The sequence below is a fragment of the Chenopodium quinoa genome, unplaced genomic scaffold (assembly GCF_001683475.1).
Source record: "Chenopodium quinoa cultivar QQ74 unplaced genomic scaffold, ASM168347v1, whole genome shotgun sequence".
Lineage (NCBI taxonomy): Eukaryota > Viridiplantae > Streptophyta > Magnoliopsida > Caryophyllales > Amaranthaceae > Chenopodium > Chenopodium quinoa.
The window spans coordinates 2,879,771-3,127,499 of NW_018742720.1; the positions used below are offsets into that span (position 1 = coordinate 2,879,771).

The window sequence follows — 247,729 nt, forward strand, 5'->3', positions numbered from 1 at the left end:
ATTCAAGGGAAGGAACAGCCGAATAGATCTGAATTTTTTATTAAATTGTACATGTAAATTGTAATTTTATCATGATTCAAACTCATCTTTAATAATCATTTTCGTAATTAACACTACTCATAATTAAAACCTTAAGAAATTAACTTTCATTTTCCAGATTTGAACCAAGTAAATGCTTAATCGCAAATATGAAAAATTACCTTTGGACGGCAGGACGGTGGAGGAATGGACGGTGGATGCTGGACGCTTGGACGGTGAACGGTGGTGGAATGGACGGTGGAATGGATGAGAGTTTGAGACTTAGGGTAAGAGGCTGAGAGCGTGGAGGATTCAGACTTTCAGAGGAAAACGCAAATAGATTAGGTTTTTTTTTGGGTTTATATACTTAGGGTAAATTGGGCCTAATATTTCGGTTTTTTCGGTTTTATTCGGTTTTTAATTTTCTCAGACCGAAACCGAACCGAAAACCGAATTTTTTTTTTAACAAACCAAACCGAACCACTTTAGGAAAAAAACCGAACCATATTTCTTATTCGGTTTGGTTTTCGGTTCGGTTTGGTTTTAAACCGAATTTGTTTCACCCCTAGAAATAATAATAATAAATAAATAAAAAGTTATGTATGTGGGGTTGGTAGGAATGAGAAATATAATAAAATATTTGTGAAAGTGAGGTTAGTGGGAGAGAGTAATTATAAAATATTAGTGGACTCTTTTCCAAATATAGTAGTGTTGCAACTAATATAAAACAATCGAAAATGAAAAGTGTTGCAACTAATGCGAACGGAGGGGGTATAATTGAAAGAACAAATTAACCCCTTGAAGGAAAAAAAATTGAAATTAGTAAGGGTAAATTAATAATTTTGTTAGTTATCTTAGAGCAACTCCAACGGTTGTAGCTAGGGACTTGATTGTAATATTAAATAATCCATAGCTACTAGCTTGACTATTGGAGCAAGAAAATGCAATTAGCTTGGTCAAGCTAATTTGCTTGGAAAAAACTTGTCAAAATAAAACAAATTAGAATAAGTATTTTGAAATACTTCATATAAAAATGCTAATTAAGAAAGTCGGGTTCATATGAATAGTAAACTAATAACTAGCCATTGGTGCTCAAATTAACTAAAATAACAATTAGCTTAAAAACTTATGTGACATGGCGAACTAATTATTAAATTAGGTTGCCATTACGAGTACTCTATTTTCTCCTTATCCTACCCAATAATTCTCTATCTTATTTTGTTGTTAATATGTTATGCATGAGCCATGATTCACTATTAAGGCTTATTCTATCTCTCATACCAAACGCTTGGGTAGAACACCAATTATATCACCTCCATCTTCATCTCGTTCCTTTCTCCAAATCTTCCCCAGAATAATTCAAAATGCATGAATATCACAGAAGATATTCCATACTCTTTCTCTCTCCTCCCAAATCCCACCACTTAGCTCTCACAATCACATTGCATGATCGACAATTTGTGAGGTTTTCGGCAATTGATGTGAAATCATGGATAAAATCGGCATTGAATCTCCGAGATAAATTTGTTGAAATTGGAGGTAAATTAGGGAAGATCCTGACATATATTAATCTGTTCATGTACACGTCTCTTATAAACTTTATCTCTTTCAAAAATTTATTTCCTGTTAAAAGGGATTTATTTCCTAATATAAGTTAAAAGAATTTATATCCTAATTTACAATATTTTTTTTTAATAAATAGTCAGAGTTGGGAAGTTTGAGACATTGGAAACTCAGAAGTGAAAACAACACCGATAACTTTGAGAGTTTGGTTTCTTACTTTGTCTTCCTTATTAATTAATTAATCAAACAAACAAAAACCAAATTAAATTTGTTCAGAGTCATGCCATCTAATCTGATCAGTAATCGTATTCATGAGGAGGCAATCTTCAATCCCAGGTTTGTTTTTTTTGATAAATTTTGATTGAGATTTCAATTACAGTAATAATCTTTGTAAATTTTGTTTATTTTATATCGGATGATTAATTTTTTGATGTTGGGGTCGGTAGTTTTTATGGTGGATATAAATTGTTTGAATCTTTGGATAGGTTGATTATTCAATGATTATTTTTTGACACAATTATTTGCTGAATTTATTTATCAGTTTGAGTATTTATATTGTTATGTATATGGTTAGTTCTTGGGACTTTTTGTTTATGATATGTGGTTGGCTTGTTTAAGATGGATGTTTGCAGTTATTGATGTGATTTGTTTGTTTAAGGAAAAAAGTGAAGATGGAAGTTAACTGGGCAGACCTGCCGACTGATTTGTTGGTTCGTATAGTTGATAAACACATAGTATCATTCGTAGACGGTCTAGCCTTTTCCGGTGTGTGTCGTTCGTGGCGCAAAGCTTGTGATACAGTCAATTTGAAGCGGAAGTGGGATTGTCAAATGCCGTGGCTTATGTTAACTGATGGCAACCAGGATATCAACGAGGATGAATGGATACAGTATCTGGAACCTGATCGTTTAGAGAATGTGATTGAAGCAGAGAGTGTTGAAGACAAGTTTGATGATATTAATACTACTCGAGGCTTGTTGGATTTAACGCATGAGAAAGTTAGGTGTTACAATGTCAAGTGTGATCTATGAATTGTTGGGGATCATCTCATGGTTGGATACTAACTCATGGGATTGATGATAACATGTACTTATTTAACCCTCTTACCAAGGATCGCCTCGATCTCCCTTGTCGCCGTACAATCCCCTTCCTTCGGGATAATTCTGGTGAATTCCTTGGTGCATATTTCATAAACAGGGCTGTTGTACTTAAGGTATCAGGTGATACTTTAGTGGTGGTACTTATATATGATGCCTATCTTAGAGCTGCAATTGCCAAGCCCGGGGACACACAGTGGACACCAATTATATCTGAGAAAAGGGCTATTTACCGGAGGGTTATGGATGTATTATACCGTAGGGATAATCTTGGTACCGATGGACTTGTATTTGTGAATGAGTGTGGCAATATTGCACTGGTAAACCTTGATGATGTTCAGAATAAGAAACCTCTGGCATTAAGTTGGTACAGATGTTACGTACCGTATATACGATTTGTATTTCAAAATACAGATTCAGAACTTAATTTTTCCGATCACACTACCTACATAGTTAATTACAAGACAGTTGGTTTTAAGGTTTACAAGTTTCACTTTGATGACAAGAGTTGGGAAGAGTTGAAAGATTTGCAAGATGTTGCTCTCTTTGTGGGTAACAATGCAACTATGTCTGTTCGCGCAACTGAGATGGGATGCCAACGCAATTGCGTATACTTTGCAGATAATTACTCATCCGGTTCTAAAGCCACCAAAGATAAACTAACGGGACATGACATTGGTGTTTTTCAAATGGGTGAAAATATCATCCGGCCATTAAAGCTGGAGAATAACACCCACTTACGCTCTTCCTATTGTTGTCCCATGTGGTTTCGTCCTGCAATTTAAATCTAAACTTGTTTTTTTTCATGTACAATCATTAATTTAGATTTGCTTACATTTTCTGTGTTTTATTGTTCTAATTATTTGCTGGATTTTGTTTGGACGGTATCAATGTTCTTGAGTGTAAATATTAATTCTGACCTTAGTATTGTTGAATGCTTGAATTTGCCCTCTTAATAGGAGTTTAGATCTTCCCTTTCCACTATAACATTTGCTTTTCAATAGACCAAAACTTGCTAATGCAAAATCTCAATTGCACACGATCGTAAATTTGTTGGGTTATGGCTATGGGCCTATTAGCTGCATCATATCAGCAAATCTAAAAGATTTTTTTTTTTTAAAAAAAAGTTACATATTTTGGCCTAGGTAAGGTAGAGCTGCCTACACCCCCACTCCTTCCGAATGACGGCATCTTGGTTGTTTTTTCAGTTTTGAATCACCTAAAATGTTTACTCCCTCCGAGTTTTTTTTAACTTTTTAAGTGTTACAGTTTGACCGCCATATAGTTTTAGGCAACTTAATTGACTTAAATAAAATAAGAGGTAAGTGGAGTAGGAGTATAAAAAAATTGTAAAAGAAAAATACTGCGGTTAATAATTTATTGAAGAGTAGTGAATGTTAGAAGAAAAATATAATAAAATAAGTAGCAATGGGTTTGGGTGGTGATCATGAGAAGAGAGAGATATACTAATATTTTAGTGTAGCTTTTTGCCAAAAAAAGAAGTGTAACACTTATTAAAACTAGGGGAGCCAACGCGCGCGATGCGCGCGGATCGGTTTGCCTTTTCTTGTTTAGAATGTGTTTTGTTTATGAGGTTTTGGTAATTGTTTTTTGGGTTAATTATTTTTTATTTGAGTTGTTTGTGGGTTGTTGTTTTGTAAAGGGAATTGTGGTTTACGTGGCTATCATATTGGAGTGGTGCTATTAGCTTGAAATGTACAGTAATTGAAATTTGTAATTGCAATGAGTTGGTGTTGTGACTATCAATTGGAGTGGTGCAATGATCTTTAAACTTGCCATTTATTATTTGATTTCAATAAAAGAGTTCTTACATGGCACATAATTTAAGATTAATCCTAATAGTACGGAGTACTTAGATAGATATAATGATATGCAGTAAGTATTCTTATATGGTAGTACTAAATTATTGTAAATATGTAGCTAAGTATAAGGTGTCGTTTAAGGACAAACGACTACTTCTTGTTTTTTGTTGTAGGACTTTCATGTGTCGTCAAATCTCAACGTCTTTGATAGCCCATTTGAGCACCCCGATTCTAGTTAGAGAAGTTGTTGGTGCTATTTGGAATTTGATGGTCCTCACCTTTAGGTTGCTAGCTATATCTTCAAATTCTGGCCAATCACCCTGCCCAATAATGCACAAAATAAAATCAGAAAGCTTTAGGACTGTTTTTGTTGAGTTTTTATTCGAATTATATGGCCTTTCCCCTTTTTTTTCCGTTCTTACCGCCATTTTCTTCTCATATATCTCTGAAGTAGGGAGACCAATGAGCTTTTCACAGTCTTCAGCAAAAGCAGTGAGTCTTAGTGTCCCAGTGGCGTCACTCACATCGATTGTGAAATTTACCCTGTGTGTAAAGGGACATTAGTATTTTGGTTATTGTAGTTGTTGCATTTGTTGATTTGAGTTGATTCTTACCTGACTGCGGCAGTACTATTTTTTTTTTAGCAGTGTAGGCATTTGAAAGTTGCGTCCTTTGCTTCTTGGCAGCGCTTTCCACAGTTGTTACATCCTAAGTAAGCTAGCAGATTTTCCAACTGAGCATCAGGGATAGTGGCTTGTATCCAATGGCGTTCTTCTTGCATTGTGTTTGCAGCCTGCTAATAGGTAGGTATTTGTTATGTAGCGGGGTGGGGGTTGTTGTCCTTACATTTTTTTGCTCAATTTCATAGATAGTTTTCGCTGCTGGTGTTCTGATGTGCAGTATTTTTGTTGCCTGGTCAAGAAGCATTCTTGTTTTTCTTTCATCCTAGGATGTTTTGAACGAATTTAGTACAATTGATTAGCATTAGATATTGTAAGTATATTGTGTTTTTCATTGCTTACCATGTTCGAAGAGCATATGCTTCCTCCCCCATAGGATCTGAGATGATAGTAGTTGACATTGAGCTTGCAAGGGAGAACCCTACATGTTTTAAGGTTTTGAATTAGGCAGTGTTTTAAGGTATTTTAACAATTTGAGAAGAAATGATAGGTTACCTTTATATGTGGTTGGTTGTAAGTGAGTGAAGGCTGCAACTATTGGGCTTAGCACCCAACCTGCAAGCTTCTCAGTGTCAATAACAGAAAGGCCTCCCCACATTGAGATGGTGAGCGGCTGTTCAGTGTTGTTTATCATGGCATATAGAGTCATGGATACTTTTGTAGTTTTGTATAAATGGTGGATTACATTGTTATAATAGGTTATTGTCATTGTTTACGTACCTTTGGTCAGTGATTATGATTGCACGTACATCCATCATGTTTCCTCCTGATGTTGGTACTTTCCTGACCTCTTCTATGTAAAGGACAACAGCAAGCAAATCTGTGTGACATGTTACATACGGTTAGTGACTGCTACATAAAGTGCTGTTACCAATATAGTTGATGTTGGCTAGCACTGTACTTACCAAAGCGTTCATTTTTGAAGCTTGTTTTTGGAATTGAGTTGATGGAGACATAATTTGGCAGAACTGGACCTGCAGTTGGGTCCAGTGGTTCGATGATCGTTTGTCCGCCGAATGTCATCTGGCACTCGTCTTCTCTTTTTTGGTACTTTGGATCTATTGGTTTCAGTGGAGCATTTGCGATCTCATATTCTTTCCCTAGTTGCAGGACGTCCTTGAAAGTGTCTATTTCATCACCAAAAAGAGTACCTCCAAGATGGTTACCCTGCATAGCATAGTTCAAGTGAATATATGTGCCATAAAAATCCAATCGACCTGATCATAACTAAAGTGACCCTGCTTCTTTAAGTCTTTTTATTGCATGGGAATGTAAATTATAGTGTTTAACTCTTAGATTTGTTTGCTCGGCAGTCATGACAATTCCATAAACTAATTTAATAAATGTCATGTTGAATATTTAAGTGATTTTTAGCTGTTGAAGTTTTGAGTTTTTCCTTATGTTGATTAAATCTGTGAATGAGATCTGTATTTTCCTTATGTTTTTTGGTTTTATTGCCGATAGCAGAATACAAGCAGTTGTAAATTTTATATTACTGGTTTTAGTGCCTAGTAAGAAAGTGAACAAACCTCAGTATCCTCAAATACAAGGCGTTGGTAGCGCTTCTTGATTGGTGATTGTTGGCATTCTTATATTCTGGTTGTCTGACATTGCTAAAAAAAACGTTTAAGTAGCTTGCCCTGTTTAGAATTTTGGTAATGCAAAACATGGTGAACCACAAATTCCCAAGGCTGCCAACAATTATGAGTAACATGTTAATGTATTCTGTTGAATGCCTTATGGTATTATTTGGGATTGTAACTTGCAAATTATAGGACAGGTATATTAATAGAAAAGTTACTTAAACATTAGCAAGCTGAACAAAATTCAAAAGAAATTTAGATACTAATCCCACTAAGAGTAGGAAGCCCCGTGGAAAAAAAATTTAAAATAAAAAATGAAATAAAAATGAATAAAACTATTTATCATAAACATCCAGTAAAAGATTACTGTGAAGTACTTAAAGATAGTACATAATTTTTTGTAAACGCTCATATGCTGGAATTTTGAGAGAGAGAGAGAGAGAGCAGCAGACATTTGCAGCACTGAAGAATTGTAATACTAAGAGTAGAAATGTCAAAATGAATGAACCAAATTATTAAACACCCACTATATTTTCTCTCATAATCTGCCATTACTAAGTTAAAAAGAATGTATCATCAACTCAGGAAATCAAAGTTGCAGAAAATAATAGAGTTAATCAAAGCAAAACAGCAAGATTGTAATAACAAGAGTAGGAAATGTGAAATTCTTACAGCAGAGTTGGTGGGTTTATAAATCACAGTAAATTATTATTATAAAAGAAAAGTCGCTTAGGACAAAAATTGGAGTTAAGAGTGGTAAGATTGGCAGTTTCCCCATTGTAAATTAGTGATTGGCAATTAGCAGTAAAAATTATTAGTAAGAATTATTAAATGAACTGCTTTTGATTTATACTCATAAGCAGTAAGAATTGAATCAATAACAATTAGTAGAGAACTAAAGACAATAAGCTTACAATGAAGATGGAACTCCATGGTATCGTTTGGAATGCCTAAGCTATGAACATGATATACACTCTGTGTTGACATTTCACATATATTAACAAGTTCACATGATGAATGGATGCAATCAACCAAAACTATTTTAGTAGAGTGCAGGAAAAATAGATTTAGAGATAGAAAGACCTGTTTAGTGAGATGACACTAAGGCCACCCGACCCAACTGCCAGTATTCTTTTATTTTCTTTTTTTGGGTTGTGGGCCGTGAGTTTGGGTACCGTACTTTTAAACATAGATAAATATGGAGCATATACATTAGGAGACTGATGGCGAAGTTGCAAATAAGAGTGGCATACCTTTAGTTTATGATTATCACCAATAATTAGAGGTCTTTGATTGACTCCCAAGTAAAACATAACTCACGACAGTTGGCAATACAAAGTCGTTTTGCTGCAGAGATGACATGAACTCGGTCACAGTGTTCTACTGTTAGAGCCTGTTGACATGATCATTGTCATAACAACTGTGCTGTCAGTTTCACATCTAACTCAGAATTCACATTTAGCATGCTCCAAGAACTATAGTTGCATCAGAGCAGCCATATATGGTGGGTACCATCTGCACCAAAATCTTATACTCTTGTTATGTTTAAATGATTTTGAAAGAAATAAAGGGGTAATTTTGAAGCAAGACAACATTCATATAATGTAGATATCATTCAAAGTAGAAATCTTAACAAAAGACACAGTAATTAGGAAGTAGTTGCTTGTCATTTTCAGAAGAAGAAGTAATAGATTGTTTCAAGAAACAATAACATTTTGTTAAATTTTAAGATGAACTAAGTTTATTGAAATATTCTCCTTCATTTGGTATTTTAAATTGGCTGAAATTTTGATAGGGGACATCGTGAAGATAACCAGACAGAAGTTCCTGTTTCAGTTGTTCCTGTCATAAAAGAATGGGTTTGACTTTAGCAGCTACACATTAGGTGAACGGCATACATTATAAAAAATAAATCAGGAGGTTGTAATTATACTGACCTTGAAGGAGATTGCTGTGTAACACCTGATCGTAGTAAGATCTCAAACGAAATAACAATTTTTTTGCACTGTATACATGCTGATCTTCAGTTGTAGGCTTGGTCAGTACCCTTACATGTTTAGAATTCCAGGCCCGAGCAAGGGCAACATATAATTGTCCATGAGAGAAGCAAGGTCATCTAAGGTATATCCCTACTTGAGTGAGTGTTTGTCCCTGGGCTTTGTTGATTGTCATAGCAAAACAAAGCTTGATTGGGAATTGTTTTCGCTGGAACTGGAACGGGTAATTAGTTGAGGCAGAGGGCCGCAAGTCAATGCGTGGCAGAAATACATATTCACCAGTATGATGGCCAGTTGCAATTACACACTCAATCATGTTGGGGTAGAATCTTTTGCATATGAGTCGTGTCCCATTGCATAAGCCAGAGGCTGGAGCAAGGTTCCTCAGCAGAATAACGGGGCAATTTTCCTTTAGAACCAATTCATGTGGACTCATTCCTCCGGGGCATAAAGTGTTTAGGAATTCAGTTGTGTAAATTTTGCAATTTTCATCAATTAACACATCAAAACTCTTGTAGGTTACAGCCTGACCTGGGTGTTTTTCAATTAGCAGAGTATTTATCTCATCAACATCATCGTTGAGGGGAGTCAAGATTGCACGTTCAGCGAAGATGCTTGAACTGAAACCACCTGCGGTCAGTTCCGGGAATATTTGGCTGAGAAGTTGGTCCAGAGAGTAGTTTTCATCCTCAAATGGCACAACCAGTTGTCTTGGTAGATGAATGTCAGCTATCTCTTCTGTTTGCATACGGCCGTCCCCTAAAGCAAGCAAGAAATCAGAGAATGCAGGATCTGTACGTGCTCGCATGTTTTGACTAAGGCGTATTCGTTTGAAACCATGCCATAGATAAGAAGAGACTAAGCTCGCTTATACGGCTTCTTTTTGTGATTTTTTGGGTACCACAGGCAATACTTGCCGAAGGTCCCCACCAAAGACGACAACCTTGCCTTCAAAAGCTGTACGCCTATCACATAAATCCCTAAGCAGCAAGTCTAATGACTCTACGTTTTCCTTGATTGCCATTGATGCTTCATCCCAAATAATCAAGGAGCTTTCTCGTAGAAGACCAGATAAGTTGCTTTGTTTAGATACATTGCAAGACATGGAAGCTGTATGATCAAGGGGGATTTTAAAACGTGAATGGGTTGTCCTCCTAGTCACTATGTTTGAGGCAGCAATTCCGGACGTAGCTGTTGGAAGAACTATTTTGCCCATTTTTCTAACAGCAGCATACAATGCACAGTAAAGGTATGTCTTGCCAGTGCCTCCCGGACAGTCAACGAAAAATGAACCAGGTTTGTTAAGCTGCACATGTTTAATGATGCAATCAAAGGCATCGCGTTGGGCAAGGTTGAGCTTGTCAATGGCTTCAATGTATTCAACCGGTATTGTGGCATTGAGTGCATCAGCAATATCCTTTGTTTGTCGTAGTCCGGAGTCTGCATTGCTTATCAACACCCCTAGGCCAAATTCTTCCAAAGTTTTCCCCATTTCTTCTAAGAAACGCTCAACCCCTTGCACAGTAAGGGCCTTCACTTTGTCTTTCATTCCTGGATTTTGGTGTTTGATATCTTCGGACAAATGAATGTAGTACTTCTGCCAAAGGGCTAGGGGATCTCTTGGCATTCCGAAAATCACTACTGTAGCAAATAATTTACGCAAAGCTGTTGGCATATGTGCAGTAACAGCCTCTGCCATACATTTATCAACGGCGTCATCTTCTGCCAGGAGGCCAAGTTTCAAGGCCGCTTCCTTAAATGTTACACAAAGGTGGGCGTTGACTGTTCGTAAATCTTCAAATGATTTTGGTCCCCTTACATTGATTAGTAGCAGCCTGAGAAAATATCTTTCCCCTTCGGATGGAGCCACAAAAGTCAGACGCCCTATTGCAGTTCGCACATTAGCCCGCTTAGACCATGTTTTTGTAGCATGATTCCACACATAATGCTCACAAAATTCTGCATATGTGTATTTTGGTATGTTTGGGACAGTGTTGTTCATTCTAAAGAACTTGGTTCATGAAGTACGGGCTCGGCGCCTATCTGAAACAACAGAGGCTAGTTGTTCATTGGGAGAGAACCTCACACTGTGCTGATTAGGCAGATGAATTTGCAATGTTACTACTGGTGGGCTCATTTCAAACAGGTCAAACCCAAAGATTCTCCATGCGGCTTCACAAGGGGATACCCAATGGCCTGCTTGGAACTGCTCAATCTCATTTACAGAGCCTGATGAAGCTTGTACGTTATATGATACCCGATCATATCCTTTATAAACGTATTTGTAAAGGTACTTAACTGCTTGAATTGTTAAACATACCTCCACATTCAAGTGACAGTCGAATAAGGCAGATAGATAAGGGTTATATGGAACGACCCAACGGTTGTCCAACCTTTTCCTTCGAATCACAATAGACTCCCCTGTGTCCCGGCGTCTGTATTCAGGATACCCACTTTCATGGCTTGTTGTAATATCAGAAAAGACTTAGGGTAGTCGTATTTGCACTTCCCGTCCATTCCTCTATGATTCATGCATGGGCATTCAGGGTTATCCTTCCCACATGGGCCATGTATCATATGGTTTAAGACCACTTTTCGTAAGTGTGGGTTTTCATGGGAAGGAATTTCAGCGGACACGTACTTGTCAAATGAGTCTGGATGCTTTATCCTAAATTCCGGCTTTAAAATAATGAGCATATGAACATGTGGCAAGCCACGTTTTTGGAACTCAACTACATAAATGAACGCAGCCACCTCTCCAAACACTTGTTCTTTTTTTTTTCCAGTGCTATAAGCTTTGCTCTGAAAACACGAGCTACAAGATCGGGTCGGTTTTATGCTTTTTCCCCGTGTGCCAGCTCTGCTTTGATTTCTGGCCAATTTGGGTTGCAGGTCATTGTTATGAATAAGTCCGGTTTCCCAAAACGTTGTACAAGAGCGATAGCATTGAGATAACGTCGTTGCATATCACAAGGCCCCCCTTAAAAGGAAGGAGGGAGGATAACACACTGACCTACATTCGATGCATTTGCTTCACCGCCTTCAAGTGTATCTACTAAACCCTGATATAGCTCAACTCTAATTTGTGCCTGATTTTGTCTAAAGAAATCTAGCCGAGTATTCTCTATCTTCACATACATGTCTACAATATATTGCAAGAACAGCCGCCCAGCCAGTAGGATGAAATTTCCAGCACGCATTTGAAACTTGTATGCATAATACTCCCTGCAAGAAATAAGCTTGCCCTTCTTCCCCCGAGCAGCAGCTGCAATTCCATTTGTTTTTATAAAAGTAGTTACATTTACATGATTAATACGGGAATGACATAAATGAAATAACATGTTTTTGGTGTAAGTAGCCACAATTAGTTGTCTTACCATAACCTTCTTCAGTTACCAAATCAGCTGCCTCTTGAACATTGTCTGAAATGACAATATTTGAAAGGTCTTCCACCTGGGACCGTCCTCCGTGAGACATTTTTAGTAAACCGTGATGCCACCCACAGTCACCTCGAGGAAATAGAAGCGGGTATTGTAGAGGATCGTAACAGCCATAATAATGATATATCCTATGGCTCTTGTTTGATTTCCCATGAACAATGATATGTGGGCTGTTGCTTTGGCTAGATGAAGTACCTTCACTCCATATCACAGCTACTTCTTCGGATGTCGGAGCATTGTAAACACGTTGATCAAGAACGGGGTGTTTATTGAGCCTGATTTCAGTCTCTTCAGTGACTTCAGTCTCCCGAAGAGACTTGAAAAACCTGGCATATGAATTCAAAAGCATAATAGCCATAATCAAGGAAATTATACTCGGACGTAAGTTTGGAAAAAGACGATGTCTATTTTCTGCCTCAAACATAGCATCGTAGAAGTAAAGCTGTAAATATTGTGGTGGTTCATTATCAGGCAAGAGGTCAGGAATATTATGATAAATTTGGCCATGAACCTTCAAAGCATATATTCCTTTATGAATATCCCCATCCATTGATCCACCAATTGAGCTAAAAGCAAAGAGGTTATTGTAAAGGCGAGAATATGTCTGAAAATGATCCGAATCATCGTCATTAGAAGTATAAAGTTTATCTAATTCAGGGGGTAAAGCATTAGAAGCAATTTCAACTTCACCATCACAGCAACAAAAATGCAATGACTCAAAGGCTAGTTTTTTTGCACGACACTTATCGCAAAAATGAGGGGCAGGCAACTCCATGGGCTTAGTAGGCAGCGATTGGCTGAATTTATTGCAGCACCAACTATAAGCAGTTTTAAATAAACATTCAGTCGAGACAATTCTTTAAAAACTCAGAGAAATGCATAGCTTATTATTTGGAGACATTCACCTGTCTTTGATTGCTTTTGGCGTTTAGGTTTTGGAATCCCTAAAATCGCCCGTTGTCGAGCACTCATTCTTGTCTTTGATGTTGTAGGATATTCTGGGAAATCTGCTACAATATGAAACACCCTTATTTAAATAATGTGAAGTTTCTCGGTTTTTAAAAAATGGGAATTCATGGGGTAAAAGAAACATTGTGCTAACCCATCACATATAAAAGTGAAAATTTCAGTTGTTGGACAAGTAAAATGAGAATCAATTCGAGAACCTGCTGCTTGTAAATAGCTCTGATTTGTACTCCTGCTTTCTTGCTTTCTTTTAACCTTTGATTATTCCCTTGAATCCCTACTTGCTTTCTTCCACCTTTCATCGTAGTTATTTTGTACCATAATCCTGCATCAACAACCTTTTGGTTCTTCAGTAGGCAGTAACTAATGTTGTCATGGACTTATTCTATTTCTCATTTAATTACTTATTAATTGAGTAGACCTTTCAAATTCATCCATTTAACTGAGTCACCAATTAGAGATAGAAGTTAAAATTAATAGTAACTGAGAAATTGTAGATATAAATTATCTTCTTTGATAGAAAAGAATAGTACATATTGTAACGCTCTTGTCCAGAAGTCTAAGATACTAAACAAAACTCAAATTCTGCAGTGACGAAACACGTTTATATTGAGTGGAAATTCAAGCATAAGAAAAGGCATAAGAGCCACACCGCCAACATTGCATAAGCAAGAATCAATGAAAAGAGCCAAACCTGGTAAACGACAAGGCTAGAGTTGATTCCAGCACCATTGACGTCTCTAACCTGGACATACAACCTCCTTACAGAAGGCACCATTCCCTTTGGGCATACAGCAATCACAATGGGCATACAGCAATCACACTTGATCTAATTAATCTCACATACAACACTTTTTAATTTTAAGTGGCTTTTATATAGCATTTGTTATTAAGAATTACTGCTACAATGAAATTTAAATATCACTAAAACTGACCTTCCATGATTACCGTTCAGCAAACTAATGGCGAACAATTGAACACTAATACCCTTATTTGCCACTCTATGTACCAGCATATTGATGCAATAAGAGTTAAGTTAATTCATTTGTCAGCTTAAAAGTGATTCTTTATAAGAAAAAACAAAACAAAACAAAAAAACTACAATAATTCATCAAACCTCATTAGCTTAAAAAAGGGATCCGGTAACATATCAATTCTATATAAAGAATAAATGAAGTACTTTTGGTAATTAAGCTCAATATTTAAGGCCATGTTGGGAAATTCATTTTAATTCATCAAGGGAAAATAGAACAATTAAGAGTAGATGTATTGAAAGTTTGAAATCATATACCAAATGGTGTACTTTTACACATAAAAATTGAACAAAAGACTCACACTAATTCACAAACATGCCATTGATTTACACGAATATGAACTACATATCAATTTTACTTTATGAATTTCCCAGCTAGAAAAATCAATAATTTAATCAATGTATTTATACTATTACAAATATAGCCATCAAATAAACAACAATCATAACCCTTTTTGCCTATCCAAATTTTATTCACAACCTTCAAATTTATAGTCACAAATTTCAACAGTTGAAAATGAACAATAGCCCAGACCTGATTGGTGGCAAATTTATTAGGAGCAAAAATCAATACTCTGTACTAAACTATGCGACTAAAAAACCAGACTCAATTATTTATCAACTAAGTACTCTAAATCAATACTGAACTATCAAAAGAAGAACACACTCTATCTCTGATTGGTGGGAAAATTGTGAGTATAAATCAATACTAAACCAATTGTTGGCCACATTTCAGAGCTAATATTTTGTACAAACCTTGTATTTTTGCACTGTATAGAGAGGAGAGAGAAAGAGGCACCAGTGACCCACCTCCCATAAAGTCCGGTCGTCATCTTCCGCCGCCGCCCCCTCGACAGGCAGCTGTGCTGTCGTACCACCTTCCTCACCGTGGTCGTCACCAACCGATGGACCACGACATGCTCCTTCGATGTCATCTCTTGTATCATTTTTTCTCAATTGGAAATGTACATTCAGAATTTAAAAATTCAGCACTTCAATGGAGAATTGTAAATTTAGAGTTTTCTTGTAAATTTAGAACTTTCTCCATTGAAGTGATGAATTTTGCAAATCTGAATTCACTTCTCTTCGGCAATTTTGAGAGATGAAGACACATGGAGAGGAGAGAGAAAGCTGAAGGCAGAAGGTGTTAATTATTGTGGGGGTAATAAGGTAAATAAACAATTTTGAGGGTATAAAGGTCCGACCACTGTTCATAAGAACAACTTCCCACTTTTTATAAGGTAGGGATACGGAGGGAGTATTTTCATCCCTATAAATGTTCACTTATGTATTACGGAGTATTAAATGTTAATTTCTTTAGAATGATTATTTAATGTTTAATTATGCTAATACGACATAAAATGTTCAAATAATTATTATTTGTATTTGTGTTTCCAAATGACTTTTTATAGTAGTACTCGAGGAAAAAAGAAAAGGTTCATTTCCTTCTTAATAAAATCAAATGAAATTGTATACCACCAAAAATTAAACAAATAGATATTAAATTAATGCACAATACAATTCCACATATATTAATCACACAATAAACTTCTCAATCCAAATCCAAAAATTCAGCTTGTGATATTGGTTCATGTTGCTTGGAGACTCCATGTCTTCTTGGTTTCCTTCTTTATGTCATATTTCTTTTTTCCTTGCTATTGTGCGGTCTAACTCACTATATGCACGGTTCTTTATTAACTCTAATTAAAAAAAAATGTATTAGATTTGAGCAAGAATAGATAGATGTTGAAAATGAACCAATAATTTTCATATGAATATAAACATGGATGAGTGAAAAAATGATATGATGGATATGAAAATTAACATCTATTTAGGGGCGGACCTTTGTTGAGACGGGTCGGGGTCTGGCCCCCCTTAATTTTTCTAAGCTATTGGTTTTAAGTAATATAATGTCTAATAATTACACTTAAAAAGCTAGTGGTTAAATATTGTTATTTTGGAGCAAAAGGTTGGAGGATCAAAGGGAGTTTTATGTTTTTGGATCGATAATTAAAAAAAAAAAAAAAAAAAAAAGTCAAGTTAGTAAAAACACACAAAAGATCAAAGGGAGTTTTATGTTTTTGGATATTACTCCCCCCGTTTTTAAATACTTACTACACTTTTCTCTTCCGACCGTTTTTAAATACTTGCTCCATTTTTTATTTAGAAATCTTATACAATATTTAATGCAATTCTTTCACCTAGTGGACCCAACATAAATCATATTTTTTTAATTTCATATTCTCTCTCCTCCAATTCTCCCAATTACTTTTGCTTTTTACAATTTTCTATTCTTCCCCTTACCCCACTACCTCCGTATATTTCACTCCGTATTATTTTATCCAATCTCCAATTTCTCCTAAAACCCCATGCATGGAGAAATGGAGCAAGTAATTAAAAATGGAGGGAGTAAATTTTGTACAAATTCATGTAGTTGATAAAAATACTAATTTTAAAATCTTAAGGCTTAGCTTGTTTGACATATTTGTTTTGTTTTTAGTTGTTTTTTTTTCTTTTAAAACAAAAAACAGAATACTTTTATTAAAAACAGCAAGTAATTAAAAACTGAATACAAGAAAAAAAAAATGGTGCTTTTCATTTTTCTGTAGTCATTTTTTTAAAAATCATAATTTTAATTAGTTTAGCTAATTATTTATTTTTCATATGACATATATGATATGTTTTTGAAAAACAAAATACAAAAAAAAAAGAAAAAAAAAAGAAACCATAGTAATTCCAAACAAACCCTTAAATAAGTAATATTCTTATCTTTTTTTTTTACATAATTTTAGGAAATTTTGACTTTTACCACCTCCAGAAACCACTTATTGGCTTTTACCACCTACATAAAAAAAGTTTTGTATTATCACCACATAAGAAATAAAAGTCGGCTTTTACCACAAATCATCTCCAACTAATGGATAACGTCCATAAATTCATTAGTAGGTCCTACCATGTACACGTGTCACCATATTATAGGGTAATTTTTTTTAAAAATAATTAAATTAAATTTTAAAATGAATAAAAACCCAACCAGCTCCCAGCCACTGCCGGACTAGCTGCCAGCCCCACCACCAACTCGCCACACAATAACCACCGCATAGCCACAACCATCGCACCGCACAACGCACTAGCCACAGGCCCACAACTACGGATTTCAACCCCCTCCCCCACCCCAAACGGATTTTGACCCCCTTTTCACCAATTTCTGACCTCAAAACCCTAGCCATAGGATTTCGACCCCCTTTTTACCAATTTTCAACCTCAAAACCCTAGCCACCGAATTTCAACCACCCATAAAGCCCCATCGAACCGAATTCTTACCACTCCTAAAACCGTAGCCCGACCAAATTTCGCACTTCTGAAACCCTTGTCACCACCTAATTTTGATCCCCTCCTTACCCAACACCAAATTTCGACCCCACCCTAACCCCACACGAAATTCGTTGCTAGCTAGTTGACATGGAAGTGAAGGAATTGTGTCTTCGATAAGTGCAATTACTAGATATATCAAGGATCACTATTATGGAGATAATAAGTTCGTTCTTTTGGGTCGTCATTATCTGTTGCTAGACTATGATCAATGATCTTTGGACTAGTCAAATAGTCCAAAGACTACTAGAATGGATCCTATGAGGTCACACAACAAGGGTATTGGGTTAAGCAAGTAAGAGGCCTATTAATGGGCCTCATGAGCAACTAACTAATCATGAAATGGATTGGGCTAGCATAGTTAGATTAGGTTTTGGGCTTTTGACACGGGCTCTTATTTAGAGATGAGATCTATAAATAAGATCCATGCCTAGGGTTGCTTGCAAGTAGTCATAATTCACACACAGTGTATTTTGACATCAAGGCAACCAATCCCAAAGACCCTAATTCCTTTATTTAACTCACGACTTTCTCTCTCCTCCCCTCGTCCGTACGGTCGGCCACCTTGGTGGTGCGTGTGGTGGTTCGTGGTGGTTCATGGTGGTTCGTTGCTCGCACTTCTCCATAGAAGGTCAATTGAAGGGTTCAATTGCAACTAACTAGCATAAGTGGAGGTCTTAATCTGTGCCCGTGGACCAAGTAGAGGAATCACGCTTGAGGTTCTTTATCTCCCAATGTTCTTGCTCGATCGCACGTGGAATCACGCTTTAAAGGTACGATTATATGTTCTTTATGTGTTATGCATTAGATCTTGGGATTAGGTATTGTATGAATATGATTCATGTTTATTTCCGCTGCGTAGTACCTATAATTCCCTACAGGAAGATCGGGGGAGATGAAGAGAAAACGTCATAAAGGTGGGGCCCTACTAACGGATTCATGGACATAATACGTTAGTTGGTCGTAAAATCCAATTTTTTAAAATTTTGTTGGTGGTAAAATAAAACTTTTTTTTATTATTTTTTTATTTATTTTTTATTTATTTTTTTTTTTTATGTATGTGGTAAAAGCAAATAAGTGTTTTTTGGAGGTGGTATAAGTCAAAATTTCTAATATTTATTTAAATATTGAGAATGAATTAGATGGTAAATATTACTCCCATTTTCTTGTCTTATTTAAGTGTCTCAGTTTGACTGACATATATATATATGCCAACGCATAATTTTGATTAATGATATGTGTAATTATACATAATTAAGTATAGATTATATATATATATAAAATTGGTATTTGGAAAACTATGTTTTGAGACGATTCTAACAGGTATTCATTGATCCTATTATATTACATATAGAGCACAAACATTAGTGAAAGCGGTGCATATGAGTATTATCTAAGTCAAAATAAGACACTTAAATAGAACAAAGGCAGTAGGTTACAATCACACGTCGTGGAGTAGCTAAGTAATAAAATCAAGTGACAAATCCAGGGATACATATAGTATAGTTGTACCCCCATTCCATTAAAAAAAATACTACATAATAACTAATGATAAAGAGACCTCCTAATCTCCTATGGACTCCAATCAGTCTCTTAGGTACTGTTAGGTTAACAAAATCAATTCAGTAGCCTAGTTTTCCTATTATTTCTGGTTAATATCAAAGAGTTGGCTATTGAAAAAACTACTCTTAGGACCTGTTTTATTCAGCTTAATTTCATTTTCGTGCACTTCAATTCAATTCCTAATTTCCTCTCTCATAAACAATTCAGTTCAGTTGTTTTCGGTAAATCATATCAGAACAAGCCCTTAGATGTCATTCACATAGTTCATATGTTTTCTGACGTTAAATCAGCTATTTTCGACAAAAGATACCGTTGTTATAAAAGCAGGTCTCTTAATTATTATTTTTTCACACAAATATATTCCGTTTCTCATTTATAGACCTAGTCACCGAATTAAAGGATAGGTTTTATCGTACATGCAATTCAAAGATTAATACAATTGTGAGATGAATTAATAACTCTATCAAATTTTAATTGGCAAAAAAAAAAAAAATACTCCATATATTATTCTTTGTTTTTTTTTTTAATTATGTTTAATTACTAAATTTCTAAATCCGCCAATGTTAATATCCCCTTTCATGTGATATACTATCACATCCATCCCTTTCATAAGGATCTATGATATCTATGGAATGACAAAAACATGCACATCAGCCGACAAATAGTGTAAAATTCAACTAAAGAGATGGATGGGGCATGTCTTCCATATTATATCAATTTGTCGGTCACTAATTTGCCCCATTAAGAAGACTAATGGCCATTAAGCACTAAGCGAAACCATAACTTCAATAAAATAAATAACATAATTAAAACAAATTAAAAAAAGAGATAGGAGTAAAAGTGGACCGTCAATTTGCTTTAAACTAAATTTCATAATAAGTCATGATTAAATATTTTATACATGTACAATATGGTTAATAATATCTTAGTGCTATGAATATGTAAAGGACTAAGGTAACAAAAAAAGGAAACAACTAGGTCCAAAAACCTAAGAATTAAATTACAACCGTACCACTCAATTTCCATTATATTTTATATTAATTACTACGTATATTATTATATCTCTAAATTCCCACCAGCAATAAAAGAGAGAATATAATAACCCAAAAAAAAAAGTACTAAATTTAATCAAGGGCATGTATGCATCAACATGACCAAAGTGACTCTTCCATGTTAGGTTGATCCACAACCATGTCCATAAAAAGGGACTTGGCTTGTGAAGATACTATCTTAGATGAAGGGGAGTTTTCAGGTGAGGAAGTGCCTTGATGATGATCAACTCTAGGTTTATCGGAGTATTGGCGCATGCGCATATGTACCACCTCCGCTTGTGCTAGGGCTAATTGGGCTTGGAGGACGTCAATTTGTTGTTGGAGTGATGAAATTGCTCCTACACACCCGTAAACTGGATCACGTACCCTTGCATTAGCCTCATACACCATTGAACTCACTGCATCTCCACGTTGGTGCATTGGCAACTCCTACAACATATCCATTTAAACATATCATCTTGATTTATGTATCATCAAAGTGTCAGTAATCCGCACAAAATGTTGTAAATTTCAAAAACTATGTAATAAAAAGTGTCTAAACAATATAATGAAAAACAATATAAGATGCCCATTTAGGAAGAGCAATGATAGACATTATTAAGCACTAAGCAAATATACAAAAATAATTATAAGAGGAAATAGAAGTGAAAAGTGGACCGTCAAGTTTACTTTAATTATACTACATTACATAATAAGTAGTCATGATTATATATGTTTGTACATGTACAATAAGGTTAATAATCCTTCTCACCATCATCATCATCACCTCTATGATCTAGATCAAGTAGAGAGTGAGATAGAGATGTGCTAACTTGCTTTAAAAATGTAAAGGACTAAGGAAACATAAAAAGAACAACTAGGTCCCTTCTCAATCCACAATTAATTTTGCTAAGGACAACAATATTACATCATATATTAGCTAGCTTAGGTTGATCTAATAATACCATGTCCATGCTAAAAAGGGAAGTGGCGCATTCTTAGATGCACCACCTCTGCTTGAGCTACGGCTAATTGGGTTTGGAGTACGTCGATTTGTTGTTGGAGTGATGATATCGCTCCTACACACCCATAAACCGGGTCACGTATCCTTGCATTTGCCTCATATACCATTGAACTTACTGCATCACCGCGTTGGTGAAATGGCAACTCCTACACCAACTCAAATATTTCATTAGGTTTCTTTCTTTTCATTAATAAAATTATTGTTTTGTTTCTCTAATATGGTCCTTAGTTTTGTTTTGTGAAGCTTAAGTTAGTAAAGATAAACAGAATAGAACAAAAAAATTGATGCATTCAACTTTGTTTTTTTACTTTTAATTATTGCTCAAAACAGAAAAATCAAGCAACAAACATGACATAAATGTGAACAACTGCACTTTATGAGCTCAAAGATTGTTATGTTTGTGTTTCATTATGTCTAGTGTGAAAATTTTAATTCATGTTTGTTGAGGTTGTTGAAACTAAAGGCTTAATTATGAATTAATTTCAAGGAATCCAAGGAAACATAAATGAACATTGGTGGTTCAACCAAAATGATGTTGCTTAAATTTCTTTTTGACATTTACATATTCATGTTCTAAGACTATAGAAATTAGAACATAACTATGGATTGAATAAAGTCATTGACTAGTTGTCTAGGCTAAAGCTAGCTGATTCTTCACCATTTGTCTTGTAATCCTGTTGTACAAGGGCACTACATGGTCAAGTGTTGTAGATCATAGCCAGAAAGTCTACCAAAACCAAACTCTCCGCCTTTTTGTTTGTTGGTTTTATTTTTTTTTAAGTAAATCATTTGTTTTGCAAACATTTTTAATAGAGTATAAAACATATTTATGGGCCTCAACCATCTATGATAGAGTATAAAACATATTTCTAGACCTCAACCATTAACTTAAGCTTTTGGGAGTTGGTCCATTAACATAGTATTAGAGCCAACTCTGACATAAAGGTCACGGGTTCGAATTTCATCCCATGTATAGGCGGGCCCTCCCAAAGAGCCTTTTATGAGAGGGAGAGTGATAGAGTATAAAACGTATACTTGAGCCTCAACCAGCATCAGCTTAAACTTTTGGTGTATTAACAATTTTTTATTTTTTATTTTTAAATGCATCACATCTTTGTAGACATCTTCATCTTCTCTTAATTTTTATTATATTTTTCTCTTCTCGTCCGTTACTTTTTTAAGCGAGTCACTTTGTTTTGCAGACATTTTTTTAAAAAAACTGTATCACATCGGTTATTATTTTATTTTTTTTTTCTAAAGTAGACCAATCAATGGGCCTTTAAACTTAAGTAAACACAAGTGCATCACCTAATATGATGATTTTTCAAAGCATTTTGACATCATCTTGACGTAAATCATTAGTAAATTTTACCAAAAGAAAAAAATGAAGAACTACATGATATGATATGCCATTATACATATTATTATCTTATCAAATCAGTAATATTTATGTTGTGCATGCTTTACAAATCTCTTAATTAAGAAGCGTAGGATATACTCATTATAATTTTAAAATAAAAAAGGCTATGGAATGTGCACGAAAAGGCTTCTTAGTGGTCAAAAAGTTGCTGCGTGCTTTGCATAACTTTATTTAATTTTAATTATTCCAATTATTAGTATTTCAATTTTTTTAAAAAAAAGTTAATCATATTTCTTTTGAATTTAACATTCCACTACTTCAAGCAACTAACTCTTTTTATAAGGTTTTCGTAACTTCTTGTTGAATAAAACTATAGTTCATAGAGTGAAACTGATATAAATCAATGTATTGACAAATCTAAGAAGCCATTGTTTATTCAACTTATTTTTATTTCGGAAAAATAATTTTAGTTCAGATCAGATTAAATCAGAAAAAATAAGTTCAGATTATATCATCGTTTTATTAGCAGTTTTATATCGTTAAGGTCATGTTCTGTTCACCTTATTTCCACTTATTTCAGGGTTGATAAGTTTGGATAATTTCAGATAAGGGTTAATAACTTCAAATAAGATAAGTTTAGGAAAATAAGTTAGATAAGTTGTGATAAGGGTTAACCAGGGCTACCCAAGTTTAATTTATATCTTTAATTTCATGATGAATAATATTATGAAAATTACATATTAATAAAATACACATTATTTTGAATGTAACAAGACCCCACTTGATACATTTTTTCCTAATGGATTACCGTACACTTAATTTCAAAGTCTGGTCAAATCAAATAATCAGATCAGATAAGTTCAGGTTAGATCATATCAGACCAGATCCGATAAATTCAAATAAGTAAAAGTACAGCTCGTCTTGTGTGCGGCCGGCCACACCGTGTGACCACTTAAAGTAACCCCTATAACATTGATTAAGTAGCCCCTGTAATATCAATCAAGTAACCCCTATAACAGTGACCGAGTAACTCTATAACAATGATGAAGTAACCCTTTTAACACTGATCAAGTAACCCCCATTACACTAGCAAAGTAACCCCAGTAGTGGTTGGCCACACGGTGTGGCCAGCCACATATAAGACTTTGTGATGAACTAAAGAAGCCTAACCTAAGAACATTAAAATCTTACAAAAGTACTCTGATTGGCATGAATTTTCCGGTCAATATGGATGTATTTTATAAATGTGATTTTAATGGCCGATATATATATATATATATATATATATATATATATATATAATTACATTATACTAAAGGCGAATCTGATATGACACTTGTCAAGTTTTGATTAAAAAAATTCCCGCCACTTTTACTTTCCTTTTTTTAACAAATATTTATGAACATTATTTTATAATATCCTGTAATATTTAACTTTCAATTTGACAACTATATATAAAGTATATTCTATATGCATTCAATAAAAATATTTTGACATATAATATTTTATAATAGGTATTTTATGGAAAAGAAAATCAAGTATTTGTTTCAATTAAAAATATTGATTTTTATTTTAATTAATTATTAATTATTGTTAAATTAACATTATAATTTATAAATATGCTAAGTATAAATATATATGAATATATATGAACTAGAAATGATGTAAAATTTGATTGTGTTGCATATAAAAAGCAAATTAATTAAAGGAGTTAATAGCGTAGTCACATTGTATAAAAATTACAATATACCCCTCTTTCAATGTTTAATCTTTACATTAAATTTTGAAAGAAATCTTTACATTTTAATAATCCGTATTTATTTCAAAAAAAAAAAAAAAAAATCCGTATCTTTTTGTAAGAAAAAAAAAAAAAAAAAAGTTAAGGCTCTTGTTAATGATTAAAAAAGTACTGATGGAAAAAGTAATAAATTAAAAGGGGTAGAGGCCATAGTGAAAAGTGACAATAATGCCTTGTGAGCAAAATGGACTAAGGAAACATATGATATCAAATCAAATCAAATTAGTAGTGGTAAGGTCAAATAAATTATTGTTAATTGGTACTATTGTATATCAAATCAAATAAATTTATACTAAAGGGTTGGTAAAAAAAAAATTTATTTTTTCCAATTCTTTAGTTGACATTTTTTATTTTTACACTATTTACAAATAATACTTTGACTAAATTTTTTTATTTATACAAATATTAAACATATAAAATCTTATTTGAATCTTCTAAATATAAATTTTATTTATGTTACGGTAATTGTTTTTTATAATTTTATAATACCGATAAGATATTAATGTTAAAATTAAACATAGATGTCAATTTAAAATATACAGTAGTTTAGGTAATACTCGCATATTAATTGGTAAAAGGGTAAGGTAAAGTGGTCTTTAAAAAAAAGTAAAGTGGGTCCCCAGACCGTTATTAACCGCTACAACTGATTAAGGTCAAAAGCTATGGGGGGACAACCAACTTTTGCACCGCATGAGGAGTTTCTTTACATGAGAATTTGAGATAACTAACCTTAATACATGTACAAATTGAAATGCATATGCAATTTGGCTTATATGTCATAAGTCAAAACAAAAAATAAATGGGATAATATGTTAAAATAGTAACATGATTAAATGTATTATATCGCCTAATGTGATTTATATGATTGTAATAAAGTTTTGTCTTTCGAATAAACTAGAGTACATATAGGAATCATACTATGATGTAAATTATTTTTCATAGGAATCATACTATGATGTAAATTACTTTTTTTTTTTTTTTTGAAATAATGTAAATTATTCTCATCTAGTCAGTCTGATGTAATTGAAATTCTAAAGTTCTAATATGATCTTATCTAAATACTCGTGTGTTGAAAAAGGGTACGAAACAAAATTTAAATGCACAACAATCATAGTTCAATAATCCTTCGATCCTAATACCAAATACTCTATCAAAAAAAATGTATCATATACATTCTCGCCAAAAAGTAGTTAGTTGGCACATCATTTCAACATTTAATAATACTCCATAGTCCATAATACTAGTTTATGTTTTGGACAATATTTCGGGTCATTTTTTTCATTTTTTTTTTCATTTGTATATGAGACAATATTTGAACTTATGATGTGATTATAATAAATTTTCTTAATATATTTTATTTACAATATTATACATATCTACTTTATTACAAACTTTTTTAATACCAGCTTACCCCTCTCGCCACACATCAATATGAGTACATTATTTTACTTCTTGTTTTTTAATTAATCAACTTTTTTTCTCTAACCTTAATCCCTACCTTTTTTTTGGTATTATTTCTCTAAATTTAACCATTTTTTTTTACACCCACCTACTTTGTAAGCACTCGCACATAATTCTAAAGCATATAGTAACCTTAAGTTAGGAACATTATACAAGGGATGTAATTAGTAATATCACCATTATGTAATAATTTGTTGAACTTTTTTTTTATTTTTTTTATTTATTTTTTTTATTTCAACGATCAATTTTACTTGAACGACCATGCCTATAGGAGTATAGGGTGGTAAAATATTCCTTTCACAAGTTGACAACCACCAAACTTTAGCTCTAACATTAATGCTTACCAACAACAAAAAAATTTAGAATACCATAAATAATTACTTATTATAACTCTAAGCACAATGATGAGAAAAAACAATTTGTAATGGAAATTAAATCATGTTGATCCATGATCATTCATTTAGTTAGAGCTTTCCTCCTAGTTTCAGGAGATCATAGGATCGATTCTCATCACATACCCTCACTAAACACTAAATAAAAAGAAAAGAAAACTAAATTGGCGTACCTGTAGCATCTTGTTGACGTTACTAGCACCAAAAACTCTATGCACATTAGCAAATTTCTGAGGCTCGTCAGCAGGGAAGTAGGGCGCAAACACACAATCTGGCGCACACCTTCTTCGTAGCAACTTGCACGCTGCACAAGGGGACACCGCCCCTTGTTTCCTTCCATTTTCCTTCATTTTTTTTTCGACGTGTACAACCTCTTCGATTTTGTAATATGTTGTTGGATTAATCCGTAGCAACTCAATTATCTCTAGTCTAAACAAAACGTTGTGTCAAATAAATATATGTAGTGAACCAACAACTCTCTTGATTTTTATGTACCATATAACATATGCTACTTTAGATTTTGTAATAATAAAAATAAGTATGGACAAGAGTAAAGTGCAAGTTATTATATATGAAAGTTAGAAAAGTATGTAAGACAAGTGTATAAATTTGTTTGTTAGGAAGAGGAAAGGGGGGCTAAGAAGTGAAAAATGGTGGATGTTATATAGAAAAATTTTGTAGTGACAAGAGTATCTTAATGGGCCCAACCTATGAAGAAATCTAGATTTTGGTGGGCCTTAACATCGTTTTCGGATTGGATTTTTAGACCCACCCTTTTATTATTACATGTTGGGTCATGCTTTCATTTGTTCCTTCTTTGCCTGTCATACTCAACATTTTTTCATTCTTTTTAATTTTGTTATTAAGGAAATATACATACATAATGATATGAGTACATAAATAATGTTTTATTTATTAATTACTAATGTAAAAAAAAAGGTTTTTTTTTTAATCAAAATATATTAATTTTTAGTGAATATAATATTTATAAAAAGGTTGAGATTCTCACAAGTTTTTGAGTCGAGTTATGAACTACTCGACTCGGCTGATTAGCTTTCGAGTCAAGCTCACTCAAGTCGAGTTTTGACCGACAGCTCACGAGTTGTCTCGTCTCATAAACACCAGTATTCTTCATGATTTACTTTTCTATGTCTACCTAAGTGTACCCAAGGTACACGGTGCATTCAAGGTATTCTGAGCTTATATTTGATTGGTCCTAGCATTGAACAAGCAGCTAATAAATAATACATGATTCAACTGTCAAGAATAGTGGTAATTGACTAATTGGTGCCTCCTTTTTCCTCAAAATTACTCTTTCTACTGATTTCTCAGCTCTCTAGCATACTTCTTTGTAATATGAGGCTTTTATGTTACATTTTTATCAACTCTTGAATTTTGCATAATCGTATTCAACTATTGTAGAAAGCATAGATAGACTTAATATGACACTTTGAAAGGAGGGGCTGATGAGATTCAAACCCATGACCTTTGTGTTGCGTTGAATTCAGTACTACCATACTAAAGGACCAACTCAACGAAAAGCTTAAGTTCATGTTTGGTGTGAGTCGATTTTAAGTTTGGACGTGGAAATTAGACTTTTTTTTTGCATTTGAATGCATGTTATTCGTTGCTTTTAAAGTCCATGTTCATAAGTTTTAACTGTGACATACTTTTAAAGTTCATTTTCTTTTTTTTTTTTTTTTTTTTTTTGAAACAAAGTTCATTTTCATTTGTTATAGCCTTATATCATTTGAATTTGGCCGGAGGAAGCAAATAATCATTTGAATTACATGATAATACTATGTCTAATAATTTATTAAAAAAAAAACATTTACAGTTTAAATTGAAAAATGAACTATTTTGAAATTACATACAGAGAATATTTGGCATGGAAGAAGGCCAATTGAGCAAAGGCTAGCTAAAAAAGATTTTCGAAAGCAGAAAAAAAAATTATATGCTTTCTTCTATATCTTAATCAGCTAACAAAAACGAAGCAGGGGAATTAGATTAAAATGCTTTCATATTTTCATTGGCAATAATAGATGGACCTTCTACTTTCACATGATAAGAGTCTAAACCATTGATATTATCAAGACCTTGCCATTTGTTACTATGATCATTTATAGGCATTTGTCCAAGCATATGTGTTCGATTTGTTGTGTATACCTCTTGCTCGGGGCTTTGGCTGTTTGATTCAAACGCGTATGGTGAAATATTTCCAAGGGGTGAGTCCATTGCCTGAAGAGGGTAACTCATATTTGCTTCGTTTGTACAAAATTGTGGCATTATTCTTGGTTTAGATGACTCGAATGGAAGAAAACTGCCTCTATCAATTGGAAAATGTTGTTGTAATTTTGGTTGCTGAGCCATGTTATTGTACATGTTTGGTTCGATTTGTTCTGTTTGGTGTGAGTCTAGTGCTGGAGAAGGGCGGGATATGTTCATCTCAAAGGGTTGTAAACAGGACGATATTTTTGAGTTATGTGAGTCGATTTGATGAGGGCTCATGAGCATGTTTGAGTCGAATGGACAGGATGATTGCTGCTGCTGTTGGCGGTGTGGGTGTTGCTGCTGCTGCGTATGATGATGTGTGTTCTGTTGTGGCATAACGAAGGTGTCTGCAGTGTTTGAAGTGTCTCCAGTAGCAGCCTTAAGCCTGTCTAGTTCTTGCTTGAGCGCGTCATTCAAAGCTGTTTCACAAGGTACATGAGTCAGACTATACATATAACATCATGAAATGAAGCTGCTATATCCTTAAGATGCCTAATTCATTATTAGCATAGAATGATGACAGTAAACGGGGGTTACACGTACCATCACGTAATTGAGCCTGTTGTTCCATGGACTCTAATTGACGTCTGAGATCCATGTTCTCGTTTGTTAAACCAGTTGTATCTCTCTGAAGATGAGAAAACAAAATGCATAAAAATCTGGTTTTAGAACCAGTTAAAAAAGCAATTTTGATGAATTTTAACACAACATTCTACCACATTTTATTCTGACAAGAGAAAGAAATACGAGTTATTAAGCATGATTGTTGTTTTTACCTAAGCTTGTAAATGACAACTAACTAACTATCATCTTTGATGCACAAAATAAAACTCGTACAAAGTGTTATGTTTTCGTAAAGCTCAAGGAGATTCAGGGGAAACAATTTCTATACCAACCTTAAAAAGTGAGAGCTGTACAGAGAGTGCAGTTGCTTCAGTTTGTAAAGATTTGACTCTTTTCTCTAGCTCCTGCATATATCGAGCCTTTCGTTCTTTCGATCGAGCAGCAGACTGCCTATTAGCCAGAATCCTACATGAACATTTTCATTTTAAGTCTTACTTGTTACAAGTATTTGTCTATTATCCATACTAAGAAAATTACAATCATGTTCTAGCTAAGGTACACCAGGGAAATTTGTCAGAAATGAATTAAGAAGTAAGATTGCAAATAAAATTTCTTCCAAAAATCACCATCATGATCCCCTCCCACACCCACATTTCGAAATTCTCCTTGTTATAAACATCATCGGTCTAGAGAATTTTGAAGGCGGTTGATTCTAAAATAACTAAAATTTCATAAGGAACAAGTTTATAAACTCAATTAATTGAGGACAATTGACCTCAATTCTTCTAACAATAACATAGATCCTCCCCTGCACACATTACCTTTTTTTTTCCCCTAGAAAATCAAAATTGCTGGTATGTGACAGAGAATATACGATCAATATTATTATTATAAAAACTAAAAATAAAGGAAACATGCACTTTTGTTTTATACTACCTCCGCTAAATGTTATATGCAACTTTGAAATATTTTATGTCTCACAAATAATACCCTCAAAGTTGCACATAACATTTAACGGAGGTAGTAGATAAGATTATAAGAAAAGGGGTAACCTCTTAGCTCGTTTAGGATCAGCAATCCACAATTCAGCCAATTTATGAGGAGACATAGCCTTCTTAGCTTCACAAGAAGCAATCCCAGAATTATTATTAATATTGCTAATCTTGGTATAATCATTGTTATTATCATTGTCATTGTCATTATTACTCGTAATCCCTAAAAATTCTTCGACTAACATGCAATGTCTAAGCTTTTGATTATTATTATTGTTATTATGATGATCCTGAGGAGCATTATTGTTATGACAATTGATGGGATCATTTTGTTTATCGTCGAAATACTCGATTTTCTCCATATCCATATAAGTAGCCAAGAGATCATCAGCGTCATCACCTCCTTCCATGGAACCCCCCAAGCTAATTTCGTCAGGAATTCGTAAAAGGATCTCTGAGTGAACTCTCCGGTGGCCCATTACCAGAGAGACTACGCTAGCATTACCATTGACATTGACCTGGACATGTTGTAACTATATATGTGCCGCGATTATTTTATGTTTTTATTTTTTTGACCTCTTTTCCTCTCGAAAAAATTATTGGTGGTGGTGGTAATGATTGATGACGGGAGGATGGCGAATTCTCCCGTCGAAAAAATGGAGAGAGGGAGGAGAGATAGGAAAAGAGAAGGGAGAGGAGAGGAGAGGGACGTTAACATGAAATGTGTGGGCGGAGGAGCGATATTTTTGGAGGGAATTTTTGTGATGAGAGGTTCTTATATGAATGAATAGGGATTTTTGCGAAACATAAGCTTCTTCCCTCCAAAATTATGATTTTTTTTTTTACTTATTTAATTATTATTAGTAGTAATTACTTTCACTATATATATATATATTTTTTATTTGGATAAAGCGAGTAAGGAATTGAAAGTAAATGATATTAAAACACCATGCTCATCAAGGGTACACCTAATGCGAGTAGAGGTGAGTATGATCGAATATTCAAACCATAATTATTATTATGGGATTAGGTTTTCTTCAAAAAACTTAAAATGTTATTTATGAACCAAATTTATACACGAAGTGTAAATTTGGGAGTGAATCAAATATTAGATACTCGATATGATATCTAGATATAAAAAGTTATGCTTTAATTATTATATCATTTAGCTAACGTAATCTCAACTATTTAATTTGTTCAAATTATAAAGCTATCATAAAACAGTGTAGGAGTTCAGGTGTTGGATGTATAAAATTTAAATGGATAAAAATGGTAAAATTGTTTATTAATTAGATCTTTATGGGGTACCCATCAACTTTCAAAAGTGAATTATTATGGAATTGGATACTTGAACCATTAGAATTGTCTACCTTTCGAAACGAATTTTGGGATTTTCAGTTTTTCATACACTTTTGCTCAACCCTATTACAACTCATGCATACACTACTATATATAATAAGTTTTACGACATACATCCAAAATACAACTTTCATGGGCAAGATAGATTTTTGGACATCCAAAATTGGAATGGAACCAGTTCTGAAAGTAAATCAGATCTTGTGTACTGTTTCCAATTCCAAGTAATAAAGTTAAGAGCCAGTTACAAGACTTACAACCTAGTCAATTATGGTTCCCTTTATAATAGAATAGGGATCGGTTAGGGCCTATTCTGATTCATTAAAAAGAACTGAACTGAACTGAACTAATTATAGCTGAACTGAATATAGCTTAAATGAATTGTTTATGAAAAAAGAAAATTAGGATTAAACTGAACTAAACTGAACTGATTGTAACTGAACTGGATTGAACTGAAATTAAGCTGAAGAGAACAGGCCCTTAGGTGTTTAGTTACCCAAAAATTACCACTAATATAATTTTTAAAAATAAAAATGAAGGGAAAAAAAAAGTATTATGTTGAATATATATATATATATATATATATATATATATATATATATATATATATATATATATATATATATATAGTGAGATTGTGAGACCAAATGTTGTTACTCCGTATTAAGAACTAAAAATAAATGAATAAATTATAAAAGTCTGAAAAACGAATCAAAGTGGAATTAATTCATGTCTAATTGTGTCGAGTCATAACTACTCACACACCTAAGTTGCAATAAATTAGAAACATGTTCTTCATGCCACATATTGCATCATGCTTTTCATTCCAATTTCAACCCCCCAACCTAGCAAGCATAATGTCATGATGTGCCAAGCCCAGCCCCATGATTTAGATCGGCCTGTCTTTGTTAACTCTAACTGTACTCTCATTAAGACGAGCAAACTCCAAAATGTTACAGGAATTTCCAGTTGTCTATAATTCATTGGTGCTAATTTATATACATTGACGATAATACTAAGATTCTTAAACCATGAATGTGGTTTTTTCGCTCTTGCTACTTAGATGAATCATAAAGCAAAGACCAAGATGCCTAAAAACTAAGCATGAATGGTATTACTACTCCGTACTAAAAACTAAAAGTAAATGAATAAATTATAAAAGTCTGAACACGAATAGAAGTGGAATTAATTCATGTACGATATTGTGTCGGGTCAAAAGACTAATAACTACTCCTATACGGCTATACCTAAGTTGCAATAAATTAGGACATGTTCTTCATGCCACATATTGCATCATGCTTTTTATTCCAATTTCAACCCCCAACCTAGCAAGCATAATGTCATCATGTGTCAAGCCCAAGTTCCCAATTCCGATCCATGACTAAGATGGGCATGTCTTTGTTAACTCTAACTATACTGCCCTGTTTGGTAGTAAGCTTATTGGGGATATATTAGCTTATTTGACTAACTCTAGCTGATTGACTACTCAAACAAGCAAATACAAGTGTTTGGTAGTAAGCTTATTGAAAGAGCTTATTCCACTAAATAAGCTCTTTTTGAAAAAGCTCATTTTAGGAGCTTTTTCAATTAGCTTATTCATTAATTATTATGAAATGACACTTATAACCTCATTTAATTTAAAATCCTATCTGAACTACCTACCCCACAATTAGCTTATTGATCATTTCACATACTCAATCACCTTTAAGCTATCAGCTATTTACCAAACACTTTTATATAATCAGTTAATACAATAAGTTAGTCAAATCAGTTAATAGAATCAGCTATTCAAAACCAGCTAACTCAATCAGGTTCAACTTTCAGCTTTCTCCCAAACAGGGCCACTCTCTTTTTTTTTTTTTTTTTTTTTTTTTTTTGAAAAACTATACTCTCATTTAGACAAGCAAATAAACTCAAAAATTTAAATATGCAAGCATATAACCTAATCTTTTCCCTAATTCTAGGAATTTTTAGTTGTCTATAATTCATTGGTGCTAATTTATATATATTGACGATAATACAAAGATTCTTAAAGCATGAATGTGGTTTTTTTTAGTTCTTGCTACTTAGATGAATCATAAAGCAAAGACCAAGATGCCTAATGTTGGGAGTCAATAATCAAGTATGATAAAAATAATATGGCTTTATCCCAATATTTAGGGTCCAGCACATCCATTGGCTAATAGAGAATTAGCAAATATAGATACAATGATTATATAATTAAAAACAACACGCTTTATTTCATTTCATATTTTAATTGACATAATTACTAATTATTTTTTCTTTGAATAGATAATATAGATGACATAGCAGGATTATTTAACGCTACATATAAATATACTTATTTCAGTCTCGGTGGGTCATGTCTCTTGAAAGTGTTCAAGAGAGGAGGATAATGAGAAACTCTATCCTAAAGAACCAAAACCGGTCTTGAATTAGCCTACTAATTAACAAAGAATCGCTTTGCCAAAATTTGATTAAGTGATATTCTTAGTGTTAATCGTAGTTATCAAGTTAGAATCTCATGACAAGACATTGGGTACCTTTTCATTACTTGATACAACCCTCCTCCTTGTGATGCCACTACCACTTTTAGTGGATTAACAAGAAACATATCACATAACACCTTCCTAGAAATTGCCCCCCAAAAAATCACAAAAAAAATATTTGAAAAAAAAAAAAAAAATCCATAATTTCTTCCCAAGTTTGAAGCAATCTAAAAGTGTGAATGAATGAATTGTCTTCTCATGATTTTCCTCATATATCATCCGATTAACCACAAACACTATTCTCTTCTTTATTTCATTTCAACCAAATTAGATTTGACAATCATATCATTAGTCTCCTACTATACACAACACATATACACACTTCAATTTAATTGTCCTATATAATCCATCATCATCAAATAGTGTAGAAGTAGCTTAGCTAGCACAAGCTAAGAGCTAGCTAGCTAGCAATGGTGTGGCCTCGGCCGCCTCACCGCCACCTCCTCCATGAAGCAACACCACCCACCGCAACCTCACCACATAGCAACGAAGCCCATGTCACAAGAGCCAATGCCGGTATAGATGCTAACATGGTAGTCATCCTAGGAGTGTTACTTTTTGCCTTGTTATGTACCCTAGGGCTAAACTCACTTGTCCGGTGTGCCACCCATTGTTGCACCGGCCACCACCACCACCACCGGCAAGAGCTAGGTAACACGTACGTGGGGGCGATAAGTCAAGGGCTAAAGAGGAGCACCATAAGGCAAATCCCAACAACAATATATGATATAGCAACAAGTGTTATGATGTCAACAGATTGCATGATATGTCTAGGGGAGTTTATACAAGGGGAGAACGTAAAAGTGTTACCAAAATGCAAACATGGGTATCATAGTAAGTGTATTGATACATGGTTGCTTTCGCGTTCGACTTGTCCTACATGCCGGCAATCACTATCCGAATGGACGGGCAACGATGCCATTGTGGTGCCTATGGAAATTATTGGGAATCGTACCTCGAATCGTGAGGTACGTGGTGTTGATTGTTGAAGATGCTACACAAAGGCATTAGAGAATAAATTGTGTGGTTGTTAGGGAGATGATTGATGAGTGAGATGAGCTAAAGTTGTGAGAAACATCCATGTCAATGTACCTTTGAAGCACCACCTTTATTTTAAAAAAAAAAAAAAACCAAAAGAGAGGTATTTTGTAGATATGTAGTTATGTTGTAATGTATCACCATGTGTATATGTATGTGTTTAATACATGTGTATCCGTACCCTTTTTTCACGAGATACTACAAAGCTAGTTGCATATACAGGATCTCTTGGGACCGGGAGGAAAACTCTAACCATTTGAGGTATCTCTTACTCCCCTTTAATTTCGTACTTGGTATTATTATATGAGTCTTATGACTAGATGTGGCAAAATACATCGTTTTGATTGACTTTGTTGGGATTTGGTTTGGGTTGTACATTGGGTGTTTACTCTTTCAATAATTCTATTTGGTTTTCAATGATATTACTTCTAAGAGCATCTCCAATGGTTTAATTGTAAGGACTTGCTTGCAATATAAATAAAATTTCTAGCTACATACTTACCATTGGAGAACAAAAAATTGAGCACCATGCTAGCAATTGTAGCCCAAACAAGCTACATGCTTGATTGAAAAAGAGACAAATAAACTACACTTATATTATAATATGTGATAATTATTTATTTATTTATTAAAAATTTATTTTTTACAAACTAAAAAGTGTTGTAGCTTACAATTGGAACACTTTGTTGCTAAAAAGTGTTGTACCTTAAAAATTAATATAGAAAAGCAAGCTACAAAACATTGTAGTTTGCCATTGGAGATGCTCTAAAATTCCAATGTTATTCATACTAATTATTTGGGCTTTCTTTAACAAAAATTACTTTTTTGGGCTGGATCAGTAGATGAGGCCTTTTCAATTTGGGCCATTATTGGGCCAAGTTAATATAATTTTGCATGCAGTTTGATTTTGAAACAGACAATTTTGTTACATTATAAACAAGTACTCCCTCCATCCTTTTATTAGAGTCTCATTTCTCTTTATTATGTGAGTAATAAATGTTAGAAATGGGACTCTAATAAAAGGACAGAGGAAGTTTATTTCGTGTATATGTCATCAGATTTGTCTCAGACTACTTGTGAGTTCTGAGTAATGTCAATTTATTTCGTGTCTTTAACTGATGCAAATCCGACATACATGAGATGAGACGAGTTTTGCAAGAGCTGTTATTACCAAAGAGGACATTAATTATTATTAGTACATGAAACATAATGAATCAAAAGGAATCCCACCAAAACATACATTTGTTTCCACCAGTGTGCTAAACAGCACAAAGTTAATAAGGCACAAGTGCACAACATGATCACAAGAGACTACACCCATTTGCGCTACATTCATTTGGATAACTCGGCTGAGAGGTTGTTAGCCAAGCACTCGATGGTTGAAGGACTCACTGACCTGCTTCCGCCTAAGTACCATTTCTTGATCATCTCCGCCACATTCTTGTTCTCCACTGCTGTCTTCGTTTCTTCTTTCTCATCCGTTGTTATAGTGATCTGACATAAATAAACTCCGTATCAATACAACTCATAGACCTATCAAAAATTGGCTAAGCCCATACCTTGCCTAAGAAAGTCCAATCAACATGACAACATAGACTTGAAATTTTGAAAAACCATGAAAAATTAGTTTAAAAATCCACTTCAAATCGAAAATTGAGTTTCACACATAGTGGCATAAAAGAAAACCATTCCACCCTAAACGTAAATTTGATCCAAACCCGTAAATCCAACACAATGAAACTGGAACAAATTGTATTAAAATCTCGAAAGGCCATTAACATAGGTACAAAAAAAAACACTTCTAACTCGAATAGTTAGATTGATCCTGCAGATTAGTACAATAGATCAAATTGAGTTTTTTAGTGATACATCATAATGTAGGTCCTTTTCTTTCCTAGTAAAAGATATATTTGCACCAGTATTTAGCATATAATAATTGCTACTACCATTACTAATACGAGCAGCAAGTAATTAATTAAGAAGTATACCTCAGCAGTGCCTGAAGCAAAGAAGCTGAAAGTGAAGAAAGAGTTTTTCTTAAGGTATCTGGTAGGAAAAAACTCTGCAACCTTCTCAAGCGCGATTTCTTCCTCTTCTTCATACTTGTCGATAGCTGCCAATCGATCCCTTACTGCACCCTCCAGCTGTGTGCCTAATTGTGAAGCCTTAATCTCCTTGATCACGACCGCCTTAATAACTGTTTCGACAGGTGCTGTAAACAAAACACATATCATCCAAAGAATTAGCATAAAATTCTTCTGAACTTCAAACTGTCAAGTTACAAATCATGTATTTAAAACAGTTTGTTCTGTTACTATTTGTTCATGTCTTTTTACCTGCGGTAAGAGCATCAAAGAAATCATCATCCTCGGCGAGTTCTTTTCCTGATTTACCCTTCCATTTCTGCAAGTGTTGTACCACTTCTTTCTCCATGTACACTCCAATTGCTGTGAACTTTATTTGCAGAAAGTGGATTTCTAGCTCTGTGCACCCTGTTGTGTCCAAAACAGAATGTTCATATTTGCTTAAACTGATGCAAAACAGAATTAGATCATCTTAACAGATTGATAATATAATGCAGCTAATTACTGAAGTGTAATTAGGCTACACCACTAGGTGCACCTTCAGTCCCTTGGGTCTCGGCCCGGGTTCGATGAATTTCTTGTGGCTAATGTACACTTTGGACTTACCATAACAATGCAATAAATTAAATACTAGGAAATAATTTGATCTTCTTCAAAATATGTCTTCAATGATGATGCAATCAAGTTTGATTACAAAAAAGAAATAAAAAGCTTGATTAAATAGAATCACTTACCATAACCTAATAAAGGTAGTGATTTAGTCAATGTAAGTTCAGGAGCAAAAGCAATATCATCAACCATTACATCGTTTCCCACTGCATCATTAGTAAAAAAGCCAAATTAGTGATCACACAAAAAGAGGGTTTGATGTCTATATAAGCAATTGCAAGTTCTAGCCTTTTAGGTGCTTGGTTGGTGCCATATTGTTAAGGACACTTTGCTTACAATAGTCATTTTTTCCCCTTTTCATACACATAACTACATACCTTTTGCTCAAAAAAAAAAAAAAAAAAAAAAAACCTACATACTTGTTTTCTGAATTTAGTGTTAAAGGTACCAACTAATTCGTTTTTTAGAAAGTCACAAAAGAAAATGATCTAGAAAAGACTTGATCCAAATTTAGTATATATCACCCATGTACAAGAATATTAATTATACTATACTCGTATCATTTAAGCAATTAAACTAGCTGACACTATTCGTGTACTAAAAACTACTTATATTCGTTTTTTGTCGACCAAATGTCAATTTGGGGTATACAAACCCAACCTAATATAAATTAATTAGGACTAAATATGTGACAAATTTGAGCATTGAATGGTATAATTAATGATTGATTTAACTTAGAATTCTCTTTTCAACGTCTTATATGCAAATCTAAGATCACATGCAACTATATGTGAAAAAAATCATTGAAACAAAGTCATGCAACATGGACATCTTATACAATGACCAACTAACAATTTTACATGTCATATAACTTAAGAATAAGAAGAAGAAAAATATCACAGATGATGAACACGTTATACATATGGGCATGCATACATAGTATTAATCACATCATAAAAACATCAATGGAAACAACATAATCAATTAATCATACACAAATCTAATAAATTCGAGGGGAAAAAAAAAGGGATAAAACTACTTACTGATAATAGTAGAATAATTAAGAACAACTTCCAAAGCAGAGCTGATAAATGAGAGAGAAAACAGAGGATACAAGTGTAGTGCAAAGTGTATGAATGTTAGAAAATTAGTTGAGTTATAAATAAAAGTATACAAGGGTAGCTAACGATCAAAGGAAAAGTGGGTAGGTAAAGCTTAAGAGAGGTTGCTCTATTCTCTACGTTCTCAATTTCTAGTCAATAAATTTGTGTAGTTTTTTTTTTTATAAGTGTCCTTCTTTCTTGGTCTAGGTGGGAGCCACCGCCCGCCTGGCTCTATATTTTAAGCTTCATAAATCGCCCTTCTTTAATGACATTTTTATGCTGGTGGACCCTGATAATGCAGGGTCCATTTGTAACAGAAAGATCATGAGTTCGGTGTTTACCAATCGGGATATATACTTTCTCTGTTTTTTTAATGCATCAGTTTAAATATTTAATCGATATATTTATTAAGTCGTAACTTTAATCATTAATATATCGTATTACTTATTTTAATCTTGTTTAAATAATTATTGATAAGTAATAAAAACAGGGTATTATACAAAGTATAAGGGGATAAAATAGATGTCATCTATTTGAATGTCGTAAGAAGTACTTCCTATCTCTTATCTATAATATAATCTATTAAAAGGCGTACTAAAAACGTCTTTGTGCTTCATACATCACGCCACGTCACCTACTCCATTTCTTACATGCAAGAAGGATGGTTATTTAACCATCTAAACCAATTATCAACTATATTATAAACATGAAGATATATACAATTGATAATCACAAAATCTATAAAAAAAAAAAAAAAAAAAAAAAAAAAAAAAAAAAAAACACACTTTATGAATACCAAATACGTATAATCACATGGAGTAATTAAAGTAGTATCTCGATACAACGCCTGGGCTACACACTAGTTGCTTATTTAAATCTTGTTTCAATAATAATTGATAACTAATAAACAAGCGGCAAGAACATTATACAACGTATTTCACATGGACTTTGTCCATAATAATTATTATTTTCTAACCTTATACAAAATATTAAAAAAATAAAATAATGTTTGTCTCAAGAATTAACATTTGCGTGATGACAAAAGGCGTCCTTCATTATTTAATAATTAAATTAATCACAACATTTTCTTTTCTTGTAACTTATAATGTGATTGCTACATACGAGTATTAAAAAATTAAAGGGTGCATATTTTTACAAGTTAATTGGCATTATTAAATATTTAAATCTGAGAAATTAAAAGAAAATTAGAGATCAAAATTACATCTTTTTGAAGAATTGAACGATTTAACCCTAGATGTGTCATTATCAATTATGTTTGATTTGCTAAAAGCCTAAAACTATAAATATTGCGTTTATCTTACGTGTTCCTGGCCTCCTCCTTGTGTGTTTACATATGACGTGTAAAATGCAATACAAGAGAACGTAAAATTAATTATATTTTAAAATAACTAACCCTCACAAGTCACAACTCACAACGAAACACACATATTGACTTCTACTTTAAAATTATACTTCAATTTGGACTAGAAAATTAGAGCTGTCCGATTTGAATGATTCAGAAAATGTAGTTCCATAAAATAGAATTGAATTTTACTCCGTATTAATTTGTTGAATGTTATTACTCGTAGCATCCATGCTTGAAGCTTGTATACATAATTGAATCATTATTTTTTTGGCAAATATACATAATTAAGTCAAGCAGTTGAATAAATATTGAGTGACAAACCAAATATTAAAAGCATATATTTATTCAACTACCTTTCAAGAAAATTTGAAGATTGAAGACCATGCATGTAGTTAGCCCAAACAATTAATATCCACCATTCATTTTTTTATTTTTTTATTGGGGAAGAGATGTCCACCGTTGATTTTACCTAACTTCATTTTTTTAGGTAGTTTTACCTAACTTTTTTGCCATTTGTTTAACAAAATGTCAAACTTCAATTTAGAAAGATGAAAATAGAAGAGTTTTGAAACTACACTTTTTCCCCTTCTTTTTTTTTTTTGAAGGCCTTTCTCCTTTTTGGAAATCACAAGGGTCAAGTAATTTGTCATGCCACTTATAATTATTCTTATACATTCACTTTTTGGATGAATTTTCCTGTGAGTTTTCTATACAGCTTAAATTAGGGTTAAAAATCGACGTGATACTACACGTTATTTATGATGATAAAACTTTATATTTAATTTATATAACAAACTTTTTTTATTGTTAGGAAATTAGGGTGTAATTGTGTTTGAATAATGCGGAACAAGTCAATGAAATTAAGAACGAGAAAAGCAATAAAAAAGATAAACAAAGAACACAAGGATTTACGTGGTTCGGTCAAAATAGACCTACATCTACGGGTGGGGGATTCGAGAGCTTCTTCACTATAATGGAGAAAGAAACAAGAGAATAATATAAGGAGTCTTAAATCTAATGACTCAATAAGGTATGATCTAATTGATCAACTAAAGGGTCCTTTTATAACACAAGGAAACCTAATAAAACCCTAAGATTGTTCCCCAAGTATACTCAAATAGCCGTCATAGAAAAGATATAATTTTAGGAAATATTCCATAAATTATCCTAAAATAACCTAACTACTGAGCTATAGCTCGGCAGCTAGCTCATGCCTGCCGCAAGACCTCATAGGGCCGAGCTATAGCTCACTCGCATAGAGGTATAGCTCGCAGCCTCGTTGCAAATTTCCAGTTTCGTCAGGTTTTTGTAAAACGGTCATAACTTTCTCGTTTCTTATCGGAATTGGCATATGACCTATCGTTGGAAAGATCTTGAACCAAGCTATCACCTCCAACTTGAATCACCTAAATCAGTTGTAGTTTGAGAGATATAAGCGTTCAAAGTCAGCCCTACTAGATTTCGAGTCACAATTTAACATTTATGATGACTAATCATTGTTGATTAACTTGATTATGTTTTGTTAATATTACCAAAATAAGTTAAATTGCTACCCTTAACTACCCTCAGCGAATAAGAATATTCAATTTATTTTCCATAATCGCAAATATTATTTACAAATTATAATATAGTTACATCAAGAGTAGGGAATAGGATAAGTGAGGAATGTTGAAAAGAACTGGAAAAGGATGGCTGGATGGGTAGAGCTAGATATAAGTGTTGGGTAGGTACAAGTTCATGGAGTGTGAAATTATGAAGCCACGGTGGGTAAAAAATTAAATAAAAGTCTTATTTGTAATTTACACATGTTTATATGTTATAAAATATTTATTCGTAATAAAAAAATAATAAATAAATATTCAAGCTTAGTTGATTTTATCAACGTCTAATTATTAAAATAAGGTCTATTAAAAAAAAAATTAGAGCAAGGGCAAGTTTGTTTCGATTTATTGAAAACAACTAAACAAAACTGATTGGGGATAAAATGAACTGAATAGAGCTAAAATAAATTGTTTATGAAAGAAGAAAATTAGGAACTGAACTGATTGGAGCTGAACATAACTGATTGGAGTTGAACTGAACTGAAATTAAGCTGAACTGAGCTGAATTGAACTTATTATAGCTGAGCTGAACTAAACCAAACTGAACTGAATATTTTATAAGAGAAGGAATTTAGGAGCTGAATTGAACTGAAAATAATCATATGAGAACATACTTTAAGTCTTTTATGTGGCTAGCCACACGGTGTGGTCACATTGGTTTACAAGAATAATCTTTATTTATATATATGAGTAACCCCACTTTTTCATAAGAGTAACTCCATTTTGTCTAATTAATAAACTCAAAGCACTATATGAGTAATATTAACTAGTTTAGAAACAAGTAACCCTCATTTGTTCATTCAAGTCACTCCTATTCTTTTCTTTTAAAAAATCAAAGAATGAATCTATATATTTAAGAGAGTAACGTCTTTTTCTCATTTAAGTAACCCACATACATTAAGGTTACATCATTTGCTCGTCATCGTGAAGTCCATAACCACCTAATTTTTTAATTAATTGTCTTATATGTGAAGTGACAGCTAGCCACATATAAGAATTTGTGAAAAATCTAATAAAATAAGGGTAATCAAGAACTCAAGATAAATATAAGAATTTGTGAAAAATCTAATAAAATTTGTTATGAGACATTATTATTGTAACCTTAGAAACAAAAAACTTAAAAGAAAATAAAGATTGGAGCTTTCAACAAGGGATGTCAGTGGGACGGGTCAAGTAGGAGACCCACCCCATCCCCGCCCCGGTGGGGCGGGGATAGGGATAAAATCATACCCGCCATGGGTGATGGGGCGGGGGTGGATTTTACATTGTACCCGCCCCATCCCCGCCCCGCTCCACCCGCTCCACTTCGTACCCGCCTTATCCCCACCTCATACCCACATCTATATATTTTATAAAATAAAATTATATACTTTATACTATTTTATATACTACCTCCATTCCAAATTACTCGCAACTTTGGAATATTTTATATCTCACAAATAATACCCTTAAGTTGCGAGTAATTTGGACCAGATGTAGTATTAAAAAAAATATGTAAAATAAAATAGTAGATATAATAATTTGTAATACACTAATTTTATAACTAAAAAAAGTGTCTAATATTAATAATAATTTTATTTGTTGTAATTTATACATAGTATTAAATATGTTGGATTGTGTATGGGGAGGTGGGTCTTAGGTGGGGATTAGGCGGGTTTTAGGTGGGGATGGATATCCAAGTGGGGGTGGGGCGGGGATGATTTTGGAATTGTACCCGCCGGGGCGGGGATGGGGATGAATTTTGGACCGCCGCGGGGATGGGGACGGGGATGGGGATGAAAATTTTAGGTGGGGGTGGGAAGGCCAACATCCGCCCCGACCCGCCCCATTAACATCCCTACTTTCAACTGGTGAAATCCGATGGAATGGAGGCTAGAGTTTAGGAGAGAAAAGAGAGAGAGAAGAGGCTAGGGTTTTTTTTATTGATAGCTTAATTACTTTTTGATACTCCCTCCACTTGATTATTGGGTCATATAAAAGCATTTTAGTCCCAATTTAGTATTCTGGACATAGCTTCCTCATTATTCATCGGAATTGGGCTTATAATATATAACAATGGAAAGCTTTTTTTGATCCCAATCCAACTATAACCCTTATCATGGACCAAACTAAATTGGACTGGACATTTTTCATAAATAGAGTAAGAAAAAATATTTTCGAAAACAAAAGATGTTCTTTGACTTCTTTCATATTACTAATTTCTACCGTTTAAATCTTAATTATATTAAACTGAAATTATTTTTGTTAAATATCGGATTACTCTTTATCATGTACTCCATATATTGAGCAAAAGTGAGTTAAATACCAATAACATGAATTCCACTCTATCTCCATTATAATTGGGCTAAAGTTGGGCCAAATGATTGGGCTGTCAAACAATTCAACAAAGTCGGCGCAAATAACTTTTTAAGGATATTAATTTACCACGAGAAGAAGAAACTTCGACGCAAGCAAAAGGCCGCGTATAAGTTACAACCAACGTATGGCTCAACCTCAATCAATCTCACCATAAGTTTACGCGCGCTTAACATACATCCACCACGTGCCCTCCTCAACCCACCAATCACTCTTCCTACGTGGCACTAATTATCTCACCCCTTTTTTCTCTCTCCTGCCACGCTGTCATTCATTATTCCGTTATTATCCTACGTGGCTATTTTAATTTCCTGACGTGGCAATTTTGGCACACAAAAAACTCGCGCCTTGCAACAATCCCACCTTCCTTCAAACTCTTCCTTCCAAAATAAATTCCTAAAATCAGATCTATTTATTTATATATTTTATCTTATTATTATCTTCGAAAATATAAACCCAGGAATTTTCTCTCTCATCAAATTCTAACCCAATTCAAAAATCTAACATTCACCCACTTTATATTTCTTGATTTTAACCCTACCCATCTCATCAATTTCCGACTTTGATTTAATTCTTGCTGATTTTTTTTCTGGGTATTTTCTTGATATTTTCTGGGATTTTTGAATTTATCGGAGTTTTTTTTTCGAAGATGGCTTGTTTGGGTCTCCATTCAGCGGGAGAAATAACGATTCGAGGGCACAGAGTTGGGGACTGGGTCAACAAGTTACCGAATCATACTCTGAACAATCAAGTTCGGGTTACGAGCACGACACGATACGATACGACACAAAAGAATAAGACAATGACAGTGAAGTGTTCTACGGCGGCGTTGACGGCGGTTGAGGTGGCAAGAGGGCAAGAAAGTGGGTCCCACATGAGAGGGGGAGAGCCGGAGAAATTCGACCGTTGGATTAGAGAATCAGTGGGTGAGATTGTAAAGAATTTACGAGAAGCGCCCTTGTTCGTACACGTGTACGGTGGAGGAGGACCCGACAGTAGGCTAAAAACAGAGAGAGCGGTTGCAGAGGATTGGAGTGACTTGAAGGGTAAATGGGTAAAAGGGGAGGAGCCCTCTCCTGAGGGGATCATACTCGTGGAAGAGTTAAAAGAGGACAATTTGGGTATTTTCGAACAAGTCGAGGGGCGAAACGGGGATTGCGAAAAGGCATGGGGGGTGTTGATTCAGGGCAAAGGGGAAGATGGGGGTGTTGCTTGTTACTTGTTGAAGACTAGTAGGGTTGGGTGTGGTAATTTGGGGGTGTTTTGCACACATTATTGTTTGGTTAAGGTTCAAAGTTTTAGGGAAACGGCTCGGTCACAACTTACGAGTTGTTGGTTGGTATAATGTCGATTATTATTAGTATAGTATGGGCGAGGTTGGATTTCTTGAAATTGAATTGTGAAAATTATGATAATGTTCAAGAGATTTGGTTGTTTTAAGATGTACAAATCAATTTATAATATAGTTTATGATTTTAGAACAATTTGAAGCATTGTTGCTTGATTCACTCTATTGTACAAAGATTTGATTTAGTTTGATGATTGAAGCAATGTGATTCTACAATTTGCACATGATTATTATCAACTTGTTTGTGAATTGTTTATTTCTATGGAATTTCTTGGTTGATGAAACTCAAATTCTTTGCTAACTTGTGTGTGGTGTATCTAAAATTGGGTATCATTCACACACCACATGTGAAAATATGTTGTTTAGATATTTTTGTTATTTAATAGTGCGTAATAACTATTACGACCACATTTTTTTTGTTGCGAAATATTGCATTTGACATTAAATATAATGATCATATTTTATTGTTGAGAAATAGTCTTATTGCATTAGAAAATTCTTCTCATAAAGTCACATGGAGGAAAAGAAACTCATGCGCGATTGGTCTTGAAGAAACTAGACTAATAATATACATGATAAAAACTTGAATAAGAATAATTTTGATAAATAAACTCTATAAAATAATTTATGTGAAATCCAATTATAAAAAGATTTGTTTCAATGTATAATTTAAAAATATCAACTTTATATTGGCACATGTAGCAATTTTTATAATTATGGACTACTCCATAGGTAATATACTAATATTGATGTTCGAATATGTTAAATTAGGATATAATCTCTATTGAGTCAACTATGCGATATTATTAACCTAATCATATCTTCAATGGCAGTGTCAAATGTCAATTGTAAAATTCTTGTATACAGTTATACAATGGTTAATGGTACTCAAATTGTAATTGCAAGCAGGCTTGGATGACATATCCATGATAAATTTTCAAAATAACTCCAACCGCTAATGTTGCCTTCACCCAATATAATGTTTGTTTTGCTTAGGCAAAACAAGGGAGCCTCTTCCAAGAAATTACTTGTATAAAAGAAGTTGTTCACTTAAAGAAAAGATAATAAATATATGAATAAATAAATAATTTAGTGATATATTATTAGTTATTACGAAATCATTGTTGATTTGGAGAAGATACCGGGATGTTAATATGTAATACTAAATATTATACGTGCTTAGTTGCAACCTAATTGAATTCATCCAAAATCTAGTATACGAGTAATAACGTTGTTATTTTTATTGGTGACGGTGTTCAATAGCAAATTTACCAATTTTTCTCCGTTTATAATACTGATTTATATATATGCTTTTATAGCTTTGTCATTTTTAATAAAATATATACTACAAATTAAATTATGTTTATTAAGGAGATAAACTTGTTTATTCTCCACAAGATTATACTAGCCTTGTGCATGTTATTTCACTTCATCTTGTAATAAGTACTTCGTATAATGCTTCCTCCAATCTTACAAGATGAAGTGGAATAAAATGCATGGGGCTAGTGTAATCTTGTCCTCGGATTATATCTTTGGCGGTAGCATAACTAATGTGTAAGTAAGCCAAAAAAAAAAAAAAGAACAACAATAAATAGAGGGAAAAATACACTTTAATAATCCCAACTTTGCTCAATTTACTTTAAATAATCCCAACTTTCGATTATTCTGCAATGATCACAACTTTCATATATATTTTCTTTTTTCAATCCGGATTACCGGTTACCTGAAGAAAGGGTTGATATTTAAAAAAAAAAAAAAAAAAAACTATATGTCACATGTCGCTTTCTAATTGGTTCAGTAAATAAATTTAAATTAATAAAATTAAAAATAAAAATAAAAAAAAAAACCCAAAGACCACCAGCCATCCAACGTCGGTGGCCGCACTTCGCCAACCGGCAAGATCCACAGCCAAGCCATCGCCAACGAAACCTTGCCACCACAAACCCCAGCCACCACAAACTCCCACCACCCACGAATCCCGACCACCCACGAAATGCCGATCTCTTTCACGAAACCCACCAACCCCGAAATCCAGACTAACCCACGAAACCCAAACCACCCACAAACTCCGATCTCCCACGAACCCCGACCACCCACAAAACCCAAACCACTTTTTCGACCTACCGGAAACCATCCCCTCACCGAAAACCCTCTCGTCACTCCGCTTGATTGCGATTTCTGACGATTATAGGAGAGAGAAAGGGTTGCATTTTTGTGTTTCGGGGATGGGGGAAGTGATTTCAAGGGTCAAGGTTGGTTTTACAGGTGGTTTCGGGGGTTGGGGGAGGGGATAGGGACGGTTTCAGGGATATGGGCTTTGGTTATGGTGGTTTTGGGTTTTATGGGCGGAGGTTTCGACGCTAGAGTTTTGGCTATGGCTGGTTTAGGGGGTGGGGAGAGGAAGAGCCGAAGAGGGGGCCGGTTTTGCGGGGTTAAGGCAGTTTCTGGGGAGTTTTTGGTGGCTAGGTCAAGGGAGGCGCTGGTTCGAGCTGAGGTTGGTTGTGGATGGAAGTGGCCACCGCCAGTGGTTGTGGGCTGGTGGTGGCTGGTTTTAATTTGTTTTTTTTCTTTTTTTTTTATTGATTTTTCTTTAATTTTTTTTTTGGACCACTTACGGCTTAACACGTGTCAAGTGGCCTAGAATATTAGGTCATTCACTTTTTTGACCGGTTTGGGACTGAAGAAAGAAAACACATATGAAAGTTAGGATCATTGCGAATAATCGAAAGTTGAGATTATTTAAAGTAAATTGAGAAAAATTGGGATTTATTAAAGTGTATTTTTCCTAAATAGAGGGAGTATATTATGCAATAGTTATATGATTATTGTTCTTATTAATTGGAGGACTTTAGTAACTAGACACAACAAAATATTTGATGAATAATTTTTTTTTATATATATAATAAATGGTTACAATGAGTATAAGTTAAATTATTGACATACATTTTTTTTAATTATTGAAATATTAGGTATATGTTGTAGAAAAACATTAAAAAAAGGAGCGTATAAAATAAATTACGGAAAATAATACGAGTAATAAAAAAAGGAACAAAAATGAGTATAAGAGATGGAATGAATTATTTTCCACAAATGTTTGTTTTCTTCACCTTATTTTCATTTATCTAATTTTAGGAAAAATAAGCTTAGGTAAGTTCAAAATAAATAAGTTTTCACATGTTCATATATTTCATTTAAGGCTAAGCTACCTATGTTTATTAGTTTGCAACTAAAATACATTCTTATAAGGTCTAATAGTTTTGATAATTTTGAATAAGTTCAAATACTATAATAGTGAAATGATTATTTGGAAACGAAGGAAGTAGATGATATTGCAAGTTTTGCAACAAGAGTTAAGGTGGATTGGGCTATATATTTCTTCAATGATTTTTTTTCTTAAACATATTTATTCAATAATTTAATTATACATCATCTGATCTATTTTTTATTAGTCGCAAGGTATGTGACTTTATTTTGTAAATTAAATGTTATTTGACCATGAGTGACCCTTAAATTTTTTACGTTAATTATGTTTGAGACTCTTGAAAAATTGTTGGTAATGAAAATGCGCAATGCATTTGGCTACAAATAAGAAAATCCCAAAATTCTATTATTCTTGCAACATTCATTGAGATGATGAATCATCAATTTTTGAGTATTTAAATTAAACAATGAGCAAAAATTATAATTATTTCAAGGTAAAGTATTGTGTAGAACGAACTAACGATAATGTTCGCCCACATAAATTATAATCACCTTTGACAACACCATCACTTGGCGCTAACTCGACCTATCCTACCTTTCTCCTCCTCGATCATTCATATACCTCCGAAGGGTCGTTTATGGCGCATCGTTATCTGAAAAAAGGTAACACTGCCACTGAAAATCCCATCATTTTAACCTGACTCGTCGGAGAATTAACCGTCATTTTAACCTAATATCTTACGGTTTGACTCACTTACTATTCCCTTTCTGATAAAATTTACAATTATCAACTTTTTAAAAAAATTTACTTATACATAGCCAAAGTTATTAATGGTCAAAGATGTTCATTGGAGACCATACAAATACAAAGTGAGTGATACTTGTAGGAACGGAGGGAGTATGTTAATATTAGATACTCCATATTGAAATGTTACAAATTCTTAAATAGACCTGGTTCACACTAATTTATTGCGGATCACTAACATTAGAGAAACTATGATTGTTTTATTAATAAAAAAAAGGGGTCACTATAATTAAAAAAAAGGTCACTCTTTTGAAATAAAAGTTATTTTGGTAATGTATAGGCCTAAGTGGTTAGTTTTTTTAATGAAATATTTTACATACTGATCAATATGAATAATAAAGACCATTATGATAAAATTAGGGTAATAGCATCGTATTTCAAGTACACAATATTAATAAACGTTGTAGTAGTTTTAATAAAGGTTACCCCGTTAAAAATCAGGTTACTATGTTAAAAATAAGGTTACTGTGTTAAAAATAAGGGTCACTATGTTCAATATAATGTCAGCTGCGTGTTAAAAATAAGCCTTTTTGTTGAAATGTTGATATCACACTATCAGATACAATGAAGCACGGAAACTCTTAATTTTAGCCACGTATCGTTTCCGAAACCTCTTACGTTTCGAAACCCGTTTCGAAACGGCTCATGGAGTTTCCTTGTTTTGTGAAGCGTCTCTCATAATTTAACAATTCGAAAACCTGTGGGAAACTTAATTAAGGATATAAATAAGCGTTTCCCCTTTAATAGAAAGCAATTAAACCCTTATATTCACAAATTACGAGCAGTTAAGCAGCATAGTTATTTGAGTTGTTTCTATAATTGTCGTTTCCATGCTTTGAAGATCCATGTTTGCTGCCATCACCGCTAGCTAGAACAAAGTCGATCTAACTACCACTGAACGATTTCACTAATTTGCTGTTTTTCTTGTATTTAATTTGGAAAAAAAGGAGTTCTTGCAATTTACAGAACGAAGTATTTGTTTGTTTTTATTTTTTTGCAAGTTTATTTGGTATTTTATTCTGATTAAATGTATTTATTTATGTATTTTTAATGTGTCCCCGTTTCCCATAATTTTAAAATTTTCGTTTCCCCGATTCCCCGTTTCACCGTCTCCGTTTCCGTTTTCCGTTTCCGTGCAACCTAGATCAGATATTATTTGTCAAATTTGATATTAGGATCTCAGAATCTGATATAAAATAAAATAATCTAGTATAAAAAATAAATTAAAATTTGATTTGAAAAAGTCAATCTAATATAAGACTATTAAAATTTTAATTTTAGAAAGTCAAAATTTATTACTGATATTAGAATGCTAAAATTTGATACAGTTTTTATATATTTTTTTTATCTTTTAAAAAACCCTAAGTATGATACTATAAATCTATAAAAGGATAATCTGATAAAAGTATAATCTGATACTCCGTATTAGACCCATAACAAATCCAATATCACACAATCGTAGAGTGCCTTCTCAAATTTAATAAAAGACAACTCCAATTCAACTAAAACTAATGTCAAAAAAATACTTTCAAATGAAATAAATAAGCCCCAACCAATCCCAAACTCTTTCAAGGAGCTTAATTAAGTCATTAGATTGACTAATTAATTAATTGATTATAATGTTGCCCCTTGAGGGAGAAATAATGAGTAATGACCAATTACCCTCCAATTGATTTGAATTTGAAATAAATTTTGCACATTATTTTGTCCAACCCTCTTTCATTTCTGCGGGAATTAGCCCTTTTAGGAGAGAGAAAATACACATGACTTCCTCACAATTGGAGGCGGCAGTAGTGACTACTCTAATCTCACCGCGCTTCACTTGAATTCAAAATCTATTTCTAATTTCAATTCAATTTTCTACTCTTTTTAAACTTAAATCCCCAATTTTTGATTTTCTTCAATTAAAAATATAAAATCCCTAAAGATTCTCTTGTTTATACTTCAAAACCCTCAAGAACAAACAAACCCTAATACCCGCGCTTCCCCAATCTCAATTTTCATCTCAACCCCACTTCATTTCTGGGTTTTTCTCGAAATTACCAACTACCCATCAAAGTTTGATGAGTTTTCTACCAACCCTTTTCAGCAATTTTAGATTTGTGTGATTTTTGATCTGGGATTGTTTCTTGATTTTTGGTTGATTTTCTTCGAATTGGGGATTTGGGTTTTGTTCAAAGAGGTCAATTTTGTAGTGTAAGTTAGTAATGGGAGATGAAATGTGTTCCCATGGTGCTTCTGAGGCATCTGGGAAGACCCCACAATCTGATTCCAAGGTTAGGATTTTGACTTTATTTTTGATAAAGGAGTTGTTTTTTTTGTTGGTTCGATTTATGTTTTTGAAGATTTTGACTTGTTATTGTGGATTTTGTGTGTGAAGATGGTGGTGGGCGTGAAGCGGCGAGGCGAAGAGTTGGAGGATGATTCTCATGTTAGTCGGAAACAGATTAAAACGAGGGATCTTCAATCGGAAGGTATAATGATCGGTTCGCCTTTGAAAGTCTCAAAATTTTGGTGTTATTTTGCTATGTATAGATGTTGTTGGCTAGCTTTACTTGATCTGAATTGCTTTTAGGTTGGCAGTCTTGCTTTGATCGTTATTACTTAGTGGAATTCTTATCTACATTATCATATCAAGGATTTTAAACCTCTTTTAATTGTTTGCAAAGTAGGTGTTGTATAAATGAGGATTAGTAAGTTTGTTAAAATTTCGCGCTCTAAATTTGTCAAAAATGTTGCGGTTTAACATATTGGTATATGCAATTCATGGTGTAGGTAAATTTTAAATTAACTAAGAATTTCCTGTTATATGACAATTATAATGTACTATGTACATTGTGTAAGATCAAGTATGATACTCCGAGCAATTATTGTGCTTTCCTTTAGATGTATTAACAATGAAAATCCTCATTTCGCCCTTTTCAGAACTGCATTTCTAAAAATAGTGCATCTACTTTTTTAACCACTTGAGTCAAATTAATGAGATCTTTTACAACAGGAATTGATACTCATGAACCCGAAACCTCCAAAATTGATGAAATTGAAGAACACATGGACATTGTAGAGACCCAGAGTTCGCAAGTTCTTGACAAGAATGCCATTGAAAATGCAGATGCAATACAATTAGGAGGATCGACAAAATCGACGCATTTAGTTGACCATAATGATTCTATGCCACTGGATCTCAATACGGAAATGTGCACTGATGAAAATTCCGGTTATAATGATGTTGTTGTGTCTTTAGAAGGTCCCAAAAAGCATTCCTCATGTGCAAAAGGTAAAGCAATCCTTGAGCATAATCGTATGCCTTTGGGTGGTGGCAATCGCTTGGATCTTAACGCTGAAGACGTTGCTAGCTCAGTTAATCATGAACCTTTCAACACCCATAAATCTCAAAATAATCAGCAAACAAGGGACACTTCTGATAGTGGGAAAGCTACAGGTCACTTGGAGGATAAAGATGCCCTAAGAAAGTGGAAAGAGATGAAGAAAAATGGTTTTATGTCATCTTCTTATGGCTATGGAGGCATACCAGCAGCGCCTAAGCAGCGTGGAAGAAAGAGCAAAAATGAGGTGCTCAAGCAGAAGATGGAACAAGCAAAGAAAGAACAAGTTGATAGGTTTACGAAGATTGCTGCTCCTAGTGGATTGCTAAATGGATTGAACCCTGGGATTATTAACCATGTGAGGAATAGTAAACAGGTGCATTCCATAATTCAGTCACTTGTCAAATCTGAGAAACGAGCAAATCGTAGACAAGCAAATGAGGTGAGAGCTGAGAGTAGAGAGCTATCTGAAATAAACACAGAACAAGATAATGTAAAGTTTTCTGGGGTACATGGATCTGGTCTCTCTTATGGAGTTTCATCTCTCAGTTCTATGCCAGAAAGCAGTTCACTTCAGGAGAACCATTTTTCGCAACATAGTTCTGCCTTATATAGTTCAGAAGATAGGAGTGGATACAGGGATCCAGCCACAGAGGAGAGGTTGACTTATCCAAACATGTCTTTATTTTCAAACCCCAAGAATTATAGTGAGGATGATATACTTGCTCTAAAGTTGGCATCTTCAACCAAAGCCTCAGAAAGTACTAGCTGTCTTTCAAATGAGGAATCAGCAAATGGTAGCAGTGTTGACACTCTTTCTGTTAAAGGTGAGCTAGTAACCCTTGTTTGCCTTTATTTTTGCTTGAAGTGCTCATTATTGCAGCAATTATTGAATGCATTTAAGATGAAGCGCATAACTAAACAATGTATCATCTTAGTTTTTATTCCTGTTTTGATACTTTTGAAGTCAAAGGTTTTTGGCTATGTTATAATGGTATCATCTGGTTGACCATTTAACACTTTTTTAATTTTCTTTGTCTCAGCTGCTACAGTAGCTTCCCAATGGCTGCAGCTTCTACATCAGGACATAAAAGGGCGTCTTGCGGGTGAGTTTGCATTCATTGACCGCTTTACATGTGAGCTTTCATTGTAAAAGTTATGTGGGTCACTTAAGTGGGATGGTGTAATTATGGTTCTGTTGCAGCTTTGCGACGTAGTAAGAAGAGAGTACGTGCTGTTATTACAACTGAGTTGCCTTTCCTCTTGTCAAAAGAATTCCCTCCCAACCAGGGAAATGATCCTTGTGTTATGAAGGATTCTGCTTCTGGTAACCCAAGTAAGGCCACAGCTGAATTACATCAGTCGCACTGGAGTAAGTTGTTCAACCAGATGGATAGTTCTCTTTCCGAAGAAGAGAAACAGCTGGTAAGTTAAGAGGAAGATGGTGATTTAGTATTACAATTTGAGCACTTTTTATATACTTCTTAAAAGTCATTAGCTTATATATTATTTAGATGAAAGCACTAAAATTACTCATCTTTCACCTGTGGTAGGAATGCTGGCTGAATCAAGTAAATGAAATGATGCTTCACTGTGATCAAGGCCTGCAACATGTACATTGGAATGCTATATTTGAGATGCAGCATATGGGAATTGTAGATAACAATTTAAGGTAGAGCTTTAGTCCTTGTCACTATTGCTTTAATGAGAGTATACGTTCATTTCATTCAGCTATTCGTCTGATTACTGCTTACATTAGGATTAAACTGATTTAACATGTGAAGATGTGATTGCTTATTTTTACTTGATCACTTCCTATGCTACTGATGCGTGCTTTGGTTCTTATATGTATTCGATCTGCAAAAATTGTTTGCTCTGTTCTGCTAGAAAATTCTACTTTGGTTGCTATTGATGGCTCTATTGACTCTGGCTACATAATTTATCAGTGTTGCATTCTAAACTTTGATTATATAATGCTTAAATGGGAAGCGTTGAATTGTAGGCATGAAAATAAGGGCTTGTCATATTTAAGAAAGTGTTTTATTGACCTTAGGAGAATTGTAGGCATAAATATAAAAGAAAGAGGATTTGTCATTAAAATAAGTCTTATTTGGGGTGTAAATGATGTGCTAATGCTTGCATCGCATGGCTCAAGGAAGTAAACTCTATTGCCTCTTGTTTCCTTCTTTTTTCTTTCTTTCTTTTTTTTTTTTTTTTTTTTTTTTTTTTTTGTTTTTTTTTTTGAAGCTGCCTCTTGTTTTCTTAGTTCTATTTTTGTTAAAACCTTTTGTTTCACAACAATATTTGTCTAAGTTAATTTTTGACAGAGGTTAAAGAAGTAGAGATGAGCTAATAGAAGTGTTTTGATGAAACAGTGAGTGAACTTATATCAGGACAACCAATTTAAACCTTACCACATTAACAAAATGAGGGCTAATATTGTGAGCTAGTTTTTTTTTTTTTTAAATGGTTTGTTTTTTTGTATTTTTTTTGGTTTTGGCAAAAGCTTGTTAGCAGCTGGCGTGTCTTTAGCTTTCCAAAATTGTTTACTTATGCTCATCAACCATTATTTGAATGGTCAGCTTTAAAATTTATTAAGGTATGCCTTTTCTTCTTTTGACTACAGATCAAAGATTAATGATCCAGAGAAAGATCTGTCTGTGAGAGCTGCTGCAGCTTCTATATACTCGACGTGCAATTTTCTATCTTCAAGGGAAAACGTCAGTTGCTGCTGATCATTCCTCACAACTTCTCTAAATCCCTTGTTTTCAATTATAGTACTCTTTTATCCCCCCCCCTTCTCTCATAGTTCGAGGAGATCCTCTGATCTCTATGTGCATTTTTACCAATCCACCTTGTTCCCTGGCGGAATAATGATCTGTCTGAGCTTGTTTCATGTAGAATTAGCTGTTGACTTTACCCATGTATCCATTCAATTTTCTTAGATGTTAGGTGTAGAAACTGATAGTTTGGATATTCATGTCATAGTGGTTAGGAGAATTTTTTCTTTACCCTTTTACTGCTACTCGATGCTACTCGTAGAAAGTAGTCAAGCCATTGAGCTTTATTGTATTTAGATGAATGAATAATTCTGTTTCAGATCTGATTTGTCTGCTTGCCTGTTGCTGAATCAATTGGTCTGAACAAGGCAACTAGAATAAAGACTGCATGACTAGAGAGAAATGACCAAAAAAAGAGCCCTAATTTATACCTGGAAGCCTGGATCTCTGATGTTTAAATTTTTGAGCTTGCTATGTTGATAAAATATTACACCCTACAGTACCTCATCAGAATACTGGTGGGATCTATTCTAAATTAAGTAGCAGCGGGGTGTACTAGCATTCAGGTCGGTATGAACCTGCTGGGGGCCTGGTCTATGGTAAATTCGTAAGGCCTTTGATAGGCTGAGAGTTGTGACTTGGCCGCTTATTGTGAAGGCCCGTCAGGACACTACCAGCCTTATAAATCAAAGCAAACTATGTAAGTCAGACCTTGTAGAGGATCTGAGTTTGACCTGCCTCCTGTTCAAATTCAATTTTTTCTGACTTGGTTTCAGACTTTTTATTATCAGATCTGGACAAAATTGTCTACTAAAAAGGCTTGTTTCACTTGGAAGAGTTATCGGAAAATTCTACATCGAAATTTAGGGTAACTAATGTAAGAAGAATGGAAGATCACTCAAACTAGCTTAGGATTTGGCTGATCAAGCATGGTAGGATTTGGCTGATCAAGCATGGTAAGAAAATGACCAAATCTGACATGACACATGAGGCACCCTTATGAGCCGTGATTTGTGTATGAACATTAGTTTTAAATTTTTGCACCACCTTATTATATCTAACCAATTTACCAAGATTATATGAGTAAAAATATTGTCCTTAACTTGGCACGTGAGCCTGATCAACCATGAGCTTCATTACAACATAGCTTTTCTTTTCTTTTCTTTAAAATTGTTCCCTCGAGTATGAGACACATTAATTAGGGCCTGTTCTTACTGACAGAACTCAGCTGAACTGAACTTATTAGAGCTGAACTAAACTGAACCGAATATTTTATAAGAGAAGAAAATTAGGAGCTGAACTTAACTTAACTTATAGAGCTAACTGAATTGAACTGAACTGAAAATAATCGTTTGTGAATAGACCCTTAATATGTCAAATGAGCCTACGCTACCCAATTCAAATTCGTTGAAGTCTAAGGCCCTGTTCTTTTGAACTTCTAGGCGAAGCAAGCAGGAGAAAATAGCATAAAAGCAAAGCAGAGCAGGCCCAAGGCTATCTCCGATTTCCTTACAGATGGTCCAAACGGAGGAGCATGGCAGTCTCTATAGTCTCTTGCATTTAAAAATCCATGAAAAAAAAGCATGATGTAAAATTCATGATTATGAATTTATGCATACTTTTTTCTTCTTTTGCCCCAAACCTCTCTCGATCTTTATCATCAACACAATCTCTCTATTTCCCCACTTTTAAGTCACACTCAAAGATCAAAATTAGAAATTAGCATTAAAAATTCAATCTTTCTGTATCCTACACCAAGTTCATTTTTCTCTTTCTTCAAAAAAATTACCAAATAAGGTTGAATTTTTGTGGGGTTGTGTTCTAATTTCTGCTATAAAATCGAATTTGTTGCTAAAACCCAAAATCTATACATACCCACAATTCATTTCTCCTCAATTTTCTCCCTTTTTGCAAAACAATCAAACATTGAGGTTGGTCACAGACCAAAAATGGCGGCGTCAGAAAACACGGGTCTGGTTCCAACTCAAAGAATGGAAGACAACTTGAATTCTCAGCTCCTTTATCAGAGCAATAGCAATCCTTTAAGGTTCGGGCGGGGGCCCGTTAACCCGGGTTCGAAACTCGGGTATATGGATAACAAGCTCTTTAATATGGATCACCGTGAGAGGGGGTACTTCTCGCCGGAGCTCCGGCGAGGTGGTGATGGTGTAGGTGTTTATGAGGAAGGAGCCGCTTCTCCGAGGCGAGGCGGGTCTCGGGATTGGAATGGTGGTGGACCCGCCTCGACACCAAGTAGCGGCGAGGATGATGAGGAGGAGGATGAGGATGATGATGAGGAGGAGGAGGAGGAGGAGGATGAGGAAGGTGATGGTGAAGTGTTGGGATTGGTGGGAATTAGTGGTGGTAGAAAGAATAGTCATAGTAGTGGTTGTGGGGGGAGTAGTAGTGGAATTGGGGATAAAATTGGGGTTGGAAATTCTAAGGATCATGTTTCATTTGGTAAGTTATGTGTTAATTAATTTATTTTTTCTAAGTTTATTTACTTAAGTTGTAGATTAAGGAGTTTGATTAAGTAGACTATGGTATGTGATCTTAAGTCTGAATTTATTGCACAATTAGAAATTCATGAGTAGGGGTGATCTATGTTAGCCAATTCGAGTTATGAGAATGCAATTAGCATTGTGGATTTGTTAAATTAGTCCAAAACCGAATCACTCGTCCGTTACAACTTACAGTTCGTGGGGGTGATTAGCCATATAGGTTACTTGTGGTGGTGATTGTTGTAGTGTTATTGTGCTATTGGGGAATGGGGATAGAAATGAGGTTGAAATTTAGTGTCTGTCTTCAATTTGTAAGGTTATTATTTGCTACATTGGATTCGTTTTTACAGAAGGTTGGCTAAATGATTGAAATTGATAATGGTTGGAAGTTGCAAGTTTAATTGATTTAGAGATGTTATGTGATAATTCTTTTCACCTCATAGAGAATTTGATGCAATTTCAAGCCTGGACTTATTGTTTAGAATCTTATGCACAATGTCGAGGAATTTGGATGTCCTGAATAGGGAGGGAGTAATGATAAGAAAATGTTATGGACCAGTGCTATGGTTTGTTTGGGTGTGAAAGCTTTTGGTTAATTTGTTAATTTGTGATGGTAGGTTCATCAACTAGGCAAATAATGATCAAGGATGGGGGTATCTTGCAACCAGGGGGTAATGCGAATAGAGTCAGTACGAGTGAGAATGACCAGCAAGGAAGAGTAGGGAACTATCAAAAAATGGTTACAGTTGCAGAACATGATGGTGGTGATGTGTATTATATGCAGTTGTTGCAAGGAACAGAAGGCTGCAGCCAAGGTCAGAAGGATATAGCTGGGGACAATGGTTGTGGGTTCAATGGAAGGAAGGACATCGCTACTACTAGTGATCCAGGAGAGTCACTGAGAGCAATTTTCTCTGATCCAATAACGTGAGTGCTTGTGGAAATTATACTTCTCTTGTTTGAGCAGAGGCCAGAAAGTTTATTATTTTTATGTTTTCCCTACTTTTCCTTAAAGGTATGCAGACGGAGTCAATCATAGAAATAGCCAATAATGTTCAATTAAATGGGATCTGAGTTTACCTAGTAATGTGCAATTTTCATAGGCTGATTTCTGATGCTTGTTGATTGCATGTCATTGCATTGTTAGTTACAACTAATCATAAGTTCAAATAAGGGGAAATAAGTCTAGGTCAAGGCTATTAAGTTAATTATATAAATACACATAAACTATGGATATCTTGCATTGGAAAAAACACGTAGCATTTTGTTTAATAATAATATGTAATTACTACAAAAGTAATGCTATCTATCCACACCAAATTGCAAGCCATGAGCTTCGTAGTTTGAAGATCTTGTTAGGCTTTTGCTTCCTATTCTGTCTCTTTTACTCTTCTTCCCTCTCCTAAATTTTTACATTATTCTTCATCTTCTTTCCTTTGAAGCCTAAGACTATGGGTTTCGCTATTCTTTTATGTTTTGTATTATTATATTTTATCTTAGGGTTTCCAAGTTAGTGTTTTCTGAAGTTCTACTCGCTAGTTCTCCATGACCCGATTGTTTATCTGAGTGTTCATGGTGCAAAGTTTTGGCTACACAGGGGAGCTCTAATGGATGATGCAATGATATTACCTTGTGGACACTCCTTTGGAGGCGGTGGAATTCAGCAGGTTATCAAAATGGTGAGTAATCTGAAATTCCTATGTAAAATGTTATATAGCTGATGATCACCTCCAACCCCCCACCCCCCTCTCTCTCCCCCAGCGCACCCCTTGAATCTGGATGCATTCTTTATGGCGTTATTGTAAGACCAATTTGATATGTCTGCAATGTTGATTTATCTTCTTTATTGGCAACTTGGCATATATAATATTGATTGATATAGTAATTTGATCACTGATCTGGCAGCATAACCCAAGTTTCTGGCTTGGATTATTTGGTTCCATGTGCTATATGGGCTATGCGCCTATACCTATTACTTACCTTCTTATATGTTATTGATGAGCCATGATCAATTGACTTCTGTCATATGTGTAAATGCAATGCTTAAGTTGTTTCCTGGTGAATGGCTGTGAATATTTTAAAACTCAGTGTATGAATCTCATGTAGGTTGAGTAGGCACAGGCTTTTGTCAGAGCCTGTTAATCTATTACTAAGCTAGCAAGCCAGCAAACCCACCCTTTAAAGCCCTTTGCTGATTAGGTGAGTGGTGACTTCAGCTATATGAATTCTTTGGTTGGAATATACGTAGTAGGAATTAATGATCCTTAGAAAGCTTCCACAAATTTTTTAAAGTCCATTTAATCTTGAATTCATGAGTGAATTAAAGTTATTGATTGAGTATCCATTTCAGGATGGATATAGGTGATTCAAGACATTTTTTGAGGAGTTATGTAAGGCTTGTGAGCAAATTGTCAATTGATCAAGAAATCAACCCAGTGATACCGACCTTGACTATAAACCCTTTACCTTATATCTTCAATTATAAGAAACTAGATCGCACCCATGCTAAAGCACGGAATATATTAATTGTATATGTCAATGTTATCATGGAAGTTATTGAATTTTTTTAGTGGAAGTTATAGAATAGGAAGTTATAATGGAAATTGTTTTTTTTTTTTTTTCTTTAAGTTAACAGAAAATGAGGATTTAGAGGTTGGAGTGCTGTGGTTAATAGTTGGAAAAGTGTCTCTTAAATTATATAATAGATTTCGTAACAAGTTCTGGATCCATACCCCCCTTCCCGTGCTATGCTCTTATATCCTCAAAGGTTCTAAAGGATGACATATTATAGTAACTTAATCTTCCCACCCAATGAAAAGTGCGTTCTTTATTCCCCTATCCATATATTTCATGACCGGACTGTCCACAAGCTCCCAAAAAGCCTTAGAGCTTGGACTACCAATTTGTGGAACCTTAATGCAATTAAATGGTCACTGTTGAATCTCAAATCCAACCGAGGTGACACTAGTTTCCAACTGATCTGGTTAGTAGTAACCCCAGTAAGACTGCAAATACACATAATTATTTTCATTCTAGATGAATGTTGAAAACTGCAGAATATCCAATACACCTTTCATCACATTTTAATCTTGTTTGTCTCATGCCCTTGATGTTAGCTACATAAACCTGATCTTCAGATGTTATTGTTATCGACCATTTTGTACTTAGGAAGCTTTATTTTATATTTATCTCTCTAGACCATTACGTACTAGGCTATTTCTTACTCTTGTTGCAGTTCTCCTTAGTCAATTCTTACTTGCCTAATTATAGGTCTTGTGACTTTTATATACTTCCCACACTTCGTGGTCAGAAAGAATCAAGGCTTGTTAAAGACAGTTGGTTTGCAAGCTCATGATCCGGGTAACTAGTACAAAATGGCTCTTTGAATTCAAATAGAGTAACTGAGAGAATGTTTGTTTTTTCAATCAATGACTTTGATTTTAAGTTCAAAGTATTTTTGTTCATTTGTTTAAAAGAAAATAAAGTGATTTCACAAAAGTCTATTCAAGGAGAAATATATTTTGAACATACTTATCCAACCACTATATAACTTGGATCAAATGGTCCGTCATCGTCATCCCACTAGACTTTCATACTCTATCCATTACCCACATACTGTTTATCCTTGTTAAACCTCCCAAATCTCATTTGGCAAAAGATTGTTTACAATTCTCTAACCTCCCCCCCCCCCCCTTGGGGTCCCCCCTTTCACTCATCCTCCCTCCCTAAAAAACATTCTACTATATATCTATATTCACTATTAATGAACAAAACTCCATCATAATTTCTCTTATTTGAACCTCTGCCCAGGAGAACTGAGAAGTTTCCTGGATGGAGGTAGTATAATTATCCTGAACAATATACAGTATATCAATACTATTAATTAGCAAGGTTTTTATTTTATTCATTAATTAGAAAATTTATCGTTGCAAAATCAGCTGACTCTATCTTTTGATATATTCTGTAAACCTTCGATAATATTTCCCAGACATTTCACTCCAGGTAGCTCACAAAAGCTAGAAGAGTCCTTCTGTAAGTAATCCATTATTGGCGAATCTTGATCAGTGACAGCAATTCTTTGCTATTATAATATACTTCGTCTCTCTGAGACTCTGAGTGTGTCTCCTGTGTATGGTGGTGTGTGAGAGTGTTTTTTTTTTTTTTTTGTGTGTGTGTGTGTGTGTGTGTGTGTGTCTGATTAGCACGTGCACACACACGTGTTAATAATATGGATTTCAGTTTTGAATGTATGTACCCAGTAATGCCTTTTGTCATTCATCAGTCATTTTACATCTCTCCTTGACTCCTTGCTAATGTAGTGTGTGACTATCATTTGTTCTTTGGTTAACGTTAATGTAAAGTAGAATAGAACACTGAATTACTGAATCACAGGAGCCTGCTAACAAATCCTTGATACTTAGTTACTAATGTATTGGAGAGTTCAGTATTTCCTCAAGCTTTGATTTTATGTCTTTTGAAAAACTATGATAAAATTATGATAAAATTTATTTGCAGAAAGCTTGCTATACGTGCTCGAATCCTGTAACTGAAGAGTTAGTGGCAAAAAATCTCTGTAAGTGATTAAATACAGAGGTACTTTAGCTTCGATTTATAATATGCTCATGAAATTGAGGTCAATGTAACTCCCTTCATGTTGTGAATCTGCTGTAGCCACCTTGGAGAAATGAATATCTGTGCGAATTTCAATCTTTAGTTTAGTTGTGAGTTATATTTTATTCTTATAATTCATATAATTTTCTGGTTGTTTTCAGCTCTTCGAACTGCTGTTCAAGCTTTTCGACGTGAAGAAGATTTACAAATGTACAAAGCTTCCAAAAGGAGAAGAGAGAGGCTTGAACAGGTCTCTTATGTTTCCTAGTGAATTCAAATTAACTGTTATTTTTCCTTCTAATAAAAAAATTAAGTACTTTCAAGACATGGCTTTTTTTAGTGTGAGTTGTTGGGTGGAAGGGTGTGGGGCAAATGGACAATTCATCTGTGTTGGGAATAGTAGACAATCAGACTTGTTCAAACTAGAATTTATGTGGTAACTGAAATGAACTACAGTTGATTGCTTGTCTGTTATGCAGGACAAGGGTACTTATGGTGATTCATCTTTCTTAGATTCACCTAGAGGAAGAGGTGTACAGTTTCCGTTCGTTGTGACCGATAGAGTCATCATCAAGGTCAGTGAAATTTTCACGTTTTTGTTTGTTTTGGCCATTTTCTTTGAGGTTAAAAACTGATGATAGGAACTGTAACTTCTATCAGGGAAACAAGAGGACACCACAACGTTTTGTGGGCCGTGAGGCAATTGTTACGACACAATGCTTGAATGGATGGTCAGTTGACTTACTATGTTCTCTCCCCCCCCCCCTCCTCTCATTGGAAAACACACACGTTACTCATTTAATGGAAGGGTGTGCAAGTTACAAGTCAATATAAAATCACCAAAAAATATACGCAGAAAACACTTCATTAATCAAATAGGTGAAAAATCCACAATCTTGTATTATTAATCAATCCTATTAGTGATGGATCACAACTGAGACGATCTCCATAGATCGTGTTAGTATGTAAATTCATCCCAAGAACGCCCAACCATTAGCTTCTCAAAATCTCTCAAGACTGCATCATTAATCTCAAGAATTTACTCTACCTTTCTTTAGAAAATATTATCCTTCTAGGAACACTTTCTAACTTCTTAAGATTACATCACTAATGTATGCTTGCAAGGCTTTTAACATTGAAATTCTCACAAGGTGTAACTGCCTTATGAACACCCTCTACTCCTCTAGTAACTTAAGATTCATACTTACACCTAAACTTCGCTGTTTTTACATATATTGCACCACCCCTTGGCTTGTCATTTTGTGTGCACCACAACCTCACAAGTATGTCCACAAGTCACAAACGATAAGTACTACCTTTGTTTCCGAAAGTTATTAACATTTGCTGTCTGCACATCAACTAAGGCAATTGGAGAGCGTGTTGATGTGATGAGTGGGTGTTGGCCGCCTCTAGGGAATTAAGTGGATAAAGTAATAGAGAGTGTAATAGGAAGTGTTAAGAACTCTCAGAAACAACATAGTGAGTAAATAACCCATTACCTTCTCATATAGGACATGGAACTCTACTGCCACTAAATTATATTATAGGCCTCTTTATATCCTAAAATTACACATCTTTAAGAAAACTAAATATAACTTGTATGGTATACAGTACAGGCTTGCAGGCTCCTTGCACCACCGTGCCAATTGCCCAAGCTTCTCTGAACTTCTTTCTGACTAAGTGGAATACGTTTGCCACCCTCGAACTAATTCTTCTTTATTTTTCGTCATAGCCTTTCTGAAACCTCTGGTACCCACTCCATTTTGTCTAGAATCTATAATTACCCCATTGACACTGATGTATTATCCCTTCTTCCTACCATATCATTGGGCGGTAATTGTAGTAATGAAAATCAGTGAAGAGAATCAGCTACTTGGTGGTGGAGGTGCATTTTTATAGATTAAAAAAAAAAAAAAAAAAACTTATTAATGAAAAATCACTTCTTAATTACTTGCGAACTCATCACATTTCCTTAAAATATAAAACCTTAAACAAACAAGCTCTTGGGGTATCAAATGCCTTGACATGGTTGCTTACATGAACACAGACACTTCAATCTGATTCAAAAACATGTAAGAATGAGCAAAATGCTTATGTTTGACTCATTGACACACTTGTTTTCAGAAAGGTTACTGAGTCTGAGCAACATTGTATTCTGGAACTCTGCTAGAAAAAATTGGTTATAAAGGATAATTTATACGTAGTAGCTCTTTTAATAGTGACTTGAGTAAAGGTGTCGAGGTGGGCTGGGTCGAGCTGGTGGGTGGAGCACTATGACCATCCCACAAAGCTGGTTTATAAAGCTTGGAGTTCAATCCACCTCCCAATCACTGTGATCTCTGGTCTCAACTCTCTAGACTGCTTATTACAGAGCACATTGTTGCTTTTGTTGAATCAGTTTGCATCTAGTTTACTTTAATGGAATAATGTGCGTCCTTTGTCACGAACATTCCTGAGGATTCCTTATTCTCTTGTTAGGTATGTGGTGAAGACTCTGGACAATGCAGAGAGTGTAAAATTGCAATATCGATCATTGGAAAAGGTTCCAGACAACCCTTCCTCAAAGCCAATTGCAGAGAAGGCGACATCAAACTGGCTGTAGCCCCAAGATACTTCGGCGTTGCCTAATCTAACAATTTCAGGTCAGGATCTTTAGAGGGTGAAGACAACACTTACAAGCCTTGTATATAGAGAGGGAGTCATTTTCAATTTTCACCGGAGGAATATGTGCCTTTGTATAACTTCCTCTACTCCATTGTATGTAATTTGTTTATTAAATCTATTTTTCATTTTATTCCATTAGCTATAATCTTAAAGACAGAGAATTGAGCCACTGCCCAGATTCGCATTGACGAAAAAGCCCAATCCAATGGGAGAAGTAAAGGTTCACAAACATACACAAATTCTCAAGAGTGTATAAAACTCACCCTAAAAATATGGTATCTATGTCCCCAAATTACAACAAAAATTTTATGTTGGCATATTTATCATGGTTATAAACTTGAATTTTCTCGTTCTAAGATGTGTACGAGACATCGAAAACAAACTTAAATACTAGTATGTATACTTACGAGTATTTCTTTTACATAATGAAATGGTGTACTCATTTCTAAACAAAACTCGGGTAAATAATGTAAACTACAGGTTGTAAACCACCGTCTCCAAATTCCATATTCATTAATTTCCAAAAATTATCCTGGTAAATAATGATAATACTGAGAAATTAATCCCTATAACACTAATATGTTGCTGGCCACACTTATATGGGCTATTTTGTTAGTGTTATATGGGTTACTTAGACAATGTTATAGGGGTTACTCGTTCAGTGTTAAGGAGTTACTCGATTAGCGACTCATTGTTATAGAGGTTACTTTTCTTTTTTTTTTTACAAGCGGCGATACAGTGTAGTCAGCCTCTTTGGAGCTGATATAATTATTTACTTCTGCTTTTACTTTTCCAAAACATTTTATTTTTTTCCGAATACATCTCAAAATAAATGGAAATCTGACAAAACATAAATAATTGGGTTTTATCATTATTGACATCCCTGCTCCACAAAGGCAAACAACGTACATGCGCTCCATAAAATCGAAGTTAAAGTGAGAATCATTTTCGTCTCTCAATAAAGTGGAATTACAAAGTTATGGCTAAGTTTATATTCTACTATCATTGTGTGTAATGTTTTCTACATTTTGATGTTTACACTTCCTTTTCTTTTCCCCTCAAAAAACTTTGTGTTAGTCCCTACCATTACACCTTTAGTCTTTCCCCAAATAATGCATCACAAATTTGTTGTCCTACAATAATTATAGAGTACGAACGACTTCCTTTGTTCTTCTAATATTGTCAAATTAGTTTCAGCTAGACTTTTCAATTTCTAAACCTACCCCTTGTGATCATCTATTGCGATTTATGTAAGAATGAACATAGTCATGTGATATTTTTGTAAGTTTCATCACGATATACTTACAAAATTTTACTTTTTATGCTTTAAACTTATGTAAATAATCAAAGATAGATACCAATGGTTTAACTCGTGTTTTGGAGAGTTCTATCATCCACGTTGCAATAAATATATAATGGAGAAAGCATAACTCTATAATAAGAAGTTGAAAGTGAAAACAATTAATAAATAATATCAGTAACTGACATGTAATTTTATCTTGAAAATATTACACAAACTGTCACAAATTTGACCCACTTACAACCATTAACATGAAATTGTATTTATAACTTATTAGGTTGACATTAATGTTGTTAAACACACTCAATGACATAAACATTACTCCCTCCGTCCCTTAATACAATGCTTCTTTTGAGTATTTGTTCCTCACATAATAAAGAGAAAGAGACATTGTATTAAGGGACGGAGGGAGTACTAAACACATGCAATGGCATGAATTATATCATAAAACCATTCTAGTAATGTTGTTATATTTATACTTTTATATTAAGTTTATGTCGATGAGTGATATTAATGTCCAAGTTCATATCAATTTAATTCAAGTTCGTGTCAATGGTGGCAATTACGTTCATGTCAGTTGTCAATAAGTCTAACTTTGCTTTTTGTGTTTTGTTTACTAATATAAGTATCATATTAGAAAATAATCTAAAATGTTTATAGTTAGCTCTAAAGCCCTAAAGGATTGCAAATTTTGAAAAATTGTGGATAAGAAAGTGGAAAGGATGGGCTTTCTTCTCTTTTAGTGCAAATGTCCGATGTTTTTTGGATACAAATTTTTAAGTATACGACCACTTGTTTTTGTCTTTAGTTTTTTAAGGTAATAATGGAACACTTTATTTTGTTTCTTTATCTTATTTTAAGAGCAAGTTTCATGTGATCTCATATTACACAACTTATTGTATGATACTATTGTGAGATAACTTATTATGAGATTGCTTTATGCTTTTACATATTCCATTGCCCTTTTTTTTTGTGTGTAATGTCCTCACTTAGTAACTTCTAAAATTGACAAAATTCACTTCCTCTCATCCATCTAGCTATAGATAAAGAATGAAAATTAAGGGGATAAATGAATAGGATAAAGTTTCACCATATATGGATGCTCATTATTCTCTTCATACTTTAAAAATTATTGTATAAAGTCAGAGATTCCCCCTTAGCTTTATACTATTCTAAAGATTGTGTTAGTTTTTCAGCCAAGCAAACTTTGCTGCTTTCTTAAGTGAATGATTGTCAAATTTTAGTATTCACCATTCTTTGTAGGGTTCGATTATTTTGGGGTTTGTTCTCTTCAGCTTAATTTCAGTTCAGTTCAGTTCAGCTCTAATCAGTTCACTTCACTTCATTTTCTAATTTCCTTCTCTCATAAAACATAAACAATTCATTTCAATTCAGTTTCAATCAGTTCAACTCAGCTTAGTTCAGTAAATCATAACTGGCCTTTAGTTTAGGTCATAGTTTGGTGATTAGTCATATTATTCAAATATCAAGTATGTTAAATGATACCAAGTTATTTACAAAGCAAGCCATATTAATTTCATACAGTATGTAGTATATTATGAATAAATTTTATCAAAGTTAACCTTATTAGGTTTCTTTATTGAGCCCAACCCTAATGTATAATTGTTTAATATAAACAAGTCTTAGATGCATTTTGGTAGTTGGGACAACCAACTCAATCCTAGTAATTCTAAGCACATGGAGTCATGGGAAATCTAAGTTAGTTTAACCAAAGAAACCAACGAAAATGAACATAATATTATAAAATAGGACCATCTTTGACTATTGAACTATAAATCAAACCAACTTAGAAGAATTTTCTTCTAAAGAAGAAATTGGGAAGTTCAAGATTTTTTTATTTTTTTATTTTATTATTATTTTTTTTTTTTTTTGGGATTTTGAGGAAGAATTCCTTGATTATATGAATTACAAAGTTAGAGGAGCAATAGAAGGGGATTTCATGTGAGTCAATTCTTCTACCCAGTGATAATAGTACAAATTTTGAATTGCTAAGATTCCAACAACATTGATCTTACCAACATTTGCACCATTCTATAAATCACTTGCAAACCAATTCCACAACTTTTATAAAGGGAAGAGTTTACATCTATAGATAGGTGTTAACCTCATAAGGGGATCTTTTTTTTAAAAAAAAAATGTGCAACATGTATGCCGATGCAGACTTTGAGTAATGATATCATATAACTTATAAAAAGTTGATATGTGAATACTATGCTTTGAGACAAATTTTACAAATAATAGCATCAAAGTCAAATTGAAGCACGTAAAAATGGAGGGATTATTATTTATATATACATGATAAAATTATACGTTTATCATTATATATCAATTTCTATTATTGGAACCTAAATAGATAAATAAAAAGCAACTAGCTTTTGTTAATTTGTTATTAACTAACATCAAAATTAAACAATTTTATCTTGGTCATACCACCCTGTAATGAACATGCTAAATACAACACAAATTATGAAATTGTTGGTGAAAAATACTTTACAACTTTTACCAATTAAAAAAGTGCCAAAAGTCCAAAAAAAACCACCTCAAAAAGTGAAGAAACCAACAGAAAGACAAGGACATTACGGTCTTTTACTCTTTTACATTAAAGATTTCAATAAAAGGCGGGAATTCTTTTTACTTTATTTAACTTTATAATAAAATTAACAGAAATTCACATGGGAAAATATTGTTGTTTTGTGATTTGTATAGTTGTGGTTAAAGCTGATCCTTCATTTGACAATACCAAATCAATGTCAGTGCTTGCTAGCAAAATCCATCCAAAATTCCACCATTTTCTACTAATCAAGAATGTTTGAACAATACCTAATTAATATTCCAAACATTTTAGATATTATATTACCATGATCGGTAAGGTGAATATAAATATCAATTGACTCGTATCTGATTACTTGTATCAATATGTCCAATTCAAACTTAAGGTATACTCATATTCCGGGTTTAACCAAACCGACAACATAAATGAACAATATGACATGAGCAACTCCGAACAAAATCCGGTCTGACACTTCTAAGATTCGACTTTACCTCTGACTACCACAAATGGAAACAATAGGAAGACGGTGATATTTCGAATTTTGTGAACTGATCAAAATACAACCAAGAATATGAACTTCTTACATTTTCATTTCACAAACATAAATAGAAGGTGGAACTACCTAAAGATATCCAAAATGGGTTGCCAAATTTGAACCCGGTGAAGAGGAATCCGGCAAGAACTACTCCTAGTCGCTACTTACAAACAGTGGGAAACTACAAAGGCAGAAGCTAAGGACCCAAAAAAATGAACTAACAATGAGAGAATTAATTAGTTTTCGACAGCTTCCAGCTTGTTTACATGCAAATACACAGACCGGATTCCTCTTCGCCGGATAATTCAACTGTAAGTTCGACATGTTAGTATTTAGGCATGTCGAATAATAGTACTTACCCTGAGTCTTCTTGGCCTTCCGAAGGACACCTGATTAATTCCAAGATATTAACCACCTCTGTCATATCAGGTCTGTTAGACGGCACCTGTGATGTGCAAATCAACCCTAACTTCATAACTGGAATGGCTTCCTCGGCTGGGAATCTACCTTGCAACCGCTCATCAATACATTCTTCCACCTTCCCTTCTTCGAGTGCTCCTCTTACCATGTCACACAAAACGATCACGTCATCCTCCATGTACTCAACAGGTCTTTTTCCAGTCACCACTTCAAGTACCAAAACTCCAAAACCATAAACATCACACTTCTCTGTAATTTTTACAGTTCGGCATGCAAATTCAGGCGCCATGTACCCAAGAGCACTCTGAATCTTGCTGCTTAAAATGTACCGATCCAGCATGGGCAACAATCTCGCTAATCCAAAATCACCTACTTTAGGCTCACCTGAGCTATCTATGAGTATGTTGCTAGATTTAAGATTGTAGTGGATGACATTCAGTTGGTGCAAGTGAGATAAACCTTTAGCCATCCCAACAATTACATTGAACCGGTCATTCCATGAAAGAAAGTTCCCACCTCCTCCTTCATGGAGATGCTTATGTAAACTTCCACCGGAGATAAAATCATAGATAAGAAGTTGAAGTGATTGAGTCCAATAATAGCCTTCAAGAGTGACAAGATTAGGGTGCCTGATTTTCCCCAACTTCTTCACCTCTCGCTCAAAATCTTCTTGGGACTTGACAAGACTTGAAACAGTGAGCTTCTTTATAGCAACGGGGCGACCATTTTGGAGAACAGTTCGGTAGACAGCCCCAAACCCACCACGGCCAAGTTCGCAATCCTTGTTGAGTAGAGCGTGGGTACCAGTGCTGAAATCAGGCTCTCCTGAAAATATGACCAGCTTACCAGAATTTGCATCTGTAGAGGGGGAACTGCTGAAACCATCACCATTAGATAATGCAAGGGCAGCAGCAGAGCGAGATGCTGAGGCTCTAACACTTAGGTTAAGAACTGTGATGGCAATCACACCGATTACAATTACTGCAGCAGCTCCGATAGCAATGAGGGAGGAGATACTCAGGAGGTTTTTCTTGTGACCAAATGTAGCAGATAGAGAAGAGCCAGAGAAGGCATCACCGGTGGAGTTGGGGTTAAGAACAATGGGTTTGGGAAGGACAGAGGAGCAAGATTTTTTTGTCGCAGAGCCACAAAGCGATGGGTTGGCTGAGACAGCGGAGGGGTTTATGGTGTTAAAGAAACCACCAGGTAGTTCACCTTGTAGATTATTGTGGGAAACATTGAAGGAAACGAGATGTTGAAGATTAGCTAGTTGTTTTGGCATACTTCCACTTAAATCATTGGAAGAAAGGTCCACAGTTTGTAGGTCAGCAAGTTTTGATAGAGCAAGAGGTATAGGTCCCTCTAGACTATTATGAGATAAGATCCTGGCATAAGAAGAATTAAAAATGAGAAATTTCGGAGTAATTCAGAAAAGGACATCAAAAAATACCAAACATGGCCTTATCAATGCATGAGCAATTAACAACCACAATGGACCTCATCTAGCACAACACAGTAATTTCAATAGACAAATTATTAAAGCTTGGCTTTGTATTCTTATCAGCCAAAGAAAGTTAAACATTGTACTGAAATATTTGGGGGAAAAAAATGATTTTGACAAACTAGACTGTTGATTTCTCGAAGCAGACAGCATGAAACTTAAAGGGAAGCTGCTAAAAAATATAGAACAGTATATAATACAGATTATAAGTATATACAACGGCAACAATGAGCAACTAGCAGCATGAGTTACATATACGATAGAAATGTGGAAGTCAGTACATGAAGAGAGAGCACTTACAATACTGAGAGTGAAGAACAATGCTCAATTGAAGTAGGTATTATCCCCTTAATAAAATTCTTTTCCAGTATCAATTCTTGCAGAGCAGTAGCTTTTCCAATTTCGGTAGGAATGCTCCCATTCAGCTTGTTTTCGCTCAAATCAAGAACATTCAATGCTTTTAGTTCCCCAACATTTCTGGGAATAGGACCCGTCAAAGAGTTCTTAGACAGATTCAAGAATGCCAAGCTGCTGAAATTAACAAGTGCTGATGGAATTGCCCCAGTTAACACATTATTGGACAAATCCAATACCTCGAGGCTTTGATGCGAGGCTTCTTCCGCTGAAGCGAAAGAATCATCCATTGTTCCACCAAAATTATTTTCTGAGAGCAGTATTTCTTGCAAAGCAACCTTAAAAATCCACTTAGGTAGATCACCGGTCAACAAATTCTGCCTAAAATCTATGATTTGAAGGCTTAAACAACTAGCCATAGATTCAGGTAAGCTACCACTCAAAGAATTCATTGACATATTTAACACCTTCAAAGACCTAAGATTTCCCACAGAAGTTGGCAAAACACCAGAGAAGTTATTAGCTGAAAGATCCAGATTTTCAAGCCCTTTCAACCCTCCAACCCATTCAGGAACCTGACCCACAAATGAATTCTCTCCCAAATTAAGATACCCAATAAAACTCAAGTTCAGCAATGACTTTGGCAGGTTCCCAGAAAACAAATTCCCACTAAAATCAAGTGATTTCAACAATGAGCACCCTCCAATTTCACCCAGCAATCGCCCGGAAAGTCGGTTTCGACTCAGATTAATGGTTCTCAGGTTAGCCAAACCATCCATTCCCTTTGGAATTTCATGACTCAGCTGATTATAAGACAGATCAAGTGACCTTAACCCTTGCAAACCCCAAATCCCAGCAGGTAAAGCCCCAGAAAACTGATTAGCAGACAAATTAAGCACAGAAATTCCAACACATGAGCTCAAACTATCAGGGATCTGCCCTGAAAACTTGTTATTAGCTAAATTAACAGTTCTCAAAGGTCCACATTGTCTAAAGAAATCAAGAGGCAATACACCAGAAAATCCATTTTCACTCAAATCAAGTATTCTCAAGTTAGAAAGCCTCACCAATGCAGGGCTGAGACTCCCAGTGAGGTTGTTCTTCGACAGCGAAAGCTTCCGGAGTGCTTGGAGCTGCAGTAAGCCTCGACCGAGCTTACCCGAAAGCGAAAACCCGTCTAGATTGAGCTCAGAAACACGGTTGGATCTAGGGTTACATTTAATACCTCCCCAATAACATGGACTATCATCATCTTCATTCCATGAAGCTAATTTTCCATTTGGGTCTTTAATGTCTGCTTTGAATACAATTAATCCCAACACATCATCATTCAATGAAGGGCTTAAAGATGGTGCACCCTTACAAATTGGGAACCATCCCAAAATTATCAGGATTATTAAACAAACTAGCTTCCTCATTCTTCACAACCCCAGCTCAAAAACAAGATTTTCAGCTTAAAATTGAAAAAAACAAGACACCCATTTCATAATTTAATGAGCTTTAAAAACCCCAGAAAAATCATTAACAAATTCAAGAAAAAAACTCCCAAAATTTCCTCACTTTTTCTGCTGGTTTTGTGCTGAACTGAAAGTGTAACGGCTATAAAACAAACGGAAAAAGTGGAACCCAGTAAATAATCTATCAAACGGATAAATGCAGATTATTCAAAGGGTTAAACAAGCTAAAAATGAAGAAAAAAAACTCAGATTTTGAGTAAGAAACCCTACAAAAAAGGGTGGGAAATGGAGGTTAATTACTAAAAGAGCTTTTTTTCAGAAGTTGGGAAATTTCAGAGTTAGAACAGAGTAAGAAGTGAAGATGAAAGGGTAAGTTGAAGAAGGGTATTTTCGGGAAAAGTGGGGGAGAATGCGGCAGCGCCGGTGAAATGCGGTGGTTGAGACGGTGGTTGTAAAGGAGAGAGATTGAGAGGAGAGAGAGTGAGATGAGAGGAAGTTAAGGGAGTGAGAGAAAATTTAATAGGGGATTTAATAAACAGGGGAAAATTTGGAGGAGAGAGAAAGTGAAATGTGGGGTCCATTTGTTTGAATGTACTATTGATATGATTATACGTGGCTTTAGATCAACGGTGGGACTTTTTTCCTATGTGGCTTACACGTAGGATTTTATAATAAAAAAAAATAAACGGTGTAATTTCTATATGACTGGCCACAACGTGTGATCGGGTTACTTATTTACTCCTAGAAGTTAATCAGTCGGTCAAGAATTATTTATTTTGGGGTTGCTTAGCCGGTTAGTATGTTTTTGCTGGAATTATTTACTCAGAAGTTACTCAATCGGTTGAAGGTTACTTATTTTAGGGTTACTCAGTCGATTAGCGTGTTTTATGTGTGAGAATACTCCCTCACCGACCGAGAAACCTCATAATAAGTAATTATGGGCACATAGTGTGGTCAACCACATATAAAAATTTGTGTTTAGAAAAAAGGTTTATAATTTATTTTAATTTTAAAGAAAAATTTAAAGCTCATTATTTTTTTTTTTTTTTTTTTTTAATAATGTTGGGAAATTATTAAATTCCAATTATTCCACTACTAACTTTTAACACCATAATTGAATGAAATTTATACTTGTGTATTTTGATGAAAAATTAAATGCAAGGGGATGTGTGGATATGTATAAGTCAGGTTAAAATTTGTTCAGTGTACTATTCATACAAGTATACACTAGTATTGATTAACAAGGCATATATGCTTATAACGTTATAAGGACTAGAAATAGTTATATTGAGACTTTAAAATCATGAACCTTAACCAATTCTATTCACCATCTACAAAATAATCTATCTATGTAAACATAATTAATCATGATACCTTTTCGATGTTTATAGAATTACAATAGCGGGTAATAAGAATTAATCTCAGGATCACCTGAAATCAAAAGGATAACTCTAACCGCTTGAGTTATCCTTCACTCTCAAAATAGATAGATTAGTAGATTACCCACTCTATCAATTAGTATATACATGTAGCCAATACTCCAATAGCATGGACATGCAATGAAAAGTGAAATTGTCGCCTCAACATCATTTTAATGGTGGGTGAGAATTAAATGAAAAAAATAAATAAGTGTGGTTTATTAATTATAGTGGGCAATGAAAATATTAAAAGTGATAATGATATCTGAATATTTGATACGAGTACTCATTGCAAATTTAGTACGGTAGTTAAAGATGTGAGGTAGGTGGCATCATTAAAGAAACATCCACTGATCCATAATTACTCACTAAGTAATTAGTGCATTCCTTAATACATGAACGTGAAAGTAAAATCATTGCAACTCCATTTTTAACAATTGAACGAACATTACATACCCTTTTCCAATTTCCATATAAGGAAATACTACAAGTCTACAACATGCAATGCAGAAATCAAAACAGATTTAATTACTTAGATAAGGGTTTGTTCTCATTGACTGAACTCAGCTGAACTGAACTGAACTGAACATTTTATAAGAGAAGGAAATTATGAGCTGAACTGAACTGAACTGAACTGAATTTCAACGTAAGAGAACAGACCCTAAGTGTCGTCTTTTACTCTTTTATAACTTTACCAATTATGTAAGATATTATCTTTCATAATTCTTGAAACGGTTTCCTTTCAATTTTCATATTAAAATATTGTTTATACTTTCATTTTATTCATGAACCCGCATATATTAACAGTTTAGTATCACATTCTTCTCACTAATCACTATAAAATCGATATCATCCTCACAATAATCTGTATTTTTTTAAAGTAACAATGATAAGTAAACAATCACTTATCACTTAAACTCTTTGCAAATATAAGCATATAAACACATTTTATTTTACTAGTATTTTATTTGGATAGGGGAAAGAGTACTTCATAGAGCATGTATGTCTATTTATGAATAGTTTTCTTTGCTCATCCCTCTTATCTTCCCAATCCCTTGATCAACCACTTTCTTACATGGTCACCACACATTATTCATGACATCAAACCAAACTCCATCCAACTCATGAACAAAAGTATTAGTTTATCCCACTCTTTTTTACTTAGTCTATGGGGATAAAAGGGTGATTTAGACCTTGTTTGCATGGTAAAGAACATTCTTCCTTTCATATGTTCAAGTAACAAAATAACTACAATTCATCAACTATTTTGACAATACATCAAAATACGGTAGCTAGTCAAAATACCTAATGCAACTAATTAATTAGCTTAGTTAAAGCACCTATTGCAACTACTTAGTTAAACCAATCAATGCAGTCAGTTTTTAACAATAATGAACTACTATACGTCTAAATCTGCTAATTTTTAAGCAAAACCGTGGTTCGTAGAGAGTTATGTGCAATAATTATATCAATATTGAATGAGATTACAAATAAACAAGACTATATATCGTACATTCTGATAAATTAATCATCCTTCATACTTGTACTATAATAATTCACACATGCTTATATACTAGAATTTAATCAATACATTTTACATAAGAAATTATTTTAGATACTTGTTGGTAGTTTTCTATCATTATCAAATCTTAATCACAATGTTACACAATACAAGGTTGAAATGACAAATCAAAGTGGAAAGGGATTTATAGCCACTAATAGTAAAGTAACAATAGTTGAATAAGACTGCATTATTCCATAATCAATCCAAAATTGGGACATCAAATCATTAAAATAGAGAAAAGGGAAGAAATAATATTAGCATTAACAAAAAAAAAGGAGCTAATTAAGGTGATGGAAGTTAGTCAAGGGTCCAAGGGGAAGTCACGAGTAGTAGGGTGGTTTGGAACATTAAAGAAGGTTCTTTAGTTTTAAGGGGCACACTTCCATTGAATGGAATGGAAAGGGACCCATAATTATTTGTCATTGATATTGTGCCCTAGCTACTTTAATGCATGCCTTCTTTCACTCCATCCTATGGTAGTAGTTGCCATGAAGGGCAACCATTTTAAAGGTCATTGATCTTCCTCCATTTCTATCATTGTCACCTAATAACTAATGTAAAAAAAGAAATTCGGTTAAAATCCATTGAAATGAATATTAAACGGGTGGATGTTGAATCAGGTGTTAAACGAGTGACGAATTGGATGACAAGTAGTTGAAGTTTCACTTGAAATTCGTTGATTTAATTTGTTACCTAAGCTACTTCATTTATCAATCCTTTTTCATCTAGTTATTAGATGTAGATGTCAAGTACTTTGTTGTTTAATGTGAATGCCAAGCATAAACTAGCGGTAGGAATAGTAAAATAAATACGGACTAGTTGTTTAATGTGAAAATTCTTTTTCAGTGTATTACTCACACTCTCTAAACGCAATTAATTTCACTACATTTTTTGAAACCCTACATCAAATATTTAAATCTATTCGTTGTCTATGATTTTAAATCTTTCATGCATACTCAATACAATATTTGGGTTTGTCTCTCAAAGCTTAGTCGCAAAGTAGATCACAACTCATACTTCCCTAACCTACTCTTGAACCCCCCCCCCCCCACCCACCCAAAACTTGTTTACAAGGATTGTATTATAGCAAGCTCCAAATATACATGTTTTATTATTATTATTATTATTATTATTATTATTATTATTATTAAGACATAAGACCTAGTTAAATTTAACCTTTATTTCTTGACATTAATTTGGTCCAGTATTTTTGGGCAAGTCACTTAGAAGTTGGGAGAAAAAAAAAATCAAGGAATCCTCACGGGCTCACCTTCACTTGGTAAGAATCAAACCCTATGACGAGCAAATACAAGATTACAAGCTTATAGTAGACCACAAGTGTTGGCTCAAGTGGTAAGCAACTTGATGTCGCTTAAGGGAAGTCTAGGATTCGAGCCTCGTCGTATGCAGAAACTCTTGTTGGGAGACTCACCCACCATAAACCAGGTGTGCTACCTGAGTCGGATGCGGATGTAGTTGGAGCAAAACTCCGATGAACCAGCAGATGCCATCTAAATAAAACAACAATACTTCCCCCTTGTGAATTGTGATACTCTCGAGTTTGTTAGCAATAATACAAATATACAATACTTTATCATCACTTTAAACCTTACAAGTTGTCCACATTTGTTATGTAATAATACTTATGACCCCAAACAAAACACATTATATCATTCACATTACATTATGATTATTATCCATGAATTATTTGCCTCCAAAATGTACATACTTTTATTTTTTTGGTATTAAAAAATAAAATAAAATAAAAGAAACCCTACCAATATGCTTTCCTTTATTGTGTATTACTATAATAATATGGATTACTTATCCTAATCCCATAGTAACATGCTAAAGTCAAAGGCTAAGAGAAATTGACAGAGCTAAAAATGATACAAAAAAGCCAAAAGGCTATTGATGTGAGTTGCAAACAGCTATAAAAATGGGTTTAGTGGTTTGACTTATTAGGGTATAACTTATAAGCTAATGAAGACAGAGAATAGAATTACAAAGAAGAGTAAAATGCCAAATACAACAAGTCAATTTCAGTGTATTGACAAACAGCTTCCCTGCCGTTGCTTGCCTTTTTTATGTGATGTTGTAATCACTAGACTCACACTACTCACTAGTTTGAGCAATTTCCCTTGGCATTTTCAAAGGGACTCTTATATAATGTGTTTATTATTATTATTATTATTATTATTATTATTATTATTATTATTATTATTATTATTATTATTATTATTATACTTAGTTAATTTATTGTTAATTTAACCTTTGCTTCTTGACTTTAGCCAAATTGAGCATGTTACTATATACTAGTACTTGTTGAAAATCCAAATTAAAGAATTAATGTATCATGTTGTTATAGCCGTATGTATAACCGGTATAAGACCTTACATGTCTAAGGTGCATGATTTGTTCAACCCAAGGTGATTTTAATTTTAGTTTTTAAGATAAAAAAATTTACAATATGTAGGAAAATATTTAAGGAAAATGAAGATATCAACACCAAGTCGGTCTAGCCCAAGGCACGATATAGGTCGACAAAGTATGCTAAAAATTTTGAAGTTTGGCTTAGGCATTGCAACATAGGCATGCTAGCACCAAAGCACGACTAGTAGGATTGGACCATGCACATGCCGACCTTTTCAAAATTTTGACATGGCCTGACACGATACATGGCTCATGGACTAGGCCTACCGAACTCCAAACACGTGGCTCGTTATGGGGCATGACCCACAACCATTAGTAAACCTCGTCTTGCATTTTAAGTTTCAAGTTTTATTCTTGTAAGAATCAAATGCACAACTGTCTAATACTCCATGTTTTCCCATGAATTTTGCAAGCATGATTGTTCTATAATAATGGAACACTATTGAGAGTAGTAAAAAAGGTTGAAGTCCATTAGAATTTAGAACATGTAGTTTCATGACTTTCATGCCAAGTCCATAATGTTAGGCTTGGCTCAACCCACTTTTATGGCCCAAGTCCATAATTCGAATACTTCTAAGTTCTAAATGGGTTTATAAACGGGTCGGGTCTTGGGTATTCTAGCCCAACGAAATCTCAAGCAAGCTCCCAAAACTTGCAAAATTAAAACTTTGGCAATGGTAGATGATAAACCCTACAAAAATCACTAGTTTTCAATTGAAGAGAGGGAAAATTCAGGCAAAAATGGCTGAACCCAGAAAGCAAATCTTAGTTTCAACCCTCTGTAAACGCCTTTCTTTAAATCCTGTAAGATTTCCCATTTTATTATAATCAATTTATTTCAGTTTGTTACTTTCAATTTCTGAAGAATTGTGAGTTTTTATGATCTGGGATTTTGATTTTGTGGTTTAATTGATGGTTTTTTTGTTTGTAATGCAGAAAGATTTTTCTGGGGATCTTGAGAAATGTGATGTTAAGAGCTTGTGCACTAATATTTTGAAGTCATCACCAAATGGGTCTTCACTTCTGAACAATGATGAGGTATAAAAAAAAATTACAAGTTTGTTTTAATTTGTATGATCATGGCTGTATAATGTGCAAATTATAGCTGTATATTAAGTACTTTACTGGGTGATATCTCATTTGATGAAAAATTATCTGTTTCTGGGGGTTCTAGACTAGTGGTATGATGATCCTTATACCTTAATTTTAGGCGAGTTTAAGTTGATTGTTCTTGATTCTGTATGAAAAGCAGTGTTGGGAGGGAGGAATTCCTCAATGATTGTGATATTGCAGTTGTAAATTAGTAGTACGCTGTTTCTCTTGTTGTTGGAACAAACTATGTATATGTGGGTCAGTACTCAAATTAGTCCTTTGCTCAAAGTTTTAGCAAGATAACGCGTGCCTTCTTGATAATGCTTGTTAGAACGAGGGGCTAGAGGGCTAGTCCAATCATGTCGTTAATAATGTTGACATTCAAGCTTTTCCATATGTCTTAGTGACAAGCTAATAATACTCTGGTGATGGAGTGCATATATATGTTTCTTGTTTAATATGATTGCATCTTAATCATATTGCCTTCTGTGAGTGCTGCCTTCAACTTTCTTTGGAGCTGTGTAAATCTTTCAGCGATCTATCTTGTTTCATAACATTTTGGATGATTAATGACCTAAATACATTTCGCAGGGAATGAAATGGATAGAATTTGCTGAGAATTTTCCTGTGGATTCTGCTGCTTGCATTGGGGCCATCAATGGCCTGAATGATGAGCTGCTTCTGAAGTCTGTTTTGTTAGGCAATGGCTTGAAATTATCTGAAGCTGACGTGATTGTGTATTCAGTGATCCATCCCTGTGTGGTACGTATGTTTTAGAAAAGCATGTATTCATTGACATGTCGTAGTTTTGGACTGGCAACTCAATGCCTTTTCATTTGTATTGATGTCGTGGATAATAAATATTACCTGTATCTAAATGTTGGAGCTCCACTGTAGTCATGATAGTTGTTATGCATCTATAATTGATGTTTCTAGTGGTTATCATCCCAAATTGGCTGGACGCTGCTCTATTACAATGATAGTTAAACTTTCCACTTTGATTTTAGAATAGGAGGTTGTATGACTAATGAAGTGCATATGCTTGCTGTACTCTTCTTCGCTTGTTAGTCTCTTGATCTTCCTGTCTTCCTCTCTGGTTTTCGTCTTGCTTCTGAAAGTTTCCCTAGTCTCCAAACATATAGTTGTGTGTTATTTCCTTAACCTATCACGAATGATTTCAATATGAGGAGGGATGATGTTTTACTTGTTATTCTGATGGTCATGGACTAGGGTTTTAAAGTCCTTTGAAGGAAGGTGTTTCTACCACTTACATAAATTCTGCCCATTAGCCCTTTCTATTCTTCCTTTTGCAACCTATGTTTTGAGTTTTGTACTGATAGAAGATAGTACTATAAAAATGTTTTGCAGCCCGAATGATTATCTCTGCAATAGCTTGACGTAAAACCTGTTTGTGTTTTGTATCTTTTTTCCAGGTTAACATGTCAAAATCAGACAGGCAGAAGTTCCCAAATGTCTTAAGATGGATGGATTTTTTTCAGGTATTAACACATAATAAGTTCATAAACTTGTCGAAGAATGACCTAGGCTTTTTTGTTTGGCTCCGTGAGATGCATTCTGTAGCAGCAATATGAAAGTAATCAGTTTTTTTTAGCTTATTGTAGCATTAATGTATGTGATCTTACCTTAGAAATTTTGTTCTGATTGCTCAGCTTATGTTATTACTAACACTTGTCAAATTTTCTGCCTTTCCATGTTCACAGAACAAGGAGGATTTCGGAGATATACTTGAGAATATATCTATAGAGAAGCTCATATTTCGACCTCCAGTAAGTGCAGTCTCTTGTGTTTTGAATCTACTTCTTTTTCCTTGTTTGGCTTTATGCGAGTCAGAAACATTGATATTGGTTACTGGTTTGAGTCCCTAAAATTATGGCCATATTAATTTTATATCCTATCAACATCAGCTTATATTATAATTTAAGACTGGAGAAGTTGACGTTGAATTTGAGATAGTTAAAAATTGAATTTGTCAAAGTTAATAAATTGCTATCACGATATGTTCATATGGAATGACATGGGTGTTTCTCAACATATAAAGATTCTGATTTAAAATCATGTTCAGAAATTGCATCAATCAAATAATATGGAAATTGAAATTATATAATGTTTAAATCTATAGAGACACTAAAGGTCATTATCGATATCTACACCAATATAGATGTTAACAATGTTAATGGTTAATTACATAGATTTAAGAATTTCTAGATAACTCTCGCTTTACATTCACATCTTTTTTAAGATGAATGTTTGACTTCTGAAGATGTAACTGATTGTCCAATACCTTTTTTTAGACTCCTCTTATTAAGTATTTGTGTGAATGTCTTTGTATGTTTCTTTGTGCGTAAGCATATGTGTGCATGTGTTGTATTAAATGGGGAATAATATGTAGCCCTTAGTCTGTGGTCTTATAATTTTAAAACATTCCATGTATTTTTTTTGTATCATAGGCTAACATTAAGGAAATTCATGGTTAGCTGAGTATATTACATCTGGGGCTGCTTGATGCAAAAAAAAAGTATGGATCATGAAGTACTACTTCCATTTCACGCTGACCAAATCCTTGCTCTTTAATGGCTGATACCGTTGACCGAGTTTGATTGCTTCATATGCTAAATTGTACATAATTTCTTGTCATTAGGGTTTGTCAACTTTGTTTTCTTATCAGTGAATTCTGCAATAACTGTTTTAATTCATGATGTCATATCAGTGCTGCTTTGTGCCTATGGAAGTATTGGCTACTTTGTAAACTGTAAATTAGAGGGCTATGAAGCTCTTGTTGTTAAATGTTAAATCCATGTTTGCTAAAGCAATTTCTTTAGCCGAAAAGCGTAGTGTTGTATAATATTTGTTAGACATTATGGAAGAAGTTTAGATCCTGATATATACTGTTTAAATAATTATGCAGGCATCTAAGAATGTGCCTTTGGCGGAAGTCAACTCAAGTGAAAAAGATGCTGCCAAAGACACAAAATCTGATGTGAATTTAAAAAAGGTTACTCTTAAAGGGAGAAACACTGTTGATGCTTCTGAAGCAAACAAGGGATCAAAGAAAGATTCTACTCAGGTCTTTTTTCCCCTTTATAATTAAATTTGTCTTGGTTCTTTACTTCTTTGCATGCATAAATTAATGGCTATTATTTCATATCAGCGTGAATTAAATTTATATCTGAAATGCTTCTTTTGTTAAAACAATGTCAATAAGTCTCTGAGAGAACATAAAACATGGGGCCAGTATGCAATTTGATCTCAAATTAGAACGAATTATTTTGAAAGAGGGACTTATGCACTTATCTATCGTCCAAGAATTGTCAATGATACTACTACTAGATTGACATTTTAGTTTTTGCTTGGAGAAGTGAATGTGCAAAGACATCAATTGACACAAATTCTTTCACATATTGACAATATAGAAACCCAGAAACTACAAGGCATCAATGTATTAGGTTATTTGTGTCAGTTTGTGCTGTGCTACGTCAATATTTGCCAGTTGAATAGTAATTTGTGCAATTGGTGCATGCAGTCATTGGTTTTTTATTATTAAATTTAAAAAAAATTCTCTCATGTTAGGGTTAGAAGTCCACAAACTTTTGGTGTGTCATTTCCAAAGTTTGAATCCTTTTGTTAGTGATTGCCATTGTTATATTTCATAAAAGGCTATAAAAAAAATATTTATAGACGATTGGATTATATGTGGTTATGTGAAACAAAAGTAGCCAAAGAAATATACTAGTACTTAAATAGAAGTAAGGGAAGCTATATGTTTACAGGTTTTAACTTATAAAAGACCCACCATAAAGCAGCAGAAGACAAGCAACTTACTAGCATGACCTTCTTGCTGATTTTTGGTTTTCATTTCTTTGAAGTAATAGTGTAGCTACACAAGCTTATTAGTTGTTTCTCCTTAGGTATCCAATTTCGGTGGTTAGTGGACCAGATCAGCCAGACTAGGCTGGGTTAGCCATGGATTAGTTCTGGCTTGATTATTCTTTGCGTCTTTTGTGTTTTCTCTACTTGTCTTGTTTGGTTTTTTGCATAATTCATGACTATGTTCAGCTACAAAGAAAAGTTGCAATATATTGATGATGCGGTAAATGAGTTGATGGTTTTTTATGGTGAGGAAAGTGAATAAAATGTTTAGGTCCTTTTTTATGTACAATATTAAAGTACATCCACCAGCTTGCTGTTTATGCATTAGGAAGAATAAGCAAGGGGATCTGTGAGTGGGAAAGAGGTTTTGTAAATGATTGTATGGCTCTTTTACAGCCGAGCAGCATCTATATCTTCTATACCTAGTTGAATAAATTATGGGTGGTTAACTGGTCATACAGTGTCAAGTGTCAAATCTACTCAAATGGAACCCGGTATGCTGGTATCTCTTTGTACCAGGAACAGTTATGGGAGGAGCAAGAGTTGACAGGGATTATTGCTACACTGGGTTCATTATATCTCAGTTTTGGGTTGTGCTGAATTGTACTATGTTAGTAGTCAGTGAAACGTCTAAGCTGACAGTGACTGTTACTTGTAGTTGAACAAAAGGAATTCTTCAGATATACAACTTACTATATTTGCTAGTCTTCACTAGGGGTATCTGCATCTTTGTGCCAACCTTTGTGCAGGTTGGAACACAAAGGTTGGCACAGAATTGACCATGATTTAAACTGAAAGCCTTGAGAGTGATGCTTATGAGGTTTTACTTTCGTATTATTGGAGCTATTTGAAGGTTGCCTGAATATTGAAGTATAAAATCTAAGATTCCCATTGTCTGAGAGGCTTTGTATTTATATATGTGCTTTGGCATCACACAACTTAATATTAATGTCCCTAAAGGACTCTAGGATCTTTATGGGTATTATCCCCTCCTTTTTTTGCTTTATTAATGTTTCCAACTAACAATCATGTCATTGCTATGCTCCTTTTCTTGAAGAAAAAAGCTAAGGGTGATAAAGCGACTGTGGAGCAGAAAAAACCAGAAGCAGAGGCAGCCCCTAAAGATGAAGTTCCAGTCAGTTTGCTCAATATACAAGTAGGTCTTATTCGCAAAGCATGGAAACATCCTTCAGCTGACAGGTGCTGTAAAAGATTCTGCGTAGATCTCTCAACTATTTTCTAATTTACCCTTGACTTTGGCCTGTAAAACTTCAATTCTTGCTGTTTATTTTCAGAGATTTCTCTGATATAATTTGTTTCTTTTGGTATTTAGTTTACTGGTTGAGGAGATTGATGTTGGAGAGTCCAAAGTGCGGCAGGTAGTCAGTGGTCTGGCAAAGTTTTGCAGTCCAGATGATTTAGTGGTATGTCATTGGTGTATAATATTTTGCCCAATCTCTTTGGTCATATGTATACATATCTTTTGCTGGAAGTTAACATCGACGATCTTTTGCATGCGCAGAATCGGCGTGTGGCATTAATTACTAATGTAAAACCTGGAAAATTAAGAGACGTTGTATCTGAAGGATTAGTAAGCTTTTTTATCCTTCATTTTATTCATTATCTTTTCTCATAGGTCATTAGTTTTATTGTTGTAGAATTTCAATGGCTATGTTTTAACTAGGTCATGATGTTTTCTATGTACGAGAGACAATTTTAACGTTCAGCTTTACCCTTCCCTGTTTTTTTGCTGTTATAGTGAAATGATAAAAAATGATTATAAAAATCAGAATATGAGTGCCATGTCTTGCAGCTGGCACTGACCATCTCTATCCAGTGCTCAGTTGTATGACGAGAGTCACGAAACTGACCCAAACTATACCTGAAACTGGATGACCTGATTTTTTACCTGAACTGAAAATTGAAATGATGATAATTGATTTTTATCCATGATGAGGAAATATACCAAAGATCTGAATACGACACAACCTGAAACAAATGATCCTGTTGCCAATCTGAATTTTGCCACCACAACCCGGTTGCCTCTTGTTTCCAGTTCTATCTAGGCTCAACTGCCTCCTCCTTTATTTTGATTTGGTTACTGAAAGCGAAAAGAAAATTGACAAAATAAACTTCTTGCTTGTTTTAGCTGCCAACTTTTAATAAAGTGTACTGTTTGTCTGGTTATTTAAGAGTCAGACTGCACTGTGATGGCTAGATTTGAAACAGAAAAACTGGCATGTGTACAAGACAACTGACACTAGGTTATCTACTCTAGGATTTCAACCTAAAGCTGAATGTGTGATTTAGATATATGGGGAAAAAGATAGATAAGTTCCGACAAGAAAAAGAAAGATCAGATTTATGGGCTATCAAAGTTCAACTCACATTAAAAAAAAAAAATTAAAAAATCAAAGAATGCTAGAGCGGAAAAAACAAAACTGTAATTAAATCATGTTTTCATTTGTGGGATTGAATTAGAATTTAGGTCCGGTTGAAAAGTTACATGATGTATGATGAGGCAAGTGGTCTTTCTATGTCTGTGACTTCTAGTCTATTAATGGTCATTATAACTTCTATCTATTGCCAGGTTCTTTGTGCATCAAGTGAAGATCATAGTGTTGTTGAGCCTTTGCTTCCTCCAGAAGGAGCTGTAGTTGGGGAGCGTGTTTCCTTTTCAGGGTAAGCATGCCGCTTTGTCTGAATGTCATGTTTCACTTTCTTACCCAGAACACAAACATTTATCGTTGAAGAAAAACATATCTTTGTCCTGAAATCTTAACTCCTCTCTCGCATACCTTTTGTAATAATTGTCTCCTTCCCATCCTCTCTCCACCAGTTCTATCTAAGTAGGGTTATGTGTGTAAATCCAAAAATTATCTATTTTGATTTAAAAATACATACTGGACAATTTGAAACAGTATTGTAGCTAGAGGGAGGGCTTTTTCTTTGTAGAGGAGAACTCAGGCACACAGGAATACAGGGTACCTTAATTGTTAACATAATATCCTTCATATGTTATTTATGTACTAATAGAACCATTGGTTTTACAGGCATGAAGGAAAGCCAGAAGATGTTCTCAACCCTAAGAAGAAACAACTGGACAAGATTACACCGGTATTTAAACTTTTATTAATCTTGTGTATGGTTTGTGGGTCATGAAAAAAGTATATATTTGCTTAATGTAGTATTCGGCCATTTTGTCTGGCTGTTGATAAGCAAGCTAATTGCTACTATGAAGTCCCAACATGTATTCCTTCTGTCCCTTAAACTGTCCAAGAACTATATTAGAAAACCATAGCTAATTGCTAATTATATGTATCATTACGAGTAATGTGGGGAAATACAAAGTTAATCATAAGAAAATAAGTGGCTTTTTAGTTTGGGACGGTCTTAGTTTTGAAGTAGAAATATGGTAGGGTGGTGAGCTGCAGACAAATTTTATCGTCCTGGCTTGATCTCAGTAATTTTTTTCATCTAGTTTCCTCTACTTTTCCCAATTTCACTCCATTTGTATGTTCTGAGTCATAATTTCAAGAAACTTGAATTGCTTTCAGTTATGTTGAGTGGTAGCAGTAGGATAATATTTGCATATGATCTAGGTAAGATGGGTCATAAATTTTATCGGTTCTGCTGGTTTTGCCACTCCTAATTTAATTGCTCTACTGCTGTTTTCCCAAATCACATGCAATAAATGGGATACTGCTATTTATTGTGTTATATACACTCTGTTTTGAATTAGTTTTCACATTGTCACAATCGTGGATAATCAAGGATATCGCATGGGTTATATCCCTTCTCTTACTGTTATAGGCTTATAGCAGTCACATACCCTACTTAAATTTGGTTAGAAGGCAACTTTTCTCAGACGTCCTAGAATAGTCACATGCCCTATCTATATTAGGTTAGATGACAACTTTTTTCAGACATTCTTAAATAGTACGTATGTGTAACTACTTACTATAAGCAGATTGTAATTTCCTAATTTCTTTTGAATTGATGCAGCATCTATACACCGACGAAAATGGAATTGCCACATACAAAGGAATACCGTTTATGACTTCTGGTGGTCCATGCACATCTTCAATCAAGAAAGGAAGCATCAAATGATTATGATCTGGAGAACAATTGTTATGACTTTGTGAGTTACGGAGTAATTAGTGTAAAAACTACATACCTAAAATGTCACATTGTTCTTTCATATTTGCAAGTTTTTAGGGAAGTTGTAGGTTCACGTATCATAATTTTAACATACCATTGTCATGAAATTTTGCAAATTTTGGAAAATCATTTCTCATTGCGATGAGCTTTTCACATTTGATCTCTTATGAAGAGACACTGTCATTTTGACTGAAGTCTAGGGACATACAACGTACTGAATGAGTAAACGTAGTACAAAAACGTACTTTAGAACATTGTGAAAAAAAACCGAGGGAGTGAGTATGTGCTATGAATTCAATGTAGTTTCTAAGTATTTGTGCAAATCTTTACTATTGATCTATCGTAGTGAGAGTGGTTATGAGTCTATCTTGTCAAGTTTTGCTCAACTTAGGGTCTGTTCTGAATGACAGAGTTGAACTGAACTGAACTGAATGTTTATGAGAGAAGAAAATCAAGAACTGAATTGAACTGAAAATAATCTGAAAAGTAGTACCTTACTAATATTTCGAGTCCTTTTGAGTTAGCCTTATACCATGTTGAATAAGTCAACTCCATCCAATTTAAAGTTTCCGGAGTAACAAAACTCTAATTAAACAAACAAAAGAAAGGGAAAGAAAAACAAAAAAAAAACAAAGTTATTAATTGACTTTTACACCATTAATTACTGTAATTTTGACCTTTTATTTCCTTTATTAATATTCTATAAATAACAAATGTGATATCATTGCCCACATATAATTAAATTATTATATTGCTTTCATTAAAAAAAAGAAATAATTAAATTATTAATGACTAAATTAATGTATTAATAAGCTTGAAAATCAAAACATGAAATTTATTTTGAAATGGATAATGCTTTTTGCTGTGAATTTAAGAGTAAAAAATAATTAATGTGCCTTTTGGAGCTCTTTAAAGAGATTATAGTGACAACACTAGAAGGTCAACTCTGACTCAAACTCTGACTTTTGACTTTTGAGTTGCTTGAGTTATCTTCTTATCTTATTGACATCAATACTTGTAGAGTTGTAGTTCCACATGGTATGGAGCCATGGTAGCAGTGTTACACATGCCACAAAGGAAATGACAGTTTTATTGGAGCAGCTTCAATGTAAAACCAACATCTTAAGGGTAAACTTTGTAGTATAATCATGGTTTATCAACTATTAAGCATTGAGTATATAGTCTCCCAAAAGATTATAGATATACCCTTTGTCCACATATAAAGATTGTGCTCGATTGCTGATGTTGAATTTGTGCCAAATCTTAAAATTGATGTACATGTACGATTGATGGTTCACTGATGTACTTCTCATGTCATATGAGAGTTTGTGATGAGCACATGTCAAGTCGACCATTTTTATGTCATACCTAACCGGCTTTCGTGTCGGCCTGACCAATATCCATTAAATAATTTATAAGTGAAAAATAGTTGTGGGCTTGTGGTCTACAATAGATACTTTGTAGTGCATAAAATCAAAATGGTGCATAATATTATGACACGAAATGAATACCCCCGTTTCGCAATAATTGTAACACTTTGACTTGTCAATATTCATATTTTCATTATATTAGTTTTTTATATTTATTAATAGTATACTTTTACTAAATCTATTTAGTTAATACGTTCAATTTAGACACACATGCTAAGGAGTGGATAGTGAGTGAGAGAAAATGATAAAGTAAAAAACTTACCAAAAAAAAACATGTCAACTAAAAAACGGAGGTAAGTATCAGTGTTTCATACGGAGTAGTTCTTAATAATACTATATAATTACATATATTAATGATCAAAGTTGTACATTAATATTTGTACCGATCAAAATTTTACAATTACTACAAAACGTTATTTACACCCACATCCTAGAACCCTAGGTATTGAGCTACTCCTACTACCAGTACTAGTAGCACGCAAAGGAGATTTAATGATCGTACAAGGTATAGAGAAATGGAGGCAGGGGTGGCTACAAATATCCAAAGATCTTCATTAAAAAGCTCCCACATAGATTTCCTCGAATAATGGACAAAATCTTCTATTTTAAGTTTGTGTACAACAGTGTCAACTTTGGTTTTCACATTGGCTTCCAACACCGCCAATAAACTTGGATCATTGATGGCTCCCAAAACACATCCAAACCTAAACATTGATAATACCATTTTCATCTTTTACCAATAAAATATGGCAAAATCTAATGTATGCCCATAAGATAATTAAAAGTAAAGATATTAACTTCAAATAAATATTAATTATATTGATTGACGTGTGATTTTAGCATGCATTTTCAAATAAGGTAAGTTTATCCCCAATACTGAAACTTATATTTCAGACTCTGCCACATCAGATTTTCACTAACTTTTAATTACTTTTTTATTATTCAGACTCATGCAAGACTTTCTCCAATTTCACACATTATTCCAAAACCCACTCCAGATTTACTTATCCAGTTAATATTTATAACATTAATTTATTTATTTATTTATTAATTATTTTAATATGGTGAGTTGGCAACTCACTATTGGACAACATAATTATTTTTGTCCATTTGTATAGTCTCAAGATGGGTTTTAGAATCCAAAACTCATCTCAAGACTATATGTAGTCTTGATAGAGATTATTGCTAGAATCTTGCTCAAAACTTGTCTAAAGACTCATGTTAAGACTAGGGATAAACTTACCCAGGCTCTATTTAGTCCGCCTTATATTTGTTTATCTGAATTATCTGATCTGGTCTGTTCTGGTCTGGTCTAAATGTCAGATTTGACCAAACTTTGACCTTACATATATGATAATCTATACAGAAAAATATATCAAGTGGGGTCTTGTTAGATTCGTAATAATGTGTATTTTATTAATATGTGATATTTAGAATTTTTTTCATTACGAAATTAAAGATATTTAGCGATAACAAACTGCACATTAAACGATGATTTGAACTTAATTTTTTCTGATCTGAACTTATTTTTTCTGAAATAAGTAAAACTAAGGTGAACTAAACAAGGCCTAAATACAATACTCCCTCCGTCCCCGAATGATAGTCACTTTTGGGTGAAAATCACGGTAATTAAGGTGAAATAAATAAAGTACATGGGAACTAAAACTCAATCATGTGCAAAACAAAAGGAAGAGAGAGAAACTGATTGTCATTAAAAAGGGAGACAACTCATTCAATTAAAGCACAAGTATAAAGGCAAATATGAGGGTATTTTGGGAAGCACAGATAATACAGCCAAAAAAAATGAGGGTATATAGGTCATTTTGTGCTATTGTATGGTACCTAAAATTGTGAAATGTGACTAACATTTTGGGTGTACCAAAATGGAAATAGTGACCATCATTCGGGGACGGAGGGAGTATTAGAAAATATTTTAAAGGGTTATCTAACGTCCTGGAGGTGTTTATTAGCAAGATCAAAAAATTAATACTAATAATGCTACATGTATCCCGTAGGGATACACATAGCTACACATAAGCATTATATGTCTTTCCTTATTTGGTATTAGTTTAGGAATGCAGGACAAAAACACGCGTAAATTAGTGTAAATTAATAAAGAGATTTCACTAATTATTTACACTTTTATTAGCTTCTTATACATAGCTTTTAGGGCTATGCATAACATTTTCCTTTATTCTATCCCATGTTGTGTCAATTATTATGCTGGAAGTGGGTATATGACTACATGTTACAATAATCTTGAGTTTTGTTAAAATTTTAATTACTCTATAATTTTTTATTATTTTTGTACAGATAAGGGCCTGTACTGTTCTCTTACATTGAAATTCAGTACAGTTTAGTTCAGTTCAGTTCAGGTCAGTTCACCTCCTAATTTCCTTCTCTTATAAAATATTCAGTTCAATTCAGTTCAGTCAATAAGAACAGGCCCTAATTACTCTACAAAATTTAATAGTACATGTTATCCCAGATTGTAAAAAATTTAATTTAAAACTATATGACATATATGAATATTTGTATACTATCCAACTTTGTAAGAGGTTAAGAAGAAAAAATATTCATAATTGTAATAAATAATTGTTGTCTTCTTTTCATAATTGTAATATATATATAGGGTGTTGTTATTTGTTGCTTCCATTTTACCGGGTAACGCTCCCTTTTTGTCTTGAAATTCCAATTTTACCCCTAATATATAAATACGGTTTTTTCCTTCCCGATCAACATTTCTCACTTTCTTACTTCTCTCTCTAAATCTCTTACTCTCCAACTCTCTTACTCTCTAACTCTCTAAAACACTCTATTTAAAAAAAAATCAAAAAATTTTCTTCATTTTTAAAAAAAACAAAAATCATCATAAACACAAAAAAAAAGGGTGATTCGAGGCGGATTAGGCTGAGATTCGGAGGGAGGAGCTTCGGCGGCGCTGGTGGCAGCGGCGGAGGCGGCGGCGGCGAAGAGGTAATTTTTTTTTTTTAATTTCGGATCCCAGGAACTTCCGCCCAAAAATTCCGGAAGTTCCATGGAGGATCCGCCTGGAAATTCCGGATCCTCCATGGAACATCCGGAATTTTTGGGCGGAAGTGACATCCGCCCAGAAAATCCGGATGTTCCATGGAGGATCCGGAAATTCCAGGCGGATCCTCCATGGAACTTCCGGATTTTTTGGGCGGAAGTTCCTTTTTTTTTTTTTTTTTTTTGCCCGTTAATAAAATTGTTAATTTAAATTTTTTTTTTCGGATTTTGTTTTTTTTTTTGTTATTTAGAAGTGTTATGGTGATTATTGTTATTATTATTGTTGTTGTTGTTATTATGGTTAGTATATTTTGTAATGTAATTATTTTTAAAAATATGATAATTTTTATTATTTTGTTGATATTAGGTTTTTATTATTAATGTTAAGGTTATTGTTGTTGTTGTTAATTTGTTTTTTTTTTGGATTTTGTTATTTTTGTTGTTATTTTGAAGTGTTATGGTTAGTATTATTATTATAGTTATTATTATTGTTGATATTATTATTATTATTATTATTATTATTGTTATTATTATTATTATTATTATTATTATTATTATTATTATTATTATAATTAGTGTTATTATTTTTAAAAATATGATTAGTATTATTATTAAACTAATTTGATATTAGGGTTTTTATGGTTATTGTTGTTGTTTAATTTTTTTTTTGTTGTTGTTGTTTTTATTTTAATATTATTATTATTGTTATTAGTAGTACTATTATTAATATTTTTAATTATGATTAGTATTATAGTTGTTGATATTAGTGTTATTATTATTGTTATTATGGTTATTGTTTTTGTTGTTAATTTGTATTTGTTGTTGTTGTTGTTGTTGTTAGTTATTGTTGTTGTTAAGTTTATTTGTTGTTGTTAATTTGTATTTGTTGTTGTTGTTGTTGTTGTTGTTGTTGTTGTTATTGTTATTATTGTTATTATGGTTATTGTTGTTGTTGTTATAATAGTATTATTATTATTATTATTATTATTATTATTATTATTATTATTATTATTATTGTTATTATTATTATTATTACTAAAATCGGATTTTTATTTTATTTTATGTAGGTCGAGGGTTCTGGTGCTCGACATGCAATATCACGACGTCTGAATGCGTCTGTTAGGAGACAGACATCTCGATCTTCACCGCTTCAGCCCGAGCAGCAGCAATATGGGTCTACTAGTGGTTGGTCGAGAGACCAACAGTCTGGTAGTAGTCGGCCCTTGTACTCTGCAAGTGGAGCACCCATATCTGATGAGGAAGAAGAATGTTCGACTAGTCATGCTGGTGACCGGGATGAAGAACAGGACCCTCAGGATTTCCATATGGTATATAGGGGTCAGTCTGGGAGATTTGTTGGTAGTGGATCGAGTCAGCCTACTTCCAGCTCTACAGAGGCATGGTTAGTGCAGGAACCGATGCCGGGTGGGCCTGAGGATGGGTCAGTTATCCCTAGTTTTGGCGGTCAAGTGGCACGGTATATCTGGATGGAGCAGGAGCGTAGTGTTTTGCGCTGTTTGAGTAGGAAAAAGTTATGTTCTGACTTGTTCACTTGGCGAGGTCGTCAATCTGTGGAGGACCTTGCGGTGATTGATGCTAGTTGGTTGTCTCACTTGCCTGATGTTTAAGAGACTTGATTGGCCGTTGATTTCTGCTTTTATTGAGAGGTGGCAGCCAGATACGAACACCTTCCACATGCCATTTGGGGAGATTACGATCTTGCTGCACGACGTGTGCAACATACTTGGGTTACGGGTTGCAGGCAATATGGTGACCACTACTCCTAGCACGGATGTGTTACGGGACGCGTGCTCGGTCACCATGGATATGACTCCAGATGATCTGTCTGAGGTTTGCGGAACAAAGACCATTTGGCAGGGTAGTGGGGTGTTGACTGATAAGATGTGATCCACCAACTGTAGCAATCACAAACTCTCGAGTCGGTGACCGAACCCCGTTGCGTGCCCTAAGCGGTAAGACTATGATGCATGGGTAGTAGCAAGTTGGTACTAGGCCTACTCCGAGACAAATCACCCTTGCTTTGAACCACGTAGCATTAGGAAATAAATCTTGAATTGTAACCATCCAATGTCGCTCCCCGACAGCCCCACCATCCCATCGAATACGCTCCACGTTCATCCAAAGTCGCCAAGCCCGTAAATCCGTTCGTACAAAGCAGGAAGACCAACGATCTCGTTCGCTATTGTTTCCCGAGCGTCAAACCACTGATTTTTTTCGCCAAAGAAGAAGTCGGCGACACAACGAAAGCCACAGTTCCCATCACCGATGACATCCTTCCAAAACGTAATGTACGGCAACATTGGGGCTGGAAGCAAGTTCAAATACCTGCATTGACTAATGTCACTTGGATCTACAACACAAAATTAAAAGATAAATTATTAGTAAAGCTACAAGTATTAAGTTTACATATTTTTATATTAAATATAGAATTTTAGTATTACCTGGTTCTGGGTCACCACCGCGTTGAGTGTGTTGACGATTCACATGCTCGAAATAGCTACGATCACGCCTAGTGTTATTTCTCTTCGGTCGACCACGAGTGTTAAGGTTGATATGTGGTTCTTCAAGGTGTGAATGATCTGGATGTAGCTCCTCTTCAATGATTCGCGTTACATTTCGACGTACGGCCGGGTCACTTTCCATGACTTCGTCGATAAGGGACCGAAAATGTGCAGCCTCCTCGGTCGAATCATTTACTACTTCAGGAATGTAATACCATCACCAATAACCAGTATCTTCCAGAAAGAATGAATTTGGCTGCTATACAATCATGTCTGTGTAACTATCGAATCATGTATCTGGCAAGCACATGGAAGACCATGGGTCACACGCATAGCACATCCGCACCGTTCATGGACCTGGTAACTCAAATCCCGCATCCTTTTCGTCTCCTTATCTAGAACTTTCAAGCAATGTTGAGACACTTTGCCATTTATACGTGACAGTGGCAACTGTCTGTACATCTGACCAATTTTAGACCTTGATGCCTCCAACTCATTACGAATTTGTATGATGCGGTTACCGATATGACAATGGACTCGGGCCCATACGGTATCCAAAGCACCTGCCAATGATTCTAATTAGTAAATTCAAATACAATTACAATTACGTAACAACGAGAACAACTAATAAAATAATACAACTAACCTGTGGATGATTCAAACCAAGTTTTCACTGTTGAATGTTGGCTCTCAACTCTGCAGTTGGTGGTGTTACCAAAATGAAGAATCTGGTTCGTCCAAAATTTCACAAATTTCTCCTTATGACAAAGTCATGTTCTCTGAACATACTGAATCACTTCCGGATATTTTCCCCACCTCACTTGCATGGAAGTTAGAGCACGATCATACTCCGCCTGTGTTGTTGCATTCACGATTTTGAACCATCTCCCAGCTCTAAAACTGACACCAACCGTCTTGTTTCCAAACATCTTCGTCACCTTAGCCTCCACATCTCTGTTGATGTGCCATAGACAGAGTAAATGTGACGTCCCTGGAAAGACTTCTCTCAAAGCCGCACAAAGCCCAAGATCACGGTCTGAAATAAATACAGATGGCTCTATATCAAACCCAATCAACTCTCTTAATCTCTGCAACACCCACCGATAGCTAGCCGTGCACTCGTCGCGCATGAAAACATATCCAACTAGAAAATTCTGGTTTGTCGGTGTCACGCCTACTACCTAAAAGAAAGGCATGTTATATTGATTGGTCTTGTAAGTAGAATCCATACCTATGACATGTGGGTATGTGCGGAGTATGTTGACCATGATCGGGTGCACCATAAATGCATGTTGCAAAATGTTGTGATCATCGTTCGTGACCCAGTAAATGTATTTACTCTCTCTCGCCAGATGAAGAAATTTCTGAACAACTCCTCTTCCTTCGGACATCTCCATCCTGAAGTCATTTCGGCAATTGTAAATGTGTCGGATGTTTGGATGATCATCAGGAAATTGCTCGTCAATAGTGGACATGATGTTACGGGGAGCAACCTTGGACTTTGTCATGTCCCGCACAACCTGTTTTGCACCCGGACTCAATCCGCTCACTTTACGGTGACCCTCTGGGTACACAATCATTGGGTGGTTATGTGTCCCGGTGTGATCATTTTTCGCAATGATCTTCCAACTTTCGGTGCTCACATCATAATATATCTTGATGTAGAATGGACAACCATTAGCTTTGGTTTTGTTGTCCTTCCGTATCGCGTTCTCCAAATCTCTTGGCTTGCTCCTTCGTGACCGATCACATCGCAAATACCGATACGGCCGACCATCTCTGGTTTTGTTATAAGACGATTTTCACCAATATAAATCCCAATTTTATGGAAACACCATCAGCCCATGTAACTGCATCGTCAAATGTAGGAAAAAACGTATCGGTGACAAAATTCCCACTATAATTCACACCGTCACCGCCTTCCTCAGATTCCATATCCTATACAAATTAAACAAAACATGCTTTATGTCAAAATAATAATAATAATAATAATAATAATAATAATAATAATTATTATTATTATTATAATAATAATAATAATAATAATAATAATAATAAAAACAATACTAATAATAATATGTAAATTTAAATGGGCAGTATCATAAAATTTGATCAATAATAACATGTAAATAGTACATATTACTACAACAATCATTAACCACACAATCTAAAGCATTAGTATCAATTTAAATATGTATGTTTAAGAATTAAAGGGACAAACTTCATACGTTGTAGGTCTAAATGTTTAATACTACCTCCGATTTTTTTAGTTGCAACTTTGGGGTATTATTTGAGAGATATAAAATATTCTAATTTACAACCGAAAAAAAAATGGGAGGTAGTACATGAATTACATAACTCAAATAAAGCAATAGAACTTAACATTAATATTGGTAATTGATACTCCTCTATTCGTCTTATTTGTTTGATTATATAAACATACAAGTAGAAGTAGAAAGACTAAAAATTGCGCATACTTCTGGCCAAGTGTTGAACACGCACCTCGAAATCGAACAATTGATTCACTTGACAATAGAAGAGACAAATTTAACATTGGAAGTCATCATATTCATGATTAGATTTAGATCTCTTAGAATTTGAGACGATTAATTGCTCTTTTGATTTTGCAACTCAAAGGTGACATTTTTTAAGCCAAATTCGTTTTATCTTCAAGTTTAATTGTAGGTCAAGTGTAAGCATTATTTCTATAAAGAGGGGGTGATTCTTCTACACCATAATTGTGAATGATGTTTTATTACTTTTTTGAAAATTGATCATCATATTATAGTCCGAATTACTGATTTGACAAGATAACCTAATATGACAACACTTGGAACTTAAATCCATGAATTAGACTTAGCCTTATTTGGTTCACCTTATTTTTGCTTATCTGAAGTAATCTAATCTGGTCTAATTTGATCTGGTTTAATCTGGTCTGATTTGACCAAACTTTGACCTTAAGTGTACGATAATCCATAATGAAAAACTATATCAAGTGGAGTCTTATTAGATTCGTAATAGTGTGTATTTTATTAATATGTAATTTTCATAAATTTTTTTTTCATGACGAAATGAAAGATAATTAGCGATAAACAACTGCACATAAAGCGATGATCTGATCTGAACTTATTTTTTCTGATATGATTTTTTTTTTTTCTGAAATAAGTAAAAATAAGGTGAACTAAACAAGGCCTTATAATCTATGAAGTTTGTCCCTTAAACATACACATTTTAAATTAGAGAAAACTTTGTGTAATCGGACTCATCGTGAATTTAACATATCTAACGCTAACATTTTTTTAGTCTTATACTATCTCCGCTTCGAGTTACTTGCAACAAAGTACAAGTTTGCGGAGGCCGAGGCAAAAGATTGAAGTGTGTTTAATTAAGGGGTGGGTATAGTAGTATATCTAACATTTATAATCCAATATTTGACAATAATAATCTAATATCTAACACGAGAAATCTAATATTTGATATTAATAATTTAATAACTGACTTCAATAATTTAAGGTCAGATATTAGATTATTAATGTCAAATAAATTGATTAATCTATGGACGTAGGTACAAAATGTATATGCAGTGATAGAAAATACCCAATATTATTCTTAATCTCTACATATTTTTTGTTAGGCTTACTTATAATTGTTTTATTGATACAAATACATTATAATTTATAATTATACCACTAGCAAACTCCATAGGGCCTATTCTCATTGATTCAACTAAACTAAACTAAACTTATTTGAGCTGAGCTGAACTGAAATGAATATTTTATAAGAAAATGAAATTAGGAGCTAAGCTTATTAGAGCTGAACAGAACTGAAGTGAAATGAATATTTTATAAAAGAAGGAAATTAGGAGCTGAAATTATTAGAGCTGAATTGAACTGAACTGGACTGAACTTATTAGAGTTAAACTGGACTGAAAATATCAGAACAGGCCCGTAATAAGAACCTAATAAAAAAAATGAAATAAAAAACTAATGAATTTGGAATATATCTTTAACTATTTAAGTACTTCCTTCGTCCTTAAAAAATAAAAATACAAAATTTAAGTACTTCCTTTGTCCTTAAAAAATAAAAAATAAAAAATTTAAGTACTTCCTTTGTTTTATAATAATTGCAATACTTTAATTGAAACATATGTTAATTCACAACTTTAACCATTAATATTTGTAATTATTATATCATTAAAAAATATAAAAGATTAATATAATAAAAATATACATGAATCCTAACTCAAACATATTTTACATGATATCATATATGTGTGTTTTATGTGGTGATTTCACCAAATGCCACCGAGTTTTAAAAAAATTTACCGACTCCATTAATGACTAACGACCATTAACTCCGTTAGTCATTAGGATTAAATAATGACACATGTCATAATATGATTAGTTTATTTTACTCATTATTTAAATTAATAAAAATCACATTTTTCCCCTTGATTTTCATGACAAAAATTGCTTAACCGTGTAAAGTTTTGGGGGTCATTTGTATTCTTTATGGATTCAAATTAAGCTTGGAATTGACCAAAATATAACGTAAATGCCCCATTTGGTGTGTCGAAACACATCTTGATTAGTGTGCTGTTATTTTTTAACCATGAAAATAAATCGGGTACAGTTTTTGGGATTATTTTGACTCTTTATGAGTTCAAATTAGGCTCGAAACCGAAAAAAATAACGTAAATGTCGTTTTGTGTGTTGAAAAATATCTCAATTAGCATGTCATTTTTTAACCATGAAGGTTGATTGAGTAAGGTTTTGTGAGTCATTTGATTCTTTGTGGCTTCAAATTAAGCTCGAAATTGCAAAAAAAAAAATAACGTCAATGCCCCGTATTATGTCATGAAATATATTGATTTGCGTGTTTTTTTTTACTTTGTAAATTGTTCAGGCTAGGTTTTGATAGTCATTTGGGCCTTTTACGGGTCTAGAATAAGCTCCAAATTGGAAAAAAATGTAAATGCCTTGTATTGGGCATTAAGATCGTAAGTTTTTTACCATAAAAATTGCAAAATGAGGCATTTACATTATTTTTTAGTCAATTTCAAGATTAAGAACCCATAAATGATAAAAAAAGACCCCCAAAACTTTACCAGAGCAATTTTCGTCACGAAATTGAGAAAAGAAATATATTTTATTAATTTAAGTAAATAATGGTTGTTAATTTCGTTAGTCATTAATGGCATTTGGTCATTTTTTTAAAAGCTGAGTGGCCTTTGGTGAACTCTCCATTTTTTATATGTTGGTAAAAAGTATAGTCAAAGTAAGCATATAAATAGTGTTAAGTGTCTCACTTTCCAAAAACGGTCATTTTCTGTAATTGCCTCATTACCAAATTTAGAAACCCCACGGGTTACTTTGTTTATTTGTTAGTGTAATAGCCAATAGGGCTTACTTGATTAGTGTTGATGGGGTTACTTTTAGGAGCCGTTTGGTTTGGGGTAATCAGGAAAGAGAATGGGAATCAAGTGGCTCGATTCCTTTTGTTGATATTTGTTTAACACTTTTAATTAGGGCTGAGCAAAACTACCCGAAAAACCGAAAACTCGAAAAACCGATCTGTAACTGTTCCGAAAATTAGGGTATCCGATCCCGATAACCATAACGGTTCGGGTACCCGTTCCGATAATTTGTTATCGGGTATGGTTATGGGTATCATTTTAAAATTAACGGTTACCCGATCCGAGCCGATAAACATTTTTTTTTGCTTTTTTTCCCTACTTAAATCTATTAATATAAATCTAAACTTTTACTTTACTTCATAATCACTTTATAATATCAATGATTAGTAATATTATTAATAATTTGGTCAAGATCATATGGTATTATTTTTAATTAGTTGTAAATTATATCATAATAACTACATAATTAAGTTTAATTATCATTATTGGATATCTTATTAGGTACCCGATAACCGATCCGAAAATTCGAATACCCGAAATTCGGGTACCCGAACTTATTGGTTCCGGTTATGGGTATCACTTTTAGTAATTTTTGGTATCGGGTACCCGAACCGTTAGTACTAACGGTACGGGTACCCATCCCATGCTCACCCCTACTTTTAATCATTCCCTTTACCCTCCTCATTACCCCAAATCCTTCCAACTCCATTCCCCATCCCCCTAGACTTTCTAATTCCCTTTCCCTACCCACCTTCACACCACCACATCACTACCTTCACACCTACCAACACCACCGAAAAACCAGCCCAGACCACTGCCGCCCATCCTCCGACCACCGCTGCACCTCCCCCGACCACCGCTGCACCTCCCCCGACCACCGCTGCACCCCCCTCACCCGCAAAAACCACCCCTAGCCCCGCAAAACCCAGAAATCCGAAGGAGAAAGCTTCGATAACAGAGAGAGATATGGAGATAGCAGAAAGCTCATGGTCTCCAATATGTCTAACGAAGATATTAGTGAGCGAATTAGTACCAAACTGACATAGTATATTGCACACTAATGGACCACCAATTTTCCACAGTTTCACGGATTCCGACCAATAAATCGACGTCGCATCCTTGAAACTCGTTACCGATGGATAATCTCCTTCTCCAGGAACATTTACGGCGGTGATTAGCGGCTCCGATGTATCAACGCCGTTTAACAATGGAAATTCAGAGATAGCCATTGTAGGCTACTTTGCGAAGGAGCACGCGTACAAGTTCTGCGCCTCCATTTTGGTTTTCTTGAGCAATTGGTGGGTCTCTTCATGGAATGACGGCACTCGATGCTCACGCTGCTAGCGGCGGCAAAACGAGGGGAAGGGCGGCGAGGGGAGGGGGAAGGGCGGCGAGGGGTTTGGTGGCTGAGAAAGATGACAAATTGATGAAATGTGTGGTGGTTGTAGTGGGGGAATGGTTCCCTTTGTTTTAAAAACAAACAACAAAGCAAAAATAGGGTATTTTCATTCCATTCTTCTCCTTTCCCTTTGTTCATTCCATTCCGATTACCTCGTGTAAACCAAACGACCCCTTAGTGTTATAGAGTTATTTGGTCAATGTTATAAAAGTTACCTCATCAATATTACAGGGTTAATTGGTCAATATTAAATTTTAGGATTTTTTATTTTTATTTTTTTTATATAAATGATCACACGACGTGGCTAACCACACGCAAGACCTACCGTAATAATAACAACTACTCCGTACTCTCCTCTGTTTTATTCTACACTACCCAAAAGCTCAAAATAAAGGGAATTTAACCCAAAATCGGAAGGAGTATAGAAACATAAAAAGTACAATTATTACCGAGTACTTTTCAAAGTAAACGTAGACATGGTTATACTTTAAATAGGTACACTTGCTAGGTTCTTGGGAAACATACAAAAAAGACTAAAAAAAAAAGAAACCAAAAAATTGACATGATATAAAGTGTCAAAACAAAACAGATGAAGTGAACCAACTTTTTGGAGGGAAGAAATAGAGAGATTTGGAATTGCAGTAACAAGATCCTAGAGAGAGAAAATATTATTATATCATGATATATTCATATATATATGCATGCTATAAAAATTAAAAAAAAAAAAAAAAAACACTGCAAATAAATCAAGGGATTATCCCAAAAATGATCACAATATATCATTGAAATTCTCCTCCAGATTTTATCCTATTGTCATGTTTTCATAGTATCTTCTTTTCTCTCTCTTCATTTTTCTTGTTTATATCTTCATTTTTGTCAAAACTACATTTATTGCTATCTTAGGTACGTAATTTAATTTCTTATAACATAAAAAGAAGTGTTTTTTTTATTTATTATTTGGGGGTGTTATTGTTAAGGTTATTTTTAGAGAGAGAAAGGGTAGAGAGAGAAAGAGAGATGGATAGTGAAGATCAAGAGACATCCTCTTCAACTTCTTCTTGTTCATCTTATGAAGATCAACCTCATGTACTTGCCGTGGATGATAATGTCATTGACCGTAAACTTATCGAAAGGTTGCTCAAGACCTCGTCTTGTAAAGGTAAATACTATATACTTCCCCCGTTTTTATTTACTTGTATATGACGAGTACCATATATGAATAATTGTGGATTTGCAAAGATAAATTGATAATGTTATTCATTTGACTGTATTATGTTTTTTTTGTACTTTTTTGAAACTGATTTTCTATGTAACTGCATTAATTTAAATTGAGGTTTATTTTTTGCACTTCATTATTATGTAATTTATGTTAGTTTTGTTTTGTAAATTATTTTTATTTTATTTTATTTGTGGAAGGAGAAACTAGGAAATGAAATTGTTGTGAGTTTTATTTTAAATTAATCTTAGCTGCTTGTTAGGATTTGGCACGGATATTGAGGAAAGATAATCGGAGTGAAATATTTGCATGTTGTTAAAATAAAAATTATGAGTAGAAGATAAATTAGGGGAATTTGTTAGAGAAATTGTTGGAAAAAGAAAAGGCTTAGGTACGATTTAATAGAGAATAAGTTAAAAAAAAAAACAAACGTGAGAAGGATTATGGTATATGAGTAAAATGGGGTATATGAGCAAGATGGCTCATTTTAAGTGGAAATTGGGGTTCGAATAAACTTGAATGTACTCGTGCTAATACACATACCATTTATCCTGCTTGTAAAGAAATTTAATTTTCAGCAATTAGTTGAATCTATTTTGTCTTTTCATTTTTGGTAAAAGTAGATGGTTAATAGAGTATAATCTATTTGAAAAGGACATAATTTACCTTTTCTTTTTTATAATTGCACAATTCTTTAAGGATTTATATTTTGGAGAGTTGTAGCTAAAAGTTATAAAAATAGTTAAATTGTGTTTTATTTTATACGCTCCACAAAATAAGATAGTACTATTTCGTATGTATTAACAATTTACAATCTTATCTTATCTTTTATTACGCTTCCTCAATTTATACGTTTTTGGGTCGTGGTAATAAATGATTTGTTAGGGTAAACACGAGTAAATTATTTGTTTTTTCATGCATATATATGATAATAAGAATGACAACCTAGCTATATGCTAGCAAACTGACTTCTCAATGTAAGGTTTATATAAAGCGACGTCGTTTTGGTTGTTTATGCTTTGACTTTAGACTTTTTCAACAGTTTTCATCATTAATTTGATTGTTGTAGGTTTTTATTTTGACTTTCATTAATATTATAATTAAGTTATATCACTAAGCTATGGAATACTAATAACTAATTAACATGAAAGCCTTAGTAGTTAATTAATATTCTATTAATTTTATAATTGAAGATTAAGATTTTATGAGAATGTTTGGGAAATTGAATATTTCTTAAGAAAGGATCACTAAGGAATAAACCTTTTTATGCTCTTTTCACTTGGCAAAGTGTCTTACATGTTCTTGATAGTTGCATGTACTAATTTTGAATTAATTAATCTTGGTTTAATTTTTAATGATTATGTTATGGATATACTATTTGCTAAATCAAACTTGTTTCTTTAAAATTGTAGTAATGTGTTGTCAATTTTGGGACATATTTTGTGTTTCTAAAATCCAATCCGTCACATAATATGTTTTGGGATTTGATTGGAATAATTAAATTCATTATTAATGTTAAATTAATCTCATTTTAATATCATTTCTACTATTAGGTCGTTACCTTTTTGGTTGAATTGTCTATGTTATGGCGTATACTTGCTATATTGACCTTTACAACAAATTTTTATAGTAATTAGGATTTAAATTATGTGTCTTACTTCCTTTATTTAGAAATTGTTGCATTGTTTTAAGTTTCATTTTTTTGATGCAAGACCAATCCAATAATAAACATTTCGTATAAATAACTTTTAATTATATGTAATAGGATAGGTGTTAAAGTTAATACTACAGCGTATAAAAATATTACTATTTCTAAGTGGATGCAGCATTATGAAACGTGGTTATACCAATGTAAAAGAAAAGTGTTGCGATAATTATGAAACGGAGAAAGTAGTACTCCATATAAAAACAAAGAAATAATACGTGAATTAATGATATTGAAATTAAATTAGAATAGTAACTTAAAATTAAAAATGTGATAATAAAATGGGGATGAATCTTTGAATTGTCCACTTCCTCCTCTTGGGAGGGGTGCGGATAAAAATGTCAGAAGGTAAATAAAATAACAGGAATTTTTTTTTTTTTGAAATAAGTCCTAAAGGACATTAAATTTCATTAATAATAGCCATACGACATCTACAATTGACAATTAACGATAATGAAAACAAATTTAGCAAAATCAAACAAGAATTAATCGGGGAAGGGCTAAGAATCCAAATACATAAATATAACAATTCGGCACATTCTCGGTTCGTTGTCTCATACAACTTTTTGAGTGGATCCGTCGCCGCTTCGCAATTTTGTGAGAAAGAAAATTCTTGTGTTGATTTCGTAACCCGAATCCGAGCCATAATCAATAGTAGCCCTGCACAACCAGAGACCAAATTAAACACAAATAAAACCTTGTCTTTCGAAGGAGTCCGAAAAACCTTGTCTTTCGAAGGAGATCGAAAAACCTTGTCTTTCGAAGGAGATAAACCCTTTCTTTCGAGGGAGACATTATTGTAACCTAGAACAAATTAAAAAACTTGAAAGAAAATAAAATTTGGGGCTTTCCACCGGTGAAATCCGATGGAAGCCCCTTCAAAATTGACAATGGAGGTTAAAGTTTAGGAGAGAGAATAGAGAAAGGAGGCTAGGGTTTTTTTAATTAGAGCTTTATTATAACAGGAAATTTTTTGTTTTCCACGTGTTTTTTATTTTTTACCTGTTGAAAAAAAACACAAAGAACACCTTATTTTAGGATTGTATATTAACATTAGGATCCCTCCTTCCGAGTTTATTCCGTACTACTTTGTAACTGTATTACTACTAATAACATTAGGATCTCCTCCTCACAAGTCGAATTGTCAATTACTCGTAAAAGATATTACTCCGTAACATACTATTGTACAAAGAAATGACATAATAATGAAAAAGTAATTAGTGAACAAACGCGAAAGTGAGTGTAGATGTGTGATTATTAGGAAAAAAATCCGATCATGTTAAGGACACTTGTTAAGCTTCAACTATATTATATGGACTAAACATAATCTAACTTTGTTTTAGTCATAATTATAAAGAAATTAAATTGATAATGTAAGATAATACGGTGTTTTACTTAATTTGCTTCAGTAACTACAGCTGAGAATGCAATGAGTGCATTGGAGTACTTAGGAATTGGAGAAGACCAACAGAACACCTCCACCTCCAAGGCAAGCTATTATTATGTTCATTAATTTTAATTAGAACCATTAACACTTATAATATAGTATTAATAATATAGTATAATGTTTGATTAATGAATATAATGATATGAATTTGGACAGGCTTCCAAAGTTAATTTGGTACTCACAGATTACTGCATGCCTGGAATGACTGGCTATGATTTGCTTAAGAAGATTAAGGTAACATCTTAATTCTTACCTGTATGTAATGTATTGCTGTAATTCGCAAAAACTTATTTGACTTTATTAGAACTTACTTGAAAAATTTGTGTTTTGAATACAAATTTTTGACTTGAAACTCGAAAAACTGAATTTTATTATGTAAAGTTGTGTTCGACACTTTAACAACTATAAAAATGAACCTTCTTAACAACATATCTTGCTCCGCCACTGGACTTATACTTTAACGGTTTGAAACAGACTTGAGTCACTAACCAATTATTAATGCATGGCTCTAAGAGTATGTACTTCCATGTTCTTTGTGCAGGAATCCTCACAATTGAAGGAAGTGCCCGTTGTGATAATGTCCTCTGAGAATGTCCCAACAAGAATTAACAAGTAACTAATTTTACATTTGCAAATTCCTAAATACTTTGAAATTTGTTCAATTTATTTGTTGTTGTTATAATGTAACTATGTTAATTTTTGTTTAGGTGCTTGGAAGAGGGTGCACATATGTTCATGTTAAAGCCACTTAAACTATCGGACATCAAGAAATTGAGGTGCCAAGTTATGAAACGCAGACACTAAGCATATGGGATGTTCAAGTTAATGCAAGATATTATGTTGATACTAAGAAAAAAATTAAAGGTGGAAAAAGAAAGGGAGGGTATAGTAGCATGGACGACATAGGAAGAAGTTAATTACCCGTGTTGGAAATTTTGTTTTGGGGATCGTCTAACTTTTGCTTTTGAAAATGACAATTTGAATACTCGGAATTACTATGATATCACTTTCCTTAACCCATTTTTGTTGTGTTTTCTTTTATAGTTTAGTTCTTTTTTTAATAGTTTAGGCCATTGTTATTAAACTTTTCAAATTTTCAAAGGGCACTTTTAAAAATTTCTTTGAGATTTAATTTTGGCAGCTTATTACATCAATATCTTTCACTTCACAACATAGATTTAAACCTTTTCGATCGCAAAGCTGACCTTTATGTCAATTTTTTTGTCAATAATACGACAAGCATATCAAAACTAGGAACCAACATTAGAATAACACACATGAATACATGATAAGTAGGGGTGTCAATTCGGTTAAACAGTTCGGGTTTGGGTTGGGTTTATCAGTTTCGGGTTATAACGGGTCGGTTTATAACGGATTGAAATAATAAGCGGGTCGGTTTGGGTCGGTTTTGAAAATTATCGGGTCAGTTCGGTTTGGTTTTTTTAATTGCAGTTTCTATTCGGATCGGGTCCTTATCAAGTCGAGTTCTAATCGGTTCGGGTCATAATCAATTTGGGTTGAACTGGGTCAGTTTGAAAACGGGTTTAGCCCATTTAATGTGGGTTTCGGTTAAAAACAGTTCGGGTCTTAATCAGGACGGGTCGCAATTGGTTCGGGTCATAATCAGTTTGGGTTTAACTGGGTCGGTTTGAAAATGGGTTTCGTTCAAAATAGATCGGGTGAAATCGGGTCCAACCATTATTGTTTCGGTTATAATCGGTTTAGATTGAACTTGGTTGGTTTGAAAACGAGTTTACCCAATTTGAAACGGGTTTCTAATCAAAATCATATCGGGTTTAAATTGAGTCGGATGATTATCGAGTCGAATTAGTCAGATAATGGGTAGGAACGAGTCATGTTATAATCAAGTCAAGTCATAAATAAGTTGGGTTTATCGAGTAGTGGGTTGAAACAGATTAGATCATAAACATATTGGGTAACAGGTTGTAAATGACTCAGCCATAACGGGTTACGGGTTTTAAACGGTTTGGTCATAACGGGCTACGGGTCGTAAACGGTTCGGTCACAATGGGTTACGGGTTGGAACGATTTAGGTTTATCGGATTTTTATCGGGTTTTAACAGTTTTCGGTTTAAAACGGGGCGGGTTACTATCGGGTTTAAATGTAATCGGTTTGGGTTGCTTTCAGTTTCGGGTTGTAACGGTTTGGCTTGATAACGGGTCGGGTTAGTAACGGTTTGCACAAATTCGGTTTAGTTCAGTTTCGGTTTGGAAAAAATTGGGTCGGGTCAGTTTTCGATTTCCAAAAAACGGGTTTAAAACAGTTCAGTTCCTTTTCGGATCGGTTCAAAACAGTCGAGTTTAACGGTTCGGGTCAGAAACTGACAGCTCTAATGATAAGTGAAAATCACCACAAACATTGAAAATGATCCAACAAGGTAAGATGTTGGTAACCACTTAGTTATCATCTTTAAAGGCCAAATAATTGCCAATTTCTTTATCTTACAAGATTTCCATTTCATTCAAGAGCAAACAACTTTTGACACCTTGTGAATAGAAATGGCCCATTTTGAAAGAGCGGGCCGCAAAAACTTGGCTAGATTCATTTCTAAGAATTATAGCACATGTTTTTTTAAACCTTTGGAAGCTACTTCACCTTCTATTATGTACCTCCAAAGTTGTTTTGGTATTTGGCAACAATTAAGACTTTATTCTTATTAGTTATACTTATTACTTTGGCTGGTTTATTATAATTGCACCATAAGGATGATGTTTTGGTCTAATGATTAAGGCTGAGGGATTGTGTACAATAAGTCATATGTTCAATCTCTCATCTTTATTTGTAATTTGTATTGTCCTTGTGACTCATTCGTACTTTTTTAAAATGACATGTAATGTAAGAAAAAGGAAAGAAGATTTAACTTGCACCACTAGCGCCATTGAGCGGTTGGAATGTTATAAGACTATACTCACCTTTTTTCTAAGGATAAGGATTGATAGAGGTGAGTAGGGTCATGTAAGAAAAATATTACTCCGTGTAAGGAACAATATGGACTCTTTGTCATAATTCAAACTAGATTAGACAAAATTAAAGATTTAAACAAGTGTTAGTGTGTTACTATAAAACAATTGTGAGCTAAGTACTAAATCTGTTTCATATAAATTACCCGTTTGTTGCAATTAATATAATATGGAGGTAATAGTTTAGTTAGTTTAAGCATTAAGGGGGATACTCAGGAATTTGGATGAAATCTCTTATACATTGTGACCTTTGCATTTGTACCCCTCTCTCTACACTATAAAAACTTACAATACAACAAAAAAAAACTTATATGACAACTAAAAATATTCGCATGGTCTCTTAGAATATATGAAAGTTTGTTGCATTAGAAGAAATGTTGTTGATGTCTGCATTCATCCCATCCAAAGCATCTAATGAGAGGAAAACAAGCAAGAAATAGGCATCTTCTTACAATTCTACTCACCACATAAAAGTGATAGCAACAACTACTCATGGCTGATGCATCTTCATTTAGACTACCCTTTTCATTATCACTAGCAACTACTATTGTGTTTTCATTGCCTTCAATACTCATTACCGTGCTGTCTCACTTGGTAAAACTGCGCAATCAATCAGCAAGATAATATGCACTAATGTATCTTTAGATGAGGAGGAAGTATAAAACATGAATTGTGTGTGGATTGGTGAATTTGTGGCAAGATTTTACCCAACTAAACTAGTTTATCATCCACATAATGACCATAATATTATTTTTTTTACTCGTAATTCTTCTTTTGATTCGTCAAATTTATAAATCCCCTAACCAAACATTCATAAATACGTACAAAGTATATGTCCATACTCTAATTCAATATTCCTTTTCCTACAAAACTACAATATCGTCTTCTATATATACACTAACATCCTATACAATATTGATAGAGTATAAAATATATTTCTGGGCCTCAACCATCAGCTTAAACTTTTGGTTGAGTTGGTCCTTAGGTATGGGTGGGCATGTGTTGCATCCACATTTCAAGCCCAGAGGGCCTTTTATGTGAGGAGGAGTGATAAAATATAAAACATATTCCTGAGCCTCAACCATCAGCTTAAACTTTTGGTTGAATTGGTCTTTTAACAAATATAACTCGCTCACATTAAGTTAGAATTTTAAACAATTTGCATTCCACAAGTTTCAAACAAGCTCAACTTAAATTATAAATTTATCCCAATTTCATCTTTTAAATGCCTAAGATAACCCTTAATTGCTTGAAATTTCCTACTATACCTGTGTGAAAGTTTGAAATAATTTCCACTACACCATCAAAATTAACAAACTTTATTTTATAAAAATTTGATGTTTGTTTGCCAAATTACTAATTACATCATCTATTCATAATTCAAGATTTCATACAAAGCAATGTATATTTCAATCAAACTCTTATTGCAAATATTTTACAAAGCACATACATATAATTTCTATACAATTTGATATCTAGTTTATATTGTGGTTAGCTATCTAGATACCTGGAAATTTGCTTGTTAGATATTCAAACATGTACTACTTGTAAGTTGCAACACTTAAATGACCTTATTGCATCTTCTTAGTTATAGTTAATCTTAAACTTAATCTTAAACTCTAGAATTCCGATGAATTTTATTTTTAGAGAGAAGAATATATAAGCAATCAAAATTGTTCATTGGTCATATAAAATGTTAACTAGAATGATTGCTCATATAAACCAATAACGACTTGGTGTATAGTAGATGCCAATTAAATGATCACTTGCGTGGACTATAGTAAGGATTAAAATTCATAAGCGTCATTATTGACGTTTTCATGTTTAATTTGTCTCCTAAGCATGCAGTCTATATATGTAATTAAGCTTTATGGTGGAATTATAAATTAGGTTTCAAATCATTTATAGCTCTTTTTGCTTTGGTGAAGACTGAAGAGTGACAAAATCTAATGTGCCAGTCGTTATAATTATAAATTTATAAGTCATTAAAAGTAAATATTCTAGTTTAATTTTCATCGTTGGCCTCTAAAGCAAAGTAAAAACTAATTACCACCACATATATATATATATTTAGATCCTTTATTATATATACCAGGATGTACCTAAAAATAAATACCCTACAAGGATATTGCTCGCAATTATACCTAACATAACAATGAATAAAACTCAGCTCAAATTACGTAGCACAACTCATCCCACCCAAGTCCCAAGTCCCAATCCTATAGAGGAAGGGTTTAATTAATTCTCACGAGGAACATGGAAAATATTATGGGTTAGTTTTGGTTGCGGGCTTGTTGCATTAGATACCAAAAGAAAAGAAAAGAAAAGAAAAAACTCTAAATTGTATTGGGTTACCTTTCCTATAAGCACATGAGTGAACGGAGTAGTAATCCCAAGTAGTAATTCTTGTATCCCTATTCCCTAAATTAAGAATAGTCCTTGAACATTATCAACACTGACAAGTTTAGAGTTATCCGATTATATTACTTTTCGCTTTGTTTGGTGATCAATTGCTTGATTTACTAACAGTAGCTATATATTTGCATTGTAATTTAATTACTCCGTAGTTAGTAAAAGTGTTACTTTTTTTTTTTTTTTTTTTTTTTTTTTTTTTTTTTGAAGGAAGTAAAAGTGTTACTATATCATAGGTATATGGTAAAAATAGTTACAACTTTTTTTTTTTTTTTTTTTTTTTTTTTTTTTTTAAGGAATAGTTACAAGTCTTACAACTATTTATTTACAAATGATTAATAAACTTTTTAGCAATATAATCAAAAGCAAGTTAGAAATACTTGCTCTTGCCATCCTTTTCACTTTGTTGGAGTTGGAAGATTTGCTTTAAGCCAATTGAAATCAAATATAAAGTAGTAGTATGTTACAAAATATTATTACTTTATTTTAGCTCAATAGTTAATACATGTGTAGAATACTCTCTCTAAGGGTCTGTAATCATTGACTGAAATGAGGTGAATTGAACTGAACTGAATTGAACCGAGCCGAGCAGAATAAGAGCTGATTTATAAGAGAAGGAAATTAGGAGCTGAACTGAACTAAACTGAAAATAATCTAATGAGAATAGGGTCTAACTATGTAATTTAGGGCCTGTTCCGATTGATTGAACTTAACTGAACCGAACTGAACTGAACTGAACTGAACTTATTAATTAGTGATTTTTAACTACGGATTAGTGATCTTTGATTATTTATTGATTATTTATTACTATACATATGTGTATATACAAATGTACATATTAAAATATTTACGAAAAATATACTATATAATTATAAAATTTATGGAAAATATATTAAAAACTTGAAACCTCTAAACATTTTAAACACATATACTATTTAATTTAAAAATAAAATAGTATTATGACAAAAGAATACAAAACACTTACATGTATCTAACCCATTTGAACAATGAATTGTATCAATATTATTATTATTATTATTATTATTGATTGATTATTATTATTATTATTGTTATTATTATTATTATTGTTATTATTATTATTTATTGATGATTATTATTATTATTATTTATTGATTATTATTATTAGTATTATTATTTCAATTATTATTATTATTTATTGATGATTATGATGATTATTATTATTTATTACTTATTGATTATTATTATTATTGTTGTTGTTGTTGTTGTCGTCGTCGTCGTTGTAATAAGAGCTTAAAAGAATGAAATTTGGTTTTATATCATTAGCAATATCATTAAACATAAATTAAGAGCTGAGCTGAGCTGAGTTGAAATGAACTGAAACGGAAGAGAACGGACCCTTAATTTAGGTAAATTGTTAATTGGGCAAGTTTAAATCGAACAATCCAATTGACAAAAACGCACCGCAATATAGGAGTAGGTAATTACTAAAATAGCCTTCCTCATTTCAGTCATTTGATTTTTGATTGGTGAATGGTGAATGAACCTCCACAAAATTGAACTAAACGTGAGCAAAACCACACTCCTCTCTTGTGTGGGGGAAGGAAGAACAACGGGTTCAATTCTCCATTAAACTTCCATTGATACAAAATTACAAATAAATACAAACAAATCTTCAAACAAGAACAATTAATCCTTCAAAAAAACAAAAAACAAGAACAATTTAGACAACAAAAAAGGAAAAAATGGCAGCAATTTCAGAACTCAAAATTTTCTCACCAATCTTCAACAATTCAAACACTCAAACTCAGTATTGTAATTTTCATTACACCCTCAAATTCCAAACTGAAAATTTCCACTCAAAAACCCCATTTTTCAGAAGCTCAAATCTTGTTTCAAGAACCCAACAATGGCGGCCATGTTTGGTTGCAGAAGTTGTGGATTCCCCACCTTCTGATGATTCTGAACAAAACCCAGATGAAGAAACTGCTTCTACTGCTGCTGCTGTTGCTGCTGAAGAGAAGAAAGATCGAAGAAAGGCAGTCAAAATTGCTTGGGAGAAGCTTGTTCGTTGGTCTCGTTCTTTGCGTTCTAAGTCTAAACCTGATGTTCTTCAACGCACTAAAAAGGTTCTTTTAATAATTTTTTAGGGTTAATTTGTTGTATTTTATTTATTGATGTATTTATTTGCATTGGTAATGTTCAGTTTTTGAATTGGGGTTGAAGGTTTATATTAGAGGTAGCAATTTGTGGGTTTGATTTGGTTAATGATATGATGCAAAGATTACTGTAGTTGATGATTTTTGTGGGGAAGTTCTGTCCTGTTTTGTAATCTTGGTTGACTTTATGGTGATTTTTACTTTTGGGTGTATAAGTAGTCGCAAAGGACAATTATGTAGACGAGATTAATCCGAGGTCTTGGTATGGGTTGTACTAGCTCAAAGACTTTAACCAACTGAGTTAGAATTTCATTTGTTTCCTTCAATAAGGTTCATAAGAGTAGTGGTATAGTTACCTAGTTTTCTCGAGTAGTTTTTGGAGATGGTCTTATATATTTACTTGATTTGTCAGCAGTATTGCTGAATACCAGATTTCATAGTTTTTTGTTAAGTAAATTGTCCTATTGAAAATATTTTTATTCATAAGACCAGGTATTTTGTTTCCACATGGTTATTTGGCATCTTGCTTTGAAATAATACTACTATATTAACTTGGGACACATCTCATGGTTATTCCACACCTGATGATTATTTCTAAAACCATTATTATGTAAGTTGAAGCTTGGATGAGTTCAATTAACTTGATTATTGTATATAAAGAAAATTTTCGTCGTGGCAACAATTGATATCATCTCCTCCTCAGTTACTCTAAACCATTGGTTTTTTCCTTGTAGTCTGACTTGTATTTAAAGTGCTAATCAGTCGGGGTTTGTTTATTTTGCATGTTGGTGATGTCAAAGATTATACTATGCATATGTGGTTGATTCTTGTCAACAACTTTCTTTTGTTTGGACTCACTTGCAATCTATGCTGTTGTTCCTTATTACTTATAATTTAGTATTTCCTTATATATAGGTAGTGGTGCTTGGAGGTGGCTCATTTGGTACAGCTATGGCAGCTCATGTTGCTAATAGAAAAGCAGAAATGGAAGTCAGTATGCTCGTACGTGATCCTCATGTTTGTCAATCTATTAATCAAAACCATCTCAATTGGTAAAGCCTTGACTTGATTCGCTCAAAGACTTGGCTCTCCACAGGAGTATTTTGTACTCAACCTTTTCATTGTTTCATTGCAGTAAATACTTTCCAAATCATAAGCTACCAAAAAATCTTATTGCCACAACTGATGCTAAGTCTGCTCTGCAAGGTGCTGATTTCTGCCTCCATGCTGTGCCAGTGCAGGTTTCCAATCTTTTATCCATTAGTTTGTTATGGCCTCTTTTTCTCATTAAACTTATATGCTGTGTTTATTTGTGTTCGATTGAAGAGTGAGAATGCATGGTTCTATTTCTGCTGTGTACATGTGGCCTAATCAGCTTTTGTATTTCAATCTTTTGCAGTTTACTGCTGCTTTTCTTGAAAGCATTGTAGATTATGTTGATCCCGGCTTGCCATTCATTTCACTTAGCAAAGGTTTGGAGCTTAACACACTACGGATGATGTCTCAAATCATTCCACAGGCATTGAAAAATCCTCGCCAACCTTTTGTTGCGTTATCAGGGCCTTCATTTGCATTGGAATTGATGAGCAAACTGCCAACAGGTCCCTTGTGTTTCTGACAAAAAGTGTTAGCATATCAAGTTGCTTCAATCATGTCATTTTTTATCCATACTTTTCCACTTATGCTTAATTTTAATCTTACAGCCCTGGTAGTTGCTTCAAGGGACAAGAAATTGGCGAATCAAGTTCAGCAGCTTCTAGCTTCTGAAAGGCTAAGAATCAACACTTCAAGGTATATCTCGCCCTTTTATAAGAAACTGCAATAAGAGGCCAAACGGGAATCTATTACTTCCTCCGTTACACTAAAATTGCAACACTTTGACAAAAAATGTGAGAGCTTTTGTGAAATGGAGGAAGTATTAAATTTCAGCAACCCCCCCTTCCCCACCACCCCCCCCCCCCCCCAAAACCTCATTTAATTTAGTTCAAGTTGAAATGTAGTATGTAGCATAGTAGCATACTATGGTAGTCATTGTAGATTTTCATGATTAGCAAGGTTTAAGCAAAATTGACAATGTTTTATCATTTCTTACGTTATCTTATAAATTAGTGTTTGCATACTTCAATGAAGCTTCTCATCCCAAATATATATTGCTCCTTTTGCAATTTGTTATTCATATTGTGGCAAAGTCACATATTCCAGAGGGAAAATATTTTGGGACTGAGAAAGTATGATGAAGTTGCAAAGGTAATGGTGATATGGATCTTGGTCTTTTATAGATCTGTGGTTATAGAGATTTGCTATATCTTGTATTCTCGCTTCTCAGCTTGCTTACCTTACTCAACTCATAAGCTCTGATGCTTCAGTGATGTTACAGGGGTTGAAATTGCTGGAGCACTGAAAAATGTTCTGGCTATTGCAGCTGGAATTGTGGAGGGGATGGATCTTGGCAATAATTCCATGGCTGCTCTTGTTGCTCAAGGTTGCTCAGAAATTCGTTGGTTAGCTAAAAAGGTATAGAGTCGTTGAGTTCTTTTCATTTTCCGTTTTATATTTAAGATGTCCATGTTTCTCTGGAAATATGGTAGTTTTAAAATGAAAATGAATGTTGCAAGTTTTAGCACTAGCTGCTGTGAATACAGATAGCAACTTTTACTTCACTCACAAAATGTGCCAGTTGATCCTTAAATAGTTTTATTTTGTTCCTCGTATCCTGCCTCTATTGGCCTTTTCTCCAACGTGGATGGAGAGGAAATCTTTAATTTATGGTAGTTTGTAACCGAAACAAGCTGGCATATTCAAGCACTTGTAGCTATAAATTTGTATAAAACGCATACTTTTAAATCAAGAATTGTGCCATATGCTCCTGGAAAAAAATGGTTTTGATACTTCCTCATGCCCTGACCCTGCTTTGGTTCTCTCTCTTTTCTTGGATGATGTGGCTTGACAGGGCAATGCATCCAATCCTCAACTTACGCTCCTTTCATCTTCTGCAATGTAGATGGGTGCCAAGTCTGCAACGCTTACAGGGCTATCAGGAACGGGAGACATTATGCTTACATGCTTTGTTAAACTTTCAAGAAATAGGACAGTTGGAGTTCGTCTTGGGTCAGGGGAGAGACTTGAAGATATACTGAGCTCAATGAATCAGGTGCGAAACCAGCATCTTCTGCTATGTCTTTTCAATAATTTTGTGCATTTTGATTCTCATCCTTGAAGAATCTTCCATTATTCAGGTTGCTGAAGGTGTTGCTACAGCTGGAGCTGTCATTGCTTTGGCCCAAAAATATAAAGTTAAGATGCCAGTTTTGACAGCAGTAGCCAGAATAATCGACAATGAGTTGACTCCTCAAGCAGCTGTTCTTGAACTGATGAATCTACCTCAGGTAACTGAACATTTTATTTATATTACCATTTGTATCTACCTCAGCTGTTCTTGCTCTCTCTGCGCTATGACTCTGAAATACAAGTTGTATCTATATGGGAAACCAGAAAAGCATTAATGAGATATATATCAGTCACCAAAGTTGATCAGTGCAAATCCAAATTTTTGAAAATCAAATCATTTATGATTTTGATGCTTGACTTAGTAATACTCAGTATTAAAAGATGCAAAGTCTAGGGAACACCTTTGGGAGTAAAATTAGATTGGACTTCAGTTTGATTGTAATTTGATGAAGGAAATGTGATTTCATTGTTTAGCTAGCTTTTTCTGGGAGGGCCTCATCATGATTAAGGGGTCGTTTGGTTGACATGAGAAACAAATTTTCATAGGAAGTTGTATTTCATGGGAAATTAATCCCCTAATGAAAGTCCTAGGAATTTCCATAATTTGTTTTAGTTGGCAATGTGGGAATTATAAATTCCCATGAATATCAATTGACCGGGGGGGGGGGGGGGGGGGGGGGGGGCTAGGGAATTTACTTCCCATGTTGTGTGGGAATTTACTTCCCATGTTGTGTGGGAAGTTGAAATTCCCATGAATTCCTCCATTAATAGTCTCTTTTCAGAGGCTCCTATCCTTGTTGGAGATGTGCAACTTTACCATATGTAAGTTCAAATTTTGAGGGGATGGAACTTGGGAGTCATAGGACAATGTGACAACTAGTTCTAAGCAGAGGGAGTTAAGTCATCCTGTATTTCTGATAGAGGAGCTCATTGCTTGCGACGCATCTCATAGTCTCATGTGAACTTGCAAGTGAATCTCTCCAAATGACTGAAAAAATTTGAACCTGTCTCCACACTTTCCATCATTTATGGGTTGTGCACCAAAAATAGCAATAAAAATGGCCTACTTTGACTTGCTTTATTGATATGGTCAGTTTTCTTTAACTACTGAGTTCATTGCAGGTCGAGGAAGTATGAAGCCCATGAGCTGATTTTTTTTGGTTGAAGCCTGTTATCTTCCTGGGGCGTAAGAGCATTGTGATTCCATTGTAATTCTGCTCCTTGCTCCAGGATTTTTACTCGTAAGTGCAGTGAACATATTGATACACTTCCAGCTTAATTAGAGAGAAACTCAGGAACCTACGGCAATGTATACATCAAATTTTTAGTAGAAAACATTACAGAGTTTTGTGGTGTTGAACTATCCAATTGTATACTCCATTTATGTATCATTCAAATCAGATATTCTTAAATAATTGCTGCAATGCAATGTTCAATCTTTCGGGTTGGTGTACTGCAAACTGGTTTGTATGTGTTTTTTTCCTGCTTAATATTACTGTACTATTGTGAACAATGCTAGCATCCAGATAAAAATTTAACTGTATGGCTGGCAACTCTTATGTTATTCATGCATGTAATTGTATTTGTATGTAGAAAGAACAATAAAAGACCATGATGTAAATAAAATTTAATCTCATGTACTCGTATTTGTATTCTTTTTTATTGGAATTTTAGTTACAAGAACTAGATTTGCTAGGGGTTGTCCTCAATTATCTTGATTTATTTTTAACCTGACCTAGCTGTAAGTTTGATCCCCTCATCAGAAGTAAAAATTTCAGATTAAAAAAAATACTTTGTACTTCATTTTTTTAGCCGGTTAGCGCATATTATATCATAGTAAGAGTGTCATCAAGTATATACAATGAGACCTCAGTAGGAGCGTGGTTTTCCCAACATTGTTCACAACCAAATGACACTAACCTAGCTAACAAAGTTCCCATCATGGTTAACATGAGACTAGAAAAATGGAAGAAATAACAGAGCTAGAATAGACAATCTTCAGCAATGCTATCAAAAGTGGAAAGGGTGAGGGCATTCTTCAGCTTTGTAATCAGAACCTCAGAGTCAGATTCAAGAATCACTCTTGTAATCATGATCTTTTGCTTTCTTCAAGCCAAAAAAAGCAGCCTTCCTTCAGCAACAAGAGGCTCCCACCGCATTTCACTCTTCTTGCAGCAGCAAGGAGCATCTTTCAGAGCTATCACAAGCAACAGCCCCCAAACCAATCCACCCCTCGTCCTTGGTTGAGGCATCGACACTTATCTTTATAACCCCGGGTGGGGGAGGAGACCACACCACTCTGTCAGAAAACCGAGAGAGCCCCAAATTTATCTTTATACTTCATATTTTAAATTAGACGTAAGAAGACTAAGAACACAGGAGAGTTAAAAAAAAAAAAAAAAGAAATAGAAAAAGAAAAAGAAGCAAATTTGCTGTTTCTGATCAACACTTGCTGCGCACTTAGTTCTCCTGTAGTTGTCAAATGATCCACCAATTACATATCACCAGAATCAAGTAATCTACATTGTTTCCATATAATATTTGGCAACACCTTTTGCTAAGCCGAAATTTTGAAAAAAATGTCTTCAGTTTCTATAGCAATCTAACTCCAAATTGTCAGGTGGTCATCCTTTTCCTTTATTGAATATGGAACAGAAAGATAACATAAAGAACTAGAAAACCTGTCCTGCTTGCTGCTGCTCCTTGTTACAGCACACAGTGGAACGAACATCTTTGAACTGCTTCCTGGCACTACCAAAGGCTGTATATGTGATGCATGAAGAGTTAGGGAAAATGTAACCAAAGTCGGCCAGGGCCTCTGTGATGTGAATACTGCAGCATTGTTGTTCTATGAAAGGACATGGGGGGTGCAAGTGAAGATTTGGCTACAGGACTGAGAATCAAGCTATTGCACACCGCTCAATTTAGCCCAATCCACAAACTGCATACCACCATAGATATTGTTGGCAAATCGCACACCAACTGTGAAAGCCATTGCAACAGACGGAACTTGCTTCGCCAATGGTGATGTTTCAACTACACGCTCCAATCCATTTACAATCTGGTAACGTGTATTAGAGGAGATTGCCAGAAAAACACCTGTTTCCAAAAGCAAACGCAACATTACAGTAGAAAGGACACGATATATTGTCATGAAGGCACAAAATTTTTAATAATTATATCAAACAGTTAAGACATCTAATAAAGCACAACATAAACATTGCAAGTGAAATATTTTTGACATAAGAAGGAAACTATTATGACGAATCAGGATACGCACTGGTTGCTAAAGCATGTCCTACTTGAGAATATAAAAAATCAACCACATTGCCAACTAACACTCAGCATCTTCTGAAGATATTTCAGCTAAACAGTTAAAATTTCAAGTTCAAGTCTTGGTGCATGAAGATGAGAAAAAAGTTATCAATTGGTACAGGCCTGAAATTTACCAGTTTCTCCAATACTAAAAAATCCCCTTTCTTCCTTTAGTTGAAAAAAGTAGCCCACTCAGTTAACTCCAGTACTGGTCATGGGGCAGCAGTGTAGGCCGAGGACAAGAGCTCAATGATCTGAGGAAATTTGAATTAATATCTTGAAACTTGCCACTACATGTCCTTGATGGTGCTAGACTTTCCTAATACATAGAAACCGCTTGATCTCCCAGAATGTCCTTGATGGCAATGGACTTTTAATATATACGGAGACATCTTTCTCACAATTTCTGTTGTTATATATTCTAAGTTCCCATTTTTTTCCCACTAAAATTAATCCATCAAATCTTGAAAGCTTGATAAAATTCTCTATTGGTAGCAGTTTCTCAAAACTAAATGAATACCATGATCAACAAGCAAAGATCATTGACCAAGGTCTATTGTCTTCTTCAAGTTTCAAAATTTGATTTCTAGTAATCCCATATTCCCATCAATTATCAATGAATTGTCTAGCGTTTAATAAGGGAAGAAGTGTGGAACTAGTCTTGGCAAGCTACTTATTGCACCATCTTTGGCCTCAAACTGAACTGTGAATTGAACTTAAAGCCAAAGCTTACGCAAAATATTGTAAGCAAGCACCATCACACTAGATACTGACTTTTGAGCAAATAGGTTTACCAAAACAGTTGCATGATCAAAGCCAAACAAAACAAAAAACAGAAAAGCATGAGATACTAATTTAATGTCAAAATATTGAGCAAAAATAATAAGTATAAAAGGGTGAAATAAGGGTCTATCATAAGAAGACAGTTCTACGTGTTTCACAGCAGTAAAGTTCAAAACATATTCAAACGTACCCCAGAGTGCAGCACTTTTTACAAGTGGCGGAACAGGTACATCATCATCAGACTTCTTAATGTTCCTGTCAAAGCAAAAAAAAAAAAGGTATTAAGCAATTTTAGTTCAGAAATCAAATGTCTTATAACTAAACTAACATGGAAAATACATGTACGTTTACAGGCAATTGACAGTCAGAAACCCCAGAAACATGTCGAAGCGTTAGAATTGACATAGGGGCAGAGGCTGGGGGGGAGGGGGAGGTGGTGGTGGAGAATATGAATTATGAACAAACTTTGTCTGATAATCCAGGAAGAGTGTGCCATCAGACGGCCAGGGAAATTTCTAGCAAGTACAGCTAACTTACAAAAAAGGTTCTATACTCAGCTGCACATTGGCTTTAGAAAATTAAGCAGTCTCTCCAACTCAAATTTGATTTAAACTATAGAAGCACTAGAAGTTTTTCACCATTGCTTCCTAAGTACTTTAAGTCTTTCACTATGCTTTTAAATCTGACTTCATATACATCCAGTCAATGGTAAAACTTATTAGCTACTTAATTTACAAAAGCATTGTCAATTGCAACATTATAGGGTTCCCCAAGGGCTAGATCTCCCAGAACTTAGGAATAATTTGCAGAGCGTATAGAAAAATATTTGGTAAGGTGTGTTAAAAAAAATGAATGTAAAGACTGTAGTTCATCCATAGTTTACTGAACCACATAATTTAATTCTATATTCATCTAACAATAGGGAAACTTGTTATCAACACACCTTACCAAATAATTAAATGGTAACAATAGGTTACAGTCTTTACTTTCTAACTATCATGAAATCAGGGCTGAATGATACAATTACTCAAAACATGATGTGAGATGACAAGCAAAATATAATGCCAGATTCTTAAAAAATTACCGTTTAGCAGTCATTATCATATTCGCAATGCCCTGTCCAACAATTCCACATCCAAATCCAACAGCCCCATATAATACACCCTGCATGTCAAAATTGTAAATTCATATAAAATTATCAATAATGTATTTTCTATCAAATGTGAATTTACAGTTGAATACTTAATGAAACTTCAACCAATCATCATTCACCATAACATTATACTTATTGATCAAATCCTACACTATCTAGACCATTTTCTTAATTAATGCATGGAAAGATGTATGTAACTCTTGTTGGGAGGTTTGAAGAGTCTTTTGGCTCAGGATTTGCTTACAAGAACACCATGCATCCTGAGGGAGCTTGGATGATGGGGAAGGCAAGGATCATTTGTACCCTAAGAATGGGAGCATTACATAAAACGCTAAAAGTTGATATGTTTATTTTCCATCTGTTTTTTCCCTTGTCTTAGAAGCAAAGTTGATATGTTTATCTTAAATTTTTTACGCCTAATAAAACATGTCACAAGAAGGCACATAAACTACATGCATTAAGATAAAGTTGCTCTGTAAGGACATGCAAGCTACTGAGTTATGTGTTATACACTAGCTTTTTCTTAAAAAAATAAACTAATACAAACCAAGTCATACCTTGTAGAAGTATGATGCAATTCTTTGCTTTACTGAAAATCTGCATCCTGGTCTTTCAGCTTCAAAGACGCTGCAATTCCAACATGTAAACGTTTAGTTTCTAAAAACAGTGTACATGCAAACCAAAGAAATAAAACACAGCCGGAGCCCAATAAATCACTTCGTTAGACCAAGGAAGTGCAACTAATATTCGGAATGCTGGTAAGTAAATTAGGGGAGGGATAAGGTAACTAGAGGAAAAATATCTCCAACGAGTGCTAATGAGAAGTCAAGAGGGAGAACTTTCAAAATTACTTTAACGTCTTCATTTTAAACTTGAAATGTTCTTCTAAGAGAAGTGAGTGGCGAAATGCCCTCTCCCTCCTCACTTCTTTACAATCCAAACAAAGTGTTATAGCCTACACACATACTTTCTCACTGAAAATGGATATTGGTCCAAGCACCATGGAGCATCAAAATAGCAAAGAAATATCTAGTATGTCAGAGAAGATTGATCACACCATTTTTAGTTCCAATTACCTGCTAGGTAGGTTACGACAAGCAAGCTGGAAACGTCCCAGTAAACCTCTTGATACTGTCTGTTGCCCAATACGAACATATGGTGCTAACATACCAACCAAGGCTATGTCGACAACCACACCAACTAGAAGATCTGCAGCGTACAACTCAAACTCATTCCAAAAATCCTTCCCCCTTTTTTGAACTTCAGCAAATGTTGCACAACACGAATCTATAACTATCTGCATCATTCAACACAACTAATAAAATACTCAGAGCATTCCAGTGCACAAATCACCATTTTTCACAGCAAAGGAAAATATAGATTCAAGATTATACACATGGCCATGCAAACAATTATTTTGAGCTTAGAAGCACATATATCTCTAACATTATACTTATGAAATTAAACACAATGTACAAAATCAAACAAAGATAAAAAGCTATTAGTGCATTGATTACAAGTCTGTTCAATGTCCATTGCAATTTATAAAGCAATTAGTGTCCCCACCCCAAAAAATTAAAACAATTGGCACATATTAGCCACTATCCGAGATATTTATCCTGTATTTATTCCAAACAGGCATGCTAAGGCTCTATTTAGTTCACCTTATTTTCACTTATTTCAAGTATGATAAATTCATATAAGATAATATATGAGCTAATAAGTGCATATAATAATTCTTCAAAAAAAAAAGTGCATATAATATAAATATACAATGCAAGGGTTAATAAGTTCAAGGTTGATAAATTCAGATTAGATAATTTAAAGGCTAAAAAGTTCAGATAAGATAAGTTAATAATATAAGATAAGTGAAATTCAGGTGAATAGACCACTACCCAATAAATAAAAAATAAAAGTCTCAGTGCTTCTTGGCTCAAAAGAATATATTATCAACGTACCTCAGTCCCAACTTTGAATAAGAATGCAGGATCTGCTATCATTCTATTGCGGAGCATTGAACAATGTCGCATCAGAAAGCCAAGTGGCCAAAATGACCCCTGAGTATCAATACAAACTAAAATATGAATAAATATTCACAACTGGAACCAATTAAAAAAATTATATCTAATTTGACAAGAGCATGAAACCAAAACATCTGTCAAAAATAATATATCCGGTTTCAAGTAATATTATTAGCATCTGTGCAACACATTTTCCTTCATTGCATAAAATTCATCTCTCATGGAATTGAGAGAGCACCAAATTTATAGAGTGACACATATTAACATAAGTTTAGATATTCAATTACAATTCATTATCAAGCAAAATTCATCTATTTCTCTGCCCGTATTAGAATCAAAATAATAATCAATAAAAGTAATAATTTTCATACTTTCAGAGCCCCACTTAGCCAAAAGAAATCAATTCCAAATTAAAAAAAAATGAAAAAACTATACCTGCAACTCTAAGTATCGCATCAGTATAAGTTCTCTTATCCCTGTAGTTTTAGCAGCTTCCAGTATATCCGAGGGAAGAGTTACCCCATGTTTCTCAGTTTCTCGTATCACATCCTCAAATTTCAAAAGTGGACCAAATTCCTTTTCATCCTCATTGTCCCCTTCGCCTTTGCCGCCGCCACCACCACCACCACCACTGCTGCCATCACCTCCATTTTCTGGTGGAAAATTTCCATTACCGTTTCCAGAATCCTCTACAACCCCATTGTCCTCTAAATCAGGCAGTGTTTTAGTAGATTTGTCATTATAGCTTTTCACAAGGAAAACATCAGTATTTCGATTTGACAAGGCCAAATTTGTGACTCTTAGAGCATCTTTGGTTTGAGAAAAACCTATAGCCTTACATTCAAGCACAAAATTGCAAGTCTTATGCCTGTTCAAGTTGGTCTCATTTAATGCAGTGCTGTAGTAGTTTGATAGATTGAATAATGAACCAACCGACATTTCTCCTCAATGAACTCTATCATTTTTGTAACACAACAAAGAAATGAAAGAAAGAAAATTATACATAAATGTAAGAGGATTTTAGAGATATCTAATATATACATAGAATTATCATAAAAAGCCAAAACATTGTTAAATAAATAGCACAAGAATATCTATCATATACGAAGGATGTAACTTGCCATTGATAGTTGAAAAGAGGACAGGATACCAAATGCACGCAACTTTCCTCCAAACAAGTCTAGACCAAAGACCCAAAAAAGAATCTACATCTTCAACAAAGTAAAAGAATCTTTATATACACAACCTGTCCAAAGATACATTTATCACAAGGTGTTTGTAAATTGTAATCCCTCCAATCTTAATATTTCCTCCATCGAGCATCTCCAATCCATTGGAGATTGTCTTTGGTTAATAATAACACATTTTTATCCGATCAACAATCCTTGTTCCTAGTTGTGATGGCTAATTTAGTTGGTAAAGTCTTTCGAGACAATATATAAGACTTGTTATCAAATTCCGCCTATATCAATGTAGAGATGCAAAAAATAATTTCTTATTCGTTATTTCATACTATTGATCGATTCTCACCCAATTACTACACCCTTTTTATGTTTGTGAATAAACAACTCGAACACTATGACTGCATTCAGCTTGTAGTTGAGTAATATTGGATGAAATCACCCCTATTTCAACTCGATTCAATTGATGTGGTGTAGAGTTTACATACTAAAACCACAAACAATGTTACTTAAATAAATTTTAATCTGTTAACTAAACAAAAATAAAATTCCTCTCAAATGTTGAATTCCATACTTTCTTTTCTAAAGTCTAATGGGTTCTTCAAACAAATAATGGGGAAATGTTCGATTTTCAATCATCTCATAAATCTTTAAATCCCAAAATTATAATCTTGAAAAAAGTAGATTAATTTGAAATAAAAAAAAAAAAAAAAAAACACACACACACACACAAGGGGATGCAATTCAACCACTTTGGGCAATTAAAAATCGAATCTTCCACCCAAAAAATATTAATAAAAATAAAAATATATAAATAAATACAAGATCACGAATCTATTGCAATGAATTACAAGAATAAGGGCTCTAACATTCACATTAACACAGAAAAAACTTGGAAAAAAAAAAAAAGCACACATGCATACAAGAAGCAGAAAACAGAATCATAATCACTGAAAAAAAGTAGAATCAAAGAACAAAATTGATAGACTAACCAGTAATTGCGAAGGATCAGAGCATTTAGAAGGGAGAAAATTGATGAATTCGAAAGGAGCAGAGAAAAGGGTGGCAACTGCCAATGGAGGTGAGCACGACCGCGGTTGGAGTATAAGCAGCAGTGCAGCACTGAGGTTTTTGGAATCATTTTTAATTTTTTTCTTTCTTTCTTTATTTATAATAATTTTCATATTTGGTTGGCCACTTGCCATACCGTATATGCGGGGTCACTTATTATGTAATTACTTGGTGGATCAGGGCTTAGGGGTTACTTGGTTGGTAAGAGATTAGTCTCACACTGAAAACGCGCTAATTAACTGAGTAACAACAGAATAAGTAACTCTTGACCGACTGAATAACCTTAAATAAGTAACCCCTGAGTAGGTAACCATGCACGGTGTGGCCAGACATACAGAAAAAACACCGATTTATTTATATGAGAATTTTAATTAATTAGATTCAACTTAGATCATGTTGTTCTCCTTGATATTTTTTTTTTTTTTGGTAATTAAAGAGCCACAAGGACGAAATTATTTGAGCTATCCCTCACTCTCATGTTCTCCTTGATATAAAGCTTCATTCTCGACATTTTCATAAAATTTGGTTAAAAGTTCTTCAATATTATGAAAACTACCGTTAATGAAACTCTTTATATCGTGACCGTTAGATACAATGTGACCGTCATCATATCTTAAGATTTACATCGTAAAAAGTTCTCACGTAAGGGTGATTCTCACCAGAACCTCAAGGCAGTACGTAGGGCATATGTTTATTAATAACTCTAACTACTCATCCAAGATCAATCAATAATTCTATATATGCATTTACGCAATTACGCATCGATCCAATTAAGGAGATTATACCTTAGATGTAGACGATGTACTATAAACCATATATAATTAATTTGCACGTGATTAAAATCTAATTTATGTCATGCTTGGTAACTATAAGCGTTACAATGTACGGAGTATTAATTATATTACCATTACAATTCAATGTCTAGCCGATCGATTATGCATGATGGTCTATTATTCAATACATGCACAACTATTTGAAATTTTTCCCATGAGTCCAATCCATCCTCAATTCCTCATTATATGTGTATTTTTCCTTTTCAATACAACATGTAAACTATAACAAATTACAATAAATTATTATTGTTACAGGGTGTTATTATTATTCAACGGTGAAAATTAGATAATACACCCGGGTGCACCATGCTCATGGTGCACCCGGGTAAACAAAAAAAGGCGGAAAGAACATATAGTGTTTGATAAAGAACATACCTATGTTTGACAAAGAATATACCTTTAATATGTTTTTTGAGTGTGATCAGTGTGTTCTTTGAGTAAAATTATATGTTCTTTATATTATAACTTATGTTATTTAACATATGTTGATAAACATATATTTTTTTTGGGTTTAATAATACAAAGTATGTTCTTTGAATTTGGCGTGTATGTTCTTTAAGGTCGTAGTGACTCCCAAATTCTATTTTTTATTATCACATGTCATATTTAAATTACTTTTATTATCGTATATTCTTTGAGTTTGATTAGTGTGTTATTTAGGTATTAACTATATGTACTTTACAATATAAATTATGTTCTTTTAACATATGGTATTTTGAAATTTGATATTGAAATCTTAAATTATTTTTAATTGAAAATAATGTTAGAGTAAAAAAAAAAAACTAAATTATTATGGGAAGTTGAATTTTTTTTGGAGAGATAGAAAACTATTTTTTGGGGAAATGATATCTTTGGTAAGGATTTTTTAAGAGGTGATCAACATTGGCATGACTCGTATCCCGACCCGATCCGACCCGAAATAGGGTGGGTTTGGGCAAAACTAAAAATACATTTTTAGTTAAAACTCGAACCGGGTTCGAAAAAAGCCCGAAAACCCGCTACTTTTCTACGGGTTTGGGCACAAGAAATTATGATATGGCCCGGCCCTACTCGATTTTTTATCACCTCTAAATTTTTCCCGTTAATAATGTGTAATTTTTCAGAAAATTTTATCAAGTTTTTATCTCGTTCTTTTTATTATATCTTTATGTTCTTTGGTAATGCATGTTTTTGTCAAATACAAACATGTTCTTTGTCAAATACATGTATGTTCTTTATGAAACACAGGATGTTCTTTTCGCCTTTTTTTTATTTATCCGGATGTACGATGAGCACTGTACACCCGTGTGTATAAACCACGGATTATTCAACGGTCTATAATTAAACGAGGACATATATAATTTATTCGGGTACATAACTACGTAACAAATGCAAGGGTTGTATGTACAAAACTACAAAAGGTAGCTACGTATTACATGAAATCTACAAATTCATGTATATTTGTATAACATTTATTTGGAACATTAATTGTATCAAAGTATATTGTATCATAGTGATGGAATATAAAACCAATGACTGGTTTTATATTGTTTCAATTAAATTAGCTTAGGTCATCTTAACAGTTGTGATGGGTCTAATGCTTGTGGGATGGTAGCGAAAAAAGATTTCACTGTAATTTTTCACCCTTTTGTAAATAGCTGGCTAATCTTCTGTTATTAAAGTTTTTAGAGGTCCGATTTCCTTATGTTGAGCAGGGCCGCAGAACAATGGTAGAGAGACCCTTTCTTTTTCCGGGTTTGGCACCACTCTATGTATTGCGCTTTTGAAGATGCCATTGCTCATTATCTACACAATCAAATTAAAATCACGAATTTCAAAATTTAGGCTCAACTCGAGTTTGACAATCAACTAGACCAGCAAACCCTGTTTACTGTTCTTTGTGACTCTCTATGGATAACAAATCAATAATACGACGTAACAAAAAATAAAAAAAACTCCTACCTCCATTTGGTCGCCAACAATGACAAAGATAGCATGAGGAAGAACGGGTGCTTTAAACCACTTGTTATCTTTTTGAAATTCAAGGCCTTCAATTTCTTTATCTTGCAACAAAAAAGTCATGGCACTCGAGTCTGCATGTTTGCTAGAGGTTCGAATTTGGTCAATATATGAACATGGTATGTAAAAATTAAATCTCGCTATCACTTGTAATGTTCCTCCATATTCTTCCTCAAAACTATTCTCTTCCAAGTTCAAACATCGTGCCATATATTGGATCAATTTGTCATGCAACGTTTTCACGTTCATACTATACTCTTCCAAAACTTCCCTGCAAAAAAAAATTTGATTTGTTCGTTTAGTTGATTAGATATAATGGACTTATATTCAAATTGAGTATTAATAACATGGATAAATTAAATTAAAAGAACAAAATAATTTAACAAGTTTACTACATACAAATATACAATGATGTACTTGTACTTGATATATACGTTGTTTTATTCCAAGGCGAAAATGGTAGGTATAAATCAATACGAATATAACAAGATCCCACATGACTATATTTTTATTTAAGCATAATTCGGTAAAGCTAGTCAAAATGAAACAGGTGAATAGTGTAAAAGTCAAACTGTTGCAACTATAAAAAAAACGGAGAAAGTAGTATATACATTTAAGTACCTAAAAGACGGAGGAGTTTGAGGCCAACCATCAAGTTTGCGTTCCTCAAAAGGGTAGGTTGTGAGCCGTAAGTGCGACTGCCATAAGAGAGGTACATTGTTTGAAGTGATTGAGTCATTGCCATAACCTTGAGGTTCTGTTGCTGTCCTTACATATTTCTCTTTCTCCTCTTGAGGCAATCTATTGAATTCGAGCCCAACATTTCGAACTTTGTCCAAGTATTCCACAGACATGCCATGATTTACAAGCTAACAAAAACATAAATAAAATCATCATCATCATTAGTACATACAAATATACAATACCTTAAATAAATAAACTTATGACATCAATCAGAGTAACCTTTTCTATTTTATGACAACAACCATAATACTAATTCTTTATTGGATGATTTTGAATTTTTTTTTTATGTCAAAATTAATTATAATTCATCTATCAAATTTTAAAGGAAAATTAATGTATTTTGAAACACCCCTGATTTACTAATTAATAAATTTTGAAATAATTTTAGGATTATTTTTATGATTTTTCTAATTAATTTACAAAATTCAATTGTTATTATTGCTTAAATTAAAAAATAATTAATAAATTAACTATAAAAAAAAATAAATTAAAAAAAAAACATTTATAATAAATTGGGTTATCTTGCCTTTTACCACTGCAAAAAAACGAAAAATTTGCTTTTATCACCTCCAAAAAAAAAAAAGGTTTTATTTTACCACCACATAAAAAAAAATAAAAGTTGACTATTACCATTAATCACTGCCAACTAGCGGATTCCGTCCATAAATCCGTTAGTGGGGCCCTACCATGTCCATGCGTCGCCATATTATTGAGTTTTTTTTTTACCCAATAATATGGTGACATGTGGGCATGGTAGGCCCCACTAACGGATTTATAAACGGAATCCGTTAATTGGCGGTGATTGGTGGTAAAAATCAATATTCAATTTTTTATGTGGTGGTAAAATAAAACTTTTTTTATGAAGGTGGGAAAAGCAAATAATTGGTTTTTAGAGGTGGTAAAAATCAAAATTTCCTAATAAATTTGACATAATAAATAAATCAAGAATCAGCCAATATAAAATTAGTACTACGTATAATAATAGTTATTTTAAGGATGATTACCATAGAATTTTTACATCACAAAACCCTCTTATTAGAAATTATCTTACAGGCGTAATTATCAGGGTGGTTCAACCATGTTTAAAATAAGATTGCGCTAAGAAAAACGTACAGCTCAACAAATAAATTATTTCAAAAGAAAAAAAAAATCAACAAATAAAGGCAAATAATACAACGTAAATATGCCCTTAAACTAATATAAAGAAAGAAAATTCATGATCAGCTCACCTGGAAGCAACCCCATGAGCTGAGAGCAGCATGGAGTTTCTTCAATTCGTCGGCCACCACATCAGGAGATGGACATGAGAGAAAAGCGAAATCGATAACATGGTTTTCCAATATATGGAAGATCAGCAGCCATATTATTATAACTATGTTGATTTTTGGTGCTGCAAAATTTAACAAGATTTTTGCTTGTTTATAATTAATAAGCTAGCTTAGTAGTTAGTATTAGACTAGTATAGTAGTAGTAATTAGCTGCCTTAGCTTGAACGTATAGTAGTGATATGGTCACCTAATTTATAGTAATTTCATTATTAAAATTTTCGTCTTCCTAATCAATTTTCTTTTCCTTCGTTTATTTTATTATTTTTTTTTGTCAAATTCTATGTTCTTAAAGTTTTCTTCATTATGTTTTTACAACTAACTACGTACTCTTACAATTAGAAGTCAAGTAACAGCCTGACCAATAATTAAGAATTCTTTTGGTCAAAGAAGGTAGGTCTAGAAAACATACAAAGTTTGTTATATAAAATATTTAAGACAATCATTATTGTTGGACAAAAGGAGTATTTTTATCTTATTTTTGTTTATTATTATTTTCTTTTTTTGGAACACTATTAAATTACAAATAATACTCCAATCATCAAAATATTAGTTGGATAAAAAATAGTATATATATATATATATATATATATATATATATATATATATATATATATATATATATATATATATATATATATATATATATATATATATATAGGAGTTGGATCATGTGAAAACAAGTGGTAAAGTAAAAACTGAAAACAGTTAATCTGGGCCGTACATCATATCTTATGGCTGAGATTTTTTCCCCTTATTTTCAGACATCTTTAATCTTTTAATTCACACGTTATTTTCTCTCTCCTCTCTGTTCTCTTTCCTACTTTCTCTCTCTTCAACCAAGTTCTCTGTTTTCTCTCTCTACTGTGTGTTTCTCTCTCTTCGTTCTCTCTCTAAACGCGGCGGAAGCATACTCTGAATTCTCCGTTGAAGCGGCTTAGGTATTTTTGGAGGTTCGATCTGATTATATTTTTTTTTTTTGGTTTTTGGTTTTTTAATCGTGTTTTTTAGGTTTGAACTTGATTTGATCTTCAATTGTTGTTTTCCTTCTGATTCTATGTGTAATTGTCGTGAATTATATGCAATTTTGTTGTATTGTAACTGAATTTTGATAATAAATTGCGAATTTAGGCTTTAATTTTTGCATTTTTGCTGTTTTTTTTTTTAAATTTTTATATACTGGATTATTTAGCTATAGAATGTCAATTGTTTGATATTATTAGCAAATTGGTGGTGTCGGTGGTGGTGGTGGTCTAGGTTTGGGGGTTTTGGTGGTGTTGATGGTTGTGGTGGTGTTGGTGGTTTCGGTGATTTTCGGTGGGTTTTGGGTGGTTTCGCTTGGTTTGTGGGTGGATTCGGTATTTTTGGTGGGTGTCGGTGGTTGTGTTGGTCTAGATTTGGGGGTTTTGGTGGTGTCGGTGGTGGTGGTGGTCTGGGTTTGGGGTTTCGGTGGTGTCGGTGGTCTGGGTTTGGGGGTTTCGGTGGTGGTGGTGGTCTAGGTTTGGGGCTTAATCGTTCCCTCAAAATCGGCCGTAGGAAATTATGGGAAAAAGAGAGGTACCGCCATTAAGACGCAGAGCTTGAAACTTCATCTTTCAGTTTTCGTCTCAGCAATGAAGCAGAATGAAGATGTTGCTTCTACTACTTGCCTAATTCTGTAATTCCCCAAATTTTCAGAGAAGAAAGAAGGAAATTGAAAGTTGACACTGACAAGTCACAATATTCTGGGAAAGCCTTCAACATACAATGTATTCCATAAAACTTTGAACGAAGTATATGGAAAACTAATTTGCAGTAGTTAACTAGTTATAAATTTTGTAATTTTTTTTTTCTTTTTTTTTTGTGTGTGTGAAAGGTTATTGTAAAATCTCAAACATAAATTTAAAATCTGTGTTGGTTTTAAGCCTCTAGTTTTTGGCATGTTGAAAGCCTATTAGCTCAATTGGTCGAGCACCGTGTAATCACGGGATGTAGGTTCGAATCCTACATAGACTTTTTTAATACCCTTTATTTTTATATTTAGTGACCTCTGGGTAAATGGTGTCAAATTGATTTAATTACCCGAAGTTTATATATAGTTACCTTATTTTCGTATATAATGACCTTAGTATTATGGAAATGTTGTAAATTTTGTTTCAGTCACCTTATTTTTGTATATATCAATCTTGCTGGATTTTCAGCAATATTGCAAGCTATAATTAATATAGTTATTTTATCTTTGTATATAGCGACCTATATGTAAATGTGGTCAAAATTGATATAGTTACCCTACTTTTGTATATAGTGACTTCTATGAATAGGATCAAAATTGGTATAGTTACCCTATTTTTGTATATAGTGACAAATGTTGTAAAAATTGATATAGTTACCCTATTTTTGTATACAGTTACGTTATTTTTATATATAGTGACTCTACGTTATTTTATTTTTTTTTAAACCGTTAGATCTTGTTAGTAACAATGGATGGTTGAGATTTTCTGTTTTTAGTTTTCACCATAAGCCCTGTTTTCAGCGGAACCTCCCCGTATATATATATATATATATATATATATATATATATATATATATATATTATTACTAATTTTAAGATAATCTCGATTTATTATATTTTAAATGACTATAATGACTTCAAAATCATAAAACCAAAAAAGAATACCAGCGATGATATTGATCATGCATATTTGATACGTTAATGGAAGGAATATAATACTTGTATATCTCAAAATCACCCTCTTGTTAATATTAGACCTGAAAATCCTAACTCACTCCGAATAATCTAACCCACGAGGTGAAAATTACCCAAAATAATCAGTGATCCGAAAATGACCTGATCCAAACTAACTCAAACGTGACTTGATGCTCGAAATGACCTAACTTGAATGACTCGACACGAAATTGACCGAAAACCCAAAGTTAACCCGACCCGAATTGACCCGGTAGATACTCATGTTTAGTTTTTTTTTAACAGAAATTTACTTTAGTTTATAACTATTGCTTGTATAGAAAAGTTAGGTTTATTCTTGAAATAAGAGGGAATTTTCCCATAATTTTTCGAGAGCGCCCCAGTTAATAATCAATTTGATAAACAAAATTTGTTTATCAAATGGCAAAATGGTAAATAAAACAACATAATTAAATGCCCAGTCATCATGACATTTCCGTAAATATATCAACAATTGCGCAGTGGAGCCCATATTTCATAAAAATTTGTTGATTTATTTACAATTTTGCCATTTGATAAACAAATTTTGTTTATCATATTGATAAACTTGTATTTTCTCCAAATTTTCTAAGTGAAATTATTTTTGGCAACGTGATCCGACTCGAATTTGACCCGACTTGAACTGATCCGACCAAAACTTGACCCGAAAACTAGTCCTGAAAATTGACTCGATCTGAACTGACCCAATTCAACCCGAATTGACCCGAATCGAACTTGATCCGACCTAAACTCAAACCGAAGTATTGACCCGAAACCCGAACTGACCCTACTTGACTCGAAGCCAACCCAAATATTTGCTGATCCGAAAGCGACCCAGCCTGAAATGATCCGATCAAAATACCCGTTTGCCAGGTCTACTTGTTATTGACATATGACATGTGTGTAACTAGTAATCCAGTTTTATACATTTACTAGGTTATCCTCGTGCGATGCACAGTTAAAATTAAGGAAATTTTGCAAAAAACCACCTTTTACAAGCAATTTTTTGCAAGAAACCACCTTATAATTTTTTTTTTTGCAATGACACACTTTAATCAAATTTTTTTTTGCAAATCAATACCTTTATGCCGGAAAATGAGGTTCGACCACATTTTCCGGCGTTAACTACCCCAATCTACCCACAAAACCACCTCTCTCCTCAGCCCCACCCACGAAACCACCTCCCTCCCAAGCCCCACCCACAAAACCACCCTTTTATATTGGCGTTGACCACCATAAACACACCTCCTCTTACGGCGTTGACCACCCTAAATACACCCCGGCCTTTAACGACATTGACCACCCTAACCCCACCTCTATAGCCCTAGCCATCCTTCTCCCCTCCACTGTGAGTTTCGTGGGTGCAGATGGCGTAGTCAACGCCGAAAAATAGGGTTTGACTCTATTTTCCGGCATAAAGGTATGGTTTTGCAAAAAAAAATTTGATTAAGGTGTGTCTTTTTTAAAAAAATTTTATAAGGTGGTTTCTTGCAAAAAAAAAAAAAAAAAGCTTATAAAAGATGGTTTTTTGCAAAATTTCCTAAAATTAACCTTTCTTATAATTTATAGTATTAAGTTGCTTTACAATGTCTATGAAGATTTAGAATTAAATATAAAAATAATCTAATTACATTTAAGGAAAGTAAATAAAATAGAAACCACAATCAAACATCAAACAAATTAGGTATGTGAAACTATAATTTAGGAGAGAAACTTAATTGGTTAATTGAATTGTATATAGATATTTATGCATTAAAATCAAAAGTGTAGATTAAAAATTGAAAAAAAAAACCATTAATAATTGATGACATCATACATAAAATTGGAGGGAAAAAATTTAATGTGAGAATGACACATAAGATTGTTTCATAATTGATAATGTTAGCAATGTTTTGTTTAGTAATAGTTAATACTCCCTCCGTCCCAAAAAGAACGACTCATTTGGCCAAAACTTTGTCCCAAAAAGAATGACCCATTTGCATTAAAACACCACCAATTTGCAACAATATTTGTGCAAAATTAGCTTCCCCATATAAAAATTTCATTTTCCATGTTATTTTATTACTTTCTCTCTCTATTTTTTTACAAACCCCATGTAATTTTATTTTTCCAATATATTTTTACTTAACTTCCTTAATACCCGTGTAATCACCCAAATGGGTCGTTCTTTTTAGGACGGAGGGAATAGATTTACAATGTCCGTCGGTTTAAGGATTGGAAATACTAATTGAAATAAAGATGAAACGACAAGCTTTGAAATTGATAAGAATGTTAATTAATAAGTAAAGTTCTTTTGTAGAATTACCTGTGTATAGGGTTGAAATGTTTTAGATAACTTTTTACAATTTTTTTTTTCTTTTTGTGCAAACTTTTTAAAATTACAAAAAAGGTAACAGAAAAAAAAGGTTATTTATATATATATAAAAAAGCCCTAAATTTGGATGGTACTTGATTACCCGAAAAAAAAGTCCTTAAATTTTAATGGTACTTTTTTTTTGAGAACAAATTTTAATGGTACTTGATCACCAAAAAATGATTGATTATTCTAAAATTTTATGGTACTTGATCACCAAAATTTTGCAAAAACAAAATAAAATAATATTCTATATTAACAATAGTGAGAAAGTCCACAACCCATCAAATTATAGTCGCATATAAAAATAAGTTGTTTTGACATTAGATCACCTAAATTTAAAAAATAAAAATATAAACTTTATATTATGTATAACTTTGATCATTAACCATTCTCTTAGCTGTATTAGTCAATGGAAGAGCTAGAAGGGTACGTAATATTATGGAGGTCATAATATAGCTAATTTAAGAAGTGATTATTTTTTAAATAAAATTATTAGATTAGAATATCATTGCACACAACTAATACAATTATGACTAGTTTTTGTCTAAGGGGAATATTATGTTGATTTGACCAAATATCATGTATATTTTAGGTTTTATTTAATTTGTACTAGTAAAAAATTGATCAATTGTTAGAAAAATGACCCACATATTACTTCGTAGATAGTGACTACTAGTCCCTTGTTGAAAAAAGAGAAAGGGATAGATTGACAAACATAAAATATCGGTAAGCAATGTAATTTACCAATCACACCAATTAGATTTTATGCTACGGCGTATGCGCTTATATGCAATCAATAAATTGTCGTCGGGTGGAGGTAACCCCTTAAACACAGACTTACTCCCCTACCTCTTCCCTTGGCTAACAAATTTAATCATATATAGTATACTATTTACGTCCTTCACATCTCCAACCAAATTCAACATTTGATCTAACAATCTGAACTTGTGATGTTTTTTTTTTTTGGAAAAAAGGTTCCTTTGGTTCTCAATTAGTTAGATGGTTTGTTTATGTCTGATTTTTTTCTATAAAAATTGCATGTATTTATTTGTCTTAGATAATGAATGAGGCAATCATTATTGTATTCTTCAAGCTTAACTTGGAGAGACATTCATTGTGGGTCAGGGCAATCTAGTGGAACCATAAAAAAAAAAGTACATTTATTTACCGCGGTTTAAAGCTATTCATTTGCTTCGTTTTTGGAGGGACAGCAAACCCGAGGGGAGCAAGATGATGAATGAAGTACCACCCAAAATTAATTAATTAGCCTAGTTATGGGAAAAGTAGCTCCTGAAACTTACAAGGTGGTCAATGTTTCTCATTAATACCAATTTTTCGAGTTAACATTCTTAACACCATATGCACAACATGATATTCAATAGTTACAAGAAAATTGTTAAATAGTGACTCAAAATCTAACAGGACTGACTTTGAATGCAGATGTCTCTCAAACTACAAGTGATTTTGAGATTATATATGTATTAATTTTACATTCTCCATTATTATGTCATTATATTATATATGTATTAATATTATCTTAAAAATCAACACTAGAATTTTGTCTTTATTAATAATAAACATATATTTTTGGGTTCATGGTTTTACTTTAAAATTCATTTAAGAACGAATTATCCCCCATAAAAACAAAACCTGATTTTTTTTTTTTGATAAAATTATCCCCCATAAAAATAAAAAGGAAGAAGAAGATCGAGAAAAAGTTTCAGTTTTATAAATGTACGTACGTTGAGAAAAAAATTCATATTCTTATATGTTAAGTATTTTTTTTTTTTTGATAAGTACTTCGTATTATTTAAATTTAACTTAATGATAACTTTTTTTTTTAAAATGTCAAAAGTCAATTCAATAAATGAATTAGATGGATTTTATTAATCGGAAGGTTAAGATTCACTCAATACATATAATGACTATAGTTTTAATATAGCTATTGCAAACTTTTTTTTTTTTTTTGAAAGCATTGCAAACCATTATAAGTTATCTATAAATAGTACAACCAACAGTCCAACACTATATATGTAGTATATCATTAATAATTCATTATGATATACAATAATATACGAAGTATTAAACAACATTGTAGCGAATAGATGCAACACACGTACGTACTTAACTAGCTAGTATTCAAAAAACCCGAGAGTGATTATTAGTAAGCCGAAATATATATATAGTTAAATCTTGATGGATGCAATTGGTCTTTCTCCTTTGGGATGATACTGAAAGAAAATCTGCCCATATCCTTTAACAGTCTTGTACAAAGGAGGTTGATTTTCATTCACCAATTTCTTTAATGGTCCAATTTCCATCTCTGAACTTGGAGCACAAAACATTGCTACAGATAGCCTTTCTTTCTCTGAGTTTGCAACCACTCTATGGACTGCACTCTTGAATATCCCGTTACTCATTATCTACAAATTACAAAATTTATTATTAAAAAAAAATCAATTTATTAATGTTTGGCATCTTTTTTTTTTTCTTCAAATTTCATTTTGTAAAAAAAAAAAAATCAAAAACAAGAAATAAAAAAAAAGTTGTTTCCAATTTTCTATTGTCAGTTTTCAGTTTAAAATTATCATGATTTTAATAAAATTGACTAATTTTTGAATCATTATATGACATATATCACATGATTTTTAAAAACTTAAGTAATTTTGTTGAGCATAACCAATTAAATGCGTAAAACTTGATGTACATATCCAAGATAACAAATGACACCCAACTTGGCTTGACACATCACTTATGATTGAAGTATTGATAGGTGTTTAATTGGAAAAACAATCTCAATGTTATAAGGACTTAGATTTATTATGTTGTGATTAAATTATTAGTGATCTCTAGCGCATCATCATCAACGTCAATAAAATCTAACATGCATAATCTATTAATTCATAAAATAAGACATAACGACATAATATGGCCCCCTAGTCCGTCCTAAGAAACTAATTAAACTTGAAATGCTCCTACTTGAACTTTCATATATTTCCATCCACCTTACTCCTTTGAACCTTTTAGTTCATGGACTTCTTGAACTAGACTATTTAAATAACTATATATACGTCCTTTGTTACTAGACTTATTACTGCGTCGTACTATTTATTTAACAATAAAATGTTACATTATTTTGCTCGTTAGTTATTGTTAAGTTTAATTTTGCACGTCTATATATTATGTGATACAAGATCTAAGAAATAGAATACTTGATTGTTAATTTTCAAAATGACCGTAATAGCTAGTTTGAGTTTAATTTTGTCCACTAGTTTACATTTTAATGAAATTTAAATCGATCATTAAACAAAAACGTACCTCCATTTGATCACCAACGTTAACAAAGAGAGCATTAGGGATGATGGGGACTTTAAACCAGTTATCATCTTTGAGAACTTGAAGGCCTTCAACTTGTTTATCTTGCAAGAGGATTGTCATGGCGGATGCATCCGAATGTGTTCTCGAGGCGCGAACTAGCTCAGGAAACGGACACTTAGGGTAATAGTTTACTCTAGCTTGTATTCTCACGCTTTCACCATATTCCTCAAGGAAGCTATTATCTTCTAAACCTAAACATCGCGCTATTGCTTGAACTATTGTTTCATTCACTTCTTTCACTTTCATGGTGAATTCATGCAATGTTCCCCTGAAATTCATAGTATTAATTAGATAGGATGGATATGAAGCATATGGACTTGCATGAAAATGAGATATTTGATATTTTGATCATAAGGGTTGAATAAAGAAGGTTATTATATATAAACAGATTAATTACTTTTAGTTCAGGTAGCTGACCCCACTTATGAGATTAAGGCTTTTGATTGATTGAATTAGAAAAAAAAATGTAACTTTCCTAAAAAAAAAACACATAATTCTCACCATGTAATCTAAACTTAAGCTAACTCGATCAAAAGTCAAAACTAATATAATCAAATGGAATATATTAAAGAAATTAATTGATGAATGGGGAAAAAAGGGTTTCTAACCTAAAATCAGAAGGATGTTGAGGCCAAAAGGCTAGTCTTCGTAGATCTTCAGGATAGACATTGAGATATAAACGATCATTCCAATTATGAGGTACATTTCGCGACAAAACGGTGTCGTTTCCATAGCCTTCAGGGTCATTGGGTGCCCTTAAATACTTCATCCTCTCCTCTGCAGGAAGTACAAAGAATTCTTTGCTATTTTCACGTATTTTATCCAGAAATGATTCCATTATTCCATGATTTATGAGCTGCAATGTTATGAATATAAAATTTAAGATAATCATGAAAAACAAATCATTAGTTGAGTTTAGACTAAGGGCTTGTTCTGATTTACTGAACTGATGAACTGAATTGATTGAAGCTGAAATGAATTTTTTATGAGTTAAAATGAAATTAGGAGTTGAACGAAACTGAACTGAAATTAAGCTGAAGATAAAAAGCCCTAAATAAAGTTTTGAAAAACTTGTCAAAAAGAATATTTTATGTAACGGAATAATTGTTATATGAAAAATGACTTTTTAAAATTGGTAATTTAGTTTAGGACCTAAAACTCTAATAGTACATTTGTTGACCGATAATTTTTTAAACTAAACGTTACAATTAATTCAATATCTAACCTTTAAAATGGAATAAAAGTTTTACCCACTATATAATCTACCCATGCCATTATATATAAACATAAAAAACGATAAATAAAGTTTAATTAAAAAAAAGTTAATAAGAACCTGAAAGCAGCCCCAGGAAACAAGAGCAGAATGAAGTTTTCTGAGCTCCTCCGCAGCCTCAACCTCGGACGACAACAGGAGAGACATGTCAATGACAGGGCAGTCCATCCAAGGAAGAGCCGAGGGATCGGCTTCCAGGCTTCCGTTGGTGGATACCCTAGTAAACATTTCCGGTACATCTTCGCCGGCGGTTTTTAAGATATCTGCAACAGGCATGGAAGGTTGTTCTGGTGTTACTTGTACATTCTTGCTAACTTTGTATGAAGACATGCTCATAATTTTAGGAGTTAATTTGGATGTAAATTTTTTTTTGATGCAATAATTTGGTTTTAAATTGAATTATCCTTATTATATCCCATCAAAAAAAAATAATTTGAATTATTATTATTGGTGTTTCGGGTGAAAACAATGGGACCTTGTCGAAGGTCCGATGAAGTGGAGAAGACTAGATTCGATCCAAGTAATGTTGGGCCGAAGGTTTCCTGCACAGTAAACACACGTAAACTAGCCTCGGGGGTGTTGCCGAGGAAGGCCCCTCCGATGCTAAAGTTAGTACAGTGCGTAGAAAGAGAAGACTATGCAAGAGAATTAATTGCTTGAGGCTTTGCTTGAATGAATGTACAAATGTAATATTGATGGCTTTTATACCTCTGCATACATGGAGAAGTTGGGCCTTAGTCCAATTGGCTTGCCTTGAGGACTGATCTTTGACTTTAGCACAATTGGAGAGATGAACCTTGACCTTGGGCTTTTAATTGGATCATTTAATGCCTAAGCCCAATTGGACTAAATTGGACCCAAACAACTTGCCCCCCAGACCCGATTTGGAAGGATGACGGGTCGGGTTTGATTTAATCAGAAAAGGAGGGAAGTGAATGATTTAATTAATCCAAAAATTTGAATTTAAACCGTAATTAAACCGTAATTAATGAGATAACAACAGTTAAGGCGGATAATTGTGGAAGTTGGACGGATAATGGGCAGTTTAATCGCAAGGTCGTGTGTTTAACGGTTACTTAGTGGGGTATTTAAGAGAAATTGAAACGCGGACTCCCCGTATTCCCATTTTTGGAGATATAATTAGAGGCGCGTCATCTCTCCTCACTTATTCACCAACACAAACCCAGAATTCTCGAGAGAACCCAAGAACCCGCATCAAAACTTCGCAAATTCCCCGAGCATTAAGCTTAGAAACTGAGACTTGCCACTACCAATTCGTAAATCGGCAACTTTCGCTTCAGATTAAGGTAAATTCCTTTGATTTTAGTTTATTTTTCTTCGAATTTGAACTCCTTCCCTTTTTTTTCGACTTTTTTCTTCGAAATTATCAATGGCGAGAGGAGTTAGGGGTAGAGCCCGTGCTCCAAGAAGAGCAAGGCCAATTCCCAATCCCAGGAACAGGATTGGGACCTGGAATGGACAAAGAGCAGAGTCTGACCCTGCTGAAGGGATTAGGGCGACTCCAATTTCCTCGGCTCCTCCTCAGAGAACGGAGGGGCCGAGCGCTTCTGGGCGGGACGATGAAGTTCCCGCTGTCCTTTGGGATATCCTTCCCGGGTTTTCAGAGTGGGAGGATGCCGAAGTAGCTTCGGCCATGATAAAGAACCGCCCCTACTCATGGTGGGTGGAGAATGCCGAACAGTATCGGTTTGCCGAACAAATTGAGTTGCATTACGGCATCCTTGAAGCTGATGGGTATTGGTGCTGAATGCCCGTGGCATCCGATAGAATCCATCGTCCACCCCCGGGGTATGTGGGGGTGTACACAAGACAACTTCAGTATGGGCTGAGGTTCCCTTTGGACGTATTCGTCCGAGACTTGCTGATCCATTACAATATTTCCCTATGTCAGCTAACTCCTACTAGCATCCGAAGGGTGATGACATACTTATGGGTCTGCAAGTTCTTCAGGTATGTGCCGAACCTGCACTGCTTCAAAAAGCTTCATCGGCTAGTGCCAAATATTCAAAGTGGGCACGGAAGTCATGGTTCTGGGTGGTACCGGATTGAGTCTCGGCCCCAGTACCTAACCATGTGGCCAAACGACTCTTCAGACAAGGACTGGAGAGGTCAATGGATTTGAGTTAGGGCACCCACGGACCCGGGCCACCCTTGCTTCTTCAGCGCTCCCCGGTACCTTGCTGAGCCTGATCCCGACATGGGAAGTTTAGGTCCCCCCGCAGATAACGACCCAGATCCAAACCTTAATCAACAGAATATCTTCGGCAAGCTGCCGAACCGGGGGGGCAGCGGCCGAATGCAACATATCCCGGAGACTTGGCTCCCCGATACACATTATGTTTTCCAAGAGAACATGCTATCAACTGTCGGCCTTAGCCGAAAGTTTAAGGATGGTAAGTGATAAGTGGTTTATTTGACCACTTATTGTGTAAATTTAAACCCGATTTTGCGATCATTTCCCCTCTTTCTAACCCAATTTTGAATGAAAATGTTTTGTCTCGGCTTTCCCCCCTCTTGGTTTGTGTTTGTCCATGTTTTGCAGGTCTATGGACTCAATTAGGCAGGTTTTCGGTGCATGAATCGTGTTTAAGACAAGAGGATTGAAGATTGGAGAGGGCGCTCCAGGGGAGCGGGCGTGCACCTCTCATGGAGCGGGCGCTCCTCGACTCTAGCCACATTCTGCCCAAGTTCAGGTGCTGTTAGGAGCGGGCGTGCTCCTCACCAGGAGCGGGCGCTACTCCCTTTGAAGATTGAATCTGCCCTTGCTGCTGGAACAGGGGAGCGGGCGTGCATCATGTGAGCAGCAGGCGCTCCTCCCTGACACTTTCAAATCTGATCCTTCATTGAAGCATTCTGGAGAGGGCGTGCAGCCGAAAGGAGCGGGCGCTCCCAGCTTAGGAGCGGGCGCTCCTCATTGTGGAGCGGGCGCTCCTCGCTGGGAATCCGTTTTCTTTTGACGGATTTCCCTATGTGTTTCGGGGAGTATAAATACTTCCCCTTTAGCTCATTTAGAAATGGGGTACAGTAGCCTAGTTTTCAGAAACCTCTCTTAGTTTGAAACATTCCTTAGGATTAATTTAGCTTAGTTTTCATCAAATCAAATCATTGTATTAGTGAAATTCAAGAATTATTCTCAAAGTTTGGCAATTTGTATTCAACATTTGAAGCTTCAATTAGTAATTTCTCCAACCTTCTTCCTTTTAATTTCAGATTTTATTTGGTATTTGCATGTTATTTAAATCTTCTTAGTTCTTGGTAATTTGTTATTGGATGATAGTTATTTCAATTGTTAACCACTTTTCCCCAATTATTGAAGTATTTAGAACCCTAATTCTTGATTGCATGTTGATAAACATGAGTTGTGAGTAGTCTTCTTGCTAGGGGTTGGGTGAAGCTCGACCTTTTGGGTTAACTATGCAAATGTGGGAGAAGCATTGATGTTTGTATTGCAATTAAATTGATTATATGAGATTGCTTGTTAGTTCCTCATGATAGGTTTAGCTACCCTTGACTAAGGAGCTTGATAGTATGATATGCCTAATTTGACATGGAAGTGTAAATTGAGTACGTCATTACTTATTGTAATTTGATTATGTATCATCTATTGCTAAACTAATGAGGAATCTAAGTTTAGTAGTGTGAGTTGTTTTCTAATTGCATGAGGTTGATTTTACATATAGTCCTTGCTATATCTTGTCTATTTTACTCCCCGTTTGCCTATTTGCCTTGGTTGAGTGGATCTCATTCCCTAGTATCTTTAATTCATTGATTTAGAACCATAGTTTGTTTGTCTTCTTGACGTACCCCAATTCACCAATTGACTTCGAGTTAGCTAAAGTGTAAAGATCTTTGGCAATCATATCCCGTTCCTTGTGGACCGAACTCTTACTTGTCATTATGCTTGGTTTGTAAGGTGTTTGTTAATAAATGTGTTTGATTGAGTGTGGAATGTACGACCGTTCTAACGCCCATCAGTAAGCTTCTTCGGCTGGGGCCGAGGCTTTTTAATTATCTCTTTTTCTCCTCTCACTTCGCTTTTTTATGCTGTGCCAACCTAACTGAACTGACCTTTCCCCTTTTCTTTTTCAGAGCGGGACGAGACCAACGTCGGCATTAACTACGCTCGTCTTGGCGTCAACCGAGAACGAGTTGTAACTGATCGGGCCCCCTCTATCACTGAACCGCGGCATAGAGAAGTTCATCTAGACTCTTCCCACTTCCAAATTGAGGCTGTTGCTCTGTATCAAAGGCAGAAGCCTTGGTGGAATAAGAGAGATCCATGGTTTCAGCTGCTGGACGAAGAAGCTGAAGCTGCCCGTACGGCCGAAGAGGTTGCACGGGTTATTGAAGCTTGTGAAGGAGGAGAAGGGTCCTCCAGGGCTGCTGAAGAAGAAGCTGCAGCTAGGGCAGCTGAAGAAGACGAGGCTTTGCTGAAGACCTCGGTGAGCTGTTTGTTGTTTTGTTTTTACTCACATTCTTCCTCCCCCCCTGTCTTTTACATTCTGAAGAGAGTAATAGACACAGAGAAGGGAAAGCCCCTATTCGTCCCGAAGACCAGATACAAGAAGAGTCCTCAGACTCAGACATGGACGAGCAGCCGCTTCAGAAAAGGCGCCGAAGAATGGCCATCATCGGCCCCCATGACTTTCAGCGGAGGCCGATGACCATCGGCGTCGAAATAAGGGAACCCGAGGAAGGAAATGGATCGCCGAGGGTTCCCCGGCCACCACCTCAATCACCTCCAAAGACCCCTCTGCCACCTCCCGAGATGGAGGTGGATCAGAAAACTCCCGAACCTAAGGGAGGGGTCCAAGAAGAAGTTCAAGAGAGTGCTGCTGAGCACAAGAATGAGGATGCCGTGATGCCTAGTGCTGAGGGTTTCACGGCAGACATTGCAAGAGAGGTTGAGGCCTTCGTCCTCACCCCTGAAGAAGAAGAGGTCATAATAATTGACTCTTCTGAGAAGGAGGATGCTGAGCCATCCAAAGTTAAAGAAGCTTCGTCGTCATCCTTTCCTTCCTTCCAGACTCTGCAATCTGGAGAAATGGGTTTCTCGGCCCCCCGAATTCCAATCCCAGATCACATCTGGGACCTCATATGGGGTCAGAACCGAGAAGGTGATGCAGCCTACTTCGGCGATTTTGCTGGCACGTCCGAAGTAGATAGGGCAAGAATCTGGTCGCTGAAGGCCACTGCTGGGATGGGCGAATCCAGCAGATCAGTTCCTGACCCAGCCAGGTCTAACCAACTGCTGATGATGCAGGTGATTTTCCTTGCCTTTATCTCCTCTAAAATTCAGCTCTATTTTTTATTTTAACTTGTGCTCCTGTTTTCAGTTCGTGCACAATCAAACTCTCACTGTAGAGCTGATAGATACCCTACAAGATAGGGTAGACGCTGCCGAGCACGACAAAAAGGTAGCCGAAGAGGAGTTAAAGCTTGCTAAGCTGAAGCAAGCAGCAACTGAAGAGAAGCAGCAGAAGGGTGAAGAATATGAGAAAAAAGCTGCTGAAGCCTTCAAAACCTTCTGCGATGCTATGGAGAAGGAAGTTTTTCCCCCACTGATGGAAGGGGAAAAATTCCTCCAAGAGCACATGGGAGTGGACATCTCCAAATTCAAGGCTACCATTGAGAGCCGAATCCAGGAAGGAGCTGCTGCACAAGCTGAAGTGCAGCAATGGCTAGAAGCTCTTGAAGCCAGCAGAATGGCTGCTGAAGAGATGCTCCAAGCCAGGGATGTCCAACTCTCAGAGGCTGCTGCTGCTGCTGAAGCTCAGAGAGCTAAGCTCCAAGAAGCTGAGGATCAGCTGATGGCCAAAAAGGAAGAAGTGGCCCAGGCCCAGACAGAGGCTTTCCAAGTTCAGCAGCAGCTGAATGAGCTAAAAGGTTCCTCCTTCAAGCTCGCCGATGAGCTGAAGAAATCCAAGGAAGACTTGGAGGAGACCCAGAAGAAGTTGGCTGATGCTGAGGCTCTACTCAAAGTCCGTGTCTATACCCAGGAAGAATATGAAATGGGTTTCAGAAACGGGTTCAGAGTGTGCCGAAGAGTCTGCCTTCATGCTGAGCCGAAGTTGGACTGGTCCAAATGTGCTGAATGGGTCCAGGATCCCGAAGATCCTCATATGAAGTATGCAACTCCAGTCGAAGCTGAAATCCTTAAGGCTGAGGGAGCCAAAGAAGAAGCTGAGAGAATGGAGTTGGAGGCTGAACAGAGGGAAAGGGAGGCTTGGCAGAGTGCAAAGCCTGCTTCTTCTGCTGCTGGGGCTGAGACCACCATGGGGCCCAACAATGCTGACCAGTCTGATCCTCGGGCTGAAGCATAGGAACTCGGGCAGTCGTCTTCAGAATCTTGCGGTTCATCATGCGCTCAACTTTAGACTTGCCGCTTTCTGAATTTTTGCCTTGTTTGTTTTTTGCTTCAGCTTGCCTTGTCGTACAAAACAGTTTATTTTTTTGCTTCTGTACGTATTTCGGCAGCTGTTATTTTCCGCTTGTGGGCGGCTGCCGATATAGTTTCTTAACTTATTTGAACTTGTAGCTCAATTTCTGAGCATAAATTATTAATTTGATGTTCATTTCTTCAGCTGCTTTGTTTTTGAGTGCTTTACTGTTTCTTCAATTCTGCTGAACATAAACTTGCACTGGTAGTGCTTCTTGCCCCCCCCAGAAATTGAAGTATGGCTTCAGCTGAATAAACAATTTCTTTATTTCTTAAAACTGGGTATTCGAAACACAGGGCCAACTGAAGGCAATGCTTCGGATAATGGCTTTCTGGGATAGGCAATATCCCAGAATTGTCCATGGACTCATGCCTTTGGAGAACAAATCTTACTGAAGCTTGACTTCAGCTGAAAGACTAGAGTTCTTTAAAAAGACGAGTTTGCCAGCAATCAGAAACCCAGTTACCCGAAGGCGAAGGTTTCAGACGAGGCTGAATAAACAATTTCCAACAGTTGCTGTTATCCTTGATTTTCTGTCTATCATTGAAAAATGGATATCCGAAACACAGGGCCAACTGAAGGCAATGTTTCGGATAATGGCTTTCTGGGATACAAGGCTCAGTTAACGCAATATCCCAGAATTGTCCATGGACTCATGTCTTTGGAGAACAAGTCTTACTAAAGTTTGACTTTAGCTGAAAGACCAGTGTTCTTTAAAAAGACGAGTTTTGTCAGCAATCTGAAACCCAGTTACCCGAAGGCGAAGGTTTCAGACGAGGCTGAATAAAAAACCCTTAAAGAGTAGATAGAACCGAGAAAACTTTGAAAGGATAAAAAGTTGCAAACATTTATATAAATGGCGGCTCCAAAGCCTTTCATTAGTTCAAAATGTACTTACAAAGATTGTTCTGCCCCGAAGGGTTTACACATGATATTTTTTCAGTACATCAGCGTTCTAGTGATTTTTCAACTCAGTTCCATCCAACTGTCGAAGTCGGTATGTCCCTGGCTGAAGCTCATCATAGATTTCATAAGGCCCTTCCCATGCAGCTGAGAGTTTCCCATGGATTCGGCCTTTCTGAACTGCAGCAGCATTCCGAAGGACAAGGTCTCCAATTTTAAGAGGCCTTGCATGGACCCTTCGGTTATAAAATTTGCTGATTCTCTGCTTATAAGCGGCCATTCTGTCTCGGGCTGAGTCTCTTACGTCGTCGAGGAAATCGAGAGATTCCCTCATCAGTCGCTCATTCTCAGCCGAGAAGTGGTGCACTCGTAGGCTCTTAGAGCCAATTTCCACTGGAAGAACGGCTTCGGCACCATACACCAGTTCAAAAGGTGAATAGCCCGTTGCCTCTTTTTCAGTTGTCCGAAGGGACCAAAGGGTTCCAGGGAGCTCCTCCAGCCACTTGGACTTTTGATCTTCCACCCTCTTCTTGAGGGCATTTAGGATCTGTTTATTTGCAGCTTCGGCTTATCCGTTACTTTGCGGGTGGCATACCGCTGAATATGCCAGTTCAACTCTTACCGAGCTGAACAGATCTGTATATGTAGAAGTGCGTCGAGAGAGAAGTGTCGACGAAGCACCTGAAGTGTGCCAGGCAAGTTGTTTGGAGAGTGCATCGGCTTGAGTATTCTGACCCCTTGGGATCAGCTGAACCTCAAAAGTTTTCAGCTCTGCAATGACTGACTTGGTCTTAGCAAGATAAGCTATCATGGAGGGCTCTTTGGCCTCGTAGCTGCCGCTAATCTGATATGCAACTAGCTGAGAGTCTGTTTTCAGGCAGACATGATCGGCTTCCAGGGAGATGCACAATTCTAGGCCGGCGATTGCTGCCTCATATTCGGCTTCGTTGTTCGAGGCCTTAAAAGAAAATTTTAGTGCATACTCAAAGGATTTTCCTTCGGGAGAAGTTATCACTACTCCTGCCCCCGAACCGTTTTCGGTGGAAGATCCATCCGTAAACACGGTCCAAACTTTCTTTTCATTGTCTAGCGCTTCTTGGTATGAGCATTCGGCCAAGAAATCCGCTAGAGCTTGAGCCTTAATGGCAGCCCTCGGACGGTAGCTGATGCTGAATTCGGTGAGCTCAAAAGCCCACTTGGCTAGCCTACCAGATTTTTCAACCTTGCCGAGAACTTTTTCCAACGGCTGATCAGTTAAGACCACTATCTGATGGCAATCAAAATAGGGCCTCAGCTTCCGAGCAGCTACTACTACCGCGAAAGCGACTTTCTCGAGTAGAGGGTAGCGAGTCTCGGCAGCCGTCAGTGTATGACTGACAAAGTAGATCGGTTGCTGACTTTTACTTTCTTCCTTCAGCAGTACTGCACTGATGGTGGCTGGGCTAACGACCACATACAGGTACAAAGTTTCTCCTTCTGCTGGGCTAGCCAGCGTTGGGAGTTGAGCCAGATGCTCCCGAAGCTGTTTAAAGGCGTCTTTTTGCTCTTCCTCCCAAACGAGCTCTTTTGTTTTCGGGAGTTTTAGGGCTTTGAAGAAAGGTAACCCCTTATCCGAAGCTCTGGAAATGAACCTCGAGAGGGCTGCCATTCTTCCGGTGAGCCGCTGAACATCCCGCTTTGTTTTCGGCTCAGGAAGGTCGAGCGCTGCTTTGACTTTGGAGGGATTGGCATCAATCCCCCTTTTGCTGACTATGAACCCAAGGAATTTCCCTGACTTCACGCCGAAGACACACTTCTTCGGATTCAGCTTCATTTGATGCTTTCTTAAGGTGGCGAAAGTTTCAGCCAGGTCCTTAACATGGTCCTCAGGTTTTTTGCTTTTGACGATCGAATCGTCGACATAGACTTCCATGTTTCGGCCCTTTTGATCGGAAAAAACTTGATCCACCAGCCTTTGATAGGTTGCCCCCGCATTTTTCAATCCGAAGGGCATCATTTTGTAATTGTACACCCCAACGTTCGTGACGAATGCTGTCTTTGCTCGATCGTCGGGGTGCATGAAGATCTGATGATACCCCGAGAATGCGTCCATGAAACTAAGCAAGGCATGGCCACTTGTCGAATCGACTAGCTGATCGATCCTCGGCAAGGGATAGAAATCCTTCGGACAAGCCTTATTTAGGTCCGTGAAGTCAACGCACATCCTCGAGGTACCATTGGCCTTCTGAACCATCACCACATTTGCCAGCCATTCTGGATATTGGCAAGGTTCGATGAAGCCTGCCTCAAGCAATTTTTTGACCTCGGCTGCGATGTCTCGGTTCTTATTAGCGGAGTAATTCCGCTTCTTTTGCTTAATTGGTCGACACGTTGGGTCAACATTAAGCTTATGAGAGATGAGGTCTGGACTTATCCCGGGCATATCAGCTGCCGAGAAAGCAAACACATCTCTGTTGTCCCGAAGGAGCTGAATAAGTTCACAACGGGTGTTCGGATCAAGGTCCATCCCGATTGTTACACATTTCTCAACGTCTCCTTCGGCCAACTCAACTGTTTCAGTCTGTTGGTCCATGTCCATTGCTGATGGACTGGACTCTTCATAATCTGGCCTGCTGCCTATGTTAGCAGGTGTCCCAGTCTTTTTGTTCTTCGGCTGGCTCTCTGAGTCTTGTTGTTCAGCTGAAGAGCTAGCCTTTTCCCTTTCGGGCCCTTTACCTCTTGGTACAGATCCTTGGGCTGAAGCACTTAGGCCTTTCGGCTTTTTTGTGCTTGGCTCTCTTTCTTTTTCTTTCTCCTCCTCATCCTTGTCGTCATCTGGGCGACTACTGGATGGCTTGAGGTAGTTGCACCTTCGGGCGTCCTTTTGGTTGCCCTGTATCCTTTCGGGGAAGCCAGCGTCTGAGACGTAAATCATCAGCTGATGATAAGTTGAGACGACCCCTTGGATCTCATGAATTATGGGTCTCCCCAAAATCACGTTGTACACTGAAGGAGCGTCAATGACCAAAAAATTCAATCATGACGTTCCTGGCTGCCTCATCGCAGCCGATGGTGATAGGAAGTGTTAGCTTCCCATCTGGATAAGTTGAAGCCCCGTTGAACCCGGATACCGGGTAGGGTACCGGCGTAAGGTGCTTGGGCTTCAGCTTGATTTGATTGTAGGCCTTTCGGAACAGAATTGCTCCGCTGCCACCGTCAACAAGGACCTTACTGACGTCGTGGTTGGCCACCGTGGCGATGATCACCAACGGATCCTCGTGAGGGAACGTTATCCCCCGGCAGTCGGCGGCTGTGAACGTCATGTTCGGCACCGGCGATTGGGAGACTGAATGTCAGGGTTGTTCACCTGGTGAGTCAAAGCCCTAAGGTGTCGCTTGTGCTCCCTCCGAGAGAATATTCCTCCCGAGATAACATTAATCGGAGAGAATTTCCCCTCCGGCTTTTTACTGTTCTTCCGGGGGAAGTCGAGGTCTTGCCGAGAGTCCTTTGCTGACTTCTCGGACTCTTTTTTCTCGCGGTGATCTGCGATGTATTTTTTCAAGTATCCCTTCCGGACCATGTCCTCTATCTGGTCCTTCAGTTGGATACACTCCTCAGTGTTGTGTCCCGGAGATTCGTGGAACTCGCACCACTGATTTTTATTTTTTCGCTGATACCACTCTGGGAGTGGTCTCGGCTTTCGGTAACTCTGCTCCTCCATCGTCACGCTGTAAATTTTGGCGCGTGGAAGAGATAGCAGAGTGTAGGACTCGTATCTGCCTGTGTATGAGGCAGATTTTTCCTTCTTTGGGTCGCTGGCCGAAGATTGCTCTGAGGCCTTTGACTTTCCCTTTGCCTTATGGCCTTGGCCTTCAGACAAGGGTATTTGTCTTTGTTTCCCTCCCCCGAGTTGAGGTTGGGTTTTCGCTTTGTTCCATTCTTCGGCTCGGATGAACTTATCCGAGGCATTCAGAGCTTCCTCCAAGGTCTGCGGGGTATGCATGACCATGAAGTCTAGGAACTTCCCGGGCTGAAGGCCATTCTGCATTGCAAAAACGGCTAGCCCCTGGTCCAGCTGAGAGACGCTGGATGACTCGTTACTGAAACGGGTCAGATAGTCTCGGAGGCTTTCGGTTTCCCCCTGTTGCAGACTCATGAGTTCTGCAGTAGTCTTCTCTCGGCGGTTTGCCGTGGAAAACTTGCTCCTAAACTTGGAGGACAGATCATCCCACCCTGTTATGGAGCCTTGCTTTACTCCCTTGGAGATCCACGCTTGCGTGACCCCCTTGAGAGTAGTTGGGAAATATTTGCACCAAGTCGCTTCGGATCTGGGGCAAAGATGCATATGAGTCTCATACGAGGCCACGTGGTCCTTCGGATCCGAGGTCCCGTCATATGTGATGTGCGACTGTATTTTAACCGTGGGCACGTTCTCTTCCAGTATCCATTGCTCGAATGGCGAACTGGCGGGTAGCATAACGGCCTTGCCCTTGTTCCTGGCCGAAGGGACCGCGCTCCGCCCTCTTAGAGAGGTAGGAGTGGTTTTCGTCCCTGGCTGGGAAGTCTGGGCCTCGGCCGCAGGGAACGAGAGGCGACTGTGCACGCTCGGTTCCTTGCCGCCGAGTCGGTCGAGGACGCTTCGGCGAACAGTCTCAGGTTGTTCTCGGTGAGTAGATTCTGGCCGAGAAGCTGAGCTGCTGCTCTTATGCGTTTCTGGTCGGGAGGATGAGGATCGTTTGAAAAATTGAGGGTTCTTTTTCCTCTCTTTTTCAGTTTTCCAAGTATCCTCTTCCCACTCTTCCAGTTCCCGGAAGGAAGGAAGCTTCCCACCATCATGGTCTAGCTTCCTCCGTTGATGCTGGATATGCGGAGGAGTTCGATCACGAGGTGGTGGCATATTTTGTGCCCTCATTGCCTCCATGAGTACTGCCAGCGCTCTTGCCACCTCTTCCGAGCTGGGCCCCGTCAAAGGGGTCCTCGGCCGAGTATGGGAATGAGGGCGCACAGTCGATGGTTGGCTTTGGGGCACTGAATGTGTCCTATGATCGGACTCACCCCTGCTAGACCGAGAGTGACTCGGCCTATGATGAGAGTTATGAATTACGGGAGAAAGGGAATCCTCCCTGTATGATCCTCCCCCCGAGCTGGCACCCTTGGGAGAGTTCCGGTCCGGCGAGGGTGATGGTGTAGGGGTTTTAGGATTTTCGCCTGCTCCTTGACGGAGGCCTTTGCTCTTGCGGTTCTTAGCCATTGCTACTAAGATAATTGCAAGATGATCTTGGTTAGAAATTTGGCTTAAAGATTTTTGAAAGTCTTCCCCACAGACGGCGCCAAATTGTTTCGGGTGAAAAAAATGGGACCTTGTCGAAGGTCCGATGAAGTGGAGAAGACTAGATTCGATCCAAGTAATGTTGGGCCGAAGGTTTCCTGCACAGTATACACACGTAAACTAGCCTCGGGGGTGTTGCCGAGGAAGGCCCCTCCGATGCTAAAGTCAGTACAGTGCGTAGAAAGAGAAGACTATGCAAGAGAATTAATTGCTTGAGGCTTTGCTTGAATGAATGTACAAATGTAATATTGATGGCTTTTATACCTCTGCATACATGGAGAAGTTGGGCCTTAGCCCAATTGGCTTGCCTTGAGGACTGATCTTTGACTTTAGCACAATTGGAGAGATGAACCTTGACCTTGGGCTTTTAATTGGATCATTTAATGCCTAAACCCAATTGGACTAAATTGGACCCAAACAATTGGTATTAAATGTTAAGAGTGGTTTTCTTATTGATTTACTAGAAATCTAGAATGTTAGACTTCAAATAATTGGATTATACGGAGTATTGAAAAGGAAAAGTGAGCTTATTTTGACAAAAGTTGAATTTGTGGTTTTAATTTATAGTGATCAATGTTAGTGAGCTTTACCGTTGATTTTCTAACGTTGACTTGTATATTGGTAATATTTTCGTTATTTTTTTGTAGAAGCACATAGATTTAAAATAGCTTTCATACACTAGCAAAAAAAAAAAAAAAAAAATTGAAGAAGAATTGTCCAATTGTCCGAGTCACATGTATCTCAACATGTAATTTACATTCGTAATTGAGATAAGAGAGTAGAGTGATTGACTAGTTTTTCGATTTTCTTTATTTTATGTGTAAGGTCAGGGTTTAAAGCTCACCAAATTCATTTCATAATAGATTCTCTAAATTCTCCTATTTTATAACGGGTCTTTTACTCATCTCCTTATATTTTTTTGATAAAAAATATATATTTGTACTTTATTTATGTTTATCTAAATTATTCTAATTAAGTTTCTCCTATAACTCTGACAAAATAACCCCTTCAGTATTACTGATCGAATAACTATTTTCATATTGATCGGGTAACTCTTATAAGGCTATAACATTGAAGTAACCCCTGTAAGGCTGTAACATTGATCAAATAACATCTATAACACTAACGAAGTAATCTTATAATGGCTTATCACACGGTGTAAGTGTGTAACCAGCCACATATAAGAATTTGAGGGGAAAAAAATTGCCCTAATGGATAGTGCCCTGTAGAGGAATGATAGGATATACAATTCGTATTACGTATCATGCGCGGTACCAAAAGAAGATTCATTGTCTTATACCAAAAGGAGTATTAAATTAGAGACTTCAAAAGTTGAAGTCCTTTTAAGTTACGAATTCAAAGCAATAAAAAAGACAAAGACGTACAAATCAACGTGGTCTGTCTCTATAATTTTAGTGGTCTATAGTCTATACTAGCTATGGTCATTGGTCACATCTATTTGAAGTAAGAACATTGAATTTTTTGTTTGTTTTTTTTAAATACGTTTAGTACCAATATTATTAATCAATGAACAGATTGTCTATTAGAATGTAAGTGGAAATTACAGAGGGACAAGAATTTTTCCAAACTTGTTGGACGTCAAACAATTCCAACATAATTTTATGAATTTAGACTTTTAGTTCACTAAATTCTTTTTTTTTTTTTTTTTTACCGTGTACTTAAAGAAACTTAGCTAGAAACTGCCTGATAGAGTAAAACACATATTCTTAGGCCTCAATTATTAGTTTAAGTTTTTGGTTGAGATGATATGCTAACATGGTATCAAGAGCTAGCGTGACACAAAGTTCACGGGTTCGAATCTCATCCGTCTCCTACTTTCAAGTGGAATATTAAGCGCAGGGTATGAGGATCAAACATAAACCGTTGTTATTGTTACATTATATACGAATATATAAAAGAAAACATGCAAGGGGAGCAAGGAGAGAAAGGAGTGTGTCACTTGTTCCAAAATCAAAAATATCGATTTGTTTTCGAAATAAGCCAATTTACTTGATGAACACAAAACGTCGACCAAAGATTTACACTCGAATAATATATTTCTCTAATTGTTGTTTTGTTGACTCCTAATCTTATCTCCCCTTAAGAAATTCTCTCTTTGAGAGCGCATGCGTTAATCTCTTCAATAAAAAAATTAATTGCCATAGATTTCCTCCGTCAAAAGAAGAAGAAAGTGCCAGTAAATTTAACTGTGACCATATTATTTCATTAATTAGTAGCGGTCTTCATTTCCCATAATTATTCCAATGCTTTAATATAAACTTTTTTTTTTCTCTCTCCGTTGTTCCGATTGCTTTTTCATTAGGATCTTAGCTAATAACGTTTTGGACGTTTGAAAAGTATTTAAAATATTACTTAAAATGATATTGATTTGAAAATTGAATTTCTGACAAAATCACGCGTCGATCGATGTAATTAATATTCTTTTTAATTTAATCTTTCTATTTTAAGTTATCTTGTTCAACACCTCAGAAACGTTCGTTACCTTTTACCATTATGATCTTACCATGTATATATCTAACATCTTCTGTTACTAAATAATTGCATCATTTTTTTTTATTTATTTATTTTTTTACAATCTTTGAGGCATTTATTTAACATCAAATATCTTTGATTATATTGTGCAAAGGTTATAGCTTTTAAAATTTGATTTTTATTTTTCGAAAATTTATAATAATGTGCCATTTCTAATAGGATCGATGTGGTACCTTTTTTGAGAAAGAGATTAGACAACATAAAATGTCTATCTAATTGGATTTCAAATTATATTACAATAGCTAAGGGCTTATTTGGTATTGTTTTTTGTTTTCAGTTTTCTGTTTTTTCAAAAACAAGAAACAAGAAAGAGGTGTTTTCACTTTTCTGTTTTCAGTTTTCAATATTATCATGATTTTAATGGGTTTGTTTAATTTTTGTTTTATTATGACATATATCATAAGAGTTTGAAAACCAAAAAACGGAAAACTACAACGATGTCAAACGAACCCAAATTTGGTCGTTTACTCACCTTCTTAATAATTAGAACACGTGTATACGAGATATGTTGCACCCATTAAATAACGTAGGAAGTGATAATGGGAGACTAATCATATCTCAATTTTGTTTGCAATACGATAAGTAATACTTTAAATTAATACACATAGAATAACAAATTATTATAACCAACTTATTAATATTTACTTTAATTTGTTGTTTTAAAGTAAATTGATATGTTTCTTTTATAACCTTTGATGTGAAATTAAATTCAGGTAGTTAATATCTTTACTTATCAATAAGCTAAGTAACAATTATAAAATGTTCATAATTTGAAAATACACATTTAAATAATTTAACCTACCAACATCCCACACTTCTATGATGTATCTTACTAATAACTTAATAAAACACAAAATTAAAGTTAGCAAAATTTAGTGTATTTGTGAATAGGAGGGAAATTCAAAACGTGTCATCACTCATCAACTAATTGATAAACAACGTATGACATATGTGATTAAAGTTCGTTTACAAATGCATGTTGAGCTTTAATAAGCAACGTAACAATACTCCCAGTCCTTTACCTCATTTTACATTTCACATTTAACTATCTTTTATAATATATTATCAGAGCCAATAACCTAATAAGGCAAGTAATTAAAATAATATGACAAAGAAATTAATTGTATTAATACAGAGTAATACATATATTCTGTGCATTAACATGTATTAACATGCTTATCTTATACTTGTCAAAAAAAAAAATGCTTATCTTATAACAAAACAAAACAAAGGGGTCTAATTCTGTGAGTTGGAGATAATAACCGATTAATATGAATAGCATATATGCTTTTTGATTGGTCAAAACTTTTGTGCTTATGGTACAAAGAATTTAAATTTTTCCATTATATTTTACTCTTATAGTTTTACTCAAGAAATGCGAGCACCTAATAGTGCCACGCTAGTGCGTTACACTGCCTATAAATTGCGGAGGATTTTGGATGCCATCACATCTAACTTAACACTACTAGCACAACAAGTGAGAAAAAGAAAAGAGAAAAAACTTAGATCATATTTTTGGTTAGGAAAATGGAGAAGGTTAATGAAATTAGGAATGGTCAAAGAGCTGAGGGTGCGGCTTGCATCCTAGCAATTGGGAGGGCTAACCCACCCAATTTTGTACTTCAATCCGAGTATCCGGATTACTATTTTAGGGTCACTAATAGTGAACATATGGTTCACGTCAAAGATAAGTTCAAGCGCATTTGTAAGTTTTCTACTCGTATGTAGTTTCTTTTTGTGTATGAGTGATTCTTGTGGTGCATAGGAGTACTATATATATATATATATATATATATATATATATATATATATATATATATATATATATATATATATAAGCTTGATCAATGAAGATAAATATTGGGAAACTCTCCTTAAATTTCTTGTTTACGAGCTCAGATTACCCTTAATTTATAATTTCCATGACTATCATTCATTGACCATTGTACAAATATATGTACAACTAACTAATACATACGTCGTGAGAGATGTCTGCTCAATATGATTGTTCTCCCTGCGATAATTTTTTTTTTAAATAAATAAATAAAGTGAATATGAAGAAGAAAGAATGTACTTTCTTGTTTTCTTTGTTTTAGAAGAACTTCTACTACTACTCTTTGCTTTGAAAATTTGTTATAACTTTCAAAAACTACATAGAAACTGGTTGACTAACATGACTGAAATCAGACTTCTAATGTTCATTCATTTCATGATAATAATAAAAATAAAGATATGCATAAGTTGCATAAAAGGAGTTTGAAGTGCAAATTATAATTTTAAAAAATTAAATAATAATATAACATTAATCAACCAAGTATTTATTGGCATAAATCCATAAACTAATTAATTAATACTAATTCATGATATATGCGTAATAGTTGTAATTTTTTTTGTAGCGCTTAAAACAACATATTTCGTACATTATAACTATTAATTTATTATGAAGCTCTTTGATCTGTTATATAAAAATGAGAGGTGACTTGTTAAGTTACATGGTGATAATTTGATGTCATTTTGAAGAAGCACAGCAAGAATCATTTTGAATAGTATGGTTACTATTTAAGCATGGTGTATTGGTCAAATTAGATACTCTTCAATATAACATGCATTAATGCATCATAATATGACTTGAAATAGTATAGATTGAGAGTCACACTGATTAGTCATTGCAAACTACTTAGATTCATCTAGTAATTGAATATTCTTTATCAATTCCTAGTATATAAGGCTAATTAAGTAGCGTAACGATATTTATTTGGTCCTAAAATTGTAATTAACATGCATGAAAATGTACGTGAATTTTATTCAGGTGAAAAGTCCATGATAAGAAAACGACACTTTTTCTTGACTGAGGAGATTTTGAAGGAGAATCCAAGCATGTTAACTTATGGAGAAGTATCACACGATGCTCGCCGTGAAATGACCGTCGACTACCTTCCGAAACTCGGTAAGGAGGCCGCGCTTAAGGCCATCAAAGAATGGGGGCAACCTAAGTCCAAGATCACCCACCTTATCGTGTACAACACGTTGGCTCTATCCATGCCCGGGGCTGACTATGAGCTAGCCAAGGCCCTTGAACTAGACCCCTCGGTACATAGGACCGTCATGTACCTTGTAGGTTGTCATGCAGGGCCCCATATCCTCCACCATGCCAAGGACATAGCGGAGAATAATAAAGGGGCCCGTATACTGATAGTCTGTGCTGAAATCACAGCTGTTAATTTTCATGGTCCTTCTGAAACCCAGATTGACTCTTTAGTAGGGCAGGCACTTTTTGGTGATGGTGCTGCTGCTATCATTGTAGGAGCCGAGCCAGATCACTCTATCGAAAGGCCGTGTTTCCAACTCATTTCGGGCACACAAAGGACTATACCTAACACTAATGGTGCGGCCTACTCCGAGATCATTAACATGGGACAAACGTTCCACCTACGTAAGGACCTCCCTTGTTTGATCTCGGACTACATTGAGGAAAGTCTTGTAAATATTTTTAAGTCTATTGGTATCAATGATTGGAATTCGATTTTTTGGATCGCGCACAATGGCGGTCCAGCCGTCCTTAATAGCATAGAGTCCGAGCTCAAACTCGATAAAGACAAGCTCAAAGTCACAAGACATGTACTAAGTGAGTATGGTAACATGTCTAGTGTTGGTGTGTTGTTTATGATGGATGAAATGAGAAAGAAGTCGCTCCAAGATGGAAGCTCGACGACCGGGTTAGGGTGTGAATGGGGTGTTATGTTCGGGTTTGGTCCCGGACTCACCATTGAAGCCCTTGCTCTAAGGAGTGTTCCCTTGCTCGATTAAGTATACTATGGTTCAATCAACAAGTATATTAATCGATCTTTGCTAAGTGATTTCAAGTGTTTTTATTATGTTTTGATTTGGTTTTGAATAATAATAATACTAATTTGTGATTGTAGTTTGAACTTTGGACGATGTATAATAAGCATTGTCAAGCATGTAATGTGGCGACATGCATGTATGTAATGTTGTCAAGTACTTCAATAAGAATAATGATTAAAATGTTTTTTTTTTTTTTTTTAAAACTTATCTTAGTAAGCTTCATCCATTTTAAATTCGTTGACACGCTTTAATTCGTAACATTATTCACAAATTATACTTTGATTAAATAATATGAAATATGGATAAGAAAAGATAGATAAGATAGTAACGTAAAATCTTGTTAGCCCTCTCTATATATTTGTATTTTGAAAATATCAACCATTATTTTAACTTATTGCTAAGTAAAGATATTTACAATTGAAACATTCATGATAGATACGTACTCCTTTGTGATTATCTCATATGCGGGAAAGTTCTCAAGTACCTTTTTTTATTTTTATTTTTATTTATTTTTTTTTTATATCAAATGACACAATTTCAATGAAATGAAGAGAGCAGCTAGCATTGTATATATATATAAAAAAAACAAACGTAAAAGAGTGAATTCTATAGTATATATTAAAAGGTGTTCTTTTAAAAGAAAGAGCTAGATTCGAACTCGTAATCTCCAACACATAAAAATCATATATTTACCATCTCAATCAACTTTGATTAATGCTTTAAATTTCACATAATTAACATTTTTTTTTAAAGCAACATAATTAACATTATATATTCCTTTCATTTATGAAATAAATTAGAGGCTACATTATATAGAATTTATTTATTTTTCACAAGATTAGAAAAAGAAAAAAAAAAACAATAATAACATTCAAGGCAACACTCTAACCACACATTAACTATACAAATAGTCGAACTTAATTATCAAATTGAACAAGTACAAACTAGCAACCAGGGGCATCATCCAGGCCACACACTAGTTTTGTGATCATTAGTTTGCATGAATTATACTATATACTAAAGTAATCATCAGAGGGACATTTGACATAATTTTGTGAAAAGTTTTCCCTCCAAATTAAAATACTTTACTTTAAAAAAAAAAATATCTATTGAGAAATTAAAATTCTTTTAAAAGATAGACATTAATAAATTCAATTTTTTTCTTATACATTGCACGAGTAATTAATAAGATAAGAAAATTAAATAAACAAATAATATTAAAATTATTTATGTATTAACAAATTACGTGAAATTATCAAACAACTCCATTTTTTTTAAGGGATGTATATGATTTCTCAGATTTATCCACATTTAGAGAATAAATTGGAAAAAAACCAAATTATTTTGTTAGGTCAAACACTGAATACCCTTTATCACTTATAGCAGATTCTAATCGTGCACGCACATTATCCATAACCTTATTTTTGTCGTCCAATAATTTTTAACCAAACTCGTTTATTCTCTTAATCAAAGAATTTGATTGAGGAATCGCCTCTCTATCACATATGTCGGACAAACATTCTAAATATCAATTAATTCTAATTCCAAAAATAAAGGGTGCCCCAATGTTTATCCAACAACCTGGCTCTCGATGATCCTGACGCAACTCCAATACAAAATTACATATATTCAGTTTAAACGAGGTTGGTCAAAAATTGTTGGACGACAAAATAAGGTCATGGATGATGTGCGTCCACGATTAGAAACTGATATAAGTGATAAATGGTTTTCACTGTCTGACCTAACAAAATTGTTTGCTAATTTTACGTAATTTGTTAATACATAAATAATTTTACTATTATTTGTTTATTTAATTTTCTTATCTTTTTAATTAATTTTATTTAAATATCTATTTGTTAGTCAGTTTTGGTGAAATAACATTAAGTTTGCCAATTTTCTGAATTCCCACTTTGGTTTGAGCGTAACACTGATTTAAACTCACCAGTCGCGAATCGAACCGTAATACGATAATTTTCATATTCAAAATATGGTTCGAGAATATGCCCACAGATAACTATAATATATAACACACCCCATGTTGTTGGAAATAATTGAGCCAATGCCAAAATTCTGATCCAAGTAACCATTCTTCATGTCAGTTAATATTATTTGAACAGATTTAGAACGAATGTCACTGAAATTATATGAGAGTTTTGCAAAACCTTACCATAACTCATCTAATTATATGAGAGTTTTGCAAAACCTTATTATAACTCATCTAATTATATGAGAGTTTTGTAAATTGCAGCCATTTAAAATTCGTATTTTGCAAATTACAGCAATTTATTTTATTTTATTTTTTTTTTTTTTTTTTGTAAATTGCAGCCTAAAAGTTCGTATAAATTGTGAACTGAAGCCCAATTCAACTTTTTCATCGGTTAACATGTCAAAAAAAAAATCTTCGTTTAAGGTTTTAGGGGCCAATTTAGTCTTTAGGGGTCCGAATTGAGCTCGGAATTAGCAAAAAAAAAAATAATGTAAGTGTCTCATTTTTACAGTTTTCCATAAATTGATATATTTCTGTTACGCAAAATGAGGCACTTATGTTTTTTTTTTTTTATTTTTTTTATTTATTTTTTTTTTTTTGCTAATTTCGAGCTCAATTTGGACTCTTAAGGGCTAAAATGGCCCCTAAAACTTTAACCGAAGATTTTTCAACATGTAACTCAATGTAAAAGTTGAACTGCGCTGTAATTTACAATTTATACGAACTTTTGGGCGGCAATTCACAAAATATGAAATTTAAATGGCTGCAATTTGCAAATTTTCCTTACTTAATAGAAATACTCATCCTCAATCATTAGTCGGTACTTATTTTTGTTAGAAAATACTTCGTATTGTGTCTCATTTTATGTACCACCCACCATTATTGATTCATATCATTTTAACTCTCCCTTTTCTTGATTATTTTATAATAGAGATCATATATAATTTATATTCTAGTTTTTATCTCTCTTTCTTTTCTCGTATACTATGTTTTTATTCAACTCCATCCTTTTTTTGAAGTTCTTTTTTCCTTTCTTTTGTACAACCTCCATAACTCTACAAGAATCCCAATTTTTGTGCTCCCAATTTTTGTGCTTAATTACTTCAATTCATTCATTTTTCCATAAATTAAATATCAAAGTACAAAAATTTCAATTTAAGACAAGTAATCTGGCTATGTTGTCATATCCAGTTTTACTAAATCGGTGATATAATTTGAGTGTACAGGTACTGCGGCAATTATATATGTTGTAAAGAAACTGGTGTCTCCATTGTGGAGTACTTAGTTAAGTATAATAGTGAGAGAATGACTTATGAAAAGCAGCCATCAGAACTTATGGTACTCCGTAGAAAGAATTATTTAAGAAAAATGATAGAGTTGAATCAAACATAAATGTATACAAGAAAAGAGATATTAGTACTTGAATATAAATTACGTAAATTCTATTTAATTTTAGGAAAAATATAGTTTAATAATCCCAATTTTACTAATCTTATCGTATTTGGCAAGCTTTTGAAGATTTCTTAGTTTGAGAAACAATCCTTGGGCCAAACAAGGAGTTCTCGAGTAATAGCCTTGTTTAGAAGCCCAACCTAGCATTGTATATATATGGAAAAAAAAGAAAAAAAAAAAGTGAACGTAAAAGAGTGAATTTTATACTATATATTAAAAGGTGTTCTTTTAAAAGAAAGAGCTAGATTCGAACTCGTAACCTCCAACACATAAAAATAATATATTTACCATCTCAATCAACTTTGATTAATGCTTTAAATTTCACATAATTAACATTATAATTTTTTTTTTTTGAAAGCAACATAATTAACATTATATATTCCTTTCATTTATGAAGTAAATTAGAGGCTACATTATATAGAATTTATTTATTTTTCACAAGATTAGAAAAAGAAAAGGAAAAAAAAAACAATAATAACATCCAAGGCAACGCCCTAAGTCCCTAACCACACACTAAGGTCCTGTTCTCTTACGTTGAAATTTAGTTCAGTTCAGTTCAGCTCAGCTCCTAATTTCCTTCTCTTATAAAATATTCATTTCATTTCAGTTCAGTTCAGTTCAGTTCAGTTCAGTCAATTAGAACAGGCCCTAACTACACAAATAGTCGAACATAATTATCAAATTGAACAAGTACAAACTAGCAATAAGGGGCATCGTCCGAACCATACACTAGCTTTGTGATCATTATTTTACATGAATTATGTGCAAACTTAATTATTATACGGTAGCATTGGTCATTAATTAGAAACGTATAGTCTTCACTTAAGCAAGAACGATGAGCTGAAGCGTTGACTTCAATTCAACCTTCTTTGCTTACTTCCATTTACTATCTAGAACACTAGAACTTTCAGAAACATCAATTTTTTATAGGAGAAAATTCATTAACTTTAATAATTAATTTTAGTCCTTTAAAACATAATGAAGTCGACTGATAATTTCTTGGTAAGTCACTAGGTACGACTTTTAAATTTGTCCCAAAGATGACACAAGATGTAGGGCTTGTTTTGATATGATTATTTTCACTTCAATTCAATTCAGCTCTAATAAGTTTAGGGTCTGTTCACATTTACTTAATTTCAGTTCAGTTCAGCTCCAATCAGTTCAGTTCAGTTCAGTTCAGCTCCAATCAGTTCAGTTCAGTTCAGTTCAGCTCCAATCAGTTCAGTTCAGTTCAGCTCCGTTCAGTTCAGTTCAGTTCTATTCAATTCTTAATTTTCCTCTCTCATAAAATATTCATTTCAGCTCAGTTCAGTTCAGTTCAGCTCCAATCAGTTCAGTTCAGTTCAGTTCAGTTCTACTCTAATCAGTTCAATTCAGTTCAACTCAGTTCAGTAAATGTGAACAGGCCCTCAGTTCAGTTCCGTTCAGCTCTTATAAGTTTAGTTCAATTCAACTCCTAATTTCCTTCTCTTATAAAATATTCAGTTCAGCTCTAATATGTTCAGTTTAGTTCAGTCAATCGAAACAAATCTGTAATATGTGCCAATGAAATTTTGATGTGGTGCACTAAAATCATTAATAACCACTTTAAAAATAAGAAAGAACATTTTTACTTCATAAGTTTGTAAAATTTCGTAGTACGATCTGTATTTAGTAAAATCTATAAATTTGTTAAAGCTCGTTGACCAGAATGACTAGTTTATTACCTATATTTAAACCAGCGATATTAGAATTATTATGACCAAGTATAACCAAGCTATTGATATGAACTTGCTTGTAAATTGACATGAGCTTGATATCTTAAATATTGTTGATGACGTAAACTGCTCACTAATTACATTTAGAGACATGAACTTGATCATCAAATATCCATTTCAATGATAATTGTTAGTTATACATAATAAAATAATAAATTTGCTTTCATGTCAATAAATTCATTGTTTAGTGGCCAACGATTACTTAAAGTTAATTTTACGAACAAAATTAGATCAATAATAGCAATTGGGCTATATATCAAGTCCTTTTTTTGGTGTTAGAGAACCACAAGGGCAGGTAATGAGAAACGATCCCAAGATCTCTTGAAATTGAGAGGCAAGTTCTAATTACTTTAGATATCCCTCACTCTCGATTCGTATTAGAGTTTGGTTTGTTAATTATGTTAATATTGTTAATTATGTTAATATTGTATATTTGGAAAGTTTATCTTATTAGGAGTTTTAGGCTAATTGGTTTCTCAATGTATTGTGTATATATATATGTGTTTTATATCAGTACAAAGTTCAAGCCGTTTTCTCCACATATTTCTTGAGTTTAACATGGTATCACAGCCTCTCTAATTTTTAGAGATTTTTCGATCCTTGGTTTGTTTCTAATTCCGCAAATTATTATTTTTTTTCTCTGTGCAAGATGAGATTGATGCTTTAGAACGCAATGACACATGGACCGTTGAGGATCTTCCTCCCGACAAAAGAGCGATTGGTAGGGTTGGGTGTATAAAATCAAGTACACTGATAAATCAAAGGTGGAACGTCTCAAGGCTCGTTTGGTTGTCTATGGCAACCGTCAGGTGAAGGCGTTGATTATAATGAGAAGTTCGCTCCAGTTGCGAAGATGACTACGGTACGTATCTTGTTAACTGTAGTTGTGTCTTTGAATTGGGAGTTGCATCAAATGGATGTTCATAATGCATTTCTTCATGGTGATTTGGATGAAGAAGTATATATGTAGTTTCCTCCAGGGTACGGGACTCCGACACCTGGCAAAGTTTGCAGGCTGCGGAAATCTTTATATGGCTTGAAACAAGCCCCGAGACAGTGGTTTTCAAAACTGTCGAGTGCTCTGCGAGGTTTTGGGTTTAAAAACTCTTATGCTGATTACTCCCTATTTAGCTATGTACAGGGCAGTGTCTCTTTGCATGTTCTTGTATATGTCGATGACTTGATAATTACAGGCTCATCTCATGATGCGATCGTTCAATTTAAATTTGTAGACACCTAAAAATGTCTCCCCAAAACCAAACTCGATGATGAACAACCTTTCACCGCCATTATTGGTCGGGTTTAGTATTTAATCTTGGAGTGCTTAAATCAATATTTCCGTTTCATAAACCAACCCAAATTCTAGCTCATTTCTCCAAACCATAACTTATTTTCCTCTTTTCGTGCCTTTAAACCCAAAATAATTCATTTCGTGTCCTTTAAAATCATTCATTTCGTGTCCTTTATATAAAAACATTTATTCCAATTTATTTTGGTCCATAATATGGGTCCATTGACTGAATATTTGGATGAGGCTTTAAAAGAGCTTTCCAACGATATATTATAAGCCCAAATCCGAGTTATAACGAATAAGTTATGACCAAAATATTAAACTGAGTCCAAACCGAACTCAAGCCCACCTTGCCTACGACCCAATGATCATGTGGAGGGTCCAAATTACTTAATCCAATTCCTAAATTGATTAGGATTAATTGGAGGATTCTATAAGTTTCTAAAAGATCTTAATTATCATTTTTAAAATGATAAGATTAAAGGTTTGAAATTGAATAAAACTTTTCTTTTTCAAAATTCTATTTCTAGCCGAATTGAAAGATGTTCAAATATAGACATATATTATTTTCTTGAATCATAGTTTTTATCCAAATTTTATATGGTTGGATATCCTTTGAAATTATATTTTCAATGATATATTACAATATCAATTCCGAGCTATAACGGAAAAGATATGAATAAAATGTCAAACTCTATCCAAAACTGACACCGTCTCACTATTTCGGCCATATCTTTTATTCTACAAAATATTTTAATCTGATTCTAATTGAGTTAGAAAGTATACTTGAAGATCTTTCCAACTATATCTTATTCATATTATTTCGATTTCTGGAGCAAAATATATGATAAAATAAAAACCGCAAAAACTGCTGTCTATCGAGTTTTATTCCGATTTAATTCGGATCTTATCTTGTTTTTTCGACCCATCTTTTTTCTCTATAAATAGAGGTCATATCACCCCTTTTCCAATCATCAAGAAGCTTGATCAGAAAATAATTCTCTTCTCCCTCTTTAGCCTAAATATTATCCACCCTATTCTCTCAAAATACTTCCCCTAATTAAGCACTCCAAGGAGTTCATACAATACCCAAAGTTCTATACTTAAACCAAGGCGTGAAAGGTATAATTAACTGAGGTTTTGGACCAAATCAAATCTACATTTATTTAATTTAATTTTCATTTGATTTATATTTATTGAAGTTACTAACAGTTTATTCATAATGTAGCAATTTAAAGGAACGTGCGGAATGTGAGTAATTAATCAATTTAATTACTCTTATTTTAATATTGCTAGTATCATGATTAGGGTTATTATTATTTTTTTATTTGACTAACAATTTATTGTTAAATTGCTTCCAATATTAATGTTTATTCTATTATATTCTTTATGATCACCATTTTGCATGTTTAAAGGGAATATGTAATTGAAAATCACGCCTAATAAGATAATTTTGACAACCGACTTAGGTTCCTTTTTAATCTTGTTGTTAATCAAGTGATCACGATATTTTAGGATTATGTGTTGCATTAATATTAAACCAATTTAGCTTAATAATAGTTTGGAGCAAATTGAATATTTTGTTTGTATGCCTTTGAGATCGCAGGAATCACTTTTCACTATAAGAATCGAGTAGAGGCCAATACGGGCGAATGTGACTCCATGACTCACTTCGTACCATCATCCCCGATCTTCCTTTCGTGCTTCCGAACCATATGGAGTTAGTAATCTCATAGATTATGAATGGGGTGTAACCTTCACGGGTCAATCGTTGTTGCATATCGTTGTCCCTTATTCGTGGTTGCCTTTTATGATCCGTGAACGGTTTACAAGTTCCTTAAAAACTTGTTGGCGGCTCCCTACTTTGCTTTGTCCCTAATCGTAATGTCAATTCCCACTTCCTATGATTGTCAAGCATATTTACACGTGCTTTAACGTAGGCGCACTTCGAACGACGCCTACAAAAGCCTATTTGAGCAAATGGTTTTATATGAAGGATTTGGGTTTGCTTAAGTATTTTTTAGGCATTGAGGTTGCTCGGAATCCTGAGGGAATCTTTTTTTCTCAACGAAAGTATGCTTTAGATATTTTGAATGAGGTAGGAATGTTGGGTTGTAAACCCATTGATACTCCGATGGAGCAGAATCATCGTCTTGCCCATGTTTCCGGTGGGGATTTGTTAAACATCGCCCACAAATTACTACATAAAGCCCACAAAATTCACTTAGTTTGCCAAAATTGCCCTTGACCTTAAAAAAAACACTCACACTCTCATCACTCACACTCTCATCACTCACACTCTCATTGCTCATCTTCTTTCAACTTCTCTAAAAAAAAAAAAATTCAAATAACGGCAATGTCGAGGCGGCAAGGCAAGGAATTGGCGGCGGCGGCGGAGGGAAGGATGTCCAAAGGAGGAAAGGTACATTTTGTTTAAAAAAAAAAAAAGGGAAAAACCGCCGTGAACGCGGTGGGGCGCCCTGGCTGGACGCCCAGCCAGCGGTGGTGGCGCCAGATGCAGACGCCGCCACCAGTTGGCTGGCGCCTGGGCTGGACGCCACAGCCACGGTTGTGGCGTTTATTCTAGGCGCCGCAGCCGTGGCTGTGGCGTCCAGCCCAGGCGCCAGCCAACTGGTGGCGACGTCTGCAGCTGGCGCCACCACCGCCGGCTGGGCGTCCAGCCAGGGCGCCCCCCCCCCAATTTTTTTTTTTTTAATTTTTTTTTATTTTTTTAAAAAATAGTTTTTTTTTTTTTTTTTTTTTTTTTGTAATATAATTTTGAATTGTTTTTATATTTTGTTGTTTTTTTTATAAATTTTTTCAATTTCGTTGTATTTTTTCTACGTTTATATTTTGTTTACAATTATTTGTATGTTTTTAGTTTATTTGATTTGCGATGATGATTATTTATCGTATAAATTTTTGTATGTTTATATATTTTAAAATTTTGTGTAGAATTCACTGGGTCGTCATGGTGGGGGGAAGAATATAGAGCTTCTTAGTAGAAGTTATTCAGTGGAGAGGTCGGGGCATAGACATGTCAGATCCCGTGGTATTCCGGCCTCAGTTCGTAGAGAACGGATCCACCGTCGGGATGAGGATGACGATGACGATAATGATGCTGAGGAGGGTGACTAGGAGGAGGAGCAGGAGGAGGGCGCAGATGAGGATGAGGATGTGGACGATGGCAGTGGACCGTATGATGATTACGGTCCATTCAGTCAGAGGGTTGATGACATGTACGAGACGCATATGGTGGAGGTGCGTAAGGGTAGGGGTGGTAGGTTTGTTAGTAGATCTGGCACATCATCTGCGTCCACTGTATATGGGGCAAGCAGGAAACGGTCGAGGGCCGGTAATGATTCTTGGGTTGTTAGGAGTGAGGTGCCCGGTGGGCCTGTTGACGGGAGTGTGATTCCTAGCTTTCTAGGACACATAGCTGCCCGTATTTGGGAGGACCAGGAGAGGCCTTCAGTTACGGGGTTGTTGAAATTTCATACCCGGGAAAAGACTTGTAGCTTTTTGCGTACATGGGCTGAGGCCTGGCCGACGGAGAGCGAGATGTTCGAGCGACTGGAGGGCACTGGGGTGAAGCACGTTCCTGCCACCATGCACGATAAGATTGACAGTACGCAGATCACGGCTTTCATTGAGCGATGGCAGCCGGATACAAACTCTTTCCACCTTCCGTTCGGTGAGATGACAATCATGTTACATGACGTCGAGGCCATTCTGGGGATTCGTGTTGAGGGTAAACGACTTTGTGCTGTGGTTGATGCGGATCAGGCAGATTCGCTGGCGGAGTTGTTGGCGGTGGACAGGGCTGCACTGTACACCGAGGCGCTAGGTGTTTGGGAACACGGAGGTGTGAAGATTGCATCCGTGTTGCAGCGGTGTTTGTACCCGAGTGCACGTAGGACGCCCGACGCACAACTGAGTGCTTATGTTTTTCTACTCCTCGGATGTACCTTGTTTCCGGATAAGAGCGGCGGAAACAAGCTCAGGCCACGCGACATCGTAGAGGCGTGTGACCCCGACAGTGTAGGCCAGTTTTCCTGGGGATCGGCTACGTTGGCGTATTTGTATCGCCAACTAGGATTTGCGATTCGGGCTGACGCGGCAGGTATCACTGGGTGTCTGACTCTATTGCAGACCTGGATATACGAGTACTTTCCTGCATTGCGACCACATCGTGACCCAGTTCCTATTGATGAGGGGATGCCGCGTGCTTGTGCGTGGAGTCCGCGCTCGGAGAAGAAGTCCGTTGACCGCCTCCGATCGATACGGTTATTGCTGGACAGGCTGTCCCCCTTAGAGGTAACGTTTATTTATAGAGTCTACATTTTATTATTTGCACATATTATATTCATGTTATTAAATTTTATATGTTGTTATTGTACAGGTGAACTGGATGCCTTTCGGCCCGAACCCTAGTGTTAGGGTACCCAGGACCCTGTACACGGGACTCATTCAGTATCGTGACATCGTCGAGGCGTACATGCCCCAGCGTTGTCTTCGCCAGCTTGGATTTGTCCAAGTTGTCCCTCCTCCACCGGCGTGCCCGATGAAGGCGGTCCGACCTGCATCGTCGAGGGACTACGTCGTGGAATGGTCGGATATCATGACCGGGACGTGGGACCAGTTTCCGATGGTGGCCCGCTTATGGACTGCGGAGTTGCAGCGGCCGCCCTCTGGGGTTACTCCCATATGTGACCATTACTACATGGAATGGTTCAACCGGTATTCGCACCCGAGGTTGATCGCTGATCTCGACCACAGCGATGATGATTATGTGCCACCGCCTACTGCCACGGAAGCGGTATGTCTTTTATTATATTTATCGTTGTCTTTTAATTAAGTTTTATTTGTTGTTATTGTATTTCATCTTCTGTTTTTTGTTGTATGCAGTGGATGGGAAAGATAATGCAAGACGTACAGAAACTCTCTCTTGAGAAGGACAGCATGAGTGCAACAGGGAGAGCTGTTGTTGATAGTCTGGAACAGACCCTTGCGCAGTGGGAGTCGTCGTCGAGGAGGGATTACTGATGGTTATTGTATTTTATTTATAGAGCATTATGTTGGACATTATGTTGTAAAATTGTAACATTTTAGATTGTTCTTTTAGCTTCCAACTTAAACATATTATCAGTGCTGTTTTTAAATTTTGATATAACCGTTCGTGGATCCGCGCAACTTACCCATGCAACATATAGAATGCAGTAAGCAATACAATATAAAATATTAATGTTCTCATTAAAAGAGCAACGTACAAATAAGATTACAAATAAAGAATGTAAACATGAAAAACTAAAATGCAGCTAGGGTGTTCCATTCGTGGATCCGGTCATTATATAGCGCATCCCAACCCTCTACGCTCGCTGTGCGAATGTTGTACCACCGAGGTATAATCGGTGGCACCGGAAAATCGGTTGACATGTCTAGTCGGATGAAATGTCTGTATGACGACCCAAGAAACGCAATAGCTAGCTCTGTGACCGGTGTGGTGACAGTCTCACGCGACCGCCAAGGGAGAACCGTGGTACAAGGATAATAAGCTTGACTATGCACTCCCAGGCCGAAATGCATGACTGCGCATTTGTAAATGTTTGCAACGGCAAACAGATCTAGGGGCGCGTCAAAATAATGATTTTTGCCGCAAGGTCCACCTCCCCACCGGATACGCCGTAGAGCGCCATCCAAGTCATCCTGGTACACATGACGATAAACATTTCGGTTAGAGGCAATTTCGTTGTACATCAACTCACGCACCAAACCGTAGTTGTCTTCGCCCATTTGAAAAACATCAGCCACGACCCGGAATCCGCAGTTACCATCTCCGATTACATCATTCCACCCTTCCAAGTACGACATGATGATCGCAGGTATCCTTTCCTTGTACGGAAACTGATCAACATCGTTTCTTCCTATTCACCATATAATTAATTATAGACAGTTAAGAAGGCAGGAGTAACACTTTAAAACTATGTGCAATAAAAACAACCAAAACGTACCAGTTCTCAGGGGCATATTCACAGACGATGAAGATTGACTACGACTAGATGACGATGTCCGACCACGAGAACGACCACGACCAAGACCACGGATATACTCAAACGCACTCCTGTTCCGCCGTTGTCGACCTCGAGGACGGTCAACTCCTTCGGGTTCCTCATAATCTAAGTTAGACGGGTGGAACATGTCATGAAGTACATGAGTAGCGTCACGAATAATAGAAGGATGGCTGGAGGACACTCGGTCGTACATCTAACGGAACTGCTCCAACTCCTCCTGTTCACGGTCGGCCGTTTGATTGTGTGCATGCTCACCAATAACAAGCGTCCTCCAGAATGAATGGACCTGATCAACATGTAACGACGCCCTTTCTTCTGTAATAACGCGGTGAATGGTGCATGCGCAAGGTAATCCATGAGTTACTGAAATAGTACACCCACACCGAGTATACACTTCGTCAGCCAAGTCCCTCACCCTGTTCAGCTCAGTGAGAATCAACCCCAAGCAGTAGTGCGACACACGACCTTGGAGAATCTTAAATATAAAATGGCTATACATCGTACCATGTCGTCGTCTGGAGTCCTCTAGAGAGTTCCTGATGTCGTTCTTCTGAGTTTCAATTGACTTGTTCAGTCTAGCGAACAGTGTATCCAAACCAGCGGTCGATGAATCAATCCAGTCCTTGGTAGCTCTATGAGCGCTCTCAACTCTACATGTTGTAGTGTTCCCAAAATGAAGTACCTGGTTTGTCCAATATTTGACAAACTTTTCCCTGTGAGGGACCCATTGATGCATCACATAGTCCACCAGTGCCGGACACCACTGGTACGAATCCCTGAAGTTAGCCAATGCTCGCTCATACGCTTCCTCTGTGGTAGCCTGTAGGATCTTCCGCCACTTACCATTCACCAATCTCTCTGCCATTTCCAAATTCTTCTTGAAAAGGTTGTAGGCTTTCACTTTCACGCAGTTGTTGATGTGCCATGTGCACAATAAGTGGTTCGATTCGGGAAACAGCTCTGCTATGGGGGCAAAGAGACCTCCCTCACAGTCACTGACGATGGCTGCTGGATGAACATTAGGCCCGATGTAGTTTCTCAGCTTCTCCAACACCCAATAATAACTTGGAGCCGTCTCATCCCTGATGATTGCATGACCAATCAGAAAGTTCTGGTTCGTTGGAGCCATCCCAACCATCTCAACCAGAGGGAACTTGTACTTGTTTGTCTTGTACGTTGAGTCGATCAAAATCACAAATGGCCAAGACTTGATCATATCAGCACAATCAGGATGCACAAGGAAAAGATGAGTCACCTCCGCTGTATCTTCATCAGAATCAAACCAGAACAGGTAACCACGTGATTGTGCCTGGTGTAGCAGCTGCTGTATAGGGTTCCTTCCCTCTGACCGTTCAAACCTGAGTTGCTGTCTGACGTTGTAGATGTGTCTTCGGTTTGGATGGTCTTCTGGAAATTTCTCTAACACAGATGCTAATATTTTAGCAGGCTTCACTTGAGCATCACTCATTTCTTTCACAACTAGTTTCGCAGCAGGACTTAAGCCGCTCAGTTGTCGATGACCCTCTTCATATACTATCATCTCATGGTTGTGATACCCCCATTTAGAGTAACCTATCACTTCCCAACCGTCACGACTCCGTAGTTGTCGAACCTTTACTCTGAACTCACACCCACAACCTTTCCGCTTTGTGTCAAACCGAGTGGCTGTACGAAAATCTCTTTCTTCTCTTTTGCGATAACGGTCACATCTCAAAATGCGATCCATTCTACCATCCCGTTGAGATTTATGAGTTGCTACTACCAAGCAAAATCCAGCTGCAATTGCAACCTGTTTTGCCCAATCAATCGCCTGTTGAGCTTCTTCGAATGGACCATCATGTCCAAATATCCCACTGTAATCATTTCCGTCTCCACCATATTCCTGCATCAATTATATATTACAATAAATACATTTAACGGATAATACATTTAATTTCTATATTTCCGCAGAATTAACACAAAAAAAACATAATTATATATAATCAAACTTAATTTTTATAAAAACCCAATTCGAATTTTCAAACTAAATTTAAAAATATACCATTTCGAATTTTCAAATTTAATTTAAAAAAAACCTATTTCGAATTTTCAAATTTAATTTAGAAAAAACCCATTTCGAATTTTTTTAAAAAATCATTTTCGATTTTTTTTTTTACAAAAAAATTAAATAAAAAACAACAACAAAATCAAAAAAGAAAAAAAAAATTAATTATTAAAGGTGGCGTCTGCCAGGGCTGCCACAGCCACTGGACTGGCGCCTGGCAGGGCCGCCTCACCCAGTGGAGTGGCGTCTGGGCTGGACGCCACTCTAGTGGTTCTGGCGTCTGGCTTGGACGTCCAGGCTAAGGTTTGGGCGTCCACCCTAGGCGCCGGAGCCACTCCGACGGTAAACCGTGAATTTTAACGGTGACTTACCTCGTTTTCCGTCGACGACGACGTACCTCCGGCGTCCCCCGCATCTCCGGCCTGCCATCCGGTCTCCCCCGGCGAGCCAATACGGCTTCACATTTTTTACACCGAGATTATTTCAATTTTAGAAAAAGGGCATAATGGTCAAATCATATCATATTTGTGGGCTTTATATGGTAAATTGCGGGCGATGTTTAGCGTTTCACTTCCGGTGTACCGTTCGAACATCCGGAACCATATCGTCGTTTGGTTGGTCGTTTGGTTTACTTATCGGTCACTCGGCCGGAGTTGAGTTACTCAGTGCATGTTTGGCACAGTTTTTGAGTGTTCCGCAGGTTACTCATTGGGATGCGGCCATTCGTGTCTTGCGCTACCTTAAAGGTAGCCCGAGACAAGGTATTTTGTTGCGACCTACGACGGATTTACGCTTAACAGCGTTTTGTGATTGTGATTGGGCGGCATGCCCGTTAAGTCGGCGATCCTTGTCTGGTTATTTTGTCTTCTTAGGTCGCTCTCCTGTTTCTTGGAAGACTAAGAAACAGCCTACTGTCGCCACATCCTCTTCTGAAGCTGATTACAGGTCTATGCTCTAACTTCTCGTGAGTTAAAATGGTTGAAAATGTTGTTGTTTGTTCTCGGTATTAAGCATTCAAAGCCTATGCAGTTGTTTTGTGATAATCAGTCGGCTTTGCATATAGCTAAGAACCCGGTATTTGATGAACGTACGAAACATATAGAGGTCGCTTGTCATTTTGTTCGTGATGAGTTGATCAACGGTAATATTTCTATCTCATATGTTTCGACGGGTCATCAGTTAGCAGATATTCTCACCAAGGCTCTTGGACGACAACAGTTTGGTTTTCTTTTACGCAAGTTGGGCATTCGTAATCTACATGCTCCAACTTGACGGGGAGTATTAGAGTTTGGTTTGTTAATTATGTTAATATTGTATATTTGGAAAGTTTATCTTATTAGGAGTTTTAGGCTAATTAGGTTTCTCAATGTATTATGTATATATATGTGTTTTATATCAATACAAAATTCAAGCCGTTTTCTCCACATATTTCTCGAGTTTAACAATTCGTGTATTTTTAACACAAATATTAAATTAAGGATTGATAAGTAGCATCTACTAAATCAAGAAGTTTCCGTTCAAATCCTTCCACTCTCACTTATACGCCTAATAATTTAGAATAATAAGTTTCCGAAAACGACTTGAGAATAAAGAAAAGGTGGATATAATACGAGGAAGCCAATTGAAAGCAACTCGTGGTCAACTGGTCAAGTAATAGAGTCGTTAATGGTAATTAATTCGTATTTAACTAGTTTATTCCCGTGCAAATGCACGGATTTAAAATAATAAGCCTAAAAAATAACAAAGTCAATTAAAATGTACTTAGTTTAAATGAAATGACTTATTTTTAACATTTTTTTTTTATTTTTGAATTTGAATTTATATATATCATGTCTATCCTTAAAATTCTCTTGTTAGATACTCCGTACATTATTTAAAATATTTTACAAATTATTGTAAGTTTTTTATTCATTAATTTTTTTATCATTAAGGGAAAAAAAAAGCTAAAAAATATTTGGGCGGGAAATTTTTTGTTGTGAATGTAACATGTGTACTTAAGTGATAAATCTGGTGATTATTTTAGTATGTAGTACTAGGTTAATTCCATGAGATACACGGTTTTATAATAAGAATTGAATTATAAACTTTTAACACATATTGAAATAAAATAACTACTTCCTCCGTTTTCCTAATTAATTTTTGATTAAATATGAATATACAATTCCCAAAAATGCATAATTTTCATATTTAATTAGGAATATTATATTATTAACTATTATTAACAAATCATAAATAACTAAATAACATAATATCTATAGAAAACCAAAAATTTAAAAATTCAAATGGAATTTAATTTTCAAAGCAATGTTAACTAAGGTAGCTTGTAAAGGAAAAATATGACATCATCCATGTATTTTGGAGGGAAAAAATAAAATAAGAAAGTGACACGTAGACAGTGATAAAATCAGTGGTTGTTACTTTAGTATATATATAGATAGATAGATAGATTGCTGACTTTTACAAGTCTTTTTTTTTTTTTTTTTTTTTTTTTGTTTTTTGTTGTTTGTTGTTGTTGTTGTTGTTAGGTAAAAGATAGGGTTATAAAGCCCAATCGCCAAATAATATTGATCAAAATGTGCTAGCACATCAAATCAAGTAGCACAAGATGGATTATATATGGCTAGACTCTAGTCTAGGCATCTTAGCCTACACCCCTCCCTAAACTCATCGTTTAACACCCCTTCCCCAAATACTCACTTTTACAGTAACTACATAGTAATATCCGTACTATTTCCCCCACCCCATATATACATAAGAAAAAAAAACCATTATCATTTCACTTTCTCTCTCCTCACCCATTTTCTACATTTTCTCTCTCTACATCTATTTTTTGCATTTTCAAATATGAAATTTCTATAAATTTGTGACAAATTATCAAAAAAAATTGTTCAGTTACTACATAATTCAACTAATCAAGGTCGAAATTCAAAGGAGTAAGTGATTTTGTTCATATTTAGTTCAAAAAAGAATATAAACGAACCCTAGAATTAGTAATTTTTTGTTGCAATTGTGTTACAGGATCATCATCGAAGTATAAAATATAGAAAAAGATTATGAACTATTGCATTTTAGTAATTTTTACTAATTTTCGCTTAAAAACTAGTAATCTGAACAAGTAGCTTTTCATTTTTGGGTATGAACTATGAAGTATTCTCTCTTTTTTTTTGGGCAGTTGAAGGAAATAGTTTCAGAGAAGAACATCAAAGAATCTGGAGAAAAGTAAACATTAATTGAATTAGTTTGTAGCGTTTCTTTTTTACAGAATGTTCATTTCCGTTTCAATAAATGTTCATTTATATACTAGTATACAATCATTCACATGTTAATAGATGATTAATATAAATATATTACTACATTTATATATCACAACATAGTCATTGTATTAATGTTAATTCTTTTTCATAGTTTGGAGTGGAAAATTATTCCTACATAGTCATTGTATATATAAATGTCATTCTTTTTCATAGTTTGGAGTGGAAAGTGATTTTAGATGAATATTCGGTTGTATTTTGGTAGATGTTCAATCGCATAAAAGTATATGGTTTTCACATATTAATATACGATTACTAGAATTTTGATAAATATTTATATTTTGGTCATCTTCTTCAAATATTTCATGCTCGGTTAAATTTTAAGTTTCAACATATGTCTTTTTTCAGATGGATGTATGATAAATCACATATTGATAGCTTCAAGTGTTATTTACGTATATATTTCATGTTCATCGATTGATATCTTTCATAGGCATTTTTAAACTAATGCATGTTCATTTATATATTAATAGATGTACATTTTCATATTCAATTATGTAAATATGTTCATTATTGTATTAATAGTTGTTCATTCCATATTAATAGATGATCAATTCTACAAATATATATGTTCATTTATATATTAATATATGTTCATTTCCATATCGATCATTTCAATTGTTATATTTTCATATTCATATGAAAATTGGTTCATTTCAACACTTATTCTTGCTCAAATCTAACTAAAAAAATCTTGTTTTTGTCGATTAGTTAAACAAAGAATCGTGGATATTTAGCAAGGAAAAAAAAGAAAGATCAGACGACAAAAATAAGGAAATCAAGAATGCATGGATTCGCGCAACATCAATATGTGTAGAATTGAATTGTATATTTAATATTCAATAGTTTAATTTTTGGTGATATACAATTTCTATTTGATTTTAATAAGATGGATATAAACTTTTTGTTTCCCAAAGTATTATTACAAATCACATCGTTCAAAAGCAAACATTTAAATAGTATATATATAATACTAATATTTTTTTACGACTTTGAACCATCATTCACTAACTATATTAGAATATGTTCATAAACACACCTTAACGATCAATAGGAAACTGTACAAAAGTTAAACATTCAGTTCTTGTATCAAGTCACTCATAGGATCTAATATTTCTACACTTATTATCTTTATAATCCCTTATTAGAACAAATAAATTTTTTCATAAAAAATGAGCCATCCTTTCGCCTCTTACTCCTCCTAACTCTGATCCCAAACCTTTCATAAAAGCATACTCATTATATATTTCATAAGCATCATCTACCGAAGGAAATTGTTTCCTCCGAAAATCAAAGTGACTTGCTTCTTCAAAAATAACAGCATCCTCTATTCTCACTGCAATAATTAAAAATGTAATAAATGAACAAATACAGTAGCAATAATGGTCAATTACAATAATGCATTTGATCAATTACAGTAAAATTACCATATGTAAAAATATATATGATCATCTATAGTTACATAACTGAACATTATTAATGAAACTACAAAACAGTGATAGTCATTAAAAGTTGCATGTACAACTTATAATTCCATAAACACAAGTGTATATATAAATGAACATTTATAATTGCATAATTGGACATTATTACAACAAAACAGAATAACAAAGGTTAAACTATTTTTTTTGAGGGAATAAATATTAAAATATGTTCACTAGTTAAAATTTACATGAGCATCTTTAAAAGAATGAAAATCATTCAAATTTACATGTACAACATATATTTTCGTATACGACTACAATAAACCTATAGTTTACTACAGAAACATACATTAAACATAAATGAACATTTACTATTACACAAGTGATCATTTTTTTTACTAAAAGTATTTTTAAACGATACACCAATGTGATAAAAATAAACGATTTGGCAAAATAATATTTAGTGTTCAATTTTGTAGCACATAATGTTTGTGCCTTTAAAGCTAACATTTTAAGTAAAATTTAATAAACAAGTTATAGTATTTAGTGTTCAATTTTGTAGCACATAATGTTCAATTATATAACACTTAATGTACTGTTTATTTTAATAACAATTCATTTTCATTAACATGTAGGTTAAATCACAAGGTTGGGGATGCAAATTGCAATACACTGCTCAACTAATGCTACTGAAGAAAAACCATGAGTCTAAGAATAATAGAATAACATCAAGAAGATTTGCAAAGGCATAATATAATATGTTCACTTATGGATAGATATATGTCCATAGCTGGTTGATAAAACTTATAATTCGTAGATATTATTTGTTAACAGAATTACTTTATGTGATTAACTATTTAATTTTATACATTTAATGTTTGATACGGAGTAGATATTATTTGTTTATAGAATAATTCTTACAATTTTATATGAAAATTGCGGATTTTATGTAAAGTATTATGTTAATCAATTTTGATCATTCACAAAAGCTAAATGATTCTTTACAAAAACTTAATGATCATTTTTAAAAACTAAATGCTCAATTACAAATACTAAAATATTCACTTATAGAAGATTTTAAAAAAAAAATATTCAATAAGAAGAATAGTACTTAATAACAAGGCAAAAGCTAATGAGCGCCCCCGGGGCGTTAGATAAGAGAATTAAAGTGCAAATATTAGAGTAAAATTAACATTAATTGCACCAAACGACGCATGATTTTGTCATGAATTCCTAACTTAATACTATTTCAACCAATATAATTTAACCTTATCTAACGCCCCGGGGCGCTCGTTAGCAAGATCCTAATAACAAAAGGTTAAAGATATTCTTATAAATATTAGAGCCATTTGAGCATTTATAGGAATTTTTACATTTTTGGAAGATAATGGGAGGAAGTTGAGCACTCGATCTTTTGAACACTAGTAGCAACTTGATTATTTGCTTGACCATATAATTGGAATTTGAACACATTTCATAAACTTCATCAGCAGTTTTAAATTGTTTCGTTCCCCACTAACTCAGACTTACTTGCTTCTTCAAAAATAATAATATCCTTTTTTCCCACTGCAATAATGTAACATGTAATAAATTACATTAGCAATAATGTTCAATTATAATGATGCATTTGGTCAATTAAAGTTGAATTACCAAATGTAAAACATAAATGATCATCTATAGTCATATAACTGAACATTATTTCTGAAACTACAAAATAGTGATAATCATTAAAAAAAGTCACATGTACAACATATAATTCCATAAACACAAATATATATATAAATGAACATTTATAATTACATAAATGAACATTATTACAACAGAACAAATATAAAATATATTCACTAGTTAAAATGTATATGAGCATTTATAAAACAATGAAAATAATTGAAATTCACATGTACAACATAAGTATTCAAATACAACTACAATAAACATATACAAGTATTTTAATACATAAAAAATACATTAAATATAAATGAACATTTACTGTTACAGAAGTGATCATTATTTTAACTAAGATTATTTTTTTACGACGCACAAAATTGGTAAAAATAATCGAATAGCAAAATTAAAACAACAATATATACTCATACGAAACGCACAAAACTGAAATAAACAACAATCAAAAATACAAAAAAAAAACCCCGAATTAGATGAACAATACAAACTAAATTATTAATCAACTAATAACAACAATAACAAAACCAAAGCATTATCAAAATTAAAGTCAATACAACAAAAACTATGAAATCAGATCATTATAATTATCCAATTACAATTGTAAAACAAAGCATTATCAAAACAATTGACTAATTATCATTAAAAGTAAGAATTACTTATATTGATCTCCATGAAAGAAGAGAGACAAAATTGAAAAACAATAAATCAAAAAAAAAAACCAGGAGAGAGAAAATGAAATTGGTGAAAAGGAGGAGAGAGAAAATGAAATTGGTGAAAGAAATGAGAGAGAAAATGAAGTCTATAAAAAAAAAACAACACTCAAATAATAACATTACAATAAAAAAAAATACAAAAACAAAAACAAAAAAAACAATCGAATTAGAAGAACAATACAACCTAAATTATTAATCAACTTATAACAACAACAATAATACCAAAACCAAAGCATTATCAAAATTAAAATCAATACAACAAAAACTATGAATCAAAACATTATAATCATACAATTACAATCATAAAACAAAGCATTATCAAAATCGATTGATTGATTATCATTAAAAGTACGAATTATTTACATTGATCTCCATGAAAGAAGAGAGAGAAATTTAAAAAACTATAATAAAAAGAAAAAACAAGAGAGAGAAAATGGTATCAGTGAAAAAGAAGAGAGAGAAAATGAAGCAAATGAGGTTTGTAAAAATGTTTATATTCTTGTTTGAATTGAAAGCAAAGAAGGAAAGGAAAAAAAAAATAATACAAAAAGTGCTACTAGATAAAACGACGTAGTATAGAAAGGGGGGTGTAGGGGAAGCTGCATACATTAGAGTCTAGGGAAAAATTTGTAGCACAAGATTGGTCTTAACCCAAACGATTGGAAGGCCCATAATCAGTCAAAGAATAAAACTAGAATGAGCAGCACTTAGCCACTTACTAAGCTGGACAACCCATAACGATTAGAGTAGCTTTGAATATCATCGAATTCATGGCCTAAGGCAACCTTGCATATAGGAATTAACCGTTGTATATCCTATATGATACGAGTAAAATAATTTAGCATTCGAGTTGTTGAAAAATTTAGATTCTATTTACGTTTAATTTGTAAGAGTGCAAAGGATGAGGCAATACCCTTAAATCTTTATTTTGTTTAACAATTTTTTTAAAAAAGTTAGCATGTAAATGTTATACGGGCCAATATGGCACATTCATGTGGTTTATAATTTATATATTTTTACCCTTTTTTAAATCCTAAATATGGGATAAATATGTATTTGCTTGTGGAAACATTGATTTAGGGTATCAAATCCAAGTTTTATTCATCTCTTACAAATCATCCCAAATCTTGATCTATCATGATTTATATTTATTATTATTTTTTCAATTTATTATTTTATTTTTATTTCTTTTTGGGACGTAATTGATCTAAGAGTCTAAGACAAACTTGTTCCCTCAGCCCCCTCCAGGCCTCCACTAGTAGTGTCTAGTTAATGCCAAAAGGCAATATTGTAATTGACTTCTCCTATACTTCCCTCAATGACTTTGTTACTTTTCTTTTTTTTAATAATTAAATCCAAAGTCATAAAAGGATCCTTCATCCTTATTAGTACCAGAGTCACATTTCAAGGCTTTTTTTTTTTTTTTTTTTTTTTTTTTTGTAATTGACACATTTCAAGTATTAAAGACATTGACAAAATTGTATCTTCATTTTGGTTGTAGTATTACTATTATTACACTGCTCTTTATTTCTTTTAAATGTAAAATACTCCGTAGTACACAAAGTTTTATATGCGGCTGGCAGCACCGTACGGCCAGCCACAAATTTTGTTTTTTTTTTTTTTTGTTTTTTTTTTTTTTTTTAATTTTTTTTTCTCTCTCTTCGCTCCTCTCTCTCCTCACCTCTCCATTTTCTCATCCTTGAAGTAGTGAATCAGTGAAGCACCGAATTTCTTGGCACTCCAACCCAGATCGCCGTCGTCTTTGTTCCTCTCTCCTCCTTTCTTCTCCGATCTATCAATTGTCGTTGTCGTGGGCTAGGGGCTGGTTAGGGAGGTTACGTCGTCGTGGGTTAGGGGTTGATCTGGGTACGGTTATGGGTTCGGTCAGGGTTAAGTGGATGCATATCGGTCAGGGTTAGGGTTATGGGTTCGGGCAGAAGCGGTTTGGTGGTGGTTTGTTTTGGGCAAAAGTGGTTTGGTGGATGCTAATCGGGGCTAGGTGTGGGTTGCTGGGCGTGGTTGGTGGTGGTTAGGGTGGATTTTGGGATCGGATTTGTTGTTTGATAGGTTGGTTGCTGGTGGTTAGGGTGGCGTGGTGGTTCGTTTTGTTGTTTGATAGGTTGGTTGCTGGTGGTTAGGGTGGATTTTGGGTGTGGGTTCAGGTTCGGGCTAGGGTTAGGTCAGTGTTAGGTTGGGTGGATCAAGGTTAGGGGCTGGTGCTGCGGCTTGTTGCGTCGGGCAGTGGGTACGGCAGGTGGTGGTTGTATAGTGGAGTGGCTTTGAGGTGGTGTAGGTTTTAAGGGTTATTTAGGGGTTACTAGGTGAGCTACTAAGTCCGATCAGGGGTTACTAGGTCCGGTCAGGGATTACTAAGGGGGTTACTTGGTACGGTCAGGGGTTACTTGAATTGGTCCGATTATGGGTTACTTAAGGGGTTACTTTGGGGGTTACTCAGAGGGGTTACTTCAGTGGGGTTAAACATGGGCACGGGCCGTGCCCATGCCGCCGCAGGCCGTGCCGGGGTGGGGGCCGTGCCGTGCCTGAATTTGGCACACCCCAGCCCACGGCACGACACGGCCCACGTGCCTTGCGGGCCGTGCCGTGCCGGGCCGCGGGCCAAACCGTGCCAGCTTATTTTTTTATTTTTTTATTTTTTTCTAATAAATGAAAAAAAAAACGAATTAAACGATATATATTTTTTTTAGTACAACTTAATATATGTGATTAATTTATGTTTATGTTAAATGTTAATGTTAATATATTTTGTTTTCATTTTTTGAACAACTTTATTTTAATTTAGGTTATATATATTATTTATCTAATTAATAATTATGTTTAAGTTTATTTAAACAAATAAAAACAATTTTATTAATTTAGCAAAAAACAACAATGCATATAATAAAAAAAAAATACGAGTGCGATAATCCGAAAACACAAAAAATTGAAGAATAACTTATTTTATTATATGACGGTAGCCGGTACGAATGTACGATAATTCAATAATACAAAATAAGTAATGATAATTAAAAATCGTACAATAGTGTATGAATATTGAATAACTTCATTTATTATACGGAATACGAAGTTCGATAATACAAAAAGAATACAATAGTGTATAATGTAAATATGTAATCATGTAATTATTATTGGTCGTCTTCGTCTTCGCCTTCGTCTTCGTCTTCGTCTTCTAGAGGTTCAAGTTCATCCGCCAATTGAGTTGATTGAGAAGTATGAGAACTAAAAGAAGTCGACGTTCCTTCATCGTCGTCGTTTTGTGCATAAGTACGATCTTGAGAACGAGTTTCGGCATCCAACCAATCCTTGAAGCAAACACACATTTCAAGTGTTTCGGGTTTTAGTCTTGTTCTTCTATCGTCTAAAACTCGTCCCGACGCACTAAAAGCTCTTTCGGAGGCAACGAAGGAGACTTGGATTGCAAAAATATCACGAGCCATTGCCGACAAAATTGGATGTTTCACGGTTTGTGATTTCCACCAATCGAGGATGTCGAGGCCAAACTTCTCTTCATCGTCAATGCCTTTCATGAAGTCGTAACTTAAGTACATTTGCAACTCCGAAACATCGCTTTGTGTTCTCTTACTTGATGATGATTCCGTACCTGAAAACTTGGACATCATGTTAGTAGCTTGTGCAAATAAACCTTTGGCCCGTTTACTTACATTTTTGGATGTTTGAGAAGGGGCAAATCGAGACACGGTTTCATATTTACTTTCATAGGTGGAGTATAAAGAAAAAAAATCATTTGTCACCTTACTTTTAAAAGCTTCAACATCATCTTCAAAATTCATGTTACTATAATAAATATCAATTAATAAAAAGGTGCCATCATATTTTTGCCTAGGATCTAAAATAGAAGCAAAAATATAAATCATAGGAATATCGGTGTAATATTTACGCCATTTTTCCTCCATGGATGGAAGATATCCACGATAAACATGTTGAGATCGGTGTTCCGCAAAAAGTTGTGCAAGTAAACATGCATTACTAAGAAAAGAATGAGAACAAGGATTATATACAGAAGAAAAACAATGTGTCATACCATATAGTAATTGTAAAAACTGCATATATTTTTCACAATTAACCCAATCATATTCTAGTAAAGCATTTTGTGGAAATTTCATATTATAAAAAAGTGTTAAATGGACCTTGTACTCGATTGCCCGACTCAACATTTCATAGGTGGAGTTCCACCTAGTTGGACAATCCGGTGCTATTTTTATGGTTTTTATCCGTTGTTGTCTGCAAAAACCTTTCCATTCTTGATATCTCATGTTAGAGCTATTAATAGACATAATAGCATTCCTTATTTTGTGATAAAATGGACCAATTGCTTGTGTTCCATCCTTCACACACAAGTTAAGAACATGACAAATGCATCTAACATGATGTGCATCTCCATCTAATATAACATCGGTCAATTGGTTTTTGACCAAATTCGCACTATATGTCATAGAAGTTGCATTATCGAAAGTCATTGACATGATTTTATCCCTAAGACTATATGCATCAATGGCTTCCATTAAATGATGTGAAATGTTAAGACCGGTATGAGGGTATTCAAACATTTTGAAATGAATGATGCGTTTTTGTAACATCCAGTCATTATCTAACCAATGACAAGTAACACATAAATAGTGGAGTCCGTAACCACCATCCCATGCATCGGCGGTTAAAGAAACTCTACTAGGAAGATTAGCTAATTCATTTACTAATTTCAATTTGTACTCTAGATAACTCTTCATGGCAGCAGATCGAACGGTTTTTCGGGAGATTTTTTTGTGTTTTGGTTGTAGTGCTCGGTTAACATAGTTGTTGAAGGCATCATTTTCGGCGAAAAGAAAAGGTTGTTCCGCATGTACAATCATTCTCCCAAGTTCATCCCTATCTATCTCGTAATTGTAAATGAAGCCTTGTGGATGGAATTGAGAAATTTTAGGTTGGGTTGGATCACTAGATGGTCCACCACATTTTTTTGTATGTCTATTAAGGTGTCCCGTCCCTCCCTTGGTATCGGCCGAGAAAATTTTACCACAAGTTCGACACTTGGCCTTTTGTCCATTTTTACTTAATTGATAATGTGACCAAACTTCACTCTTTCTTTTGGTTTGAGCAAAATCCTCTTCGGTACACCACTCTAATATGTTAGGATTTTGGGTGTTGGGCATTTGGGTGGATGGTTCACTCGACCCGCAGGCTTGTGTTTGGCTACCTTGGGAAGGAAGAGGAAAAGGAAATTCATGTTGTTGAAATTGGGTCCAAGGAGCCATATCATCCATTTGTTCTTGCCCTCCCGTGTTTTGGGGATGAGAGAAAGGGGTGGAAGTGTTTGGAAAGGGCATGTTAGGGGAGGGAAAGGGCATGTTAGGGGGGGGGCATAGGCATTGAAGTGTTTGGATTTGGGTGATTCCCTACGTTTTGACTTGGCTTTTCTAGAGGAGGAGGAAGCGTTCGGGTTTGATGCCATGATTAATTAATAATAATAACAATAAAAGTAACAATAACAATAATAATAATAATAATAATACAAATAACAATAACAATAATAATAACAATAAAAGTAACAATAACAATAATAATAATAATACAAATAACAATAACAACAACAAAGTGACAATAACAATAATAATAACAATTCATAACAATAATAATAACAATAACAATAAGAATTAGTAAGTAGTTTTTATATAAATTAAATTTTTAAAAATAATTATAATAATAGTAGATTACTTGGATCAATGAGATCTCAGGTAGGAGAGGTTAGGAGCGACGTTGTCCAGAGCCCAAGTCCCGCCTTAGACAGATTTCAACAATCCAAATAACCCACAATTAAAATAGAAAGTAGTTTTTATATAATTAAGTAGTTCCAACTTCCAAGAATACAATAATAATAATAATAATAATAATAATAATAATAATAATAATAATAATAACAATAATAACAACAACAACAAACAACAACAATAATAATAATAATAATAATAATAATAACAAGATTAACAACTAACAATAACAAATTAAAATAAAGTTGAGTTAGATCTTACAATGACGCTTCAATGCTTTCCCATATTTATAATTTCCCGAACTTATAATTTCCCGAATTTATAATTTCCCGAATGTAAAAATAACAATTTTTTTTTTGGTAGTAGACTAATAAAGGTAATAACAGTAAAAATGTAAAATTTATAAGAGAGTAGGAATTTTTTTTTCACAAAAGAGAGCAAGATTGTAGGATTTGTAGGAATTTGAGAATTGAGAATTTGGGAGTAAGAAAATTAGAGAATAAGAGAGAATAGATGAGTTGATGAATTGTGAAAATTTTGGAGGAAAATATGAGGTATTTATAGGGAATTTGGGTGGGAAAAGGGGTGGAAAACTAGCCGTTTATAGTTGTTGGAAAACGGCCATAAACGGCTAGTTTTCCAACGTATGGCACGGGTCGTGCCGTGCCGGACGGTGCCGGGCCGTGCCTTGCGGGCTCGTGCCGTGCCGTGTCGTGCCCGGCCGTGCCACGTGCCGTGCCAGCGTGCCGGCCCACGTGCCGGCCACCGTGCCGCCCGGCGTGCCACGTGCCGTGCCCGTGCCAAATCCCACAATTTTGTTCACGGCACGGCCCACGACCCACAGGTGTGCCGCCGTGCCGTGCTGTGCCGGAGTCGTGCCGGGCCCGTGCCGCCCGCCCCACGGCCCATGCCCATGTTTAAGTGGGGTTACTTGGGGGGTTACTTAAGGGGTTACCCTGGGGGTTATTAGAAGGGTTTCTTAAGTGAGGTTACTTGGGGGGTTACTTAAGGGGTTACTTTAAGGGTTACTTTTGGGGTTACTAATAAGGCATCTCTGTCGCACCGTGCGGCCAGCCGCACCAGAAACGCGCTGTCTGTAGTATGATTTATATATTCGCTACAAAATTTGACTAGATTTTTCACTAATGTACAGTAAAAAAAATTAAAAAGGAAAAAAATCAATAAGCATCTATTTTAAGCATTATACTACCTCTGTTACATATTATTTGCAACGATTTGACATAAAGTAGAGAGGAAAAATGTCTAATCGTTGCACGTAATATGTAACGGAGGTAGTATATGTTTTTGGATTAATCTCGATATATATTTTCATAACTATTACCAACAATAATCAAGAATATTAATAGTCAAAACTATATATATCTTGGTGAAGCTAATCCTTTCCTAAATATATCACTAATATTAACACATATGAACCGTGTGGAACACCAAAACAATGATCAATTTTAATAAAATAATATTTTTTCTAAAAAAGGGCAAATACAAGTTTATTTGCCAAATAAACGAATTTTTGTTAATTTGATGATATTTCTGTAAACATATTGAAAAAGTGTGGTCATTTATTCAGTACTTTTAGTGAGATATCCAATTACTATTTGCAATTTGCATCTAGGGAAATTACACATGTACCGCTCAACTACTACATGAAAAGATGCATGTACCCCTTCCATTGGTAGTTAAAAGACGATTATACCCCCCAGATAAACAAATTTTGTTTATTTGGGAAATTAACTGGGCACAACTAAAAAAAAAAGAGTTAGGGCCTGTTCTGATTAACTGAACTGAGCTGAACTAAACTGAAATTATTAGAGCTGAACTAAACTGAATATTTTATGAAAGAAAGAAATTAAGAACTAAACATAACTTATTGGAGCTGAACTGGACTAATCTAAACTAGACTGAAAATAAGTTAAAAGAAACATGCCCTTAGTATCTGATTGCTCATCATGACTAAGCTGATCCTTTCCTCTAGGATCCCATCAATTAATTAATTATTTCTTTCTAAAAAAATAATTATTATTTAATCATAAGACACAACATATGAATTAACAAATTAATAATATATATATATATATATATATATATATATATATATATATATATATATAGGACAATTCAATGTTTGAAATTTCATTTCCATTTCCACGTGGCATAAGAAAAAAGATCCAAAAGTAATATGGTCCCTATAGACTATAGTAGATAATACTTGTAGTTGCTACTCTTGGTAATTTTCCAATAAATTGCGGCAAAAATAAATGTCACTGTCAAGTGGTAATGGAGTTTAGTAATTAGTATAGCATGGGTTGACTGATTTTCCTCTAATTTTCCAAGTTAACATAAGATGAAAAAGTACTCATTCTTTGTATTTGGGGCGTTTTTACATATTTACAAGAAGCTCTATGTTGATTCTAGAAATCTTGATCAGATTATATGTATGTCTAAAACTTTGGACTACGTAGGGTGAGTTACAGCGATGATCAAAGGGGGTTGCCTTGACAGATAAGTGATCACCGTGATGGGAAAATGAAGTTACTCATACAAATAAGTGGAGTAAATCTTTTAATAGTTAAAATAAAAGATCGAAAAGGGGTTAATTGAGTACTTTATTATTTTATGCGTGGCTTTTTATTGCTCAAATTAAAAAAAAACGAAAATACATACTAATAAAATATACATTATTACAAATTTAACAAAATCCAATTTGATTTAGTTTTTCTTTAAAGATTACCTTGCTCAAATCAAACAATCAGATCAAATTAGAGCAGATAAATTCATATAAAATCATATCAAATAAGTAAAATAAGGTAAAACTAAACAAGCCCTTACATCTGCATAATAATATTCTTTGAATTTTATTTATGAAATGGGGGGATCGGATTATGTTCTTAATGAGTAGAATAGCATCAATAGCAATTGGTTTAAGTTAGAAATAATAGCTTTTAGTTTAAGTTAGAAATAATAGCATACCAATTAGATAGATAATTAGTTAGGGTCTACCATTTAGACAGATTTTCGTCCTTGAATAGTTGTCTAAATGAGTAAATGGCATGTAGACGGTAGACCCTATATTAGCTAATCTAATTGCGATGCAATGAACCCGACTTATAATTGAATTACCAAAAAATATAAACCATTGATAATTAAATAATTAATTTTTTTTTTCAATGCAAATGTATTTTAAGTAGCTCTAGAGTGAAAAATGTTATTTCCCTCTTTTTTTGTCATTGTTTTATTTTGACTTTTCAATATGTAAATGGAAGTACAAATTTATGATACATATTTATAATCATCAATAGGTAATAATTATAAGAAGTTGATTAATGATTAATGGTGTTATATTCCTATAAAAGTGACCAAAAAATAAATTTTGATTGTAGTTTAATTTATAATGTTTGGTGACTTTTTAGGTTGTAATTTGTAAAAATAAACTTTAATGGTTGTAATAACCCACAAAATAGGTACTTTTACCGTTTTTAATTTACAAATTTTCCTATTTAATTAATGATATATATATATTTTCATGGAGTAATAAGCACAGAGAAATAACAATTAGATAATTTTGGGTTCAATAATTACTCACATTTCGATTTCGTAGTGTTTATCCAAACCTGCATCATATATAAGTTTTAGGATTTTTTGTGAGAAAGGTCCTTTTAAGTAGATTCATAACAATAATAATAACAATAACAATAAGAATTAGTAAGTAGTTTTTATATAAATTAAATTTTTAAAAATAATTATAATAATAGTAGATTACTTGGATCAATGAGATCTCAGGTAGGAGAGGTTAGGAGCGACGTTGTCCAGAGCCCAAGTCCCGCCTTAGACAGATTTCAACAATCCAAATAACCCACAATTAAAATAGAAAGTAGTTTTTATATAATTAAGTAGTTCCAACTTCCAAGAATACAATAATAATAATAATAATAATAATAATAATAATAATAATAACAATAATAACAATAATAACAACAACAACAACAATAATAATAATAATAATAATAATAATAATAATAATAATAATAATAATAATAACAAGATTAACAACTAACAATAACAAATTAAAATAAAGTTGAGTTAGATCTTACAATGACGCTTCAATGCTTTCCCAAATTTATAATTTCCCGAACTTATAATTTCCCGAATTTATAATTTCCCGAATGTAAAAATAACAATTTTTTTTTTGGTAGTAGACTAATAAAGGTAATAACAGTAAAATGTAAAATTTATAAGAGAGTAGGAATTTTTTTTTTCACAAAAGAGAGCAAGATTGTAGGATTTGTAGGAATTTGAGAATTGAGAATTTGGGAGTAAGAAAATTAGAGAATAAGAGAAAAGAGATGAGTTGATGAATTGTGAAAATTTTGGAGGAAAATATGAGGTATTTATAGGGAATTTGGGTGGGAAAAGGGGTGGAAAACTAGCCGTTTATAGCTGTTGGAAAACGGCCATAAACGGCTAGTTTTCCAACGTATGGCACGGGTCGTGCCGTGCCGGGCCGTGCCTTGCGGGCTCGTGCCGTGCCGTGTCGTGCCCGGCCGTGCCACGTGTCGTGCCAGCGTGCCGGCCCACGTGCCGGCCACCGTGCCGCCCGGCGTGCCACGTGCCGTGCCCGTGCCAAATCCCACAATTTTGTTCACGGCACGGCCCACGGCCCACAGGTGTGCCGCCGTGCCGTGCCGTGCCGGAGTCGTGCCGGGCCCGTGCCGCCCGCCCCACGGCCCGTGCCCATGTTTAAGTGGGGTTTACTTGGGGGGTTACTTAAGGGGTTACCCTGGGGGTTACTAGAAGGGTTTCTTAAGTGAGGTTACTTGGGGGGTTACTTAAGGGGTTACTTTAAGGGTTACTTTTGGGGTTACTAATAAGGCATCTCTGCCGCACCGTGCGGCCAGCCGCACCAGAAACGCGCTGTCCGTAGTATGATTTATATATTCGCTACAAAATTTGACTAGATTTTTCACTAATGTACAGTAAAAAAAATTAAAAAGGAAAAAAAAATCAATAAGCATCTATTTTAAGCATTATACTACCTCTGTTACATATTATTTGCAACGATTTGACATAAAGTAGAGAGGAAAAATGTCTAATCGTTGCACGTAATATGTAACGGAGGTAGTATATGTTTTTGGATTAATCTCGATATATATTTTCATAACTATTACCAACAATAATCAAGAATATTAATAGTCAAAACTATATATATCTTGGTGAAGCTAATCCTTTCCTAAATATATCACTAATATTAACACATATGAACCGTGTGGAACACCAAAACAATGATCAATTTTAATAAAATAATATTTTTTCTAAAAAAGGGCAAATACAAGTTTATTTGCCAAATAAACGAATTTTTGTTAATTTGATGATATTTCTGTAAACATATTGAAAAAGTGTGGTCATTTATTCAGTACTTTTAGTGAGATATCCAATTACTATTTGCAATTTGCATCTAGGGAAATTACACATGTACCGCTCAACTACTACATGAAAAGATGCATGTACCCCTTCCATTGGTAGTTAAAAGACGATTATACCCCCCAGATAAACAAATTTTGTTTATTTGGGAAATTAACTGGGCACAACTAAAAAAAAAAGAGTTAGGGCCTGTTCTGATTAACTGAACTGAGCTGAACTAAACTGAAATTATTAGAGCTGAACTAAACTGAATATTTTATGAAAGAAAGAAATTAAGAACTAAACATAAATTATTGGAGCTGAACTGGACTAATCTAAACTAGACTGAAAATAAGTTAAAAGAAACATGCCCTTAGTATCTGATTGCTCATCATGACTAAGCTGATCCTTTCCTCTAGGATCCCATCAATTAATTAATTATTTCTTTCTAAAAAAATAATTATTATTTAATCATAAGACACAACATATGAATTAACAAATTAATAATATATATATATATATATATATATATATATATATATATATATATATATATATATATAAAGGACAATTCAATGTTTGAAATTTCATTTCCATTTCCACGTGGCATAAGAAAAAAGATCCAAAAGTAATATGGTCCCTATAGACTATAGTAGATAATACTTGTAGTTGCTACTCTTGGTAATTTTCCAATAAATTGCGGCAAAAATAAATGTCACTGTCAAGTGGTAATGGAGTTTAGTAATTAGTATAGCATGGGTTGACTGATTTTCCTCTAATTTTTCAAGTTAACATAAGATGAAAAAAGTACTCATTCTTTGTATTTGGGGCGTTTTTACATATTTACAAGAAGCTCTATGTTGATTCTAGAAATCTTGATCAGATTATATGTATGTCTAAAACTTTGGACTACGTAGGGTGAGTTACAGCGATGATCAAAGGGGGTTGCCTTGACAGATAAGTGATCACCGTGATGGGAAAATGAAGTTACTCATACAAATAAGTGGAGTAAATCTTTTAATAGTTAAAATAAAAGATCGAAAAGGGGTTAATTGAGTACTTTATTGTTTTATGCGTGGCTTTTTATCGCTCAAATTAAAAAAAAAAACGAAAATACATACTAATAAAATATACATTATTACAAATTTAACAAAATCCAATTTGATTTAGTTTTTCTTTAAAGATTACCTTGCTCAAATCAAACAATCAGATCAAATTAGAGCAGATAAATTCATATAAAATCATATCAAATAAGTAAAATAAGGTAAAACTAAACAAGCCCTTACATCTGCATAATAATATTCTTTGAATTTTATTTATGAAATGGGGGGATCGGATTATGTTCTTAATGAGTAGAATAGCATCAATAGCAATTGGTTTAAGTTAGAAATAATAGCTTTTAGTTTAAGTTAGAAATAATAGCATACCAATTAGATAGATAATTAGTTAGGGTCTACCATTTAGACAGATTTTCGTCCTTGAATAGTTGTCTAAATGAGTAAATGGTATGTAGACGGTAGACCCTATATTAGCTAATCTAATTGCGATGCAATGAACCCGACTTATAATTGAATTACCCAAAAATATAAACCATTGATAATTAAATAATTAATTTTTTTTTTCAATGCAAATGTATTTTGAGTAGCTCTAGAGTGAAAAATGTTATTTCCCTCTTTTTTTGTCATTGTTTTATTTTGACTTTTCAATATGTAAATGGAAGTACAAATTTATGATACATATTTATAATCATCAATAGGTAATAATTATAAGAAGTTGATTAATGATTAATGGTGTTATATTCCTATAAAAGTGACCAAAAAATAAATTTTGATTGTAGTTTAATTTATAATGTTTGGTGACTTTTTAGGTTGTAATTTGTAAAAATAAACTTTAATGGTTGTAATAACCCACAAAATAGGTACTTTTACCGTTTTTAATTTACAAATTTTCCTATTTAATTAATGATATATATATATTTTCATGGAGTAATAAGCACAGAGAAATAACAATTAGATAATTTTGGGTTCAATAATTACTCACATTTCGATTTCGTAGTGTTTATCCAAACCTGCATCATATATAAGTTTTAGGATTTTTTGTGAGAAAGATCCTTTTAAGTAGATTCATAACAATAATAATAACAATAACAATAAGAATTAGTAAGTAGTTTTTATATAAATTAAATTTTTAAAAATAATTATAATAATAGTAGATTACTTGGATCAATGAGATCTCAGGTAGGAGAGGTTAGGAGCGACGTTGTCCAGAGCCCAAGTCCCGCCTTAGACAGATTTCAACAATCCAAATAACCCACAATTAAAATAGAAAGTAGTTTTTATATAATTAAGTAGTTCCAACTTCCAAGAATACAATAATAATAATAATAATAATAATAATAATAATAATAATAATAATAACAATAATAACAATAATAACAACAACAACAATAATAATAATAATAATAATAATAATAATAATAATAATAATAATAATAATAATAATAACAAGATTAACAACTAACAATAACAAATTAAAATAAAGTTGAGTTAGATCTTACAATGACGCTTCAATGCTTTCCCAAATTTATAATTTCCCGAACTTATAATTTCCCGAATTTATAATTTCCCGAATGTAAAAATAACAATTTTTTTTTGGTAGTAGACTAATAAAGGTAATAATAGTAAAAATGTAAAATTTATAAGAGAGTAGGAATTTTTTTTTTCACAAAAGAGAGCAAGATTGTAGGATTTGTAGGAATTTGAGAATTGAGAATTTGGGAGTAAGAAAATTAGAGAATAAGAGAAAAGAGATGAGTTGATGAATTGTGAAAATTTTGGAGGAAAATATGAGGTATTTATAGGGAATTTGGGTGGGAAATGGGGTGGAAAACTAGCCGTTTATAGCTGTTGGAAAACGGCCATAAACGGCTAGTTTTCCAACGTATGGCACGGGTCGTGCCGTGCCGGGCCGTGCCTTGCGGGCTCGTGCCGTGCCGTGTCGTGCCCGGCCGTGCCACGTGTCGTGCCAGCGTGCCGGCCCACGTGCCGGCCACCGTGCCGCCCGGCGTGCCACGTGCCGTGCCCGTGCCAAATCCCACAATTTTGTTCACGGCACGGCCCACGGCCCACAAGTGTGCCGCCGTGCCGTGCCGTGCCGGAGTCGTGCCGGGCCCGTGCCGCCCGCCCCACGGCCCGTGCCCATGTTTAAGTGGGGTTACTTGGGGGGTTACTTAAGGGGTTACCCTGGGGGTTACTAGAAGGGTTTCTTAAGTGAGGTTACTTGGGGGGTTACTTAAGGGGTTACTTTAAGGGTTACTTTTGGGGTTACTAATAAGGCATCTCTGCCGCACCGTGCGGCCAGCCGCACCAGAAACGCGCTGTCCGTAGTATGATTTATATATTCGCTACAAAATTTGACTAGATTTTTCACTAATGTACAGTAAAAAAAATTAAAAAGGAAAAAAAATCAATAAGCATCTATTTTAAGCATTATACTACCTCTGTTACATATTATTTGCAACGATTTGACATAAAGTAGAGAGGAAAAATGTCTAATCGTTGCACGTAATATGTAACGGAGGTAGTATATGTTTTTGGATTAATCTCGATATATATTTTCATAACTATTACCAACAATAATCAAGAATATTAATAGTCAAAACTATATATATCTTGGTGAAGCTAATCCTTTCCTAAATATATCCTTTAATTTTATAAAACTATAGGTCTTTTTGTTGTAAAGATCCTTTAATTTTATAAAAAAAATGTGGCACAAAAGGTCATTTTATCGCACTTAGGTTGTGGTGAGGGTCTTTTGACCGAATTTCGACAATTCCGGATCTTATTAAATTGTATGGCGAGGGCTAAAAATAGTAAGAAGTTTGGAACTCTTAGCTTAAAGTCCCATAAGAATACTACAAGAGTAGAAGGTCGATTCTAAGTCCTCGAATTCCATAAGAATACTAGAAGAATAGAAGGACTTAGGGCCTATTCTCTTACGTTGAAATTCAGTTCAATTCAGTTCAACTCCTAATTTTCTTCTCTTATAAAATATTCATTTCTGTTCAATTCAGTTTAGTTCAGTTTAGTTCAGTTCAGTTCAGCTCAGCTCAGTTTAGTTCAGTTCAGTTCAGCTGAGTTCAGTCAATGAGAACAAACCCTTAATTACTTTCTTATTCAACCTTTCTTTGAAGGGTTTAACATTCAAATTGTAGAACTTTATCTTTGAAAAGTAAATATAGATTCCATTTAAATCCCATGGCAAGTTATTTTAAATTTATTATTTATCATAATAAGATTTACTTGAACTAACACAAAAGCTTATAAATTTTACTTTATAAACTTTTCAATAATGTGTAAGTAATTGTAATTCATCAATGTAATTCATTCCATATCATTAAATGAAAAATTTGTCAAAAATAAAAAAGCCTTTACTCGTTCTTCCTAAAATAAGCAAACCTTTTGATTAACCCAGCGTAAGTTAACCTTTATGTGGTATTTTCTTTAAATAAGTCAGATGACCTACAACCTACCAAATAGGTCACTTTTTTTTTTTTTGAAACCATCACTTTTTTTTTTCTAATCCTAATTAATTTATTTTCTTATTTTTATAATTGGTAATTAATTAAATTGTATTAAAAAAAAACCACAACATACCAGCGCTCCACTCCAATCCCCACCTCGAAACTCGATGGTGTGGACGGTATTGATGGTGGCCGGTAGAGCAAAAGCTGGGAGGGGGGCTGGCTGTAGTAGTGGGGGTATATAATAAATTAAGAGGGTTTTTTTTATCTTGAAAAAAGTTATTTGTTTTAAATTATTTTTTTTACAAATTTTTAAAAATTAATTAAAATAATAAATTTAATTAAAATTTTTAAAACTGACCAAACACACAATGACATGTGGCATAAGCAACCCAAACAACCTGTTACACTTAAAATAAACCGGTCATGACTAGAAAATACCCCATAAAGATCAACTTATTCTGAGTTAATCAAAAGGTTTGCTTATTTTGGGAAGACCGAGCAAAAATTTGCTTATTCTTGACAAATTTTCTTAATTAAATTACATACGTGCACCTAGAATAAACAAACTAACTTGCGCCTCATGAAGAATCAAATAGTAAAGTTTATGAACAAGATCTCACATAATAACGAACACTCGTCTGAAAATCCTTAATCATATAACTAAATGGGGAAAACTATAGCTTCTCGTAAATAGGCCCTGATTTGTAATTAATTTATTAGACATAGACAAGTATGTAGTAAGGGCATGTTCTAATTTACTGAAATGAGCTGAACTGAACTGACTGGCCTGGAGCTAAACTAAACTGAACTGGATTGAATAGAGCTTAAATGAACTGTTTATGAGAGAAGAAAATTAGGAATTGAACTGAGTTGAACTGGTTAGAGCCGAACTGAAATTAAGTTGAAGAGAACAAACCCTTAGTTGTTTCAACTTATAACTTAGCTAGGTACTACGAGTAGCTAGTTGCATTAGATGTTTTGACTAATTTTCTAAATCTTTATTACAAGAATTGCTCATATATACTATGTAAAGATTGGCCAAGCAACGTTTTCAAATCGACTTATTAACCGTCATTAGCCAATTTAAATCATATATTTTTAAAAATCCAAAAATAGTTGATTTTGTTGTCAAATCCTCTATATTAATTATTTCTAAAAAGCTATAATCTCATTAATCATCTCTTTGCTAAATAAGACCAAAGCTTATTTCAATTTGTCAATATGAGCATGTATAGTCTACATTCTAGAGGATAAGAACTACACTACAAAGGGTTCAAAACATAGACTATTACCTTGACCCACTAAGTTTAAATTGTGTATTTGAACATATAGCTCATGGAACTTTTTAGCTGGCCTGTTTTTCTAGACATATAGCTAGATGAAAGTCATACTCCCTCCATGCTCCATCTCATAATATAGTTCTTATTTGTAAAATTTCATGATAATTAATTAAGAAATGAAATAGTAAAGTACATGAAATACATGCAAAAAGGAGAAGAGTACAAGATATTTGAGTGCGGTACAAATAATAATTACATAAGGAAATCAATGAAAAAAGAACTACATGAAAGTAGGTGCATGAGGGCACAAATAATAAAGAAGAAATGTTGTGAAAGTATTTTGGGCAATGCAATAAATAATATAAAGACAGAAATAATAAGGGTATTTTAAATATTTCATAATGTCTAAAAGGAAAAATATAAAACACAGATAATATTTTGGTACATCTAAAAAGGAAAACATGAACTATATTATGAATAGTGTTTAGAGGATTCTATCCTCTAAAATGTTTATTTACTTACTTGTGTTTGTGAATGTTAATTGCATGCGTTTACAATTATACCTCTAAAAATATTTGTTTGTATTATATTTCTTATGGTTCATACCAATAACTAAATTTATGACATATATAAGACTAATCAAAAGAATTACCCGAATATAATTAGCTATCTGCATATGCGTACGTTAGCCATTTCTAATTAAGATAAGATTGAAAGTGATGAAACAATTTTTAATTGAATTGTTAGTTTGAGTACAATCTCAATTTAAGGACCTCAAACTTTCATATAACTCTCTTTATTTATATGTATTATTTAAAACACCTCGATCTTAAACAATTTTATCTATTATACGAACTGATTCAAAATCAATTAAGATATTATCGGATTTAATTTTAGTACGTTAACTTATTAATTTCAATTATTCCTTACACCCAAGTGAATACATTGGGTGAAGACAAATTATAAGTCCTATGAATGCATAAGAACCTTAATTAGAACCACAAATTGGGTTATATTACACTTGAACAAAATCTTCCATTCAATTTCATGAAATCAAAGTCTAGATCTCCTTCAAAAAGAAAAGAAAAATAAACCAATAAGCAAGAAAATTCCTATGTATGTATGAAGTCAATGGGAACATCTTCTTGTTGACTTTCAATTCAAATACTAGGAAATAAATAATATAATAATTAATTTGGATTATTTGCATGCATTCATATATAAATATGATGACTTAGTCACACCCTTCCTATACTCCTCCCTTTCAACACTTAATTACCGTGTAAATTAAAGTGTTCTTACTTTGAAAATTCCTTACATTTTTCTCTTTCTTTTTATAACCAATCACCTCATTCTTCATATCATCTTCTCCAATCAAATCAAAAACTAGTAGAAAAAGCTTACCAAATTTCTTACCATAAACTCTTAATTACATATACTAATTGACATTATTAAACCAACCACCAATAAAAAAGCAAATTAGTTAGAATTATAGTAAGTTATTAAAAGTATATAGCTTACTTTTATATTTTTCTACATATATTATGGAGGGGGGTAACAACAACAACAATAATAATAATGATTCTATGATAAGGTCATTAATACTCAAAGGTATTGAATTAGCCAAAAATATGGAATTAGATCTTTCTAATATATTGGCTAATGATCCATTAATTCTCTCACAAAAGTGTGATGAGATTATAGATGAGTTTAGTAAGGCAAAGCAACAGCTTATATGTTCTTTAACATTGGAACAACATCATCATCAACAACAGCCTCTTTATCAACCGGATATGGGGGTGGTTTTCGGGTACGTGCAACGTCAGTTGGCGAAAGGAAAAGGCAAGCAGGTTGCTGGAGACGTTGTAGGAGTCGCCATGAAAGCCGAAAGTGGTGGTGATGAACAAGGAGTGCAACATGGGTATGGAACGATGATGGAAGTTGGTGGGAGCTCGACGAGCTCGGTGTTGAAGAGCTCTACTCCTAGGAGGTCCTCATCAAGGTATGAATGAATAAATATGCCATTGTTATATGATTAAATGTGAACAAATTAACGCATTATTAATAAATAATCAGCTGGTTTTCATATTTAGTATATATTTTATAAAATTAAAACCTACTCCATCATTAACAAAGTGATTTGACAAAGTCACAAGGGGAGCTCTCTTAGCTATAATAATGTTTTTGAAAACCCTAATACATACACAATAACACAAGTATTTATAAGGTTGCAGCAAGAAATAAATTAATTTTATTTATTTTATAAAAGGAAAGGTAGATAATTTAGAAGTTATGACAGTTTTCTCTTAAGACTATACTCTAGTGCAGCAAGAAATAAATTACTTCATAATACAATAATAATGATGAAAATAGATACAAATAATTGCTATCATAAGTCTTGGTTGTTTGTGTACGTAGTGGTGATTGAGACTACACTTGGTAGGGAGAATCGCGTGTTCGATCCCCTGCAACAACAACCACCCAGAACTGATCCCCAAATCCGGATTAGCCCAAATGGTGAATCGTGTGAAACAAAAAAAAAATGCTACTTTGTAATTTAGGGCTAGTCTTCCATGTATATATATTAAGGTATTTATTCAAGTCTTTCTTTAAAATTTCTTCACTATTTAAAAAAAGAGTTAGTTTAAGTAGCTCTACAAAATGAATCAATTAAGATTTTTATAAGGTTAGATTGGCATGCTTATTATCTGATTTTAATTTATAGATATGATAATAAGTAGTATTGGAAATTTTATGGAAAATACATACATTTATCAGCAAAATTCCATAATTATAAACACCAATGTGTGAACGAGTACTTTCGTTTCAATTTCTCATGTTTTTCCTGGTAGGTTACATCAATTGTTTATGTTGTCTCTTACAAATCCACAAAAGGCTGGTGGGGAGGCCAGAAATTTCCAAAATTAAATAAAAACAATACAAAAAAAAAAAAGAATTTTCATAGGTTGAAAAAACCTACGGAGTATTACACATGTAATGCATGCACTACATCAACAATGTTATAAAGATGCATACTCTATGTGATTGACCAATTTATATGTCGAAAGTATACACATAAAGTCATCCTCATTAACGGCTTCTAAGTATTCACATCAATCTAGTTGCGAGTTTTTTCAGAAGATCAGAGTATGAACATACATAATTTTTTTGAAAGCCATAAGTTAAGAGATTAATCTTCTTAATTCATTTATGGTTGGGAATGAACCTCATCTTGACTAGCTAACCTTTATTAGATGTGAGATTGAGATAGAGTCATGAATATGGGACTGATCAAGATGTCTACCATGATAATTTCATGTTATTTAGGGCAAAAATCTTTAATAGTTGTTTATTTAATTTGTATGAATGAGTTACTTAAGATGGTGCATCTCATGCATTTTTCTTGTATTTGACTCACTTAATATAAAGAATCTTTCTTTGTTTTTCCCCAATTTGTGATTTACTTTGGTAATTTTTATCTAATTGTCTTCTTTAATTTGTTGGCTAAAATGTATGCAACTCAAAAAAGCTAAGCTTACTTACGTATAGTAATTAAGATTATATATATATATGCTTGTAGAAAGATTCACCTCTAGCTATTAGTCTGATGAAGATACGTTAGTTATTTTAAGTCAATATGTCTCACTTGATAAAAGATTATACATTATGGTAGATGCATGTACAACCTGTTAACTTTATCCACTTTTAGCATATTTGTAACACATTTTGTGCTAGCTATTAAAATTTTATCTAATGACCTATTGGTACGATCATATCGTTATAATTGTATCATGTAGAAAATTATGCATAGACCAATAGATCATAAGTATAAATTCATTTTTATTACTTGAATTCGTCATTATTTTAAACCATGTTATATACTTTGATCTTGTGAGTCATTTCACACTACATACCATAACACGATTATAGATTTTTAGACATTATTGACACTTAGCATAAAAACATGGAGAATTTCATAAAATTATCGAGCTAACTTTTGTACTTGAAAACAGAAATTATGATCAAGGAAGTAACCAAAGGGTGAGGATGGCAGCTCCAAGAATAGGGAATACAGAGATGCCACCAGAAGATGGTTTCACTTGGAGAAAATATGGTCAAAAAGAGATTATTAATGCTAAGTATCCTAGGTAATCACTTCTAACTATACAACATAATCACATTATTAGTCAATTTTATAATCTTTCTTGATTTTATTACTCATTTCTAGAATAAATTTGCAACTATCACATTTAAGTTGAATTAAAAGTTTATATCTATTTCTAGATAATAAGACTAATCAATCAACAATTTCACAATTGACACAGTCTTATTCTTGTTTTGTCACCTTTTTTTTAAACATGTCAATACATTGTCAACATCACTTTAAACGATGACATAATATCACAATATATATATATATATATATATATATATATATATATATATATATATATATATATATATATATATATATTTGATTGCTAATTTGGTATCAAACATTTTACCAAACTCATCAACATGACAACAATCAAATTGACTTGCATGGACGATTATATCTTGGAGATTCTTTGTTAGACTATTTCCTTGCTAGGCTTTGTATGGTTTTTCGTAACATCTTCGAGGGTGCGTGGTAAATATTTCGCGTTAAACTAATGAGATAATTAGGGTTAAAATAAATTCACCTTTATTGCGAGTCAGTGTTTATTAATTTATTATAGGAAATACATAATAACAAAAATTACATAGTTTATAATTTTCCTTATTCCTTTATTACATCCTTCAATTGTGCACGATTTTGAATAAATAGTTTGCTCTCATATAATGAGATAGAGTCATCATTAGATAAAATCAATTAAACTTTCTTGAAAGTTTATGTTCGTATGTATCCTTATTCCTTTTCGCATTAAAATAATGCATGTATAAGATTCAGTTCAAATAACATATATTTGTTTTAATTCTCGACAAAATTATGTTTGTATTTTCAAATGTAGAAGTTACTATAGATGTACACATAATATAATTTTCGTTCCTTGACAAATTTGTGCCTATTTTCCACGTGTAGGAGTTACTATAGATGTACACATCAAAAACTATACAATTGCAAAGCCAAGAAACAAGTGCAACGACTTGACGACGACCCCTACACCTTTGACATCCTCTACCGGGAGGAGCACACTTGCCACATGTCCAACACGGCCCCGTCGTCGGTCCCGCCACCACAATCGCCAACCGTCCATGACATTTTTCTTCCACACCACCAACCCATCACAACCGTTGCACCCCCATTTCATCATTGGCTACCAATGGACCTACCTAGACTTTCTAATGAAGGTGCATGTAACGTGTTCGATCCCCAACAACAACAACAAGAGCAATTATATCGTGCAAGTAGTGTAGACGGTGAACCCTCCACCGTTAGATCTCATCATGGAGGAGATCAAGCCGTTGATTTGCTTAATAATCAGTCAATGGTTGATTGTTGGAGTGAAATGTTTAATTCAGGGAGTAGTAGTAGTACTAGTATGGAAGTTATCTTTGCTCCTACTGATGATAAATGGGAAAACAAGGATAGAAAAGATTAATTAATTACATAAATCATGGTTTTGAATTTAATTGAGAAGAATTATCAACCTTTAATTTGATTTTAGTTAACAAATAGAATTAAATAGACTTTGTATTATTTTAATTCTTTTGGTGTTCATGGCATTAACCTAAAATGTACTCCCTCTGTCACTAAATTACATTATTGCTACTTCTCTCTATTATGTGAGGGATAAATGATAGATGTAGGAATGTAATTTAGGGACGGATGGAGTAATGTTTTATTTTGAGTACGTAGAGTTTTTTAATGTAATTTATTTATTTTTATTATCGAAAATCACATAGCTAAAGTTGTAACTATATATATATATATATATGCGCGCGCGCTTTGTTTCTTAATGGTTCTAATCCACGTTTTCTCCCAATAATTAGTTGCTAAGATGTCTCTTTAAGCACAAAATGTCATTGACTAATACGAAGTATTTATCTAGAATATGTTGCAAAGAGGGAAACCAATCAATAACAAGCTGTTCTTTTAAACAATTTCTTGATACACGATTATTGAGAAATATGAGAATGATATCTTATGTTGTAATTGTAATAAAATTTCTATGTTAACGTCCATCACAATTTCTCAATTTTTTTTTAAAAACCTAATCTCAATTCTTCAAGTAAATACAATGCCAGCCTTTCAAAAAAAAAAAATAAAAAAAAAATTGATTACCATACCACTTTGGATACAGACAATAATGCAAAAAATAACATACTAATAATAAATAAATAATAGAGTATAAATCATAATCTTGAACCCCAACCATTAACCGAAGCTTTTGGTTGAATTGTTCCCTAACAAAAAAAAGTTTTTTTTGGGTTGATATTCATTAAAGTCAATGCATGAACGGGACTACTATTTAAACTTTAAATCAAAAACCTTGTTTATTCATTGCCCCAGTGCAACTATCCCCTCAAGAAATTACTCTATAAAGCTTTTTTGGTGTTGAGAGAGTTATGGCCTGTTTTCATTGACTGAACTCAGCTGAACTGAACTGAACTGAACTGAACTGAACTGAATTGAGCTGAACTGAACTGAATTGAACTGAACTGAAATGAATATTTTATAAGAGAAGGAAATTAGGAGCTGAACTGAACTGAACTGAGCTGAATTGAACTGAACTGAACTGAACCTGAATTTCAACGTAAGAGAACAGACCCTTACAGTGGGCAATGGGTATGCAGGGTTTGATCCTACTGCATTTTTTTTTTCATTCTTTAAAACTTTAACTAACTTTTGAAAAATTATTGATAGCAATTTATGGAAGTTAGTTATGTCGCATCTAAAACACAAGTTAGCTAGGTCGCCAACCCGAGGCACAACATGATTAAGCACAAATCGGTTGCTGATATGGCAAGACATGTTACCGTAAAGGGGAAGGGGGGTGATGGCTCTTGCCTCACGAGTCACGGACTTCTAGCACAATGATATTTGGGTTCGAGTAATGCCTAAACCATTCTTTTGGAATTTCTAACACACACATTGTTACATACCATATTCAGTATGTTTGTTTGTAGGGATTATTGATGGGATAAGAATTTAAAATCTCTAATGTCCCATAATCCCTTGTTTGTTTGAGAGGATACAAGTTATCCCATATAAAAGGTATAGGGTTAAAATAGGGGTTTATCCCTCACTTTCTATAATCGCCTGGGAAGGGTATAATTTGTCATACACCTGGGTGTATCGTACACCCAACTAAATTAATGTTAGTTTTTGCTCTTTCATTTGATGATAAAATGAAAGATAATCATCAAAATGAGAACAAATATTCATTGGTGTATATAACAACATCTCGGAGTCTCGGGGAAGGAGTAGGTATGTAAGGTTTGGGGATAAAAATTGAAACGTAAAAGACAATTCTAACCTTAATGAAAGAGAAGGAAGAGGAGAGAGGAAAAAAGTTAGTAAGGATAGTTAAGTAATTTCACTACTTATCCCAATTTAATTTTCAATCATATTAAACAACAGATAACACAATTTTTATCCATATCTCACCTAATAATTCTCTATCGTTATCCTACCTTCTTATCCTCATTATTCCTATTCCAGTTACCAAACGCCCTGATATTGTCGCTTCATATGTGTTATCTATTCTCACCCAAAAACACATTAGCTAGACACGAGACACGACACGATACCATAGAGGCATAGAGCCATCTTCACCCAATGGTGTGTGTGAGACAAGTTGACAAGAATGTTACAATTCCCAATCATTATACTCTCCACTTTACTCTCTCCAATTGAGAGAAAGCAAGTAGAGAGCAAAATAGGAGGAAAAGAGCATCAATGCAATCCCATCCTATGCTAAGGCACTACACCACTAGAAGTGCAGCAATAGCCGCAGCAGCTGCACTTCTCCCCTTCAACTCTCTCAAACCCACCATTTCAATCACCCCCTTTTCTTCTTCTTCTTCCGCCATGAAACCCACCTTCACCACCAATCAACAACCCTCTTCCGTCGTCTCCAATCTCACCTTTTCTCTCTCCTCCGCAACCCCACCTAATTGCTTCTCTGCTGCCGATTCATTCAACTCGGAACTCGCTGCTTCTGATTCGATCGAACCCAGTTCATTGCTCGTTGTTGTCTCCTTTTACAAGTTCGCTGATTTCCCTGATCATGCCGATTTTCGCTACCCCATTAAACGTCTTTGTGAAGAATTGGTAATTCTAGTCTTAATTTGGTTAATTTTTGATTTTATTGGATGTAAAGATTTCAGCTTTTCATGTTTTCTGCAGATGTGACTTGAGTAATTTGTATTTTTCATTTATATTGTTATGATAAATTGGGGCGTAAGTGTATTGGACTGATTGTTTGTAGAATTTTAGGATTTGCGATGTATTGTTTGTATTACCAATATTACATTTAGGGTTATAGGGGATACATTTATATTTCAAAAGCTTCATTTCAATTCCTGAAATTGAAAGCTTGATATTTGATTCCCCCAATTATATGTTTGGGAAAGATTAAAATTTCAGTTCTTGAGTATTTTCCTCTGATTAATGAGTTGGGTATTTTCCTCTGATTAATGAGTTGGGTATATTTTAATCAATGAGAAAGATGCAAAATTGGCAGTGATGGTGGGATGACAAAAGCAGTGTAGAAAAAAGGGATCAATCGTGGATTATGAGAATTTTAAGGATTGAGTAGATTAGTGAATAAATCAATGAGAGAAAGTGATGAAGTTATGAGCATTTCGTAGAGAAAGTAAAAAAATATTCATGGTCATTGATGTCGTGGAGGGATGAAAGAGAGGAGAACTGGAGAAGTTGAGGGGTAGAGTTGTAAAGTGACCAATTGAGATAAAAGAATGGGAAAGCATGATGGTTTAAGGTTTGGAAATTCTTGGAGATGGGCCTTTCTATTGAGTGCATAGGATCGACCCGATTTCAAGTGATATAGATTCCCAAACAAGTCATTTGCCTCATATCTAAAGAAATGGCAATATCCAAACACACCATTAGGGTTTATTTAATTCATTGAAAGCGAATTTTGGTTGCCTTCGCCTCTTTGGTGGAGGTGATGAAAGAGAGAGGAGCAGTGGTGACTGGTGAGTGAGATGAGGGTTATGCAATTTCCCTAATCAACAAAATTTAGTACGTAGTGTTGCCGCAAAGTATTGGTTAACCATGAATTAAGCCGTTAAGGTATATTATCAATGAGCAATGGAGGGCTATGTACATATTATTCCATACTCTAGTCAGGTTACTCAGTAAAATGACGGCTCAATGTTCAATCAGAGGAGGGGACACAGTCACACAGTTCTACCATGTGAATGCTATTTTTGAATATTTAATATTGATACTTGATAGTTATAGTGATGTGTTAGCTTTTTAGATTAGGGACAAAGAGACTACAATGTTTTGTCATTTAAGGGCTTTTTTATTGGAATATGAAGACTTAAAGATGTATGCGGACTTCAAAACCCTACAGGGTAGAAAGGTTATTTTATTCTTTGTATATTGAACCCTTAATTGGAGTCGTTGGACTAAGTGACCAATATATTACATATATAGGAAGCAATGGCTAGCATAGTGATACATTTGGTTTTTTTTATGCTATGAGGTAGAACAAGATAATGGGTGGTAAATTGATCCAGAAAGTTTTGGTCTCATTTGAGGATTGACGAGATATTTTTTAGCAAATGCAATTCCCATAAATCTGGCCAGCATAAGTGAGTGTTGTTCTTGAATCGTGAAGAACAGTAGTTTTATTTATTTAGAACATTTGGTGTAAATGCATATTATTGAGAGAAGATACAAGAGAGAACATGGTGAAACTATAAGTTGTTTTTTTCCTTCTACTTTTAAAAAAGCTTTCTATGCAATCGAATAAGAACACTTTGAACATTTTGGTATGAACCATGGACCATGGTGGCATAGCAAATGCATGTAAAATTTGACAGTCTCTCCACTTGGGTGTAACAGTCCTAATTCATAGTTTGTTGGGGAGCCATAGTGGCATGTTTATCACACCCCAACCTTTTTCCAAAAGAAAATTCCATTCAGGAGGTCTCAGCTTCTCAGGTGATAATATCCTTATAAAATTCACTACTAAGTTTTATATTTGACGTTAGCTTTATATATGTAATTCTGCTTCTTTATAAGGCTTGCTTGTGCTAACCAATCTTGTCGTTGTTACTATTTCAGTTTCTGACATTCTTATTCTTGAAATAGCTGCCAAAAGACCTTAATTTTCATCCAAGAGTCTGCATTGCTCATATAAATCTTGTGGGCCAATCCAAGTTATATCATACTTAGTATTAGAATCTTGTGATTATCAAGTTGCTTTGTGTTGCATTATTGGTGGATGTCCAAGTGCCTTTTTCACTGCTTTATTTCATTTAATGTCCTAAGAACATAAATTCAGACTATTCATGCCCTTACCTGTCTGATATTGTTCAGCGTGTTTCAGGTGGTATCATTCTTGCACCAGAAGGAATAAATGGGAGCATATGTGGTACCCGTGAAGCTGTAGAACGTGTTCTTGAATTTATTCAATCTGATGAACGTTTGAAAGGCCTAAGGCAGATTGAGTCTCCTGTGACTCCGGAAGATGAAGCAATACACCATGGACATACAAGCAAATCTCCTGTTGGAGCTGGAGAAGACGCACCCTTCCGATGGGATCATGTTAGGGTCAAGCTAAAGAAAGAGGTAATCTTGTAAATACATATTCAGTGAATTGTTTCTTAAGTAGTTGTTAGTTGTTACTACTCCGGTATCACTTTGCTTTGTTTTTTACATCTGTGATCTATTTGCATGTATTAGCAGATAGTCTCCCTTGGAATGCCTAGTGTTCTTCCTACAGAGAAGGTCGGAACCTACATTAGCCCTAAAGAGTGGAATGAATTGATCAGCGACCCAAACACGGTAAGAAAGATATTTCAGTAATTTTTGTTTGTCAAGCATATGGATGATGTGCTTAGATTTTTCTCTTTACCATATAAGGGATTTTGAATATCACATATTTGTTAAAGGTCATAGAAACTCTAATTTTCGCCAAAGATCCTAAACTAGCTGCTTCAGTGTCGAAATCCAATGAAATTAAAACTAAATTCAGAAAGCAAACTTCATCTTCTTGATCTGCCTAAAACTTTGTGATTAGAATATATTGCAATCTTTTTGGTTCATCACATATGTTTTCCTTCTTTAGAGATCTTGAGATCAATTTTTTTCAGTAGTTAAGTTTTATATCCAGATTAAACTAATTAACCAACCCTGAGGGTTTGTGTCTTTTCGTCAGAAGGATTAATGGTATAAGCATCACTTCAAAATTTCCTTGTTCATGGAAATTAAATTTTAATCCATACTTAAATCAGCAGAAACGATGGACGATACAGTTAAATATATTACTGTCTGAGCCCTATTAGGGCTTGACACTTAGAGATTTTGGTTAGTGAAATGATAACATCGTTGGATTTCTTAATCGCCTCCTTAGACTCTGTCAAAGCTCTCTAGCTCTGTTTATAGCTAGATATTTTGAAGAAAGCATATGGACAACCTCTTTGTGGTAAAATAAAGCATATGGACAACCTTATTGTGGTTCAGATAGCGACTTAGTTTAGTTTTGCTTGATGTACAGTTACAGACATGCATTACGAACTCATCTTTTATTTAATCTTAGGTGGTCATCGATGTGCGCAACACCTATGAAACCAGAATTGGAAAATTTAAAGGAGCAGTTGATCCTTGTACAACAGCCTTCAGAGAATTTCCTACTTGGGTGGAAGATAATTTTCAACTGGCTGGTACAGACAGTCTTCCATCCCAGGAGGTGCCAGAAAACAAGATAAGTAAAAGCCAAGAGGATACTGAAGGTTGCAACTCTCCACCTCGTGTTGCCATGTACTGCACTGGTGGGATACGATGTGAAAAAGCTTCTAGCTATCTCTTAAGTAAAGGTTTCAAAGAGGTAAATACTTTTTTGCAAATTGCTCTCTTTTTCTGATTATATAAAAATTGTAGATCAAAATAAACAATGAACTTTTCCTTCTTGCTTAAGCTTTGCATGTCTTATTTTGTGTGTGTTAAAGATCTCGATCCTCTACTGTCTTATGAAACACATCCCTTTATCCTTTTGGAGTCATGTTTAGGAAATTGGTTTATAATACAATAAATATTTCTTACTGATTGAATTTTTATAAGTATTGTCACCCCAAATATAGAATTTCTTTGCAATTCTTAGTTTAGGATATCGTCAAGGGTAATATGAGAAATATAAAGTGTAATTTGCTTAATTTAGAAGGTTATGGTCTAGATTAGAAATGTGGCCTATTATATAGATAATGGGAATGCATTTAGATCATTGGAATTATGGTGAATTTTCTGATGAGCAAAACAGATGTCGCTTGGGTGTCATCAGTGGAGCTCTTTTCTTGTGCAATGCATTAATGAACCAAATGAGTATGGTAGAGTTTTCAAGATGCATGCGTTTACTCCCAGGAATAGACTAAAGGGGAAAAAAAAATCTTGGTTGCTTCACATAGGTGGTTTTGCAAAATTTTTGAACAAGCTATCACTTCATAGCTGTTAATGCCGATTTTATCAATGCCATTGTTGCTTCCTCAAGGTTTCTTTGACTTTGTCATTAAGACATTTGACAATTTGCCAGGTTTATCATTTGAGAGGGGGGATACTAAAGTATTTGGAGGAAGTTCCACAATCTGAGAGTCTATGGGAGGGAGAATGCTTTGTCTTTGACAAACGGGTCTCAGTGGATCATGGTTTGGCCCAGGGCACTTTCAAACTCTGTTATGGCTGCAAGCAACCTGTCAGTGATGCTGATATGGAGTCCCCTAAATACGAGTATGGTGTATCTTGTCCATACTGTTTCTCGACAAAATCAGAAGAAGAAAAAGAGAGAGCACGAGCTCGACAAAGGCAATTTGAGGTTTGGGGTGTCATCGGTGGTCCTGACAAGGGTCGTCGACCAACACAAAGTACAAACGAGCCACAAAGTGATAGTAGTCCTCATATGTCAAAATCAGTATAGTTTATCCGGAAATATGGAGTGAAGGAGACGTGTAGTTTCTAGTACCTCTTTGGTTTCTCATTCTTCCATCTTTCAATTTTGTAATACTAGTACTAAGCTTTTTTAGCCTACTTGGAATAGTAAGCAAATGTTTGTCTGCTTATTGAATTAGACAAGTAAGACTAAGTGTAACAATTAAGCTAAGAGCACAGATTTTCTCCAAAAGGAAGGGTGTTTGACGGTTATTCTTCATTTTGGGAGGCTATTAACATCTTGACTTAGTCAATTTGTATTGCATTTTGGACTTTGAATGTTATTTAACTTATTTTGCAAAGTACAAAGAAAAATACTTGTATTTTGTGTCAGCATTTTAGACCCAAATACTTGTAACAAATTTACCTCTAAAATTGACCAATAATATTTTGTTCATACATTCAATCAACAAGCAATAGTAGCAAAAATAATATGTATTCGCAGTTACATAAATAGATAATTTGAAACGAAAGTAGTAATATAATATGTTATCTCATTGACTAAGTTTTTTAAGGCACTCTTTCTTTTTCGTTTCTATAAATTCTTGCTTGCTTACTATCAAACACCTCAAAAAAACATTGATTAGGTCAGTGAGTGATCAAGTTTTGATCAAGTCGATTTGGTTTCGGGTAACTTACCTATGTCATTAATTCATAACATTGTCATAGGATTTTCTCTTTAAATCCAATTGCACCAATTTTCTAGTTAAATTGTGTCGGTTTAGTTGGATAATGTTTCACAAAATTAAGAGCAAAATCTTGTCAAAGATGATTTTAGTGTTTAGGGTTTTGGTAAAAAAATAAGCTTAATCTAGAAGCAACCAAAAAAGAACAAGCTATTTAGCAAGCTACATATTACATGTAACATAGTCTTGCAATGAGTGCACCCTAAGTTTAATATTTCCAGCTCATAATCTCCTCTTATAATCTCTTCTTAGCAAGTTTAATTTACGTACATTCTATTAGTTCTTTCTACAATACACTTCATCCATTTATCAATCATTTTCATGCAATGGATTATATAATATTATTGCTAACTTTTATATTAGAGTATGATTTAAGTATTACAATTTAATAAGAATATAACAACTAACCATGTTATTAATACTATATAGTTAAGTAGTTTTCCCATATGATTAGAAGATACTACCAAGTACATATAAGGGACAAAGCTGAAAGTTGATTGAGCTGCTTGTGATCACTTCAGTCTTCTTTGTATGTGTTTTGTGTTGTCGAAACTCGAAAATGGGTCATCACTGCTGCAGCAAACAAAAGGTTAAGAGAGGGTTATGGTCTCCGGAAGAAGATGATAGACTCACCACTCATATTATTAATCATGGTCATGGCTCTTGGAGCTCTGTCCCCAAATTAGCAGGTACGTATGTACGTCCGTATGCGTGGGTACGATTTTCCGTCCTTGGGTGTCTAGGTCGAGTCCTTATTTTGAGTCTTAACTCCTATTTTCTCATTAAGGGTATATAGGACATTTCACCTCTTACTAGTTTCCTGACTAGTTAGACAAATAGATTTTACTTGTTCGCTCCTACCTTCCTTTGAAGCTAGATGATTACTACAAACTCAATTAGTCTTATTTAAATAATGTTTGTCACACTTGCATCTTACTTCTAAAGTGATTTTACTTTCTTTTAATTTATTGATGATTTTAAAGGATAAATCTTGACTATATATTAATTTTACACAATATACATACGTTGTATAACTATTAAGTATCTCCACTGTCTGAAAATTATTGTCACGTTGTCATAAAAATTTAATCGCGCAATAACTCACCCCTATACCATTCAAAAAGTTTATTGTTATGTTAAATCCTTTACTTTCACCACTCAAAAATGATCATTGCAGGACTCCAAAGATGTGGAAAGAGCTGCAGATTAAGGTGGATAAACTACTTAAGGCCAGATCTAAAGAGGGGTTCATTCACAGAAGAAGAAGAAAGAACTATAATTGAAGTACATAGAATTCTTGGCAATAGATGGGCCCAAATTGCCAAACATCTTCCAGGAAGAACAGATAATGAGGTAAAGAATTTTTGGAATTCTTGCATAAAAAAAAAACTTCTTGCTCAAGGCTTTGATCCAAACACTCATAATCTCCTTCAAAAGAAGTCCAAATCTAAGACTAATCCTACTAAAACTTCTAATCATCATCGGTTTCCATCGAATTCGAGCTCGTTAATCTTCTCAGATGATCATGAAAGCCAAACTTGCTTCCCAAAAGTTGATAATGAGATAGAGTTACAAAATAACAGTATCAACTTTGAGTGCAACAACAACTCTGCTAGTTATACACAAATGCATAATATTGTACCAACTTCGGATTTTTCGAGCAATGAATTCTTAGCTATGAACAAATCTAATCCCATTTCTAATGATGTTAATCTATGTGGTTATACCTTGGATGAAAACTCGATTTGGAGCAATACAACAAGGTTGGAGAACTTTGAACAACCAATGCAAACAACCCAAGTGATTCCAACACAAGAGATAATTGGTGGTGCTAATGATTATGACTTGGATGCCTCGTTGTTCAACATGTTAAGTATTAACTATGGCTTTGAGGACTACCCTGCCTCGACTACGATTTTACCGGGTGCCGGAGTGTATGGTGGTGAAATGGGTTATGCCATGGATCAAGTTGCATGGTGTGAAGGAAACAACTTTCAATGTGGATCTTTTGCCTTGTAGATGAACTAGATCGATAGTTCATCAATTAAAAGCATAAGCTTATGGTTGAATATCTGTACACAAAACAAACCACGTATACACATGGACACATAATGTATGTATGGATTGGTTAATCGTGCACACATGTAAAAAGTTGATTTGACAATATGTGTTATAAACTATACAAAATTACAAATTTATCTATACTTAGTATTTAAAAACATAAACCCCATTTGCCACATTTATGTCTTCCATTCTTTGTACATTTTGTTATAATAATTTGCGACATGTCATTTTATTGGTTCATTATTTATGTCATTAGTTATTGACTTATTGTAAACTTTTTCATCTTCCCCATTTATGTACCAATAGCTCTAATAATTTTGTAACCTCCCCTTAAATTCAACATGTTGAATGTTTTAATCTTTTCCTCTTCCCCATCCATCTTTCAAATTCAATTAAGTTAAATGTGTTATTTGCCTCTCCTCCTTTTTCCTCCTTTCTCTTTCCAAAACCCTAGCCTCCATTGTTGAATTTTGAAGGGGCTTCCATCAATTTTAATCAGTGGAAAGCTCCAATCCTTGTTTCTTTATTGTTTTTTAGGTTTATAACAATGCTTCCTCCTTTTGGGAGGAACTTTTCTCCCTCAAAAGAAAGGGTTTTCGATTTCCTTCGAAAGACAAGGGTTTTTCGACCTCCTTCGAAAGACGAGGTTTATTCCTCTTTCGAGGGAGAAATTTCTTAGTTTTGAATCCATGGTAGCAGATCTAATGGATTGTCGTGAAATTATTTCGTTGGTGAAAAAGTTATCAAGTTTTCGAATACGAACAGATGAATTAGAAGGAAAACATCCTCACGGCTACAAAGGATCGTTAGATTGTCTCTCTAACAAGGCTGTAATTTTCAGCGATATAAGCGGGAGATGCTTCGCAATGCAAGATCTACTCGACGATCGTAGTTTTTATGAAAGAAAATCTTATTTGATTCAATATCTTATGTATTTGTTAACATTGAATCTCTATTGTAGATGTTGTATGACTTTTAGTTAATGAAATATTTTTGCTATTCAAAAAAAAAAAAGTTAAATGTGTTATTTAATTCATTGACCTTTTATCATCTACCCATATTTCCTCTACTAATATCTAATTAAGCATTTTATACATCATCTAAATTCCCCTAATAAAATTATTAGTTTAGGTCACACGAACCCTTTATATAATGTATGCTTGTATTAAACAACCCCTTTATTGGACAATCATTACAATTTGCAATTATAACTATTATAGGAAAAATTATACCCTTTAACATAAAGATAGAAATAGTATCTATCATTTATTTGATATTCTATGTAAAACCTTAAAACAAAAAGTAAACAAATTAAAAATTATCAAAATTTTCCATGAGAACTTCAAGTGGTATTAAATTTAAATTAATATTTTTTTTAACAAAATCAATTCATTAATACAAAGTCATCCGACATTTACAAATGAAATCAAAATTAACAAATACATACAATTGAATCAAATAAATAAGGAGTTTATTCATCAAAGCTACAATACATATCTTATAGTGGTTTGAAATTTAAATTAATGTGTAAAGAAAATATCTTCTATAATTCTTTTTTTTATTTTTTATTATTGACAGGTAGATACATTGTATTTCAACAGCACTATAGGAAGAAATGTAGTTCCTAACTTTTTTTAAAACATAGTATTTAGACAATATTATATACGTAGTACTCCATGTCTCCATACTTGCAATAATGTGACACGGAGTAAAATTTTCATAAAAACTACAATCTATGTGAAAATCTTTACATAAAGAAAGAAAATGAATGTTGAAGACAGTTTCATTAACGTTCAAAAATTATTAATTTATGTGTAATATTAAGGTAAATATATGTTCGTTGTCTTAATACACAAAGGAAAAAATATTGCTAGTATTTACAAATTATCTAACTAATATTGCATGATATTCCTATGGTACTCTCATTATTACCATAATAAAATTACAAATAGTATAAATATATGGGAAAAAATTACCACGAGCAAAAAAATTTGCAAGTTTGATTTAAAAAATATAAATTACACAAACTTATATGGGTCAATAGTTGAATACTACGATACATGTACAATATATGTACAATATATGCACAAAAATAGTATTTCGTATAATTTAGAATTAAAACATGTATTAATTTGGAATGAAATTTTGGATTTGTTAGAGTATGCTATAAAATTTAAAAATATGTATTAGTATAATTTTAACCTTACATTATGATTGAACATATGCAGTGGGACAAGTTGGAGTATGCTATAGAATCATTGCAGACAACTTACCTTCCGAGCAAGATGTCATTAACCTTTACAAATCCAACGAAATAGGAACCATGAGACTCTTTAATCCCAATTTAGCAGCTCTGCAAGCTAAGCCCTACAAAGCTAGCTCCAGCATAAAAACCATTCTCGGTGTCGCTAATGGAGACCTTCATGCTATAGATTCTGACCCAGAAACTGTTTCCCAATGGACGGTGCAAACCAACATAGTACCTTTTGCAACCGTGATTGAGTACATTGCAATCAGTAATGAAATCCATTCTGCATATCTGGGAAACCCAGAGTCTTACCATCAATGTAGGAAATTCTCAATGCACTCTCGTTGCAAACAATTTAGGTGGACAAATTTTGGTTTCGATTGCCATTTATACAAGCTTACTCGCAAATACTTACCAACCATCTGCTAGTGAATTTGGTGATGCATGATATATGACCTCGATAATCGACTTTCTAATTAGCGATGTCTCGCACTCTCGCCTATAGAGGTCAAACGATACCATTTAAAAGAATTGACTAATTTAACCAAAGCAACCTACAACAAAAAGGAGGAATTGTTCAGCATGAGGCATGATTCTGAAAGAAATATGATCGAAAAACACTACTAGAAAACAGGTCATTTTCGAAATATTTTTTTGACGGAACAAAAATGGTCATCGGAATTGTATTTGTAGGAAATACGACCTTTTTTGACGAAATTTCCGACAAATTTTGGGCGTTAGATGAGATTCTCTGGCTGGAATTTTCCGATGGACTTTTTTTGTCGAAAATTTCCGACCGAATTTTAGTCAGAAAATCCTAAAACAAAAAATTAAAAAAAATTAAAAAAAAAATTAAAACACTCCACCACCCATATCATACTACCACTAGGCCCACCACCACTAAAAAAAAAAAAAAAAAACCTAAAGGCATTGACCCACTACCACGACCCACTTCTAATTCTAACCCTAACTGAACCATTAACCCTAACCGACCCACCCACTACAACCTTGAACACCGACCCACCCACCTTACCCTAAAATCGACCCACCCACCTAACCTCAAAACTTGAGCTGATCAAAGTTGGCCCGACCCAAATATTTGGGCAAGTTTGGACTGTATTTTCTGGCTCGAAATTAGATAAGGCCCAGCTCGGTCCGATTTTTAAATTTTTTTGGCAAGCTTGGGAAAGCACTTAGTTCATTTTTTTTTGGCTCGGTCCGATTTTGGCCCGACCATTTTGGGCGGTTTGGGCATAGAATTTTTGGCCTGGAGCTAGGCCTGGCCCCAGCCGAGATATGGGCATATTCTCACATGCATCCTCATGCATGTAGAATAGGTGCAACACCAGCCCAAACTCAAATCAATCATCACAACTCTTTGTTTCTTTTTAAAAAATTTTGTTTCCTTCTTCCAAATTCTCTCTCTTATGATCAGTTTTCTTTCTTATAATAATTTTGATCCAAATTATCATCAAATTCTTCAATATAATTTTCTTTTCCTCTATTTTTCTCCTTTTCATTTACTTTCTTCCCTGTTTTTATTCTTCTTCTTCTTCTTATTATTATTATTATTATTATTATTATTATTATTATTATTATTATTATTATTATTATTATTATTATTCACTTTTATTTCACTTTTTTTATTGAATTTGTTTCTTACACCATGGAATTAGTTGTTATTCCCAAAGAGATCGTTAATGCAGATTAGTGTTTTGTTTTGTTGATTTGTAATTAGGTTTTTTTTATGTTAGTTTCATTTTTTTTTATCAATTTCGATATTATTATGTATGAATTTTGTGTAAATTTCATTCTTCGTGTTTTTTTTGTTCATAATTTTTATGTATGAATTTCGATTTATTATGTGATGATTTTGTGCTTTATTTCGATTGATTAGGTTTTATCTGATTTTTTTAAGGATTTTTTGTAAATTACCACCCCCAAAATGTACTCTATATTGAACTAACCACCCGTTTTTTTTTAAAATGAAAAAATACCACCCATTAATGTTAAAACTAATAGATTTCACCACCCATCTCCAATTCCAACCAGTTTTCTGACTTAGGGCCCACAAAATATAAAAATAAAATTACATTATAAAAAAAAAAAAAACAAAAACAAAACCAAACCCACCACTGCCACCTCCGGCACCCCCTCCCCTGTTTCCGTTTCCGGCAGCCCTTACCTTCCCCGTCCCCGTCCTCGTTCCAGCAATTTCCTCCACTTCTCAATTTATCCACCACCTTCACAACCACCACAGCCCACGACCTCTTCTATCCATTGTCACCACTGTCAACCCATATCTCTAGAGAAATCAACAACTCTTTGAATCTCCTCCTCTTCCTCTTTATCTCTCTTCTTCAACAATTACTAACCACTTGAACATTTCAGAAGTTTTGTACATGCTTCAAATCCATTGTTGGTTGAATTAATTTAACAATCTTATCAAACCAAAAAAATCAAAACCCTAAAAAACAGAAAATTATTTTTTTTTTAAAAAAAAATTTTAAGAGTACACTGCAACCTTGGAATGAGCAGAGTAAGCAGCGACGTGGGTAGGGTTTTTGTGAGGAAGCGGCGAAGTGGGTGGGGTTTCGTGTGGAAGCGGTGACGTGAGGGCTAGGTGGGATTTCGCAAGCAAGGGTTGGGGCTTGGTGAGGTTCGCCGGCTGGAATAGTGGTTGGTTGGGGTGATAGTGGTCCGGCAGGAATAGTGGCTGGTTGGGGTGATGGTGGTCCGGCAGGTGGTTGATGTGGGTGGGGTGGCAGGAGATGGGGGAGCTGCCAGGGGCTGGGGTTAAGGGAATTTTTTTGAATTTTTATTTTTTAAAATTTATTTTATTTAAATCTTTTTTTTTTATTTTTAAGCAATTATGCGGTGACATGTGTACCCAAAGTCGGAAAACTAGCCGGAATTGGAGAAGGGTGGTGAAATCTACTAATTTTGACTTTAATGGGTTGTATTTTTTAATTTCGAAAAAAACGGGTGGTTAGTTCAATACACGGTACATTTTGGGGTGGTTATTTACAAAAAAATCCTTTTTTTAATTCATATGAATTGCATTTTGTTAGGTTCAATTAATTTGATCTGTGTATGAATTTCGGTTAAAAATATGAACATGCATAAAAAATATGAATATGCATTAAAAATAGGGTATTTTGACTTTTACCACCTTCAAATAACCACTTAATTGAATTTACCACCTCCAAAAAAAAAGATTTACTTTACCACCACCAAAATTTCCAAAAATTCGATTTTACCACCAACTAACGGATTCCGTCCATGAATCCGTTAGTAGGGCCCACCTTTTTGACGGTTCTTCTTCATCTTCCCCGATTTCCATATCAACCCAGCCAGCAACGAAATTAACACACCATGGTTGGTCGGAATTTCGTGTGGGGGCAAGGGAGGGGTCGGAATTTGGTGTAACCTAGGGAGGTGATCGGAATTAGGTGGTGGTTAGGGTTTTAGGAGTGCGGAATTTGGTGGTGGCTAGGGTTTTAAGAGTTGTCGGAATTAGGGGGGCTATATGGGTGGTCGGAATTTGGTGGCTAGGGTTTTGAGGTCGGAAATTGGTGAAAGGGGGTCGAAATCCGGTGTGGGGGTTGTGGCTGGGTGCGGTGCGATGCGGTGTTAGCGGTTAGGTGGTGGGGTCGTTGGTCGTAGTGATTAGGTGGTGGCTAGGGTTTTGAGGTCGGAAATTGGTGGAAAGGGGGTCGAAATCGGTGTGGTGGTTGTGCGGTGCGGTGCGGTGCGGTGGTTGTGGTTGTGCGTTGCGGTGGTAGTTATTAGGTGGTGGGGTCGTTGGTCGTAACGGTTAGGTGGTGGGGGCTGGTAGCGGTTAGGTGGGGGGGGGGGGCTGGTCGTAGCGGTCAGGTGGTGGGGCAGGTCGTAGTCGGTCCGGTGGTGGGGTCTCGACGGTGGCAGCAACCACCGGTTGATGGATGGGGTTTTTTTAATTTTTTTTTTTTTTTTTAAATTTTTTTTCTAAAGCTTACCCAATAATATGGCGACACGTGTGCAAGGTAGGCCCCACTAACGGATTTATGGACGGAATCCATTAGTTGGAGGTGATTGGTGGTAAAACTGATGTTTAATTTTTTTATGAGGTGGTAAAGTAAATCTTTTTTTTTTGGAGGTGGTAAATTCAATTAAGTGGTTATTTGAAGGTGGTAAAAGTCAAAATACCCTTAAAAATATGAATACATGCATTTTAGAAAATGAACATACACATTCAAAATATGAACATTTGCATTGGTTCTTTTTTTGAGGCGTACGAACATAAGTATTTTAGAAGATGAACATATAAATAAAAAATACTTCTTCCATTTTCTTTTAGATGCAACACACCCTTTAGCGCGATAATTAAGAAAGGTGAGGTTTACATGATATAATAAACTTTAAAATAGGATGAGTGGTTGTTAGGAGTGTAATTTAGTGGGCCATATGCTTTAAATAAGGGAAATAGTATAGTTTTTCCCTAAACTAACTTTCCTTTTATAGTGTGTTGCAAGTATTGTGATAATTCCTTTTTAGGGAAGTGTTGCAAGTAAAAGAAAACGGAGGAAGTATGAACATATGGATTTCAGAAAGTGAACAAATACATTTTAGAAAGTTTACAAAAACATTATAGAAATTTACATAAGCATTCAAAATATGAACATAAGCATTTAAGAAAGTGAACGTGTGCATAAAAAATATGAACATATGCATGCATTTCAGAAAGTGGACATAATCAAGCAAAATATGAACAAATGCTTAGGTTCCCTAAAAGTGAACATAAGATTTTCAGAAAGTGAACATAGGCATAAAATATATGAACGCATGCATTTCAAAATAGATATATGAACATAGGCATGCTTCTCATAAAGTGAACAAAGACATAAAATATATGAACAGATGCATTTCAAAAAGAAAACATAACCAATCAAAATATGAACATATTAATTGTGTTCCATAGTAAATGCATTAAGAATATGAACAGAAAATTTCACTTATTAACAGAAAATTTCTAGGAACAGAGTTTCGAAAAATTCAGATTAAAATTTACATAAATTCGGACAAAAATCAGTGAAAATTTACCTTTTCTTGGGATAATCCTGTTAATTTTGCATCTCTTTTTGTATACTCCCTCCGGCCCTAATTGTTTGCTCCACTTGCCTTTTTTGGTTGTCCCTAAAAGATTGCCCCTTATTATTTTCGGCATCTTTTTCCACTTGCTCTCTCTCTCTCTATCTCTCTCCTCATTGATATTTGTGTCTACCCATGTGCACTATTTTTTGCCCAAAGCCTTAATAAAGTGATTTTTGTGGTTGGGGCAAATAATTAGGGACTGGGGGAGTACTCATTATTGATTTTTTAGTTTTTAGTGAAGTAAAATCATGTAAGGGAGAGAGAATGAAGTTTAGAGAGAGAAAATTAGAGAAATTAATTGCAGAAATTTTTGAAAAATTAATGAGAGAGAAGTAAGATGGTTTTTTTTTAAAAAAAAAATAATAAATTAAAATCCAAAATATGACGGTTGGGAAGTGGGTCGTGTTTTTGTTTGGGCAAGTTTTGCAACTGTTTCTTGATTAGGCTAGTGTTACACCTATCCTAGGTGCATAAGGATGCATGTAAGACCAATTGCGAGACATGGGCAAATTTTTTACACCTCGACCTAGCCCGGTCCATCCCGCTCATTGATCAGGTTTACTTGAAACCGACCTAGTTAGACATACCACGACCCACCCACCTTACCTTAAGACTGACCCAAATCCATCCACCACAACCCTAAAATAACAAACGGACCACCTAACCTTAAAACTGACCCAGACCACCTAACCCTAAAACCACCTAGATCTATCTATAAAACAAGTTGTGCATGATATAACATATAAGTTTCGTACTCATATCAGTCATAGGTATTTACCGGAGTATGATATTTTAATCTTTAACCCTTTCTATAAATATGAGCAATTCAGTTACTGTTTCTTAGGAACAGTACTCGGGTTACTATTGCTTAGGAACAGGGGATTTCCCTTTGTGCCCTTAATTTTTTTTTTTTTTTTTTTGTTTTTTTTGTTTTCCTAATTTTCCTCTGATCCTCTTATTTTGTCGTTTGAGAACACGAGGCTGCTTTCCCCCTTTTCCTTTGAAGCATACTCTCAGTTAGCCTCCTCTATTGAAGCGTTCCTCTGAGTTCTCCTTTGAAGTGGTTTCTGATATGTCTATCTATTTTTTCGTCGACACCGCTACTGAGGTAAAGATGTTTTCTGATCTTAGGGTTTATTGCTACTAAAGTACCAAAAATATCTATATTCCGCCTTGGTGGTGGTGGGTGGGGGGTGATATGATGGGAATAATGGGATCATGAGTTTCATGCCGCTATCTTACTCTAAAAACCTAATTGTTTATCAATATTCCCCAATTCTTTGCATCAAAATTTCAAAGAATCACAAAACCCCGTCAATAAAATCATCATTTTGTGGGTTATGGAAATCAGTGTAAAATTGATTATCTAATTAAATGGATGACCATCTGATATTTCCGGCAGATGCATGTGGAAGTCTGGCGAAAGAGCAGCAAGCAATAGGAGTTGCAATTCTGCTTCAAATTATGATGCTGGTTCTTGCTTATGTACTTGGTCATGTTTTGCGTCGCCATAAATTTTATTATCTTCCTCAAGCTAGCGCTTCTCTTTTGATTGGTATAATTCTCCCTCTTTTGATTTATTGAACTAAGTATTTTTTAATTAATGTTGATTTCATGTTCTGAAACCCTTTGATTTCCTGTTCTGAAACCCTTTGATTTTCCTTAAATTTTGTTACTTGGGTGTATATTCAATGCTGAACTTATTAATTTGATAGCCCAGTTGCTTGATCTGATCCAATTTGTTTTATTTAAGTTGATTTATTAAGTGGGGTTTGTTTAATTTTTGAGGTGCCCATTTTAAAAAAAAAAAAAAAAATTGGATTGAATTGTAGTTTAAAATTGAACAGATTTTTCTTGGCCTGAGAAAGTTGAATCTGGGTGTGTTGATTTTTCATGATTTATAGGGTTTGGGAAGTGTGAGAAGCTAATCTATTGACTGTATTGAGGATAAAGAAGCTGATTGTGTGATAAAGGTGAGCAATTTCTCAACTTTATACAATTTGGTTTATTTGAGATTATTTATTAATTGGGGTTTGTTTGATTTTTGTTTCTCTTTTTAATTTGCTTATATGCATATGGTGTTTGGTGCCAAAATTTATGTTGTCAAGTTAGATATTGTTGTTGTGAGTGACTATAGAGGGTAGCTGTTGTTTCACGCTGTTGCCGCTGTTGTTCTGGTGCTGCCCTGTTACTGCTGTTCTGTTCATCCAAAAATCATCGACCTGAAGTTGTTTTTAGCTCATAGTCTCTTCATAAATGTTTTAGATCTTGAAAAGTTATTCAATCAAGGCTCAAGAATTTCTCGATTTGGAGTTGTGTGCTAGGAGTTATGCCTTCTGGAATTTACTGCGGTCTGCTACCCTGGTTCTATAGCAGCAGGTTGTTATTGCTCATTTGATGCCTATGTGGTGTTGTTGTGTTGAGTTGGTTGGGGTGCTAAAATGAATGCTTGGGCTTCTCTTATTTATTTTGTCTCCCCTTCTTCCATTTATTTACACATTAGTTATAAAGTTAAAATGTGGCCAATTTTGATTAATGACTATTTGGATCATGACTAATTGATAATTTGCCAAAATGATGAGGATTAATGCATATGTAAAAAAATAGAGATTTGATTTCTCAGCATTCTAAAGTCAAGGCCTTATTTATTATTTTGATTAAGATCGTTAAGCTTGCCCAGTTTTAAAGACCTTTTCATATCTTTTATTTTTCTGGGGAAGGTGTTAGCTTTAAGAGGGTCGATTTACCCTATATGACCACTCTCTTTGATTTAATTCATTTGTTGTTTCTTCACTGAGCAAGGTGGTTTAGGTAATGAGTTCTTGGAGCTTCATTTTGCTCTTTCATGCTGATTGGTTTTTGTTATGGGACTTTTACTGGAAAAACGAGCTTCGTGTAAAGAACACTATGACAATTATGATCTTTACTTACATTGGTTGCTCAATTGGAACAGATCTGAATTGTAATTTAGATAATTAGAATATTTAAAATGTGTGTTCTTATATGAATTTCTGCATAATTTAGCTTAATCACTTATTATAAGGTACCCTGCAAGAAATTTGTGATCTTAATATCTTATAGATGCTAATCTACTTTATCATACACCTTGTTAGCCATATGAGACCCCTGTGTTAGTGTGTATTTGTGCAAAAAGGTTCTTCAGAGATAGTGCTCAGGTTCATTCTTAAGGTTAGTTATATAAAAAATCTTTGGAAGTTGGAACTGAGTGGGAATTTGGGGAAGTTCATGATACATCAATCCAAAATGGAAGGCCATGCGAAAGGGCCAGATTTACTTGTGTATCCAGATCAAACCCTGAATAATCTTATAACTGTTAGTAAACGGGTTAAAAGCAATAGAGGGTGGGTTAAGGGTCTCTAGACTACAGAAATTATCTGGGTATGAGAGGTCATTTAGGTATAGGGTAAAGCTGATATGATACATGTTTCTAAAGATACTGTTAAAGCTGTTGCTGACTCTTTGAGGATTTCTACTTTTCTAAAAATTTCCGAGGTTGGTTTGTGTTTTTTTCCTTTGGTGTTAAGATATATTGATGTTATAATTATCTTTTTAATATGCATCATTTGGATAAGTTGACAAAATTATATTGATTAGAGTTTTAAATGGTTCATATTGTAACCAGTTATATTATGATAATTGATTTTTTTTTTCCCAGTTTTGATATTGATATTTTTATCTGTACTTTTTTGCTTTTGTTATAGAATGGGACTTCTGAATAGATGGTGAAGATAGTAGAAACACTCAATGCAGGTAAAGGTCATGTAAAAGGTTGGGAGTCTACTTTATGAAGACTTGGGGGAAAGAAATTTGATATAGTTCATGAAGCAGCTCAAATCAAAGTAATACACATTATTCAAAGGAGTATCAGAGAACTTAAACTACTTGATTTAATTGCATATAGTGCATGTAAGATGTAAGCATTAAATATCTTGCAGGACTCTGCTAAAACTATTGATCATGTCTCACAAGGTAGCTTCTTGGACATGTTCCAAATGAAGCATGCTTTTGGACTTACAATAAGTCTTGTGTTCATGGAACGAGCATCATGTGGTAGAACAAATGGTATTTTGTTTTATGCAGCTACAACTTTATAAATGTGGAAGACGAGCAATTTTACTGGTGAGTATCCTATGTGATGTAACATATATCCTATGCTTTTATACTACGTATATGATTTTCTGTATTATTTGGCGATTCAAGGTTATTTGTCGCAAAATCTGGATGTCCTTTGTGTCCTATGTTTTTGTGCAAATATGAGAATTTACTCAACTTTTGAATTATTTTCCATAATTCTTCATGAATTTTACAAAGTAAAAATAGCTATGATGGAAGAATTGAAACAAGAACGTTTACATAGTTACAGTATGCATGAAGAAGGCTTCAACAATAATTTAAGATGTTCATGGTGAGTTTGAAGATATCTTATGCGAAATACTTCAATATCCATTTACGTTAATGGCACTACCACTTTTATCTTTTATGCTTTTGCTACTTTTGTTTCTATTGTTGAGGAATTGTGGATTGGGATGGGATGTTTCTTATGGACTATACAAATGTGATGTCATCTTGCTGTAGTATTATAGTTGAACATGTACCAATTTCTTACTCAAATTTCCCTTGTTTCTTGCAAGTATATGACAATGAAACTAATGTTTTTTCAGGCTGAATACATGCAATATTCAAACTTCAATATGCATTATGAGTCTGACTATGCAGAAACCTCTTGATCTCCAACTTTCAGCCGGTGAATTTAGTGGCCAATGTGTTGAAGTTATAAAGAAGATTATAAATGGTAGAAATAACAATAATTGTAAATTTGATGTTCTTGGTGGAATTATATTATTAATTTTTACAAATTTTCACACTACATATTTGGCTTGTGCTAAAATTATTGTTTAGCTTAGGATTAATTAATTCTAGCATTTACTCTCTCTAGACCACTACCATGTACTTAGGTTGTTACAATCAATCTGATCAAATTTAAAATGGCTAGAGAGTTGGGTGAATGAGGCTCACTATAGATGTACAACGTTTGAGTTTTCACATTTGTCAATGAACATTTTACATCATTTACTTTAGTAAAAATTTATAAAAACTTAATATGTTAAAAGTGGACATTGTGACAAATTTAAATATACGGAGTAATGGTTACTCAAGGAGAAAATGTCCATAAATATATGATGAACATAAAAAAAAACGATAAAAACAACCATCCGTGCGCAACGCGCGTGGGTCCACAACTAGTGTCATAAAACAATGCTTTCTCCTCACGTGCTTTGTCCTAGTCAAATTTAAGCTTTTAATTAATTTTTTTCATTGGGTTAAGTAATTTTTGTTAATATAAAGAGGTCCAAAAACAAGTGACTCTATGAGGCCGCAGCCCAAATAGGAACACTAATAAGCTATGCATGTCTAGCTAAGCTTAGAGATATCCCATGTCTAGCTAAGCTTAGAGATATCCTCTCCTCTCCTACTAGGGTTTCTCCAAAATCTTGACCGTTTAGGCCGAAATTAGTCTATGTGTGTGAGAGATGTACCACAGTGCAAGATCTTTTCAACGATCGTAGCTCTGATGAAAAACTCTAATTTGATTCAATTTTATGTATTTGTTAATTTAGATTTCATTTGTAGATGTCGGATGGCTTTTTATTAATGAATTGATTTGTTTAAAAAAAAAAAAAGCAAAGCTAAGCTAAGCTTAGAGATACTTGTATTGCCTAAGTTAACATTAAACCACTCCTTGTTTAGCATAACAACTTAACAAGCACAAAGGGATGAGAAATTGTTTCTATTAGAAGTGACTTATAACCAACTTCGACCATCATTGCCTCATTGGTTATTAATCTTACTATACACGTATAAATAAAGATATAGTCACATAAAATATTGTTAGATTTGTCTTAATGTATAGTTTTGAGACATTAATAATTATTTAACAATTTTATATATTGATTTAAAGATATGAAGAGTCAAATTTGTGTATTGACACTGAACAATCAAACAAAAATAAAAATAAAAAAATCAAAATTTAAATAAATTAAATCGGGTGAATATCTAGTTATTAATTAGGTCATGTTCACTTCACATTATTTTTATTGAACTTAAATTTTTCATTAATTCGTTATGGAATTGAAATTAATTTTTCTAAACTGAAATTATTTTTACCGATTTTCTATTATATTTCTTCTTTAAGGTTACTAAAATCACTTTTATTGAATTGAAATTATGTTCAGTGAATATTTTTTTTTAGGGTGAAATAAGCATGGCCTTAGTTATGCTGATATCACTCTATTAATTATTTATTTATGAAAAATATTAAATTAAATTAAAATTAAAATGAAAAAGTCTCCATTTTTTTGCCTCACACTTCTTTGAAAGCAACGTTAAAGTTTTGGTTAGTTATTATTATCATTTTACCGTTACTTGTGTTATTTATGTTTTTTAGTTACTAGACATGTATGTGGTAGTGACGTAGTGTCTTACAAAGATACGATCCATCTTTATAGTGGTTTTAAGCTAAACAATTAAATTTAAATTAACAAGTTAAGAGATACCCGCTACGCGTGTACAATATAAGAAATTAGATGAAAAAAAAAAAAAAAAGTGGTTTTATATTTTATGGGGAGTGAGAACAATTGAATATGTAAATTTATGTGGAAAAAAGGGAGCGGTTATTATTGGGTAGTTATGATAGGGTTTTTTTTTTTTTTTTTTTTTTTTTTTTGATAATTTTGCAATTTGAGAATGGTAATTTGGGGATAGTGAAATTTATCACCTAAAAGGCCCTTTCACTTTATATATAAGATATGTACAGAAAATTTCTTCTATAATTCTTTATTATTATTATTATTATTATTATTATTATTATTTATTATTGGCAGGAAAAATACATTGTGTTCATATGTAGACAACATGATAGGAAGAAATATTTTTTTTGAGGGATGATATGAAGAAATATAGTTTCCTAACTTTTGTAAACACTCTGTTTTTAGACAATATAATAATCAAGTACTCCATAACTGTTAAATATGACAGGGAGTAAAATTTACCTATAAATACATTTTTATGTGAAAATCTTTCCATAGAAAGAAAATGAATATTGAAGATAATTTTATTAATGTCCAAAAATTATTGACTTATTTCCATAAATGATTGTGTAATATTAAGGTAAATATATGTTCATTGCCACGGAGGAGAAAATATTGCTAGTATATATATTGACAAGTTGCCTAATTTAATATTGCATGATCGATATTCCCAAAAACACTTGCGTGGACCTGATCCACAATAATATTATTGTGGACCCGATATTTTTACACACGCAACTGACGTTATATTGAACATAGGGACCCTTATTTTTAACATAGTAACCTTTATTAAAACTTGTACAACATTTAATATTATTGTGAACTTGAATACAACGTTATAACCCTGATTTTAACATAATGACTTTTATTTTTCATATTGACCAGTATATAATATATTTCATTAAAAAAATTAATCTCTTATAGCTTATATATTACCAAAATAACTTTTATTTCAACATAGTGACCTTATTTTAATTATAGTGACTTTTTTTTTATTAATAAAACAATCATAGTTTCTCTAATATTAGTGGTCCACAATAAATTAGTGTGAACCAGGTTCATTTAAGAATTTGTACGATACTCCTCTTATACTCTCGTTATTACCATAATAAAATTTACAAATAGTATGCATATAAATGCATGCATCAAATGAATTTCGAACAACCAACACAACTAACTAGAGTTTGTTATTTCTTTGTTATTTCTCTTAAAATATTCAATACATACATTCATCAATAAACCTGTTTGTTTTATAATGGCTGCTACTGCGATGCTATTGATTGTTATGGTATACTTACTCCTTAATGTACACCAAACAGGTACATAATCTAATTTTAATTACAAGTATTAAGTTTGACTAGTTTTAGTCTAGTTGATTGGTCTGATTTTATTTTTTTCGAATTGTTTTGATCTGACTTGGTTTAATTTGGTTTGCTCTAATATGATGTTCAATTATGATTAAAATTTGAAGTTATTTTTACAATAATGAATCAAGTGATATTCAATTTATGATTTGTAATTTTTGAAGATTTTATGAATACACAAGCTAATAAAAATTCTAATTTATGCTTTAATATGATTGAAATAAGTTAAAACGAACACATTTCGGATCATTTTATTTAAATAGCTAGTCTTTTCTTTTCTTGCTCTCCCTTATATTTTACATATAGGATAACATAATTTAAACCTTTATATTATGCATGATTATATTATATGCAGTGGAACAAGTTGGCGTATGCTACGGTAATGTTGCAGACAACTTGCCGTCCGAGCAAGATGTTATAAACCTTTATAAATCCAATGCAATAGGAACTATGAGGCTATTTAATCCCAATATAGCAGCTCTCTAAGCCCTACAAAGCCCTACAAGGCTCTGGCATCAAAACCATTGTCGGTATTACTAACGGAGACCTTCTATCTATAGCATCCGACCCAGTAGCTGCCACCCAGTGGGTGCAAACCAATGTCGTCCCTTTTGCAAGTGTGATCAAGTACATTGCATTCGGTAATGAAATCCATCCTGATTATCAGAAAGCCCCGGCAGTGTTACCAGCAATGCAGAACATTCTCAATGCACTCGTTGCAAACAACTTGGGTGGACAGATCTTGGTTTCAACGGCCATTGATACGAGCTTACTGACAAATACTTATCCACCATCTGCCACTGAATTCAGTAATACAGGATACATTACCCCAATAGTCAACTTTTTAACTAGCAATGGTTCGCCTCTGTTGGTTAATGTTTACCCTTACTTCGCTCGTATTAGTGACAAGCAATATATAAGGCTTGACTATGCATTATTTACTGCACCTGGTCCTTTGTTTTCTGACAGTGGAAGGGACTATCAGAACTTATTCGACGCGATTGTGGATGGCGTGTACGCGGCTCTAGGGAAGGCAGGTGCACCTAATACAGGGATTGTGGTGTCAGAAACAGGATGGCCGTCTGAAGGTGGAGACGATGATGCCACGGTTGAAAATGCAGGGACTTATTATCGGAACATGATCGGTCATGTGAAGCAAGGGACTCCACTGAAACCAGGGCAAGGAATTGAGACATATTTGTTTGCAATGTTTGATGAAGATAACAAACCAGGAGCTCCAAGTGAGCAGCATTTTGGACTCTTTACTCCTGATCAACAACCTAAGTATGGTCCACTTAATTTCAATCCATAGAATAAATTTTATCAAAAAAAGAATTCTAGTGATATATATTCTGATGGCAATTGTATTATTCATATAATTTAGGAGAAGTATTTAATTAAATAAGAGTAACTTCCTTTTGTTATGAATGCATGTTTGATATGCATGATAAGAAATAAAATTGTTATATTTTGGGCTTTAACACTCCGTATATGTTTTGGTAAGGGTGTATATTGATTGGAAATGAATTCAATTTAACCACATTACTATTATTATCAAACCTTTAACGGAAAGGTTTGGATAACAATTACCATTATCTATGAGTAACAGTTAATTTTCACTTATTTGTTACCTCTATAAAACTTAATTTGTTATTATGTTCAAGTGATTTCTTTTAATGATTTAACCAAACAAATAAAAAGGTAAGAGTTAATTGATTCTTCTCTACTTTTTTTTTTAATTTTATTATTTTTGTTATTTTCTATGTTTTTATTTTTTACCGGACTTCTCTCCCCTCTTATATGTCTCCTTTCCATTCCGTTTTCAATATTTTACTAGTAAAATATGATGCTCGATAATTAGTATTTGTATGACATTTGATAGAGAATATCCATAGAATATTCTTATCTTAGGTTTAGGATATATTTTGTATAAGATTATCTTTGATATCTTTACATATTTTATGTTACCTAATATGATTAGGTTTCTCATTGTAACTCTATAAATATTGATCAATGGAAATCACTCTAATCAAGGAGTTTATATTATCTGACATGGTATCACAGCTTAGGTTAGATCTTGGGATTATATACAAAAATTCTCACCTTGCCGGTGGGTTAGAAAATTAAACCCACCGGCGGGATATACAAAGTTTTTTATGCTTCCGCAAACACACATATAGATTTTTTTTTTCTTTTCTCAAAGTTTTTTTTAGAATCTTTATGTAACCTTGCGCCTCCCACCAACAGTAGCAATCGCGAAAGCCTCCTCCATCATTGTTGGCAATCGCATACACTACCGCCTCCCACTACTGGCAGTATTCACATCTGCCAACCTACTCCATGTGCCGCACTCTATTTCCACCTCCCCATGACCAACAATGATTCTTACATTGCCTCGTTGGTTTTTTTAACACATAATCACATAGATTTTGTTTGGGTGGTGGCATATCACAATAAGGTCAACTTTTGCACATCTCTTTTGCTATCAAGTTAGCTCCTTTTATTGTTGCAGCACTTGGAATCTTTGTGGAGTATTACTTCTTGCTACCTGGTTTCTTTTCTAAGAATTGATTAATTTCAAGCGGTGGGATTTAATCTTTTTTTGCGCAATTTTATTTATTTTTCTTCAACTATGATTTCACGTAGTAGTGTAGTGTCTTCTTCCCGATAATGGTTTGATCCCTTAGCTTCTTCTTCTCTGGATCTGCAACTTAGCCCAAGTCTGTGTGCGGCTCTTCTCCTTCTCCTCCGGCCTAGCAGTGCTTATCTCTACTCTATGTAGGTCGTGGTTGTTGCTTCTCTCGTCATCACCGGCACATTTCTACTACTTTCCTTTTGATCATGGGTTACCATACTATCCTTACCGCTCGATGCGTGATTCAGATCCAGTCTGAGCATCCGATCGATTTTCTCCCGCTCCGACTGCGGGGGTATGATAGAGAATATCCATAGAATATTCTTATCTTAGGTTTAGGATATATTTTGTATAAGATTATCTTTGATATCTTTACATATCTTATGTTACCTAATATGATTAGGTTTCTCATTGTAACCCTATAAATATTGATCAATGGAAATCACTCTAATCAAGGAGTTTATATTATCTGACAACATTATACCTTCAATTTTAAGCTTTGTATTGTTGGATTAAAAGTTCTCAAGATTTATGCATGGCTTGTAAGTATGAATATTGCGTGACACACAAGAAGGGTAAGGAAGGGACTCAAGGGAGTGGTGTTGCTTTTCTAATTCAAGTTTGACTTGATTTACTTTTGTTTTCATTTTATAGGAAGACTAATTAAGTCTTATTAGAAGCATTTTCAATCTTTCATAATAATTATTTTAGTCTTGTACTCCATAATAATGGTCATTTTAGGATACCTGAAATAGAAGGCAATAATGTTGGTCTCTTTTATCAATTGGAAAACGACATTGTAGCATTATTGATCTTGAACATTGGAGCCCTCAACATATAGTGCATATTACAATATATTTTTTTACACTTTTTAAGACATATTTTTAAATGTAACTATTTTATAATGCGTGTGTGCTTACCAAAAAAAAATTAAAAATTAATTTATATAGCTACACAATGAAACGAATCTAATTTAACAAACTAATTATTATTATTATGAAAATTGTTCTATCGCAAACTTGATTCGAAATGAGAATAATTGGGATTTCTTGGATAGCATAGCATAATAGCCTTTGAATTGCGCATGTCTCTCGAATCAATTTTCTTAACTCAACAGATTCTTTATGAAGCTATTTATAAATAGAACCAAGGGTTGAAAATAATCAATGATGCATCGTTGTTGAATAAATAGTTATTCTATAATTAGTAGAACATATTCATTTCTTTAGGAGATGCACATTTGTGACATTTAGGGTTAAAACGTTAAGTGGCTATAAATGTTATGTTAAATGGTTAGTTAATAGAGTAAATAATGAGGTTAACCAGATTGATTGGGTGAAAAAACCTTATTACATTGGTTTGGCTCCAACCAGTTCACACATTTGGATATGTCGTAGTAAAATCGAAACCCGGAATAGAAATTACTATCCATTTTAACTTTTATAATTCGCAAAAAAAATAAGGATTTCTCTTTATTTTTGTACTTTCAATTGAATTCAAAACTTAAGGGCTTGTTTAGCATGAGTTTTGGTTTTGAGTTTCCTGTTTTTTTTTAAACCAAAAACAGGAAACAAGAAAAAGATGTTTTCACTTTTCTGTTGTCAGTTTTCAAAATTATCATAATTTTAATAAGTTAATATAATTTTTGATTCATTAAGAGACACATATCATATACTTTTAGAAAACAAAAAAACCAAAAAACAGAAAACCACAGTATTGCTGAACCCTAAAATATTGAGTTGATTGTTTTGAAAAAAAAAATTGGATCGATGATAAGTAAGCAACTAGTTAATCCTTACTACAAAACAACGATCAAACAAATGAATCCACAAGCTTATTATCTTCTCTATAATAACAATAATATACATAAGATGTGAATAATCAACATTATCAATTATTCAAAAAAATCACAATTTGTATATCAATTTTGTGTATAGTAACAACTTTTCACTAATGTGTATTTTTGTTCAAATCTTCAAATTTATACCTTCCATGGCTTTTAAAATTTGTTTAAAATAAAATATGGTTTGTCACTCAATCAATCTATCTCTAAACTCAGTCACTCTATTATTAAATTTTAATTTTTTTTTATTTTTTTTTTTATTTTTTTTTTTTTTGTGCAAAAGAATGCTAAGCCCTTTATTCAAAATAAAGAAAATTACATAACAAAATGGGGAGTAGTGACTCCTAGGAAATCCTCCTGAAAAAGTTCCTTTATTTGGGTAGGAGGATTATCAAAATAAAGGACCCTCTCCCTTTGAACTACTCCTAGGTTAGCAAGACTATCAGCCACTTTGTTCCCCTCTCTAAAACAATGAAAAACACATGAATTAATTATCTAACGTAACATTTAACAACACTATAACGATTTAATATTTAGTATTGTCAATGATTTTAATTTTTCAATAAAAATAAATTCGAATACCGTCAAAATAAATAAATAAACAGATAAAATACTGTGTTTAGTTATTTACTCATTAGTATTGATATTCCGAGCATTGTTTAGCACTAAGGGTGGCCAAGTATGGCATGGTGTGTGAGTAGTTAGCATCTTACAGGTATTATAATTTATCTTAAATGAATATATCACGTTTTATTGCATAAAATAATTAGAAACGTTAAAATTAATATATTACCAATTTTTTAATCTATTATCATTTTTTTTTTTTTTTGAGGGAATATCATCACATATATTCTATTAGTATGTCTTGTCTTTTTTAATGAACTACAAATTTTTTTTCTTTATTTTTTTTATTTTTATTTTTTTTAATGAAATGCATGCTATAGATTTGTATCCTTAGATAATGATCAAATAAGAAGTAAACTCCAATATAGAAATAAAACCAAAATATCATTTTATTTCAAATCCCCATTTTCAAACTCTAATGGTTACCGATTTACCATAGCAATTTTTCAATTAGTATTTTAAAATATTTGCTATAATATCACTTTGTTCAGCCCTCTAATAATGGTGTTGGGTATGTATATTTATAGCTCTTCTTCCTTTTTCTAGAATATTATAATTCTACTCTTAATCTCTAGAATGTTTTCAACTCTAGAGAAAATTAATGGTAGTATAAGGAAGGGTTTTTTTTTTTTTTTTTTTTTTTTTTTTAATTAAGAAAGTTTCCACACACCTCATTGCAAATACTTACAATATAATTCTAGACTAATACTCCCTCCGTTTTTAAATACTTGCTGATTAGGGGATTTTGCTCCCACCAATCGGAATGCGCCACGTGGGCCAATCAGATCCTGCCAAGTGTCCCCCAGTTGGAACTGTCAGGGCTTGCCACGTGGCACACGCTTATTCGTCCACCTTGGACCTATTATGTCATGACACGTGGCATACTCCATGCCTAATGGAGAAACCGGCCACCCAGGCCCAACTTCCGAGGGAAGCCCAATCAGCCCTAGGTTAACCTAAACCTAGGATGGGCACGTTTCCCAAGGTTATAAATACCTCCCTTAATCCTCATTAAGGAGAGATTACATGATTTACGCTAAAAACTCACATTAAACACTCTCACCTAGAGAGACCCAATCACTTTAATTTCCGCATTAATTACTCATTAATCAAGTACTAACTTGACCGTTGGAGGCGGAGCTCCCACCACCAGGAGTCTCCGTTGTTTTGCAGGTACAGGCGTCCGGTTCCAGTCTCGGAATTGTAACTCTCCCGCAGCACATCAGGAAACCCCGAAACATTTGGCGCCGTCTGTGGGGAGAGTACTTCTGAGATGGCATCCAAGTCTGTACCGACTCTTGAAGAGAGGCGTCCCCTAGACGACCCTCAAGTTCAGTCGGACCACGATACTGAGGATGAATTTGACGTTGAAGCTCACACAGCTTCAGACGGAACCCTAAGGGCCCGACGTACCCGTCATACCGAAAGGAGGGAACGGGAACATCTTCATATAGGAAGCGAGCCAGCAGGCGCACCGCCTGTTCGGCAACAGCCGACTGATGGGTCTGCTCCCATCACAAGGAGTGAACTCATGACCTTCATGAGGGACTTCAAGGGAGAAATTCAAGAGTTGATCAACAAGAAGTCGCCTGCTCTGGACAAGGAGCAGTCGGCTAAGAAACCCTCCACTTCACAGAAGAGGAAGCCAGTTCAAGGGCGAGAGGCGACTCCTCATCCTAAATCTAGGAAGCGGGAGCCGACTGCCCTTGATTTCACAAAATACCGTTTTCCTACTCCAGGAAATAGGAAACCTGTTCGTCATATTCAGGCGGACGGGTCGAAGCAAACATTCACAGACGCTCGGCTACTGCTAGAGCAGAAGAAGAGTGACCGATTGTCAGAGTCGGCCTCTACTTCAAACTTCCAAGACAGTCTGCGAAATGCCTCGATGAGGCATACTCAGTCGTATCATGAGAGTCAGTCAGGCGGCACCTCCCGTCAGTCCGGCTTTCATAGAGACCAGGCGGTACCAAACTTACCGTTTGTACCGCAACAACAGTATTTTTTACAGCCACCTCCGTTTGGTGGACATGCAGCAAAAAATGTCCAACCTATGGACTGGCAGCTACGGTTGCTTAGACTTGGTGAACAGCCGTCGGCCTTCTCCAAGGAAATTACTGAAGCCGCTCAGCCGGCCAAAGTGAAAAATGTATTAGTAGGCGCCTATGACGGCACTACTAACCCAGAAGACCATCTGATGGCATTCACCAACCTGATGTACCTTCAAGGGTTGGATGATCCCACTTGGTGCAAGTGTTTCCCAGCGACTCTCAAAGGAATCGCACAACAATGGTTCGGCAACCTGCCGACTGGTTGTGTAAATAGCTTCAGGACGCTTGCTTACTTATTCACCTCCAACTTCGCCATGAACATCCCTGCGAAGAAAACGACCCTTGATTTAGGAACAATTCAGCAGGGCGAGAAGGAGGGGCTTCGTTCTTACATCAGGCGGTTTAACCTGATGAGAATACAGATTCAAGGGTTACCGGATGAAGTAGCCTATACTGACTTTTTCAGAGGTCTCAAAGACGGGTCGACCTTCAAATTTGATTTGGTTCGAAAGAGGGTGGCGACTCTTCAAGAGGCCTTGATTGAAGCAGAAGCCTATATACAGGCGACTGATCTTTGTAGTACGATAAAACATTCGGATGGGAAAAGGTTCGACAAAAGAGAAGGACGACAGAAACAGTCGTCAAACAAGGATGAGAAGAGAAAAGAGGTCTGGGCGGCTGATTCCTCTAAACAGCCGGCCCAGAAAAAGAAAAAAGAATTCAAACCATACTCCCCAAAGTATGCGTTTAACAAGGATAGCCAATTTATCCTAAAGGAAATCAAGGGACGGATCTCAATTGAGAAGCCGGTCCCCATGAAGGGTTCTGTAAACTATCGGAACCAAGATAAATTCTGTGATTATCATGAAGATGTTGGTCATCTCACCAATGATTGCATCAGTCTCATGCGGTATCTGGACCGCCTGGCTGAGCAAGGTGATCTTGACACTTATGTCAAGAAATCTACGGGGAACACTTCCTCGAAAAAGCAGTCGGCCAAAAAGAAACAACAGGCTACAGCTCCGATACAGATGATGCAGTCGTCTACACCATTGCAGGCGGCTTCTCAGGAGGCGGCCCCACTATTAGGGGCAACAAAGACAACATCAGACGGTTAGATGTAAATTCCGTTCACCAAGAACGGCCCTCCAAATATTCATTTCCTGAGATTGTCATCACTGAAGAAGATCTAGGAGGGGTAAGAGGGCCGCATGACGACCCTATCGTCATTGAATGTAAAGTGGCCAACCAGAGAGTTGGCCGAATTCTCATAGATACCGGAAGCTCCTCAGATCTCATCAGTAGCAAATGTCTGTCGAAACTAAAATATCAGACTAATTGCATACATCCGGCATCCCACCCTTTAGTAGGGTTTGGAGGAGGAGTCTTCCACCCACTGGGACGAGTGGATTTACCCATCCGCCTGGGAGAAAAAGGGGAAGGACGACACATGGTAGTCCGGTTCCTGGTAGTAGAAGAACTCTCGGCCTACAACATGATTCTGGGATGACCAACCCTGAATAATTCCAAGGCTGTTATAATCCCATCTCTTATGTTGCTCAAGTTTGAGAGGGATAATGGAACAGTCGGCTCCCTAAGGGGAGATCAGAGGATGGCCCGAGAGTGCTATCTCTCGGATGTCAAGCCCACTGTTATGGCCACTGGGTCAAGTGGTGAAAAAACAGACCTTGACAATGTCAAGGAGAGTGCGCCTGTTCATGAAGCAGGCGGCAAGAAGAGAAAGGCATCCCAGATAGGGGCCGCAAGAAAATACAAAAAATAGCAATCATTGGCAGAGGAGCGGTCGGATGAATTCCACCCTCAGCCGGCTGGTGAGCATGCGGACTTGATCTTAGACGACTCACGTCCTGAGCGAACAGTCAAGGTTGGGACGACTGCTCTGAGAGACCTTGGTGACGACTTTCACAAACTATTGAAAGAATACAAGGACATCTTTGCATTCGAAGTCCATGAAATGCCAGGCATTAGTCCTGATCTGGCGGTACATAAACTGGCCGTGGATCCGAAAAAGAAGCCGGTACGGCAGAAGAAGCGGAACCATGGTGAAGAAAGAAGTCAGACGGCAGCCGCCGAAGTTAAAAAATTACTTGATGCAGGGTTCATTCGGCAATGTTACTTCCCAGACTGGGTTGCAAATGTGGTGCTTGTTAAAAAGCCGAATGGCACCTGGCGAATGTGTGTAGACTACACAGACTTAAACAAGGCGTGCCCCAAAGACAGTTACCCTCTGCCTAAAATTTATAACCTGGTCGACTCAACAGCCGGCCATGCTTTGATGAGCTTTATGGACGCCTACTCTGGTTTCCATCAAATTCCTTTATGGAAGAAAGATCAGGAGAAGACGGCCTTCGTCACTGATCAGGGGTTATACTGTTACACGGTCATGCCGTTTGGTCTTAAGAATGCCCCGGCCACTTTCCAGCGAATGATAAACACTGTGTTCTTTGATCAAATTGGGAGAAACGTCGAGGCATACATTGATGATATGATTGTCAAGACTAAACTTCAGAAAGATCATCTGTCGGACCTCCGAGAAACTTTCGCCACACTCAGGCGGCACCATGTCATGCTCAATCCCAAGAAATGTGTCTTTGGAGTTGAGTCTGGGAAATTTCTCGGATTCCTTATCAATCAGAGAGGAATAGAGGCGAACCCTGAGAAGGTGCAGGCGGTCATTGACATGCAGTCGCCTCGTACCATCCGAGAGGTTCAGAAGTTAACAGGTTGTCTGGCGGCCTTGGGAAGATTTCTAAGCCGATCAGGCGACAAATGCTTATACTTTTTCCAGGCAATTAAGAAAAAGGCAAGGTTTGAATGGGGGCCGGATGCTGAGGCCGCCTTCCAGAAATTGAAAGTTCACTTGCATTCCTTGCCGAGGCTGGTCAGCCCTTTGCCCAAAGAAGTACTCTACATGTACCTGGCCGTCTCTGATCATGCGTTAAGCGCTATTCTCCTTGCTGAAAGGGACGGCTTTCAGCTCCCGGTCTACTTTGTCAGTCATGTACTGAAAAATGCCGAGTTGAGGTATCCCTTAGTGGAGAAATTTGGTCTTGCACTCTTCATGGCTGTTAAAAAATTGAAGCCCTACTTTTTGGCACATGCAGTCGTCGTGTATACAGACCAACCTATCAAGCGGCCACTGACCATCATGGAGTCGTCAGGCCGAATGATCAAATGGGCCATAGAAATTCAGAGCCTCGAAGTTACTTTCGAGCCTAGAAAAGCAGTGAAGGGGCAAGCCTTTGCTGACTTTATTGTTGAGATGACTCGTCCTCCTGACTCTCAAGTTACAGACCAGGTCTGGAAGGTATATGTGGACGGAAGCTCTACTTCAAATGGTTGTGGAGCAGGCGTCATATGTCAGTCGCCAGAGGGCGACAGGTACGAGTATGCGTTACGCTTCAGTTTTCAGGCCTTAAACAATGAGGCAGAGTATGAAGCTTTACTAGCCGGAATCCGCATGTGCAAGGCGGCAGGGGCAAGAAAAATAGACGCCTGTTCCGATTCACAATTGATAGTGAGTCAGTACAATGGCGAATACGAAGCAACCCATCCGGCCATGATCAAGTATTTACAGGCGGTCCGACAAGCAGTCGGCTCCCTTGAGGATTTCCATCTGATCCAAGTGCCGAGATCAGAAAACAACCAGGCGGATGCACTGTCAAAATTAGCATCGTCCGCCTCCTCTGATACTCCTCGAACTGTTTTTTGGGAAGTAATGGAGAGGAGAAGCATTGAGGAAGAACCTATTGCAATCCTAGACAGAAGCTCAACTTGGATGGATCCAATCAGGGCATATCTGACAAACGGTACCCTGCCGGATGATCATCAACAGGCGGCAGCACTGAAAAAACGAGCCACCAGTTTTGAAATAATAAAAGGAGAACTTCACAAAAAGGGGTACCTTCAACCCTTCTTAAAGTGTGTTACTCCAGAAAAGGGACAAGAAATACTAGACGATCTTCACTCTGGTTACTGTGCTTCTCATATAGGCGGTAGGACGCTTGCTCAACGGGCAAGGCGGCAGGGCTACTTTTGGCCTACTTTAGAAGCAGATGCAATGGAGATGGTGAAAAAATGTGACAAGTGCCAAAGGTTTGGCAAGCTAATTCACCGTCCGGCTACTGACCTCACTACTATTCATAGCCCACTACCGTTTGCTAAGTGGGGCATGGATATTCTGGGTCCATATACGCCTGCTACAGGCGGAAGGAGGTACATACTTGTTGCCGTCGACTACTTCACTAAATGGGTAGAGGCGGAGGCTGTAAAGGGAATCAAGACGAAGGATGTAATTTCATTCATTTGGAAAAATGTCATCACTCGGTTCGGGGTTCCCATGTCTATGGTTTTTGATAATGGTCCCCAATTTGAGACGCCTGTTCTCAAAAGCTGGTTGGGTGACCAAGGAATTGCAAACTACTTTGCATCTGTCGGTCGTCCACAAGCAAACGGCCAGGTAGAAGCCTTTAATAAAATCATCTCAGACGGTCTCAAGAAAAATATTGAACGAGAAGGCGGCCTATGGGCGGATGAATTACCACATGTTCTCTGGGCCATTAGGACGACTGAAAAAGGGGCGACTGGAGAAACTCCATTCCTCCTAACTTACGGTGCGGAAGCTGTTCTTCCAATAGAACACTACGAGCCGACTCTTCGAGTAATGCTATATGACGAAGAGGCAAACTGGGAAGCCATGCGCCTGGCATTAGACTCACTTCCTGAAAGGAGGGGCAATGCTGTCTTGCGCCATGAAATTTACCGCCTGAGAATGACTAGATCATACAACAAAAAAGTACACAGGCGTCCACTCAAAGTAGAGGACTTTGTACTTAGAAAAATGGAAGCAGTTGGTAGGGCTAATGAGTCTGGCAAACTAACTCCCAACTGGGAAGGACCCTACCGAATCTGTGAAGAAGTCAGGGACGGTACCTACCGTCTGGAAACACCAGACGGACAACCGTTGCCTCGAACTTGGAATGTAGATAATCTTAAGAAATATTTCTTTTGAATGATGTAAATAGTCAAGAGCTACTTAATAAAAGTTTGCATACTTACTATTCAATTTGGTACTAAGAGGGGCACGCCTACTGACAAACAGTCGGCTACTCTCCAAGTTTAAATTTTTATTCTTATTTAAGAGGGGCATGCCGCCTGTACCTTTACAGTCGGCTACTCTCCATTGAGTACTTTACTCTATCTTCAGAGGGGCATGCCGCCTGTACCTTTACAGTCGGCTACTCTCCATTGAGTATTTTACTCTATCTTCAGAGGGGCATGCCGCCTGTACCTTTACAGTCGGCTACTCTCCATTGAGTATTTTACTCTTATCACCATAGGGGCATGTCGTCTGGACATATAGTCGGCTACTCTCCAAAGAAGATGGCCGACTGGTTCCAAAGCACACAGCCACCCCTCTTATACTTAGCTAAAAAGATTAGGGCCTGGCCGACCCTGTGCCTAAACAGGCGGCTACCCTCCTCTTACTTAGCACCTACGTTCACCAAGAACTAACCAAGGCCACGGGCCGAATGATCAGACCAGGCGCCAAGCCAACTGATCCAATCTTCAAAACTAATACGACCTGTCCCAACATCATAGCAGGCGTCCGACGGCATCCCTCCGGATGAAATTCGTCGCAGAGAGCAGCTCCCTTTTGGGTGGAACATTGCTCTATAAACTAATTACACGGCACCTATACGACTGTCCCCAAGGGCAACCACGTAGCCGTTTTTGAGACAAGGATAACTCTATCACTAACCAAACCAGTGGTAGCAGTTGACATCTGAGTCAGATGACCGCCTGTATTACTTGGGATAAATGCAGGGGGTACCTCTTGAGTTAATAGCCAACAAACATTGGCGAATCAAGGGGTCTAGCCGGCCTCCGCCGCCTGGTACCTCTACTTCTCAAGCAAGAGTGACGGCGACTGAGTAACACCAACGTTAACTCATAGTCACTCCCTCAAACTTGGTATGGAACCTAAAAGGTTTGAGTAGACCGCCTGTTTTTTGGCAAACAGGGGCACTCAAACCCCTATTCCTACTAGGTAACCACTCGGGTTAATAGCCAACAAACATTGGCGAATCAAGGGGATCAGCCGGCCTCCGCCGCCTAGTACCTCTACTACTCAATCTAGAGTGTGACGGAGACTAAGTAACTCCTATGTTAACTTATGGTCACTCCCTCAAACTTAGTATGGAGCCTAAAAGGTATGAGTCGTCCGCCTGTTTTTAGCAAACAGGGGCTCTCAACCACTACTCCTGCTAGGTTAACAACTTATGAGTTAAAAGCCAACAAACATTGGCGAATAAAGGGAAACAACCGGTACCCGCCGCTTGATACCTCTACTACTCAGTTTCTTGACAACTAGGTAACAATCATGTTTACTTGGTCAGACAACTTTCCTACTTGGTTAAATTTACAAATGACAGGACCGCCTGCCTAAAGGGGATCCAATCTTTAAAATAGTTCGAATACCGATTGGATAAATGGCCGACTGATCGTCTAGCCTGGAAACAGACAACCAGTCGTCCAGGGGCATAGGCGGCGTGACTAACTATCCGTACCTGTCTGCAACTATCGGCCATGTAAAACAGTCGGTATAGTGAACAATTGGATATCAGAATATTCAATACTTAGACAAATTTGAAGCAAAACAAAAAATTCATTAAAAAGAAGCCGGTCATTAAAGACCGGCAAAATATTCAGAGCCCCGGCCCCCTGGCCGGGTAAATACAAAACAAACGGCACGCAGGCCGTGGAAAGAATACATAAAGCTTAAGAAGGGGGCAGATCTTCAATATTAGCAGCTGCCGCCTGGTCAGCACTCTTCTTGCTGGACTCGGCTTCAGCTGCATTCTTCTTTGATGCATTACCCCCAAGCGGCACAAGCGCCACTACCGGCTCCTCCTCCTCCAACGCTTCCTCCAACGCCTCTTCCTCAGCAGCCGCCAGGATCTCTTGATTATATGTATCAGAACACTGGCGGTACGTTTTTTCCCATGAGGCAAAGTCGGCATTGGGGAAGAGGCGGCCCCAAGTCATGCGCTGGATTTGAGCAGAGTCTTCCATCATCTCCCGGACCAGCTCTTTCTTTTCTTGCTCGGCCTTTTCCGAGAGCTCCTGAGTAAGACTCTTCTCCTAGGTCACCAGGCGTTCCTTTACGTTGGCCAAAGATTTCTCCAAGGCTTCGTATGAGTACATCTTTAGGCGAAGAGGTTTCAGCTCGGCCTTGAGATTGGTGATGGTCGCCTCCAGCTCGCCATTCCTCTTCTGGGCCGCCTCTAACTGAGCCCGAATAGCGGCGGTAGCCTGCGCCTGATAATAAAGAATATCAATGGTCAGAACTTCATTTTGGGCAATTTGAAACATTGCCTTATCACAGTCAGAGGCGGCCATAGCTTTTGCAGCCTTTACCTCTTTGTTCTTCCGGTCAAGCGGCTTGCGAAGGTCGTTCACTCGGAGCAGGGCCTAAGTAAAAAGGAACAGGCGTCATTTTCCAAACAAAAAGAAAACAGGCGACCTGGAATTCAAATACTCAAAAATATGCTAAGTATACCTCAGCAAGGACCCCTGCAATCCCGTCTAGGTCAAGGGTGCCGACACCCCTGACCGCCTCCCTTTCAGCTGGAGGAACGGCCCTGATCATAGACTTGGCCACCTCTACCAAGTCAGGCTCCTGAGGGCCGGCTGCATCAAGCATAAACAAACGGATTAGACCTAGTAAAAAAGGGGAGCAAGTCTAAAATTTACAAGGATAACTTCATACTTCTAGGCGGCCCAGCTGGAGTTTTAGAAGAAGTGGCCGGCTGTTTCTCAGTCGCCGCATGTTTCCTGGCAGAACCAGGAGAGCTCGCAACAGTCGTCCTCCGGGCCTTGGGGTCCGGCTGTTGGGAAGAAGAAGCTCTTGGAGCGCCCGTCTAAAAAAGAAGAAAAGAGTCAGTATATGCATAAACACAACTCCAAAAAGAGGGTGAAAGGTTCGAAGCCCACCAAGGGTGCCCCCTTCTTGGGGGAGTCGGTTGAAGCTTGTTGCATGATGGAGGCCCGCAACATGGCCGCCGCAGTCTTGGAGGCGGTAATTTTGCTCATGGCGTCCGCTGCAAAAACAATTAGCAAAGTTAATACAAGTCATAACAAGAAATGCATGAAACAACAGAGTATTCGACAGGCCGGCTACCTCTTGAGCACCGACTGCTTAGGCCACAGGCGGCCAAAAAGTACTCGTCGTAGAGCCATTTGAAGCTCGGGACGCAGTGCAGGGGTACTTGCTCTCGTACCCCAACTCATACCCATCTAAGATCCGCTGAACAGCCGGATGTAGTGGGAAGCGCAGCCCAGCCTTGATGGCCGCCTCGTAGCAACCAAAGCAGGCGCTATCATAACTGGTACCAGCCGGCCAGACGACTGTGTCTTCTGGATCCGGCACGAACACTAAAAAGCCGGGGCCCATTGTGTGGTTTGCGATAAAGCTCTCCACTTTCTCTTGCATGGCTGTGATCCGGCCCCGAGGTACCGTGCAGTAGTAGGGGGTATTTTGCTCTCGGTAAGAGGCGGATGGCTCCGCCCAATCGTCCCCTTTCTCAACTGCGTGAGAAAGCCTCGCCTCTTGCAGGCGACTGTTTTTCTCTTCTGTGTCCAGAGAAGCATGGCCAGAAGAGCTAGACTCGAAATCGTCCTCTAACGAGTCCGAAGAGGACGACTCCTCCCCTCTCCCGGAGGGGCCCGCCTCCTCTCCTTTAAAAGGAGCAGGAGAGAAAGAAGAATTGTCAACTGAAAAATGGGAAGGGGTCACTTTGACTCCTCCCTCAGAACTGCCGGCTTCCAAGCCGCTTTGTTTCACCTCCACATCTGGCGCCTGGTCAGATGTTTCACTAATCGGCACCCTGTGGGAGGAGCCGTCTGAGTTTGAGATCCTGGCAGTCTTTTTTGTTCTGGCCATCATGCTCTGCATAGACACAGATACAGTCGGACTTTGTATAAAGGGCAAAGATGGGTCCGGAAAAGGGCAGGCGGCACTCCTAGTCCTAGATTCAGCCGTCCCCGGTGACCGGCTGATCACTAACCTAGGTCGTGTCGTGTGCTTCCGTGGTGCCATTTCAAAAAAGAATAGAATGAAAAGAAAATTAAGAGTAAGAGAACCGACAGTTACCTGAGCGAGTGACGATTGATGAAGTTCTGAAAATCCTTTGCAGTCGGCTTGTCAGAACAGGCGGTAGGCAGAAAAGGCCCAAATTGTCAGAGCAAGTTCAGGGGTCCGAATGTTCTCTCACAAAGTTCTCAAGTGTGAAAATGACTGAAGTCAACACTCCCTTACATAGGCGAAGTAAGAAGGCGAAGGGTCACTTTCAGAATTCAAAATTTGTGCGGGAAAATCTCTCGGCCTTTCGCCGACTGACACCTGTAGCAGGCCGTCGCCTGTTACAGTGCGACACCTGTCACAGGTAACACGTGACCAGTCACGTGCCACCTGTGAAGGGCAAATGATTAGGGGATTTTGCTCCCACCAATCGGAATGCGCCACGTGGGCCAATCAGGTCCTGCCAAGTGTCCCCCAGTTGGAACTGTCAGGGCTTGCCACGTGGCACACGCTTATTCGTCCACCTTGGACCTATTATGTCATGACACGTGGCATACTCCATGCCTAATGGAGAAACCGGCCACCCAGGCCCAACTTCCGAGGGAAGCCCAATCAGCCCTAGGTTAACCTAAGCCTAGGATGGGCACGTTTCCCAAGGTTATAAATACCTCCCTTAATCCTCATTAAGGAGAGATTACATGATTTACGCTAAAAACTCACATTAAACACTCTCACCTAGAGAGACCCAATCACTTTAATTTCCGCATTAATTACTCCTTAATCAAGTACTAACTTGACCGTTGGAGGCGGAGCTCCCACCACCAGGAGTCTCCGTTGTTTTGCAGGTACAGGCGTCCGGTTCCAGTCTCGGAATTGTAACTCTCCCGCAGGACATCAGGAAACCCCGAAACACTTGCTCCATTTCTTCATGCGCGGAATTTTAGGAGAAATTGGAGAAAATAATAATATATGGAGGTAGTGGGGTATGTGGAAGAATAAAAATTTGTAAAAAGAAAAAGTAGTGGAGATGATTGGAGGAGAGAAAATATGTGATGGGTCCATTAGGTGAGAGAAATTAGTTAAATATTGTAAAACTTTCCAAATAAGAAAATGGAACAAGTATTTAAAAACAACCGAAAAAAGAAAGTGGAGCAAGTATTTTAAAATGGAGGGAGTACTAGCTAGAACCTTCTACACAAGAAAACCAAAGCACTTGATATATAGAGGAGCCCCAAATCCTAGCTCATTTGGAACTTGTTTGATCCGTCAAATGACTCATCATTGTATTATTGTCAATGTGGTGTTCATTGAAAATCTTTAGCCTTTTAAAAATAATTTTATACAAAGGAATGAAGGTCGTGGCCATGGG

The 247,729-nt window shown here is 34.9% G+C and overlaps 22 protein-coding genes, 2 long non-coding RNA genes and 1 pseudogene across 37 annotated transcripts; 14 read left to right on the forward strand and 11 right to left on the reverse strand.

The window, feature by feature from the left end:
- The first annotated feature begins 1,225 nt into the window (after positions 1-1,225).
- LOC110723195 (putative F-box protein At5g60060) lies at positions 1,226-3,613 on the forward strand. 6 transcript variants are annotated; one of them, XM_021902530.1, is made up of 2 exons: positions 1,226-1,917; positions 2,240-3,613. In XM_021902530.1, the coding sequence occupies exon 2, from the start codon at positions 2,609-2,611 to the stop codon at positions 3,461-3,463; it is 855 nt and encodes a 284-aa protein (XP_021758222.1). In that variant the 5' UTR covers positions 1,226-1,917; positions 2,240-2,608; the 3' UTR covers positions 3,464-3,613. The 6 variants fall into 6 exon arrangements, with proteins under 6 accessions (XP_021758222.1, XP_021758223.1, XP_021758224.1 ...); XM_021902531.1 differs by having other exon boundaries at positions 2,248-3,613; XM_021902532.1 differs by having other exon boundaries at positions 1,226-1,557.
- A 391-nt stretch (positions 3,614-4,004) lies between these two features.
- LOC110723196 lies at positions 4,005-6,674 on the reverse strand. Its single transcript, XR_002511679.1, has 7 exons — positions 6,087-6,674; positions 5,677-6,001; positions 5,524-5,602; positions 5,348-5,446; positions 5,116-5,294; positions 4,924-5,044; positions 4,005-4,821 (listed from the first exon to the last, which is right to left on the reverse strand). It is a non-coding gene; the product is annotated as an uncharacterized LOC110723196 (long non-coding RNA).
- A 2,096-nt stretch (positions 6,675-8,770) lies between these two features.
- On the reverse strand, positions 8,771-15,482 carry LOC110723194. 4 transcript variants are annotated; one of them, XM_021902526.1, is made up of 4 exons: positions 13,304-15,482; positions 13,107-13,208; positions 12,139-13,019; positions 8,771-12,026 (listed from the first exon to the last, which is right to left on the reverse strand). In XM_021902526.1, the coding sequence occupies exon 4, from the start codon at positions 10,761-10,763 to the stop codon at positions 9,630-9,632; it is 1,134 nt and encodes a 377-aa protein (XP_021758218.1). In that variant the 5' UTR covers positions 10,764-12,026; positions 12,139-13,019; positions 13,107-13,208; positions 13,304-15,482; the 3' UTR covers positions 8,771-9,629. The 4 variants fall into 3 exon arrangements, with proteins under 4 accessions (XP_021758219.1, XP_021758220.1, XP_021758218.1 ...); XM_021902527.1 differs by having other exon boundaries at positions 13,368-15,482; XM_021902528.1 differs by having other exon boundaries at positions 12,139-12,527.
- LOC110722998 lies at positions 8,877-9,569 on the reverse strand. Its single transcript, XM_021902270.1, has one exon. The coding sequence runs from the start codon at positions 9,567-9,569 to the stop codon at positions 8,877-8,879; it is 693 nt and encodes a 230-aa protein (XP_021757962.1).
- Positions 15,483-19,976: 4,494 nt separating the features above from the next.
- On the reverse strand, positions 19,977-26,852 carry LOC110723198 (LOB domain-containing protein 4-like). The gene is made up of 2 exons (XM_021902538.1): positions 26,375-26,852; positions 19,977-20,616 (listed from the first exon to the last, which is right to left on the reverse strand). Exons 1-2 carry the CDS (start codon positions 26,549-26,551, stop codon positions 20,281-20,283), a joined length of 513 nt encoding a protein of 170 aa, XP_021758230.1. The 5' UTR covers positions 26,552-26,852; the 3' UTR covers positions 19,977-20,280.
- A 1,036-nt stretch (positions 26,853-27,888) lies between these two features.
- Positions 27,889-31,221, reverse strand: LOC110723197 (transcription factor RF2b-like). Its single transcript, XM_021902537.1, has 4 exons — positions 30,089-31,221; positions 29,369-29,501; positions 29,016-29,100; positions 27,889-28,891 (listed from the first exon to the last, which is right to left on the reverse strand). Exons 1-4 carry the CDS (start codon positions 30,505-30,507, stop codon positions 28,209-28,211), a joined length of 1,320 nt encoding a protein of 439 aa, XP_021758229.1. The 5' UTR covers positions 30,508-31,221; the 3' UTR covers positions 27,889-28,208.
- A 2,047-nt stretch (positions 31,222-33,268) lies between these two features.
- On the forward strand, positions 33,269-35,490 carry LOC110723199 (RING-H2 finger protein ATL73-like). The gene has a single exon (XM_021902539.1). The coding sequence runs from the start codon at positions 34,344-34,346 to the stop codon at positions 34,920-34,922; it is 579 nt and encodes a 192-aa protein (XP_021758231.1). The 5' UTR covers positions 33,269-34,343; the 3' UTR covers positions 34,923-35,490.
- A 562-nt stretch (positions 35,491-36,052) lies between these two features.
- On the reverse strand, positions 36,053-38,977 carry LOC110723200 (probable chalcone--flavonone isomerase 3). The gene is made up of 5 exons (XM_021902540.1): positions 38,708-38,977; positions 37,790-37,870; positions 37,308-37,463; positions 36,960-37,183; positions 36,053-36,465 (listed from the first exon to the last, which is right to left on the reverse strand). Coding segments are annotated over exons 1-5 (624 nt in total). The 5' UTR covers positions 38,709-38,977; the 3' UTR covers positions 36,053-36,303.
- Positions 38,978-44,891: 5,914 nt separating this feature from the next.
- On the forward strand, positions 44,892-46,356 carry LOC110722999. The gene is made up of 2 exons (XM_021902271.1): positions 44,892-45,336; positions 46,271-46,356. Exons 1-2 carry the CDS (start codon positions 44,892-44,894, stop codon positions 46,354-46,356), a joined length of 531 nt encoding a protein of 176 aa, XP_021757963.1.
- A 4,785-nt stretch (positions 46,357-51,141) lies between these two features.
- LOC110723201 lies at positions 51,142-55,875 on the forward strand. The gene is made up of 7 exons (XM_021902542.1): positions 51,142-51,719; positions 51,824-51,917; positions 52,442-53,596; positions 53,813-53,875; positions 53,974-54,194; positions 54,323-54,441; positions 55,396-55,875. The coding sequence occupies exons 1-7, from the start codon at positions 51,651-51,653 to the stop codon at positions 55,502-55,504; spliced, it is 1,830 nt and encodes a 609-aa protein (XP_021758234.1). The 5' UTR covers positions 51,142-51,650; the 3' UTR covers positions 55,505-55,875.
- A 1,143-nt stretch (positions 55,876-57,018) lies between these two features.
- Positions 57,019-65,495, forward strand: LOC110723202 (U-box domain-containing protein 62-like). Of its 2 annotated transcripts, XM_021902543.1 has the most exons (8): positions 57,024-58,009; positions 58,668-58,977; positions 59,648-59,729; positions 62,566-62,623; positions 62,823-62,911; positions 63,141-63,236; positions 63,322-63,392; positions 65,140-65,495. In XM_021902543.1, exons 1-8 carry the CDS (start codon positions 57,499-57,501, stop codon positions 65,261-65,263), a joined length of 1,341 nt encoding a protein of 446 aa, XP_021758235.1. In that variant the 5' UTR covers positions 57,024-57,498; the 3' UTR covers positions 65,264-65,495. The 2 variants fall into 2 exon arrangements, 1 of the variants encoding a protein (XP_021758235.1); XR_002511680.1 differs by lacking the exon at positions 65,140-65,495 and having other exon boundaries at positions 57,019-58,009; positions 63,118-63,236; positions 63,322-63,394.
- A 4,070-nt stretch (positions 65,496-69,565) lies between these two features.
- Positions 69,566-74,125, reverse strand: LOC110723203 (probable LRR receptor-like serine/threonine-protein kinase IRK). The gene is made up of 2 exons (XM_021902544.1): positions 71,954-74,125; positions 69,566-71,537 (listed from the first exon to the last, which is right to left on the reverse strand). Exons 1-2 carry the CDS (start codon positions 73,423-73,425, stop codon positions 70,088-70,090), a joined length of 2,922 nt encoding a protein of 973 aa, XP_021758236.1. The 5' UTR covers positions 73,426-74,125; the 3' UTR covers positions 69,566-70,087.
- A 5,395-nt stretch (positions 74,126-79,520) lies between these two features.
- Positions 79,521-88,214, forward strand: LOC110723204 (aminoacyl tRNA synthase complex-interacting multifunctional protein 1-like). Its single transcript, XM_021902545.1, has 12 exons — positions 79,521-79,683; positions 79,816-79,917; positions 80,563-80,733; positions 81,405-81,470; positions 81,693-81,758; positions 82,898-83,056; positions 84,917-85,059; positions 85,193-85,283; positions 85,382-85,450; positions 86,450-86,541; positions 86,913-86,976; positions 87,865-88,214. The coding sequence occupies exons 1-12, from the start codon at positions 79,561-79,563 to the stop codon at positions 87,967-87,969; spliced, it is 1,251 nt and encodes a 416-aa protein (XP_021758237.1). The 5' UTR covers positions 79,521-79,560; the 3' UTR covers positions 87,970-88,214.
- Positions 88,215-102,357: 14,143 nt separating this feature from the next.
- LOC110723205 (two-component response regulator ARR17-like) lies at positions 102,358-107,286 on the forward strand. Its single transcript, XM_021902546.1, has 5 exons — positions 102,358-102,976; positions 106,148-106,227; positions 106,342-106,419; positions 106,727-106,797; positions 106,893-107,286. The coding sequence occupies exons 1-5, from the start codon at positions 102,835-102,837 to the stop codon at positions 106,987-106,989; spliced, it is 468 nt and encodes a 155-aa protein (XP_021758238.1). The 5' UTR covers positions 102,358-102,834; the 3' UTR covers positions 106,990-107,286.
- Positions 107,287-112,964: 5,678 nt separating this feature from the next.
- Positions 112,965-118,383, forward strand: LOC110723206 (glycerol-3-phosphate dehydrogenase [NAD(+)] 2, chloroplastic-like). Of its 2 annotated transcripts, XM_021902547.1 has the most exons (9): positions 112,976-113,687; positions 114,633-114,769; positions 114,853-114,958; positions 115,117-115,318; positions 115,421-115,508; positions 116,084-116,231; positions 116,719-116,868; positions 116,954-117,103; positions 118,068-118,383. In XM_021902547.1, the coding sequence occupies exons 1-9, from the start codon at positions 113,304-113,306 to the stop codon at positions 118,080-118,082; spliced, it is 1,380 nt and encodes a 459-aa protein (XP_021758239.1). In that variant the 5' UTR covers positions 112,976-113,303; the 3' UTR covers positions 118,083-118,383. The 2 variants fall into 2 exon arrangements, with proteins under 2 accessions (XP_021758240.1, XP_021758239.1); XM_021902548.1 differs by lacking the exons at positions 116,954-117,103; positions 118,068-118,383 and having other exon boundaries at positions 112,965-113,687; positions 116,668-116,809.
- Positions 118,384-118,748: 365 nt separating this feature from the next.
- LOC110723208 (protein RETICULATA-RELATED 1, chloroplastic-like) lies at positions 118,749-127,053 on the reverse strand. The gene is made up of 8 exons (XM_021902549.1): positions 126,391-127,053; positions 124,653-125,172; positions 124,155-124,253; positions 123,273-123,493; positions 122,754-122,823; positions 122,128-122,207; positions 121,234-121,298; positions 118,749-120,044 (listed from the first exon to the last, which is right to left on the reverse strand). The coding sequence occupies exons 2-8, from the start codon at positions 125,154-125,156 to the stop codon at positions 119,851-119,853; spliced, it is 1,233 nt and encodes a 410-aa protein (XP_021758241.1). The 5' UTR covers positions 125,157-125,172; positions 126,391-127,053; the 3' UTR covers positions 118,749-119,850.
- A 1,590-nt stretch (positions 127,054-128,643) lies between these two features.
- LOC110723209 (protein SRG1-like) lies at positions 128,644-131,885 on the reverse strand. The gene is made up of 4 exons (XM_021902550.1): positions 131,274-131,885; positions 129,922-130,169; positions 129,244-129,571; positions 128,644-129,087 (listed from the first exon to the last, which is right to left on the reverse strand). Exons 2-4 carry the CDS (start codon positions 130,152-130,154, stop codon positions 128,944-128,946), a joined length of 705 nt encoding a protein of 234 aa, XP_021758242.1. The 5' UTR covers positions 130,155-130,169; positions 131,274-131,885; the 3' UTR covers positions 128,644-128,943.
- Positions 131,886-138,612: 6,727 nt separating this feature from the next.
- On the reverse strand, positions 138,613-140,300 carry LOC110723000 (probable 2-oxoglutarate-dependent dioxygenase ANS). Its single transcript, XM_021902273.1, has 2 exons — positions 139,745-140,300; positions 138,613-138,849 (listed from the first exon to the last, which is right to left on the reverse strand). The coding sequence occupies exons 1-2, from the start codon at positions 140,081-140,083 to the stop codon at positions 138,613-138,615; spliced, it is 576 nt and encodes a 191-aa protein (XP_021757965.1). The 5' UTR covers positions 140,084-140,300.
- Positions 140,301-140,378: 78 nt separating this feature from the next.
- Positions 140,379-141,413, reverse strand: LOC110723001 (S-norcoclaurine synthase 1-like). Its single transcript, XM_021902274.1, has 2 exons — positions 141,138-141,413; positions 140,379-140,660 (listed from the first exon to the last, which is right to left on the reverse strand). The coding sequence occupies exons 1-2, from the start codon at positions 141,411-141,413 to the stop codon at positions 140,379-140,381; spliced, it is 558 nt and encodes a 185-aa protein (XP_021757966.1).
- A 16,319-nt stretch (positions 141,414-157,732) lies between these two features.
- Positions 157,733-160,460, forward strand: LOC110723210 (chalcone synthase 2-like). Its single transcript, XM_021902551.1, has 2 exons — positions 157,733-158,007; positions 159,112-160,460. The coding sequence occupies exons 1-2, from the start codon at positions 157,830-157,832 to the stop codon at positions 160,107-160,109; spliced, it is 1,176 nt and encodes a 391-aa protein (XP_021758243.1). The 5' UTR covers positions 157,733-157,829; the 3' UTR covers positions 160,110-160,460.
- A 39,999-nt stretch (positions 160,461-200,459) lies between these two features.
- Positions 200,460-205,403, forward strand: LOC110722941 (WRKY transcription factor 55-like). Its single transcript, XM_021902213.1, has 3 exons — positions 200,460-200,904; positions 202,916-203,050; positions 203,965-205,403. The coding sequence occupies exons 1-3, from the start codon at positions 200,489-200,491 to the stop codon at positions 204,482-204,484; spliced, it is 1,071 nt and encodes a 356-aa protein (XP_021757905.1). The 5' UTR covers positions 200,460-200,488; the 3' UTR covers positions 204,485-205,403.
- Positions 205,404-206,736: 1,333 nt separating this feature from the next.
- Positions 206,737-212,314, forward strand: LOC110723211 (rhodanese-like domain-containing protein 7). 2 transcript variants are annotated; one of them, XM_021902553.1, is made up of 5 exons: positions 206,737-207,159; positions 209,401-209,652; positions 209,767-209,868; positions 210,623-210,910; positions 211,610-212,314. In XM_021902553.1, exons 1-5 carry the CDS (start codon positions 206,785-206,787, stop codon positions 211,988-211,990), a joined length of 1,398 nt encoding a protein of 465 aa, XP_021758245.1. In that variant the 5' UTR covers positions 206,737-206,784; the 3' UTR covers positions 211,991-212,314. The 2 variants fall into 2 exon arrangements, with proteins under 2 accessions (XP_021758245.1, XP_021758246.1); XM_021902554.1 differs by having other exon boundaries at positions 206,738-207,159; positions 209,770-209,868.
- An 860-nt stretch (positions 212,315-213,174) lies between these two features.
- Positions 213,175-215,341, forward strand: LOC110722942 (myb-related protein 308-like). Its single transcript, XM_021902214.1, has 2 exons — positions 213,175-213,376; positions 213,865-215,341. The coding sequence occupies exons 1-2, from the start codon at positions 213,247-213,249 to the stop codon at positions 214,704-214,706; spliced, it is 972 nt and encodes a 323-aa protein (XP_021757906.1). The 5' UTR covers positions 213,175-213,246; the 3' UTR covers positions 214,707-215,341.
- Positions 215,342-222,918: 7,577 nt separating this feature from the next.
- LOC110723212 lies at positions 222,919-227,177 on the forward strand. 3 transcript variants are annotated; one of them, XR_002511683.1, is made up of 5 exons: positions 222,919-223,240; positions 223,535-223,687; positions 224,037-224,105; positions 225,855-226,558; positions 226,815-227,177. It is a non-coding gene; the product is annotated as an uncharacterized LOC110723212 (long non-coding RNA). The 3 variants fall into 3 exon arrangements; XR_002511682.1 differs by having other exon boundaries at positions 222,928-223,240; positions 225,855-226,272; XR_002511681.1 differs by having other exon boundaries at positions 222,937-223,240; positions 225,855-227,177.
- A 2,818-nt stretch (positions 227,178-229,995) lies between these two features.
- Positions 229,996-231,416, forward strand: LOC110723002 (annotated as a pseudogene).
- Positions 231,417-247,729: the final 16,313 nt, after the last annotated feature.

What these genes read in the sequence shown, in the direction of transcription:
- LOC110722999 (XM_021902271.1), top strand. Translation starts at nt 44,892, where the DNA reads ATGACAGTGAAGTGTTCTACGGCGGCGTTGACGGCGGTTGAGGTGGCA. An exon ending in GACTAGTAGGGTTGGGTGTG is followed by an intron (nt 45,337 to 46,270) that starts GTAATTTGGGGG and finishes CTTCAATGGCAG; the next exon opens with TGTCAAATGTCAATTGTAAA.
- LOC110723208 (XM_021902549.1), bottom strand. Translation starts at nt 125,156, where the DNA reads ATGTCGGTTGGTTCATTATTCAATCTATCAAACTACTACAGCACTGCA. An exon ending in TATTCAAAGTTGGGACTGAG is followed by an intron (nt 123,494 to 124,154) that starts GTACGTTGATAA and finishes TGAATGATGCAG; the next exon opens with ATAGTTATAGATTCGTGTTG. An exon ending in TTGCATCATACTTCTACAAG is followed by an intron (nt 122,208 to 122,753) that starts GTATGACTTGGT and finishes TTTGACATGCAG; the next exon opens with GGTGTATTATATGGGGCTGT.
- LOC110723201 (XM_021902542.1), top strand. Translation starts at nt 51,651, where the DNA reads ATGGGAGATGAAATGTGTTCCCATGGTGCTTCTGAGGCATCTGGGAAG. An exon ending in CATAAAAGGGCGTCTTGCGG is followed by an intron (nt 53,876 to 53,973) that starts GTGAGTTTGCAT and finishes GTTCTGTTGCAG; the next exon opens with CTTTGCGACGTAGTAAGAAG. An exon ending in ATTGTAGATAACAATTTAAG is followed by an intron (nt 54,442 to 55,395) that starts GTAGAGCTTTAG and finishes TTTTGACTACAG; the next exon opens with ATCAAAGATTAATGATCCAG.
- LOC110723202 (XM_021902543.1), top strand. Translation starts at nt 57,499, where the DNA reads ATGGCGGCGTCAGAAAACACGGGTCTGGTTCCAACTCAAAGAATGGAA. An exon ending in CCGATAGAGTCATCATCAAG is followed by an intron (nt 63,237 to 63,321) that starts GTCAGTGAAATT and finishes AACTTCTATCAG; the next exon opens with GGAAACAAGAGGACACCACA. An exon ending in ACACAATGCTTGAATGGATG is followed by an intron (nt 63,393 to 65,139) that starts GTCAGTTGACTT and finishes TTCTCTTGTTAG; the next exon opens with GTATGTGGTGAAGACTCTGG.
- LOC110723209 (XM_021902550.1), bottom strand. Translation starts at nt 130,154, where the DNA reads ATGTCTGTGGAATACTTGGACAAAGTTCGAAATGTTGGGCTCGAATTC. An exon ending in CAAACTCCTCCGTCTTTTAG is followed by an intron (nt 129,572 to 129,921) that starts GTACTTAAATGT and finishes TTTTTTTTGCAG; the next exon opens with GGAAGTTTTGGAAGAGTATA. An exon ending in TTGTTGGCGACCAAATGGAG is followed by an intron (nt 129,088 to 129,243) that starts GTAGGAGTTTTT and finishes TTGATTGTGTAG; the next exon opens with ATAATGAGCAATGGCATCTT.
- LOC110723211 (XM_021902553.1), top strand. Translation starts at nt 206,785, where the DNA reads ATGCAATCCCATCCTATGCTAAGGCACTACACCACTAGAAGTGCAGCA. An exon ending in AACGTCTTTGTGAAGAATTG is followed by an intron (nt 207,160 to 209,400) that starts GTAATTCTAGTC and finishes GATATTGTTCAG; the next exon opens with CGTGTTTCAGGTGGTATCAT. An exon ending in TAAGTAAAGGTTTCAAAGAG is followed by an intron (nt 210,911 to 211,609) that starts GTAAATACTTTT and finishes ACAATTTGCCAG; the next exon opens with GTTTATCATTTGAGAGGGGG.
- LOC110723206 (XM_021902547.1), top strand. Translation starts at nt 113,304, where the DNA reads ATGGCAGCAATTTCAGAACTCAAAATTTTCTCACCAATCTTCAACAAT. An exon ending in TTCTTCAACGCACTAAAAAG is followed by an intron (nt 113,688 to 114,632) that starts GTTCTTTTAATA and finishes CCTTATATATAG; the next exon opens with GTAGTGGTGCTTGGAGGTGG. An exon ending in TCCATGCTGTGCCAGTGCAG is followed by an intron (nt 114,959 to 115,116) that starts GTTTCCAATCTT and finishes AATCTTTTGCAG; the next exon opens with TTTACTGCTGCTTTTCTTGA.
- LOC110723194 (XM_021902527.1), bottom strand. Translation starts at nt 10,763, where the DNA reads ATGAACAACACTGTCCCAAACATACCAAAATACACATATGCAGAATTT.
- LOC110723205 (XM_021902546.1), top strand. Translation starts at nt 102,835, where the DNA reads ATGGATAGTGAAGATCAAGAGACATCCTCTTCAACTTCTTCTTGTTCA. An exon ending in CAAGACCTCGTCTTGTAAAG is followed by an intron (nt 102,977 to 106,147) that starts GTAAATACTATA and finishes AATTTGCTTCAG; the next exon opens with TAACTACAGCTGAGAATGCA. An exon ending in GTCCCAACAAGAATTAACAA is followed by an intron (nt 106,798 to 106,892) that starts GTAACTAATTTT and finishes ATTTTTGTTTAG; the next exon opens with GTGCTTGGAAGAGGGTGCAC.
- LOC110723200 (XM_021902540.1), bottom strand. An exon ending in ACTACCTTTATTAGGTTATG is followed by an intron (nt 37,464 to 37,789) that starts GTAAGTGATTCT and finishes TGGACACAACAG; the next exon opens with GGTGCACAGAGCTAGAAATC. An exon ending in TTGCTTCAGGCACTGCTGAG is followed by an intron (nt 36,466 to 36,959) that starts GTATACTTCTTA and finishes TATTTATGTCAG; the next exon opens with ATCACTATAACAACGGATGA.
- LOC110723001 (XM_021902274.1), bottom strand. Translation starts at nt 141,413, where the DNA reads ATGAGCATGTCTTCATACAAAGTTAGCAAGAATGTACAAGTAACACCA. An exon ending in TTTCCTGGGGCTGCTTTCAG is followed by an intron (nt 140,661 to 141,137) that starts GTTCTTATTAAC and finishes ATAACATTGCAG; the next exon opens with CTCATAAATCATGGAATAAT.
- LOC110723210 (XM_021902551.1), top strand. Translation starts at nt 157,830, where the DNA reads ATGGAGAAGGTTAATGAAATTAGGAATGGTCAAAGAGCTGAGGGTGCG. An exon ending in AGATAAGTTCAAGCGCATTT is followed by an intron (nt 158,008 to 159,111) that starts GTAAGTTTTCTA and finishes AATTTTATTCAG; the next exon opens with GTGAAAAGTCCATGATAAGA.
- LOC110723197 (XM_021902537.1), bottom strand. Translation starts at nt 30,507, where the DNA reads ATGGGCCACCGGAGAGTTCACTCAGAGATCCTTTTACGAATTCCTGAC. An exon ending in GATCCTAAACGAGCTAAGAG is followed by an intron (nt 29,502 to 30,088) that starts GTTACCCCTTTT and finishes ATGTTCATGTAG; the next exon opens with GATTCTGGCTAATAGGCAGT. An exon ending in ACAGGCTCAATTACGTGATG is followed by an intron (nt 28,892 to 29,015) that starts GTACGTGTAACC and finishes CTTGTGAAACAG; the next exon opens with CTTTGAATGACGCGCTCAAG.
- LOC110723000 (XM_021902273.1), bottom strand. Translation starts at nt 140,083, where the DNA reads ATGAATTTCAGGGGAACATTGCATGAATTCACCATGAAAGTGAAAGAA. An exon ending in ACGTTGGTGATCAAATGGAG is followed by an intron (nt 138,850 to 139,744) that starts GTACGTTTTTGT and finishes TGTAATTTGTAG; the next exon opens with ATAATGAGTAACGGGATATT.
- LOC110723203 (XM_021902544.1), bottom strand. Translation starts at nt 73,425, where the DNA reads ATGAGGAAGCTAGTTTGTTTAATAATCCTGATAATTTTGGGATGGTTC. An exon ending in TGTTCTTCACTCTCAGTATT is followed by an intron (nt 71,538 to 71,953) that starts GTAAGTGCTCTC and finishes TTCTTATGCCAG; the next exon opens with GATCTTATCTCATAATAGTC.
- LOC110723199 (XM_021902539.1), top strand. Translation starts at nt 34,344, where the DNA reads ATGGTGTGGCCTCGGCCGCCTCACCGCCACCTCCTCCATGAAGCAACA.
- LOC110723198 (XM_021902538.1), bottom strand. Translation starts at nt 26,551, where the DNA reads ATGAAGGAAAATGGAAGGAAACAAGGGGCGGTGTCCCCTTGTGCAGCG. An exon ending in ACGTCAACAAGATGCTACAG is followed by an intron (nt 20,617 to 26,374) that starts GTACGCCAATTT and finishes GATATGTTGTAG; the next exon opens with GAGTTGCCAATGCACCAACG.
- LOC110722998 (XM_021902270.1), bottom strand. Translation starts at nt 9,569, where the DNA reads ATGCGAGCACGTACAGATCCTGCATTCTCTGATTTCTTGCTTGCTTTA.
- LOC110722941 (XM_021902213.1), top strand. Translation starts at nt 200,489, where the DNA reads ATGATAAGGTCATTAATACTCAAAGGTATTGAATTAGCCAAAAATATG. An exon ending in CCTAGGAGGTCCTCATCAAG is followed by an intron (nt 200,905 to 202,915) that starts GTATGAATGAAT and finishes ACTTGAAAACAG; the next exon opens with AAATTATGATCAAGGAAGTA. An exon ending in ATTAATGCTAAGTATCCTAG is followed by an intron (nt 203,051 to 203,964) that starts GTAATCACTTCT and finishes TTCCACGTGTAG; the next exon opens with GAGTTACTATAGATGTACAC.
- LOC110723204 (XM_021902545.1), top strand. Translation starts at nt 79,561, where the DNA reads ATGATAAACCCTACAAAAATCACTAGTTTTCAATTGAAGAGAGGGAAA. An exon ending in CAGTGATCCATCCCTGTGTG is followed by an intron (nt 80,734 to 81,404) that starts GTACGTATGTTT and finishes TCTTTTTTCCAG; the next exon opens with GTTAACATGTCAAAATCAGA. An exon ending in AACTGGACAAGATTACACCG is followed by an intron (nt 86,977 to 87,864) that starts GTATTTAAACTT and finishes GAATTGATGCAG; the next exon opens with CATCTATACACCGACGAAAA.
- LOC110723195 (XM_021902530.1), top strand. Translation starts at nt 2,609, where the DNA reads ATGAATTGTTGGGGATCATCTCATGGTTGGATACTAACTCATGGGATT.
- LOC110722942 (XM_021902214.1), top strand. Translation starts at nt 213,247, where the DNA reads ATGGGTCATCACTGCTGCAGCAAACAAAAGGTTAAGAGAGGGTTATGG. An exon ending in CTCTGTCCCCAAATTAGCAG is followed by an intron (nt 213,377 to 213,864) that starts GTACGTATGTAC and finishes TGATCATTGCAG; the next exon opens with GACTCCAAAGATGTGGAAAG.